Below are 288,358 nucleotides of genomic sequence, written 5' to 3' on the forward strand. Positions count from 1 at the left end.
CATTCAGGATGGTGGGTGGTCTGTGTTGTAGTCCATCTCCAGAAAAAAAGGCAAATGTGCACTATAGCAATCAGGTGTGAAAGCATAAAAATACATGTGTAAAGGGACTAGAAATCTGTTTCCCCTCTTGCCCACTTAAATTCCCAGCCATTGGGAGAGTCACTTCTTCCCAGTCTTTCCCTTCAGAAAGAAAATTTAAAAATATAGTAAGGAATCTCTCTTAGTCTCATATGCATACTTTCATATGGCAATATACTTTCAGTGGCACAGCTTCACACATTTGCCTGTATCCTGAGTTCCATGTCATTCATTTTCTCATGTTCACATATGTTTCTAACACCCAGTGAGCTCTTTCAAGGGCTTTCTATTCCAGTGCCTACAAAGTTTCTCTTTTGCCTTTTATTTGCTTTTAAGTATGTTGCACATTCTCAAAGTGTCTTGTTATTCATCCCATCTCCTGGTTTATGCTGAAAGCTTTTAAATGTGTTTTAATGATGCATAACAGCAATATAATGAGCCTAATAGCATGCTATTGATTTTCATTTGAAACACTGACATTTGAACATTTCAATAGCCTTTTAACAGTGTGTATATTTAATGTGATTCAAAGACAAGGCAAATGCAACGCAATATGTCTCTACTAAAAAATGTCACATTCTCTATTTCCTGACCCTCTTTCCCCCCTCTCCTGCAATCTTTTTGGCAATCATCCACATTGGAAATATGTAATTTTCAGTGTTTTTAAAAAAGTAATAATACTAGTAATAGTTTAATTTTCTCATACCATAATACTCATACATACTCATACTCATACATAATACTTGGTACAAGAAAATAAAAGGGAAAACCACAACATTTCAGTATCCAGACACAGCTTTGCTTATCTGTTCTGATCACAATGAAGATATCAATAATCCACATCCAGTGAGTGCTGCCAGAGAACGCAATGAGTTAACTCTGGACTGAACTGCCCAAGGGTACCCTCTAGACAGTTTTCACCCTCACTTGGTGAACTAAGAAACACAAAAAGAAAAATGCCGTCAGCAAACATACACATCAGCATAAGAGAGCAGCTGCCTTTTGATGAATAACTCAGTAGTTAAATGATATGAAGAGTTTTGTTTCCAGGAGAGGTTTCTGAAAGGTCAACAAGCAAGATGGCAAGATGTGAAGCAGCCATATACTGTCCTGGCCAGCCTGTGTGTGTGGCTACTTGGACATAAACTAACAGCAGCAACATATTGCCAGGCTCTACTGGCAATATGTTTTCCTAGTGTTATATGTAAATACCTTCATTTTCCAGTACTGTGGCATGTTTTTTTCAGAGAGTGTTTATCAAAAATGAATACAGGTCAAGTCTGTATCATTACACATTACCCTTCTATCTTTTCACAGCATCATTCATATTCTTTGCCCATCAGTCATCTGCACAGCACCATAAATATGCATGACGCTGTCACGATTTCAGGAAATACAGCTCTGCTCTGTGGGTTGGTTGAACATAAGGTAATAGGTAAAGAAAGAGAGAAAATCAAAGGACCAGGGAAACAAGGAAGGCCTATGCTTTTGTGAGGTCTTCAGTTTGCTTGCCTCCCCAGTGTATATCTTTTAGTTTGTAGCCACATCAAATAAGAGGATCATCTGACAAGTCATGACTCAGACCTCATTGCAATTGCATATAATTAAACAGGGGTTTTGCTATCAAGCTTAAAAAAATCAGCTACTTTCATTATCATTTTGTTCACATGTTTTTTCAATCCTGTGGTTTTCTTTCAAGAAGATGATGGAAGTAAGATCAGGAGCAAAATTTCTGAGAATATGTAAGTGATTTTGAAGTCTGAAGTGCTTTTTGAATTATTAGTAATTCCCAGGATGCACCTTAGACTGAAATTATGATACACAATTTTCAGAGGTTACCTAAAAATTCAAAACTGTTTATCAAATAAGGTACCTAAGACAGGCATGTTTTGTTGTTAAAGTGTAAGTTAAGCTCTATTTGTACCCATACCAGAGACTATTTTAACTAGAAAAATAAATGAGCAAGAAAACCATCTTAGTGTACCTTGCATAGGTGGTGATATTAGTAAGTAACTCTGCTAAAAGCAGTAGAGTGGGCCATGGATATTAAACCAGTCAGAGAAGAAATCTCTTATGCATATAGTTGAAAACAGAAGAAATTACTGTTACCTTTTATTTAAGATAAGTCACATGAACAGTCTCCAGAAAAAACAAATTCTCTTGGCTGATGGTGGAGGGATTGTAGAATGATGACCTCAGACATCTAAGTTTTGACCTCTAAGTTCGGAGATCAATCCCATCCCCTGGAGAAGCAAGATCAAGTTTGACACCAAGCTGAGGTTTAACTCCTGGTCAGAGCCCCAGTCATACCTGCAGGCAAGATACTCACTCCTTCTCTAATCTTCCAATGGTGTGTTGCATCCCTTTTCCCCAGACTGTGCTGATTTTTCATATTTTAAACTTAAATTCTCCAGGATGAGGACTGCCTCTAGTGACAGTCCTCAGTACAGCAATTTATAGGACTGTGCAGTATCCCTTCAATGGAAATTCTGGCATGTCTCAGGAAGAAGGGGCTTCCATGCATAGGCAGTGGAAGCAAAAACTAATGGGTAGTGCAAAACCAAAGGGGTTGTAAAATACAACTGCTTCTTTCTGCCCACCTGCCCTGGGGGAAGTCTCCTGTGGCTCCTGCTTGTTGGCACTTGTGTCTTGCAACAATCAGAAGTTTCTAGAGGATGTGGAACTACTTTGTTCCCTGTCTATTAAGCATGACTATAAAAGCCCAAGTCCCCAGTGCTGCCAGTTCAGTGAAACTGAAAGGTAATAAATTCAAATCTCACAAACAAAAAGCATTTTATATACAGCATGTGTATAAAGAATTTACTACTACAGACTGTCACAGAGAGCATGGTTGTAAGGAGGCCTATGACATTTTCAAAGATAACAAAATATCTAGAGTAAATTCAGGAAAGGAGAAATTTAGAAGGCGCATAAGTGATTCTTCATCTTACACAATCTCTTAATGATGGATGAAACCTTTTTGGGGATTATTTTCTCTGTTGTAACTTGTCTTGGTCACCATCAGACAGGAATTTCTAGACCATAAATTTTAACAAATATACCAATTCTTATGTTGCTCACTTACACCTGAGAGAGTCTGCTGACCATAAAGTACACCAAGGGTTTGACCTGAAGCACATCATCCATCACTGATGCAGTAAAAGTGCATGCATTCTGTGGGGCTCTGAAAAATTGCCCAACAGGCAGTTGGTTTGCAGGGCAGAGATGTGTACTCTTGGGTAATGTGGCATTGGTGTACAAGGTCCTGCATTCATTGCTCTGCTCTCGTTTGCCTAAAAGAATCCCAGATTGTGCAACTCACACACCTCCTGCTCTTCCTTTTAATTCTTTGCTCAAAATCCAGTGCAAACTTCCTTTCTCATCCTGACTATTTATAAGTATACATAGAAACAAATGTTTTGTAAAGATGTAAGAGACATTCTTCTTTATTCTCAGGGGCAAATAAAACCTTTTAATTTTAGCCCAGTTTCCTAAGGAAATGAGACTGATGCAATCACATTGTCTATTTGTCTGTCTATCAAATTGGCGCCCTTCCCCCCCTTCCCTCCCCCCATCAACTTCTGACCATTAATTTCTTCCAGCCAGATCTGAAAGAAATGCAAAATTCTTTCAAAAGTGTTAAATGCACACGAGTTTTATGAAAATCAGTGGGTGGGCCAGAGGAGAGATCTTGTCAGTTCCCTCATGGGCGAAGTCAGTTCTGGCTGAATTCAGTGGGTGGGCAGCAAAGGGCTGTCACCTTAGGCATAGCTGTAACACCACATGATGCCCATTGTCCCCTGAAGGTAGAAGAACAGGAGTCACTGGGGTGGGAGTTCAGAGGTACTTCTGGAGAGGCTCTCCTGGGTACTTGGAAATATTTCAGGGGTGGGGAGAGATAACGTGGCAAAGGGGAAAGGAAGGGAACGAATGGGATTGTGGGACTTGTGGGATGCAGAGGGCAGAGCACACTTTAGGATTTTCTTTATACTCCAAAGGAGCTGAATGTTAAGGTCATATTCTGGGGAGCTTCTCAGTGGTGGCTCAAGGAACATGGTGAAAAAGAAATGCAAAGCCTGTGCTAGAGAAGGGGACATGAAAAGCAGTTTTGGTTTTCAGACAGCTTCTCCAGCTTAGTCTGACATCTACTAATGCCTTCCTAACATCTTTACTGTGATGCTTGAGATTTATTTTAATGGAGAAACTGGTAAGATCATTTAAGAGACCAAGCTTCTGTAAGTTCCTCCCTATTCACTAATATGCTGGCCAGCAGATAACATTTAAACAGGGATAAGGTCTCTTGTTATAGGTCTGGGAAGTAGCTTCTTCTGTTAGGGAATTCCAGCAAGTCAATACTGTAAAAATACATTTAAAACACTATTGGTGACATGCCTTTACTTCATTTGTCCTACCCTTCCTCACAAAACCCCAGGTACTTGTTTGCCAAATTCTTTCAAGCTTAAATCGGAAGTACCTGAGTCTGGAGTCTGCAAGGGATTCAGAACAGGTTAATGGATAAAGATGAGATAAAGTTAAAAAAAACAGTGACTGTATTCTGTTGAGCAAAGTAAATAAGAACATTCTCTTCTCCCATTTCCACTTCACCAAAAAAAAAAAAAAAATTACAGTCTTAGATAAGATGACAAAGCAAGAATCTGTTGGAGTGGGTGTGGGGGGGGTGGTGGGCAGGGGAAGAGAGGGATAAAGGTTTCTGTTCTCCTGCAGGTGCTTACTGATTTTGGGCACAAGTCCAAATTTTTTAACATGCAGTTGGACTTGGAGTTCATGGGAAAGAAAGAAGAGTCAAGAACTACCTACAGCACAAACATCTTCCTGTCACACTCACAAAGTGTGTGGTGCACACAAACATGCCACCTGTAGTGCAGAGGTAGAGGTACTTGGCAGTATTTCAGAGGTGGGAAGACACCTTGCGGCATCCTTGATTTCTCTTGCTGACCCTGCCTATCTCGAAAAATTTATATTCTTAATTGATGCCCTCACAGAAGGTGTGAAGGTGCAGAGTGCTGTTAACTCAAATGGCCTAGAATACACAGATGTCCAAACAACTTTGAAGGCTGAGCAATTTTGCCTTCAGTAACTGAAATAATTTTGCAAATATTTAATATATAATTAAACCTTCTTTTCCTATCAGGTGATCCATCTTCAGCATATAACTTTACATGCCAGGATAGAAGAAGATGGTGAGGTGGTCAAATAAAGTAATAATGGGTAGAGTCTTTCTATTTGTAAATATACTGTCAGAAATAACCTGAGTCCTTTCTCCAAAGGGGAAACCCTAGATTTCTTCAGGATCCTTGTTTCATGCTCTATGCATCCCATGCTTGTGTCCATAAATGTTTGCCTGTGATCAGCCACCATCTGCAGATCTGTGTCCCTGAATGCCAGTTGTTCCTGCATTTCTTGTAGAGATCACACCAAGGACAGACACATGCAGTCAGTGTAGTTGGAAAAGTGCACTCTCCCTCAGCCAGCTACTATTACAAATGTATTAGCTACCGGAGCCTGTGGTTTGGCATCAGCACAAACTTCTTCCTATCACAGGATTAGAAGTTGTCTAATCAACAAAAAAATGGTTACCTAAGCCTGTCACAGCCACCTCCTGGTTAGCAGTGGTGACCTGTTCGTGCACCAGGTCCTGTCTCTGGTTTATTACAGCAGTTTTGGGTCAAAGCAAGGTCTTCAGAGGGCTTCAAGGGGGCAGAGTTCCCGCTGCAATAACTCTGTAGCTGCTGCTTATCACCCCTACTCTAGATCTTGATGCAGTTTCACAACCCTGCAGCACCAGTAACCTCAACTGGCAAGGCCTGAGGTAAACAACAGCTGTCAACATTCAGCAACATAAGCAGCATCATTTCTTTGCCAGAACCCATCACTGTCAAGTAAGGGTTAAAAAAGACCACTGCTGAAATGCCCTTCATGGTCAGGGCCTCCTGTGTGCATCCTTCTGAAATAACATCACAGTCCAAAACAGGAACAGCTCTTTCAATGGTGCAGGATCCATGCCTGGGCAGCAGCTGGAGAGGACAGGAGAGAAAAAGCTGAATCAGAAGTATTTTATTTTTAGTAGTTTAATAATGGACTAGGAACGTATGTGAGCTGGAGTTGGGGAAAAACAAACATGTCTTTCCACAGCACATGGTAAAACATTTCCTTAGGTGCTTCATGCTGGTGATAATTTGAAGTTCTAGCCACCCTCTCAGAACTCCTCCTTGCATCTATGACTCTGAATTAAATGTGTGCCTTTGGGCGTGCTTGGTTATTCTGGATATCCACACCCACATATGTAAGTCAGGGTAAATCTTACAGCAAGAAATGGGCAGAAGTATAACTTGACAGAGCTGTAAATGTGTAGCAGAACTGAAAGCAAAGCATCAAGTTTCCCAAGTCCCAGGGCTGCTTTGCAGTGAGAAAAGGGCAAAGCAATAACACTACTACCTTGATTTCAGTTTCTCCATTAGCTCACTGGTTTTGCCTTGTAGGTATACAAAGTACCTGTATGGATGTACACATTCCTGCATTTTTGTAGGTATGGTTTTTGTCTTTAGAAGATGACATTGCCTTAGAGCATGCTCCTCAGTTTACAACATCCTTCATTTGGCCAGAAGCAGTTGCTGTAGCTTCCACAAGCCGTGCCAGGTCAGATAAACTCTATGTCCCATTGGCACAAGGCAGATGGACTGAGAGCTACTTTAAGATAGTCTGATAGCAGGGCAATAATTCAGAAAATGCTGTTTTCTTGAGATCCTGAGTCTTGTTGCTGGACAATGTAGACACTTCTGAGACAAGCCACTGTGTCCTTCAGAAGAGTTAATCTGTACCATGAATGGAGCAACTCTCATACACCTACCAAGGTGAGTATAACCTTGTAAAAACAAGCATGGAGAAATGTCAATAGTGTGCTTACATAAATGGTTTCAACTGGAAAAATTGAGTTTGCTCAGTGTGGTTTATTTATGATCTGAACATTGAGAGCATTTCAAACGTCTACTTGATCAACAGAAGAAGAAATACCACTCTGTATTTGCACAGTCTTGTACCAACCTCCCCTTTCCAGTAACTCTTAAACCTGTGGCTATTTTCAACCAAAGGAGAGAGAGGGATAGAGGCCTGGAAGAGGTGGAGCTGTAAAATCTCCATCAGCTGGAGACCTGGCAGAGGGGAAGGGCCCTGCCATGGAGTCTGCCCTCATTTTTGCTGCCCACTCTCTCAACTCTAACCAATTTTCCTGCTCTCACTTCTTGGACGTTTTGCAGCTGTGTCAGACCAGCTGGCCGAGCAGGGAGGCTTTGAGAGAGAGTCTGAACCAGGCTGGGAGGAGGGGAAACAGGAAGCATTGCAGGAAGAGGGGACTGAAGATGTAAAGGCAACCATGGGGACATGGAGAGAGGGTACAGGGAGACTATTATAGTAAGGGAGGGGCAGGAGAGCAGAGGCTGTTACAGATTTTGTTGGCTTTGCTGGCTGCTAAATCCTCTTCTTTGACATGTGAAAGGAATGTGAAGGTGCAAGACAACAGGAATTAATAAATAAACAGTAGTTATCAGTGCTTTTCAATTCCAAGGCGTTTATAAGCATTAATGAACCTTCATGAGCTGTTGGACAGGTATTTAAGCCATATTCCATTTTCACAGATAAGGAGATGAAAGCTCTGGCTCAAGTCCAAAGTTTTCAAAAGCAGAAACTCCTTTTAAGAGCCCTTCTTGATGCTCAGCACCAAACCTCTGAAGGGATTGATTTCACAGTTGTCATCAATGTCGATTATATGCAATTTACTTCTGCAAAGCTAGGTCTAAACATGCTCACTCAAAAGGAGCCATATCTTTTTAAAATTCAGGCTCTGTAGGCCTTTTGGGTTCTCCCAAGGTATATAAGGAGAAACTGGCTTGTGAGAGAAATAGATATGCAAAAACATTTTTTTTTCCTATTACACCATAACAAGAATAGGAACAAAGACTTTGCTGGCCTAAGTCACTTAGAGAAAGAGCAAAGTAAACAAAGATTAAAAAAAAAAAGAGTTCAAGAAGATCCATTCCTCTGTGCAAATGGGAAAGGAAGCAGAGCATGTTTTCAAATCTTCCTACATCTCCCATAAAGACTAGGCAGATGGTTTGGGTGCATTTCTGTAAGTGTGTGATGAATATTTTATCCCTGAAAGGAATAGAAAGCATGAATGTGTATGTAGTCACCAGCTTCACTGAGTGAAGAAATAACAGGACTTCATCAGAAACCATGTGATTTGGTAGTCTAGAAAAGAAACCTAGTAGTATAATAAAAAGGGGGAAGAGAGATGTAGTTATTTTCTTTGGAATCATGCATTCCCAATTTGAATTGTTCTGTGGCCATGCAAAGACTAACATCTTGTTAGCCTACCTGCAAAAACATAGGTGGTGAAAAAGCCTCCAAATTCTGTTAGAATGGCAGATGTCACATTTAAATTAGCCAGCAGGCAAAACAAAAGGAGATCACGGAGCTTTCACACAGAATATAGCAGTCAGGTAGAAGCAGAAATGCAGTGCTGATTGAAGACAGCAAGTTCAAGCCCAGTCCTAGGCATGTGCAGTACCATTCCTACCCAGCAATATCAGCGATGTACCAAGCTCAGCTCAGCATAGCTTTGAGTGTCATAGTGGGAAAATGTAAGAATCACAACAGAAATGCTCCTTTGGGGATCCCCAGTGTAAAAAAAAAACAGGAAAAGGTTGCCAGAAAAATATGTTAAAGGGTGCCTCAAAGGCACTCACATACACATTTTAAAACTTGTGTCAAAGCTGTGACACTTCTGTGACAACCAGGCTTGTGCTGCGACACAGTTTTGCCACTTCTGCAGCTGAAGCTCTCCACAGGTATTTTGAAATCCTCAGAAGGTGAGCAGAAGTGGTGGTTCCTCTCTACACCTTCTGCTGCGCTACCATGCCCAGCACAGGCAGCACAGGCAGCACCAGCAGTCCCAGCACGCTCACCCTGATGCCACTTGGGTGATAATGTGGTGCTTCCACCCTTGGTGGAAGGTGCCAACTGTCTGCAGCTGCCAGACAGGCAGACAGGATTCACAAAAAATGGAAAACAGTAGAGCTTTTTGTAGCTTCAAGCTGGTTGTAGGGTCCCAGTTGTGCACAGGGTTATGACAAATCCCTTGGAGTATGGTGTGAGACCTTGTGGCATACAGGCAGGATAGAGACCATCATGACTTCAAGGGGCATGATATGCTTTCATGTGTTTCTGTTACGCAGCTCTTGTGAGGCATCTCTGACTGAGAAAAAGGCACCGTAAATTCATGATTTTAAAAGGCCTTACTGTCCACACAAATTGATATTCCAGGGGATCAAAGGAAGATCAGGGTAAGCACCTAAAGGAAATTGTTACCACAACAAGAACCTCTGGTTCCAACTGCAGCCAAGAAAAATGGAAATTCTTCCAGTTTCTTTGGCCATACTTTTTGCTAGGATAAATAGATACAGCAAAAGACAGCTATGATAGAAAAACCACTGCCCATCTTCATGCAGAAGCAAGACGGGGCACTATAAACAATGCTGGCATACTTTTGGAGGTGGTTTAAGTTTGGGATTTTTATTCCCCGAATCACTGAAGTATTGCTGAACTCCTGAAGACTTTTGATCTTGGAAGATGAATTAGTATGGGAATTTTGGATGAGGAAACAGTGCCCAAGGAAGCTATTGCTAACAGAAGCTAACACTGGCCATTCCACTTCAGGCTTTGAGACTGCCTGGTATAAGTGAATGCCAGCAGCTGCATTTTTGGTAGTGTGTTAGGGCAGCAATACCTTTTTCCTATCAAGGAAATTTGCTATTGCTGCTGAAACACCACTGCTCTACAGAAAAGTGCAATTAGAAAAGGGGCAGGTTGCAACCTCTGTTCAAGAAGTGTTGTCCTCTCTGCTCTGGGCTTTTCACCTTGTCACAAGTTATGGAGCCTTTGCACCTTTGCTTTTGATTCTGCTTCCTTTGTTCCTGGCTCTGCTAATTTGCTCTATTGTTTAAGTTCTTGTATCTAACAAAAAGTAGAAAAATCACTGGCTGCTTGATTCATTCTCCCTAAAGAGCAGAAATGCATTTTAGGGGGCCAACACTTCCATTTCCACTACACTGCAGCAACTTATGCCAAGTCAGAAATAAATTATATTCTTGGAATGCAGTTTCTTATATAGGGCTGGCCATTCCTCTTCTTTTGTACCAGAATAATTCTAGTGTCTTATCTCAATGTCAAACTGGGTAGTATATAAAAATCCTGAGAGGATGGGGTCTACCCATAACCATATCTTGAGAATGAAGATGAGGATATGCAGGGAGGGTATCCTGGGCAGTAACTTGAGAAATACCTTCTTCTTTCCATCGTATCTGAAGCAATCTACATCATCTCCTCTCAGCTTCCTGGGGTCACTACCACTGTGCTGAACAGAGGTTTTCTGCACCTTCTGAAGCTGGGGAAGAAAGCTGGTGTGACTGAGCTCTGGCAGAGTGCAGACACATCATTAAGCGCTGGTGGAGAGGGTGTCAAGTAGTGGGCAGGGCAAGACAAGGCCTCACTCCCCTGCTGTCCCTTGGAGAAACAGTGGCCATTGAAGACCCTGTCTTGGTTTCCTCTCTATCACCTGTGTGCTCTGCAGGGATCTGCTATCTATGAGTAAAGGGCTAAGGGATTGTTTTTCTCATCCAGTGTTTTGGAGAACTGGAAGTTTAGTGAGACAAGAAAACAGCTGGAGTTTACTGCCTTAAACCACATGTATGTATTACTTTAATCACATGTCCTGAGAGAGGCTGTTTTCATAGGAAATATTTGTTACACATCTTGAAATGTGATGACCTTTCCAGTGTCACAGTAATTGTGTGGTTCCCAGAAGAGCTTTGACAGGGCTAAATTGCAGAAGTGGGTTTTAAAACTGGAAGTGAGGAAGTGATGCTGGAAGTAAAATAAGAAGTGGAATCAGCCACATAATAATTTTGGATATTGCTGTTCTATTGCAGGTACTTGAAATATAAAAATGCATATTATAAAGTTATTGACAGGGAAAAAGCCAGGAAATATTATTGCACAAAACTGTGAGTCAAGACTTCTAATGTGTTTTTACAGTGTTGACTGTAAATTAATTACACTTGCTCCTGACAGTGTATTATATCTTCTTATATCTCCTTTATTGCACAGGCATTAATTTAATCAGAGATAATGAATGAAACCTCTGGAATTAATTAGAGGTTGTAATAGTTTTGTTACTTTGCTAGAACAGGCAGGAAGACAAAAACATATGGACCCATAAACATTAACTAGCTTTTGCAATCCAGCCATTACAGGAGAGAGACAATGAAGATTAAATTACTTGGAGACGAAGCTGAGAATGCTCAGGCAGTTTCAGTGTTTCTGAAACTCAGCAGTTCTTGGTGTAGAAGACCTTGACTACTACATTTCTGTGACCCTTTCAAACAAAAACCAACCTTGTGCTTGAATCTATTCAAAAGATCTAAGCTTAAGAACTGCTTTTACAGATTCCCAGGATCTGATCTGTCTGGCAGGAGGGGTCTTTGCAGTTCTTTTTCAATGGAGGCATGCTGCCAGGATTTGGGATCTGCGTGTGAGCTACTGTGATTTCCCTTTGGGCCCTCTCATCTCTGCCAAACCTGAAGTGGACTTTCTGTGAGTGAGAAGCAAACATGGCTCCATTCCAACAGCACAATATCTGGGAGGGTGTCTGACAGGAAAAAACTTTGCAGAAGAGCCTTTCAAAGCATCTTTAAAAAATCCCCTCTTGTAGGGGATTTCTTGTGGAGAAAAAAGTCATTACCTGTGCTTAAAAGGCAGAGGGTATCTTGCTTGGTTGCCTAATCTTTCTTGTTGTTGAACAAGAGTTAACATCACAGAGTAACTCCATCATCACAGAGTTACTCCATCATATATGAAAGTTAACATCACAGAATAACTCCATCATATATGAAATTATTTATCTTATACTATTTCTAAAATGCCTCTAGTCTGGTCCTTGGTGTGCTCTTCACAGTAAAAAATCTTTCAGATTAATCTGATTTGCTTAGTAAGCTTAGTACTTGATCTAACCTTCCCTTTTTTTAAGAAAGCAAAAAAAAACCAAACCTCTCATGATGCATTTAGTGATTCACCTTTTTAATGCAATAAATACATCATCTTCTTTGTATTTAAAACACAGGTTCTTGTAGGCAGCTATTTTGTGCTTCACTTCAGTTGTCACTTTCAGCCGAGCTACACATATATCACAGCACTGCAATGTGAGCTCACAAGTCAGCTTTAACCCTTAATAATTCCTGATGTTCTTGTCTTTTCTCCACTACATCTACATTTTTCAAATATTGAAGTAGTCTGAAATCAATATGATATATTGATATGTGATGGGGATTTGTCTACCCAATGCAGGAAATATAATCCTACGTTGTATGGAAAGCCTGGCAGTCTGAGCAGTGGGGTATTTTGGATCTTGAGAGTTCTTTCAAGAGTGAGCCAGTGCCTGGAGCAGCATGCTGAGGGCTTAGGGCTGCCACTGGGCACTGACCCAATGTGTCACTACATCTCTCCTTTGCTCAGTGTAGGTGGGAGATAAATCTTTTCAGTATGGTGACTCTGAAGACTTGTGGCTTCATTTCCTAAGCAAAATCCCTTCCCTGCTCTCAGAGGGCTTCAGCCCAGGGGCTATGAATCTCTGCATTGGCAGATGGCTTCAAGAGGACATGCCACAAAGAAAGTAAATGTACTGATGCCTACTGTCATCTGGTCTACAGGAAGCTAAAGCTGCAGTGGAATACTTTTGGAGATGCAGAAAATAAAGGGTTGAAAACAGCAGCTGTTGATTAATCTCTGTGAGGTGCTTTTTTTTTTTTTTTTTTTTTTGTCCCCTGAAAGAAGTATGTTTTAGTTATTTTTTCCTAGAGGCATTAGCCAACAGTTTGAATTTCCAGTGTTATATTCACTAATGTGTATTATTTCCCTAGCACCCTAAACATTATTTCTCTGCACCCACTGCTGCCTCTGATATGTTCAAACTCAGGATCATCTGACAGTTTCAGCAACTCTGTCTTGGGAATTGAATCAGCTCACTGATCAGGGTTTTTCAGGCACTTATAAACATACAAGTTAAAGAATCAAAACTGGAAACATGGAAATTATTGGACTGTGCACCTGTAGAATAATAGCCAAAATCCAGCAGTCACAATATGACTAAGGAACTAACTTAGACAAAAACACATTAATAAATTAAAGTTTTCAACTAGCTTATCTAGTTAAAGCCATTCACTACAGAAAGCCTGACAGGGGTCAGGGAGGGAGCATGGACAGCCTGTTTTTGTGGCACCCCATATGTGCATCAGCTGCAATCATGTACCTGCAAGCCCTGGAGCCTATCCGAGAGCATTGCACACTCACAGTCTTCCAAGTTTGTTCAAGTGTTGCCAGTCCCCTCTGAGGGTTTGGTACCCTCTGCAGAGGGCCAGCCAGGCAGGAGGCCCAGAGCACCACAGCTGCCTCTTTCCTGCCATCATTCATTTTATGCACAGGAGGAATTTGCCTTCCTTGAGCACCTCAGTGACATCCAGAATAAAAATTGTATGTCTGTTTGATGGATGAAAAAGATGAAGTCGTGTGAAGTTAAAGGGCATGACTAGAGCTGGGAAGGCAGTCAGTGACAAAGGCAAGAAGGAAAAGCAAAGTTTTCTCTGTGACTGTTCCCTATGCTGTCTATACTCTATTTCATGGATGCTCAGAATCTCTGCAGTTTATTCTGGGTATGACTGATGCTCCAGCATAATCTGAATGGCAGACTGCCTTGTGCTACTAGTACTGAAATTTAAGAAAGCCACATAGCATCATAAATAACACAAACACAGTAATTTCAGAGTGTGTGCTAAGGGTGATAAAAGGCCAGAAACTTCATTTTCTTTCTGTTCTTTCCTTTCAAATACATCCTTATTTTTTAAAGCTGTTTTTCTTCAGTCTAGTAACCTTAAGTACCTTCAAGCAATTGAGTATGACAGTCCTATCTTTTCTAGACTTTATCAGAGAATAAATAAAAAGGTATGAAACTTCTCACAGCACTCTGGTTTTTGTCTCATAATCAAGAGATTCCCATTCTCCCTGGTTTTATGTACCTCTCTAGACACCAGCATTTAAAAACTATTTATTCACTGGACACTTCAGAAGATCCTCAGATCATCCAAATCCTGTTCCAATACTGGCTGTGAAAATAGTCAGTACATTACTGTAGGACTTTCTTAATGAAATAAACTTATTTTAGCTGTTGCCAAAGACTGTCTAGTTTTCAAGTAGAAGCTGTGCCTCAGGATGTCAGGGACTGCCATGTCCAATGCCAGATTGGGAAAGAAGGATGCTCCTGCTTTCAGTAGATGATGCATTTATTACAATATATATTACAAAATGCTTTGTTTTATTCTGTCATCCTGAATAAGTTTTCTCTCATCTCATCCATCCCCCTTTTGCTTCTCTGAAGCCATTTCTCAGAGATTCATTTTTAATTATCTGCCACCAGTTCTATGTGTTGGAAAAGCTGCTTAAAAAGCATGAGCGATCACATTTTGATTGAACAGGTGTTGGGCCAACTTGGATGTGGTTCCAAAGCCCATGGCTCTGAAGAAGTACTGTTGGTGGGGTCCAAGAGAAGCTTTTCTCAGGATGTAAGTAACAGAGGCGGGCATGCATGACACTGGAGCCTCAACTGCTTTACTCTTTTGCTAACTCTCAAGCTCAACAGGACCTCAAGGGTCAGCAACTTGCTTGGTTCTCTTCTAAATTATGTCTCAAATCAGCCTGCCCAAAACCCAAGACTAAATGTAAAAAAAAGCCCCAAAACCAATAACTGAAATTAATATTCAAGTATCTGCACAGGGAAGAAATATTCACCATCTCACTTCACTCACTCACTCACTTCCAAGAATTTAAACTTTCAATACTTACATGTCTTCAGGATAGTTTTGGGGGCAGGGGAAATCTCTGAGCTATTCTTATCCTGCAAGAGCATTTAAAGTATTTTCTCCTTAAGTTCTCATTAATTTTTAATACATTATTATGTGGATGTCCATCTTCTCCTTTTGACAGTTTTATTTTTGTATCAGACAAGTAATACGCTCAAAGTGCTTGCTTGCTATTCTATGTATGGAAATGAAATTGATGCTTCACACAGAAATTGCAAAGAACACAGATCACACAATGTTCACTTAACTGCAGCTGAATTCAGAATTTTGACTATAAAATGATCCCACTGGCAACTTGAAAGTAGTCCACATGGCCACCTTCCAATTCCCAGCTAATAATTGCTGCTGGCTGTGCTAAGTAGCGCACTGCAGCATTGGTACCTTTCAAAAAGTTGGTACACAACGTGTGTAACAATAAGCAGAGGTTGGGAAAGTGAAGCTCAGGTCTTTATCCCTAATCAAAAGTCTCTACTTAGAGGGATCTTTGCTGAAATTTAGGTGTGATTTAATCCACAGTGACTGAGGTCTTTAATCTAGAAGAATGAGGTTTTGCAGCCTGCTAATTCAGTTATTGTAAAGTAATTATTTAATATTTGTAGTTAACTGGAAAAGGAATGTGACGGAAAGAAAGTACAGTGGTCATGTTTTAATCACAGAATAATAGAAAGGGTTGTGTTGCGAGGGACCTTAAAGATCCAACCCCCCTCCCATGGGCAGGGACATCTATTAGATCACACTCAGAGCTCCATCCAACGTGGCCTTCAACACTTGCAGGGATGAGGTATCCGCAGCTTCTCTGGGCAACCTGTACTAATGTCTCACCACCCTCATTACTGACAATCTGTATTAATAAAAATGTAAAATACAGTGTCAGAGGTTTACAAACATAATGTGCTGCAGCAGTAACCATTTGTGCAGGTTCAGAAACCATCCTGCCAACAGCTCAACCACAAGCAGTGACAGATTATTTCTTAAAATGAGAAAAAACCCGAACTGTAAAAGTAAGATTCTGAATTTTCCCTTGCAATACGAGGTTTCAAGCATCGGCTTTTAAATACCAAAGCAGCTGCAGGTTCACGCTTTAGGCTTAGATCTGGAAGGAAACAGGAAGGCAGAGACACCCCCATCCCCCCAGCCTCTCTCCAAGCTCAGGACACCCTTTCCTTCCCGCACTCCTGATGACTCGGCGGCGGGGACCTGCGGGGCACATGCCGGGGGTGCGGGGACCTGACCCAGCCGCTGTAAAACACAGCGGGAGCCGCCCGGCGGCAGGGCATCCTCCAGGACCGCGGGGTACCGCGGGAGCTCCAGTGGGCTCTGTGTGGGGCTCGGGGCACCACGGGACCCCCGAAATGGCGAACCTGTCCCTCCCCCCTACTCCCCCTCCCTCCAGCCGGAGCGCCCCGCCGTCCCCTCCGACGGTGCGGAGCAGCACGGCCCCGCCGCACAAAGCCCCCAGCTCCGCGGGAAGGGCGGCCCGTGCCCGGGCTCCGCCCTCGGCCCCTCCCCGGCGGCCGGGCCCGCGCCGAGGGAGCCGGAGCCGGCGCCGCGCAGCCCGCGGGGGGCGATGTGACCCGGGCGGCCGGGTGCGGTGCCGTGCGGGGCAGGCGGGCTCGGAGGGGGGAGAGAGCGGGACTTCGAGCCGGGGGAAGATGTGGCTGAAGCCCGAGGAGGTGCTGCTGAAGAACGCCCTCAAGCTGTGGGTCACGCAGAAGAGCAGCGGCTACTTCATCCTGCAGCGGCGTCGGGGCCACGGAGACGGTGGCGGCCGCTTCACGGGTACCTGGTGGCGCGGGGGTTCCGCGGGGCGCCGGGCTGGGCCGGGCCGGGCCGGGCCGGGCCGGGTGGCAGATCCCCCCTGCATTTGCCCCACGGGAACTTGGCCGCGCCGGGCACCCGCCGGCGGGTCGGGCTGCGGGAAGCGGGAGCGGCCTCTTTGTTCGGGCCGTGCTCGGGTGGCCCGGCCCGGCTCGGCGATAGCGCGGGGCGCCGCGGGTCCCCCGCCGCGGGCGGAGCGGAGGCAGCCGCCGGCCGGGAGGTGGGGGTCGCCCCGGCTCCCCACGAGTTGCCTGGGGAGCAGCTTCGCGTTTCTGTAGCCTTGAGCGCAGCTGAAGACACTTTTATTGTTACTTCCCCGCTCTCCCCTCCCGATGGGTTAATCGGCGTGACTAAGGGCGGGCGCGGAGCCCGTCAGGAGGTGCAGAGCCGGGGTCCGTGGCCGGAGGATGCAGCTGGGAAGAGCCGCCGAGGGCTGCAGCCCGCGGGACTCGGCGGAGGTCCCTGGGGCCGGCGGTGAGAGGTGGAGGGATGCCGGGGGCACCCAGTGGGATGTGGTACCCGTGCCCCTCCGGGACCGTCCGCGACCTGCGGCTCGCCTCCCCTTTCTTTAACGAGAGCTATATAAGTACGTGTAGGACTCCTGGCTTTTGGACGATACACGGCATTACGGGGCGGGGGTTTTGAATTCAGTGTTGTGATAAAGTGCATTCTGTCTTATTTTTTGTATTAATTTTACTACGGGTTATGGTGGCTGTAGATCCGGCACTCCAGATACGTGTAGTGAAGGATATGCACGGAGAAGGATCACGTTCTACCCTCGTAACAGTGTGGATCCGTGAATAACTCCAGCGAGAATGATGTGTTCGGCTTGCACTGACGTTGTAGTGTAGGGAATTTGGGCCAAACTTTTGGTTCAAAGACAGCAACAACTGAATTCAAATAAACAATGCTTTGGAGGATTAATATAGTTTAACAGTGTAGTTCTTACTTAAAAGCAAACGAGGCTGTTTTGAATATTATAAAGTGAGAATTTTTAATGGTAGCTTATATATTTGAAAGAATTGTCAGGTATTTTCAAAATTGGTATTTTCTATGGAGCTTAAGGAGCTGCATTACCACATTCCGTATTTATTTTATTAAAACCTTTTTTTTCCTGAACTTTTTTACCCTTGCCATTTGATAATACTGCTTTCTGCATTGTTGCCTTTTTTAATCGGAGCTTATCCTACCTGTCCATAAAGTGCACAAAACTTGAACTGTGGCTTGGTAGATTGCATGCTATCAATGTGTCACTAATGAAATGGAAGTTTTGCTAGCGAGTTAAAACGCTTAACCTCCTGTTTTCTTCTGCCTGCCTGTTTGGAAGTCAGGCCGCTCTTTTTGTGACAGTAAAGACGATGTGGATTAATTTTCAGAGTTAAAAATAGCTGTTTACAGCTGCTTGATTTAGGTCCAGGACAATCATGAGGTTCAGTTTCACAAATGTTAGTGCCTTGCGCCTGAGCTTTTCACTACAGAAATTTACAAGCTTAAACCAAACAAACTGCTTTTCTCTCTGGTTAAGTTTCAGGTGAATCATTTTGCTGAATCTACGGTGCACAGGCTTGTTCAAATCTCTTCTGGCTGGCAAAGGAAAGCTGCTCCTGTCTTGCACATTTTCCAAGGGAACTGCAGATTCTGACAGTTTCTTAAACCATTTGGAAACATTTGTATTTAAAAGGGCTTAGGAATTTGAGTCCTAAAACCAAAATGCAAGAGTTATGGAGCATTAGATATGGCTGGGGTTAGATAGTGTAATTTTTTTTCACAGTTTTTACTTGCAATGAAGGAAATGGAGATGGGTACTGAGAAACAGCAAAGCTTTGCTGGTGTTTGCTTTCAGTGCAAACCTTACCTCCTGATTCTTGCTTAACGTGACTCTAGAGACACTTAATTAGTACCTGTCTTTTCCAAACTGGCAGAAGGGTAGTAAAGCTCTGCCATATTTCAGAGTATGGTTTACCACGTGGTAAAGCCAAAAGCTCGAAGTTTTTGTTTGTTTTACTGGGGAAGCAAAACTTAAGTAAGAACAATATCCAGATCTGTTTTCTCTTTAATACCTTGATCCCTGGCCAATTGCAGTTACATTTTATGAAAAGGAAGACGTTTCAAAGATGTGAAGATTCGGTGCATGAGAGCAGGTGCCGCAGTAGAAGAGAATCTCGTAACTCCTGCGGGGAGGAGGAGGCTGCATATCCTGAGGCTGTGTTAGAACCTATGTAGGATCAGCAGAACAAAACTCTCAGAATATTAGATTTCATAGAGTATAGATGGAGCAGCTGACTTGTAACATAATTTGCTTTCAGCAGAGTTGAAGGGTGCGATGCCTGAGTTGTCTTTGTGCGTGTTGACACAACATGGTATTTGCACTGAACCTGTGTGAGGACATCTGTTTTATATAGTCCAATTCTCATATTTGCCTGCCTTTCTTTCTTAGGACACTTCTTTGTTCTTACCAGGGCATTTTAGCTATTAGGTAAGAGTAAGCACAGCTGGAGGGTGTATTTTATGTGGATTTAATTCTTGAAGAATGGACTAAAGATGGTCTCTTGCACAAAAGTGGGTTTTTTTTCCCATATCTGTGTTTTTTTGTGTCAGACACTGAGCAGATATTTGTAAGTGATGTTTCCTACTGTTATTTAATTTATGTCCTAGGGCAGTTCTCAAATGCACAATGGGCTTGCAAACAGAGGGTACAAACAGTGATGGGGGTTGTATTTAACTCTTTATTACTTGACCAATCTCATTCTGGTTTCTGTCTTCCTTAGGGATATGCTTTTTCAAGTAAATGTTTAACTTGCTACTTTACCTGGATTTGTGCTTGACAGCTCTGCTGGATCAGAGACTTAATAAGAAAATGGAAAATGTTTAGAAATACTTTAAAAATCTGAATTGTAATTTTTAAACTAATGACTACTTTTAAGTTATAGATTAAAACAATTATTTAGCTCATCAATGTCTTTTGATTTTAGGGTTATCTTTGCCTAATTGGAGAGCACTGTAGTGATCCCTACAGAAAAAGATTTGTGATGTAGCCATGATTAACAGATCAAAGTTAGTCAGATTTAATACTTACTGATGTCTTTGGCTCTGAGGTTACATATTAATGATAAGCTTGATATGACAGTAGTAAAAAATACTGTCAAATGCCTTGTGGTAAATACTGCAAGATGGTTTAGCCTTTAATTGAATCACTACTTTAATTTTTAGGAAGGGATGTTGAAATCTTCAAGCACCTTCCTCTTTGACTAGTTTTCTGCATTTTGACAGCAAAACTGCTTATTCTGGTATATGTTGGGAAGGATTTTATCACGAGTGCTGGACTGAGAGTAGTCTTTCACTCTTCCCAAGCAGCTAGTGTTGCAGTTTTTGTTTATACAGTACTTCACATTGCACACTCTTAGCATATAAAAACCCACTTAGCAACACTTGTGAATCTTTCCTTTTATAAATGAAGTTAAATAAGACCTTAAAATGAACTCTTGTTTCAAGCAGCTTTTCTCTGGTTGCGATACAGTGCTCCTTTAACTTCTTGCTTGAAGTAGATCAATAAAAGATAATGTTTTGTTCCTGTTTTACCTATGTTATTAATTTAGCTATGATATTTTTCTCTACTCTTCTTTTAGCTTCCATTTTCAGCTCAGGGCACTTTCCAAGCTGGATATAGTTTTGCGTTATTTACAACTTGCAGAGGACAAACATTTTAAAAGGAAATTAATTTATTTTTCAGCTCTTACAAAGTTTTTTGGTTCACAACTTTAAGTATAATAGACTGGCAGAAAAAAGCATCATCTGTATATTAATCTAAACCTTATTATTGCTTTAATAAATATAAATGTGTTAGGCATTGTAAATACATTTCCAAGTTCCATCTTAGGATTTAACTTTTTCTTTTAAATAAAGTTCTTACAGGGCAATAGCTTTTGAACTCATCTACCAAGTACCTTTTGGTTGTCCGTGGAGAACTGACTAGTTTGTGTGATACGACCTTTCTTCCTTATTTTCCCTTTGCTTGTTAAGGCATACAGAGAAATGGTTACTGATAAGCTCTGGAAATTTTTTCTGGAAATTAAAAATTAAAGGCTCTTTTGCTGCCCTTTCATACTGTACTGTCCAAGCAGTCTTGTAATCATTGTCAATAGCTCAGCTTTTAGTGGCCCTGCGCATCTCCCAAGGTCTGAAGTAAATAATTTCATAATGGAGTCTGTTTCTGGGAAAGGCAGTAAGAGGACCACAGTGGATGAAGATTCCTGCAACTCAGATTGCCCCTGTTCATTACATTGTAGCAGAAGAGGGTCTGAAATACATGAAGACTTGGATTTTTATTAGGGAATGCGAATGAGAAGTGGTATTATATCCCTATAGTATTTTTTTACTTTCTGGAGGGGCAAAAGGCGAAATGAGTAGCATATTAATAGAATCATATTAAAAGGCCTATCCCAATACAATTTTCAAAAAAATGTTCCTTTTTGTCTTAATATATGTTCTGGATACCAAAATAAGTTAGGCTCAATCTGAGCACAAATTAAAAAAACCCCAAACCCAACAGAACACTTTCATTTTAAATTAAGCAGTTTGAGGAGAGGAAGATGCCAGAATACTGATGTTAATGAAGCATATCAGTAATGGTTACTGTCAGTACTCATGGCTTTTTTTCCTTAAGGAACAGTTCTCTGAAGCCTTGCACAGGAGAAAGAAAAATATGCATACTTTATTGAAAGCTTGGACTTTTGTCAAAACATTATCTAGCCTTGCCCACAACTGGAATTCAGATCAGCAGGTTTTTTTTTTTCCCCTTTTTCCTCTCTTTATTTTACTATAACATTTTTTTTAGGAGAATACATACTTAGAAGCACTTTCCCAAGAGGATGGCTTCTCTGTTACAGTGTTTGGCCAAGAGGCATGAGCTGGAAGGAAGGATAGGAGCAGGGTGCCAAGCTACTTCCTGCAAAGCTGGGCACCCCAGTTCTGACCTCTGACCCCCCTGAACTGTGTGTTCCACTCTGGCCCCCTCTGCCTGCCTTTCTGGGATGAGTTACCTGCTCCTGAGCACTACAGTGGTGCTGAGATGGCTAAGGTGAAAAGCAAGTGCTTGTGTTGAAATGTTAGCAGTGTGTTAAGTGCTAATGTTAAAGCACTTAGGAAGTACCTGTGCTTGGAAAGGAGGGTTGTGTCTGCACAGGGACTGACCACCACCTTGTGCAAGACTAACCCAGTAAACACCACAGTGGCTTTTTATTTTCATGATGTGGAGACCAAATGGCACAGAAAAAGGCAGAAAAATTCTAGAATGATTTGGGCTGGAAGGATCTTAATGACCATCTAGTTCCAGCCCCCCTGCCGTGGGCAGGGACTGCTCCCACTGGACCAGGTTGCTCAGAGCCCCATCCAGCCTGGCCTTCAACACTTCCAGCATAGGGCATCCTCTGGGTAACCTGATTCAGTGTCTTACCACCCTTGTAGGAAAAAATGTCTTCCCTATAAAATAAATGAGCATGTCAGTGTGGCAGAGTTAATGTAGCACTAGTTTGGTCTATTCAGCATTATGTACAGCACTCACTAAAAAAGAGACTTTTTTATATTCCCCCGAGTAGTGGTGCATGTCTGAATAATTTACAGGGCTGCAGCAGCAACTGATATATCCCATCTTCTTGTCCATTTTCATGTGGAAAACAGTTTCAGGTATTTTTGCTTGTAACATGAGAACCAAAGCATTTGGCTCAGTGGCCTTCAGGGCTATAAAAATAGGCTTGGCTTGGACTGGACTGATGGCAGAGGACTGAGATAAGCAGCTGTGAGTGCTTTGCCATGGCAGCATGCCCACCTGGGGAAACAGCCTGTGGGGAAGCTGTGCTGGGGAGAAATAATCGGTGCTCCAGGGTGGGGATGCCATTTCCACCATTCCAGGACAGTTCATAATTCATCTCACTTCTTCCTCCTGTGTGGTCTCTCCCTCTGCACGTGGTGGTCTGACACGAGCACTTAGCATCACATCCAGGGATATGGGAGTCATGAGGACCATGGGACACCAACCCCCTCAGTGAAATGCGTGAACTCCCCACATTTCTCATGTCCACCTTCCCTCCAGAGCACTGGGACCTAGGCATAATGATTAAGTATTTTGTTGCAATTTGTTTCTACATACCATGTTGAAAAAAGTCCCAATTCAACAGAAACCAATTTACCCAGTGGCAGTGTTTGATCTGGCAAGGTCTATGCTAGAAGTAATCTAAGGGTTTGGATGTTGGGTATTTTCCTGGGTGAATAAACACTTGGAGCATTAGGTCTTTATGCTGAAATCTAATGTTGCCTGTACTTATCTTTCAGTGTGGTGAGCCCTTATCGTTTTAAAGGAAACAGAGCCTTCCTACAGCCGTTGGAGGAGTCCTCCTTCATCCTTTTTTCTTATGTACTTACCCGAATAAGTTTTGCAACTCTTTTTTTCTCGTGGTAGAGGTGTAATAAATACTTTTGAATGGGTACTGTACTGTATCAAAACCTGTTTATACAATTTTGCAAAATTCAACAAAGTGCGGTTGCATTAAGCTGTTATTATTAGCAGCTTTGCGTAACTGATGGTGTTATTATCCAGCAAAAACATGGATTTTAGGATAGCCTGAGTGAAATCAACAACCCGCTAAACATCTGAGTTTTGAACTTTTAGAGAAATCAAACAATATGAAAGATCTAGAGATGTCCCAAATCATTTATGCTGGGGGCCATCACTGGCCAACAGTAGCTTAATGACTGCTGCCCTGGGCTGTATCCTACCTTGGTGCAGCTCCAAAGCTTCCACCTTAGCCTGGAATGCCCAGGGCCTGGCACTCTCTAGGTGGGCTGTCAGAGGTGAGGATAGAGGCTGCAGTGGTCCTCATTGCATCTCAGCCCTGGGTCTTGCTTTGGGCCACCCATGGGGTCATGGTCACAAGTTAGGGCTCCTGCATGGTGGGCTGGTTGAGGCCTGATAAGAATCAGCTTCATGGTCCTCCCATCCCTCTCTCAGCAAGGACATTGGTCCTAGCAAGAGCTTCTGAGATGCTTTGCAGAGCCAGGCAAGCAATCTGTGCTATTTGGTGCTGTCCCAGGAGTGCCCTTTTGCCAGGCTGATCTTATCCTAGCTGGTGTGAAAAGCAGGTTTCTGTTCCAGCTGGAGCCCAGGGATGGCAGGGGGAAGGGAATGGGTACATCCATGTGTCCCACCCTGTGTTCTGCCTGGTGGTGGGCTGTCCTTCAGGCAGTTCTTTTGCCTCCTCTAGCATGGCTAGTTGCTGTCCACCATGGGTCTTCTGAGACACTTAATTGTTTGCAAATCATTGCAGGATAGAGGAAGCTGTGTGGAGAAGTATAATTAGGATTCAGGGTATGAAGTGCTTCTCTGCCTCAAAAAGCCAAGATTAATTCTGCTTTATTGAAGCTGTTAGTTCAATTTCACTGTCCTTAAAAAAAAACCAAAACCTTTATTTTTATGATCATGTGAATTGTTTGATTTGTTCTTTTCTCCCAGTTCACATGCCTAAGCACCTTAGAGTGATTCTTGTAGCTGTTAACTTTCCTTGTAAAACAGCAGCCACTGGGAAGCAACCTGTACTGTTAGCTCCTTCTACTTCCTGGAAGAGTTTTCTCCTTTCCAGTAAGAGTACAGCTTTTTTCAGACTACTGGGCTTATTTTTCTTTCTGCCCCCCCCCCCCCCCCCTTTCTCTGGTGGAGCAGATGTAGCAAGCAGCAGTGAGCTCCCAAGGATGAATTTGAAGGCATGGTTTTTCCTTTGTGGTTTTGCACTGGAGCAATTCTGCTCTATGACTGTAATTGTAAATACCCCAATTTGCTGGTTTTGTCTTACAAAAATAACCTAGTCTGACTGAAAAAAAAAGAGGGTATGAGTACTTAAAACATGGCTTTGGCATGATATGAGTGAGTGCAGCCACCAAGTGCTCTTTTTCATGTTGCTGCAGATCAGTCACTGCAGTCCATAGAGACTGTGTGGTGCCATAATTTTCTTGACTTTGGAAGTGCCAGGTGCCTGCAGCTGAGAGAAACCTCAGCTGTGGAGTCACTGAACATATTGGTTTGGGTCCTTGTATGGTGGTTTTAGGCCTCTGCCCTAAAACTTCCATCTTGCTTCATATTTATTACTATATTCTAAAACCCCAAACTCTTACGTTTTCTACCCTGTGATATTACATTCTTATAACCAACTACACACCTGTAGTGCAGTGCTATCAATCAATTTTGGAAGCCTGTTCCACAGCCTCAGGTCCTATGCAGTGCTCTCCTGGGAGTCAGAGTCTGTCTGTACAGAAAGTCTAAAATTCTCAGCATCCAGAACTCCCAACAATAGTCCTGTGCCGGTTTTCTTGGAAGGGCTAGATTTGGCAGATGCTCTTAAGTCAGGCATTGTTGCATATCTGTCCAGCTAAACTGGTCTCAGGTGCAGTGGAAATCTCAAGTATTTTTTTTTTTCCGAAGTAGACTTAGGAGAAATGGAAGGACGGTTTTCTCTCTGCTTCAAGCTTCTGCAGCAGTCAGTTTGTTTGTACAGTGACTAAAGATGTTCCCCAGGATGCTAGAGACGCAGGCTGGACTCTGTCTTCTCTGTCACCCCTTTCATTTTGGCAGGGAGGGTGTAAGTGCTTGATTTGGGAAGTTCAGGGCTGTGTGGGAACAGGTGTCTCTGTGCATCTGACCCCCTGTTCCTCAGATTTCAAAAGTGCCATCAGAATTTCTTACTGACCAATTGCACGTACCGCATGTAATTGCTTCTTTGAAGTACATTGGCTTTTATTCCCCATTTTGTAATGGATGGATGAGTTCATGTTAATCAAAAGATCCTGGCTGTGGTGACTAAATGTCTTACTTAAAAACCAAGTAGAACTGAAAGGGTAACAATGCTGAGTGTTGGGGCACCGCAGGCTTCCTTGTCACTTAGATTTAAATCTCCTTTTTTTCTTCTCCTTGTCCCTCTTTTCCCAGTGCCTCCCTCTTCCCCACCAAAAAAAAAAAAACCAAAACAAACAAAAAACCAAAAAAACAGTGGCAGCTTTGACCTTTTCCCTTTTTGTTTTATTTTTTTGGGAGGGTTTTATTAACTTATTAGTCCCAGACTCCTAAGTGCCTCTGCCTTGCAGCATGGTTTAGCTGCTGAAGTGGCCACCCCATTTTTGAGTAGTTCTCAAAAATTTCCCTTTGAGGCCTTTAATATATGATGGAGGTAGGTAGAAATCATGTTGCTGTATGTAGAGAGGGTGTCTTGGACTGCCTCTTGAACATTGTCATAAAAGATGGAAATAACAGATAGTTTTTCAGTTTGAGTTTCTAGTTTGAGTTCAGCTTTACTCACCCTCTGCCCCATGTCTTGGAAGTTTAAAACGATTTTAGAAATCCCATGTGCATGGTTAACAGAGATTCAGGAAAGGAGCCTGCATTCTTTAGTTTGAAAGATATGGAACATTTAGTAGAAGTTGATGTAAAGTTAACTTACTGTAAACATGTTCCTTTGCCTCGATGAAAATATGACACAAGAGAAATTGTAATGGGATCTTTTATCTTTATGTGGGGAAAGAAACCGTATCTTCAAAGATGAAGAGTAGTGCAATTCTGATAGTTCATTTGAGAACCTGATTCTTATAGAAATATTGTTGATTAATTTTTTTTTATGTGTGTGAAGAAATGCTCAGCAAATTCATAGTGCAGGATGTCCTGATTGTGTTCTATTTGGTTACAGGTTAACCTCTGTAAAGGAGAGACAGTACCTACCTATTGTAGAATTTGAAATTGTTTCTTGCTAATTTTATACTTCAATTTATTTCTTGTATTGTATCCATAGTATGCATGTACATTTGATATAAATATATGTGTAATTGGAAGTAAAACAGGCTTGTTTTACTTAAAGGTATCCCTTTTTCTTTACTCAAACAACCAGATATGCATGAAAGTAGATGTTTCAGTGAAATAAAAACTACCAAGTAAAGCATGCGATTTCTAGTGAGTTTTCCAGATATGTTTTATAAATTTACTTCTGAAACATATAGATAGATATTGCCTCTGTCTGAAATCTAGCTTCCAGCTGAAGTGTTTAGATTTATTGAGAAGTATATAATTTCAGTAGAAAAGTGTCTTTCCACTTCTCCTGTCTTCTCCATATGTGTCAAAAGTATGCATATTACACCAGACATTTGCATGTGAATTTTAGCCTAAAAATATTCCTTCTGCATGAAGAAACTTGCACCTTTTGAGGAGCCTGCAATGTTCTGTCAGTGGTCTTTTGTGGAAGGCTTTGTAAACCCATGTCTGCATCTTTCCATAGTACAGTTACTGTGTGGTTAATTGCTTTTCCTGAAATATTTCTGTGTCTTGGGAGGTCAGAAAACAGACAAGAAGTTGGTGAAGTGGCTCATTAAAGGGGAAGAGCTACTCTGAATTTTAAGTTCCTCCCAGAAATCTTGTCTCATATAGGGTAAAAAAAAAATAAAAATAAAAAAAGAAATAAAAAGGGATTTTTGGGAAGAAAACCAGGGTAGCAGTTCTCTTTTCCTCTTCTGCTTCTGCTTCCTTTTCATTTATTGCTGTCTTAAAGTATAAATGGTTTCACTTTCATCAGTGATGTGGAAAGAGGTCTGCATCACCCTGACTGAAGGCAAGCTGATGCATCAATATGTGAGCCAGAGGCTCTTTATGTAATTTATCTTGCTAGCCAGATACCCTTCTGTTTTTTAAACAGATTCTGTTTTAAAAAAAGGCCCTTCCATGGGACCAACTGTTTGGACATGTTATGAGGAAGATGTTTGCTCACAAGCTGGGTATTTTTCAAAACAGGTTTCAGCATCAGTGTACTGTTGTTTGTTTCCTCACTCAGGTATCTATCTTTAGGTTGGTTGTTTTTCAATGTTATGATGCAAAAGTTACCCCCAATGAATTAGTTTTTGTTATTTTCTTGCTACCACAGTTTCAACAAAATTACCATATTGGCCCGGGTGCATATATTAATGTTTATCCTTTTCATGCTTCTGCAAATGCACTCTTAGTAATCTCTTTTCCCTGTTCTCTACCTCTCTCAGTCTCTCATCCAAAAAATAAAGGAGCCCCCAAACACGGGGATGGGACCCACATTTTGCGCTTGCTCAACTTTAGCAGTACTTGCTGTTGTTTTCCTTTGCTCCCCTTATGTCCCCTCTGCAGCAACCCCACTGCAGCCCCTCCTGGCAGAGGTGGGACAGGACAGGACACCCTGTGGATGGCTTAGATTTTATGGGTGGGGTTGCTATTCCTTGCAAACTGCTCGTAGAGGGGCCAGGCCACCTGGGCTTTATTCTGGCAGGTATCCTGATGGCCACGCTCTTTTTCTTCTATTTGCAACTTAGTTATGGCTAATCTTTGTCATCCTGAGTTAATATTTTAGCTAGTTTAGAAAAGGGAGGTGATTATTTGTTTGTACAGTTGAAGGAGGAATGGGTTTCTTTTTAATAGTTTGTAAGCAAAATTGAAATTGTAAGCAGAAGTAAACAGTGAGAAGAGGAATTGGGTTTTATGGTCTGTTATTCAGGAAGAGAAAAAGGAATTAATTTTGCACAGGCTAAGAATTAGTAAAGCAAAACTTTGCAGCTACTTCTGTGCTGTCATGTATTTTTTTCATGGTTTCTGAAAGGAAAAAAAGGTATTTTCGTTAAGCATTCTCTAGGGATTTTGGTAGCACTTGCTGTTAGTTGACTTTTTTCTATGACTTTAGTGAAATGAAAATGAATCTTTCTCATAGGCCTATCATCAGGGGAAAACATGCACAGCACAGAAATGTCTTCTTCTGTTTCTTTTCTGTGGTGTCTCAATTCTTCTGAAATTTGAAATTTAAACCCTATTTTTGTTCTCTGCATCATTTGATGCTCTCTTACTGGCTTTAATCCAGCTGTTTTGAAGACTGCACACTAAAGTTTTCTGCACACTGTTTTCTGTGAGCACAGCCAATTTGCTACCTTTTATACTAGGATTAGTTTTTATGCTTTTTTCTTGTTGTTATAGGAGAGCATGTAGCAATTTCAGGTATTATACATGTCATCAGTCTGCAAATTCAGATCTCCATTTTAAATAGATGAGTGTAATATCTGGTCACATATTTAAGTGAGAAGCAAACTGCTGTTGAAGAATGTTTCACTGTACAGTTTTAAGACATATTGTGTCCAACTTCTGCTTGGCTTTGAAAGCAAGATCATTGTTTTGTGTGTGTGCAAGGAGGAAGTATTTAAAGTAATTCTCTTTGGTCTCAGGTTATTGATGATTGATGCTGTTCCATGTGAGCTTCTTACAGCTTCTAGACCAGAAAGTGGTTGAAATGCTGTTTGGTTGTGTTATACTCAAATTAATTAGCTGTCATTTGTTATCCAAGTGAGAAGGCAATTAGGACTTTGTAGGTCTCTATTATTTCCATTAATCACTTGGGTGATGGACTGGAGAATGCCAGCATGTGGTGCCAAGGGCTGACAAACTTTCTGGAGATGGAGATTAGTCCCTTTTGTGTTGGGTTAATGGTGAAGAAATAAAAATACAACAGGTTTAAAAAGTTACATGTGCAAAGTGAAAAAAAGTATTACAGAAAACTTACTAGATACTCTAGGGATAAAACAAACATGGAAAAGCTGTTCCTCACCCTCTGCCATCCCTCTCTTTAGGAGATTGTGTTTCTGCAGAATGCACAGGAAAATTGAGTATAAAGCTGCCCTGAATTGCTATTTGTAAGCACCATAAGCAAATTCTGAGTTACTTTAATATGCAAGCTTGCATATGCAAATCATGGCATTCAGATAACTTTTTCAGGGATAGCTTGGTTTTGCCTGCTAGGGGAATGGGTAGCAAGAAGCTCCAGGAACTCCAGGTGTCCTCCAGATTGGAAAGTCTTTTTTGGGGTCAGCAATTGCTGCAGCTCTTAAAAATGAATTTGTCTGTATTGAAATCAAGTGCTGATTTACAGTGGGATACTGCTGCAAGCTTTCTTGGATACAGTGGTATGTATGCAAGATAGAGGAGGTGATCTTCCATTCTGCTAGTGGCTGAGAATTCAGTAGTGGTGAGCATCAGGTCCAGCTGAGAGTGTCATTCTTAAAGATAAGCTGGAGACATTCCAGTGTAAGTTCAAGAGCAGTGAGCTGTTTGAAAAACATGAGTCATAAGGAATAGATGAGGTGATTTGGGTTTCTTTAGAAAAAGAGAAATCATTAAAGGGTGGGAAACCATGATGTTACTTTTTCATTATGCTGAACATTAATATCAGAAGTGCCTGTGGCCAGTTACTCCGCATGTTCCAGGGAGCAAGATTAATTTCCAGCAAGAAAATTTAAGATTGTGGTAGATTACTTGTTTGTTAGGGTTTTTGTTTGGTGTTTTGTTTGTTTGGTTTTGTTTGATTTTTTGTTTGGTTGGTTTTTGTTGGTGTTGGTTGGTTTTTTTTTTTTTTTTTTTTGTTTTTTTTTTTTTTTTTAAGAAATTTAATGAAGGTAGTGGAAGAGGCTGCCTGGAGAAGTTGTTGTATCTTGATTGTGGCGCTTTTGAACAGCAGGTTAGACAAACACCACTTACAGTATAGGTGTATTTATCCAACTTCAGAGCAGGGCTGGAACAGTAACTTCTTAAGATGCCCTCAGGTCTTTCCACTTCAGTTCTGTGGTTATATACATATATATGAGGCAAAACCAGAAATGCAGAGGATTCTGTATGCTTTTGATCTTCTAATCTGGTTTGCCTTTTGCATTCTGAGCACCTGTAAATTAGAATATAAAACTGGGGAAGAATTGTTATTATTAATTATTTATTAATATTTAATTATTAAAATACATTCTGTATTTTAATTTTACAGCTTTAAATGTGAAACAGCTTGCAGGCTACAGAAGTGAGAACTGGCATTAATCCTCTCTCCCCCCCTTTTTTCTTTGCAGGTCGCTTGGTTGGAGCCCTGGATGCCGTGTTAGACTCTAACGCACGCGTTGCTCCATTTCGAATTTTACTCCAAGTTCCAGGCTCACAGGTTTACTCTGCCATTGCATGTGGTGAGTTATTGAATGGATCAGAAGTTTACTGGGCCATAGCTATTGGTGAGTCACAGATGGAAAACCCCAAACCGATTCTGAGCATGGTCAGTGTCTGCATGTCCAGGAAGCTCAAGGTAACCCCAGCTAGTTGTGCGTGTGTGGAAAGCTTGTTTAACATACAAATTAACCTCTGGTTAAAATCACTGATAAAGTGTTACCTAGGAGCATCAAGTTTCAATGGAAAACTTGTTTAGCTGTGGGTGGTTTGCTGCTTTCATTTTCTGTGTTGCAAAGTAGTGTGGTTCTGTTCCTGTGCATGTCTTTTCATATGGCAGTGGTCATCCCTTACAGCAAGAAGCTACTTAGTCTGGGCTTTCACCAGCCTAGTCTTTCACTTCCTTACTGTGAAATGTCTTCACACACTTTGCTATAATGAAATATAACTAGAACATTTGGAAGATTTAGGAGGTAAAGTTGTTAGCGAGGGAGGGAATGTCAAATTCCTGATCTGTTATGCACTAATCCCTTTTGCAATGTTTCTGTAACTTCTGAAAGTCAAGTTCATCTTCAGGAACATGATATTAACATGAATTGCAGCAACCTTGCCATGACCCAGTAAAAGCTATCTGAAGTTCCATTCATCCCACTGTTGCTTGGCCAGTGTGCAGGGCTGTTCTTACTTCTTCTTCTCCCATCTCAAAAATCGTAGCGTTGAAATTTACAGCAGTTTTTGGGAATGGTTCAAAGCTGTGACTGGGGAGCATTAAGAAGCGTCTCTTTAACAAAAGGGTGGCCAGATCCTGGAACAGGATTCATTCTAAGAGGTGGTTGATATCCCACCAAACCTACCAATGTTTAAGAGGCATTTGGACAATGTCCTTAGCTTCAGTAACTTCAGCTTTTGGTCTGTCCTGAAGTGGTCAGGTGGTTGAACTAGAAGATTCCCAGGATTTCAAGGAAAACAAGGAGAGCTTCTTGAAATGCATCAATAACAAAAGGAAAACAAAGAATAATGTGGGCCTGTTACTAAATTGCCCAGAAAACAGATTGCCTGGAGAGGTTGTGGAGTCTCCCTTGATAGGGACTTCCAAGAGCCATCTGGACACAATCCTGTGCAATATGTTCTGGGATAACCTTGCTTGACCAGGGAGTTTGAACCTGATGAAGGGACCCATTGTGGTCCCTTCCAGCCTTTCTCATTCTGTGACTGTTGTAGATCCCTTCCAACTGAAAATATGCTATCTTTTTCTATGCTTTCTTATACAGATGAAGTAATGAAATAGTTAGATAATGTAAATATTGGCATGTCACTGATAGTGTTTGACATAGTAGTCTTTTATATAGAGTCAGTTTATATATTCACCCTAACCCTTTCCTCTCTACATGCTTATCCAGCAATTTTTCCTTGGTTCAGCGGAGATCCCTCTGCATGTTCCCCATTAATACTGGGAATTTTTCCCTGGGCCAGATGTGTGTGTGAAGAAGCTTGCGTAAAGTCTATTTGGGCTATTTTTGTTTTGGCTAGGTTTTCTTTGTTTTGCAATTGCTATGTGCTTTCTATCCCTCCTCCCCTCCTTTTTATATTTAAGTAATGCCATCTCATGGAGAAATTTAAGACCTTCATGCCGTTACAGTCCTGTGAGGAAACCAGGTAGCTTTCGCTGGAAAAGCATTGCTTTCATGGCTTCTTGATTATTCGAGCATATGCAATACTACTTTCTGGGGCTGATCCTTGCCCTACCCACACTCTTACTGCACACAGAATTTGGTGTGGTTTTTTGATTTTGGTTTTTTTTTTTTATTTTTTGAAGGAACACCAGATGACAAACTTGCTGGGTTGGAATAGCTAAGGATTTTGCTGAGACAAACTTACATGATTAATGTTTTCTAAAATTCTCTTTGGCTTTTCTGAATGGATGCTCATCCCTGAGAAAATGAGATTTATAGTAATGGAGCGGAAAGCAGAGGGGTCTGTTTTGTGTGCTGCATGGGTAGAACATAGACAATTGCCAGAGCTGCACAGAACTCAAGAACCATGGAGCAGAAGCTGTTTGTGACTAATATTGCTGCGCTGAAATCCTGACATGAGTGTCCAGGGGAGAGCTGGCAATAGGAGTCAGAGGAGCATCACCCCAACCCCTTCTTGGGAAGGTGGAGAAGGACATTCCCCACACAGAAGTGGCCTGTTCCCGCTGCTGTATAGTGAGGGCAAGGAGCAGTTCCAGGAGCTCCTTCCAGTCTCCCAGTGTAACTTAATTGTGGATAGCCATCATGTCATCAAGCAGTTAATTAAAATGACATTTTGCATTGTATGTTGGCAGTCCTCTGTTGCAGGAGCTCTAGGCTTAAATGATAATATATGCATAAGGGTCAGGTCTGTTACAGACATTTGCAAATCTCAGAGAGGTGCTAGGAAATCTGATCCCTGCACGGCTGTTCTGGCAGAGATGTTTTAATCCAGATGGTTAATCATGTTATACAGTACAGGGTAAAAAAAATAAAGTCTAACCTCATCCCTTGTGTAGAGCCACTTGAAATTTTCCTTTCAGAAGGCTCATGGGCAAAAAAGAAACTCAAGTCTCAGTCAAGCAAAGTTGGTTTTAGGAGAGGGAGAATAAAGGATTTGATGAGAAGTGGGTTTAAAGAAAAGATTCTGAGGAATGAGGCCGTGGTTAGACAAAACACTTGACAGATGAATAAGGTGGTAAAAGGTGGAATAAAATGCTATGCAGAACATCATCACAGGAAGAGGAATAAGGAATGGAAATAAGAGATTGGCAATGCTTGGGTCAAATCACAGAACAACTTCAAACTACGAAATAGAAATTAGAAATAAAGAAGGGACTCAAAAAGTTGAGTTGGCCTGACCAAATGAAAGGGCCAAAATGACTTTTTGGTATTTGAACAGAAACCCTGGAGGCAGGCAGGAGATATTGCAGGAGTCCCTGTGGAGTATAGCTGCTGCCTGGGCCCAGAGCAGTCCCAGCAGTGTGGATACTACTATCTAAAGGATCTTGCTCACAGCTTATTTCACAAGAGGCAGCCTGACAGCTTGCCCATATACTTGGTATCTTTTAGGTTACTCAGAAATAAAGGTTCAACTCAGTATTTGCTTTGTGCAGCCATTTCAGTATAAAATTACTGCATTTCTGGTGTTCTTAAACATTTATATAATTTGTTTTCTTGACCTAAAGGACTTTTAAGTGTCTCTGATTTTATGATTTTTTAATTTAAATTTAACCTTGATTAATGATATTTAAGAAGTTTCATTACAAGACCTTCCTGTTAGGGAAGTTAAAGCATGGAAGGTTTCCCTGCCAGCTGGCATTCTGCATGGAAAACAGAGCAGAGGGAAATGGAAAATCCTCACATAAATTTATAATATTTTGTTGTTGTGAGGCAACATGATGCATCACTAATGTACACACAAAACAAATCTTGAGATAATGGGTCTCCTTTTTGAGATTAATTTTATTATTATATTCATGTGTGATTTGTATGTCTTTTACATACAACTATTTCTCTTCTTTCTTCCACAAGCAAGGCACTGGGAGAAGCAACTATTACTGTCTTTAGTTTTTTGCTTATAAGGTCTAATTACTGACTAGTAAGATCTGGAGGGGCCAGATTTTCCTTTGTTGGCCTTGTATGGTGCCCATCTTGCTATGACTTTTCTGTCATCGTGTCATGCATAGACAATCCAGTTTCAAGCAGAAGGAGACAAAGCAAATCAGTAATGAATGAAATATTATTTCTGGAGTTAGTGTGAACAGATTACATTTAAAGAACCAGCAAACCCCTCAGATGTTTAGAGAAAGAAGCTTTAAAGATTTTAAAAGTTGTATTAGTCAAAGATTTCTGTTCACATTATTTCTTCCCCAAACTGTAGAAATGTGCGCTTGTAGAACCTTTAGGTGTTGCTGAACCAAACTCCTTTTTAGGTACTTTATTTATTATAGAGGGCTTTGTATTCCTCTCAAAGGGTGTGCACGTGTATGTGTGGGGTATGTGTGTGCATGTGTGTATTGAGGGAGGCAGAGAGGAAGATCGGGGACTTTTGGGAACAGGGCATAAATCAAAGGTTTCCAGTGGCCACTTAGAGGATGTCATGTCAGAATAAGCTGCAGTCTAGTAGCTCAGGATGAAGTTTTGATGTTTTTCTGCTTTGACTTTTAATGCAGCATTTGCTGGCTGAGAGCATTTGAGAAGATAAAACTAAAAGCCCTAAAACTAATTCTCTAAAACAATGAGGTTTTTTTTTTTCTCTAACTATGCTGCTATGAACGAGACCTTTTTGACCTTCTTGCTGCTAAGAATTCTGAGGTTGAAAGTTCAGTTTCTCATAATAAATTTATGAAATAGTACATTTTATTGCGTTTATTTCTCCCTTGCTTTCCATTTTATTTTTTGTAGGATTAATTTCAATATACTATTTTTTGCTTTTCTCTGCAGGTGCCACTGCAGAGGAAATAAACCAGCACTGGGAATGGCTGGAACAAAACTTGCTCCATACTTTGTCTGTGTTTGACAATAAGGAAGATATTGTTAGTTTTGTCAAAGGGAAAGTGAAGGTAAGGAAACTGTCTCACTTACCCCCTCCCCTACCCAATAACATATGGTTTTTTAGAAGAATGTAATGAAGTTGTTGTCACTCATCCTTGGTTCTGATCATATAAACATGACTTGTTTTCTGTGTGGCTCTTGCACCTGATGTGGCCAGCACATGAAGCTGCTGGCTAGCCACAAGGTTGGAGAAATGAGCATCCTTTTGGACGGTTAAAGAATTTTTAAAGTAGAGGGATTTTGTGACCATAAATCAGATTAAAAATAACAATGGCATGTGGGTAATAACTTAGAAAGCCTGGTGTTCTGATCTCTGCTTTTAATGAAATACATACTCTAAGAGGAGCTTGGTGATGTCTGGGTAGGGGTGTGGGTTCACTGGTGGCTGCTGTTCCTCAGGTCCTGCTACAAGCTTTTTCTTGCTAAGAGTTTTAATGGGATGTTCTTCCCTCCATAGCCTATTTTTCAATTTGGAAATTTTGTAGGAACATAATGTTTTTGGTGAATTTCAACCTTGCTGCTGTGAGCTCTGCGGGCTCTGAATCTGGGGAAGAAGAGGACAAAACCAAAACATCACTGTACAAATCCCAGTTTTTATCCTGCTTTCTTTAAAAAAAGGCATATTATCTAAAGTGCACTGAAATACCAAATTCAATTAATCTCTCTTGATATCACAGTGACAACCTGTTACCTAGCACAATACATATCTAAAATTCTTCAGGTTTCATTAGTTAATGTTAAATCCAGGTTTTGGACCCTTGCACCTGCTGAAGACTCTTAGCATGTTAGGACTGCTTGGTAATTACAAACTATAGCAGGTGCTGTAACATATGGATTATTTGTCTGCATGGTGCAATGCATACTTAACTCCTTTGATGTAATACCACTATTAAAAATCTGAAATCTTAATTATATTTATGTAGATGTTCTTGCGTTGTTCTTGTAATGGTTCCAAACATGTCTCAAGTTATTGACACATCTGACTGTTTTGCTTCTTCATAGGTAAATAGTACTGGTCAGTAGCCACAACTGTTAGTCTATTTTTACTCTGTGTATATGAAATAAGAGCATAATGAAAGTGCAGAGATATGGTCCTGCCAGACTCATTGAAAAACCTATGGATAAGGTAAAGAAGGCCCCAAAAGTCTCGCTTTGGGAGCATTCAAAATGTATGAGAGATGCAAGTACCAGAAAAATTTCTCCATTTGTGAAAATTAACTGGAATTTCTTTGTCAGCAAGTGTTGCATTATTAGAATTTGAATGGATAGCTTGTAGCAGCTTGCCTGAGTGCGAGTGCCATAGCTTTATCCTGCCATATGGTCTTGTTCTGGACTCAGGCACTGATTGCAGAGGAAACGAGCAGCAAACTTGCTGAGCAGGAGGAAGACCCCGAGAAGTTCCGAGAAGCCCTGGTGAAATTTGAATCCAGATTTAATTTTCCTGAAGCAGAGAAGTTGATCACCTATTATTCCTGTTGCTGTTGGAAAGGAAAAGTTCCTCGGCAAGGCTGGCTTTATTTGAGCATCAATCATCTCTGTTTTTATTCCTTCTTCCTGGGCAAAGAATGTAAGTGTAAATGCATTAAGAAATCTTACGCTGGGGAGAGAAATAAATGTAACTACATTTAAAAGCAAGAATAGCCAGGGTTCTTATGAAAAGCCTAGCTCACCTTTGAAGTTTAGTTTCTGAGTTTTTAGTTATTCAGGTGAAAAATCCTGTTTAATTTAATTTTCACTTCAGCCTTTGTGTTTTAATATGAATCCTGTAATAAAAATAATACTGCAAGAGCACACAGACATAGTTGTTACCTGGTTTTTCTTTTTGGCATAGTGAAGCAACCTTAAGATGTAGCAGACCTCCCATAAGTTCTAAATTAAGGAGTTTTAGTGCTGAAAACGGTGAGTAAGGATGAGTCCCCCCCAAAAGACAGAGAAGCAGAGTCCCCACATCGCAGCAGGGTGGTAGCGGAAGGGCTGGTGGGAACAGGGATGCCTGAAGAAATCCCAGGACAAATAAAAGGAATGTGCCCTGGAAAACCAGGTGAAAATTCAGAGCTTTTAAGGAAAAACAACAGCAATTTAGGGATTTGTTTGTGTTTCTGAATAGCAGTGCAGTAAGGTCACGAGAAGCGTATCCTGAGGCTTTTTGGCCCTTCAGATGGTTCAGCAAGTTCTAAGGATTTAGTTGTGGTGTTCTTCTACAGAGAAATAATTATGTGAATGAAATGCCTGAGAGAATAGATATTAGAAGGTAAAAATAAAAGTAACAGATATAAGATGGTAAAAATGCATGTAGCCATTTAAACTCTAGAGCATTTCTCTGTTTAGTAAAATTGTGAATAAACCTCTAGCCTTTTAAGGCTTGTTTATCCTGGTGGAACTTAAACAAAGTTAGCAATAGAAGCCTGTACTGCTGTAAATATAGGAGTGTTTGTCAGTTAGATCAGTTAGGAAAACTTTGCCATATTCCATCTGGATTTAATATTGAGATATAGCTGTAGGTTTAGAAATTAAGTTCATCTTAATAAAGATAGTAACTTGTAATTTCTAAGACTGAAAACATACAAAAACATGCTTAGAGCTGGAGGTATTTTTCTTCCCTTATATTATTTCAAGCCAATTATTTTGTCATGTCAGCAAAAGATGGAAGAATTATATTTGAAATGCAGCTAAGTTTGTTATTCACTATAAAAACAAAAGTTGAGTTATGCTGTAAAGAGTAGAATGGAATTTCTTGATATATACTAGATATATGAGTTCTTGTTTAATCTCCTTGTTCTCTGGTTAGTATTAAATAATATCCTTTGTCAATCATTTCTTCTTATTATCATTGCAGGTTTTCTCTCATTAAATCTGAGATAGCCAGTCTGCCAAAGCACACAAAGCAGAAATGATACTTATTAATGATAGATAACAGTGGAAAGAGGAGGGAGAGCAAAAAACCCTTTATATGGTTCCAAAAATTTTGTTTATGCAATACCACAGATTGTTAAATGATAATGGAAATACAGTATCATGTTGTATTGTTTAAGAAGAGATTTCTTCTTATCTTTAATAATATTCATTATGAAAATCAACAAAAAAACCCCAAACCAAATAAACAATTACATGTTTGCAACTTTTTATTTTGAACTTGGAAAATACACTGTTCATTCCCCAATGTAGGCAGTTGCGTTGTCTTTGTGTTCCCATACATTTGCATGGAAATGTGAGAAAACCCCCTGAATTTTCTTTTGGTTAAACAAACTTCCCTAGCTCAGTGGGAAGCAGCATATATGCTGAAATACTTCCTTGATTGTGATAAAGCAGATTATTTCTGTTTCTGGGCTAGTGTTTTGTCATGTTTATGAAATATTTGTGTTACAGGGAATAATCCAGATTTAATACAGTTCTGGTTGTTACTGTTTGAGAAGCTGATGCTGATTACATGCAGAACAAGTGATTCATTGCCTTTGTCTTTTTCAGGCAGCAATCACAAATAAAATCTGGTTAAATCTGGTCTTGAAAATATTGCTAAGAAATCGCATTTATTGTGTTCTTCAGTACTACACAGAGAAAAAACCCAATATATGAGTTGCAATAAAATTAGTTCTCAATTGTGTTTTACCTCTATAAAAATCCCCCGAAATCATATACTGATATCTCTTTATAGGCAAAGCGTTAAGTCTTCTGCTTCTGGCAAGTCTTTTCCAGTTTTCTTGTTTCATTTTGTGTTGAAGTGACCTGGAATGCAATATCAGAACCTGTTTTCAACTTCTCATGAAATTAATTTACTGCTTATGTGAAGATAAACTCTATGAAAAATTTTTTCCAGGACAAGTCCCCTTTTATCTAAGCTTCGAAGTGTTTGTAGGATTTCAGAGGCTTAGATTGTCAGATAGCTTGAAAGGGTGTGCCAAGGTTTCTTCACATTTTTAATTAAATTTGTGTTTTTCTGAAACTTCGAAGACTTTGTACTTTTTATCATTCTTGGGTCCCGTACAGGCTGTTGTGCTTTTTCTGTAACCAACACTGTAGAGCCTGTGTGACTCTGCCCTGCCTGAACAGCAGTGCTGTTGCTATGGCATTATTTAAACTTTCTTCCCTTGGCTGGGCTGGTACAGTTGATTTTATAATCATTTGCAACCGTCTCTGCATGTTGATGCAGCTGTGCTTTATTTAAGTAAGAAAAAATTGCAATCTGTAAATAATCTTGACAGCTGTGGTTCATGTAGTACAGAAAACTTGCTGAGGGTAGCTCCTTAGGTGATAAATGATCTTTGATAAGTGTCATATATATATGACAATGTTTGTTATTACTGCCTTTTTATTGCTTTATTGGCACCAGGAGACCAGCTAGGGATGTTAAGGGGTGTAGTCTTGATGTTATTGGCACAGAGAAATCTGGGAGGCTTCCAACAGTTGTTAAGAAGAAATTGAATCTATTTTAAAGTCCTTTCCAGCCTGATTTCTACCCAGAGATTCATGTGAGAGGCGAGTAACATGCTGCAGTGGTTATCTAAAGTAAGCTGATTCTGTTTGCCACTTGTTTTTATATGATTCAACAGCTTTAAGTATAAAGAACAGTGTCCCACACTTCTTGTTCTCTATAAACAAGCCTGACTATAGTTAATGTTTAGGGCAAGATGTGCCCTGTACATCTTTTCAGTAAAAAGCAACCAAATGAGAAGATCCCAAAGTCTAGGCAGCTTTTTTAATGTCTTGTTTATAGTAGTAATTACACTTTATAGCAGTCTCCAAAAAAGTTTTCTTTTGGATGGGAGTTAGCTTTATTTTAAAAGCTGAAGTAACTGTGCATGTAATTGTTTTTCTACCTGCCTACTGTTTTGTTTCTAGGAGATTACAAAGCCTTTCCCTCTTATCTTTGTATTCTGGAGATGAACTGTTTTCTTCTAGTGGTACGGAAGCAGGCTGCAGAAATTACTTGTAAAGGAGTTAGGAGCACAGTGTATGGCAGATGTTCTGTAAAGACACCACTCCCCAGTCTAGCATTTCTTGTGAAGATAGTTAAAATTTTGAGGGAGAGATTCTGAAAAAGACATGTCTTTTGGAGTGGGTGAGATTGAATGCTGAGTCATAACAGACATTTCAGCATTGATCTTTCCCAAAAAAATTTATCTCTCTCCGCTTTGGTTTGCATTTCATTCTTAATTTGATTGTTTCCCAAATCTGGAAGATGAAACCAAAGTTTCCAACCCACTTTTGCTCTTCTCTTGGATTGCAGTGAAACTTATCATTCCTTGGGTTGAGGTCCAGAAACTGGAAAGAACTTCCAATGTCTTCATGACGGACACAGTCCGTGTCACTACAGCAAATAAAGAGCGCGACTTCTCCACATTCCTCAATATCTCTGAGGCTTTCAGAATCATGGAGCAACTGGCAGATGTGACGCTCCGAAGGCTACTGGATAATGAAATCTTTGAACTGGATCCAGGCCTGCAGGACCCTACTCAGATTACCAAGAGGTAAAAAGCTAGACTGTTGTATGAGCAGAGGTTCAGTAGTGGGCTTCATGGTTTGGTGTGTTAGCTGGATAAGATTTCAAAGCTTTGTTTGATTGGCTGCAAAAGAGACTTCATAATGTGTTATGGTGTATCCAAAAGGTGCGTTTTAACTTGTATGCAAGATATATTGTTTTGATTTTATATTCTTCCCTTAAACAACACAAAGTTTCATAAGTACTGTTCCCATAGAAGGGAAGATTGCAGCAAGGATATTTTCCATCTTCCCTGAAGAGCAGCATTATTTTGCTTAAATGTTTGGTAATGTGTAGGCTTTCCTAGTGCCTTCAGTTCTCTGGAATTACTACTTTTGATCATATCTGAAACGTAGAATTCCCACTAGTGTGATTGCCATAGCCAATTTAGTGAGCAGTTACAGGACTTTAAAAATACACAATCGTGGTATTGCTATTGTCAGCTCTACCCCTTGCATCCCTGAAATGCATCCCTGCATTCCTCTCCCATTACAGAAATGCATTTGGCTCTCAGGAAAAGATTGATGGCTATTTCTCTGCTGGTAGCACAACACACAACTCTGTATTTTATTTGCTGCTTTGAGAAAGGGGGAGGGAAGCTGCCCTGAGGAATTTTAGGTGGGCAGGATGGAATAGCCCAAACTGGAATTTGCCTAGGGCATCAAGGTTAAGGTGCTGATTTAAAACACTTCTATTCTAAATGTGTTGTTTGTGGAGTTGTTATCTCCTCTTGAATCATGCCCTTTCCTGCTCTTCCTTCCTCTCCCTCTGCCAGGGGTATGAAGGGAATCAGGTGTTGCTTCCTGACTAAAACATGAGGAATGCATGGTATCATTTCCCAAAAAAAGAAAGACCAGTAGCCATTTTATTGTTTCTGAGGGACATTTTTACAGTGGTGGTGGACCTATATCTCAGCTAAACACTTCTGCAAAGTTTAATAATGGAGTTTAAAACAATAAAATGGACTTCCTCTGCAATTTCATATGCACACACAGTAAGGAAAATCAGTGACACCAGGATTTTGTCACTGAAGAATTCACTTGAGGTAACACAGTGATGAGCAACCCCATAAACATCTTTGCATTTTTTAATAACCAGGATTCCTTGGAATACAAGAATTACCATTGTTTTTACTCCATGTGTATAACTTGGTTTTTTAACCTTGTAGGTGTTTGGCTCAAGAGATGTAGGGAAGTGTACTTCAGCTAATGTAGAATATGGCTGTGGTAGGTTGTATCTCAGCCCTTTTCCATGCTTTACCACTTTATGTTCCTCCTGCTTTTGGGCTGAAAAGTTAGATGCAAGAAGAGAAATCCAGAAGAGATGTAACAGAAACCTGGGGGGAGATATTTTTCAGCATTTACCAATTTTTATCATTGTCACTTCCCAAAATAGTCTTTGAATCAGGGGTACTGACTGAATGGAAAGAAAGTAAAATTACAGTTGTAAAGAAAAGTATAAGCTTAGTAATATGCTATAAAAAGGTGCTCTCAGGGAATCAACTTTTAAGTACCTTGTGGCATTTTTGAAAAGTAATGTGTCTATTAGCGGTCAAGCAAGAGAAACCATCCCACACACTTATTCAAACAGGTTCTCTATCTCCTTCTCTCCAACTGAAGAAGAAAAGAGAAAGTAAAAGGAACAGAGGGAGAAGGAAGGACAAAAATATATTTGCTGGAGATTTCTCTGCTCTGACCTGTGCTGTGGCTTGGGATGGCATGGAAGATACCAAAATCCCATTTCCTCTGCATGAATTAGGTAGTGGTTGGATAAGTTGCTGTTTCTGGTGCCCTTTGTCCCACTTCAGCAACCACTTTGATGTAAGGTGATTAAGCAAGACTGTAGTTTGAATAGTGGATAAACTGGTTTTTAGTGTTAACATGTTTTGGAGGGAGGTTTTACTTTTTTGGTATATGAAGTTTTGGCTGCTGCTTTTTTTCTTGAAGCCATTTTAGTACTACAAGAGCAATTACTTTCCTCTCAACACATTCCCTCTAATTGTCATTGTTAATTCTTGTACATTATTTGGAAGCAAATAATAATCTATGAAAATGAAAGCAGACATACACATCATTGGAACTGTTCCAGCTCTGACAAATTAATGAAGGTACTGTGGATGGCTTTTGTTTGCTAGGCTTTCTTTTGTGAGAAGCTTGTTTCAATATCTTTATTTTTTAAAAAATACTTTTTCAGTGCTGTCATGATCTGTATATTCTACAGTCTGAAAACCATAAACCTTTGCCATTCCTGGGGCTCTTGGGATCATCTTGCTGAGCAGTGGAGGGATGGGACTCAGAGAGGCTGTGGGATTAGGCCCACAGCCTGTGACACAAATTATATCATGGCCTGAGTCAAACAAGTCAGTATGCAATTTTTTGTGCTGTTTAATGAAATGATTAGGCAGAGAACAATGAATTATGAATGGATTAATGGCAGTGGAAGTAATTGCCATAAAAAGCAAAGTAAAGCTGATGTGTTTGGTACCTACAAATGCCATTTCTTGCAGACATATGTATATGCCATACAATTTTACTGGAACACATATGGTAACTATTTTTTATTTTTTAAAAAGAAGGCTGCAGCAGTTTCTGGTATAGGTTTCTTGTACTTCTAATTTCCATCTCTTTCAGGATGTAAAAGTACCCATTGCATTTCTCAAATGTAGTGAGAAATTCTGCAGAGCAGAACCCACAACTTAAAAGCTTTAGTGCTGGTGTAAGTAAGGTTTCAACAGTGTGATATGTTTTCCCAGGCTCTAACCACATCAGATTTTTTTCTTCATGTTTAACTCTGAATTACCAATAAGAATGACTCTGCTTCATGTGAAGGCAAAGAACGTTGTTAACACTGATCTAAGCTCAATGGAAACTGAAGTATCCTGAGTCATAAATGTCACTTCAATCTGCATTTATTCATTCAGAGAGAGAATCTGAGAATGCTAAACCTTGAGCAACAAGTAGAATGTGACTAGAAAAAAGTTCCTTTTATTGCATCTCTGTAGCAAAAGGTTGGGTTTGGGTTATCTCTTTGTGATTGCCTAATGTGTTTTTTAGGATTTGCAGTAATGGGCATATCAGGATCCATACCAGCACTTCACTGTTCTGTCACTTAGAAGTCTGAGGTCTAACTTGAATCTCCCACACTTTTTGAGTCTGTCACTTCTTGTTCTACCCAGTACTATTCAAGAGATCAGAAGTGTTCACTTTCTTTAGAGCACTTTGTGCTCACTTAGAGCAATCATTTGTGTGTTTGATGTGTATCTCCTTTCTCTTTTTATTTTTTTTTTTTTAAGCTTCACTGCCCTACTTCCACCACTGTTTTCTTATCAGTGTGGATTTCGGCCATTCTGGTCACTCTTCTCAGTCACATTCATCACTGATGCCATGTGGGGGCAGGTGTGCGGTGGGATATAGGATTGCCCCAGAAACCTTGACAGTTCTGGGACTGCCATGCTGCATCTTGGTGGCCATGAACTTCTGCAGCCCAGCCAGTGTTCCTTTTTCTCCTGTGAGCATGAGGCTGTTGGCTCTTGTTCAGTTTGTGTTCCTATGTAACCCCAAGGGATGGCTCCTGGTGGAGTTAATCTCCATGCTGCATTTGTGAAGCTTATGATGTACAGCTGAAAATATTTATAATGCTTTTTTTCCCACAACATCCCTTAAATTTGTGAATATAAATCTGAACCTGATCCTGTTGTTATGTTCATTAGCCTCTACCAGCTTGCATCAAGTACAGGTTTAGTAACAAGCTCTTGATCCATCATAGAGGTTGCTAATGAAGACATTGAACAGAAGCTAATCTAGGACAGATTCCCAAGGGGGTCCTCTTGATACAACCTTCTAATTTATTAGGAAGCCCTGAAGGGCTGTGTTTTGAGGTACTCTTTTGTAATTATGTTGGTACAACAGTTTGCCACTTGTTGTTTAATTAATTCCATGAGAGGATCTATCAAGACTTTAATAAATTTTGGCTAAAACATTCATTGCAACTCCTTCATCTACAAGTCTAGTGCTCCTGCTGTGTAAGGGAATGATGTTCAGTTTACATGTGTCCTGACAAGTCCATGTTAGCTCTTCTCAGATAACATCTCCTGACTTGCTTATAAGAAGCCTTTCTTCCCACATGAATTTAGCTGTTCTTCTGAAAAACAAGACATATATTGTTGGATGTGTTACTTCCAAAGTGTCTTACTTTCTGGAGTCTCAACAGTAAGAAGAATCTAGTAATCTTAGAACCTCTTAAAGCAAGAGGTCAACAAGGCTGTTTAGATTTTAGATAGGCAACAAGTGACTCAGCAGAGCTAAAATCTTGCCAAGTTGGCTTCTGTTAGATTTAAAGCACAGAAAAACATTTGACAGTGAGGACAGCATTTTAAGCATCCTGATGCTTTTAGGCATTTTGTTAGTCTTGTGTGAGTTATTTCCTTTAATTTAAAGCTCTTGGAAGGTAACATGGGGGTCATGCACAAGGAGTTATTGCAGTTCAGGCTTGCCGTTCACTTTGAAGTGCTGGAGTTGGAAACAGTCCATGATCCCATAACATGCAAGTTGGGAGCTGCATTCAGAAGGAATTGCTGAGTTTCTTGAAAAGTAGGGAACAAGGCAGTTACATCTTGTTGTCTTTTATTTTTCTGATGCTTGTGTAAATACTCAGTAAACATTATTTTTACATAATGATAGCTTTCCTTTTTATAGTTAAGTACCAGTCAGCATGCTGCATTTGCTTAAAAATCAAACTGACTTGGAAATAGTTAAGCGAGAGCAGAAATTTTCAAACAGGTAGGGGTGCAAGTAGAAAATTGCATTTCTGTTTGGTATTGGAGGTCTTTTGAAATTCTAAATGGAAGCTGTGGGACTCAGTGACATGGGCCATATTTGTTGCATCATGTTTAAACAATTGTCTGTCTTGTTTTAGGAGCTAAATTTGTTTGTGGGTTTTTTAGAGTTGTAGGGTTGGGGCTTTTTTTAACCAACTCTAATTTTGTTTGGCTGTGTTTATGAAGCGAAACCTTTAAGCTCTAGAATTTGCTTGCTTAACAGGAAATATATTCTTGGTGTTGAACTTTGGAATCAAATCTCTTGTTTGAGCCCACAGTGGTAGGTGCTGACAGCATCTTGTCTCTCTGCTACCATTTTTCATTATGAGATCCCTCCTCCAAGCAAGCTGGCCCATTTCAGCACTTGTTTCTTGGGCAGCCCTGGCTGTGGTGTGTTCTCTGTGGTGTCCCTCTGTGAGCCTGTGTGTGAGTCATGGGGGGACAGGCAGTTCCAGGGATGTTGGGATTGGCAGCCTTCCATGAGTGAGTGGGGGTGGATACAGTGCTGGTGAATTTACTTAGTTTCAGATGTGATTAATGTCATTCTTCTTCAGCTTAGAATCCTGTGGTTTGTTGTCTGAAAGACCCTGCATGTGGAGCCCACAGCCCCAAGAAATGCAGGAAAATCCTGAAAACTCAGAAGCTTCAGATTTTGGAGCATAGGAAACAATCAGCTCTTAAATAACACACAACATGTGCCTCAGTAGATGTCCCACTCTTCTGTTTAAAGCCTCTTTTCATATAAAGGTCGAGAAATCTTCACAACTGAGTAGATGCTGGGAGGCTCTTACCTTGCAGCACAATAGCAGGAGAGCACTACCAGACCTGACTGCAGATGCTATCAGCAGCATTCATCTGTGCTGTGCAGAAATGGAAAATATTTTAGTGGTGAGTTAACTAGGAGGCATATCCTGATCCAGCCTTGTCACAATAGTAGATCGCTGCAGGCACTTATCAGAGTTACTCTTGCTGTGGAATTTTAGCTCAGGAGCAACCTTTTTGTCTTTCTTCACAACGAGGGTTTCTCTTTGTTCTCTGTGAAAAAACAGGAGACTATTTGTCTGCTTTCTTTGGATAATATTATTAAGGAAGATAATGCTTGAGAAGGAAACAGAAGCTGAACGCTGGTTGAGCGCATTCTGTATTTTCTGTTGCTTGCAGATACAGATCCTCCCTTCTCAGGTCTCAGTTTGTTCTGGATTGTCTTCCTGCCTGTTCCACATGGCTATGTCTTTTTCTATGGATTAAACTAAACTAAAAAACCCAAAACCCAAACAAACAATTTATTTACTTATTGAGGCAGTGGATTCATTTGTCTCAACTTATATTTTAACAGGGAAGAGGTGAGTGAAGGAAGGAGTGGAGAGGGGATTTACAGCACCAAGGTACCACTCCCTGTTGTGCTTCAGCCCACGCTTTAAATTCTTTCAGTGACATAAAATCAGGCGCTTTTTTTTTGCCTTTTTTTTTGCCTTTTTTTTTTTTCCTCTTCCCTATGGTGAATCATGCTAGGAAAAATTTACTTGTAGTAAAGAAAATTATAGAATTTAAGCCCTAATGTTTGTGGAGCTGCTGTTGGTGAGCTAATAGCCATGGCCTGTTTATAATGTAATTGCATAGTTCTCTAAATTACTGCAGGCTTCTTCATTAAGAAAGGAGAAGAAAAATAAGTCCCCAAAGCCAAGTCTGTATAACCATGGCTCAGTAATGAAAGTTGCATTTATTTAAACTTTTCACATAAATGTGGGTAGGTGGCTGGAAGGAGGCCAAGTTCAAACTGAGTGTGGCTGGTGCTCTTATTCCCAACTGAGTCTGTAATTGACCTGAAACTGTTCTGCATTTTGAAACTGTTCTGAGGGCTCTCTGAGGCTGATACCTCTGCAAATTAAGGATTCCATCATTTAAATGCCACCATCATTAACACTTCTATTACTGACCACTTTGGAGGTAGTCATTGAGCAAATGCATTACTTTTGGGTGCAAGTGCAAGTCCCTGGGGTGATGTTAGTAATGCTACTGTGAAGGGAAACAAGGAACATTAGGCTAATCTCCCTTGCTCAATATATGTTCATCAGATGAAAGATTTAGTTATCTCCTGGGCACTGAAATTTGTAACTTCTGGAGTCTGTAAAGTCATACAGCAGCCATAGAAAATGCATGGTTAAGAAATAATGTAAAAAAAAAAAACAAATGAGGAAAACAGCTGATTCAAATTAGTGTCCTTTCCCTTACTAGTTACTGTACTTGTTGCTTTTGACCTTATTGTTAAACAAGCAGTTATTGATAAGTTTTCCTTTTAACATATTTCAAAGTTGCTTATACAGTGCTCTGTTCACATAGGCACTGAAGATTGCTGTAATGGTGGTTTTATTCTGTATTCCTTGCTCTTGGTGAGGCCAGCAAGGAAAGTTAACCTCACACTGCATGTCCTGGCTTTTGGGATCTTGTGATTTGTTCTTGCTGCTTTTTCTTAAGGGATCTTGAAGCCAGAGCACAGAATGAATTCTTTCGGGCCTTCTTCAGATTGCCCAGGAAGGAGAAGCTGCACGAAGTTGTGGACTGTTCTCTCTGGACGCCGTTCAGTCGCTGTCACACAGCGGGGACAATGTATACTTCAGACAGTTATATCTGTTTTGCCAGTAAAGAAAATGGCTGCTGCACTGTTATCATCCCACTTAGAGAGGTAAAGTTCTTTGTTTGTTTAATTTTGGGTCCTTATCTGCCTTTTTCTACCCTAAGCCTCTGCTGCCACTTGACTTACCTACAAAGTATTGTTTGATGAAAAAGGATAGCATGTTTGTGTGTATCCTGCCTTCAGGATTGTTGTACAGCTTGTTCTGGGACTCATTAGGGCCTGAGCACCTAAAAATATGGGTGATTCAAAACTATCCTCAAAGGGAAGTATGGACGAGTAATGTAGCAGGACAGAACACTACAAAAACAGAGTCTGCTTGGCCTAAGACTTGGGGAAGACTGGAACAGGGCTCCCCTCCCAGCTCCACAAACACGTACATCCAGCTTGATGTTGATGGAGACTGACATTCCAGCAATGCAAAAGCATCCTTGCCTGGGATCAACACAGGTGTTGAGCTCTCCCTCCATAGACAACCTTTAACAAAACTGTGGGTACTTTGCCAGGCTGTAGGGCAGAGAGAAAGAGGGGATGTTATGCATGCAGTGATGGGCTGACAAATTTCCATGAAATCAATAGAGGGAGAGTGCAAGGGAAGGTGGTGGGAGTAGAACAGGAGAAGGAAGCTATCAGCTAACACCTGCCTTATCTGCTGTGAATACAAGGCTGTTATGATCTCTTAATTAAAGCTTTCCTTTCATTCTGGACTAATAATACAGTAATATCCAAATCATATTGTAACTGTAGCAACTTACCTTCCACTGTTGCAGAAACAAAAAACAATATGAGAACAGTATTATATACTTAATGAAAATGAACAAAACAATTGTTTATCCCTATCTTCAAAGGTGGGAAAGTAAATTTCCTCCTCCACACCCAGAATTTGATCAAGTTGATCCTTCTATAAATAATTTTTTAATCATACATTCCTTTCTTATCTTTTACCTCTGTCTGCTGTTTGGAAGTGGAATGCAAAGTAATTTAGGGAAAAAAAAAGGCATCTAGGATACTTTTTGGCATCTGCTTTGAGCTTTTAGAGAGACCATGAACTTCAGGCAGTAGGATGTGTTTGATCAAGGAACACCAATATGAATAACCACATTTAAAGCATGCATATGAAATGCTGTGTTCTGGTACACGTAGAAAATTTGAATATGATTTTGTGGATGTGGTGCCTAATGTATCTTCTGTAATGTCTCTGGAAAAGGTAATCAGTATAGAGAAGATGGAGGATACAAGCCTTCTGCCTAATCCCATCATTGTTAGCATAAGGAGTAAGACAGCCTTTCAGTTCATTGAGCTGAAGGACCGGGATACTTTGGTGGAGAACCTGCTCCAGAGGTTCAAAGAGGTGAACTCTGGCAACCCATTGCACTGCAACAACTTGCAAAATAACAATCAGGTACTGAACTTTTATTTTATTATTAATTCAATATGTTTATCAATTATTCCACTGTCCTGCCTTCTGTGGGAGGCCCCCAAATTGATATTGAGCCAATGCTCATCTGATGCCACCTTTAAAGACCTGGCTGGTGGGATAGAGGACACTCACAGCATATTTGTGATTGACATGCTGGGGAGAGCAGGGACTGTGATGGGCAGCTGGGTTGCCCTTCACAGAGATCTCAGCAGTTTGGAGGAATGGGCTGGTAGAGACCTCTCAAAGTTCAACAAAAGCAAATGTGAAACCTGGCAAAATAAGCCCGTGTGACAGGAGAGGCTGGGGACTGGCTGGCTGGAGACCAGCTGTGTGGAAAAGGTGGAGGAGTCATGAACAAGTCCAGCCTGTAAGTCAGCTGTGTGCTCTTACAGTGCAGAGAGACAACCCCATATCAGGTTGTACTAGCAGGATTATAACCAGAATGTCATGGAATGTTACTATTCTCTTTTATTTAGCACTTATGCGGCTGATCAGGAGTACTGTGTCCAGGTTTGACTCTGCTCAATTACACATGAAAAGCATTGATAATTTGGAGTAGGTCTAGTGGAGGGCTATAAGATGGTCAGGGGCTGGAACACATGCTTTATAAGGAGAGGTGGAGGGATCAGGGCTTCCTCAGCCAGTCTTCTGCCAAATAGTGGTGAGTTGGAAGATAAAGGCAAACTCTTCTTCAATATACTAGTTGAAAGACAAGCAGCACAGGTTCAAGATTTAGCAAGGAAAAATCTGAATAGATAAAAAGAGAGCTTTCCCCTCATGGTTGGGCAGAACCGGACCGGGCTGTCCAGAATGGCAGTGCACTCTCCTTTCTTGGAGCTACTCAACTTGACTGGGCAGAGACTCCAGCAACCAGGGCTGAGGGCTCCTGCTTTGAGCAGGGGATTGAAAACGATAGTCCTCTCCAACCTAAATTGTTCTGTGATTTTGTCTTTCAAATTATAACAGTAGAAGACTGTTGGGTAGCTTGTCATCAAGAACACTTAGAATTGGCTAACAACTTCTGTTTTAAAGTAACAACCCTTTTCCTGACATGCAAATGGATGACAATTTGTATAAAGTCTTGAGTAAGACCTTTTCTCCTGAAAGGTGTTAAAGGTTTTGATGCAAAAGGCAAAGCATAATGCAGCTCTGTCTTGAGGACAGTTGAGCATGTAGTTCTTAGCCTTTTCAGTCATTACTACTTTGATTGGCATTGCAGAACAGCATTGCCTTCGGATCCATGTGCACGCTGGGGGATGATGAACCTGCATGTCTGGGAACAGAGGCTTCACAAGGGAAAGAGAGAAGTGAATGTGAAAAGGAGAACAATTACTTGCTCAATGCAGAAGCACTAAGGTCAGACTTTCATCAGTCAGGAGTGCCAGGCCTTGATTTTGGAAAGGTATGTAACATTTGGGGAATGCTGTAGGAGTTTTAGGTTTTGTTTTTTAAAAAGCTGCGGTTATATTCAGTCAGGATAGGTGTTTTTGGTAAAATGCATTCTGTATTGGTTGGAGAAATTAGATACAGGATAACAGCTTTTTTATTTGGATTTTTTTCTTCTCCCTCCCCCCATTTCATTCTGGTGAATATTTATAATTTTTATCCCTGTGTGGTGAATTAGATATTCAAAATGAGGAAAGTCAAAGTTCCTAGAGCAGACTTCCCATTTCCATTGGTAATGGAATACCTTGTGGAATTTCTAATATGTGAAATGCTTTTGTTTACCAAGTCTCACATGCACATGATGTTTTTTTTAAAATATATCTTCTCGTTCCCAGTCTAGAGAGCAAATCAAAGAGAGCCTGTGGGATGACCATTTTGTAGAGTATGGCAGAACTGTGTGCATGTTTCGCACAGAGAAGATCAGAAAACTTGTTGCTATGGGAATTCCGGAATCCTTAAGAGGCAAACTCTGGCTGCTTTTCTCAGGTGGGCACGCTTAGAAATGTAAATGTTGGCTGTAGGCATCATCTGATTCTGGACATGGCAAAACATTTAGGCAAGAAATCTCTCAAGGGCAATTAAATGTCCTTTACATGGAACGTGTGATACTGCTTAAGGAAAAGACATGATCTGAACTGAACTAATATATGCAAGGATGTACCCAGGTAGATCTGTAAAAGTTTTATCTCAGGATGACATCATATGATGTACAGAAGAATCAAAGTAACATCTTTGTAATCTATGTAATTTAAAATTAGCATCATGTTTTCATAAAACAATGTTCATCTTCAAGCAGCAATTAGATTGTAGCATAAATACTGAGTTAGCCCTAGACAAATCAGATTATTGCAAAACAGTGACAAGCTCAAAGTTGGCAGACCTGCTCCTGCTTCTTGTTGAATGTTGGCAGGGCTTACAGAAACTGGAGATGGAAAAAACAACTCATTTCATTGACAAATATGGCAGAGCCAGAATGTGCCTACAATGTGATCTCAAGTTTAGTCCTTAATCCAATATATGGCATATTCAGACATTTGTAAATGTGGAGCTTTTCCTCCTTGAAGGACGTGAACAGTGCTGAGTACATTTCTCCCAGTATTGTGTGAGGGTGGTGAGACACTTGGAAGGGGTTGCCCAGAAAAGCTCTGGATGCCCCATCCCTGGAATTGTTCAAGGCCAGGCTGGATGAGGCTTTGAGCAACCTGGTCTTGCGAAAGGTGTCCCTGCCCACAGCAGGGGGGTTGGAATGAGATGATGTTTAACCAATACTTTCAACCCAAACCAATACTTTCTGCTGGAGACATCTTTTGCTCAATCAAGGTGTTTTGGATGATGTTGTGTCATGTAAGCTTTGCTAATTTGTTTTCAAGATGTGTATTCTGCTAGGGCTTTGTCTTTAGGTCTGGATATTCACAGACCTTGGGGAAAACCACCTTGCTTACACCCTTTTGAGCAGTAATGCCCACAACACTTAGGTTTAGCATCGTCCTTATCCGCTTCCATCTTCCTCTTTCTCCTTTCTGTTGCCTTCAGACGCCCAGACGGATCTCACCTCACATCCTGGGTACTATGTACATTTGGTGGAGGCATCCATGGGCAAGTGCTGCATGGCAACGGAGGAGATCGAGCGTGACCTGCACCGCTCGCTGCCCGAGCACCCAGCCTTCCAGAGCGAGACAGGGATAGCTGCCCTCAGGAGGGTGCTCACGGCGTACGCGCACAGGAACCCCAAAATAGGATACTGCCAGGTGAGAAATTCCCAGTGGGATAATGCTCCCTGCTTTTTCTTCCCCTTCTTCCCACTCTCTGTTGTTCTCTTGAGAGTGCTTGTAATGGTGCTTTTGATAAATAAAGACCTTTCAGTTGGAAAAGTACATAATTTTAGATATTAAATGTCATTTTTCCTTGGAAAACAACTACATAGTCTCACCAAAAGGCTCTGTTCTACCAACGATATTTCTTCAGCATTTTGCAAACTGCATTTATAGTTTCAGGAGGGGAAAAATTTGTTTCTGCTACTTCTGTTTGTTGAAAAGTGCATTTCTTGGACAATACTTGGAAGCAGTGCAGGGCGAATTGGCCTGTGCAGATGAGATTTTATGTAATGTACTGGGGCAGAGGCTTAATGAACCTTTCTGCCACTTTCTTCCAAAACTGATGATAAATGATGAAAATAGTTTGTCTAGCTGGTCAGCTCCCTGAATTCTGATTAACATCAGAGTGGTCCTGATACTGGAATAGGGGGCAGTGAAAGGAGCCCCAAAACATCTTGCAGTATCAGTTACCTGCTTTGTATCTTGGCAAACGCAGTACTGTGCTTTTCTCTATTGTTTCCTATTGCTCTTATGAAAAGCAGTATACATAAGCTTGGAAAACTTGCTATGCCTGTGGGTTGAAATTTTGTATTTGCTGTCTATTCTCTCTTTTTCTTGCTTTTTTTTTTTTTTTCTTAGTTCTTTACATCCTGTTAGGCTACTTTTCTTTCTATAAAAATAGCCACAGTTGAGCTTTTGTCGGTAGGATTTGCTGTCACTAACAAATCCCATTTTCTTCTTTGCCCTTGTAAGTCTATGAATATTTTGACCTCTGTGTTGCTGCTGTATGCCAAAGAGGAAGAAGCCTTTTGGCTGCTGGTTGCTGTGTGTGAGCGGATGCTGCCGGATTACTTCAACCACCGAGTGATAGGTGAGCCCATGTTCTTTGTCTTGCATACTGGGAAGGGGCAGCCATATGATGCAGGGGTGGGGAAAGTGCTCAGGGTCAGCTGGGTCCAGATGCCATGGATGAGGTGCTCCATCCACTTGTGTGGTGTGCAGGGACAGCAGCAGTGGCTGCTCAGATTCCAGCCAGGGTTGGTTTGGTCTGAAGGCTTTGAACTGCACAATCTGTAAGTATATGCTCAACTTCACAGTTTGTTTTTTTCTTTCCTGTTGGTCAGAAGGCGGTGACACTTTTGGCTGTTACATAAATAGAAGAGCTTGTGCGTCTTGGCTAGGAGTGTTAGAGACTTGGCTAGTGCAGTGTTAGAGACTCAGGCTGTTTAAGATGAAAGTAGGAAAGATCTGCTTTGTGATCTGAACTGTCTGAATTGCCTGGCTACTGGAGCAATGCAGGCTTGCATCTACACTAGCCCTTTGTAATGAGAGCTGATACAAGTCCCTCTGCCATGCACTGTGTGTGCTGTGTCCCCTGTATAATGCCATTATTTTTAAGATGGTTGTGCAGACTGCCTAATACACAGAAAGAGAGAGGCTAAGCAGTATTTGTTCTTTGCAGTCACTTCCCTTACAGAAATGTTTGACAGATTTTCTCTTTTTAATGCTAACCTTAGTCTGTAGCTGCAGTATCTGCTGTTACACCCTTGCTGTGGCAAAGAGAGGGACCAGAGTCACATGTGAGGAAGTGAGGATAGGAGCAAAGCCCTGGCAGTAGTGGTTCTGGGAGCTAGAAGTGGTCTGGGCACTCTTGTGCTGCCTGTGGAGTAGAAGGAGGTATTTGAGAAGATTTCCAGTCTTTTCCTTGAAGGATGGGGTTGTTACACCTCCTTCCAGACACTGTGTCACTGCTCAGTTTCTGTCTTGTCACTGAACTGGCAAGAAGGTAAGTTAAAGCTGAGTTATTCCAAAGTTTAGCTGGATGCTTAGCATGTTTTGTGATGCTTTGAATGCCATTGGTATTTTCTGCTAGTGGACTGGGCATTGTAACTGTCCCACTTGTCAGAATTTTTCTTCTTGTCTCCAGACATGACTTTAAACTGCTATTTTGATAACTGACTTCCATATTTCTCCATCTCCTTCCATTATTAAAGCAGAAACACAGCTTTATCACTATTCAAGCATTTCTAGATATCAACAGTGTGCTTTGGATTACTCATAACTTTCTGATGCTTGCTGGGTTATTGCCCTTAAGTAGCATTCTCTGCTGCTCACCTGAGTTGTCTCACCTGGCCAGCCACATCCCTGCCTTGAGTTGTTCTTGATTTGTGCTTTATATCTTGCCCGTCACTTGCCATAGCTACAAGCGTACATTGTTTAAGTGCTGAAAGTTTTGGTTGTCCTGTCTCTGTTTTCTGGCCCTCTTTATCCCAAGGAAGTAGTTCTGTGTCCCTCTACTGCCATGGCTCACCACAGTGTGAAGAGCCAGGAATTCAGTTTTGCCCTGCTCTCCCTGGCTGAGTGGCACTGGTGCAGTTTTGCACCATAGTTGCTTCACTGAGCACTTATTTCTGCAGCTCTGCTTTACCCTAGAACTTAACGTGCCCAAATCGGTGCTACTGATCTTCTCCACCCTGCCCCTCCTCTGGTTCCTGTTGCTTGAGTTAGTGTTCTTGGCTCTGCAATTCAGTCGACCTTCTTTTTTTGATTTGCAACCAGCTCTTGTCTAAACTTTGTATTGTTTCTTCCTGCATAACACTTCCAAGACCAAACTTTTCCTCTTTGTGCACCCTGCCAATACTGTTTGTCCACATTTTGATCTCTCAATAACTTTGGTGATCTCTGACCTTGCCACCCGTCACTGTGCTTTTCCTCTGCAGTGTCAGCCAGTAATCTGCAGTCCAAACAGATACCAAATTAATGACCTTGGTTATAACAGGCCTTCTTAGCTTCCTTTTGTCTCAGACCTTTTCTTCATGACTTTCAAAATCTTCTATTCCTTTATGTGTGTTTTTAGTTAGTTAGTTAGAATTTTTGCTTTCAAAACTTAGGCAATTCAGTCCTACTCAACCTTCTTACTTTCGTCTCCCTCCTTCAGCCTTGCCAGCTCTGACCCCTTTCACAAGCTTTTTCATTATTTCACTGCTTGCAGATGGGAAAAGCCTGCAGGCAGGGCTTCTCCTTCAAGAATTCCCTCTGTCCTTCTCCTTTCTGCAATGAGGAAATTATAGGCAGATAGTTGCAAGATAGAAACAAGTTGTATATTGGTCAACAGTGGTGGCAAGGGTCAGGCATATCCTATTGTCAATTACCATGACTTTTCCATCCCCTGCATAAACCAGCAGGGCATCTTACCCCACTTTACCTGTTAAAACTCTCATCAACTTGACACTGTAATTCTTGAAACACTGAAAACCTTATTTCATTTCTCTGATTTGCCTTTTCAGTCCTGAAGATGTCATTTATCTTGCATCTAAGGTCATCATTTTTCAGATGCATGCCCTGGTGTTTTCCTACCTCATTATGGTCTCACGCTGTAATACAGATTCATTTGCTCAGATTTAATGTTTTCTGGGAGCCTAATGAAAAAATAGACAGAAAAATCAATTTTAATATGTCTGCTTGACTTTCATCTACAGTGGCAGCACTTATAAGATCTGTGAAAGATCTGGACAGTGTTGCATGTTCCTTTTAAAACTCTGGTTTTGTTAGTGCTGTCTCTAAGTTTGGAAAGATCTATTTATATATGTCTTGCCTATCTGTCTCTGGCTTCCTTCAAATTTCTCTAAATCCAGCTCTGTTTTTTGGGTCTGTGTTAACTATGGCTATTAAATTGTTTGCATTAGGCTTATTTAAAAAAACCAAACAAAAAGTGCCCTCTGTTGAGTAACTCCAGTCTTTCTCCTTTTCTTCAATCTTATGGGAAGCTTTTTCTTCAAAGCATCATGCTTCATGTGTTTCTCAAAAGCTTTTTGGATGTCCATGGGCTTTTATTTTTGATTTGTGGTGTTGTAATGCTTGTTCAGTCACCAGCAGAAGCTCTTTGTGGACTGATGTGAAAGGTTCTAATACAGAGAAATGTCATAGCTATTTTTTTCCCGGTGATTTGGATGCAAAGCCAAAAGATGCTGGCTCTCTGCCACAAATTGTCCAGGTTATATTCTGCTTTTCAAAAACAGAAGTTTTGAGTGCTACGGATATATATGTTTCAGCAATTAACATTGTGTCCTAATATTAGCAGAATATGGACTATAAGAAAGAAATTAATAACTTGAAAAGAAAGACAAAATAATTGAAAAGCTAACTGCATTTTATATTCAGGAATATTTTTAAGTTGCAGTGTCTTTGGTCAAAGCCCTGATGTGGCAAATTTGGTTTGTAGATACAGTCCACTTAATTGAGAAGAAACAACATTGATTCTGTAACAGCTGCTGACAAAGCAGAACTGAACTAGTAGCTAAACCAGAGCCCAGATCTGCTCCTTTTGGAAAGACTGGTTGGGACAGTTAGGAAATCTTTTATCTGGGCATTGCGGAAATCTTTTGTTCTTTATGTGTAGATAGATATAAGTATATACTTGTATCTGTGCATGTGCTTTCACGTAAATATTATTCTTCCTGCTTGGTGTGTGTAGGCATATCTGGACTTCCATCCTGCATTTTCTCAGAGCAAAACCTTTGCTGCCCACTTGCTTGAGTACATACATCAGAGAGGAATTCGTACTGTCTTATTTTTACTACATACATTCCAAGTGGAGCAGTAAAATGCTTTAAGATTGCTTTGCTAGCACTTAATTATTATGTGCTTTTGTAGCCAAGACCAACAGCTGCTGCTATTGCTATTTCATTGCACCCTAAAGGCACTTAGGAGAATTAACACACATTTTGCAGAAAGTTGTACAGTAAGGTTTATGGACACAAGGGTTAGGCTGAGATCACAGCAGGAGGATAATGGCATTTTTCATTGTAGATGCATGTGTACCTTGCCAGTTTAAATGTTAAGAAAGTCTTGCAGTTAACAGTTGACAGCAGTGATTAGCTTAAAAAAATATTTTTTCCTGTGTCAGTCCTGACTAATGCTGTTCCTTTATGACTTGTAGGTGCTCAGGTAGACCAGTCAGTGTTTGAAGAGCTTATAAAAGAACAACTTCCAGAGCTGGCTGAACATATGAAGGATCTGACAGCCCTAGCTTCCATCTCTCTTTCCTGGTTCCTTACCCTTTTCCTCAGCATCATGCCCCTGGAAAGTGCTGTGAATGTTGTGGACTGCTTCTTCTATGATGGCATCAAAGCCATTTTCCAACTGGGCTTGGCCATACTGGAAGCCAACGCTGTGGATCTGTGTAACAGCAAGGATGATGGGCAGGCCCTGATGATCCTGAGCAGGTATGGCCACACTGGAGTGCTCCTTTCATCTCAGGCTGTTCTGCCCTAAAACAAAGGCATTGCTCAGTAGGCACCAGGGCCCTTCTGTGTCACCCTGCTGCTGCTGCTGTCGCAGTGACTGCCTTAAACAATGGCTTTGTACGTAGGACGAGATGTCCTGTGAAGTTTCCTGGCACTGCCAAGACATGCATCGCCTGCGTCAGTGTGCAATATTTACTGCTGCTCTTCGTGCCTTCCCTAGACTGACGGGCTTCCTGCTCCAGACTTCAAGGAGACAGAAGTTTTATTCCTTGGGCAGCACTTAGTCATTTGGCTGGCTTGCTGTTCCTCAGATGAGTAATTGCAAGGGCATTTTTAAAAAGTCTAGCTTGCCCAAAACTCAATTTATTTCTAAGTCTGAGCCATAAGACTTATTTGCTTACTTTAATTGAGAAGAGCACAGTGCAATATGATCTTATATGTGTTCAATATGTGTTCTGACATATTTCCTCCCTTCAGGTTTTTAGAGCATGTCAAAAACGAGGAAAGCCCTCTGCCACCTATTGGTAATCACCATGCATTCTTTAGTGACGACCAGGAATCCTTTCCAGTGACTGAAATAGCAAACCTGATTCATGACTCCTATGAGGTAAAATAATTCTTTGTGTCTACTAGTCAGTTAAGTTAGAATTTTAAAGGAGAGGATTTAATTCAGTTTGGGTGCTTTGAAAGTTAATACACATGTCTACAGATTCCTTGACTGATGTGCTCTCATGCACAAGACTAGGTGTAGTATGAGTACCTAGAGTAATTAGAGACTGGGTATGCCTTTTCTTCAAGGTCTCACTGCACTTTAAAAGCTGTATTTCCAATTAATACAAGTATCATAAAACACAGTACAGTTAATAAATTTCTGTTCCTTTCTTACAGAAATTTGGAGACCACTCTGTGGAACAGATAGAGCACATGCGCTACAAACACCGGATCCGTGTCCTGCAGAGCCACGAAGAGACAACCAAGCAGAACGTGGTGAGCAGGGTATTGATATGACTGAGGTAGCTCAGCATTGCTTCTGGAGACACATCGGTTTAGTTTTTAAAAAGGTGTCACCACGTCTTGAAAAATCATTGCTGACTGTGCAAAAAGCTCTTTCCTGGGATGCCGATGGTTTTCTTTGGCAGCCATGTACATTATTATAGTTTAGGGTGCTTTAAAGTTCTGAACAACAGCAGGACTGTCCAGCCCAGCACCTTATCTGTGACTGTGGCCAGCCCTTGGCAGATGCCTGGGGAAGAGCATGAGGAGAGACAGCACCATGCAATGTGTCCCCGGCCTCTGTGACCTGTAGCTTAGGGACTTCCTGTCTTTGTTCCTAATAGCCCTTGAGGGATTTCTCTTTTCATGGATGTGTCCAACTGGTGAACCTAAAGAAGGGGGAAACAGCGGAAAGATTTAAAAAAATCTTGTAGTAATGGTTTTCAGCTATTCTACCTAAGTACAGCTCGTGAGTCTGCCCATGTCAGTGATGTCACTAACATGATTTTCTTTTTTTTAAGCTCCGAGTTGTCATCCCAGATGTTTCAATTCTTCCTGAAGATTTAGAGGAATTATATGACTTGTTCAAGGTTGGTCTCCCTGAAAAGCAGGGGATGCACTTCATTGAGGCTTCTTTGGGCATAACTTCCAGCTGTTGCTTGGCAGCGCAGCACTGACCTCCCATCCTCTGGCAGGGCCGTGTTCCCTGGGTGGGATCTTGCCATTTTCTCCTTTCTGTGGTTGTGCAGTTGTTAAAGAGGAACAGTAATATTATGACTCTTCAGAGAACTGCTCCGGAGTTTTTTCTAACTTTCTGCTTGGAAATGGTCCCTGACAAGCTAGGTTCTGTTAACTTTCACATGCAGAATAAATTAAATATTACGTAGCTGTGCTCATTGGGAACTTGGCAGTGCTTTTAAACCCTGTTCTCTAAATGCTCTTTAAAAGCAGACTGTCTTCTCCATGGGGAAAAAAAAACCCAAACCCCACAACATTGTGTCCTTGCCATTTGTTCCAAAATTTCTAATACGGTTTTTCGGGTTTTATGGGATTTTTTTTTTTTTTTTAACTAAAAGCAGTTTCAGTTCCTTTCTGTCAAGCTGATGTTTGATAAAACTTACAATAAAGCTGGAGACAGGGACATCTAAGCTTATACAACTATACTTGATTTAGAGGTCCAAGCTGTAATTATTTCCCTTAAAGACCATTTCTTCTGTATATTGTTCATAGCCATAAATACTGAGAATATGCCTGTGGTATGTTGTTAGTGTTACACAGCTTTGTCACCAAGAGCAGTTGTATCCTGCCTCCATTAGTGGTTGTAAGATGATGCTGCTGGGGCTTCTTCTTCAGTGCTTCCCTCCTGCTCCTCACTGCTGGTTTTGATCTTTGACTAGCTTCCCCTAATTTCATTTTCTGGTAGTGGTTCCTTTTTCCTTTTTTTTTGTTATTTCCCTTGCTCTCCCAGGGACAGCTTGCTTTGTTGGGACTCTTTGTTTTACCTGTCCCTAACAGAAGACTAATGCTACAGTATCCAAATGGAGCTGTCTGAGAGAGAATAAATGAGCCGATCAAGCCTATGAGCCTCCATATTTTTTTGTTACCTTTGACTGCTAAGGGACATCCTGGGTCAGATGTGGTTAAACAGAGTTTCAGTACCCACAGTGAATATTTTTCAAGAATCTACCCTTATTAATTATCCACTGGAAATTGGATAATTGGAGAGTGGCTGGCTGCTCTGATGAAAGATTTGCTTTTTCACACAGGAATGGTGTTGGTATCACTATGACACCTTGCACACAGCGAATTTTGAGCACGTTACAGCGTAGTTTGATGTGAATGCCTTTTTCTGCTGGTCATGCTCTCTGCTGCCGTGCCCCGCAACAAATCGTGTGTCCGATTTCTCCTAGAGGGAACATTTGATCAGGTGCTACTGGGAAAGCAGGAGCGCGGTGTCGGAGCGCCACGACCCCAGCAGGCCGTATGCCGAGCAGTACCGCATCGACGCCCAGCAGTTCGCCAGCCTCTACCGCCTGCTCTCGCCCTGGACCTGCGGGGAGCACACCGACCTCCTCGCCCACAGGACCTTCCGCCTCCTGGATGAGAACATGGACCGGCTCATCGAGTTCAAGGGGCTCGCCAGCTGCTTGGGTATCGGCTCACTGCGGGCTGGGCCGCGGGGCAGAGCTGGGGGTGGCACGTGGGGGAGACAGGAGTGTTAAAATGCCACGTAACTGGCAGAGAGGATGGTTTCTAGGGCTTGTAATTACCCATATCAGTGACCTTTACTCATTCTTTTGTGTTTCAATCATCTGAAGTCAATTTGATTTAAAAGACAGCCTGAGGACATGATTGAATGTTGTATTAGAATATTTGATTTCTCAGACAATAGTAATTTTGTTGAAAATCTTGTATGAGTGAAGAATTACACTTGGGTCTGCACAGAATGCTAGGAAATCCTCTCTACCAAGTTGTTGCTCTGAGTATACCTCTGAAATCTCAGTGTACCTCTTTGAAACTGCTTCTTGAAGACTTAACCTTACACAGGTTAAGGCAGGCTGACTGCTGCCTGCCTTGCATGGTGGCAGTAAGCAGAACAAAAAAAATCTGCTCAGCAGTGACTGAGAGTTATGCTAGGGTTGGTCTTGAGGCCACCAGCTGTCCTAATAGGTGAAACTGACTGCCCAAAATCTGACTGAAAAGGAAGTGGCAAATCTCAACTGTTGTCTGACCTCAGGTGAAAAAAAATGAAAGTCAAAGCTTCAGTAAAAATCAGTGATTTTGTATTCTTTCCACTTACGATTTTTAGATTTTTTAATGTGAACACTAAGGCACCCTGTATTCTCTTTTTATTTGCTTCTTAGAGGGATACAACTTTTAATTTAAAGTATTAATATATTCTCCACAGTATTTGAGTGCATTTGAAAGTTTAGAATCTTGTTTTTATTGGTCACTGAAAATGGGAATCATATTACATGTGAAATAGTTACCTCCTTTGGGCTTACCCTATAGAACAGCAGTAAGGGCTGAAGGGGAGAAATGCTAAGAATATGATGTCCCCAACATTATCTGTCTCCCCTCCCCCCCCCCCCCCCCCCATTTCTGTAAATCTGTGGCAGCAAGCAGCCTTTAGTAGATTCCCTGCCATCCTCCTTGATATTTTTAGATGCTGAAGTTCCATAGGGTGAGGTGCTCCCAGTCTATTTCACAAGAACAAAGACCAAAACAGATGGCTGTCACCTGCCGTTCCTCATTGACAGGCACAACCTAAAGTTATACACTGGCCATATGTTTATTGTCTATGTAAACAATTATCCTTTGTGCACAGAGACATGCCTGATTTATTTTAAACTGTGGAAGTAAATGCTCTGGTTCACTTCCTTCTTGTACTTTATTTTCCTTGCAGATGTTATGTATAATGGAGAAATGAATGAAAAGATAAAGTTACTGTATAAGCTGCATATCCCACCAGGTAAGAAATCTGAAAGGAAATTAATACCTCAGTTTCCCCAAAAAATCTCTTGCTTTTGGGAAAAAGCTGCTTAATGAATAACCCCGTCTTGCTTCCTTCCAGCTTGGAGCATACAGGATGTGCATTTGTAGTTACACTCACTGCATTTTACAAATTACTCCATTAATTACAAATGGAACCTTTTTGCATGAAATGTATAGATTACAATGTCAAAGCTCACACATCTGTTGCATTCAGAGTTCTTTTGCAGCCAATTATATGGTTACTTCCAGATAAAATACGAACTGAAGTAACATTTTTGAATGGCTTGCACTCCATGTACAGTAGAGATCTCGTTGTATATCTTGATCCAGTTTTGATTAAGTGACAAAATTCTGTGGTAGTTTCTCTGTGGAAAGTTTTTAATTAAATGTGCAGTTCTTGGCAAGCTTCCAACTGCAGCACCAGTCTTACAAGAACATGATTTTACAGTATGATTTAATGAAGTACCTGAAAGCATTTGCAAAACATCTTTGCACAATTACTTTGCTTTCTTCAAGTATGTAAATTTTAGAAAAATAAATAACCATCATGTCGAATTCAAAGGATTAAATTTGTCACATTTCTTGAATAGCTCTCACAGAAAATGAACGAGAGAGCCAGTCACCGTTAAAGAATCCTTTGCTGTCAACATCAAGACCACTGGTCATTGGAAAATCAAACGGTATGTCCAGAATGGTTCTCTAATGTGAGTGCATGAGATAACCAACTTTCCACTTGTGATCCCTACCATGTTATCTCTGCTCTCTAGAGTTTATTTTGAAATGTAAATTTACTACAGTGACTTGAAAATTAATTATCCTTTTTATGTCTGCTCCAAAAAAGGTGATGCAGTAGATTACCAAAAGCAATTGAAGCAGATGCTGAAGGATCTAGCCAAAGAAAAAGATACTAAAACTGAAAAGGAATTGCCAAAAATGAGCCAGGTATGTACCTTAGAGGCTGTACTCTGTTTTTCAAGAAGCGTACTAAAAATGAAATTATTTAATTCAACACTTTGGCTTTCTCTCATGAAGTATAACTTCAGCCTGAACTTGGATTCAGTCCTTCAGGCATTGAGGATTGGGCTCCTCTGATCTAGGGAGCAGGTGCTTAAAAACTTTTACTTTCAAAAAACTACCTTCCTAGCAGTTCCCTCTGCTTAGACTGGCTGGTGAATTTCAGACTCACCCTCACCTGCAGCAGAATATGCAAGCAAATAGACTTATGCAGGCTGGAAAAAGGCCTCCTCCTAAGCCAAAGAATTCCCAAGAATGCACATTTTTGTTCTGTTTTCCCACACCTCCTCTGCACCAAAGCAGTAGCTTCTTAGTCTGCCACACCTGGAACTTGCCAAACCTAGCCAAACACTGACTAGAACTGCAGGAAGACAGCTGAAGGCTGTCAGTCTTACCATCTGTTTCCTAATGCCAGTAGCTTTCTGTGTTGTTGGCACAAGGAAAGCTACTGGAGGGGAAAGGGCCCCATACTAATAAAACAAATGTACAGACATGCAAAGAAAGATGGGACTGCCCCCAGAATCCCTTCTGTGCTTGTGTTTCTAAATGAAGTTTTAAAGGGGTGGCATGTACCTAGCCTGTCAGCTCTGCAGGGACTCACGATCGCATAAAGGCATCATTTCACTGAGGGCTCACAACTCTCCTAACAGGATAGATGGAGACATCCTCTGTAGCCTGATAACCACCTGAAATGGGCGAGCAAGGGAGAGACAGAAAGGAGCTGGGCAGGGAAGATCTCTGAATTGTTTTAGAAGAGCTGGGAAAGAGGGGAGAGAAACAGAAGGGACATTTGCCTGCAGGCCTGTGGATGGCTACTTTGGTTGTAACCCACTCTGTGTAGCAGCCACCAATATGGGATTTTCCCTTGCCTTGTCTCTAACTTGCCCGTAGATCATCTGGCAGGTCTTGATTTCCTTCATCAAAATACTTCACTGCCCTCTTCTCTTTTTGATTTCAGCACATGGTTTCCTAGAACCACTGGGGGTTGAAATCCTTTCACTAACAGTTTTTTAAAAGCAGACAGGAGTTATAAAAGAACATATAAATGTACACAGCATTCCCACCTGCCTTTGCATGACTGTGCCCTGCCTGACTCCTGCAGTGATCCTTAGTGTGGCTGTTGAGGACTTTGATGCTTGTTTTTCATCCTTTACAGAAGGAGTTCATTCAGTTCTGCAAAACGTTGTATAGCATGTTTCATGAAGATCCAGAGGAGAATGATTTGTACCAAGCCATTGCCACTGTGACCACACTGTTACTTCAGATTGGAGAAGTAGGACAAAGGAGCATCAGCTTGGGGAGTGGATCAGATGAGTTCACCGAGGACTTACAGCCCGAGGCCTCTGCTTCAGACCAGGACGCCGTTTTTACTGACACTGTGAAGACCCCTCACAAAGACTCTCAACCTTCACCTGTGACTGAAGGGGACTGGACTGTCTCTTTTGAACATATTTTAGCCTCCCTCTTGACTGAACAATCATTAGTTAATTTCTTTGAAAAACCCTTAGAACTGAAACCAAAGCTTGAGAATGCAAAGCTAAATCAATACAGTCTCAGAACAAATGGAATGAGCTGCCAGTCACGGAGTGAACATGCGAAACCAAGCATGCAGTAGCAGCAAACATAGCAAAAATGAAATGCACTGAAATTATGCCAAAGGCCATACTATAAAAGGCTTTCAGTTGGCAGTGGACTTCTGGTATCCAATTTGTTGGATCTGTGGTTTTCAGTTTAAGAGCTTTAAAAGCTAAAAGGGTGTGTAGGTTTGTTTTGTGCCATTGACTTATTATGTTCTTGTTTTGAATGTAAAAGGAAACATCTGTCTACAGGGTGAAAAACTGAAGCCCTCTTCTGCATTGGGAGAGCAGGGGCTGACTCCAGTTGTCTTTCTTTTTTTAAGCAGGGGAAAACAACTTCTCATCTGCTGTCCACAGTTTGTTTCAGTTGCCTTTTTTTGCACTAATACTGAAAACTGTTTCAATGCTGGTAATTGAAACTATTTTAATATATTTGACTGTATTCCAATTTTTATGTCTTGCTGAAATGTTAAGTGTACATGGACTGTGCTTCTGATGTTGGTCTGTGAAAACATGCACTTTTCAATAAACCCTTTTTGTACAAGACTAGCATTGATAGTATTTACTGGTTTAGGGAAGCTAAGTGCCTTTAGTCCCTACTGCTTTAAACAAATACCCTGAGGTAGCATGATCACAATTATTTCACTAATCAAAACCCCGTTTCTATGCTGTACACAGAGCTGCTTTGGGAGAAGCCTACTGAGTCTGCCTAAGAGGCCAGTGGGGCACATCATCCACAGGAGATTATATACATGAAATACCGATCTAGCAGTTTTGGTTGAGTTTTTCTTGTTTTGTTTTTAAACGAACTTAAAATACCTGTGTAAAGGCTCTTTAATACCCAGAACAAAACAAACCCATCACAACTCTGCCACCCACAAAGAACATCTGAATCTCCTCCTTATTCCATTCACATGTAATGGAAGTCTAGTGTATCTTTAATTAAGAAAATTACAACTTTATGTTCAAATTCAAAGAAAGCAAGATACTTTAAAAGGCTAATACTTGTTCAACTCAATGCTTCACAGTTGAGAGCTTGAAAAGACTGGACAATAAAAACAACTAAAGAATATATTTTGTATTTTTATTGTAATGAAAATCCATTTAATTTTCATCCACATTGACTGTCTGTAGACCTGCAAAACAAGACATTTTATCACCACCTGTTATATATATGGAAGTCTTCCCAAGAAAGTACACCTACAGTTTCAAGGGTAGTCTGCTGATCTACTTCTGGAAGAGCAAACTATATAGACAAGTATTTCTGCAAATGCTAAAACAAAAACGTAGCTGCATTTACAGAATTGATTTTTATCAGATGACAAGCAGAGAGAGCTTAACCTGCCTGAGCTTTTGACAGAAAAGGATGGGCTTAGTGACTAACCTAATGATTATGGTCTGTGTTTTTCAATCTCTTAAAATTTACGTGATCATTTTAATTCTTTTTGATGTGGATCAGGGAGCCCTGTTCTCTATAGCTGAGCTGGAAGTTTAAGCCAGTGGTTTGACTCTTGCAGCGTGCTTTTTGCACCACAGGAGGAGCTGTCCTGCTTTGCTTCTGAAAAACACGGCATGGGAGATGCATGAACTTTCCTTACCTTTGAATGTTGTGACTGGTACATAGGTAACCAGAGTGTACAGCTTGTTGGGTGAATCCTCATCCTCATTGCGCTTTCTGGACAAACGCACACGGATACGGTAAGGAACATTCCTAAAATGAAGATGGCAGATTAATTTGCAGTGAAGTATGTACTGAAACCCATGAATTCATAGGAAAGTTCTTTCTCAGCATCACACCAAGAGCAAAATCTTGTACCTTAAGAGACTGTATTGTTTGCCTTGGAGGAGTTTTTGTTTGTTTGTTTTGCTTGGTTTTATTCAAGTTAGCAGGTAAGATTTAACTGAGCCTTGAGTAAGATGAGTTCATAATCCAGTAGGAGCATGAAGTCAGAAGTGCATAATCAAGGTTTACTGAGGAAATAAACCTTGAAGATGATCATCAACTGAACATAATCAGCAAGCAGCTGTTAGTAACAAGCTTTTCTTACTACAATATAAAATAGTGAGGAAAAACACAACAATCTACCCTGAAAGCCCAAGACCTGTGTCAGAAGTCAGAGTATTGCCTATCTTTATGCCAGAAGCTGTGGAAATTCTAGTGAGCATCAAGCCTGAAACAAGCTTTTACCTATGGGCACAAAATTGATTATCATTTCTTCCTCACAAAGCCCATGGAATCGTAACTAAATTGTTTCATGATTTTGTTCTAATAGGCAAATCACAGCTTAGTGTGCTCACCTAATAATGCCCAAAACACGCTGCTGAGGGGAGGCACAGAATTTTTTATCCACACCATTTTTCACATAACCTGCCACCTCGAACTCAAGATTTTAGGTAACTCCTGCTCAGAGTACTATGTGAAGGAACCTGCTCCTGCTCCCTGCTGCAAGAACAGCCTTTTCAAGAACATACTTATTACATCAGGTAGACATAGTAGTTAGATACAGGAACTGGCTTTGCTTTATTCCCTTCCTATCAAAGTCAAAAGCATTTTTCACTAATTTATGTAGATCACGGCTATCATTCCAGCCAACATGGTGGTTTTAGCCTCTGCTGATCCTTCCAGAGGAAAATACCTTACTTTGTATATATTATGTATTCTAACTAGTAAAAACTGCAGATTCACATTGGAGAGACAGATGTGGCGACTCCTTGCTCCCCAGACTGCACTTGTTCCAGTCAATACGAGGAAGTCTTGGTTAGCAGCCTCACTACAAAGCTCTGGGGTTATGTATGCATCTCCTGGTTCCACTGCTACTTCTCCACTCCCTATGAACTGGGCAGTTTAAAAGGGAGGACAGAGAACCCCTGCCTGTAAGACCCAGTAACTCAGTCTCATCCTCCCACTCTGCTTTTCAAGGAAAGGTTGGCCACATGATGCCAAGCAAAGCATTCTATGTATGTCATAGACCAGACTCAAGGATCTAATTTCCAGAAGACGTGGTTTAAACCATGTGCATCTCTCAAAGCATCAGTCCCGATCAGTTAACCTTTTATTAGAGTTTAAGAGGTCCCACTCCCGACAGGAGTTCTATTTGACCAGCTTTACACGTGTCATATTAGCTGCCTTTGTAGCAGTGATTAAACACAAGCTGTAGTTTTTGGTCCCCAAACTACTTATTTATTTGTACTTTCAAGATTAATGGCCCTGTTGAAAATACACCTCCTTTTGTGCAGCATTTCTTCAGCATGCTTCAAAACCTAATCTTGTTTGGACACACTGCATAAATCCCACTTAGCCTGGGCTTGTAGGTACTTGTAGGTCAGGTTTATAAAAACTATCTGCTACAACATGGATCAAGGTACTACAGAATTACAATACCCCAATCCTTTCTGTTCCCTGCCCTCAACTCCCAAACCTGCACTCCTTCTTTCCTTTGCTTTATTCTTATTAAAAGCAGAAGGAAATTTTTTCAATCCTAGAGTTTACCAAAGCTTTGTTACAAATATGCCAGGCCAGCTGACCAGAACACAGAGGTGACAGATTAGGTTGGTGTGTATGCCACAAGAAGGAAGCATTTGCAAAGAAAACGCAAATACTGCAAGAAATAGGAATTTTTTTCCTAATCCTCCATGTCCTTCCTCAGCCTAGGACCCACAAAGTGCAAAAACCCACCTTATTCCTTTAGCCCAGACTGCTTTGTTCAGTCTGGTATCAATGCGAACGTCAGGAGTACCCATCTCCTTCATCGCAAATTTACGGATTTCCTTGAGGGCGCGTGGTGCTCGCTTCTTGAAGCCCCTGGGACAAACACAAGAGCCGTTTCTTTAACTTCAGGACACTGTCAGCACTAGACACTTGTTGCATGTGTTCTCCCAACATAAAACTCCCAACAGAAAACAGCTGCACCAGCCTGACTAGACCTTTACCCTGGCAGGCAGATGCTAACTGTAATAGAAACCACTTACACTTAGGTAAAATAATCTCAGTAAAATTTTGCAATCACAAGATCTCCTGCATCTTAAACCTTCATTTTAATGCCAACATGTTTGAATATCTCAGTAACACTGAAGAGATCAGAGGTGTCACAAACACTCTGAATAAAAGCCCTATGAGCAAAGCAGTGCAATAGTAACATAAACGTGACAGAACTGTATTATCAGTATTGAAATAAACAGCAGAAGAACAAAACTGATGTTATTCTGAATATCAGCTTTTGCTGAACAGTACTTGATGGTTACTTTCTTTCACACTACCAGGACTGCACCAACACCACCACCAGAACTGTTTTTTCTCCCAGTATAGCCTGTCTCATGCCCATTATGGCCAGATCCTGTAGGACTGGGCATCCACAGCAGAAGAGCTGCACCATGAGTGTTCTGCCATATATATTATACCCACACTGTGACACGGGGCTGTGCCAGTATGCCTGAGGTCCCACAGTGGGTTGTATTTAGTTATATTATGTGCACACTGCTGTTGATACTTTGCGCTAGAAATGGGAAGTGGGTACTTGATCACAAGTGAGACAAGCACTAAACTTGCTTTTAACTCTAGCATATCAGGCAAAAAAAGAAAGGTGGACAGCAGGACCATCAAGCATTAAAACAGAAGAAGTGCCAATCAACAGGCAAGGCCAGAACATATTATTGCCATTTTAAGAGTACCACTGCCTTCCATTCCCAGCCACGGTTTTACAATGCTCCACTGTCTCATTTCTCTCCTATTCCATGTCAGGCACTGCACCAATTGTTTGGATTTGGATGGTGCCTTCCATGTGCTTGCAGAAATACACAGAATGCAAAGGCACTGCAGCTTCCTCTGAAGCACTTCTCCACTACACAGTTTCATGAAGTTCAGCATCTGGTCAATTAAAAAGCCACTCTTACCTACAAACAACAAATATCCTTTAACACAAATCATATCCCAGTTTACACTTCACACAATTTTGTGATAAACATGAAACCAATAATTGACTACAGCAGTATTTAATTTCTAAAACTTTCTCAGTGGGCTGAAGTTTAAGCATTTGCTTGGAATGACAACAAAGAATGACAACCTGCACACAGAAGTAAATTGATCTAACTTTAACTTAAGTCCCAGAACACTCACAATCACAGAAACAGGCTTATTCCTGAAAGCCACAAGGCAAGTCTGGGGTTGCACAGGTATAGAGCTGCTGCCTCGGGACACAACAGAGGCACAAGGGACCACAAACACAACACTCTAAGGACAGTCCTTCTCTGCTCTTTAAAACCTACCGAACCCATTTCCAAATGCCACTTCACAGAAAGCAAATTTCGCTGACAAAAAGAACTTACACGCCATGGATGCGCTTGTGAATGTTGATTGTGTATTCCCGAGTTACTACTTCGTTGATGGCAGAGCGCCCCTTCTTCTTCTCGCCGCCTTTCTTTGCGGGAGCCATCTCAGCGAGGCTAAAAGGCACCGTGCACACATCAAACGCAGATCTCGGACCTTCCCCGTCCCGTTCCCTCCCTCCGTCACCAGCCCATTGCAAACCGCACAACTCCCGCATTCAGAAATTTAAACCCAAGCTTCATCAACCCCCGGGGTCGCACCAGTGGCAGGCTTCACGCAGCAACTTCCCAACATCACCGATGCTTTACTTTCATCTCCCTGAGAAGAGCAGGAAGCACATCCGAGACCCTTCGACCACCTCGCATTAACACCGGCCTCCTGGCCAGCCCCAAGCCCCCTCCCTCTGCACGGCGACTCAGGAGCGCAGCTCAGCCCGTCCCGGAATTAACATGCCGGGGCCAGGCCGACTCCTCCCCGGAGCAAGAGCCGTATCCCCGTCCCATAGGTCCCGCAGGCCTCCCCGGGCCTGGGGAGGGCGGGAGAGAGGCCCCATTCCCGCCGAACGCGGACGCGCCGGGAGATCCCATCCGGTGCCCCCCGTGCCGGACCGCCCCCCATGCCGGGCCGGGCCGCGTTCGCGCCGCGCCGCGGGGTGTGCGGGGCGGATGGAGGCGGATTCCGCGGGACCGGCCCCGGCCCACACTCACCGTGCCCGGGCACCGGCCGGAAAGGAGCGCGCGAGGCACGCTGGGAAACAGGAGCTCTTCCGGGATGGGGCTGGGAAGCGACTGCGCCGGCGGCGGGAGGGGCTGGCCCGGGGGGCGGCGTCTGGGTGTGCCCGTACCGGGAGTGTTCGGTGCTCGTCCGCTTGTTTCCTCTGTAAAGTCTCTCCCTTTTCCTTGGAGTGGTGTGTTCGGAACTCAGCTTGGCGCAGCGGTGCTTCCAGCAAGCATTTTGCCTCTTGCAGATCTCGAGCTCTTGTTCCCGAGACAGAACCGAGGCATCCCGGCGTGAGGCAGTAGCTTGATGTAATCACCCCGCCTGCCCGGAAAACCAATCCGAGCTGAGGGATTATGTTGGAACAAGCTGAGTTTTGGGTATAATGAACTAGAACAGCCCAGCTCTGTCAGGAGGACTGGTGTTGCCTTGTGTGTGCAACAGAGAACAAGGACAATAATACCAAACCTGAATGTGTGTGTGGGGAAGAGCACGAAAAACTGTCTTGACGTAAATCTGCTCTTGTGAGCTATATGTATCCTTCCAAACAATGTATTAAACCAGCTCAGGAGGCAACCCCATGCTATTTACAGCATCTCCCTGTTAACAGCTTACAGCGCCACTGGCTTTAGAAAGTTAAGTGTTTGCTCCAAGGCTGAGTTTGGTTTGGACATACCACTGGCAATTGGGAGAGATGTGGGTTTGTGATCCCTGAGAGTAGAACAAATTCTTAAAGGAATTTTCCCTCCCTGTGTCTCCTGTCATAGTAGCTGAGATCCGTCAGCTGCTGCTTCCACAGGTATTTCCTCTGAGGTGCTCATATTCCTTCATTACCTCTTCCTGCATGAATTTTGGGCTTACAGATTTATCCCCTCCTTTCCCAGGAGTGGCTGGGATTTATGAAGTTAGCCTCTAGCTTAGCCAACTGGCCTTTGCTTAGGTTTGTCTACAGTCAATGTAAGGAGAGAGGTTCCTTCAGACATTAAGTGACAGTTTCATATCTAGCTTTCTGATCTTCATCTGGTGGGGTCACTCTTGCTTCACTGAATACAAGAGTTTAAAGGGACGAGCAGGCTAATTCACCCTGGTAACTAAAGTGAGCAGTAAAAACACTTAGACACCCAATACTTGATTCCCTCATCTTCTCTCAATGAGGGATGAAGGACTAAAATACACATGCACCCATCAGTGCTACCACCCAATCTTGCAGTTGAAGCATAGGGGTAATTTTGTCAATGGATTTTCTTTAGGAGATTTTTAGCTTTTTCAGAACTCAGGGCAAATAAGCTTTTTTTTCATTTCCATGAAAGCTTTCACAGTTTCCAGCTCCTAGCCCAGTTATCTCTATTGTTCCCCTATGGCATAGGAACCAGACCATGTGGGCCCTGCTGATGTGATCCTTGGTACTCAAGGGAGGGAAGGCCACGTGTGCACTTTGTTGAACCTAATGCTGGCTGCAGGGGCTGCAAGCTGCCCTGAGGGCCATCTCCTTTCAGTCTTACTGAGGGGAATGAAGACATTCCTGTGCTCAGTTACCCACCTCAATCTGTGCTGGAGGTTCTCCCTGTCTGCAGAGGGAAAGCAAGCCTGTACCTTGGTTGCTCCGTCCTGCAGTCAATTTGAATTTAACATGAAAAGGAGCCTGCACAAAGATGCTAAAGTGGAAACCAGACTGTCTACAGGGCAAGTATTCCAGAAGAGATGTGCCCCAAAACTCAGGACAGCAGTGTCTTACAACACTAAAGCTGGACATGGGTTAAAACCCTGGCATATGCTGAATCAAACTGTTCTTTAAACCATCTGTTTTGTGCTAATATAAAACTCTTTGGTTGGAAGTACAAAGCTGCCTGAGGTCTTTAAAGGTGCTTAAAGTTTTAAAGGTGTTTAAAATGAGCCGTCCTCGCTTGCAGCTAATAAAACTTCCTGAGCTTTCATTCTCAAGTGTCTACGCCAGGACAAAAACTACAAGGGAAAATACTTGGTTTTGCTAACTGGGTGCCCAACACCATTCAAGTCTGTGGCTAAGATTAAAAGTCTAAAGTGAATCACATAGTTCAACAGTCACAGGAAAATGTGTGCAAGTCCTGCAATAAAGCCTTTTGGCTATTTTATTTTATTCTACAAATAAAGACAACTGTCCATCATTAAATGGAAAAAAATAATAGTTTGAGTTGTATATAGCATGAAACAGTAGTTCCCTTCACAAAAACATTTCTAATTCATTAGTTTATTACAAAATACCCACTCACAAAAAAGCACAAGCACAATCTTTATACTTGTGAAATGAGTTGATATTTCATATACAAAATAATTTCCACATAATTCCATATAATTTTATTTTATATAGAAATAGGTCATTATTACAACAGCTGTACAATACACTACTTTTTATTTAATAATTACATAAAATCTTTCTTAGAAACATATCAACGGAAAACATACAAAAAAAGCGAAAAGTGCATTTTTTTTTTTTTTCCTCCAAAGGAAAATTTAATCCTAAATGTTATAATGAAAGAGATATGTAATAGTCTGCAGCATCCCGAGTCAGTGGGCCAAAACACAGTGCATATTTCTCAGAGACTTGGAGTGGGTGAGTTTAGGTTGAAGAAGGATGCATGTTGTACTACTGGAGAATTGCATGATTGTGCTTACAATTTGAGTTCTCCTTTGCAATCACAATTCATGTAGGAAACAGTTCAGTGTGGGTTGTGGGTTTGTTTTTTTATTTTGGTTGGTTGGTTTGTAGTAATGAAGAACAGTTAGGGTAAGCTGCATAATACTTTCCAGATTCTAAATCAAGGGTTGTGAGCTGTAGACCATCTTCATCAATGGCTGGGCTTTTTCCTCCATTGGATGTGCTAATTTGGCCACAAGAGTAAAGAAACAAACTTCTCTTTACAGAAAGTGCCTAGGTTTTCTCATCTGTGCAGTTGTGCAAAATAATAACAATAATCATAATAAAAATAATCTCTTGTTCTCTCCTCGATAGACCTTTGATGCAGTGCTTTTCATACACAAAAAGAAGAACTGAAACAGTGAAGGCCAAGTACTTCATGAGTCTGTCGACAGTCTTTTGGAATTGCCAGATGGCTTCCAGAGTGACACGCCGGGATTGACACCTCTTCCCATGCTCCCAGTGGTGATGGAGGCTGCACAGGACAGTACTCCTTTTTATTTTCCTCTGTCAGTACATCCTGTGTTCACGACACAGCGCAAACGGAAGCCAGCGTGCCATGAATGCACTGTCTGTGGCAGTCTGCGCTCTGGGCATACTTCTGTCATAGAGCTTGGAAAGAAATGCTTGTGCAAAAGCCAGAACAGTAAGTACAAACTCATTCTCTTCTGCCCCATGTGCCCATTGGTTAAAGCTAATCGTGCATTGATTGTGCTGGTGGGACTCTATCGCAGTGGCTGTGGTAAATTTGATGATTCTGATAAACTATTCCTTCTTCTTGATGTTAGTTGTTGTTGCTGTTGCTGCTGCTGCTGTGTCTGATGATACCCCATATTTCCTTGCTGTGGTGAGTAAGATGGCAGGAGCAAAGAATCGGGTTGTTCATTGTGCAAAGAACTTGGTGTTTGCACCTACAGATAAAATAAAATTTATCGTGGTGTTTGAGTCTTTCACATGTTTATGCTCTTTGTCCTCAGGTTGCAGGATGCTTAAAAATACTACTGGTTTGCTGGCTTTTATTTCTGGAGCTGTTTGGCATGAGGTTAGCTTAACTAATGCTAGAAGGAATGGACATAAATTGCAACAAAGAACATTGCAATTAGGCATTGAAAAGGTTTTCTCATAGTAATGCACTGTCTGGGATTTGCAGGTTATCCTGAAAAGCCTTTTTGGGAATCGCATGGGTGAACATGTCAGAAATGACAAGGATGGATGGCAGAAACGAAACAGGATTCTAATGTGCCTCATGCTGTCCCTTCTAGCCCTTCCTTTTCCTGAGCTTACATTTGGGTGTGACCTTGCAGTGTTGATGTGAATTTTGCAGATGCTTTATTGGAAACAGTATCCACCAGACTTTTTTTCATTAATTCTCAGGCTACGATAAGGATTTCATTTCAATAACAAAGAGTTCAATCATTTGAGGTTGGTTATACTCTTTCAGTGATGCTAGTGGATATGTGACCAGCTTTCATAGACTCAGTTCAGCTCCTGTTGAACTAGTACAGAGACACCTCATTTCCCCCCTTTACTTTAGTATGTGTTGAATTAGGTCAAAAAGTAAGTATTTTTACATCTTCAAATCACCTGGTTCTTCCAGGCAACGTGCTCCACTTTATCTTCTTTGCCTTGTGGAGTTCAGAAAATATGTTAGTTTCCTGAAGGGATCCAGATATCTGATCCAGATCTATTTTATGTTGATGCTGGTAATTAAAAATCATATTTTGACTTGTAAACGAAGCAAATTTTATACTGAATAAAGAGAACAGAACAAATCCTAAGGCACTGATTTTCTCCAGCTGGAAATAAACTTTAAATATATCCAAGATAATCTGATTGTGCTTTAAATGTACAGAATTAGCAATTCCCTTTTAAATATTCTGACTGTTCCCACTGCTTCCTTGCTGTACTAGTACTGGCCACACACTACACACTGTAGCAGTGTGCCACATGTCAGAAGTCACAATCTCTTAAATGGACATTTCTGCCACGATCAGGCTCTAGCAGAAACCTGGGGCCCCATTTGCACAGCCCACTCACCTTGTGCACACTTTATACATCATCCTCTTTGTCCTACCTGCAGGTAGCGTTGTTGCTGATGCTGTTGGTGCTGGAGTTGCATAGGTGGCAAAGAGGATGGCTGGGAAGGAGGGGTAGTGGTGAACCCTTGGTTTAACACTGCTTGTCCCATCAGTACGATTGGAGAGCTGCTGCTGGAAGTCTGCACTTCCAAACTCTGAAACATTTGTTGGGTTTGAGAATACCTGTGTAAGAAAGAAGCAAAACAATCAAGAACAAAGTGTTGGAAACAAAGGTTTTCTCTTAGAATGGGGATGGCAATCCCTAGTCTTTGTAAATAATAGAATCACAGCATGCTGTGGGTTGGAAAGGACCTTAAAGACTGTCTAGTGCCAACCTACCTCCCATGGGCAGGGACATCTTCCACCACATCAACCACCAGGTTGCTCAGAGCCCCATCCACCAATCTGGCTTTGAACACTCACTTTGAACATTTTGAACACTAACTCTGAACACTTGCCCTAGGGATAGGGCATCCACCACTTCTCTGGGCAACCTGTTTCAGTGCCTCATCACCCTCACAGTAAAGAATTTCTTCCTAATATCTAATCCAAACCTGCCCTCTTTCAGTTTAAATTCACTAACTTTTGTCCTATTCTTATATGCCCTTGTAAAAAGTCTCTCCCCTTCTCTCTTGTAGCCCAGATACTGGAAGGCTGCTGTAAGGTCTCCCTGGGCCTTCTCTTCTTCAGCTGAAACCCCCCACATAATTTCCCATAAATGATTCCAGTGCATGGGACCTGCTAATATGAACAACAGCACTACTGGCAGCACTGCTTTCCCTTACTCTGTGCATGAGCTGGACTTGGAGGGAAGAATACATCTCACCCCAAAATCCAGACCACATTTTAGATTCATTAAGGATTCTGGTTTATGCACATCTTGTCTTCAGCCACAGCATTCACATCCCCAGCTCATTAAACTAAATGGCCTTTGATTTTGTTTTAATATGCTGAGCCCTGAACTGTAGCAAGAGAGAATCGAATGCACCTCCAGTCCTGCTGCCTGTGCTCCCCTGTGACTGCCTGGGGCGTGGTGATCTCCTGCAGAAACATGGCTAGGGTTGATTACTTCTTAAGCTGCTCATACACATATTGCCATGTACGATCAGCAGTTCCCATCACCATGAGCCCTGCTCTAGGAACAGAAGAAGCCTTTAGAAACCCTCTGGAACGACGGTTGTGACAGAACCAAAATACTCATCTCCTCTTGCCCTTCTGTTTTTGCAAAGCAAAATTTAAATATGTGTTGTTTTGTGGAAGGCTGTGGGCAAAACCACAATGGAACTATTGCCAACTCAGCCTAATTCTGTTTATCCTGTAAAGGGTGATGAGATCATAGTGTGGCTTGTGTTCACTCAACAGCTGTTCAACATTAGGGTTTAGTTAGAAATGCTACAGTCTGGGTACTTGTAAGAGGAGGATGTGAGCTCCTATAAAAGGATCCCATGAGTCAGGAAGTCTACATGAACTGGGAGATGCATCTTTGCAAATAAGGCCTCTTTTATTCAGAGGCTTAAAAACAGAGCTACAATATTTACATTTGCCAAATTAACTTAAGATAATCTTAAACAACAACAATGATGTTTAAAAAAGGGAAGTATGGAATACCTACATTCCTGAGATAATATTAGAAGAGTACTGTTTCGTAAAAGTTATTATTTTTAAAGGAACAATGTGCAAACATTTGCTTATTATTTTATCGGTTCACAATTAAGTATAGTGACCAAAACCAGCTTAAAAAAAAAAAGGTATATTTTGACCAGTATGTTCTGCTTTCTTCATCTAAGTTTTGAGGAGACAAAACAACTGAGGTGAGGCTTTCTATTTTCACCAGTCATTTAACTGAGCCACATTTACCTTTGGTGGGTCAGAAGTTCTAGTGCTGAAGCAGGCAGCATGTGAGGGACAAAAATTCCCCCAGCCATGGCTTGTTAAAATGCCACTGGCACTTTGCGTTTCTCTCTGTCACTCTTTCTGACATGACCAGAAAGGTAGGGTAAGGCTGACCCTAATACTGGAAGGCAGGCTCAGCACAGTAACACATTCCCAGTATTTCATCAACTACTTCATCATCTTACAAAAGAAGGCTACTTCCCCTCAAAAGCAACTTTGATGTTTTATCTTTGACAAGGCACGTACTTGGCCTGGGATCCCGCCATGCTGAGGTCTGAAGGGTGTCTTGCATTACAGGACCCAGGCATCATGGGCTGAATAGGCTGGCTAAGCAACAATCTGGCACATGAAGGAAAAAAAAAAAAAAAAAGACGTTGCTGGAAGAGCAAAGAGAAACGGCATTTTCACAGGCTGAGTGTGAGGAGGTCTGACCCAGCTGCTGGCTGTGGCAGGCGCATCCTGGGCACTGTAGTGCCTGCCCTCTGGGGGGATCTGGGTGCCGGACACACACCTCATAGATCACATTTTTTACCATTATTATCTGCTAAGTATATGGATGCTTGAATAATATTTTACAACTTTGGTTGAATTCACCTTGTGCTCTTCAAAGCCAGCAGCAAGGTTTCTGTTTTCATAACTCTACGGGGTCAGACAGCTACACTTTGGGAATCTTAATCCACCCGTGCATTACTGCAGTCCCGAGAGCTGGTGTGCGCCGCGCCCGCTGTTCCCGCCGGGCAAGGGTGGAAGCTCAGCCCCCCGAGCGCGGAGCCCGGCCCGTACCTGAGCTGCTGGTCGTGGCTGCAGCCGGCGGGTGCGGGGGTGCCGCCGCGGGACAGGCCGCCAGGGGGCGCCGCGGGGCCGCCGCCGCCTGAGGCGAACGGCGCGGGCGCGGTGCGGGGCGGGGCGCGGCCGCCGCCCGGCGCCAGCTCCGCGCTCCGCGCCGCCTTCGGGCCCTGCAAGAGAAGAGGAGAGAGCGGGGAGACAGCCCGGCTGCGGCACCAGTGCCTGGCGGTGCCGCCACCCGGCTGCTGTCACCATAGGCGAAACGACTGTCATGGCCACGGCTGCCCCGGGCCAGCTCCTGCCGGCTGGCAAACCCAAAAGACCCCCCAGTTAAGGCAGGAGCAAAGTTAAGGGTGAGGAGCTGCCGCCAAGCCCCATGATAGGAAGAGATCAAAGAAAAAAAAAGTGTGTTGTCTATTTTTTTGGGGTTTTTTTCCCCTCCCAATTTCACAGAATCACAGAACAGGTCAGGTTGGAAGGGATCACAGTGGGACATCTGGTCAGGCCGGCCTCCTCTAGCAGGGTCATCCCAGAGCACGACACAGAATCGTGTTCAGACGGTTCTTCGGAATCTGCAGTGAGGGAGACTCCACACCCTCTTGGGGCAGCCTGTTCCAGTGCATGGTCACTCACACAGTGACATAGAAGTTCTTCCTTATATTCTGGTGGAACCTTCTGTCCCTTGCCCTGTATTTGTTATACACTCCCTACTTTAATAGAATCATTATAACACAGGTATGAAGGAGGTGAAATGCTACAGCTGGGGGCTCTGAACAATAATGGAAATATGCTTGCCATGCAATCAGGAAGCAGAAACAGGAGCTCAGTTTTCTGTGAAGGGAGGTACAACAGGTGGATGGAAGAGCAAACTCTGGAAATGTTGAGAAACTAGCAGTATGAGCAAAAAATACAGTTCCAAACCTAATAGCTTCCACAGATCTGTTACTGCTCAGGCTGAACTTTATTTTGCTCTGCAGGAACCTGTTAACGTTCACAGCCTGAGGGTCTCAAATGAATCTCAATGTATTCTGTGTGCCACCACAGCAGACAGGGTTTGTTGCCTTGGTAGTGTCCGACTGGGCTTGGGGAGCAAGCATCTGAGAGGTCTCACTATTTCAAATTTCCAGTGTGATCAGTCAGGTTTCTTTCAGGACCACCTGAAGACCAGTAAGTCACTGACACGTTTTGCATGCCTCCCTGCATAGATTTCAAGCTGAAACAGCTGCTCAAGTAACCCTCCTGGCTGAGGTCTTAAAAAAAGGCTTTAAGGTAAGGTAAATGCTGTAGGGAAACCCTTTTTATAGGCTGCCCTTATACAGAAGAATAAAAAGGGGAAGGCAAAGGCACAGTTACAGGACTGACATGATTTTACTTGCTTGTTTAATAACAGCTCAGTGTCTCCTTTCCATCTAAATGCTTCTCTGTTCAAAGAAATGATTACCTGGCTTGATATCACGCTTGCTTCTCTCAGTGACTGCTGGTTCGTTGTTTGTGAAGATGTAATTTGCCCTTGCAGTTGAGAACTGGGGACAAGCTGCTGCTGAGAAATGGTCCCTGACCTCTGCTGTAGCTGTTGTGGGTCCAGCTGCTGAGTATTGCTGAAGCTCAGGGACACTGTTGGCTGCTGTAAGATCATCTGGAAAAGAATAGGGGAGGATTTATTTACATAGCCCAGATGTTCTGAATAATGAATGTGACAAAAGTAAATCCAAAGATATATTCTAAAATAAAGTTACCACATTTCTGGATTCATAACACAATTACTGTTACTTGGAAATCACCTATCATTCCTACATTAACAGCTCTACTGTCTCTAGTTTCTTGGTTTCTTGTTCTGCAAGTGCACCCATTACTTGTGAAATGTGTCTAGAAGATGCAAGTCCTCTCCCCATGGTGCAGGCACGGCCCTCTTAAGAGCAGTTCCCAGTACATTCACTGTGTTCTAGGGCATCCTGACCAAAGAGAAGAGAGTAACTCCATGTCTTTTCAGTAGTTTTGTGTCTCCTTTCAACAAAATCCACCTGCCTTTCAGACAGAACTGTCTTTGAATTTGTCTCTAGAAATTCTACACTTTTCACCCAGCTGAGTTGTCAAATGTTTTTAATGAGGCCACAGTCAGGCCAGAGCTCTCCAAGCTGAATGGCCGTGTCCTTATCATTGACAGGATGTGTAAAGAGACAGTCGCTGTCATTTATCTAATTTCCCATCAGGTAACTGTCACCTGGTGTTCTTCCTAACTCTGCCATGCATTTGACTTGTGCAAAAAGAGCTAGCAGCTCCTCTCTTAGTGTTTTTGTAAATGATGTGCTCTCTACTTTTGCATTTCAAGATGAAGCTTTCTTCTTTAAAAGTTATAGGACTTGGGAATTTTGGGAATTTCTAGGGGCTATTCCTTTTATTACAGCTGTAAAGAGGGAAAAGTAATCTTCTAAAAAACATGCATTATTAATGCCACAAGCTCTCTTTGCATTATTTCAGACCTAGCCTTTCTGCCACCAAGGGCTGTATGGAGAAACACATCTCACACAGTTGACGTAATTTTTGGATCTGATTCCGATTCCACACCACTGCTACATGTATGGAACTCCATTAATTTAAGTGGAGCTAGTTAAGTTTTAAATGAAATCAGAATCACAATTATTCTCGTCATTATTCATCCATCAGTCTCATGCCTAGCAGTACATCTGAGGTATGCCCAGTAATTAGTACACCTTTGTGCAGCTTATTGCTGTATTAACAATTCCCTAAACTATCATGTCCCTTCTAATTTTTCCTGGAAAAAGCCCATGCCTTTCTCCAAAGGCCCAGCATAATGTATTGCTTTTCTCTGCAAAAATATGGCTTGATCCATCATGGTTGAACTTATTTATTTAGCTTTAAAAACACAGCTTATTTAAATATGATAAATTTTAAATTCATTTCTGTATGCCAAGATTTTACCCAGGAAAAAAGGTACAGACAAAGCTTACATTAATCAGCTGGGAGAGGGGGGCAATTAAGGAAAAGCAACAGCTTGTTTCAGGTGCTGTAGGCTAACCACATCTCAGAGATGTCTGATAGGAATAAATGGGTCAAGTGACAGGGTTGGGGCTGCTGCTTGCAGCAGGTCTGAAACTAGCTCTGAGTATTTTCTTTTAAAAACACTGCTCACTGAGTTTGGAGCCATTACATATCAGAAAGACAGATGGTCTTGCAACTTCTGCCAAGTAAATAGGTCTTATTATGAATAAATCAAAGACAAATATAATGAAAATTCATTTTCTTGTTTATTTTCTGTACATAGAAGCTAAGTTTTGGACATATGAACTCACTTGATTAGCCCTAGCACTGGGACGGGTTGCCACTAATATAAAATTTGATATAAAATTCAGAACAGGCAAAGCAAGTGGTGCATGTGAAAAAAGTGATGGGGAGGGAGTGTGAGCCCACTGGTACTAGAGAGATCACTGCAATTTAAGACCTTTAGGAGGATTAGCTTAGTGTCCTCCTTGTATGTGGCAGATAGCACTGAAGAAACACTCAGTTCACCCAATGCAAATTCAACATCTATCAAGGTGAATGTCAGGTGGAGTGTGAACTTGCAGCAGACTACTTATTTAGCAGGGACCTCCCTGTGTGCTTACCTCACTTCCAGATGAAGGAGTTTATCCTCCAAAGAAAGCAGAGTAACCTACTTTGCAATTACCAGAGTGTGCCACTGGGTAGGAACGTGCAAAGTTAATGGTTGGCAGCTAACACACCATAAATTTAGAGCCAAGTTTATCCCAGTAGGCCAATTTAATTTGTTCATATGTTCGTACTCTGAGAGGGCTCTGAGTGTTTCATACCTGGGGACCCTCTGTTGCTATTATAATGGCCAAAGCAGCATTGTTACCCTCTGGACATAAATGACCTGGAAGAAACAAGCTTAGAACAGGAAGCAGTGGTGGCCGTGTCCCTGCAGAACTGAAAACTCAAGATGCCTTATCAAAACAAGAGTTAACCTGACAGAGGATTGAAGCGTGGCATTTCCACCTGTTAGTTAAACCTAAAAGCTTAATTTGTACAAAACTTAATGGTGGTTTTTCATAATGTGCCTTTTTTGTGATAGTCTTGTCTAAATTCCCCCAAAACACTGAAATACAGCAGCTTTAAATAACATGAAAAACCTTTTCATAAAAAATAAAATGTTTCCCATAGTAGATAAATTAGCAGCCTCCTAACCGTATTGCTGCTAATGACAAGTCTCGTTGGTGATTTTGTGGACTGCAAGGTCAGTGAAGCATCTTACAAACATTTTTTAATTGGCCAGATTGTTAACATACACAGCAAAGCAGCAAGGGAGAGGAGGGACCCTCTGACACTGCTGCCCCCTCATTCCAAGATAGAAGGGCCCTACAGCTAATGGCTGAACCACGCTGACAAGGCATCCCGAGGAAAACATCTTTTTGACTCTGCCTGTCCTTTGGATAATCAGGGGATTATAGCTTTTGGGCTCATCATTACAGGCCTCAAGACTCTTTCTTTATGTAAAATATATAAAGATGAGAAACACAGCACTGGGAAGCTGAGATTCGTGACTTTGAAGAGAGCCTGCTTTGCAAATGATGGGTGGCTATGGATGGTCTTGATAGTACTTCTTGCAAGCTGGTCAGGCTCAGCCTTTCTGCCTTCCTCTGCATCTGTGAATCATTAGCTAGACTGTTCAAACTGGAGCAGACACTGCATCCTTCAGACTTCTGAGGTTACTCTTTCTGCTCTTGTCCTTCGTTGTCAGGGAAAGCAGTAACAGAGATCTAATGGGGTTTTGAACACTATTATTCAGGGCCTGCAACCCTCCTGATAGTTTCATCTTTCTCTGCACAAGGCTCCTGCAAACAGTTTCTAATGCAGACTACTGTGCTCAACATCTATCTGTCTGGGAAAGCATTTCTTGGTGGACTGCCGTACTCAGTTTTGAAGATCTCTGAAGGAAATGGAAATCAAACTTAATTCTCCATGGAGCTACCTGTACACTTCTATGTGGAAGAGAGTGAACCAGTAGGGATGATATGCTAATAAATCAGCGAATAAGGGAAAAGCAGCTAATAAGGGAAAAAGGGGGAACCCTTCCCCCTCTTCAGACAGCCTACATCACTCCCTCACGCTTACAGCTCTATTATGCAGTGTATTAAAGACACCAGAAATGTGCCTGATAGTAGCCAGTTTGTTACTATGCATTTTAGCTTTGATAGTAGACACAGATCAATATCTGCAGACATCCAGCTCCCTGAATGATGAAATCTGTGCAGCAAAGCACGTGGTTGAATTTCTGATTTAACAGTTTACTCCTTGCTGCTTGTGAGTCACAAAAGAGCTGCATGCAAAAGTGTGCAGCTTTCGTTCAAATTGCCCCTAGCCAAGTAAGACAAAAATTATTCCTTATCTCAATCTATCCCTGCAACAGCACAGTAATTTCTTTGAGTGTTTTTTAGTTTTTACCTAGAGGAAGTGGGAGAAGAAAAAGGCTCTGGCCAGGAGACAGTGTGACCACTTGCAACTCATCACCTCGTTTGATTGCTCTGAGGAGAGCAAAAAGCACACAAAATACAGAGGATGTATTCTCCATCCAGCATTGCTGGATGATCCCCATCCAGCCATTGCCATTTAAGGCAAATATGCAGCCCCCTGAACTTCCAAGCTTTTTCCGTTCCCCCTGCCTCTCAGTACTGCATCTGCAGTAAGCTGGGAATTGGTACGTACTGACACAAGAGAACTTGTAATGGTCTGAATATACTTGGTCCAACCTGGTGCAGTCTTCATGGGAGAGGGCATCACCCAGATGGTGTAACTCAGAGCTACAAACTGGTAAGGGGGAGGCAATACAGAACAACCCACTGTTTATTTACCCTCTGGGCCTCTGCCTGAGCTCCTTCTGAATGGATTTGAGAATCTGTCCCACGTCTTTGTGCTGTTAAATGCATCCTAATGCATATAGGAGACAGCTTTCTAAAAATAAAATCTGTTTCTTGCATATAAGAATGTGCTCTGAAATTCTATTTTTGCCTGAATGATGAAAAAAAAAAGAGGGTGTATGATTATTGAAGATGTCACCGGGAGAGAGTAATGGTTGTCACCCAATTAAAAAGAGAGGAAGTGAGAATATCATGTCTCTTGATATTCATAATAACAATAATAGCTTTCAGACATATGACATGATTCTGAACTCAACACCTGTTAATTGCAGAGAGACTTTCTCTTCCCATTAATCAAAGTCAGTGGAGAACCAATAGAAGAAACACACTGAAGTTAAACCTGTCCCCCTAGGTGATTGTATGGCACCAGGAACAGGGAGTTCTGGGTTTGGAACCTACAGCTGCTGTGTTGTCTTACAGCAGTGCACATGCAGCAACTTAAGTGGCAAAGTTTCTAATTTGGCTTTGCTGATCCCTTAATAACCTAAACATACAATCCCAATTTGTTAATGTGTGAAACTGCATTTCACAGATGCTCATGATGGGTGAGAGTCTATTCTGTGTGGAAGTTGCAAGCAAAATTCCCACTGACTTCAGTAGGTGCCATCCTGTTTGTAAAATACTCTTGAGATGTTAGTTTCCTTGACAAAACTTGCTTCTAAAATAATCTTGTTAGTATAATACTCACTAAGTCCCCAGTGCCACATTACTAGCAAGGATCATTTAACCTGGCATTTATAATTAAATTATGAGGAACAGAGCAGTAATCACCCCACATTCAGAAAACTTTCACAAAACTGGATGATTTGTCCATTTGTTGTTAAAGGAAACCTGTGATTTACTAAACTGCACCTGCTATTATTTCTGAGGTTTTGTAGACATAAGGGGTACAAAGCACATACTGTACTAGAGAATTCTACCTCTGTGCAGGAGGTGTCAAAGGCAGGAGCAGAGCAGGCTTCATCAGCTTCACCCTAAAGGCTTAAGCCTGTCTGGTGAAGAACAAATTCAGATACCTCCAAGGTGTGAACAAATGAACATCAGCAGAATTTTGGGAGTTTTAATGTGACAAGGAAGTCTGAACTTCAGCATTCTCTCTACTACAGCTGCTCAGTCTGAAGACTTGGTAGATAAAGTAATAAAATGCTATTGTAAATGACCCTAATTATTCTCCTCCTCCAAAGGCTGAGGTATTCCTTCCTTCTCTTCTTCCAGAGAGCTCTTAAATCTTTCTTGACATAGGTTACTCAAGAGGCTTTTTAGAGGGCAACATCCTTCTAAAATTCAGATGAGCTAGTTTCCACTTGTCCAGATATCCTGGACTCTGGAACAATTTTAATTTGCCAAGCCTATCAACAGTCACATGAGAGAGGATGCTTGACTCTACCCCTTCCAGTAGTAACTCACCTGTACGCTGGAGTCTTGGACCAGGCAGAGCTGCTCCTGTATCTTCTGGAGCTCCTCCTGCTGCCACCGGATGTTGGCCTGAAGGATCCGTGTCCGCTGCTCTAGCTGGTCCTTGATGGTCTGGAACATGCTGAATTGTGCTGAGAACTGGGGGGAGGACATAGAAAAAGGGGGGGGGGGGAATCAGTCATTATAATATAAACAGGCCTCAGTAGAACATAGTTCTGTATGGAGTTACTGGTCTCTTGATTGTAAGGCACAGCTAGAAATAAAAATGTCTTTTTAATATACTAACATGTAGATAGAGACAGATCTTATCTATTTTCAGGGTTATGCACATATATTAAATTTCCTCAGCTAGAATGTTCTGCTTGCAATTGAACATGTTCTGTTGTAAGGACTGGTTTTGGGAGTACGCTACTTTAAAATATCAACAGCATCTTAACTGGATGGCAAATGAGCGCATTATTTTCATTAGCTTGTAGTTTGAAGCCCTTACTGTGTCATAACAGTATAATCCAGATGTGTTTTACTAATGCTTTCCTTTTTCAGAACAGAAATAGCAGTTCTGCAATGCTTTGTTCTGCTGATGACTTACTAAGGCATCATACAATAGACCACAATAAACATTTTCTAGATTTGTACAGCTGATTTGTATTTAAATGACAAGAAATACTCATTAAGTTATTTTTATATGTGATATAAAATGAATAGCTCAACTCAGTGGAAGAAAGGCTGTTCTAAATAATAGTAAAAAATGGATATCATTAATCAAGGTCAAGAAGCAGGTGCAACCTCCAATAGCAGAAATACTGGCACAAATGGAAATAATTCAAGAGCTGTGGAGAGGACTAATAGCAATAATCCCTAGTATTTGGTGCTTTCAGGTATGATTCAAAGTTCACCAAAGTTAATTATTACTTTAATAGGCTTTGGAATAATTGCTTTTGATAAGCTCATATTCTAAAAGTAAAGAAACAGTCTTTGAAAAAAAGAACAAAACCCTTCAAAAAATCTTTTAAAGTTTTTATGTAATCAAGGCATCCAAGATCTTCTTGAAAACATGCAGGGCTGTGAGTGTACAGAGAAAAAAAAAAAATTGCTGTGACTTGAAAATGCTGCCCTGTCCCTGTATCTGTTCCAGTGGCTCTGTGCTAGTGGGTGAGCTGATGCTTGCTGTTGGAACCTTCCTCCTCCATGGTGCACTGGCTTTTGTTTCTGCCTTTTTAGTAGGAAAAAAAAAAAATAACAGGACAGGAATTAAGGAGTGCTCTGATGGTAGCAGCACTGTACTCTTCCTTAGATGTAATTTTTGGCTACTTAGAGAAAGCTAAATGTGACAGAACAGATTTGTATTAGCTAACTAGTTCACCTTAAACCAGTTAAGTACATGAACGTACATTCCCTCTAGCAAAGCTGACATCTCCAGGTAAATGGCCTTTGGCAGAGAAAGAGTGAGAATTTCAGAAGGTTTATTTCCATTTATCAGGCGGAGGGTGGCTTTCCCACACAGCCTGGGAGATCACTGCACAGAGTGGTGGCCAGGTGGTCAGTCTCACAGCCAACCCTGCTTAGGGGCAGGGAGGGCTGCTAAGGTGGCACCTGCAGTTGCTGGTGACAGAAGCCCGTAGAGCCCACTTTGCTGCCAGAGGCATCTGTGAGCACCTGCAGCTTGCACTGTCTGCCCAAGGAGGGGATGTGAGCCCTCAGCCATGCTGTGACTCATGGTCCTTGTGCCTGCAAACAGCAGTGCCATCATCTGCAACCCACTCCTCTCCCAGAGCACGAAGATGGTGTCAAACCTCCAAAAGGTTTAAGTTTGTGTTACTTGGAATTGGTGTTACAGAAGAAAAGCCAGAGCAGGGTTTCCTTCTTTCTTTCTTGTCCATGTATAAAGAATTAACCTGAGGAATGGCTGAGCACAGACCTAAGATGTTTGGGAATAAGAACAAGTGACTCAAAGGAGAATCTAGGGCTGTTTGTTCTAGCCCAGCCTTTTGGTTCTGAAGAGTCCCAGGTATCCTGATTTTAGGAGTGGAATGATGCTGTGAGCAACAGATCATAGATGAGATGCAGCTAATTCCTGCTTTAACCTGGTCTGTACAGAAGGAAAGACAAGTCTCGTAATCTAATTATGTCTATATGAACTCTTTTAGCGAGGACTGCTTTTAAGTTTTTAAAAGGATCCTTATTAGAAAAGGAATTAAAAACAGTTTTAGCAAAGAGCTTAATTTTAACTGCCCGGCTTGGTGATGGCAGACTTTTGATTAACATGCAAATTCCTTGATGACGCTTTGAAAAAAGAACCTGATTTTCTTCAATTGATCAATGTAAGGAATTTTAAACCAGGCGATTTCACAATCACTTGATACTTCAAAAAGAAACAAAATCCATTTTCAGGCCTTAGTTTTAAATTTGAATTTGCTTTGTAAAGTTGCATACAAGAATATATTGCTGTTGATTTTAAGTTGTTATTCCTTAATTTTTTTGTGCAGGTTCTTATATTTACCATATTCATCTTTGTTGTCTTTTTGTTCTCTTTTTCACATGCTTTTTGTATTAATATACTTAACATCAACAATTAGCTGGTACACTGCAGTGAAAGTTATTAAGGATGAAGACAAGGAACTTTCTCTTTTGCTTTTTTCCTTTTCCCACTCTATCCCCCAAATTGTTGATAACTCTAACCATGACCCCTGTGCTTACAGAGCTTCTACTGTTTTTGTACAATGAGACACTAACAGCAATTGACCTGCTCCAGAGAGTATTTATCTCAAGATCATTAACTGGTCTACTAATTAAGGGAGAAATCTCTAATTGTATAATAAATTAAAAGAGCTTAACTCAAAACATTGCACGGAAAATACTGCCCAGGTTTAACTCTGCCATTGGCATCAGATAAACTTGCTCTTCATCTCACTTAGATATTTACAAATGTCCACAGAATTCTTAGATAAGTGCATGTAATACACAGAAAAGCGTCATCTTCCTAGATACAGTCAAACATGGCAGACTAAACCTGTGAGATCTCTGTAGTTGCACCAGTTTAATCAAGGTTTGTTAATGCAGGCAAAAAAACCCCCAAATCAAACAAGCAAAACCCACAGCAGTAATTTTAGTCTGGTTTCTTAAAAAAAAAAGTAAAATAAAGTGATGCATTTGGTATCATGTCAGCAGATGTTCTGGTGGGGGTTGGCTCGATGCACTAGTGCTGGTGACAGTCCAGGGAGGCTCTACAGCCCAGGGAGAGGGACTGGCACTTCCATGCTGTGATTCCTCTCCCCCACCATGCCCAAGGAGAGGTGTTTTTCTCCACTGAGTGCTACCCCAGGGTGCCAGGGTAGGTGCTGGGAGGCTGCAGCAAGGGGCGGGGACCTATGGCCCCTATGTCTGTCAGGGTAGTTCCTCATTTCTAATGTGATGAACAAAAAGATGGATGTCCCAAGACAATCTGTTCCTACAAATGTCATGAGAATAGGTAGCTGGGTAAAAAAAAAAAAAAGAGACCCTATTTGTTTTGTAGCTCAGTTTCCGTTAAAACTTTCTTTTCTGCCTACCTTACAACTTTCTGTTAATCCTTCTGGCTCAAGAGATGAGCCATGTTTCTTGCTGGAGACATTCAACAGAGTTGTGAGAGTGTAAAAAATACCAGATTCCTGTAACTTCATGAAAGCTTTAGCTGAGCAAAGGAGAGAAGGATCCACTCATCCCTTCCTCCTGTGGGAAAGGCTGGCTCCATGCACCAGCCCTGCAAGGCACAGCCCCTGGGAAGCTGGATTTCATTAGTTTTGCAGCTCACCGAATGACTTGTTCTTTCTTCCTGTCATCTGAATAACACCTGCTCAATCCCAAACGAATTATTAGTGTTAATTATTATTCAGCCATCAACATCCGCTGTGTTGCAGGGGATTTTAATTTATGACAATGAGGAAGGCAAACAAACAAATATTCTAATTGGGAGCACTTGGTTTAAAGTAAACCATTTACATTCAGGTGACATCTAGGGTGACACTGTGCTGTCTGTTCATTCACACAAGCAAGGCATAAGCTAAAATTGCATTTCGGTGGAGACAAAACCATCACAGCCTTCACTGGAAATAAAACTACTCAAAGTCCAGGCAGATGGTGCCTGAGGCAGCAGCTAGCTGCTCACTGCAGACACAGTTGTGGCCACTTATAATGTTTTCCCTGCTGCTGCCACCCCATTGCCAAATGTTAGCCACAAAGATACCCAGGGCCTTCCAGCTCCCGCCACCATCACCTTCAGCTAAGGACAAGTGGCAGAAAGGCAGCAGGGAGAAACCTGTGCAGCTCCTCCTTGCAAGCTGGCAGCAGGGCACCTCCCCACACTATTTCTAGAAGCAATGGGCTTTTGTTTTGCCACTTAACTGCTGGGAAATGGTCAGCTAGGAAGCCAAGGAAGTGTGCCTGGTGGGATGCACATGTACCTGGTTTTGTCCCTCACTCACCTAGTGCTGCAGGCACCTTTGTCTTTTGAATAATTAATTATGTTGCTGTAGGCTGACGTTAATTATTTTAAAGTGTGTAGTATCATAATAGTCATAACAGTTTATGAAAATCACACAAGTGTGTGGAGACTTGGTACTCTACAGGAGTTTTGCTATGGAGTGTGAACATCAGCAGCCTGAGCTGCAATGTTCTGGTCCATGTCAAGCTTCATCCTGAGCTTCGCCAGGAGCACTGCGGTGACTGCTGCCAGAGGGCTGCCTGTGTAGACAGACTCGAGTCAGCCCTCTTCCTTTCACCAAGATTTAGGTGGCCCAAAGAGGCTTAATCAGTGACTGGATGGCATTCTAATTTGTCAGAAAAAAAAACGGAGCTGGTGTGCCAGTAAGAGCCTTTTACTAGAAAGGGACAAGGCAGCAGTGCTCTTGGTAAACAACTGGAAAGCTTCTCTTCACAAAGAGCTTTGATGGAGAAGAAAGGGAGGTAGAAAAAAGTCAAACAGAACACACGGAGACTTATAATACATAAACTAATTGATGTTTGAAAATGCATTAATGAATAACGGAGAGAAGTATCTGTAAAAGAAAATGAATGCTCAGAGCAGATAATTGATATGCTGTTTATTCGCTGCATGCTAGCGTGGAGTCATGAAGAGAATATTAAACATGGAAGATAAATGAGAATTTGTTATTTTAAAGCCAGGATCCTCAGGACGTTATATGCTTTATGTGCTACAGAATTAAACTCCTGGGTCTTGTGAGTGAGTATATGATATCAATGGTAGAAGCAGTCTAGGTCCAGCAATACTCTGTCATTCCTAAAATCAGAGGATGATGGGGTGTATCATCACAGCAGGACCACAGGAGAAAATCAATGTGCTGGGAACATGGTACTCAAATCTGCTTCTTCAAAATCCACTGCAAATGTACCCGAGGTGACGTTTTGGGCCATCATGCACTGCTGAGGTATGGGTTAATAGATTGGAGGAATCTGAAATTTGTCTTCAGTGGCATCCTCCCCATTACTGGCACATTCACAAAATGGGTGTTGTTGAATCTGCATGTCCTTTACTGCTGGTTAGTTCTGCATCAGCACAGCCAAACAGGTGTTTTTAGCAGGACTGGGTGTCTCTCTTAGTTTTTGGTTTTAATTCTCATTGTGAATTTGATCTTGAAGGGACCTGGTTCTGTAAAAGCAAAGTTGAAAAGTCTTTTTTGATCTGTTTTTTGTCTTCTTGTGAAACCGATGTGTGCACACCTGAACCTACATGCACCTGGGCTTCTGAACACCTGCATGCAGTTATATGTTTAAACATACAAGTGTACAATTCAGATTACTTTGCCACAATATTTTAAGTGTCTGAGAGTTTGGATTTGGGGATTTTAGTTACTAGAGAAGTAACTTAAAAGCCCCAAAATGTGAAAGTATTAGGAGATAAGCAAGTGACCTATTCCACTTCCAAATCCCCAACTAACCTGTGCCAGAGGTGCAGGCTGATTTTGCAGAGTTGCTTGAGGCAGCAACTGCTGTGGGAGAAGCTCACATGGAAGCTGAGAAGGCAAAGAAACCTGGGTTAAAAACAAAACAAACCAAAACTTTATTTGTAAGTTTGGCTCCTTTAAATTTTAGGTTTCTTCTAATGCCGTGGCTTCTGTGTAAGTTTTTTTTTTATAATTGCTAAGCTGTGTATGTGGCACATGCTGTTACACCCTCTGCCTATTTCCATGATTCCTTGTGAAGTTACCTGAAGAGCAGTAGGCTGGCTGAGTCTGTGCACGGATAAATCCTGCTGTGTGCTCAGTGTTCTTGGCAAGGGAGTGTTAGACTCCGTAATCAGCTTTGTTGGTGTAGCTGCAAGAAAAGTACCGGTAGATTTTACATGCTGGAAATCAACCCTGTTTGAAGTGGGTAATGCAACAAGATCTGGGTAGAAATTGTAATGGCCTGGCTGAATTCTAGTGGGAGTCAGGGCTGTTCTTGTTGACTTCAATGGCAATAGAATGAAACTGATAAGGAGGGTCTGGGCAAAGATAAAAGTAAATGAGACAGATTATGATTCTGTGCTCCAATGAGCAGTGCAAAAGGACCCACAAACTGTTCTAAACCAGCTGGAACTCCCTTTATATGGGCTGAATAACTGTAAATTTAGTTTAGCTCATTGGCTTTTCTTCCAGACCAGGACGCAGAAAGAATATACCCAAGTCAACACTGGAGCATCCTAAATCTTGTCCAGAGGAGAGTCACCCACAGGCTGTTACTACTCATGTAAGTCTAGAGAAGTCTCATATTGCTCACGCTGGTGCCCTCAAATGTTAAAGACAAAATCCTCATTTTTGTAACAGATTGAAACAGCACATTTCACATCGAATCCCACTGCTCATCTTCCAGCATTTAGGTGGTTGTGCTACAAACTTCCCTCCTGTACATTACCATTTCAGCTTTTGCACTTCTTTGTCAGTGCATATCATCAATACCTCATAATTTACTGTTAAATTAGCAGCTATGGTATATAAGCACACATTCTTTAGCTTGGCTAAATTAAAAATAATTCCATAACTCAGGAATGCCACTCACATGCTGGGTCTGACTTGGGTGTGTGGGAAGATTTTGGCGAGCTCCTGGATGATACTGAGGGTGTCCGACTAGCGCTGAGGATTGAGGCACCAATATCAAGTGCATTAAAGTGCTGTTCAGGATCCAAGCTGGTGCCACTCTCCTAAAACAAACCAGAAAAGGAGAACACCTATTGCATCTGTCAGAGGTAAAGCATTTTAAAATTTAGTAGTCGTTGCACACTAGTTCTTTGGCAGACCTAAGATGACTTGAGCAGAACTAATCTCAGGTAGGCCAGCAGAAGACCTGGACAAAGGTGTCAATGCCCCTTCCAAACAGTATCAAATGAACACATTTTACAAACAACTATCGCTGAGCTAGAAATAAATAGCAAGCTACTGCCATAGTCACTTTGTGCCTTCAGATGTTTTTCTGAATCTTTCTTTTGTGTTCATTTGGATGTGACAGCAACTGCAACCTCTGTGAGACACAAGGCCATGCACTGAGGATGAGCTTTGCTGTCTTTCCTCAAGAGATTACTGAGATATAGCCAAGAGGGCTGACTGACAGAACTTGTCCAAATGAATCTTTAAAGTGTAGTACCTTGCCAAGGAAATGTGAGATATCTCACACTGCCCCTGCCCCTGCCCATGTTCCACTTAATTTGTGGCTGTTACTGATCTCCAGGTTTATCCTTTCATAAACTCACCTGATTCATGTTAAAATAAGTCAAGTGAGCGATGAAGTTGAGATAATCCACCAACACTGGAGAAAGACAATGCTGTAGTCTTCGGTGATGTTAACATAGAACAAGTTGTGATTACTACATAAATTAATGAAAAAAGCTTTTCTTATTGTACCTTTAGTGCTGAGGACACCACCTCTGAGGACACTTCTTCCAAGCCCATCTCCTGTCTCCTCTCCACCCGAACATCTGCATAACTGAATGGAAAACATAATTCTATGTATCAACATCGAACTGCTGTATTTCTTAAAATGTGCCTTAAAAGAGTGGAGGAACAAATTACTGTACATTTTACAGGTTAAATGAACAGCTGAAAAGTGACTTAAGTCAAATGCTACTGAATAACATTTGAGAGTGTTTTAATTTTCAGGTTTTGCTCTGTTCCTATCTTCTTGAAGTCAAGATAATATTAAAGAACTATATAAAAAGGTCAAGTTCACATCCTATAATGACTTCATGACTTCACTGGAAAGCTTCTACACATCTCTTAAAAACCAACGTAAGGATTAGAGAAAGTGAATATTTAGGGATCTGTCTATTCTCTAATTTTGCACAAAATGGAAAAATGCCATTGTTCATCTGCCCCTAAACTAAAAAAAAAAAAATTAAGCTTAATATAAACTAAGGTTCAGTCTGATAATTTTTCTGTATTTTTCCTTCAGAAAGTTCAGGCTAAATTTTTTTGTTATGTAAATGATGTTATATTTTTAAAAGAAAATGGTGGCAGATATGAGGATGCTTCTATCTCCTTTATGTCCCGGCTGGCTGATAGGATTTTCCATACCTTACCACCATGTGTGTGCACACAATGAACTCTGGCTTGGAGTTCCACTGGTGGTAGGTGATGTAGTAATGGGTCTGGAGCCAGATCCACTGCTGTCCTTTGGTCAGAAACCGATAGCAGCATGACTTCCCCTTGCCGAACTGCATCACTGCCAGCAGAAAATACACACAGCTTATAGCACAATTTCCCACGTGAAAATGACATGAAATGTGAAAAAAAAAAGTGACAAAAATATCTGTCATAGGTAGACAGGAGTATAAGCACAAGTGCTCCTCTCAGCTTTCTGACAGAACAAAAATCATAATGATTAGTAGGTATCTTCTTTTGACACTTTGGATAGTACATTCCTACACAGTACAATTAACCTTAAGTTTGGACACTAATGAATTAATGTCCGCTACAATTTAAACATAGATCTTATCCTGCTTTATGTGCTGATCACATACTGCTTAATTATACACCTGGGATTATTTTCTAAGAGTGATCATCTTAAATTCTAGAGCAGAAAAGTACAGGATAAAAATATTTGAAAAGATGAGTATTGTGTGCAGATGGAATTAGAGTGAAGTAAGCATAGGAGATAACACTGTGCAAAGACAAAAATAATTTGAAAGAAAATTCCCAGACTGACAAGAATTCAAACTACAGTAAACCAGGGTGTACTGAAGGTTTGAAGATTCACCAACCAAATTAATCTCTGCTTTTTCCCCCCAGTGATTTCAAAGGGTTCCCAAATATCCACATATTTAGCCTTTCTACATTTCAATGTCAACATATAAAACCTAATGTTCACAGGATACTGTCAGGTGGTAATCTGAGATGTTACAGCCAGTTCTGTAACCAAATATTTGAAAAGCACTGCCTTATTTTCTTTACTTAGTGAAAGAGTTTTTCAATTAAATCCTAATAGACTGTATTCAAATTATCACAGCTAATCCCAAATACACAGTGAACATTAGGGGAAATAATCCACAAGAATTGCTTGAACTATTCCTGCATATTCTTTACTAATAGAACAGGGGTCAAATCTTGCATATTTTATCCATTCAGTGAGTCTCACTGGCTACTTTTGGAGATATAGAAGGGAAAATTGTATTTTTCAGAGCTTGGTAAGTCTGTCCCAGATGCCAATCAGCTGCAGTGCCCACAGTCTGCTACAGCACTGTAAGATATACAGACTGAGGCAAGAGTCAAACCTCCACTTCCAAACAACTTTTCACTTAAAAGAGGTGTCCCAGTGTCCAGTGACTTCCCAGAAACCTGGGCCATGTGATACTTACAGTGTTCATGGCACCTTGCTAGCAGCTCTAGGTCATCTATGTGGTAATAGTCGTAGCCAGAAGTACCCAGCACTTCAAAAGGCAAGTATCCAATAATCGGCGGTGCTCTGCAGTTGGGCACAACATGAGTCCATAAAACACAGAACAAGCAGTTCTGCATGTTGATGCAGAGATGCAAACAGCCCAGATCTACTTTGACTTATCAGTGTAGAGTTGTTCACCTTAGGAGGCTGGATCCTCACTTTCCCCCACCTTGAGCCTGGGATACCCAGCTGGGCACAGCAATGCCTGCAGGCACCATCCCACCAGGACAAGACTATGACAACACCCCTTCTGCAGGGAAAATGTGATTGTGGAAAGTAGTCCAGCCTCTTAGGGACCTTTACACAGGAATCTGCTGTGAGGGAGTCGTTCCTTGGCTGCTGCTTGGTCAGGGGCTGTGCGATGGCTCCTGCAGCCCTTATACAGGGGAAAATGCATGGGGAGGTGTTTAGAAGCCATCATCTGCTGGGACTGGGGGGATAAGAGAGGAAATCATCTGTGCTGCTTTCCTCTGGGTGCTTGGAGAGCTCATCTGTGGCATGCTGAGGCACTTGCTTTGTACCTTTGCCAGCACAGATGCCTCAGGCCAGCATAGACTTTCCCTCCATAACTCAGTGGGAATTGCACACACGCAATCAATGACTGGATTTGGAAGGAAGGATTTCTGCAGCTGTATAATAATTAGCTCATTTTGCCATGTGACAGACTTTGGTCTGTTGATAATTTTAAAGGAAGGAAGAACAGGCTAATCACAAATTCAGCTGAAGAAACAGAGTCCTTTTGTTTTAAAAGCCCATTAAAAATAAAAGCAAAAGTAAATGTAAAATAGTAAACATCAGCTTTTGTAGGAATTTCATTGGCAGCCCTCCTGTTCATGAGATTCAGATGTGAAATGGAATACTACTTGAGAGAACTGTACTTGTGAAATAGTAGTAGAAAAGCACCAAACACAGTCATCAGGGCATTTCATGTCACCAACCTGTGATCCAGGAATAAAAATTTCCACTCCAGACTGTGTCTTGATGTGAATTCCTCTAAAGGTTCTTCTACGATGCACATCTCCTGTCCAGTGGAGAAAACTGACTTACTGAGAGTTGGAGCTTCACCCCTCTGCTTCATCTAGCTTTTGTTAGCTATAAATACATGGTGCATAAGAGGAGAAAACAGAGGATTCACCCATTTTCTGGCCATTCCAGAGAGCAAACTATTGTATTTATCAATGCCAACATTTTTTATAGGAGATAGGGAGAAGAACTTGTAATGCACACATACTTAAGAGCTGAGACTGTGCCTCAGGGTGCCAAAACTTTTTTGGCTTTGAAGCAGTGCCTGGGGTGTGATGGCCGTGGGCTTTCCCAGCATCCAGCCTGTGCCTGATCCCACCAGGGCTTGCCGCATCTTGCTTCACTCCTTCTGTGTTACTAAAGATACCCACCACCCTTGGTCCTTTTGGATGTCTGCCCACCAAGCTCTCTGAGAAAGGGGGACACTTTCCTTTTCCCTCAGTAGCTGCAGAGGAGTAAATGCTTTTTCAGGCAGCCAGCCTGCATGGGACCTGTCCAGTGGCTAAAAGGGGTCCGTGTTGCCTTGCACTGCATTGCCACAGCAAACAAGCTGGCCCTTAAGATTCACAGCAGCCCCTCAGTGCTCACAAGCACGATGATTAATAAGTGAGTTATGCGAGGCAGGGCACAGGGCTGCCTGTGAGGCAGGACAGCCTTGCCCCAGAGAGATGAGGATCAGGAGGCAGTCAGTGGTGGTCACTTGCTGTGTGGAGGTGGGATGTAGAGGGAAGGATGGCAGCACAGTGCACACCTGTGCATGGGCTGGGGCTGGCTGCACGCTCCATGGTCACCTCGCTGTCCACTCCAAGCTCTCCTCTGCCAACCTCTCCTCTCCCACTGGATGCTTTGCAGGGGCAACTGCAGCTCCACAAGCTGCCTAGAGTCAGCCTGGAGGCTCCTGGCCTGGGATTTCCCAGCATCAGCATTCTGGATTTGTGGCATCCAGGGTTCCTTCACGTCTCTCCTGCAGGAGGGTCTCCATCCTCACTGGTAAAGACAGCTGGCCCACTGGCCCCCAATACTTCTATTCCCCTGCTCCCTGATGCCACATCCCTGCGTGCTGTGAGCTCAGTGACACCTTCCCATCATTTCCATTACTGCGTCTCTCTCTGCTGTCCCTCAGGCAGAGGAGACCACTGATGTTTTAACCCTGTTGGGACCAGAGAACAAGCTGAGGTGTGCTGCCATCAAGCAATTCTTTGATACATATCAATGCTGACAAAGTTGTTTGAAATCGCTAGCTGTGCAGAGGCAAAACACCTTAAAATCATAAACACCTTAAATTCCTCTCTCCCCCTCTCTCCAGTTTAGGCCAAAATCCATGCTGATGCCAAGATCATAGACTAAAGTTCAAGGTGCAAACACCGCTGTGTGCAACCAAACTGCTGATTCTGTCTATCTTAGCTAGTCAGATAAAAATTTTACATTTATTTTATAGTAGAAAGTCAAGAGTGGGAGTTAGTTGAGTCACCCAGGTGAACTGAAGAGATGTGTGTTCAGGACTTTGTGGCAGTCAAAACCTTCTCAGGGCTGTTCAGCAGGTGCTTTCTCCCTCGCACTGGGCAGCTCATTGCCGTGAGTAGCCCATTTTGTTTCCCTGTTTATTTTGAGATGCTAGCTACCCAAAGACAAGGAATTTGCTTTTAGGGTTCTCAGAGAACCTTTAACTCCAGCCCTTCTGCTAATATGATTATTGTGGTTAAGATTAATGGGAAGTGTCCTCACTTACCCGGAAGGTATTCGACTTGCCTGCAAGGTCAGGAATCAGTCTAGAATGCCCTGCAAGTTCCAGAGCAGTAATGGAACCAGGCCAAGGGAGCAGTGATTTCATACTGGTCACATCAATTACATAAAAAAAACCTCTTAAACTCTGGGCACAGGACACCTGATGCAGTAGATTACATTAGTTAATCAGGGAACAGCAGTGTTAGGCACAAGTTTGGTTTGTCTATTCTTATAACCACAAGCAGCTGTCTTACTTCCAGGATTTGTGAAAAGGGAAACAAGCAGTAGTCCACCAAAGATGCTGAGGAGCACAAATGAAAGTGTTGGTGGTCATCTGACCACCAACAAAATCACAAAATCACAGAATTAGCTAGGCTGGAAAAGACCCTTGAGACCTTTGTACATTGTCCCATCGCAGGAACAGAAAGCAGCAATGAGGACCCAAACTTCAAAGTGATTTTGCAATTCCGATTGCAAGGAGGGTTTCTGTATCCTGTGCAATGGGGCAGAAGTGACACTGCTTCCACAGATCCTGGCTTGCACTGATAATCCTCTTCAGTAGATTTTTATGCATGAAATGTCATACCTGTAATCCATTCAATTAGCAAAACGAAGAACCTTCTGTGTTTCGTGAAGTGTTTGAAAGTGTTTCGTGAAGTTCTGAAACGCACAGGACTCAGGGTGAGCACTTACCTTTAAAAACTGAGGTGTTGCCAAACGAACAGTTGCAACAAAGCAGATCTGCTTGCCTGGGGATGTTCTGTAAGCCCTTGGGACAGCCTCATCAAAGCCATTGCAAGTGGAGTTAGGCACTAGTAAGGGAAAAAAATGGGACCTGGAGTCATGTGTCATATAAGATTTGCTCTCCCTGAATATTTTGCACACTCCAAGTGTACTAATACTATTTTTATTCAGAGAAGTGCTCTAAAAGCTTTTAAAGCTGATCTGCATATATTTAAATCCAAGTCAGTCATGTTAGGCAGAAAGGCATCAGAGCTTAACTTCAAATATGAATTTTACAGGTTAATCCTGATAAAAGTAAGGCCAAACCTTATTACAGAGCATAAACCAGTTTTCTGGAAAGAAACCCCACACATCCAATTGCTCTTTTTCACCAATCACAAGAAAAAAAAATACATGCTGCAGCATGCCTAGTGCTGTAACTTCCATGATGCAGTGAAAAGAAGTGCTGGCAAAGGAGGTAGCTGAAGAGAGTTTGTCAAGTCATCAGTGGCAAAACACCGGGGCCCACAGCCAGCAAGGCTTCATCAAACTAGCAGGAGGATGCTTGTGATTCTTGGCTGCTGAAGAATGCCTTCCCCTTCTGCATCGAAAGAACTGTTCCCAGTATGCTCAAGCTCTCCTTGTTTTAAAGAAGAAGAAAAGAGACCCCATGTATGGCACTGGCCTCCAGAGATGGGCAGGTCTGGCGAGTCTACAGAGGGCCTGCTGTATCCCCCAACACTGAGCAAAGGGAAAAACTGGATGTGATGTGGCTACACATTTTGTATATGCTTTTTACCTGTGTCTTTCATGACTGCATGGCTTCAGCTGCTTTGAGAGCCCACTAGCACCTCCTGCCCAGAGATGCATTGCCAAAAGGATATGTTGCTGAAAACTAGCCCACAGTCCCATGTTAGAATGACATAATGCAAATTATTCCTCCAAGTTCAAGCTGTTTAGAGATGGTAATCCCACTCCCACAGCTATGAAAGAAAACAGTGTGCCAGGCTGAAGTGGGAACTGGGCTGGATTCTTGCCCTGCCTAGCCGACTTTCTCCCATAGGGGTAGAGAAGTTCCTATCTAGCAGCCAGAGTTCACCAATATGAGGTAATTTAATGCTAATAGGGATTAAAACTAATATGAAACTCTCTTTCCTTACTATTAGGCCCCTATATCTACCTTCATGAAGTTTCAGACAGTTTGGCTCTTCTGTTCAGGGCAAAGCATTACTGTGAAATTGAAGAGCTTTGTATCTATATGGGGAGAAGATAACTAGCCATTTTTATCCTGGGGTGCTTCTGCACTGGGATTTCATTCACTACCACAAATTGCAGAGATGGAAGAAGTCTCAAGTGATCACATGTGCTTTTGGAACCCAATTCAACCTATTAAAAGCCTTAGAATATTGATGCATTACTGATAACAAGGATAACAGGGTATGAGAGAGAAAAGAAAGTATGCTGAGTGGAATTCACACCTGTGATTAAGTGGTTTAGGCCATTGCGTGCACAGTATATATTACACCAAAAAAGAAAAGAAAAGTTCTTTATCTGAGAAGACAGCACAGACACAGAGATCAAGTCCTCTCTCATAGCTGAGACTGGAGGGCATGGCTGACTGGATATAGAGAGAAATAATATGGGCAAATATCTCCTCCTTTCACCAGCAGAGCACACGTGCTCTTGGGACTCCCTAGGAATATATCTTCCCATTCTGATCCTGGAGTTATGTGTATATATATGTGGGCTTCTATGTGATTATTAACACAAAAAGCTGAAAAAAAGAAGAGTTAAGTTCTACAGGACACACGAGTAGCCTAAGTGAAGAGTTATCCATCTCTGATATTAGCATTTAGTGCAAGTCTGTTGATTTCTGTAGTTGGTCACATTCAAAAATTAATGGGAATGCTATAAACCCGCATTATGGGCGTTATGAGAAGTTACTTCCGAGCTTGCTATGTACTATGTTGTGACATTTGAAGTCAGCGGGGCTGTTTCTCTCTGTAATAGCCAAATTCAATAGCAAATTCTTGCAGTCTGGGCTCTAAGATATGAAAACAAGATATGCACATTTAGCCTCTGAAATACAGGTATGATAAGTTAACCTAGTTAGTGAACCATGGGCTTGCAAATGACACCAGTTGTAGAAGGAAGTGGAGACTGAGTCACACCAAAGAGAGCAGATGGCTTTTTTATGTCAGCTGTTGGATGTAAACAGCCACGAGCCTGAGACATATTCCCAGAAGGTAGCAGAATACATCCTTGAATGTGGCATTTACAAAATAGGATTATATTTCCAACAGGTAAATGCAGTAGTAAGAGGGTAATAATTACTGTGTAGGATAGCTAGGCAGTAATTTGGGATTTCCTCACAACATTTGGAAATGATGAACTTAAGCAGCAGTGAATGAATAAGCCCAAAGAGATGAGACACAGCTGGCCCGGCTGGATGTTATCCTGTCTTTGAACAGCTACTGTGCCATCTCATACTCAGCTGCCTTTGACAAAGTCCAGAGCATTAAAACCCTCAATGATGCAGGCAGGTAGCCACTACATTGTCAAGTACATCTCCATCTGAAAATGACAACTTCAATAACTGAAAGGAAAAAACCACTCACATTTGCTTCTGAATTATTTTGCTGCCTGACTTAGGTTGTTGGTAGCTTTTCTTTCCACAGCTCTATCTGCACAGCCTGCTTTGCTCTGCTTTTGCAGCTGGTCAGTGAATTTCAGCCTTTTTTGGTTAATGAATTTTGAAGTGTAGTTAAAAAAAGAGGTCATTAGAGGAATTAAAAAAAAATACAATCCTGGTATAACCTTTTACAAAAGCCTTCTGAAAAATCATACTTTATGACTCTCCAAGTCTCTTTAAAAGAAACACAACATCTTGAGGTAGCAAAGTTCAGCAGTGAGCTTTCTGAGAGCACCACAGAAAAATAGTGGAACAGAAAATACAGGATCAAGCCTAAGGTTATGGTGATATTAACATTTATAGGTCAAATATAGGGCTTGTAGTACTTTTGTCAGAAGATGCCTAATGAAAATGTTGGGCTGGCCATAAACAGGTGGGCTTGGGTAAATGAGGGCCTGTGTGTTTCACAATTACATGATTGGGACAAAGTATCTGGAGTAAGGAATCCGAAGGTCATGTGACAAAGCTAAATACATAATCAGAAAGGTGAAACAGTTGTCTCATATATATCAGCTATCTGATAGCATGAATTCCTTAGCATGAATTTTAATAGTTTTTGTGGTTACCTATCATACCTGTTGCCCCTATAGTACCACAACATTATTTTGTAGAAGTACTAAATACCTGCAAGTATCTTGTAAGACACAAAGAAAATTTACCTATGCAGAGATCTTTGTTTGGTTTTTCTTTTGTTTATGTTATTTTATTAATTTTTTTAAAGACCAGGACACTTGGAACAGAATGTTACAAATAAAAAATATACACAAGGAACTAAGCCCTGCACTATCACAGACAAAAGGATTTTTATCCTTAGGGAGAGAAATCATGCCATATGAAATGAATGAAAACATGTTTTAAAAACCCCAGATGCCACTTTATTCAGTTAATAATAGTACAGCAGTCAGTTGCTCGGTCATCTTACTTCAACTTGGAATGTGTAAAACATAATCTTCCTAAGATAGCAAACTTCTTGCTTATGCCATTTGAAAGAAGAAATCCCTCCTTCCTACTTTGTCAAGAGATGTTAATGTTTAAAGAACCAGTCTTAGTGACTGTCAAACAAACTGAACAGTGATTTCAAAAAATACAAGCCGAACAGACCAGAATAAAATCAAAATTGTTTCATATAAATTAATTCAGGCCCCAGATGAACAGAATATTTGGCAATTAATAGATATAATGAATAAATCTAAAGTGCTGGTGGCAAGCCAGACTGCTCTCAGTAGCCATGTAGATGAGTAACAGTGACACTGTCCATACATCACCTATCCACTTTGATCTACTCTCTCCTCTTTCCTGCTCCTGTTTCTCCCCTGGCCATCCTGTGCTGATATGAATCCCAAGTAGATTCCTGAGGACAGGAATGGTGTCTCTTCTTTGCATAGAGAGCTAGTGCAGCATATTGTTAGCTGTAGCTTCTATGATATTGTTAATAGCAAATAATAATATGCGGCTGTTGGTTCTGATCAAAACATTTGTTTTGGATTGAGTTATTCTTGTTTCAGATGTTTCAGCATATATTTATGGAGGTTCAAGATCAATGTATCTTCTGTATGAATTGTTTACTTCTTTTAAAAATTAATTCAGATGCAATTAATTTTTCTGAAAGTTAAGATTTTTTTCCTCCTCAACATAGTAATTTCTTGATCTTTATTATTATATCTGAGAAATGTGTCAGCTAACAGTAGAGTATCTGCTATTATTAACATTCAGTAACCAGTTCCATGAGTTTCCATGTAATTGGGAAGAAAAATGCACAATTTAAAATTCCACTATAATATTACATTACTTGATTAGGAATTCTTTTCACATAATGCTTATCTACTTCTTCAAGAGAAAAGCTTCAGGGATTTTGGATGAAAGGACAGATCTATCACTTAAAAGATGCTGGTGGTCCTTTTTAATATTAACTCTTTGAAAGGGAGGACCCTGGTTTTGTCCCTTTCAGGAGTTTTTAAGCAAGTGTGTCACTTCAGAAAGAGGATACCAGAGCCAATATTTGGATGTATAATTATGACAGATTTTTGTGTGTTTACAAATGTACAAACAGTTTTCACAGGAGTAATAAATCCAACCCATCTTATCATTTCTTATCTGAGTGAGCTATTAAGCGGCTTTGTAAAATAATGTATTCTTACTTAATTTGACATTTTATACCGGAGCTGAGCACTTCCTTGGACTTTTGGGGAGGGTTACCCTTATTACTTGCCTTCCCCCTCAGGCAAGACTGGGTGTGAGCCACTGTATTATTCACTGGTGATGCTGATAAGACTCTCTCTCTCTCTTATCAGGTGCTACTGGTTAATAGGTACAGTGATGCACTTGGCTCCCTCAGATGTTTGCAGACATTTATGTCTCTCGTTAAAATCTGGGCTACAGACCCAGAACCTGAAATATATAAAAATACTGGACAGAGTTCCTATTAACAAATAAAACAAAAACAACCCTGATGATCTGACACCAAGTAGGCATTTCTCACAGAAGCAAAAAGGAATTCCACCTTCCCTGTCTGAGTGGCCCATGGGCCACCTCCTTTCCTCTCACAGGACTACTGAATCTTCACATCAGGTTACAGTCACGCTTTTCTCATTGAAGCTTAATTAATGATCCTCCCAAATGGAAAATCAAATCTCTTGTATTTGATTTAGCACAGCCAGTGACTCATGCAGGCACTCTGCACAGCTTGCATTGCTGTCTTGCTGGTCAGCTGCTCTCGCTTGGGCACAGCCAATGCAATGGGGATTCACTTATGTGCAGGCAGCTCATGTCACATCCCTGGTGCAGATACAGCTGCAGAAATATTCTGCAGTAAGGCTTGCAGAGTACAGATTCCTCAGGACCAGTCAAAGTATGCATGCTCTTGCTAACCCTGGCACTGGGCTGTGCAGCTTCTCTAGCGTGCAGCTGTAGCTGACCCTAGGAGCTCCAGAGACAGTGATCTCCTGAAAGACTGAATACCTGCTGTGAACTGTGAGAGTTTTTCTGGGCAATTTCTGGGCCCTGTACATGCATGTCCCTGCCTCTTCTGGGATCAGTGAGGATGCCAGTGACTGCTCCTCTGTGGGAGTAGCACGGGTTTGATGTAGACTGTGTGTGATCTGACTCCCTGACAGCAATTCTGGTGACAAGTCACCTTGGCAGATATCAGGTATTTGTCCTACTTCAGCATGAAAAAAATTATCTTTGGCATCTTAGTACAACAGCCTTTAAAGCCTCAGAGCTCCCATTAAAGTTAGGGAGAGCAGCTAAGCCCCTAACTGGCTTTCTAAGCTGCAATCCTTCAAATTAATCCATTCATACCCATCCTTATATGATGTTCTCAGCCAGAAGTCAACAATGTGATTAACGGAGAAGGTATGAGGGAGGAGAGAGGGGGGCAAGGTGACTGGGAACTCACATGCATGACCTCCTTGCCCCAAATACCAACACTGTATGAGCAATGAACAATAATAAAATACGCCTAAGGAGATGATAATTCAAAGGAGGTTACATAAAAGACTATGTGGAAGTAGAATAAAGATGGTGACATCTCTGTTAAGAGGGTTAAGTAGGACCTACCAGTTCTTAAAAGCATCAGCAAAGGTTAAATGAGAAGGAATGGAGACAGATTTACTCCTACTACGACTCTACATTAATGACAATAGATTAGCTAAGTATCCCTATAGGATACAATCTGCCCAGGGATAAAAGAACTTCCCTGGCCATAGAGGCTCTGGCATCCTTGCGGCAGGAACACGCAGGCAGAGCGGGCTCCGAGTATGGTCAACAAATCATTGGAAACAAAGGTAGGAGTCTGCACTGGGTGGCTAAAAAGGAACGGCAGGATTTGTATTTAAAGAACATCCTGTATCAGTCTCCCATGTGTAAAAACATGCTCGCACTTTCACTGCTGTGAAAAGCTACAGGGAAAAACATTCTTCAATACATTCATAAGGAATGTCTCCTGCTAATTAAGCCTAATTTGCAATTTCTGTCTTTCTCCCCCAGCTAACTCTTTTTTAATCTTTAGTTTATAATCTTTCCTTCACAAACACCTCCAAAAAGCAGGCTTTGGGGCCAGCTGATCCTATGCATATAGGACAAATACGGCCCTGAATGATATGTCTCTCCCGCCACCCTTCCCACCATTTTCTTTCTTGCCCACTTGGCCTCCCACCTGGAGGACAGATGACTGGAGAATGGGTATTTATCTAACAGAAGGAAAAGAGGGCAATTACTGCCAGGTCCAACAGGTGACAGCCCTGAGGAGCATGGGCTGGGGGATGGTCCCTGGTAACTGTGGGCCAAGCAGAGGCAGGAACCCAGCCCACCACTGCACCCACCAAATGCTTGAAGTTGTTTATGCCACAAGTCCCTGTGCCAAAGCACAGGTGCTTGCCCCTACCCCTTGGGTGGCTTCCCCAAAGGGTGGAGCATTCACGTGGTGCTCACTTGAGCTGATTCTCCTGTGCCTTGCTCAGGGTGCAGCTGGCTGGTGCAAGGAGCCCAGTGGATCCAAGGACAGCCGCTTTGGAGGTCCGCACCCTCTTCCGGCTGCTCACTCTGTCAGCCAAGGGTATCAGCCACCAAGCAAACAGTTTGCTGCTGCTACATGTGAGTCCAGTGCACTTGCTTCCACCTGTGCTGGGAGGCAGCCATGGGGGTGACTCCCAGCCAAAGGGGAGCAGTGCTGGACATGCACTGGTGAGGCATTTCCATCAGGCTCTTCACTGAACTGGCAAAACTAAACTCACATGGCAAGGGGGCCAGGAGGCAGCATCTCACAGAGCCAGGCTAAGGCTGCCTCTACCAGTCAACCAGAGGGTCACACTGCAGCAGAGATGGGAAGAGAGTGGAAGAGACAAAATAAAGTGAAGATTTAGAAAAAAGTGGCACAAAGGGGGAAAAATGTGAAGAAGAAAGAATGTGACTTGTTTGAAAGCTATTAAGATGGAGTATTTGGAAAATGATTTGGTGTCTTCTGAAATCAATATGTTCCCATTTAGTTTCTATGCATTAACATAGGGAAGATATCTGTAATTTAAGTTTTATCATTCTTCTGAGAAATAGCCACTGATAAAATTGCTGGGATGTGAAATCCTAACGGGTAAGGGGGCAGTAATAATGTCATGCCAAAATAAAGGGCTGAAAATCATTGAAGAAAATGGATCAGAAATTCCCCTGGTAGAAATGTATCCTTATGAGTCAGCACCTGAAATCCGGTTTCTGCTCTAGAAAACAGAACAGCTTGGTGTGCGCGTCTGTCAGGGAGGCGCATTTCGCTTCATTCAAACTAGAAAGCACACAGGCAGCTACATTTTTTTTATACAAATAGAGCCTCAAATCAGATGGCACCAAACAAGAAATACATATCTCCATCCTGCACGTAGGTTTCTATTCTAGTCATGTGGAGCAAAAGCAGAAAGTTAAATGGGGACAGGGACATTTTTTTTCACAGCGTGGCGTGCAGTTTTTGGAAAGCACGGTGGGGAATTTTTTTGCAGAGGATGACCTATTTGGAACAATACCAGCAACTTTGGAAATGCCACTCTGGAGTTCAGTCAGGCAAGTAACTAAAGCAAACTTGGGCAGGCAGGAGAAGGAAAGGAATAAAAGAGTATTTCATTTCTGACACTAATGGTCGTGCAGCAATCTGTTTGTTAGAGAACGGGTGAGGTGGAAATCTGCACTTCATCCCTTGAAAGATGGTTTCCCTGGACTGACTGTGGTGCATTAGTGACTATGCTGACTGCACGTCTTCCCGTTTTTTTTGGAGAGTATTGGGTTCTGCAGTGCTGGAGAGGAATGCAAAATGGCAGCTGGAGAGGGAGGTGGGTGGCAGTGTCCTCAGCTGTTGTGATGAAACATGGCACTCCTGCCTTTCCCCAAGATTTTGCAGAGAAGGGTAAGAAGACAGATTTGGCAGGTTATCAGTTCTGGCATGGAATTTGTATTTAATGTAAACCAGCAGATAAAGTAGCAAGATTATAATTTTGCTAATAGGTGGGGTCTTAGCACACCATATTAGTGAGCACAAATAAACCCTCGTCTAAACCTGTCATTATTTGCAAACTTACCCAGAATCCAGGATCACTGCAAGTGAAGGGCAGTAACAAAAGCAACTAACACAATTTCACTCATCACATGTATTCATCCAGCTATTGCAACTCAGCCATGAGAGCCGTGTGAAGCAAAATTTATCCCGTAATGTTAAAAATAGTTCTGTCAGTTAAAAGCCTGACTTGTTAAATGGAGCAATACTTATATTTTATTTTACAAAGCTAAATTAACATTTATACAACAATTAAAGCTTACCATTGCTGTAAGACCGAAAATTTCCTACAAATTTTATGTATTCATATGTTGGAAATTCCTTTGGGTTCAAACTTCCTCTCAGAAGATGACAATAAAACTCTAGTTCATTGTCAGCTGGATTGTTAAAAGAAGAAGAAGAAGAAATAAATATACTATTTAAGCTAAACACAACCAATGGTGTCTTCCAACCCCAATCTTGCAACTGGCAGCACAAGAGCAGCTTGTTACCACTCAGGAGCCCTAAACAGCAATGTGCTATACATTGCAGGACCAGAGCCTCTGCAAGAAAGCCTTGCAGGGATGCAGGTTGCTCAGCACTGTGCACAGGTGTGCCTGCAGCTCGGGGACAGCTTCAGAGGCTCGCCCTTCTCTGACACCACCTCATCACAGGAGTTACACAGCCATAGCCTCGGTGCAGCAACAGAGAGAACTGGCTTCTTCACTTACTGCTTTTTTCTATTTAGGCTCCTCACAACTCACAGCTGTTCTACATCCTGTGTTGGAAAACTATGCTTAATTACCTCAAAACATCTATTAAATTAACTTTGGCATATTAACTATCAGCTGCAGATTTTGTACGATACAGTTGACTGGGCAGCTGTACATCTTATATTATTGTGTCTATTTTGGTTTTCTGCATCTTACCTCCTAGAGTGAGTAAGGCTGAGGAAGTAAAAATATTTCCAAGGAAATCAAAATTCAATCGGAAAAAGAATTGCAATAGTTTTAGAGGTATTTTTTGACCTAAGGCAAACCAAAGGTACGCCACATTAGCTTATCTCTGAACAACATCTTACTTGAACAGGCTGAAATATCAATTAAGATGTGATTTGTCTCAGGCGAACTCTCAATTTCCATCAGCTAACCTATTTTCCTTAGCTGTCTCAAATGATATGATATTTAATAATTAACATAACTGCAAGTAGTCTTAGCCTAGTAAAATAAAGGCAAAGAGTTTAATTTAAAAATAGAACCAAAGGGTCATTCCAGGTGGCAAGATCTTTTTGAAAGGCTACAAACCTAATTTTTTATTGCATATCGCATAAAAAACTTTTTCTGGGAGAAAATTTTTTATCCTGCCTGTGCTTTTTCATTTACTAGAGAAGAAAAAATGAAACTTACTTTTTAGGTAATCTGATGAGGCAGAATCTGTCATAAGCATACAAGAAGACAACATCTTATAAATTTCTGAGTGTTCTTGTTCTGGGAGGAAGTTTAACAAATTCTGATCCAAGACATCACACTGCAAAGAGAAATAACTTTTGAGACAAATAGAAATATCACAACAAGCAACATGCAGAGATGCACAAGAAGATGTGATACAAAGCCTGTGGTATTTGATAGGAGTTTCCTCACTGATTTCCAGGTACTCTAAAACAGAGGGGGAACCTGTTGGACAAACTGAGTGGTCACTTCTCTGTGGGCTGGTTGTCAGATTAAATCTCAGCAATCAGCAATATTTAACGTTTCTCAGAGACCATCAGATGCAGCAGGTATGTCCACACAATTAAATCACAAGACCTGGGAGAGGGCTGGAAAAGGGTGCCTGGCTCCCCATACTGCTACTAAGCCCCATGCACAGGCCTGTTGTGGAATACTGGAATTTTTTCTCTTCCCGACAGAGCCTAACTTGCAGGAGCAGTGAGGCTGAGAGTCATCCTGAGTCAGGCAGGTCAGTCCCAGATCAAGACCCTTCCCGGGGGGATACTCTCAACTCCTGGGAAATGCCCTTGAGGTGGCAGGTCTTGTTCCCCACTTCCTGCATCCTGGCAGGTGGGAGCAGGGAGAAGGGGACTTCCACGTCTGGACATGACTACAGCAGTTAGTCTCCAGGGAGGGGGACTTCACAGCGCCACCAACACAAGCCCTCCCTCTGGCCAGCCATGAGCTGAATGTCCATGTGCCTCCAGCCCCATGATCAGCTGGCTTGAACCTGAAATCCATCCAAAATCTAGGAGCTGAGATCTGGGAATGGAAAGAGAAGATGGATTTGTGCAAAAGGCCATGGCTGGCCCAGGGTGGAGAAAACGAGTCTGTCATGGGCTGCCAAGAGGAAGTTCTCCCTATGCTCAGTGTGGTGACTAACCTAACAGAGTGTATCTGAAAGGAAGCCTGAGATAAAGTGACCCTCCAATGGCATCGACTTAACATCTGTCCCACTTGAGACTACTTCAGGCTGAGTTGGCACACTGACACAGCTTTGTGTGTCATCAGAGCAGCTTCTATCAGATGGTACAGTCATGCTAAAAACATGTAAGCTGTTTATGAGACTGGCAAGTTATTAACCATCATCTATTTGTGTAAGATTGTGCTTTGGTTTCCATCTGCTTTCAATTCATGCTAGCTTTTCTGTGTGGAATTCCTGTTTAGAGTGGTGAAACTTATTGAGCAGACTTTAAAAATCAGAGTGCTATGCTTTATACACACACCTTAAGAAGAATATATTGCTTTAGATGATTCAGTTACAAGTATTACATATGCTCATTACTTGAATATTCCTGTTGTGAAGAATACTTATAAGTTATTTTTATGGCTTTAGTTTATATCTTATTTATGTGAATCCTACTGATACAGTATGTGATAAAGGTTTTTTATACATCTATAAATACTTAGATATACACTTCTATATACACATACTATACTTCACAAAATATAGTACATTGTTTCATGTAATTTTTTTTTTTGTGCATATGAACAAAGAACCTTTGACAGGAAACTGCGCTGGTGAGTTCTGTTCAAGGCTTAGGTGCAATCTCAGAATTGATTTTTTTCTTGTAAATGATAATGATACCACCAGGTTAATTAATCTCCCATCTACTCTACAGTAACTGCAGGAAGACTAGATGTGAGCCATCACCACTCTTCTAATTGAAACCTTTTGTCTCATACTGTGACCAAGCTCCAATTCCAAACTCTTGCCCCTTGTAGAGGTTTGGCACACCTGTAAAACAGTGCACAGAACAGAATATCTGGATCCTGTACACATCAAGACTTCAACAATGCTCTCGAATCAGTATGTCATCCAGAATACATTACTAAGTCAAACAGAGAGATGGAAGCAAATGTTCCACTGTCTCACTGGAACTGTAGAAAATGCCAAGCAAGCTATTCATAGCTAATTCTGCACCACATGCAAAGAGCAGACATCCAATGCCATGGCAAAAAGGTAGGTAGTGAAACAGGCTCTGCAAAGGGATCTGGACAGACTGGATCAAAGACGTGAGAACAATTGTATGAGGGTCCAACAAGGCAAAGTGCCACATCCTGCCCTTTGGTCACAACAACTCCAGGCAGTACTACCGGCTGGGGCAGAGTGGCTAGAAAGCTGCCCAGTAGAAAAGGACCTGGAGGTGCTGGCTGACAGCAATTGGACATGAGCCAGCAGTGCTCAGGTGGTCAGGAAGGCCAATGGCATCCTGGCCTGTATCAGCAATAGAGTGGCCAGCAGGACCAGGGCACTGATTGCCCCCTGTACTGGGCACTGGTGAGGCCACACCTTGATGCTGTGTCCAGTTCTGGGCTGCTCACTTCATCTCACACTGAGTTGCTGGAGTGTGCCCAGAGGACAACAGAGCTGGGGAAGGGTCTGGAGCACAGGTCTTACAAGGAGCAGCTGAGGGAGTTAGAATTGCTTAGCCTGGGGAAAAGGAGGCTCAGGGGAGACCTTATCACACTCTTAGAACTATCTTAAAGGAGGTTGTGGCGATGTGGTGGTTGGTCTCTTCTCCCAGGCAACCAGTGGCAGGACAAGGGGAAACACCCTCAAACTGCACCAGGGGAGGCTCAGGCTGGACATCTGGAAAAATTTCTTCATGAAAGAGTGATTAAGCATGAGAAGAGGCTTTCCAGGAAAGTGGTAGAATCACCATCCCTGGAAGGGTTTAAAAAATGAGTGGACATTGCACTTTGTTTTATTGGACATGGTGGTATTAGGTCAAAGGTTGGACTTGATGATTTTGCAGGTCTTTTCTGACCTGATTCTATTGACAAAATTTGACCATTGGTGATAAAAATGGATCAGTTAGAGGGGAATGGTTTGCAGCTCTGTCTAATTATTCTGCAGTGAGCAGTTCTATGCCACTGGCTGAGACAGCCAGAGTATTGCTGAATGAGATAGGCAAAGCAGACAAAAGATTAACTACAGTGACTGTGGGTAGACTTGTTAGATGAACTATGTTAACGGATAGTTGTGCTGCTAAGCCTGGAATTTACTCTGCATCTTCAAATTGATGGATCCTGCTAAGAGAAGCTTTGGAGTATTTACTCCTGAAAGCTAAGGCTGGCAAAGAACACCTTTGCCTACATGCTGGTCTGTTCTAAACACCATACATCAAGTTCTGCAATAATAGGATGTATAGTTAAAATATTTCTGCAATTTCAACAAAACAGCTGTACTCCAGAATGGAACTCCTTCCTCATGATTTCATTGCTTTTATTGGGGGATGGGGGTAGTGGTTAGGTGGAAAAATTCTTGCTGCAGGGAGAAAAAAATCAAAGTATCTAAGCAAACATGGTGACTAGAAAAAGGATGGTGGAGGGCTGCAAATGAGACAGGTTTCTTTCCCATCAACACAAAAAATAAAGATGGCTATGCACTTGTGTGCTGGGATTTGGCCCCTGTATGAACCTGTGTATCCTGCACTCACTGATTCCCACTGCTACCCTGTAACAGCAACACAGCATGATTAATTTTTATACACTGTAAGGTGCTATGTCCTGGATTCTTCCACCCTGACATTTACCTTAAGCACCCAACACAGCAGAGCAGCTCCTTGAATTTCACTGGGTAGCCCCTGAGGAGAAGTCTCAACCCTGCCAGGGACCTTCTGGAAAAGCAGGCAAGAAAGTACAGGGAGGACCCTTCTCAAGAGACTGCATATTCTTGAAGTCGTAGTGTACCATCTGACTGGCAAATGCTATGAGCTGTGATCAGATTTCAATGAGTTCACTTCAGTTAGAGCCATCCTTACCATGTGAGCTAGACCTCTCCATCTTAGCTGACCCTACAAGTAGTCTCCAGACCTCGTTAAAAAAAAAAAAAAAATTAGAAATACAACAGGGGAAGTTTGTGTTTGAAAATGCTCCATGGAAGTATGGGAAGCTGTGTTAAAGAGAACCAGACATATTTGCTCTCAGCACTGGAACTTTCATGATTTTAATGAAAGAAAATACATCAGTTTTCTTAACAGGAGCCCTCAGAGAGCCCTGCTCTGCATTCTGCCCAGTTTTGCATTCCTTTCATTGCTCAAAGCAGAAGATTTGCAGAATATTTTTTCCCTGTTGTCACAGAGGAGCAAGAATTGGTATTTCGTCCCTCAAACAGTGACTGAATTTAGCTTACAAATAGATCCTCGAGGTAAACAAAATAAGCCACATAGATTTTCCAGATATCACTCTGATCAGTTTTAAAACTTAAGAACAAATGGCAAGGGCAACAGAGGACTAAAATACCCAGTGTGCACCTAGATGCACCCTCAGCTGGGCCCCTGCCCATGGCCATAGTGATTTGCCAACCTGGGGCAGGCAGAAGCCTATATTCCTTGTTCAGCTGTGGCCTCTGGGATGCTTCCTCTACATGTGTGGGCTGGTGGGGCAGTTGTTAACCATTACCACTCCAGCAGCTCCAGGAAGGTCTGCACCACCTCCAGCCTGGTCAGGTTGGTCCCTGACTTGGACAGCCATGTGCTGCTTTTATGCAAATAAAAAGTAATGTCCATTTTTATCCTTATTTTGGGCTGGATACCATGTAAGGTTATCACACAAAGCATGTCATTGGGAGAGAAAACCCGGTTTAGTTTCTGATGGGGCAACTCAGGAATTATAAACATGCATCTATCCATGTTCAGTCACGGCTTCAGACTTCAGGCACAAGGTCTGAAATGTGTCTTCCTGAAGAGGAATACTTTCCTGCAGCAGATCTATCATCTCCACTAAGAACCAGTATTTGAAAGGGACACCAATGAAAACTCCAAATGATGAAAGACAAGGAAATTTCATGGAAATCAGTAAGTGTATGTAAACCCCATAGCCCATGCATAGGACACAGCTCTCCCCACCCTTGAAGTGAGGCAGATGTCAGAAAATAGTCAAGTACTGGTCTTCTAAACTGTTGAGGATGAAAAAAGACTGAAATAGACTCAGTTCAATCTATTGTTGCATAGCAATATTTTTGCATTTACCAGGAGCTGCTCTTTCATCAAGTTCCTTTTGTCTCAGAAGAAAATAATTTTTGTCCTTACTCCAGCAAGGTAGTGTTGTGAAATACATTTGTCTGGGTGGAAAACATAACACATATTTGGTGAAAAACTAAATGAGAGAAAGAGAATAGTAATTTTCTTAAGAACATGGCAGGGGGTAGTACAATAATGATTTGGCAGCTAATTTTTTCTCCTGGGCATGTATTTATTTGAGACCAGGGTACTAAAAATGAGTGTGAGGATTAATCCATAATTATTGTGCCATTTCTCCTAGAGCAGCCTTAGCAACAGGAGCGGGGTTTGGAGCAGTCCCTCTCCCCTGCTCCTCCAGCCCAAGCCAATGCACACGGGAGTGTCTCCTGGAGCAGCAGGCAGATAAAAGAAGCTGAATGTGCCAGAGCATCGGCTGCACTGGTGAAGGGCTGCACCCAGCATCGGCTCCAGCAGCAGCTCCCGGGAGCAGCACGCTCCCCTTGGGAAAGCACAGGGGAGCTGCAGGGAGAGCTGTCAGCAGCCTCTGGCTAATTCCAGATTCAATGGGGTTTTTGTCCTTTACCTCCCTGGGAGCAGAATAAGGCCCTTAACAAGCTCCTCACTGGGCTGCCAGCAGCACTGGTGCTATTCTCTGCTAGCTTAGAAATCAGAGATGGAAAAGATCAGCCAGGTCACCCTGTCCCTCCCCTGGCCAGTCTATTACTGCAGAGCTTTTTCCATTCAAGCTGAAGTGCCTCATAGCAACAAAAACCTGAAGGGTATGAATCAGACAGAGAGTGCAGAGCTGAGTAACAGCAGCAGCCAGCATAATGCAGGGACAAACTCCCTCACCACATTTTCAGGAAAACACTACCCCCAGCACTGTTTTACACCTGCTTCTACAAGTGCAGTGCCCAATTCTACAATATGTAGTAGAAAAGGCAATGCCAGAATTACTCACCGGTAAATGCCCTAGAAGAGGTGTGATGCTGTCAGACACATAGATGATGCTTCCACCTGTGGTTACTGCTATAATGAAGCCATCTAATGCCTAAGGAAAACAGACAAGTTGAGAGTGCTTTAATAGGAATGAGTGGTGTAAACAGGACATCTCATCATGTATTGATCAAAACAGTTTGACTTCGGCACCATATTGTCATCGAGTTGTAGGAATGTTATCTCAAGTTGCAGAACAGTAATTCTCTGATTTTACAGTCTGATTTAACTTTTACAAGACTCTTTGTAGTCTAGTAAAACCTACTATTGAAGCAACAAAGGGCTCACAGGAACATTTCATGTCTCAGTTTTTAAATTAATCACACATTTTAATAATGCAAAATGACTAAGACTGGATCCCTTGGAAGTTATTAAAATGAACATTTGAGCTCTGTGTAAATATCAAAGGATGATGAAAGGATGCAGTCCTATCTCAAAATGGTACTTCTCTGCAAACCCCATAAATCACAGTTTGTATTAATGTAACATTGTATATTACTGGGCTTTCATGTAAGTAAAAGCAATGCAAATGATCAAATAATCCTTAGCCTGAGTTTTAATTGAGTGATTTATTTTAAAGGTCATGGTATTAGATTACTCATTCCAAGACAAATTCACCCTTCCGCAGAGTTTCTTCCTCACTTTGGTCCCATCTTGTGGTAAGCCCCTTCACTCCTAGGACTGAAGGGAAAGGTCAGCCTCATCCCCACCCTCTGCACAGGAGCAATTTCACCTTCAAAATGAGTCTCTTCTTTAGTCTGAGCTGCCAAGTTTTGAGCTAAGTTTTGATCAAAATTAAACCTAGGTAGATTTTCAGATCTAAGGCAAGATCAACTTAATTTTTCAGGGGATTCTCCACAGAGTGAACTAAAGCTAGATGATCTTCAGATCATTGTAAGGCGAACATCTCAAAAAATTAAGACACAACAGTAGGTGCTCAGATAATATATTAAAACCTTCCCACTGCCATTAGGGAGTCACCAGTGAGGCTCCCAACCCTTTAAGTGGAGCAAGTCTGGGTCCTTCCTGTCAATTCCCTGATATTCTGGAGTCAGTTTTGGCAGCAGTACTTGAGCAGCAAAGGCCCTGTGAACATGACTGAATCAGAGCAGTGTTTGACTATGCTCCAGTGGCCATACCTGCTCAGGAGACAGGTGTACTGCAAACAGCCTGACCAGAGAGCCACGGCGTTACAAAACCATACTGCAAAACCAGGCCTGCCTCCAAGCCAGACTTGCAGTTGATCTTGTAAGCCACAGCACATCCTTCCCCCCCGCCACTGACTTCAATAAGGGAAAGAATTCTGAGAACACTGGAAAATGCTAATTGTTAAAAAAAAAAAAAAAAAAAGGAAAACACAAAGCCTTGAATAAAGACACAAACATATGTTCCTTTTTCCAGAGAATGCTGAGCACCCACAACTATTTAAGTCAATGAGAATCTGCTGGTACTTCAATCCCTCAAAAGCAAGTCAATAACTTATACCCCAGTAGAAGAGTGAATGTTTAGCATCTCTGAAAACCCTCCAGCTGCTATAGTTAGTTTGATTTTGTTAATCTAGGTGCAGAGAATATGTTTTTCTTTAGTGCAGTACATTCAAGCTGTTTTCTAAAAAAACATGATAGCTGTTAACCCATAGAAGAGAGCAGTGGTTTTAAGAGGCAGTTGGATCGTGCATGTTACTATGGTGAAGGTTGTTAGTTTTTAAAAAATCAACTCTTTATTTCATATCCAATGCAAATTACACATAGTGACTCATATCAGAACTTTGTGGTAAAATCAAGTTAATGTGTGCACACATAACTCTGTTTTTATTTATTGCAACTGGACATTCTAACATTAGGAGAGCATTTTCCTCTTCAAAGGTTTTACTATTGCATCAGCCCTGGACAGACAAACAGAGCCTAATGCCCACTGTAACCTGGTGACAGCCTTTTCAATGTGGTAAAAAAAGGCCATTTTCAGGAAAGCTGATATATTACTGCAGTCAATTATGCCTTGAATCTTTTGAATTAGTGCTCGGAAAAAAACCCTTCCCATCTTTTAATAGCAGGATAGGAAAAACTTCAAGCAGTCTTGTCCAAATGCTAATAAAATAAGATTAGTAGAAAGACAAAATAGCAGGGAATGATGAACATCTGGCACAACAGGACATCCCAATAACCAATGTTATTTTGAAGGGCATGGAAAATCACAGTAGCAAGAAGGTGATTTATAAGCTGGGAAACCAAAAGTGATTGTTTTAATCTAAAATTGTGTAGCATACAAGTAGAATGAACAAAGACCCAACCTGTCAAAACAACAGTCAATTTACTGCTTTCTGAGGGACATATTTCAGTGCAGACTGAAGGAGTTATGTGTGTTAAGTTCCTGTGCACAGAGATGGAAATGGCCAGTTGTCAGAGCAATGGGAGCAAAGCATCTCATAAAACTAGTCCAGGGAAGTCTCATCACAACAAATGGCAATGGCCAAAGGACTCCCAGCCTCTGGGAGCCAGCAATGTGCTCCGGGCTTTATGCCACTCCTTGGTGGTGAAGTTCTCCCCAACATCCTTCCCTGCCCATCACCAGAGCCTGCATCATGTGCCATGTTCACATCATTTGTGGGAGGAGAAGCTTGTTCTCAAAGGACACTGTGGGGCTGTGCAACATCTGTATGTTCAGTACAGGAGAAGACCCTTGCTAAAGGCAGTTCTAGCTATTACTGAGAGGGAAAAATGCATTCGAGCAACTCATTTGCTTTTCATTTTGAACCTACATAAATACCATTGCATTGCCTCCCTTCAAATCCCAGCTAGCATTAAAAGAACCTATGCTATAATTGAAAAACTATGATTGCAAAATGCTAGAATAGGAAGGGTTTGATAAGGGCCTTGAAAATCAGAGTAGAAGTACCAACTGTATCAAGCCAAGAGGAGCTGTCAGGCTTTATCTGCTTGTTCAGCACCTAGCACTAGAGGGACGCGACACCACTGCGTTTCAGGTGCTAATCTTGCATAAATATTAGATGCTAACAACACCTTCCAAGAACAGGAGAAAAACAGCCATGTGCCCTTTATCTCACCTCTGTTTGTAAAAAAAAAAATATAACCTGTCATTTGAATCTTTGTCCTGAACTGCTTTTCCTGGGAGTTGCTGCACAGCTCTGCAGGCTGCAGCAGCCCAGCACAACGGTACCGCTGAGACAGAAGAGCAACAGGGGGGGACTTTAATCCCAGTGACAGCTCTGCTTGATGGTCAGATACAGCAGTTCCCAAAACCTCCTCTTTTGGAACTGCAGATGACAGTTTGTTCTAAATGCATGGGCGTTTCCATGAGTGCTAGACAAAATTAGGAAAGGTGTATGTGCATGTTTACCTCCAACATCAGCTGGGTGAATTCTTCATTGCTGAGAAATGAAGGCTTCCAGTCCTGCTGAATTTCAGAAATCTCCGTCTGTGCTGAGACTTCTAGACAAATAGAATAATTACATCTTTAAAATTCAAATTAACTTCTATCTTGAAATATTACATATGGGTTGCTATGAAAAGAGAGAAATAACCTTTGTTTTCAAAAGTTGCAGTTTTCAAGCCCGAAATGTTTTTCTCATTTTTTACTCAAGTCAACTTGTACTGACTTCAGTGGGAGCCTGTATTCACAAGGCCATTGACTTCAAGCAGCATTACTGGAGTATTGATCGAAAGGTAAAACCACTTTGCATGAAATTAAAATCAAGGCAAGGATTAGCATGTATCCAATTGCTATTTACAATTTACAGCTTCAAAATCAGGATGCTGGAGAGGCTTCAGCCTATAGCTTCTGTGCCAAACAGAACAGCAAGAAAGCTCCTTCAGATAAGCCCCAAAGGGCTGTGACTCCAAACTGCAGAGCTATTGCTCCGTTTTCCAAAAGGAGAACTAATCACAAGCATTTGCGACAGCTTTACACCAGTGCTACTGCCACCACCCTCTCCCTACCTTCAGCCACATGGTGTAGGGCAGCCCAGGAGAAGTAATGGAGCACCAGCATCTCATCCCAAATCCTGTCTGGAGGGCAGGGTCCCCTGTGCTGCCAGCCCATAAGGCCCCAAGAGGAGATCTGCCCCACTGTTGTCTTACCCTGACCCCATGGCAGCCTGCAGAGGGCTTGCTCCTGGAGGGCTTTCCATGGAGGAGTGCAGACACACCGGGATAACAACTCACAGCTTTGCACTGAAACTGGGGACCATACTGGATAGCTGGTTGCACTGTTTGCCTTTGGAAAACGGTCACTTATGTTAGCTCTGAGTCAGACAGGATTCTGGGGGACAGCTCTCATTTCCAGAAACTTGAGCTGGTTTATAGTTTGCTGCTCACTCTACTTCTCTAGGAGGACTCCCTCACTCAGGTCTAGTAGTGAGGGATGGTGAGCACAGGCTTTTCTCTTTTCATCACCTCCTGCTGATTAACGCTTTAATTAATCCTGTTGATTAACACTTCCAGAGCAATGCTCCGTATTCAGAGCACATAGGCAAACTGGCCAGAGAAACACAAATGGATAAATGATACTAAAGACAGTAAATTTCTACTAGTGCCTGTGCATTTTGTCACTGAGAAAGAAATCAAAGCCTCTGCTCAGGCTGTATTAGTGGAGATGCAGCTGTTTGCTCCTACCAGCTTGTTTGAGTTGCTTTCTGCATGCTGGGGGCTGTCACTGGCAGCACAGCAACTCTCCACAGTCCCTATGGTTTCACACACAGGTTTGAAAAGCAGACTAAAGAAAGAGTCCATCAGATTTTTTTAAGTAGTTTTAGAATATAGGATACTTTCAGCAGATCTGTAGCTTGGAAAAGCCAATGTACATGAAATGGTGACTGTTGGAAGAATTGCTTGAGATCTGGGAGATTATGTGGATTATAATGAAGGAGGCTGTTTATGAAGGAAAAAATCTGAAAATTTACCTCCTTTAGATGTTATGACTAAAATCTTGGTTTAGCCTACCAAATGAAAGGGGAACATGATTCAATATACCAGATCCAAAGTATGCTGACGATAATCAACACTTTTAAATGCCGATGCTTTGTATTATATTCTGTGATTACTAATCTGGTTTAAAAATAGATAACATTTGCTTTTTTTTAGCAAGTACACAAACCCCAGTCACATTTTGACCAAATTGCTGTGGAAAGATTTGTGAGTGTTAGCTTTCCTTCACGTAGTTGTTTTTCAAGGAAAAGCATATTTTGGAGTAAATTATCTGGACTTTCAGCTACACTTCTACACTTATTTCAAATCTTGGGTGATTGTTCTTTGCTTAGTTTTATAATTTAGCATATTCACATCTTCCTTTGCCTTGGGCAGCGAAAAAAAAAAGATGAGTCATTACTACAATTTTTTAAAAAAGTGTACATAACTATTCAACTTTGAGATGTCCTGGTCATCCCTTCCTTTACAAACCATAGGTTAACAGTTGAACTCATTGGTCTTAAATGTCTTTTCCAACCTAAACAAATCTATGATTCTAGTTTGTCTGTGGTAAAAATTAATTTAAGGAGAAACTGCACTCTAATGCCAGAACCACTATAATTATTTCCTCAGTAAGACTGACATCTGTGACTCCATTCTGTTGAGAGTCATGATATAAGAGTTTTAATGGTCTTTCCTGTTACGCCCAGAGTTCTCCATAGAGTGCAGGAGGGAGGTGCTGGATGAGCCAAGGTAAGCCCGGCGATGTAGTGCATCATCCTGTGAGACCCCTTCCTGCTTTCTAGGACCAGGGGCATTCCCCACAGTCACCCACTGAAACCTCTTCCTCATAGGGGCAGAGCAGGAGAGCCCCATTTTAAACCAGTGCCCTGATTTATAAGGGAGGAGCATTTCAGTTCACCACTACTGGTGGATGTCAAAGCATCAGGAAGGCCACAGTGCACATTCCTCCTTCTGAATAGAAACTAGACCAAAGAGAGTAGATCAGCAGGGTCAAAAATCTCCTCTGCCCTCTTTGAAGGTACATTTCTAAGGGACTTAAATGCCACCGGTGCAAGAATTTTAAAAAATGAACTCCTAGCCTTCCGATGCTGAACTTGACTACTGCAACTGGATGCTCTGCACATGTGATGTAGCTTGTGCTTGTGCAAACTGGGTGAAGCATGTCAACTATCTGTGGATGCAATTTGCTAATGCCAGCTTCAAAAAAGGAGGCATTTTCTGGTCTGAGCTTTCTACTCAATGTGGAAAATTGAGTCCTACACAGTCCACTGAGGAGCTGGGGTGCTGAACAGATTGCTTCCCTGCATTTTTTTTTCTGCAGAGAAACTGGGGAGAATGCTTTGTTCTTCTACTCAGAGTATTGCAAATTTCAAGTAAGGGAATCTTCCCTTTGCTCCCAAATCTCTCTTGTTCAAAGCATCTGTCTTCTTCATGAGTGCTGCAGGGCACTGTTGCCCTCTTTCCCTCAGTTGCTGCCATTTGCCCCCTTCTCTAGCAGGTTGAGAGTCACCTTCAACTGAAGAGCAAATAAGGAGATGGATTTGGGCAGCACAGTGTCTGCAAATGATCTTTTTTGATGAGGTAGAAAAAAACCTCGAATACCTTATATTGGAACTTTTAGGTCCCTCAAGACATTCTGATAATCACCGAAGGAAAGAGGATATTATAGTAACTGTCTGGCAAGTGCATGAAGGGCTGCACTAAATCTTACCATTGTGTTTCTGCAGAAAGCCAATGACTTTTTCCAGCACAGTAGTTTTGTCCATTTTGCGAGTGTTGCCTGGAAGCATGGAGCTGAGCTCTTTGATGAGAACATTGAACTGATCACGCCTCTTCTTCTCAGACTTGTTACGCGAAGCCCTGTAGACAGGGGAAAAGAAACAAAGGATGAGCAGAGCAAGAAGGAAAATGATCATGTACCTGCTCTTTGTAATGTATCTACATAAAATTAGCTTGCTGCACACGTCAGCATGTGAAGATTAACACTGGACTCCAACAAAGCTACAGAAGCAAGTAGGAGGCAACAGTTCCCACCTCCTGCTCTTGTCTTTGAGCCTCTTTTAGTGCCCAGTGGGGCGATGGAGGCTCTGCTCACTCCTCTGTGCTGCCTCTGGACAGTCTGGCTGAGCTTATCAGGACAGCATTGAGCTTGTAGTTGAAGGAGCTCTGTCAATCTCCCAGACATTATGTAGGATCTTAAAAATTCATGCAGTCTCTGGGGAGGCACTCAGAGTGAGAAGAAATAGAAATACTGTGACAACAGTAAAATTGTCCATAAAGAAGAAGAGTGGAGACTGGATCATACCCATCTGTGCAGTCTTAACAGAAGAGAGGGACCCCAGTCCTGCAGCTGTTGCACTGGAGCTGGGTTGATGTAGAAGGACCTGCTCACTTTGGTCACAGGTGCTCTGCCTACCTCCAGGCTGGCAGAAAAGAATCAGGATATTGTCTTTCAGTCACTAAGATCAGAGACTTGAGTAGAAGTTGCTGCAGCTCCCATCTGGTTTGTATGCCACTTTGTTCAGTTTCCTTTCCAAGGTCACAATGACAAGCAGGAGAAAGGCATCAGCATGGATTGTCTGAGGCTGGGATGCATTGCCAGACCTGGGGTCTTGGAAGTGCCAGTAGTGCTTGCCCTTAATCTCTGTGTGCCACTGGGAAAATCAGTGTCAGTGCCCCAAGTCTCTAGGTCTAAAACAAATACTCTATACCTTTCTTCACCAGTCTTGTCTGTTTAGCTTGCAGATTCCTCAGAGAGAGCCCGTTTCTGCTGCTGTGTTTCAAGAGCTCAAAGGAAGAAAGGATCTGATTTCATTTGGGGTGTTTTGGCACCATCATAATACTGTCATTAAGGCTGTTAATAATCTTTTCAGCATGCGCACTTTGGGTTTTTTAACTCTATGCCAATCTGTACACACGGATTTTCTGACTGGTTCTCAGGAGTACTACAACTGTTTGACTCGGAGGTTATCACCTGGACTTCTGTATCCATGTGGAAATAGAAATAAGTATAGGCCAGTAGGTTTGTTTGTTCTTCTGAAAGTTCTGAAAGTCCTCAAACAGATGAGACTTGCCTTGCCAATTACGCAAAGACTGAAAAATCTGGTTACATGTAGATGGAAAAGGCAAGAGGCCAGTTCTCACTCTGACTTTCTCACTCCCAGCTAACTCTGCTATCCCTCAAAGCAGCTCTGGATGCACACTGCTGAAAATCAGAGCAGAATTTAGCCCAGCATCTACATCCCCTGTGAGGACCAGGATGGCAATAAACATTTTCAGCAGAGAAATCACTACAGAGGCTTCAGGATGTTACTACTGACAGAGGGGTAAATTTTGTTTGTCCTGCTCTCAACCCTGAACACACTTGGAGATACACTGGATAGAAGCCAATTCTTAATTATTTTACAGCTTTGAACACAAGAGATTGGGTGGATACTGCCTGACTGATTTCAGCTTGCTCTTATTACACTGCAAAAGGCTGTCAGAACAAGATGTGAAAAGCTCCAGCCTTATCCTATTTCTCTACAGTTCAGGGCAATGTTAAGAATATCAACATTTTACTTCCTCATAATTCAATCCTCAGTTCATTTTAAGCTTAAAGAGTCCAGATTTCCCTGAAAATAAAGTAAACCACCAGCTGTCAATAGGGAATGTGTTGCTTAAAAAAAAAAAAAAGAAAAATAAAAAAAGCCTTGACAGAAATATAAAGTATCTATACTTAACACTTGACATTTTATTCACAAAGGAAATATAAAAACTCCTCTAGTGGAAATAACTCTACCAAGATATGAATCGATGATCACAGTAAAGTTTTCAAATGGAAAAAAATGAGACAAGATTGGAAAAAATGATAAAAACTACCCCTGCACAGTTGAAAATACTTTGTTTAGTACAGTTATAAATGCATGAAGTAACATAGTTTTCATCACTTCCCTTTGAGGATTATTTCGTAGCCTTGCTTACTTCACTGCTAGGGCATACAATTACAGTGAGCCCAAACAACCTCTGTCTTAACTGCATACTATTTGTCCCAATTCTCCTCCCTCCTTGCTACTCCAGAAAGATTACAGCATATTCAAGGGGAAGGAGGAGACACAGTATGAATAAAATCAGGATCTTTAGTGAATACAGCTGAAGGCAATGCAGAACAGCCTGAATTCAGAATGATCAATATCAACAACTTAACAGCCATTTTTATTCACTTACATATATGCTTGTTGTCTTAGACAGATACTGACTGAGTAGTAGATGCTACATTTTGCTAATTTACAATGAAATGTGACTTTACACTAAATTTCAGATTTCTTCTGGCTGTCCAGTGGAGTGTGTTATATATGCATCAATGCAAGTAACTGTACCACATACCTTCATTTAAGATTCTTAAATTTACTTTTTATTTCAGTGGAAAATGGCAGGTAGTAGTCTTCATGATTAAGCACTTTCTCATGGTTCACTTCAAGCTGGTTTTGGTTGGAATTTGGAATTCAACTGAATTGTAAAAAAAGTATTTTAAAATTATATACTATTAAAGTAAATGGAAAGAAGAGCAAATAGAGAAAAAAGTGCACAAAGCACACCTTTTGTTTAGAATTAATAAATCTCTAAAACCAAAATAAACCTCATCTAGCATCAAAGAACTGAAAAGGAAACTATGGCTTCTGATCTGCGAAGATCAGAAAACCTAGGTCTTCAATGCTCCCAACTGTGGTGCCATCATTTTAGTCCTCAGGTGTTCGGAGTGAAGTTGTGCCCTAGGGAGTCAGCTGATGCAGAATAGGGCTCAATTCAACCACTGTTCTTCCTGATCTTGGCCAAATACTAAACATCTGGCACAGGGGTGGGAGTGCAAGTACCTCTTCTCAGGAGAGGACGGATCCTTTTTTCATGTCTGTGTAATACAACCTGTACATGCCTAATAAATTGCAGCAGATATACATGGTGTGTATGTGTATCTCTACACACACCTAACCCAAGAAACTCAGCTCCTGGCTTGGCACCATCCCAAAAACTTAGGTCCAGAAATTTTCAGTCTCACCTACTTTTAACAGAGAAAATAAAAGGAGAGAAGAATTTCCTGGGCTTTTTAATCCCCTCTGGTGTTTCTCAGCCCTGAGGGAGCCAGTCCTTATACCAAATAGAAGCAAAAAAAAGAAGTGTTTCCCTTGTGATACAGGACAGGTGAGAGTCCTCAGTTTACAAAACACAGCAGCAAAATATTAATCAAATAGCTTCTCCTAATTTGACTCTCTCTGGAAGAAAACCTGTAGCTTTTAAATGAATCTGAACTGTTTCAGTATAATGTATTAACTTTAGACCTTCATGAAGCATCTCATGAATTCAAACTCAATTTCAACTTTAGCTTTATTTCTAAAAAGCAAAATGAACTTAAATTACAATTTGAAGAAGCAGTTTCCTTTTTTAATTTTTAAAGTTATAACTTTTTAATGCACCCTGATAGAGGCCTGCCCCAGGGTATGACAAAAATTCCTTCTGGGAACAAACGGTATGAAAACCATACCAGATGGTGATGACAATTGCCGATAGCAAGGATACATGTTATCCTATTTTTTTCATATATGCATTCATTTAATGAATTTTTCTTTTACTAGACAATTAGCACAGAAATATCTTGAAGATGATCAGGCCTTTAGCAGGTGAAGAAGTGCTGCAAGGTGGGCTCTTTTCTGCACCCTCTGAAAGGAAGCAAAGGGGAACAGCTGAGCCTGGCTGCAGCCTGTGCTGACCTATATTGGTGAGACAAAGCTGCAGGGAGGGAAAGAAGCGGAGAAGGAATCAAAAGAGATGAAACTGGATCAACTGCTTGTGCCTGGACTGGAAATACTCTCATTAGAAGGAACCAAGGGGAAAAATGTGGGCAACCTCTGTCTCTCTCTAAAGTAATTAAACTGTGGGCCGAGGCATTGATAACCTCAAATGCTTCCAAACTGCTTTTCTGCAGATGCTGGTCAGCTCTGACAGTTACTAAGAGTTTCACTGCCACAGGTCTTCTGCCTTGAAACACACCTTTTCTCTCCCAACAAAGGGCTCACAGTGAATTCCCACCAACTGGGACTCAATGGAGTACAGACTGTGAGTATGGGTTTGTGCCAGTTTAAGGCTGACTTTTCGTGGTCTTTCTCTGCTCCAAAGGTAATTTCTGGCTGTTTTCATTGCTGTGAGATAGGCATTGATGAATAAATTAATAAATTACCATTCTAATAGGGAAAAAAACCCCACTTTTCCTGTTCTTTTTCTTTTGCAAAATGTATTTAAAGAAAAAAGAAAACCACAACATTTTTGTACACTCTGGAAGCCCAGATGATGTATTATAGTGGCAGAAGAATGTTGTTGGTGCTTCAGTTCTGATGTTCTGCAGTAATGCGAAGAAAATGATCAATGCTTTGGCTTTTTTAACATTTTCCACAAGAAACATTGCTAGGCTATTTTCTTCTTACAGTGCAGCCAGGAGTAGGAGTCTGACATGGCAGTTTTTCAAGTTGCGTTTGACTGTATTTTACTCTCTTGCTCTTTGATTAATTGATTATGGATAAAACAGCTTCTGCAGCAACAAACAGTATCAAGTTCATCACAGAGAGTTATAAAAGAAAAGATACTCACCTCTTTGCCCTGTCTTTCTCATCTTCATCCATTAGATTGTCTAAGCAGTTTTTTCTGTTGAAGGAATGCAACAATCAGTATGAATTGTCATTTTTTAGCTCAATTTGCAGGTTAATCTCATAGTCACTCTATTTCAATTTAATAACACAGTGATGATATCCAGGTCAGATAAATGTGTCAACAGGACTCTATGCCACAGTCCTTGATTTTAGGAAATATCCATTGTGGGTAATGTTATTCCTGAGCATTATGCTAGCCTTAGGGTCTCTAGCAGGGATCAAGGCTCCTAGGCACCACATGGTGCATCAGCACAGTACAAAACCAGCCACTTCTTGGGGATTTTTTAGTGCAGCAGTTACTCTCTGCAAACTTGTAGGCTGAATGACCCTGGCATCTGCTCAAGCTGAAAAGCATTTTCCTTGCCCCCATGTTCCCACCAAAACCATCTTCAGTGCAAGAGCCAGCATCATGGATGCTTTTGACCTCTCTGCTCTTCCTACTGGGAAGCTCTTCATCCTCCTCTGTGGATCCTGACACAAAGCCAAAAGAGATGGTAATAACTCTCTAGTGAATTACCTCAAATTCATAGTGTCCTTATAAATCCCACTGCCTAAGCCATACTACAAAACCCTCTTGCAGTCCAGTCAGACCATCCCACCCAGCCATGCTAGCACCAAGCATGGGGACAGTCCCATCCCCATCACTCTTTTTGCTGATCTTCACCAAAATGTTATGACCTCAGCTTTGTAGTACAATTGCTCCAGCAGTGTGAACTGTAAGCAGAAAAGGGTAAATTGGGTAAATTAAGTAAATTTGTGTAGGCAAGGCAAAGGGAAAAATACAAAAGCAGCCCAGCTGAAGGCTGAGTGCTTCAGAAACACTTGTCACTAGCTCAGTGCCCACCCTCCTTTGCTCTATGACATTATGAGACAGTGACGCTTGATCTGTAACCACTTCAGCCCAAGAAGGAAGCCCTATGCTACTGCACCTCTCATGGCATCTGGCACCCCTTTAGGGTACAAAATCCATGTGCTGCTGCATCCCATGCTAATATTTTCCGAAACAGCAGCACAATGCCACTGGATATTGTCAAAGCCTCATTTTCAAAACAGTGGTATAGTGATAGGCAATGATAACACTCTTTTTCAGTAATCAGTGTTTCTCATTTAATGAGTCCTCAACATGTAAGACATGAATAAAATTGGAAGGGAGGAGGAAGGAAGTTAATTGCTACGATTTATTTAAGCCCATGTTATTTTCCACATATGAGTCACACATAAATTTGCCTTTTAAAGACCATTTTATGAAAAAAACCAAAGTGAAAATGCAATGATAGTAAAAACAGTGCTTCTGTTGCTAGTTCTCTTACAGCAACGTTCTACCTGGTCATTACTCAAGAGTTAGGTAAGAACACAAAACTACCCTATCACTTTTTATAAAATGAGTTATGCGGAATTAGAGCCACTAATGGCTCACTGGTCCCTGATTGGAGGGTAAAGCTACTACTTAATGGCACTCAGCTCTTTGATGAAAGATAAACAGGAAATATGAAGGCCAAGGGCCTAGTTTTTTCAGTTGTAACTGGTGAATTTAAATTGCTGAATTCCATTATACAGAAAAACATAACAAATAATACCATGTAGTTTTTAGATTTTTTTTTCAGACAATTGTTTTGACTTGCAAAACAGCCAGAGTCAGCCATGACTTTTGACTTGCAAGTCAGCCATATCATAATCCATATTTTGGACTAGGAAAATGTATAAGGCCAGCAAAATTCTATTAACCAGTGTTTTACATATATTTTAGGTGTTTATTTGCTTAGTCCCATAATGAAACTGTTATCCCAATTACTGTGTTTTCAAATAATTCAGTCTAAAATGTAGTGACAATATTCAATGTGTTTTGTTGTTATTTGCTCCCTTATTACCACCTATGCTATTCAAGAATACAGAAGGCATCATTTAAATTGTAGGATTAGCATTCAGGATTTTGCAGTGTTTCTTTGCTAAATCTTTGCTCACAATCATAGAATCATAGGATGTTAGAGGCTATGAAAGGACCATAAAGATCATCTAGTCCCAATGGTGGGAGGACACCTTGCACTAGACCAGGTTGCTCAAGGCCTTATCCATCCTGGCCTTGAACAGTACCAGGGTTGAGACATCCATAACCTCCCTGGGCAACCTGTTCCAGTGTCTCACCACCCTCACAGCACAGCACAAAATGTTCTGTTGCATGCATACTTGTTGAATCTAGGGTATGACAATCAAAATGGGGCAGTATCAGCAGCAGAAGTAGCTCGTCCTGAATCCCTAAAGGTCTTCCTCACAGAGCCTCACAGAGGTTTCCTCTGGTTGTAACAGATTCCCAATAGAAAACAGGAATATGTGGACAAGTGTGCTGAGTGGCTTGTGAGGAAGGATGGAGATGGATGAGGCAGTCAGTACTGGTGCTGCTCAGCCCTGGCTCTCTTGGAGAAGCACAATGCACCTAATGGAAAGGGGCTTCCTACAGTGTATCCCATAAACCACCAAGAATAAATTACACTGCCAGGAAGCCTCTGCTCTTGAGAGAGAGCAACAAATCTAACTGGTCTGTTCTGCCAAGGATTTGGCTAGATCTGTAAAGCAATTCATGGCCAGCTTCCAGTAAACAAGGTTTCTCACTGACTGACATGAAATTCTGGGCCTGCTGTGCTGTTGCTAGCATGAGACAATATCTAATTGTCATTTTGCTTCTGTTTGCTCACATGTCAAAATCTCTAGAGCATCATAAGCATTGCTAACAGGGTTTCTAGTACATATGTACCATATGAAATTATGTACCACATGAAATTAAACCTGTTCTCAATAAAATAGATACATCAGAGTATACAACTGGTGCAAACTGGTATTACCATCCCTTTCCAGAGCCCCACGATGCTGCCTTACACCTTGATGGAGAAACCCTTGTCAAGGAGCTTAGGTATGCATTTAGTGCAACCTGCTTGCTTTAAGTTATTCTCCCAGTCCCTCAGCTGCGAAGCTCCCAAACTGCAAACTGGAAACCTACTGTCTCTTGATTTAGGAGAAAATTCTGACTCATTGCAATGATGGAGGCAGGCAGTAAATACCAAGGCTCTGTGCCATGGTTCCCCTGCAAAGGAGTGACATAAAAAAAAACAAGTGGCACAAGTATTTCTCAAACTGTGAAGAATCCTTTCATGATAAGAAAGGCAATTTGGAAACCTATAGGTAAGAACACCACATGATGTAACTCCTGCTGGCAGAGTATTTAACAGCGACAGTTACATTTGGAGCTTCATTAGTATCATCATTATCATCAAGGAATGAAGACTATCACTCAAAAAGATGGGAACTACTTGGAACAAGGAGGAGAACGCTCACGTTCCTCCCATCAGGGAGGAATTCATATAAACACACAGAAAGATGCATATCCACAAGTAGGGAAGAATGGCATTTTGGAAACAAAAGACTGGCTAAAGCTGTTAACTATGTATCCCTGGCTTAGTTATCAGATGGAGAATTATAGCACAAACATCCCCCCCCACATTCATTCATACAATGAATAGTTGCTTGGGAAAGAAGCAATTCAGGCAGAGTGCCAGCTTGCTCTAGGGACTCTCCGGAAGAAAGGTTGCACATGTTTATTTTGATACAGTCTATTCCCACTGGACACAGAGCTTGCACTATAAAAAATCATCTGGCACTGATCACCTTATCCTGTGCTAGAAACATGTTTTTTATTGAGCTAAGCTACTACTTTTCTGGCCTGGTGAGGTTGGTTTCACTCCTTCCTGCCCTACTGTTCATAAGGATATGCTGTAGACTTTCAAATGTAGGTAATCAGTTGTTGATTTTCCACTAAGTTGCCACAAGGCCAGCTAATAGTTCTTACAAATCATCCTGATATTTATCAAGAATTTTTAATAATATTCATTTAACTCAGCTGAATTAAATCAGAGATGTAAATTTCTTTCAGAGGTCCTGACATGTGCCTGGAGAACCTTCATGGGAAATCACAGTGTTTGTGCTTCCCTGGCCCTTATGTTTGGCAGCTCAGGGAAAAGACTGGACTTTTCCTCCTCTTCCCCCTCTAGCAAGATGGTGTGTTTGCCTCCATCACCCCACAGGTTTGCCTGGATATTCCACCACTTGTCCTGCACAGGTATGGTCAGTCCTGGGAAGAGGGATACTCCCACCCACTGCAGACATACCTGAGCCTTACACCTCAGATCTCACCCTCAGATCACTTGGGATGCTGGTACAATACAACCAATCCTAATTAAAGATGATGATACTGCACTTGGAGAACAATCCTCTCAAAGACAGGGGATGGTCAAGGCTTGTATGGAAAACCAAGATGAAACACCTTGAACTGTCCTCTCACCTCTGGGAAGACCCTTCCCAACAACTGCTGTCTTTGTGAAGGAGAAAGAAACAGAGCAGCAGGGTAGGCATGCTCCCATGCCTTCCAGAGACATTGCTCAGCCTCCAGGGCCCATCTCTGCACAGCATTGCTCCTGTTCTGCCTCAACACTGCATCCACTCTCCCACCCCCTCTTTGAGGGGGAGGAAATGGCTGTTAGCAAAGAGGTCAGTGTTATACAGGAGGCACACAGGTATCTTTGGTGGGGCTTAGGATTCAAAGGTCAGATCCAGCCACACATAGTATCCTGTGCTTAATGAGTAGGATCCAATACGTATGAAGAAGGCACCAAAAGAGAGTAGAGAGGTTCTAGGCATGATCCAGGGGCACAGTTTCTAGGCACCTACTAGCACAGGGGACAGTGTAGCTTGGTCACTGTGTTAGCATTGCTGCGAGATCCCCTGCCCAGGGATGATGAACTGGGTCTGATGGGCACTGTGGTTGGTCAATGGCATCATCCCATGGGTGCTCCACAGTATGGGTTAGATGGGATTTGCCCACCCTGGGAAGCACCACTGTGGCTAGGAACTCTACCTGCTTTCCCTCAGCTAAGCAGAGCTCAAAAATAAATCACACTAAAAAGTGAAAAACTTCCTTTCCAAACCCTACTGGAAGGCAAAGAGAAAGATCAGCAAACGGGAAGCATCAGGAAAGGTGATAGAGTGAGAAACAAGAAGTGACCATCTAATCATTTTAGGCACCTTGTTTCAAGTTTCTGTAACATGGATGAAGCACTCAGATATCCCACCAGGAAAGGCACAGTGTGAACACACAGCAGAAGGATTTGTACAAACACAAATCAGAACAAATCAACGGATTCACAGACACAAAATGGACTGTACCACTCTATTCTCCTTTTTTCAGATATAAACCTATGAACTGTTACAAGAACATGCTGGAGTCCATAATTAAGTATGGCACATTCTTAACTATAGCAATAAAAATTGATTTATCAAAATGTGAACAGACTAGACTTTAGAAACCTTAAGACAGCAAAAATTCCCTTTCCTGATGATATACGTGATTATTTGAGAAAGATATGTGGCTTTTTAGTGGGAGAATGACAGTCTGGAGTCACCATGGGTCATGTTATGCTGAGATTGTTATGGGAATTACTGGTTTTAGGAGTAAAGAAAATCCAGAAGCATTGTTAAGTGTCCAGCTTTAGAGTTTTTTCCTGACAGTGTATAGCAAGATCTTCCTGCATTCAGTAGGTTTCTACATTTTGTTTACACAAGAGATATTTAGATGCTTCAAAAAAAGAAAAGAAAACTTTTTGAGAAAAATACTGGACTTCATAAACCTCAAGGGCTGTTTCATGTTTCATACATACGTGTACAATTAATCTTTAGATGGTAACAGGCTTAAAGCAAACATACATTAAAAACAATCCACATGTGGACAGTAAAAAGAATGGAACTGGACTGAAATTAATGCTCCCCTCTTCTGAACTGGGGGTGATAGGAAGATGGTTATAGGTAATAGAGCTGAGTAGTAAGAGATTATCATGAATAGAAATAAAGGCTTAGAGCATATTCTGGTTTGATTCTTTACAATATTTCTGTTTAGTGGGAAGGGGTATTCTTTTTCACATGTCAAAAACCTTGCACCTATTGCCATGTGTTTGACCACTTTCCCCCTCCACCCTGGTGCTGAATTTTGGGGTGTGCAGCCTGTGATCTCTCTGTAGATGCAGTGTGATTCACATTGGTTTAAGCCAGGAGTGAGACAGCTGACGTCAGCAATGCTGTGCTGGAGCGTGGCCAGGGTGAGAGGCATCTTTTATCTCTGGCTTGTGAGCAACATGTAAAGTTTTGTGCAGTGTTTGGATCTCTGATGAAGATCAGTACATACATGCTCATTATCTTCCTCACTGCTATTATTACTACTGAATGACTAAAGCCATTCAGACTTCAGTGAACAGGCTGTGAATCCCCATGTTCAACCGCTGCTCTGCTCTCCCCTCGCACGGCTGGAAACAGAAAGGCAAACAAATTAAACTAACATTAATCAGCAAAGACTGCCATCTGTATAACTCAGAGCACTTCTTTGCGTGCCCGTCCCCTTCCAGCAATGCTGAACAGGATTAGCCTTCCGTGGGCGGATGGGGAAAGTAGGTCAGTTCGGTAACATCGCTGTGTGTGATGAACGGAGGAGGATGTGACTGCAGTGGTCTGCTGGCAGCCCTCTCGCCTTCTGTAGGAGCCAGGAGATGAAGCACTTGGGCTTGTCATGGGGCGCATGAGGTGGCTCAGACTCTACACGCTTGCATGGTGACACCTGACAATTCTAGGATCAGGGGTTTGGCAAAGCCTGGCTGATGCACTGGAGTTAGTGGGTGCATTTCAACAAGAAAACTGAGGCACCCGGCATAGGCACAGCTAAATGCTTAGTTATTACTAGTTTGTGTACAGCCAAATATTTGTCAAAGCTTACACATAAGCCAAAGTGGCAAGAGATGGTAAATCACCTGCCGGAGGTATTGTCTTTCTCTATTGACTTCATTGGGTATGTAGAGATGGTGGCAGGAAAGCCAAAGCTCACCTCAAGTGACATCTGCAGGGCATGACAAGAGCAACAAGAAGAGCTTCTGCTGCCACATCAGTAGTAAAAGGTTGAAAAACGAAAGTGCAGGACTGCTGCAGTACTGGAGGTGTGTGAGGGGGTGAATTAGTTACAGCAAAACAGGTAAGGCTATGCCTGCTTTAAGGCAGCCTTCAGCAGCAAGGTCTCCCAACCTCCATGTTGGAGGCAGGGGCAGGGAGAAGCAGAAGCACCAGCAACAGGTGAGGATCAACTCAGGGAACTTGAGGAAGCCTGGGGGAAGTTCACCATACAAGTTGATAGGGACTGACTACTTGCCTCATTAGGTGCTGGGAGACTTCCTGTTGTCCTTTACTAGGCTGATCTCTCATCTTGAGAGGTTGTGGAGGTGGGGAAGGTCCCTGATGTTTGGAAACAGGCAAAGGCTGGCCTTCAAGAAAGGAGCAACAGGCCAGTCAGCCTCCCTTTAGTCCCTGGCAAATCATGGAGTGGTCCTGTTGGAGCACAGGGCTGGGCACATAGAGAAGAAGATGATCAAAAACAGCCAGTGTGGATTTACTGAGAATAACCTCACTGCCTGTTATGATGAAATGACAGAATCTGTGGATGGGGAGAGAGCAGTGGATGTCATTTATGCTGGCTTCATGCTCAAAGGCACGGCTGTTGTCATGGGGGAGACCAAGAGACTGAAGGAAAGGACAGACAAGAAACCTTATGAAATTCAGTGGTGCCAACTGCCAAGTCCTGCACCTGGGAACGAAGAGCCTTGAACTCTGATACAGGCTGGAGATGGACTGGTTAGAGAGCAGCTCTCCAGGAAAGGCCCTGGGAGTTTTGGAAGGCGGCAGGCAGCATGCTGTACATGAAGCAGTGGTGTGCCTTGGTGACAAGGATGGCCAACAGGACCCTGGGCTGCATGGACAGGAATGCAGCCTGATGAAGGGGTTTATGTCCCTTCACTCAGCACCTGTTATACCACATTTAGGGTAATGTGATTGGTCTGGGGGTTCCTAGGACAGAAAGGATAGATTAACAGGAGGAAGGTCAGCAGCATCCCCAGTGGTGGTGCCTGGAGCCCTTGACATATGAGAAGGAGATGGGATAGCCAGACTGACTTAGTCTGAACAAGAGAGGGGTTTGGGGACACCCAAGAGTCCTCTCACTGCCTACAAGCGGTAAGGGAAGAACCAGTGCTGGACTCCTCATGGTAGTGCAGGATGAGAGAGTGAAAAATAACAGGCATAAATTTAAAGAAGAGAGAAGGAACTTTTCTCCATGAGGACAGCCAGACAACAGAGCAGACTGCCTGGAGAGGCTGTGCCATCCCCATCCCTGCAGGCCTGACTGGGCAAAACCCTGAGCAGCCTGGTCTGACCTCAGAGCTGGTCCCACTTTGAGTAGGAGGTTGGACTGGAAACCTCCTGAGGTTCCAACCTGAATTCAGTTTCAACCTCAACCATCCAGTCATTCTGGATCTACTGAGCTGGCTACATATCCTAAGCAAATCAGTCCCCTTGAATTAGTTCCTATATTATTTATATGTTCTTGAAATATATTTTATTGTGCTTTTGGTCTCTGTACTAGAAATAGCTTGGGCACTGTCTCACCTACATTGACATCACTCCTGCTTTATAAACAGGCACACATCTTGACATTGTATGTCTGTATGTCAGGTGTTTGTCATGCCACTCCTAGATGTTTAAAAAAAAAAAAAAAAACCAAGAAGAAAAAGGCCTTTCAAGAGAATGGCCCTTGAATGTAAAACCTGTTTTTCTTCTCTCTCTACTCATGTTCTTAATCTGTTTTAGGTATTTATAAAACTTTAATCCTCGTCATATCAGAATGCACAAAGACTTTAAAATATGCTTAACTCTATGCTGCTATAAGGAGGCCCGGATGTATGTGTATCTTTGCAAAACCCAGGTCAAAATGTGGAGGTAGAACTACACAGATTATTTTGCAATTATTAGCTCTGAAACCTTCTCTTGAAAAGGGTCTCAGTTATGAAGTATTCATAGTTGTAAGAAACTGTTGGTGTTCTTCTGCAAATATTTAAATAAGTAGAATAATATAACATTTGACCTATGATCTTCTGATGGTCAAATGCTCAGCTGATACAGGCAAAATATGCAGGTATAATACTATAAAGATGTATTTGTCAAAAATGCAAGGATTTTTATTTTGTTTGACATGAACTACCTGGGAAACATCAATGAAGCAGAAAATTAGTCTTTTTCAACGGGACTGTTATCAGTCATTCTCTTCGTTTTCTGGCAGCAACAGTTTTGACAAGATCATTTTAACCCTTTCCATATGATTAAACATGCTATGGTGGCACTGGAATGCAAAGCAAGATGTCCAGGAGCTGACATAGTTTGGTCTCACTCCCCCCACTTCTTTGATTGTTAAGTGTTTATGGATGGCTCTCAAATAACCAAATTACTCTTCTTTTAAAAGGCTCTGGGTCTAGAAGTAATTTTGCTAACGGAAAACTTCGTTCTAAAAATAAATTCTGAATTTTTGACAGCGTTATTCAATTAATTGTCACAATTTACACCAGCTGTGATCATTCCCTCCATACATAGGATGCTGAAATAACAGATTATATGTTTCTGTGGAGATTTCATCAGGAAAGCAAAAACTAAACATGAAGCCAAATTTCCTTCGAGTTTTAGGACCTATCCTGATGTGGCATCTCCCTCTTCATTAAACAGGACCTAGGGTGAAGGGCTGTCCTCTCTCAGTGTCCTTGCCCTCTCCCTGCCCATGTGGTATTTGTTTGCTTCTTCAAATCAGCAAGAACTGGAGGGCCAAGCTCCAAGAAGCAGACTGGGACTTGAGCCAGATAGTGAGTGCTCTCCTTGACCCTCCCCATCCTCATAGGCATGGCAGCATGGTGACACCCATGGGTGCTCAGCTGCTCTGCTGAGCAGCAGATGGGGCTGGAGGTGGGAAGCATGAGGGGACAATGTGATTGTCCCTGCAGAGACCCTGCAAGACAAGTTCCCTGCCCCATGCAAGAGCCAAAGATGTGGCCTAGATCTGCTGGTGACAGGAAAAAAAGTCTCTATACAATATTACGGAAATAAATACAGATATCAACACCAATAATCCCATCACTTTTGTGTTAACAGCTTGATAACACATCTGCTTATAACTCACACACTGCACTAAATTTTCTGCTCTATAGTAACTATCATATCCCTGTCAGCAGAACTAAATATTTAATCATCTGGGGAGATGAATCATGAAAAGCTGTTTGGGGGAGATATTTTTTAATGGACAATTTGTTGTCATTTAATTTTGAGAATTTGCTGTCTCTTTCTTTTCAGAAGGGACCCTGCAAGCCTGTGACTATACAGATTATTGCTCTGTACTGCTTGCTGTCTCCCTTGCAGGTAACACATCCCATGGAGTTTAAAGGTCATTTCTGACCAGAGCAAGGCAGGAGGCTTCACGGTTTGCCTGGGCATCACTAAGCCTAAAGACAGCAAGGATAGACATTCAACCTGCCTGATTGCATGATACTTTGGGGAGGAATGTTCTTTAGTTGCAGACTCCCAGTTTTCTGTCTGAGTCCATAAACGTGCCAAGAGTTCTGCTACAGCACCAGACCAAGGCTGCCCCTGCATTTTGTGCCATCTTGAACATTTATGCCCTTGAGTCCCTCCTGTCTCAGACTGAGCCATACTCCAGCTATGTGCAAAGTACCGCTTTTCTCAGACCCTTCATGGTACCAGTGGCTCTCATTTCTACAAAGATAAAGTTTCTCCAGCATTATGTAAAATTCAAATCAGCTTTTACAAAATGAATCTCTAAGGAAAAAGGATAATTATTAAAGAACTTTGTTAGTGCTCTGCAATCTTAATTATGATAATTATATTTTTGTAGCTAGTATAACTGAACTCCTGCTTTTAAATCCCATTAACAAGCATTTTAAATCCCTCTCCTACTGGGCCAACAGAACCATAATGTTGAACTTTATATTTACACAGGGCACTATTTTTAAGAAAAATGATGCACTGTTTACTGAGGGTTTCCATTCCCTTTTATCTGTACTTCGAAGATGCACTTCTCCTAAGACAGAAGAAATTAAGAAAAGCAAAGATGGATTCAGAAGCTTGGGCTCAATTTCCTTTCTTGGCAACAAAAGGGCACAGTCCCTAAGCCAGGATGGCAGTAGGCTGTGAATATTGGCTGCCATCAGGAGTCAGTGATGCTACTGCTCCACAGAAAGGACAAAGTTCTTTCCCTAAACAGCCCAAGGGTTGAGCTTCATCTGCTCTGGGTCCTCATGTGGACTTCAACAAGAGCACACGCACCTCCCAAGTAAGCAGAGGAAGTGAAAGAGAAACCAGTCAGGTGGAGGCAGCAGGAAGTTGCACAGGACAACCTTGCCATACTGGAAGAGTCCCATGGGTAAGCGGGATACCGAGGGATAGCAGGAGCCACGCTGCAGTGGCCAACAGTAATTGATGACCACAGGAAAAGGTGGCAGCTGAGGGAAAAGGTCAAAAGAAATCTCAGTTAAAAAAGAAATGCCTGAATACACAAACTATTAGTGCTGTGTGTGAGCAGGAAAAGGTACCTCCCCAACTTACTGGAAATCCTGAAAAGTGCCAGCAAGTGATGCTTTTCAGTGACACAGTATTTTCTGAGTAAAGTTTATAATCGCTGACAGAGTGGAATTTGCTGCCGTGTCGTGTTATGACCCACCTACCACCACCCAGGTGCAATGGCCTAGTGGAGTTTATTAGTCTGTTTGCAGACAAATATTTTACAGTTATCTAACAGAGAGAAAAAAAGTAAAGGATCAAAGAGGGAAGAGCATACACATTCAGATATCTCAATAAAGAAATTAAAACAATAAAGCATATATTGAATATCATCTGCCCATTAATCTCTGGAGTAAATTCAGAAAACTAATTAAAAGCTTCTACACAGATAAATGATAAGCTTCTTTATTCAATGAGCTCAACATATGAACAAACAGAGGTTTGTGTTGATATCATCATTATTAGCAATTGCATTAAAGCAAATGATTTTTGCTATGCTACCGGGAATAGAGTGATTTGAAAAACAAAATGTTATAAGATAAAAATTCAAACCTTTACGGTACCAAACATATAGCATTTCCTGGTTTTAATTGTTAGTTAGTGGTAACTCTTATGTGTCAGCATAATAAAAAATAAGATGTGGAGAAATAACCCCAAAGCCAGTACAGAAACAGGAAAAATCTCTGCATAATCGTTCTCCAGTGGAAGGCCAGCTTTAAGGGCTGATATTGCCTTCCCACATGGGAAATTATCTAATTTGTCAGTTCTTCTGCACCTTGTGTCCCTTTTTCTGCTATTGGCTTCAACATTCTCAGGGGATTTTGTCATGAATTTTAGAGGGAGGTTTTGCCTCTTCAACCGTAATTGATAGATGCTCTATTTTTGTGGTGCAACACGGCTGTGTTACATGATGTGTGTGGCACTGCTGCATGGGGAGCTTGCAAGGGAGCTAGAATTGCTCTCTCTTGGTCCTCTGGGAATAAACCCCATCCCAGCGATCCATTTATATACCTGTGACTTGAAAAAGAGGATTCTGAAGAACACAAGTTTACAGCTTAAGCTGTGTGTTCAATTTAAGTGCAGAGTCTGAAATAATTAATATCAATATATAGTCAGTTTGGAATCTGATTATTTAGAATCAATTAAAACTGATCTGGCTCTAGAATTCAGATATCCTCTTAAGGATCCTACACAAGGAAATAACTTGAAAAACTCTGTATTTTATCCGTAGAGCATTCCAGTAATCCAGCACTGATTAGCATAAAAACAGCTTTAAACTGATGAAATGTGGGAACAAGAGAGAAGTATAACTGCTTTTGTTAATATTTTTTTATTCATACACCGAAGTCTTCCTACTTCATATTGTACATTACACTCTCCCTATTGACCAAAATGAAGCAGAGATTTTAAGAAGTCTCAGGCTAATGTCTTCTTGAACACAGGCTAAATGAAGGATACAGTCCATAGAGTGTAAAGTGCACTTAGATTTTAGCTTATTCACTCAAATGCGGCAGTTCAGAAACAGAGAAGTCATTAAAAGCCCCACAGCAAAAGATCAAATTATGCCTCTGCCTCTGCCAGATATTAACTTTGAAAAGGAATAGAGACAGTCAGAAAACCACAGTGAAATACTGATGTGCTGGTTCACCTTGCACTTATGTACTGCATGACTTAGAACTGCAAAATAATCTCTGTTCTGTGCCAAATGATATTGGGAAGAAAACATCTTTTGGCTCTGATGGGTGCTGCCTTCCACTCATAATGTACATTTTCCTTTTTCATTTGCAACAAAATTTGCTGTCAGAATCTCAAGTTGATTTGCTATTTTATTTGCCATCTGCATCAAATATCCATATAGGCACGCTAAGCGTGTGTCCATGTCCCGAAGGGCATCAGTTGTTGCACACTGTTTCCTATCTTTCGTAATTACCAGGGAAAAAACTAGGAGGGGGTAAAACCTGACATAATTCTAGACCTCAACTCAAGCTGTATGGCATTTTATTTATGTAGAGTGCCATACCCATTACTGGAGCACCACATATGAAAAAATAAGACTTGAACCCTCAATGCATCACAAATTTTGCAGATAACCTAAAAAATTGGACTAAATATCCTGCAGAAAAAAAGGTACTTTACATCCCATCTATTCTGTAGCCAGTACTGTGACTGCAGCTCTTGAAACATTATCTGATCTGGCTGTAGAGATGTAGTTCAGCATCAATGCAGCTCACCATAGGTCTGCTGGTTTACATATTTACCAACATCACCAAAAAAAACTTGTGTATAGCAGCTCAGTTTGGGGGAGGGCAGGGAGAGGGAGAAAGAGGAAAGAAAGAGAAGCAGTTGGCAGGGAGCTGAGATTGGGGTCGGGTTGGGTCGTCTGGCTCACAGTCTCGTGAGCAGCTGGGAGAGGTAAATCACAAGGCTGTGAGTTGAGATGAGGAGAAAAGGGAAAGTCCCATGTCCTGTTTCTTAAAAAAAAAAAAAAAAAAAATCCACACAAAAAAAGAGATCCCAAAGGCAGTTTTGGGGACCCTAGGGAAAAATGCTGTTGCCATTGGATGGATTGGGAAGTTTATTTGCAAAAATGCTATTGCTCCTCCTTGTTGGGTAGGTTTAAAGCAGTCTCAAGGGTGGTTATTGAAACTGTAGCAACTTTAGTGTCTGCAAAAAGATACCAATTTATAGAAACTGTGCCAAAGGTAGTATAAAATTTGATGTCACAGCACTTCACATTGAAGAATTTATACTTCATTCTACGCCACACTATTTCAGGGGTATTTAGGTCTGGGGATCTTTTGCTTTTAAACAGAAAAATCTTAGGTTCTCCATGGGTGGCTGTTTTTCCCTCCTCAGCCTCCCTTCTTCAGATATTCAAAAGGCAAGATCCTGAGAAAAGTCTTCTGCTGGTTCCTATTGTTTTCTACTTCCAAGTGAAAAAAGTACATAATGTTAAATCTGAACACCAAGACTCTGTGAATGTGTAAACTTCAGCACTCTGAATCTTTCAGCCTGTGCCAAAGTAAACCACCTAAAGAGCAGAGAATTAAGTACACTTTATCCTCTCTGACCATGATTGAACATGTTCCAGTCCTAAAATCTGCTGCAGGGAGTCACTCAAATCCCCCAAAGCAAAGTAGGGCTTTTTCAAACAAGCACGAGAAAAAGAGGGACATCCTCATCCAAATCTCAGCCCCAGCCCTTTTGCTCCCGTCTTTGAAAATTATCACTCTGCTGTTTCAAACCACCTCCTTCTCAAGGACAAGGGGCAGAAAAAAGTAAAACCTACCTTTCCTAAGCAAATGCTCCATATTACCTAAATAAATGGGAAAATTGCACAGAAAATTCAGTAAGCACCTTTGCAGTGCATATTGACATCTGTCTGTCACCCAGCCTTTCCAATGCTGCTCCATTTATGTCTAACTGCCCTGGTTTTTTTTTGAAAAGCAGCTAGTTTGGTCCAGCTTCTGGAAGCTGACAGAGGCACATTTTGGGAACCCAGTTATGAGCTTTTTGTCCAGCAGCAAGAGCTTCTCCCTGTACTGCTTCTGCAGCTGTCTGTGGCATCTGGGCCAGGACCCTCTCCTCTTGAGAGTAATGACTGTGGGGACCATGGCACTGGGCTTCTTCCTCCTGCCCAAGCACACACCATCCCCACTCCCTCCCTTGCACTGGAGCCAGTGCCTGAGTTGAAGGCCCTGCTTCTGTCTTGGTGCTGGATATCTGAAAGCACGTGAGTGCTTTAAGCTATTGTGAGTGCTCATGGGAATTTGGAAGAGAAATGCATTAAAAGGCTCTCTTTACTTAGACTTGCTCTTCTCTCTTTATCACTCGGAAATATTTCACAGGAAAGAACCACAATGCTGTTGCAGCTGTGCTTCAGTTAGTCCACTGTCTTGTTCTAAGCTATTTTCAAACTGGCATTTTCCTGAGAAATAATGAGAAGTCTTAAACTATACTTCACTGCGTACTATGTGAAGCACACAGTAAACTTCTAGGCAGCTAAAAAGCAAGGAGTGAAATGCAAGAAAATATTTTTCTTGATATATTTTCTCTCTCTTCATGGAAATGTTGATCTGAAGGACTATAATACTGCTACTGAATTCTGACCCACATGGCTATGAAGATGCATTACTTGCATCAGCCCAGGAGACAAATCTCTCAATCTTGCTTCCTATGCAAATGCAGTTATCTTGCTCTGGCACTTTGCAAAATCCTCTAAATTACTATTAAATTAAATACTTTTAATTTATGAAGGTTTTCAGCTGAACTCATATTTCTGTGCCATTAATTATCAAGTATCTTACTGACTCTGGAAAAAATATTAATAAATCAATCTAAGTGAACTTCCACCTTCCCCCCTGAACTGGAGATGGGTGTCATCAGTCACACTCTAACCTGAGAAAGTTGTATTTCCTTTAGATTCATCATTCATCTAATTCCTTATCATGTACTGAGTGGGCTCAGGGCAACATTTTCAAATACATGGTTTTAAGCCAGTGGTGGCAGTATATTTAGCCATCTTAATATGTGGATGGATTTTCAGATTTCTTCTGTGATTTGAGACAATTCCCCTTTTGCAATGTTAAGGCTGATTCATTTCTTTGTTTGTTTGTTTTCAGAAACAGTAATTATACTGGTTGTCCTTTAGATAAAACATGATTTTCAGGGTATCCTTAGACACAGGAGCTCTGGGAAAGTACATGTGACAATAGAAGCAGTGACAGCAGTGACAGCAGTGACAGCAGTGACAAATCTGGAGTTGAAGGACATGTGGATGCTTGGGAAGGTAGTGAGTCCAATGGGTAAATACAGATTTAAGTGCTGATCTCTTGACATCCACAATTGAAAATATGGACCTTGATATGCAGTGCCGATATTTAGTACGCCCTCACACTGCAAAAAGGTCTGCAGGGGTTCAATATAGGTAAGTGAGAGCCCAAAACAGTTTAAGGCGGACTATAGTAGCACAGCAGGCAGATGAGATATTTCAGAAGCTGATAGTGCTACCAGGGGCACCCTTATTATCCCCTCAAAACAGTGTCAAAGAGTGAAAAAACAAATGTGTTGTTTCACAGACTAGTCAACAAAAGTAGTTCCCATTTCATCAGTGCTTCATCCTTCATTTGCCAAACCCAACACAAATCCTGGCAGAGGAACGTATTTCATGAAGTTTGTGGACTGACTTAATGTATTAATCTTCACAGTGACACAGATTATTAGAAACTCAATGATATGTGGAATGTTTTATGATGTGCTTTCACGCTGATAAAAAGCTAATCACCATGTATTTGTGACAACAGAGCATTACACAGAGTAGTGATATGTGTTCTGAAAAACACCACTGGTCCTTTTACACCCTTTGCATAATGCCCTATCATCTACAGCGCTTAACTTTGCAGTCTTGCTTTCAAAACCACACAAAAAACATCATTATGAGAATCCTAACATTTGTCAAAGCCTCCTTTCTCGTCTTTTGTGCCGTTGTTTTTTTCAGTAAAAGTGCATTGCATGCCATTTGACAGCTGGTAATTGTATGTGTATTGAATTAAAGCATTGATTTTAATTTTCAAAGTCAATCTCACTCTCTTTTAGCTGAATGAATTACTTTGTTCTTGAGAGAAAACATTGGTACTGGACTTCAGATACAGGATCAGAGCTTAGACAGCTTGTCCTCAGGGGTATTTTCTGCTGTTCTTTTGCTGAAATATTGAAAGGTTCTAACTTGCCCATTACCCAGAAAAAAAAAAGATAATAAATCTCTGAACAGCTAGCACAGCTTCTAAATTCATAGCTAGCTTTCAACTATTTTGTGTTGGCTGGTAGGATGATTTTTGATTGTACAGACAAGCAATAACAGACTGGGCAAAGCTGGGTAAGAAACCTTGAAAGAAAATCGAGGTGCTGCTATGAGTTGCATTGACTATCATGGATTGCAATGTGTCTTTGGGTCAGTGGTGAAGTACATTAAGAAGGCTCCCTGGGAAACAGATGTTCTCTGACCTCCTGTAGTATCCCCTTTCACAGATGCAGACACTTTTCCTCCTCTAGACTACTCCTGAAGAACTGAACTGCAGACAGAAGCAGCCACTGTCACGTGGAAACCACAGGAAGGAAAAAAAGTAACACTACACATCTGAAAGAAGGATCACAGGCTGTCAATCCAAAGAGATGTTCAAATAAAGACTGAAGCTTTGCGCCATGTGTCAGAAGACAGGCTGCAGCTTCTTCTGTCTCTCAAAACCTAAATACCACAAACCAAGTATTTGACCTGGTTGCTCTTAATGTGCATTCAAAGACATCTGCTGTTTCCTTATTCCTGAACTATCAAACCTATTACCTTGGGCTCAGTCTGGATTTTGGCCCTCTTTGTGGTGCATGAACCTGCCCTCCTGACTGCTTGCACCCCTGGTAAGAACAGACTCTTCCCGCAGCCATCGCCGTCCAGATGTGGTTCAGGGGAAACACTGTTTGCCTACTGGCATCCTCTAGCACATCAGCTGGGACAGAGAAATGAGGCCAGTCGCTGTTCTTACTCACATCGGTAAGAAACAACAGTAAGTCTTTTGAAATGTGTGGAGCTAAAGCTCTGTAAAGCTGACCTGGAATTGTGATCTAGCACTACACACAGAGTCACTGAAATGGAGCTAGAATGACCAAGTACAGCAGCTGCCTCTTTTATGAAGAGGTTTCCTGCAAACTGGAGTCGTGGTTTGGGTGAGGATTTGTCCGCTCAGGAAAGCTCCAATCATGCTGCATGCTCTACATATGACAGAGATGAAATCTGGCTGAAGATTTTCTATTTGGTCATACTGACTGTCATATTTATTGCATAGGAGGCTGAACAAAGAAGACCTCTGCTGCTTAAGAATTTATTTTAATATTGTGCCTTGATTCCTGCACACCCTAAGATTCTGCAGACATGCTATAGCTTTCCCTTGTTTCTTTATCTGGCATTTCAGTCCTTCCAAACAGACATAATAACAAAATGCAGCATTAAAATTTCATTAATTCAAATTTACCACTAACTCCCTCCACCAAAACACTCAGAAAGATGCAGCTTATGTCCCATCCCATGCATTTTTGCAGTTCTGCCAGTTCATGTGACAGAAAATGCTAGTACATTCTGGTTAGTGTGTGTCTTTTTTGCCCTAAGACCGGTGGGGTTTTTGCAGCTGTGCATTAAAGTGGATTTTCTCTGAGGCATAATAAAAATATCACAGAAAAGACATACATCATCTTTTTGATGCCATATTACGTGATGACATTTTTCATGGTACACTTAGTTTGCTTTTGTCCAAAGCAATTGAAAGTGTGAATGTGCACTGACCTGCTCCAAAGCAATCCTATTAGCCACCAAAAACACAGAAGATCACATACATCAATTTGAGTTTGTGCAGCACAGCATTTATTATTTCTGCAATAAACTGTAGAGAAAATAAAGTATTTCATTCATGTCTAGCTGCCCTATTGCCACGGTATTACTTTACAGAAGGAAAAATATGGATATATATGCAAAGGGCTTTTCTTTATCTGGCCCTGATGTCTGTATTACCACCCACTTTCTGTTTTTTCATCTTATTTGATTCAAACTCTCCACAGTCTTTACAAGTGGACTATCCTAACTTCTTCCTACTGCTTCCAGGCTTAGACCAGCTCCTATTTCCATTTCCACGTGGTAAAGGGAGATACTACAAGCAGCTTGATGTATATTTGCAGATATTTGGCTGCTTTTCTACAAAGAAAGTGATCAACTGATGCCATATCTTCATATTGTACCTGAATTTGGGTACCTGACATTAATTAAAGACACAGCTGTAATAAAGGATTTTCTGAGCAGTGGGTGCTCCTTGTAATGCAAAGGTGAACCTTGCAGCAAAGCTTAGAATTATTATTACACTAGAAGTAATATGGTGGCAGCAGATCCTCACTTAGCATGGAAAAACTCACGAAAATTACTGGCCTCTATCCAAGGACAATCATGAGGAATTTGGGGAATTACCACCCTCTTCAAGGAAAAAGTCACCTCCTGCCCTGGGATGATGTCAATTCTACATACAGTTCTTTTGTCACCGAGATTACACAAACTCCCCAGCCTTGCCTTTGCAAAAATATTAAAAGATTTTAAATGGGCTTTATTCTACAGAGACAGAGTCCCAAATGCTGTTACACAAATAAAGTGATGAATGGGATGCCTATATATCATTTATTTCCTCTTGGAATTGGTGACCTTCCATCAGTCAGTAGTCTCCTTCACAGTCCCTCACTTGTGAATTACAAGTTAATCAAGAGTACAATGGAAACAATGTATCCATGGCCTGCTCGCTGCATTCATTTCTCTCCTCAGGGTGGATTACAGATGTTAAAGTTGTAATGAGCTTTCTTTTAGTCCAGTTTTGACCTCAATTCTGACTTTGCCAGAAAAAAATTCTCATGTGAGTTCATGCAAGATGTATTTGGAAAATACACTGGGATCTGGAAATGAGCATTGTGAAGCTGGAGTAGTCTAAAAAAGAGTATCTCCTTAACAGCTCTATTTTGGGGTAGCAGGTTACGTGGAAAATAATTTTAACAGAGAATACTATTTTACAAGTATCAGTGCAGAGGAATGAGTATTTTAGCATACTGCCACATTTTACACAGCCTGAGCTGAGTCTGGGGAATTTCCCCTTAAAGGGGATGCAATACCTCCACTGGAAGTATTTATTTTCAAAACACAGAGATGCACAATAGCTGTGAATGGAATACAAGGGAAGAATTATTCTCCTACAGTTGATAATACTAGTGGTAACAATGAAGGAATTTTTCTCATTATAAAGAAGAGTTGATCTGAAAGGTAAAAAGAGGTAGTAATTAATTTCCTTTAATAGTCACACTGGGATCTCCTGTAGCGTGCAGTCTGATGTTAATAATATATTTTCCCCCCTATAATTAATGTTCATGTTCTGTTCCTGGGGGACTCTCCTCCACTATCCTCAGCATTGTCATTACTTAAGTATGCACAAGCAACTTTGCCACTTTGGTGGCTACAATAGCTAATCCAAGCACTGCATCCCTTGCCTGTATCTTCTCTCCTGTCATGTGGGTGGCAAATGCCATTACTAGAACATGCAACCTCAGGAGAGCTGAGAAATAATGAGGTATTTTGTCCCATTGTGGAGGAATGCGCAGTTTTAAAGAAAATGGTAAGATAACAGAGAGGGAAAGAGTGAGCCCTCTTTGCCTGCCCTGATTTTTGAGGCTTGTGATTCATGAGAGCAGATGTTGCACCTACTTGCCAGCACAAGGCTGGGACACAGCATGGTGAGCAAGGAAGCCCTTGGATTTCAGGGCAGCCTGGGGCTCTCATGCCAGCCACCAAGGGCATAGGAAGAGAATGAAGCCGGGGCAGAATCAGAATGGCCTGAGCTTCTTCTGGATGTCAGCCTCCAGTGTAAATGAAAGCTGTGCTGTGCACCAGAGACCAAGCAACATTTGACTTACTCTAAAATACTCTGATTAAACTGAGTTTGATGCTCCTTAGCTACAAATGCAGACGTGACTCTTCTCAGAAAGCAAGAAATCTGAGACATACTTGTGTTTAACAGAAAGAGCAGAAGAGTAAAAAGCTCAAGAAGGAATAGAAGACTAAGTGCTTTAACATTCTACTGCTTCCTTCCACATCCCTCAGATTTTATACTTATTTAGTTTAGGCTTCCTGCAGGACAAAAGTGTCACAGAAAACAATTATTTTCCCCCTTTTTTTATTACCACTAAATTTCCTTTAGCCTGCTATGCAATGCTGACGTGTATTTATCACACTTTAGAAGATTAGGGAGAATGACTCTGAACAGACAAGTCAGAAAAGAGGGAACATAACAAAAAGCTCAGATACAGAACCATTTTGTTTTCATAGGATAGCAGTGATACACACCTAGAACACAGTATTGCATTAAGCTAACACAAGTCACATAAATGCAAATATCTTCTGTTTGGTTTTGATATGTTATTATTCAAAATATGTTGTCTTGATCAATTGGGTAAAAAGTTTCAACACCAAAATGTTTCCGGAAGTGCTTTATTTCTTTCTTCTCCATCCTTCACGGCTGCCACCACTGCCTAGTACCAACAAGCACTCCCACACCAGCACATCCAGCCTTACTGGCACCGTCCAGCTCTTCTCATGCACACAAGCACGTTGGCCTTTGCTCCAATACAGGAACTTTCCCTTTGGCATTTACTTATTTCCTAAAATGAGGACACTTACAGCCCATGACACACAATCTATGACAGCACCTTTTGGGGCTGATAAATGAGCTTGATTGACTGGTGGTCAGCCTCTTTGTTTGAATGTGTGCTCTTTGAATTGCAAAAGCTTTTCCTGGAGCAGCAGAGAAAGCTAAAGAAACTCTGAGACTCACTTCCTTCATCTCCTCTCTCTGACCTTTCCTACCCTCAGTTTTTGGTTCTCAGCACAAGGAAAAGTCAACAAGTGAAAGACAGAAGCAATACCATATTCACAAACTTTCCTTTCTAATTTCACACTTACTTTACACCTGCATCCTGAGTCAAGGATATCTCACTGAATTCTGCTAAAACTGTAGTCTACCCAGAAATTTAAATATTCTGGAAATGACTGTAAATATAAAATGTAACAGATTTTGCCCTTTTTTTTCCCTTTAGAGGAAAATTGAAATATCAGCAGTTTCACTTCAGAACTAATTTTTATTTACTTCTGTAAGAATAAAAACTCTATTATGCCAAATTTTGTTAGTACATATAGACTACTGCCAGATGTAGATCTAAGAAAAAGGAAAAAATCCTGGCTTGTGAATGCCACCAAAAATGCCCAATACTAAAGACACAGATGTAATGTACACAATGACATTTCTTCCTAGTTGACATATCTGTAAAGCAGTAAAATGACTAATTAAATAACAATAAAGATGGAAATGGAAGGTGCCACTATCAGTGAGCCATTAACAAGAAGGGTCCATAAGACTCAAAGATGGGAAGTAAGCAAACTTAAGGCTATAAGGCACAAAGCCACACAGCACAAACCCAGATTCCTAGAAGAAATTATTGGAAAATAAACATCCATATTCATAACATAGCTAACATAGTACAGTGACTTCACAGTAGCTTAACTGGAAATAGTTTATTGTATGGAAAGTACTTCGAAGGGTGACATTTCCGCACATGAACGCTGTGTTTTCCTGCTTATTCTGACAAAAGGTTTTTCTCAAATACATTCAATTCAAGCTTTTTCCAAGTTTTCCAAACTTGCATTTCCTACTTTGCATTGAGGAGTAGTGGGGTGGAGGATGTGGAGGGAAGAGGAGGAAGGAATGGGAAGTAGAGATGATTTTTTTATTGAAGACTTCAGTAATTGTTTCTAGATCCTCACATATCTAGGCCTTGCACATTTAAACAAATGCAAGTGCAAAATATTATTAATGAAATATAAATTAAGGAGAAAACTGCCAAACAGGTGATAAAGCATTCTCTGTCTGAAAAACAGCGTATTTTCATGGAAAAAACATCAGAGACACTTTGTGTATCTTTCAAAAAAACCTTTGGGACACTGCTTTTATGGAAAACTGGAATACATCTTCTCTTTAATGAAATAATTCAGATTTTCTGACCTTTTCAGTAAAAAGTAAAAACATTTGAGAAGATACTTAAATATCCCAGAATTTCTTATTAGATGTGTTTCATTTACACATAACTCATAAGCTACTTGCAGGCAATGTCCACCAGAGTAACAACTCTGAAATTACCTGTGGCTTCTTCCCCCACACTGGGTAATCATCACCTTGAGACTCTGATCCAGGAGGTGATATGTGTTAAACATGAACTGCCCATGCAGTTTTCCCATTCTGTCAGACCAGCAGGGGATAGTAGTTCATGCCTTTCAATTAGAAAGCTTTCATGGGCCTTCTCCCCCAAAATGGCAGGAGACACTGAGGTGCCAACAGATCCAGTAAGAGAGCAAAGTAAAGCCATATAGTGGTGGTGCTTCACATCTGACCTCCCTGGTGTGACTGGAGACCTGTGGGTGCTTGATCCCAGGCTTCAATATGGTCCTGCTGAATACTGCTCTTAAACAAACCAAGGAAAAAAATACGTTTACATTACCACTTACTCTGAGAATGCAACCTTCTCTAGAAGAGGGGATATCACAGTGCTATTTAAAATAATTGTGGCAGCTTGGTGTGCTGTTCTCCCATCCACAGGGAAACTCACAGGGAGATTCACACACTGTCTTATCAAAGGTTTGTTTCTAATTACGGAGAAACTGAAGCCCTTTTTAACACCTGCATTGCTTGGATTTAATATACTAATGTATAAACCTGTCTCAAATGTCTAATCCTAAAAGTGTTTTACTTTCTTTTTAGTACTCTTAAGTAGTTAGTCCTGCTAATTTAACTCCATCAGGCTGAAAGGCATTAAATGAAATGTCTAGAAGGAATTAATTTAAGTACTTATCAAAGACCAGTAATATCAATTATCACTGGTAAGTAAAATAAATGTATGTGAACTGGAATCAGATACATTGATTCTACTCTATTGTGAAAACATAGCTTGGAGATAAATAGTACTATGATTATTTGCCCAGGAAAATGTGCATCATCCTGACGGAACAGCTCTCATAACCTTGACTAAACTACTGCACTCCAGCCTTCTCAAAAGCAGTGCCAAAATACCAGCAACAACATGACATACGTCTGTTTTTTGAGGTGTCCATTTTACAATGAGGCTTTCAGAAAAGTAGTCTTTATTCACAAGCATTTCTTGACTCATATGTGCAATTACTGCTGTACTTCTGCATAAAGAAAACTGGACAATAACAAAGGACACTGTTCAGGGCTTGTGCTTGGGCTATAGTTAAAAGGCAAACTAAAATGCACCTTGCACTGGCATTTTCAAAGGACAAGTTTGATACTATAAACAAAGGTAACCATTTCTGCTGTTGAGTGCTTCCCAAAGCACCGTTCTGCCTTACGGGTTCATGGCTCAAAGACAGCACAGGCTGTTCCACATGGACACTAATACAAGTTTAGGAATGGCATCAGCTGGTGTCTGGCTTTGGAAAAGCTGGACCTGAATATTTCTGGCTGGCTCCTCCAGACTAAAAGGCTGTGATTTGATCTAGGTTGCTATTCATTACTTCTGAAGACCTGAGTTTGCTCAAGTCTCTTAATACTCTGGCTGGAGCAAAGACTGGGGCTAAGAACTGATGGGGATGAAAAGCAGGTGATATTTCTGGGAAGACCATAAAGCTCAGAAGAGCATAAACACAGTAAAAACAAAAACAGCTGTAGGGCTGAGTGGGAATAATGTGCTTTAGGTTACGTTAGTCTGGGGTTTAATGGCTTGGTGTAGAACTAGAGTTTGAACCCAAAGAACTGAGTTAATTACTGGATCTCAAAGGGCTTAACTGATGATTCAGACAAAGACAACAGCAAAACCTCACCACATGCCTCCCTGAGCAAACATAAGACTATAGCTTAGCCTGGGCCAACATGTCAGCGTCCTTATTGCCCACCCTTGTGCAATATTTAGAATATTAGAATATTTATTTAGAATATACTTCCAAATTTGATTTTTAGCCATGGCAAGCCTTTAAGCTGATATGTCAAATTTTTCCAGGGCTATTATTAGCTTACTGAAATGAAAGTGCCATTGATAAAAAAATGCTTAGATAAAAACCAGGACAAAGTGACCCAAACACAAATATGGCCTCACAGTCTCACCACATACACACATTGTGCCAAGGCCTATCATGCACTGGCTGTGTCTGCATAGAACCTAACAAGGATTGGTAGGCAGGTAGCTTGGGCATAATACCATATAAGGCAGCAGGCCCTAAGACACCCTCTTAAGAAACCTTAAAGAGGACCATTTCTTGACACCCTGTCTCGGCTGCTGAAAAGAACAGTGTCTGGTCAGTGACTTGTTCCTTCTGAGTAAATGAGAAAGTGGGATCATCAACCAATTATCTGAGAAGTAAAGCAGCTTACAGCTCTCTGTGGTTTGTTACATTTGCATGTGATGTGCTCATCAGCAAAGATTTTTAGGGTTCTTGCCTGTCTTCTGGCATTGTCTCAATTTCACTAATAAAAAAAACCCTCTGGCTGGAGGGTTCACATCACAGATGCTGTGGCAAGCACCTTCTTTGTCTTGAGTCCAGCAGAAGTGTCCATGTTGTGATGGGAATGAGGATGAGCAATGTTAAAAAGTGTCAAGAGTCCCACTGAGCTGGACTGAGCACAAATGCCAGCAGAGCAAATGGCTTGTGCATAACCCTGGAGTAGATATAGGCTGCTAAAATATACCAAGGATGAGTGTTAGTGTTAGAGCTAGGTTTAAAGGACGGGGTAGTGGAATCACCAGCTTCAGGAGTGTTAATAGCACTGACCCTGCAAGGTCACTGGACTGGAATTGGGGCTGAAGGGCAGGTAGTTATTTGTACTGTGAGAAAGGGCACCTGAACTTCCAGTGATGTGTGAGTTAGGTTTAGAGATGAGACTGAAAAAAGTCTTATATCTGACTAGATCTGTAGGGCTGAGAGAAGAATGAGACAATGACGGAAGATTCATTTTAGCTCCAAATCTGGGGTGCTTCAGTTTCAGCAAACCCTCCAAACCTCAAATAAAAACTAATTTTCTCTAAGCTCCTTAGGGAAACCTGCTTTCATCCTACCACCCTGGGTCTTAGACCAAAAATTGATTAAACACTTCAGTTCCCATTTCCCTTAACCCCAATCAAAATGAAGATAGTAAAACTCAGCAAAGCATCTGCCTCTCAGCAGATGTCCCAAACCCTCACTGAAGCCCAAGAATTCCTGCTGATTGTCCCAGCAGAGTGAGCAGCTCACTTCTGCCTGATTTTAACTGCAATCAGCATCCTAAGCCTTATTATATCTTTAATTATCATCTGGGACTTCTAACAGTTAGAAGAGTAAATTTAAGATGTTTGACTCCTGCCTTGTCTGCCTCTCCCTCTACAGGTACAGGATCCACCAGCAAACTGAACTGCCCATTCCCAAAGCCCCACTTCATGTGTATCCCCAGCTTGCTTACCTGTCCTAGATCAAACTCAATGGGGCCAAAATTCAGCTCAGAGCTTTTGGTCCTATCAGTGCTCACTTCACACTGGCCTTCTGGTCAGTCTTCTGCAATCCATGAATATTTTTCCTTGTTCCGTATTTCCACAGCTAAAACTTAATAGTATCTCTTTCACAAACACTGCTTAAGTTGCCCAGTGTCTCCTCCCTTCCCCCACTGCTGGGCTTCAAACTCAGGGTTTTCCTCTCTTCATCCAGTATTAAAAGTGATCCCAGTGAACTCTTGTAGAAATAAATTGAATTCTCCTGCTCTTCTGATTGCTAGCAATAACCCAAATACTGATCCCAGTTTTAATTTTCTCTACTCCAAAGCCAAGCAAAGTAAGATGGCCTGTGTGGAGTAAAGACCTGAGAGCAGCCTTGAGACTGGTATTCCTTACTGACGTGGGCCTATTTTACCACCAGCATTTGGGTCCAGGAGGTTGTGTTCACCAATGGTGCTATCAGATATGCAAGATGAGGGTATTTCAGTCTCTGCTGGGTGTGGGCCATTTAGCACACCCAGCAGGTGTCAGGATTAGGAAGAGCAGAGATGGAAGAGTTCCATTTAGTACTATGTCCTAAAAGTTCCTCTGTTCCAGGATGATATACTGTTGTCTGGTTATGGCTATGCTTATTAGAATAGTAAAGAGCTTTTCAGCATTTTTGCACAGAACATTTCTCTTTCTTCTCTACAAAAATATCAAGCAAATGTTTTGTGACAGTTTTTGACTCATCTAAGAACTCCTTTGAAAAAGGCCTGGCTTTACAATGAGGTGACTGCCTGATTGCACAGCTATAAAACAGTACCGCTCAGCTTCAGGAGGCTCCTCTGAAGGGAGGTTCACTGTCTCTCTATGCTTACATTCTCCCACTCTTCCCCAGCCTCCCTAATGACAAATTAGGCATTCCAACCGAAGTCTGAGGGTCTGAATATCCACCTTCGTAACTTTCTTCAGCCTTGTTTCCACATTAAGTTTTTCAGAAGTGGGCTGAGTTCTTTCAGAAGTGGAGGCATTGGAAAGCTCAAAGGCAATCTTTCTGCCTTAGAGCTATGCAGGAAATCCCCAGCCACAGCACTGGACATGGAGAGCATCCGGTCCACAGGTCAGTGAAACATTCTCTGTTTTAAAGTGTTGCACTGCACACTTGACTGAAACTTTTGGTTCTGAACAAGCTATATTTTTCTGGCAGGTTCCTAGGAAAGTAGATTTTCAGTCTGCTGCCAGGTAGAAGCGAATAGTTGAGTTTTTTAAGAGCACCAAGTGGCCTATTAGCAAGTGTAAACGCATCCAAAAAATGAAAGAAGACTGTATTTCTGCTTCTGATTCACTGTTCTGTGCCAAATAACACTTTCTCAGTCACCTTTTCTTCCTCAAAGAGAACAGGTTGTGACAGATTGAAGTCTTCTCCCCTGCTATGTCAGGAGCCTTTATGTGACAATTACAATATCATTTTTGTTTTACGATCAGCTGAAGTCAGTTCAAAACAGCACGTCACCTCACACATGAAATAGCATTACTTTATGTGATGGGGACTGGAATTTGGCAGGAGCATTTCCTCATTTGCAGTCTGCTTTTTTCTGTCTCAACTCGACGCAGAGTAACTTCAGTTTTGAAGTCAGTCAGGCTTATCTGGAGGAGTGACTCATCTAGGGCAAGCAGAGTAGCCAGCTTCTGCTTGCTCTGAAATGTTAAGGAGTGGAGGAGGAGAAAAATTACAAATTCATGATGGGGAAGACCTCAGACCTTCCAGATGAAATCTGTGATATTTGTTGACCACCTTGTGAGCAGCAAGCTCAGTGCTCAGCAGGCAGTCTCTTGATCCCCTCACTTTTTCATGGTGTTTGCCTTTCTCTCTTGTTGCACCCAGCTCACGTGCCACAGGCAAGGCTGGCCTCAGAAAGTTCAAAGAGGAGCCAGCTGGCTCCTGAGTGCTCAGATCAGTGGTTCCTACTGATGTAATCAACAGCACCACATCTTCTAGCTTTTTAAATTTTGTACCTCTCTAGAATAGCAATTAGCCAAGAGCAGGTCTAAATGCTACAGTGTTCAGAGTGATTCTGGCTTTCCCTGACAATTGCTTTTTCACATCATCTATTAGACCTAGAAAAGTAATACAGCATTTCCCATTAATAACCCCTCTCACTTGTGATTTCTCTTTTTGTGGCCAGAAGAGACAAAGTGTGCAGTCAAGGCACAAAAATCTCTCCAGAACAACCACTACTATAATACTTCATCTGCCAAAACTGTTATCACCATGAATTCAGAACACCTGGTCCTAAAACCATCAACTCTTCTCAATTTCTGGCCAGTTCCTACTTTTCTTCTTTCCTGGTTGCCAACTTTTTCTTTTTAAAATGTTTATTTTTTAAAACCAAGCCCAACTCACTTCAGATGTGAGACACTTAATCCTCCACTGCATTCAGATTCAAAAGGAAGTGTTTGCAGAAAATAAAAGAAGTTTTTTGAGCGGTGAAACTGTCAGAAAGCTCTTGAGTAGATTCTCTGGTGTCTGCAGGGACAGGTATCTATTGTAATAAAAGCTGAAGAGATTCAACAATTTCAAGATCTCTATCTTTCTCTCAAACTTGACAAATAGGCCAGCAGGTTCAAAAGACACACAAACACGTCTGTATACACAGACAGACATGCAGACAACATGACCAAAGAGTCCTTATTTCCCCAAAAAAATCATTGCTATATCAATACCCAAACCATGCAGGTTCAAGGACCAAATCCTGCAAAGAGTAACAAAGCAGTAAGGAATAGGCAGCAAAATGTACAAGTGTCGTTGTCGAGGCAGGGATGGAATGAAAAGACTCCAAGGTGTTCAGAAGGCAAAAGAATAATCTTTCTTAGGAAATAGTGTTCCTTTTTTATAACCAGGATCACACTAAGGTGAAATATTAAAGTGTCTTAAAGGTCTTAAAGTGAAAACATTTCCCACCATTGGTGCACTATGAATAGCACACTGTGGTAGAACATATCTATATACAACATGAACAGAAAGAGAGATAATAATTGCTTGAATTCTTTCTCCTAACTTTCCCAGGCTAGGCCTGGGAGAATTCTCTCTCTTTTCTCTCTGACTGAACTGAGAATACCCACATACAAGGACAACCATCTCTAAACAGCAAGGCTGAGGGAGGTGATTCCTTCTACTCCCTTCTGGTGACACCTCACCAAAGGGGAGTATTCCATCCAGGCCTGGAACCTCCAACATAAGATGCATGTGAACCTGTTGGAGTGAGTCCAGATGATCATAGGGCTGGATCATTCCAAAATTCTCCTGTGAAGACAGGCTGACAAGAGATGGGATTATTCAAGTTGGAAAAAAGAAGGCTTCAGGGAGACCTTATAGCTGTCTAGTACCTGAAGGGGCCTAGTAAGAGAGCTGCATGGGACTTTTCACACAGGCATGGAGTGATGGGATGAGCAGGAATGGCTTTAAACTGAAAGACAGTAGCTTTGGACCAAATGCTCAAAAGAAATTCTTTGCTGTGAGGGTGGTGAGACACGGGAACAGGCTGCCCAGAGAAGCTGCGGATGCCTCATCCCTTGTCAACATTCAAGGCCAGAAGAATGGGGCTTTGAGCAACCTGGTCTAGAGGAAGGTGTCCCTGATTATGTTTGAAACCAGGTCATCCTGAAGGTCCCTTCCAACTGAAACTATTCTATGATTCTACGATCTAAACGAAAATAAAGAAATCTTTGTATTTTTTTTTTAATCTTTAATTTGTTTATACAACAGGCCTTTATTTTACTATGCTATCAGACACATGGCCTGGCATTGTCCTCTGCTTCTATGGCCCTATCAGACCTGGGGAGAAAGATAACATATTAAACACTCAGGAGCAGAAGTGCAAAAGCTCAAGGTGGAGATTCTGGGGTTAGGAGTCTCTGAAATCCCTTTGAGTTCATTCTTAAAAAATTATCATACTGTCAGACTGAGCACGTCCCTTTGACTTCAGTAGTCCTTGTGTTTTAAAAATCTAACCAAAGAGCATTAATGTTCTACTGCTGTATATTTACAGTATACAGTACAAATGAGAACAGTAACTGCCACTCAGATGTAATGGTCTTTCCTTTAGATGCTTGATATTCTAAACTTCTAAGTGCTGCCTGAAGGTTGATTTACAGTCTATTTGGAGGTAAAAAGCTACATTTAATACTTCAATATCCTTGTCCTATTTTAATTCTTGTTTTTTTTTTTTCATAGCCAGGCTGGAGTCCAAGAAAAATGCAAGTTTTGCAGATATGTTTATCGATCTTTGCTTTGTGATTTAGTCATGTGCATCATCTGGTTCTTACTTGTACATCCTAAAAACCCAGTAAAGGAAGTTGTTGAGCCCATGTTCTAAAATAAGTATATGTTTTAAACATGCTGTTAAATTGTAGTTTCTACATTTTCTATATTTTTCCATTTATTTTCCTGGAGTTTTAATTCCTCTGGGGCATATCATAAAGTCCTTACTCAGACAAAACTACTTTCCTGTTTACATTGTTTAGGTTGAGAACTGCATGAGGCAGTTAATATCTGCAATACAAATACCTCCTTATCATTTAGGTCAGCAAAGTTAAACTGTTTTTTTGACATACTAACTATTGAATAAAATAATATTAAGATCACCAGTCCTTTTCTGGCAAGGATTTTCTTAAAAATCCAGCAATGGCTCCAGATTAGTAGCCACAGTATTTATACAGATTTTATGAATGGTGGTTCACATGTACTAGGTTTTTTGTACTGCTTATGCCTCAGTCCTGCATGGAGGTTTCCACATTCTCATCAATTCTGTTCAGACAATCAAGCTCTTTGGAAGTTAAATTTCAATTTATTATTTTCATTTTTGCACTTTTCCCCTATGAATTTCCCCTTGTGCTTGCCTTTCCCTCCATATTTATGCCTTTATCTAAGGGTTTTGGGCAATGGGCTGTGGGCCTACTCAAATGTCCAGGAAGTAAGCTAGGAGAGTGCTCAGCATTTGATCATCACCATGCCGTGTGACATTTCACATCTTTTATTGTAATTGGAATTTCAATAGTCTCATCAATACTGACGAAATTTACAACGTGCCAGGAGGGCGCTCTCAGATTAAGCTGTTTTCTTGTGTATTAAAGGGCTGTCACGGAACATTAACCGTGAGACACCAACGAAATGGACTGAGACTTTAACGCAAGTTTAATGACCTAGAGCTGGAATTCAGCGCCCTTTCTCCTAGGAGAGCTACTTTATTACTCTACAAGTAGTCTCAGTTTGTTCATGGGGCTACTTGTAGGATGCACTCACTGTGATTAAGGAGGTCAGAATCTGTCCCTGTTGACAAAAGACTACTTTGACACTCAGATTTCCTTTGTGCTGCTTTTGCTTTGACTAGTGTGCACTTCATCAGGTGAGTCATCCCCTTTCACTGGGACTAAAGCTTGCACAGCTTGATCTATTTGGATTTATGGGCATAACCCATTAGGCTGCACCACTGAAGTGAAGGACACTGCTTTGGAATAATGAGGTATTTCACTGTGAGCAAGTAATATTGGACTGGGGCTAGAAACACACTGTAAGCGTGCTGGCAAAGGAGACGATTCCTCTGAAGTGATCTGAGCTGGGTAATATTCTGTAGGACTAATAACCCAGAGGGGAAGATTTGTTGCATAAATGCATACAGGACTGTGGCTTTAAATTCCTGCCTTACAGATGGCCCTAAGCACAGCCCTCACTAAGACACTGAAGCAGCAGAAGAAGGTAGGATTCATGAATTTTGCCTGCTAGCTGAGCAGGCAGTTCAGGCTCTACATCTTGAATGCCCAAAGCCATGAAGAGTGGGCTAGCCAAGCTGGCTTATGACCACCAAACAGACGTGGTTGATTGTCCTGCTTCTCCTGCACTGCTTACCTTTATTGCTGGTCCATGTTCCTTCTGTGAGCTCACTAAATTCTGTAATTTGGCAAAAAAACCAAAAAAAAACAAACAGCCATCCTTAATTGTTTTCTTTTATTTTCTGATAGAGAAAGCTGACAGGACTTCTTCAGAAGCCTTATTAGGCAGGACAGCAAAGGCAACTGGCAGAAGTGCGCAGCTAGGACCAGGGAACATGGGAGGGAACCTGGCATTTATAAATGGGACTGGTCCTCCACCACCAAAGTGCATTTGTGATGGCAGAGTGGACTTAAGTAAATTGTAGTCTATTGTGAAACCTCATCTTTCAGTCATCAGTAGAATTCACTATGAATCCTCTCAGCTGATCATAGCAACTTCCTTGCATGGCCTTGCAGGGCCCGATTTGTGGTTGTTTAGGCTCAAGAAAAGGAGTCTCAGGGAGAACCTCATCAAGGAGATGTAGTGAGGTTGGGGCTGATCTCTTCTACTGCGCCTTCAGTGAGAGGACCAGAGGAAATGGTCTTAAGCTGACACAGGGGAGATTCAGATTAGATATAAAAAAAAAAAAAATCACTGTTTATGTTGTCAGACATTGGAATTGGATGCCCAGGGAGGTGGTGGAGTCACCATTGCTGGAGGTGTCTAAACAGGTATGTGGATCTGGTGCTGGGTGATGTGGATTAGTGGTTTAGGGGTTACAGTGATAGTGCCAGGTGAGCAGTTGGACTGGATGATCTTGTAGGTCTCTTCCAACCTTCATGATTCAATGATTCTATGATTCAATTGGGCCAGTTTGTGTCCATTTTGCCACGAAAACTAGAAATTGAATTGTGGAAGAAGACTATCACCTTTTCCAGGCAACAATGACAGCATTATTCTTTCTGAGTACTAGCAATATAAGAATAACTATGCAAGATTACACTATTAAATTGAAATAGTTTAATTTTAAATTAAAATTCAGAATATCTTTCTGGGAAGGTTCCCATGTTTTAAAAAGAAAGGAAAACTCAGGGAACTACAGGCCAGTCAGTCTCACTATGCTAAGGCACATAGAAAATAAGGAGGAGACTGATAAACCAACATGGTTTCACTAAAGGCAAATTGTGCCTGATAAATTTGGTCGCCTTCTACAAGAGTGTTACAGCAGTGGTGGATGAGGGAAGAGCAATTGACATAATCTACCTGGGCTTGTGCAAAGCGTTTGACACTGTCCAGCACAATGTCTTTGTCCCTGCACTGGATAGACATGATTTGATAAATCAACCACTCAGTGGGTAAGGAAGCGGCTAAATGGTTGCACTGAAAGATTTGAGGTCAACAGCTTGCTGAGCAAGTGGACAAGTAGCATTCCTTGGAGGTCAGTACTGGAACCAGTGCTGCTCAACATCTTGGCAGTGTCACCCAGTGCACCCTCAGTAAGTCTGCCAACAACGCCAAGCTGTGTGGTACAACTGACACATTGGAGGGAAGGGATACCATCCACAGGGACCTGGACAGGCTTGAAAGGTGGGTCTGTGTTAGCCTAATGAAGTTCAACAAGGCCATGCGCAAGGCCCTGCACCAGGGTCAGGCAATGCCAAACACAAAGGCTGGGTATGGAATGGATTAAGAGCAGCCCTGAGGAAAAGGACTTGCGTGCTTACTGCCCTGAAAGCCAACCATATCCTAGGCTGCACCAAAAGAAGTATGACTAGCAGGTCAAAGGAGTCAATTATGCCCCTCTACTGTGCTCTGGAATATTGACCTCAGCTCTGGAACCCCCAACATATAAAGGACATAGACCTGCTGAAGTGTGTCCAGAGGAAAAGAAAACAAAAAAAAAATTAAATAATCAGCCTTATTTCTTGTCAAGTCTGTCTTTCATCTTATACTATGAACCACAGAAATGCTAGAGATTTTCCCTCAGACTTTGGTCACTGTATTACCATGACAACAATGTATTTATTGTAGCCATTATAGATGGACTTCAGATGGTAACTGGATCCCTCAGAAGTCTATGGGTGAGCTTTTGGTCTCCAAACACCAAGACAAATGAAAGAATTACTCTCTCCTGAAGAGCTATCTAACAGGTAACTTATTTGCTTTAATTTTTTCAGCCAAGTCCACTGCCTTCCATCAGTTTAAATCTACCAACTATTTTAATTATATGGAAAACCAGGTCAAACTTTTGTTCACCACATTGCTTTGCTTTTTGCTGACTGAAACCTATAATCTGGCAAGTTAATGCATCAATCTGACGGGATGTGACATATGGACATCACAAAGGTTTTTATTCTTACTGCTCACATTATTCTACTTTTCAGAGTTTTCCAGCCTTGCACAGCAGAAAGGTGTAAAGCTTTGTTCTTAAAGAGCTCACAACTAAAGGATGCTGTTTTGCATACATACAGGTTTGGAGTGTAAAAATACATGATAGAAACAAGACCTGTTACTCTTCTGAAGACATTGATGCATGAGGGTAATCAAGTCACTTTAGCAATAAAAATAACTTCAAACTTAAGCACAAGTTTTAATACCTTGTTTAGTCAAAGGTATACTACAAAACATACAATTCTAGCTCAGCAAGCAAGATACTGCAAGATTCTTAAAGACTGTGTTTCCTTAGCTTTAGGAGTATCCAGACAGAGAATGAAAGGCCTTCTACACAAGGTTTTGTCGATAAATATACATTAAAACTGCCATTAATGCCTGTCAATCTGCTTCTAAAAGATGTAATTAGAAGATCAAAAAACTAATTAGAAATCTGTTTGATCTCAAGAGGTTGGCTACATACTGACAATCTTGAAATAATTTGTAACAGAAAGAACCATTAAAGCTTTATATAATTCTGAACTTGAGCAACTGATATTTTCTAAGATACAAAAATGGTGCACAGTTTTTTTAAATTAAAATTATATCACCAAGGTAGTAATAAAAATTAATACTTATTAGTAAGAAAAAAAATATTAATTTATTTAAACCAGATAAAATGTATAACTTAAAATCTCAAGAAGATGATTTAAACATACCAAACCCAATGCTTTCTAGCAGGAGAAACACCTGAAAATAAACAAGAAATGTGCAGGAAATATGGATTTTATATAGGGCTAGCCTCATTGGAGCTCTCTCAGCTTCTGCCTTTTCTAGGGAGTAGTCTGGGGACAGAGCCTGCCTGGAAGCCTGGCCTGGTTCTTCCAGTTTCAAGCATCTTAGAAGAAACCACCACACTTGGTTATACAGAACAGTTCCATGATTCAACCACTTGGGTTGAAATTCTGCAGTCTGGTGTCTACCTGGGAATTTTGATGATTCCTATTTTCAGTCAGAAGAGTTAAGAAGTAGAGATTATATATATATTTATGAGAAAAGTTAGTCTTTGCTTTGCAGGTGTGTGTGTTCTTTGCAACAAGGATATCCCCATTTAAAAATCTGCCTGAATTGGCCAATGTTTAATAAAACTGAAGTTTTTACCCATCTACATTGAGAGTAATGTTGTTATTTGAGTATTGGTTTGGGCCAGGCTAAGCTAGCATTGCTGGCACAAAAGTGATCATATCCTTCCCCTGCCCATTCCAGCTTATGCCAGTAGTTGTGAACTGACTTAGTGAACTGATTGTGAACTGCCAGTGAATTGAGCTGACTTAAAGTGACCAGCAACAACTAAACAAAAAAAAATATTTGATTACAGTGTGATTACTAAACCACTAAGTACTGCATAACAACGAATATACAGGAAGGGAGTAAATCAAAATTACACAGGCAGACTTAATTATACTATTTCCTAATTTCTGAGTGCTCAGCTTTGCATCCATAGCAGTTAGTATTCAAGGCAGTTTCTGTGAGTGTGTGACTTTGCTAGGTCTTAAAAAATGGAAAACCTCACTATTTGGCATTATTGTGTTATTTCCAAAATATCAGCAGCCTTACACTCATTACAGCTAACAAGCTGTATCAGCCAGAGTGGTCACAGGGTCCTGCTGTAGGTAGGGACAATGGGCTGCAGTAAGAGGCAGGGATAAGATGGCCCTCCTGCTGGGCTTTGAGGCACTGCAGAGGGGCACCACATTTGCCAGCACTGGGATGCCCTCCCAGATGCCAACATGGGCCAGCTTTTCCTGCCTGTCCTCCCTGACCGTCAGCTTGATGCCTCCTTCTGTACCTCAGACTCCTCCTCACCCCAGTTATACACTGCAGGATGAGCACATGCTCATCTCTATTTCAGGCTGTCCAAGTCCCAGGTACTTCCTACAAACCCCATTTTCAGACTTTTCTCAGCACAAAGAATCTTCTCCTCCAATCTCTTTATCCCATGTTGCCACCCAATCTCCCTCTTCCAGGCTCAGCTCCATGCTTGCTCCCTTCATGACATCTTCTCTTTCCAGTAGATCATACCACTCCCTCCTCAGCCAAGCTGGTACTAAGGACTTCTTTTCCATCTCTTCTTTTTCCTCACTGCCAGGGATTACAGCTGAAATTTCCTTGTCTCTCTTGCTCCTTGTCCATATTCCTTCTCCTACTGGTCATCATTTTCAACTCCATCCATGCTCACTATTCACACTCCCGCTGACCCATTTTTCACCCCAGCACATCATGTCCTTGCCTGACCTGTACAAATCCTTGAGTCTCAGCCTTGCCTCCATTTCTTCACTCAGTTCCTCTCAAGCCCCACTTCTCCTCTCATTCAGAAATTAGAGTAAAAGGTTCAGCAGTTACTCTAAAGTGGCTTAAACCCGCACTGGTTCCAAAGGAGATCCTTTGTCTTCCTCCCACCTCTGCAACTTGTGTGGCTGCACAGTAACCCAGCTTAGGAAAACGCAACAGCTGACAATTAACCCATCCACATAAATAAAAGGCTAAACTTCAGCAAGATCAGCTTTCTGCTCTGACACACTGGTGTCCAGAGTTGGGAATAAGGTAGCATCATCCTTTGCAGTAGCAGCAGAAAGGTACATTGATGTGATGGTTTGACCCTGGCTAGATGCCAGGTGCCCACCAAAGCTGCTCTATTACTCTCCTCCTCAGTTGGATAGCAGACACAAAATGTAATGTCAGGTTCAAGAGTTAAAGATGGGGAGAGAGACTGGAGATCACCCATGAGTTACTGTCAGGGGCAAAACAGACTCAGCTTGGGGAAATTAACTGAATTTATTACTAATCAAATCAGAGTAGGATCATGAGAACTAAAACAAATCTTAACACCACCTTCCTGCAACTGCTCTCTCCTTCCCAGGCTTAACTTCATTTCTGATTCTCTAACTCCGACCCACCAGTGGCATGGGGAGACAGGGAATAGGGGCTGCAGTCAGTTCATCACATTTTGTTTCTGCCATTGCTTCCCCCTCAGGGAAAGGTGCCCCTCCCCTGCTCCAGTGTGGGGTCCCTCCCACCAGAGACAGTTCATGGAGGACTCCAACAGGAGTCCTTCCCACAGGCTACACTTCTTCACTAACCACTCCAGCGTGGGTCCCTTTACCACAGAGTGCAGTCCTTCAGGAACGGACTGCTCCAGTGCGAGTTCCCCATGGAGTCACAAGTCCTGCCAGCAAACCTGCTCCTGTGTGGGTTCCCAAGAGGTCACAGCCTCTTTTGGGCATCCATTTGCTGTGACATGCTGTCCTCCAGAGGCTGCAGGTGTATATCTGCTCCCTGTGGACCTCCAAGGACTGCAGGGGCACAGCTGCCTTACCATGGTCTTCAACACAGCCTCCAGGGGTATCTCAGCTCCTGAAGCACATTCTCCCCCTCCTTCTTCACCACACTTGGTGTCTGCAGAGCTGTTTCTCTCTGGCTGCAGTTATGCCTGCCCGTAACTGTTTTTTTCCCTCTTATGTATGTTATCCCAAAATCATTAGCACCTTTGCTGACTGGCTTGGCCTTGGCCAGCAGTGGCTCTGTCTTGGAGCCACTTGGCATTTGCTCTGTCAGACATCAGGCAAGTTTCTAGTAGTTTCTCAGAAAATACACACCTATAGCCTTCACTAAAATCTTTCCATGCAAATTCAATACAATGGATAAAAGCAGTCTTGCAATTACGGCTCTAGCTAAAATGGATAAGATTTGAGGAAGCAATGGGAAATCAGTCTTAAATGGAGAAATACACTATACAGGCAGAGCTGCTTGAGTTCATGCCAGAAACATGTTATGATTCCCAGTTACCACTTTGTTCTTTAAGACAATGGTTTGCAAGAATGCTTTGGCAGAATGAGTGGAGATTCACATCAAATATATTTCTCCAAAAGAAACCTGGAGACTAGCTATGAAACAAGACTAGGAAAAAACTTCTAAAGCATTATTAACTCCAGAATAAAATGCAAAAAAAAAAAGGGCTGGCCTGAAGTGAGACACTTCCTACATTATAATCCCCCCAAAACAAGTGGCTTCCACTGCAGTCACGCTCCAGTCAATGTGTAAGAAGAAATGCAACAATTAAGGCTATTCATCAGTTGAGATTTTGGAACCCATTATCCATATTCTATTCAGGTGTAGTCTGTATTTCAAATTTTGGGGGACACTGTCAATGAGGAATGTGAAAGAACCTTCAACAAACCCTGTGCTGGAAACATCTTTCTGCCAACTCTACTATGCTCCCCTGAAACATTCTTTTGCTGAGATAGCTCATTTTGCTCAGGGAAAGAGTTTAGATTTGCCAGTAAAGTACCTGCACACAACACACATCTGTTAAAGGAAGTTACCACTGTGCCCTTACATGAGCTAGTTTCAGCAAATATGTTTAAGAACAGACAAGATCCGGCTTACCGAAACAACCTTCCTGCAGAACCATTTCTCAGCTCTCTCTGCAGTGCCTTTCTCTTTCCTTCTCTGTGTTGCAAAACATTAATCTAAATTCATAATTCAGATCCTCAAAAGAAGCGAGAAAGGTTACATCAGTGCCTGAGTCACTTTAAGTTTTGCACATAAAACTGTGAAAAAACATTTTTCATGAATGAAGTAGATAGAAAGAGCCAAAAGGTTTGGGTACGTGTTCACTGCTGACAAATACTTAATAAATTTCAGAAACCTTCTGTGGCTGATGCAACGTGAGAAATCCTCAGAGGACTTAGCATACAGCACCATCTTCACATGCAGATAGCCAAAAGTATTCCGCAAAAGAACACTGTCCTCTTCTTGGGGTGCCAGATGGGTGAATCTTAAAACTGACAAACATGAGATTGCAGAGCAACCAAAAAATTCTAATTATAAATCTATGTCACATCATCCAAGCCATATGCAGAGTAATTCAAAATAAGGAGAAACAGAGGAACAAATGGGTAGACAAAAGCAGAAAGTTCAGGCCTGCTCCTCTTCTTGAGACCATACACAGACAAAAAGCAGCCTCCCATAAGAACAAGGCCACTTTGTAGCATTCGGATTTTCAGACAGTACATCTTACTTCACAGCTGCCGTGCTACCGCAATGACTGTTCCCTTTCCATCCAACCCATCCTCGCTGCTCTATACATGAGTCAGACTGGAGACCTGTTCAGCCCCTAAATATGTGCTTAAGTCTTTCCATATTCAGGAAAGAAACTCAGATTAAATTCTGAATAATGAAAAGCACGTGCTTAAGTGTTTACCTGAATAAAGCTGCTCTGCTGAATTTGTGCGAAAATGTCAAACGCACATCAGGCAAACTCAGGATCTTCCACAGCACTCCTGTTTGCAGAGCCTCTGCCATGAAAAGCACTGTGTCCCAAAGGGGGAAAAAGTTTTTCCTGGAGAGCAGCCCAGAACGAAAGGAGCCATCAGATCAAAGATAAGTCTTACCTCCCCCGCTACGCCCCTCACTTCCCCAAACAGCAGATCAAGGCAGAGGAGGACTACAAAAAAGGAAAAAAATAGATTCGTTTTCCATCAGAAAAATGAGACATTCCCCAAATCCCTTGGTTTCTTCAAGCAATGCAGCTAGGAGCAGGCTGTTGCTTGCCTGGAAGTTCATAGACCACAAGATGTGAAGTCATGGAGTGCCAATGTCAAGTTATTTATTGGCATCCTCCGCCTTCAAGCCACTTCACAGGTTGGCAGTACGCAGGAGGGTGTTCAAACTGACCACAGCAGGCTGACCTTTCTGCTTCCACAGACAGAATGGTCTCCAGCCTCCATGATTCAAGAAGCCATGGATACTTTTGTTTGCTGGCCACTATTCATTAGATTTGGGAGACCAAGCTGTCTAAACTCAAACTTCTTGGAGCAAAGAAAAAAATGTTGCACATTTTACATTATGTCTTAGAAATATGAAAGCTTGCTGCAATCTTCAAACACAATATTTATGAATTGGTCTTTCAGCCAAATCCACTTTTGCATAAGGATATACAGCTGCTGGTACCCAAAAGTATGATAGCTCCCAAATATATCTTTGCCATTTTTAAAATCATTCTAGGGGCTTGAAAATAATATTTTCTTTCATTGTAAGTGAAATCTCTAGTTCTGATGTTTCAAATACAGTCTGAAATTAGCTGGGTTTTGTGTGTGTTTGTTTGTTTGTGCACAAGAATAATTGATTAAATCAGCACAAGTGTAACTGATTATACACTCTAACAAAACTACTGAAGAATTCAGAAGCAAAACCAGCAGTATTGTGAAGAGCCATACCCAATTTTTATGCTTACATCTCCTATATGGAATCCCCTCTTAATTATACAGTAGCAAATTTGAAATGTGTCATCACCTCGTACCACTGGATATCATAGATTTTGAATGTAACCTGAATTTTTCAACACTGTTAAATAAATTTTTTTAAGATGTCTCTTTAAACTTTTTTGTTAAAGGGAAAAATTTGCATAGAGGAATATTTAAATATTCACAACTTACAAAGAATGTCAGCCCTCTTTCATTAACCAGAGCAATGACCCTCTAATAGCTTCACACTGAGAAAAAATATGGCAAGAAAAAATATGCAGAGAAATATGCCAAGTCTAATGCCAATTAGGACTTTGAAAATATATATTATAGACTGGTCAAATGAAATGTGGAATTCAGACTTAAAAATTGAACTTACATCCTTCAATCCTCTGAAAAATCATCTATTTTTAATGGAAATAGAAAAGCTATCTTTATCAAATTTTTCATTCAGTTGACAACAATAAATCTATTGTTCAGATGTAGTGGAAATGGGTCTTCGGAAGAGGAGGGTTTTAAGAAAATCAAACAGAAATTGCATCAAAGAAGAAATGCTTCTTTAACTGCTTTCTATATATAGCCTGCAGTTTTTGATTCATTTTAGGTTTGCCAGAATAACAGGCAATTGGGAACCATGAATTTTTTTTTTTTAGCATTCCCATAAGAGAAAATGTATTTGCTTGTTTAAGGGAGAATAAGCGAGTTTAATGTTATGTCTTTTACTTTAAGAAGTATATCTGCAGGGATCCAGATGCTGAGAAGCAGAAAGCTGATAACTTTAGCTTGAAATGCTATACTATGCATTAAGAAGCCATATATCTACTATTTATTTCACAAGCATGAATTAGGTTTTGTGAAAAAGAACACAACTTTCAGTCAGACTTGCAAGAAAATAACAATACTTGGCACTCTCCAAATGCTTTCCATCTGAAAAATGCAAACAATTAAGAGGTAGCAGGGTGGGGGGGAACTCGAGCCACTGAGCAGGAAACCAATGGAGCTGGGACATCCAGGGAGGGCTCCAAAGCCATCAGGTGTTGCACAGCTGGAAGCAATGTGACAAGGTACTGCCAGGTGTATCCTAACCACAGAGGTGGATCAACACCCAAAAAAACCCTTACTGTAGCTCCTCTTTCTGTCAATGGCTTATTTAGCATCCCAGAGCCCCCTGCTTCGTGCCCCGCTCTGACACCTGGTTATGACTGGCACCCAGAATTGTTCATACCCTACAATACTTTGTAAAGCTGCCCTAGTTTACAGATCAGAGAAGTGATGCACAGAAAGCATTATGTATGTGGTCTAAGCTCATAACATTGCACAGTAGAAGAATTATGAATAAAACCCATTTCTCTGGAGATTTCCAGTTTTGTCACCCTCAATAAAACCCATTTTACGCAGACTTCAAAATCCACGAGTATTTTTTTCTGACTGCAATAAGATGCCAAATATTTATTTTATCAGTCCAAAACTCAATTTGCTGAAACCCTGCATCAATACTTCAGAGGAAATTCTAAGATTCTACCCAGAAGAAGAGGAAGGATTACTAAGATGAATATTGTGCAAATAAATCTCTGCCTGGATCACCAATCTTACAAACTGCTGCTTTGCCCTAAGGCAAGTACCTTAAAATAAGCGCCTGTACATAGAAGGGGTCTAAACAAGCTAAATGAAATTCCTGGAAACATGTATGATGCATATCAACTTTTTACAGTGCTGTAGTCAGTGGAGGCGAGAATAACAGACTGAACGAGAGTGCGAGACAGCAAGAGGAGAGAATAAAGGAGGGGAGGGCGGGCAAGGTGGAAAGTAGAAGGTGCTAAGACCTGAAAGAAGTAAAAAGAAAAAAGATCCTAGTAAAGGAAGCTAAAGATTCAAAACCAGAAATATAAAAGGAGAGGGAAGAGTTAGAATACAAGGTGAGATAAAAATTTAAAATTAAATAAAAAAAAAATCAAACCAAGAAAGTGAGTAAGTTTAGACCTTTCAGAAACTCGAGGCAGTAATTCTCTGTAAGCCAATCTCTCCTTGATTTCAGTGGGAGTTTTGCCTTAATGAGGACAGCAGGACAGGCACCAAATGCAGTTTCATTTCTTATACTTGAATAACAGCAAGATAGAACAAGATATTCTGTTGTTGAAAGAGATGATGCATTTTTGAATAAATATGGATGTTAGAAGCCAGGCAGTATAAATGTAATTGCTAGAACGAACTGAGTTACATCAGTGTGCGTCAGCTGACAATAAGGTCCTTTGTGCTGGGAAGAAAGAAAAAAGATGGGAAAAAAAATGACTGGTGCCACTCTACAAACAATCAAATTAAAGGCCCAGAATTATTCCAGCAAAGCTTCCATTGACTTCAGTGACAGCCCAGAAAAAAAAGAAGATTCTTCAGTCCTTGTTATAAAAAAATATAAATACAAGAATGACTATGAGTGACCTATTTATTTTTTATCAGTTTTGCTCTTGCTGAAATTGTTGGAAATACACCCAACTGCTTTACAGAATTATAGTTTGATTAGGCTGTTTATGTGAAACTATCTTTCCCAAATATTGTATTACTATATGAAAAAAAAATCATTAAAAAGTAGATTGGAGAATAAAATATTCTTCTCATCTTCACAGCCAAAGATAAAGCAAATTATAACAACTCATTGCGTATCTGATAAACAAAATGAAGATTTTGCCTAAGTAAATAGTGGCCTTAATGGTCCATGTAGAAATCATATAGCTGTCTTCCCCTTTATAAATTATAAACTAAAGGAACCCTAGCTGGAAGTGTAACTGGAATGTGAGTATGTCTAATGCAAAGGCTCCAATTTAAAACCTTTTCCTGTTTTATCTGTCAAAACAAGGAACAGACCAAATACTGCAAGTCAAATCCATAGAATTACCAATAAAAACACCGAGGCAGATATTTTGTATGAGAATTAGAAATAACAGAGAAATATCCTATCTCTAGCTGATCATGCTGCACACAGTATTTATTATTGACTAGATTTTGCAAGCATACCATTCTTATGCATAATATGGGAAATATATTAATTTTCCCAAAGTATTAATGAGAGTGTCCCACCCAAACCAGTAAGTCTAGGACATGTTCAAAGTCAGATTTATTCAGCTGCTGACTCAATCAGATAACCAGGAATGCTCAGGTTTTGCACAGTTACATCCACCTGTTGATTTAGAGATTACAGGTGGAAGCTGCTGTATTAAAATTGTCCTCCAGCTTAAAAAATTGACACACCTAACAGAGGGAATCAAGAGAAAAACAGTCTGGTCTGCTTATCAATGATAATAGCATAATAAATGATCAAACTCAATTATTACTGTTTGCAGGGCTAACATTATGCTTAAAGAAATTCATTGCCATCTGCAAGCCTGTTAAAATTGATTATAATTTTCTTGTGCTGGTTTTCTTCCCAATGGTTGAATAGCATTGTCTGTTTTTAAAGGAAAAACCCCAAAGCCGCTTGAATAATAAATTGTTTATCCCTTGATAGAACAAACCATAGTGATGAACTTTAAGAATGGTTACCAAATTAGAAATGAGAGTGAAAAACAAGTACTTTCCTGTTCAAGGCTTTGTTTTTAATGTCTTTTTATTTTTAACTAGATTGAGTGCTGATTACAGAAAATTCAAGGCTACCCAGACATCAGGCTGCTCAATTGACTGGAAAGTTTGATGACTTCTCTAAAAAGTGAGGTCTGTGCATGAAATTAAGTCAGTATCACTGGTTCTACATAATTTAAGGGGGGAGAGATGAAAAGGTTAATATTGCTTATTAAATAATATTAAATGAGATCAAACAAGACGTGCAGGATTCAGGAGGGCTCTTGGAGCTCCAGTTGTTTCCCCAGGCTGCTTATGCAACCTTGTTTGTGCAGGCAGTGCAAGGGCCTGCCATTTTATTACATAAGGTATACCAAAAATATACAGCTAGGCAGTTGTGAGCTCCATTAAACGCTGCATTCGAGTTTTTGTATCAGTTAGTGTCTGGAAATTTTAGGAAACTACCACAAGGACTTAAGACACTGCTGAATTTGGGATTGGTGCTTGTTGTTTTAATAGCAATAAACCTCATCAAAAAGCCAGCAAAATACCATCAGTGTGAGCTGTGTTTTAATACATTGTGCTTTGACCATTGCTTAAGTGAACAGCAATACAGCCTTCGGTTTAGCACAGCCGTTGTAAATGCAATCCATGGCTTTAAAATATGCCTTTCAGATGATTAAGCAAATTGTCTGGTCTAATAAACAGCAGTCAACACAACATTTCTGTTTTAACCAGTGCTTAAATTCAGTGGATATTGAAGAAATTTAATTCCCAGTCCTCTCATTCTCAGTTCATAATGTCAAAGCCTGGTCTTGTAGAGACAGATGAAACTCTAAGTACAGCAACACCTCTTCAGAGAAGATGCTCATCTTGGCCCAAATCCTCTCCCTGACACTGGGCAGCAGGGAAGGCTGGGGAAGCCTGTGTCAGGCGGGCAGGCATGTAGCAATATTGCAGTCTCCCAGCAGGGACTTCTTCAGCCAGGCATTGTATCTTGTTATTCAATGCCTTCAGGTGGGATTGCTTCCCTGAATGAACTGCTTTCTGAACCTACTTGAACTCAAGAAGATAATCCTCACCATGACTGCACAGCTCCACAACAGGACACCAAGGAGGGCGCTCAAGCAGTGTACACTGCTTTTTGTGGTACAGTTCTGGACCATGCCTTGGCTCTTCTTTGGAGCATTTCAACCAGCTCCTCCCAACCAGCCTGTTCCATGGCAGATGTGCTGTAATGGGGCCAGCCCTGAGCAGGGAAGGTACAAGCCACCAGTAGCATCTTGGCCTTGGGAACTGAGGGGGGCTGGCCCACTTTGTTTTGCAGAGCAGACACAGGGAGACTGCCTGGCTCAGCAGCTCCTCTCAGCCATGGTCAGACACAGGTGCTGAGGAGCAAGTACAAGAACAAGTCAAAACAGTGGTGGTATTTCTTCAGGATACTCACCAAGCTTCCAAAATATGCAGCTCAAAACTTCCTATGCCAGAGGCAGTGGTTTTAAATTTAATAGCCCTTGATGGATTTCTCTTCCATGAACTCATCCAGTCACCTCATTAGCTGATGTAACCTCTCAGCATCCACATCCTGTGGTGAGGAGCTCAGCATTCTGACCACACTATGTGAAGAGCAATCTCCTTTTGTTTCCATTCCTGCAACTGTCTGCCCAGTGCCCTCTGCTGCTGTGGCTGTGATCAGTCATTCCTGGTTTGCCTTCTCCATGCTTTGCTTAATTTTACAGATGTTTGTTGCACTGTCAGTCCTGACACAGGAGTTTTTCTGATCACCTTTGCTCCATCCCTCTAAACTTTCTCCCTCTCCATTATCCATCTCTGATGTGGGGGAATCAACAGCACAGGACACTGAAGATATGGCACATTACAGCTGCTACAGTAAAATAATGAGGGTTTTTTTTTTTTATTATTTTCCATCCTTTTAAAAACAATCTTAGTGTTCTATTTCCCTTTGGTTTTTAACTCACACCTGCACATTGCGTTGATTTTTTCTTCCTGAGCTGTCAATGGAAGATTTTGTCTAAGCCTTGGCACTTTTGGTGACCTGTAGCCATTAATTTCTATAATTAGAGATGTATTTTCTTCTATTTATTTTCAAACTGATGTGCATATTACATTTATATCACATGAAGATACTCAAGGAGAAAGGGTGATTGAAATGTCCCAGTAGATGACACTGTCATGTCACCACTGCCTGTACATTTTGAAATTAGAGATTTCACACCTGAATTTCCAAATTTCCAAATCTGAGTTCTGATCTCAAACGTACATACGTGCCCTCTAAATATTTTTCCCATATCATCATTCCACTTGGCTAGAAATCTTCTATTTTATGCAGATCCCTAAGAATAGTAGTAAAACAGATGAAAAACACCTTCTGTCATAATCAGGCCAGCAGAAGCCCAGCTGTTTTACACAGACTTGTGCCCAAGCAGGAGAAGGTCAGATAATCATCCTGTTCCCACCATTTACATGGTAATTTTTGGAGTATCTTGATGCTCAAGGCATGCTACCTGCCACAAAGACACAGGATAAAGAGATGGCATTGCCTCAAAGTGCTTGCAGGTAAAGGAGAGGACAAGAAACAGCAGGCAGATGGGGTACTATTATACTGGTATTATAGTATGGCAATACTATTTCCTAGTAACAAAGGTCCAAGCTCACCAGTGACCTAAGTTTTGTGAGTCACAGGTGGATTTTCAGACCAGAGCAGGATTAAAACTAGCACTGGAGATGCATAAGACTATTCTTCCCAAACGTGGCAGGCAGCCTGCAATAAACACTGATTTCTGCCATGATCCTTGGATAAAGCAACAGAAGTGTCTTTACCAAAGTGTAATTAAAACCAATGTTTTGGTTGGACTGAGCTGTGCCTCATGGCTTGCCCTCAGGGGAAAGAGACACAGGAAGAGAAGCATAAAAACCAGTATTTATCCTTCTATCTCCAAAATGTATGTTGAATTTATGTGGACGAGGCCAAGAAAGCCATTCCCCTAAATCCCTCAATCTGATCTGCCAACATCCCTGGGCCACCACAAGATAAATGCAAGGAGCAGAGAATGAACCACATCTGCAGCTTCTCAGCTCCTTATTCAGAGCATGAGCCTACATGACCCACATCTCTTGTCACATCCTTGCCTTTCCTGCCTTGCAGCTCTTGTATTTTTGAATTCAGCTGGCAATATACCATTTTACATATATATAGAGGTATACCTAAGTGTATATGTATATATTCTGTGTCCCATAACATGTCACAATGGCTTTAGTCCCTCCCAAAAAACAGCAATAACAAAAGCAGCACTGCATAAATAAATCCACCATCATCTATGCATTCTGCTTAAATGCTATTACATGGTGTTTCCTTTTCAAACTTCAGTAGTCAGACTCATAAAATCAGTCTATCAGCTGATGCAGATTACCCACTGATTAAATTAGCTAAAATAATACAAATATTTACATGGCCTCAGCCTACTTTTTCAAGAAGTTTTATTAAGATCAAGGACCGACAGACAGTTAAGCCAAATCCAGGAAAATTATCTTTTTATACAGATAATGATCCTTCTACAAAATCTGCAATTCAAGTGCATGTCCCCTAAGAGCCTAGACACAAAACTATAAACACAAATGGAAGTTACCTAAGTTCATCTAACACAGAAAGCAAAGCAATTAAATGCACATAAAATGTGTATTTGTCTGTTATTTTAACTGTATGACATTTACCAATCCAGGAGAGAGGCAAAGAAGCAGAATCAGGGGCTGAACACACACCAGGCAGTGTGGGGAGGAAAATTAGAAGGATGAAAAGGTAGTAGTACCATGCCCTGGTTATTGAAAGAATGGAAACCACTGTGGTTTTGCATGCTCAGATCTCCTATCCCTGTACACAACAAGTGCCAACTTCCTTCTTTCCACCATTCCTTCCCTTGGCCGGGGTTTACCACCTCTATCTACAGTTCCCTGCACCTCGTTCCCAAGATTTGTCATCCATGACCCCACAAATCCTTTCAATTCTCTACTCTTCAGTTTCTCCATGTATCCATCACCAGTACTTCTTCTCAGAAGTGGGACAGTTCTAGTAGCACAATTTCTTGTCACCATGCAAGTGAATTGAAACAGTTTCCTGCTCCACCCTTCCATGACATAACCAGGCACAATCTGCCACTGAAGACACAGTTGAGAAAGTTTCCTATTCTCCTTTCTGCACTCACTGTAGAAGCAACACCTTGGAAGAATAACTGGGGGGAAAGTCCACTCAGCCCATCAGGCACCAACTAGAGTGCTCTCATCCTTCCCAGGAAGAGGAGCAGTTGCTCAGCTCCTAACAGTGCTGGGATGTTCAGCATGCCTTGTGCTGAGAGCATCTTCAAGTGAGTGCAATGGTCAAGCCCTCAACAAGTCCTCTCCCAAGAGCACACGCCTGGAGCATTGTGATAAAATTATACTGGAGAGAAATTCTGGAAGATTCTCAGAGGATCAACAAAAGGTGCACCCCCATCACAAGATGATCCCAAGCGAAATATCTTTTCCCTGCTCCAAACCACGATGCCACAAGAATTTAAATCTCAAAGAAAGTGGTTCTTAGCATAGTGGAAAAAATTCAGATTCCCAGATCAAGGTCTCCTAATGCAGGATGTATACCTAAACCATTTTCATCAAATATGTGGTCAAAGAACAAGTTCTTGTCTTACCATGTTCTCAGAAATAACCAAACCGTTTAATCTGAAACTCCCCAAAGATAGTCTGTCTTCAGCAGGTACTCATCCTGGAAAATACCAGCCTAGGCTTAAGCTTAGGAAATGCATAACCACCTGACAGCAGAGCATTGTACTAGAAAGCACTAGGTAATTTTAACTGTAGAGATCATTGCTGCCTACGATGAAAGAAACAACTCCTTCAAGGGCTCTTGCTTGCTTCAGTGTAGAGATTTGGGAAAAAAAACCCCATAATTCTGTGGATTCAACCCTGCTAATGTGCAGGAAGGCACCTTTATTTGTGAGGGAAAACTAATTTCGGAAAGCTCACTGGAGACCCAGGCTTTGGAGCACAGAAGTGCTGCCAGCTTGGGGAATCACCCTGATGTCACATACCTAGTTCTAGAAAACCTTCATTTTCACATCTTCAGTGAAATAATGTGCAGTTTGGCAATCACATTCTCCAAATTCTCCTGGCCATCTCTGCAGAGCAACCCTGTGTTCATATTCATCTACTGAAATGTATGCAGGATTGGGCCCTCCACCAGCTGACAGCTCTCGGAATCAGATGTGGATCAGTGGATGAGCTGGCTATGTCTGGACACTTTGAACTCTTAATTATTTAGTACCACCAAACAAACTAAACCCACAGTTTAGTGCATTAACATCTCACACTGGGATAAATTAGATCATTTTCCACTTCAAGAGAAAACCACTTGTTGAACTGAATGCTCAGGTTGGCTGCGCCCATCCGAGAGATCCCTACAGCCCTTCTGGAGGTTTAGCGCCATGAAAAAATCCAAGTTCCTCTGCTGGCTGTAACACTTATAATTGCTAATTATTTCTGAGTCACTTGAGTGAAAGTAAGCTGCCATCCTGTAGACAGCTAAGGAGTAGGGAGCAAAGTTTCTGGATGAGCGTGCTTGTTAATTGACAAATCAGGCTAGTGACCACAGAGGAAAACACCACGGCACAACTCCGTGTGAATCCGGTGCTGCCGTTCAGCCGCGTTTTTAAGGTTTACCCCGTTCCACACACGGATGCAAACACGCGGGAAGGGAGTTCTGCGCAGGGCTGCTGCAGCAGCAGGGCTCTCCCAGCACACGGCACAACCTCTGCTCCCTCCAGGACCTTTCACCCATTCAAAATCCCCACTGGTCCTACTGGAAGTTTTCCCTGAGCAAACACCGCCCGGTCGCATCCGCAGACCCTGCTCCAGTCTAGCTTGTAGGAACCCCCAAAGTCAGGAAACGTCCAAGCACACCCAAACGAGATGGCGAGGAGAACCGCTTAGGGGGCAACTTATTTTCCAAAAGGAGGGGCCCGCCCGGCCGGACCACGCCAGCCCGGCCGGGACAGACACACCGCACATAAGCGTCCTCCCCACGGAAACTTTCCCGCGGCAGAGCCATGCCACCCCGCACCACCGGGCGCGTCCGTGACCCCCACGGAGCGGGGGGCACCGCGGAGCTGACCCCGGCCACCGCCGCGGGGGTCACGCGTGGCCGACCATCCCGCGTGGGTGCCCCGGGCGGGCGCCCCCCGGGCGGGTGTCGCGAGTGGGCGCCCCACGGGACAGAGGCAGGGTCGGGGCCGCACGGCCGCGCGTTACCTGGGGTGCCGGTGCTGCGGGAGCGCGGCGGGGAAGCCCCAGCCGCCGCCGCTGCCGCCGCTGCTGCTGCTGCTGTCCGCGGTGGCCACCTGGGCGCGGGAACCGCCGCCGGTGCTGGTGCCGCCGAGCTGGATGCCGCCGCTTTTCCGGTGCCTCCCGGTGCCGTTGCGGCAGCGGCCGCCGCTGCTCCAGCCGCGCAGGAGGCCGGCCTCGGGAGCCGGCAAACTCTTCCTCGCCGACGAGGAGCCGGGGACGCTGCCCGCCTCCTGCCTGCCGCCGGTGCCGGTGCCCTGTCTCATGGTGCGCGGGGCCGCCGCATGCCGCTCTGCCGCCGCCCCGGGCGCCGCGGGACCCACGCGCGCCGGGGCCAGGGGCTCCGCCGGCACCGGGAGGCCGCCGGGAGCCCGGGCTGCTGCGGGGGAGTGCGGAGGCCGGAGGCCGGGGGGGTTGCTGGCTGGGGTTCCTGCTGGGGCATTAAGTTGGACGCGCGGCCTGGAGAGGCAGGGCGGGCGCGGGGGCTGAGGGGCCGATAGTTCTCCGCGAAGTTGGAGCCCGGCGGGCGAGGCGGGGGCATTCTCTCCGCCGGCCCTTCATCGCCGCCCGCCGCCGCCTCCCTTCGCCTGCCCCCGCCGCGGGGCCACCGCCCCGCGCCCTCAGCGGGCGGCGCTGCGGGGGCGCGCTCCGCGCCCCGCGCCCATGGGCGCAGTCGCGGCGCCGGCGGCAGAGGATCTCCCGTGCCGGTTTCCTCCGCCGCTCGTCGCCTTCTCCGGCAGGGAGCGGGGGGAGCTGGGGGGAGTGAGGGCCAGGGGGAGCCCAAACGGGAGGTTGTTGCTCAAAATGGGTCAGGGAGGGGGAAAGGGACCCCGGCGCTAGGCGCCCCCCTACCCGCGGTGGGCGCCGGGAGGCTCGGGCTGGGGCGGTGGGTAGCGAGAGGGCTGCGGAGGAGCTCTCCCGCCCCAGCTCCTGTGCACAAGTGCAGGGAATGTTCCACTGACCTACATATTTTTCCAAACATACGTGACCTTTTTTTTCTCTCTCTCTCGTTCTGTGGGAGGAGACAGGCGAGGATCCAAGAAAAGGAGAAGCTGGAAAGAGAACGAAAGGGGAAGCAGGGGAAAAAAAGCCTCAGCCAAAGAGCCAGCCCCGCATCAAGGATGGTTTCACACCGCCGCCGCGAGCGAACCCCGGCGTGCCTACGTTTACATATGTCTGTAGCGATATCCCCGCTCCGCACCGGCGGACGCCTCGGTAGCCTGACCCCGGGAGCCCCCGGCGGCGCCGCCGGCCCCGCTGGGCAGGATTGCGCCCAGTGCCCGGCCCTGGCTCCCGGGGCGATCCGGCGGGACCCCTGCGCGGCTCCGCTCGGCGGGCTCGGGACACCCTCCCCGCTCGGCCCACGCCTCGAGGGCGATCCTGCGCCCTGTCCGTGCCCGCTGTGCCGGCGGTGGTGGCAGCGGGAACCGGGCCGGAGCGGGGCACGGCACCGCGCTGCCCCGGGGCAGGCTGACGGCCTCGCCGGGCACAGACAAGAGCTCCCGATCAGGTTATGCAACGGCGCACAGGCAATTGGAGCAAAACCTTGACAGCGCTTTTTTTTTTTTTTTTTCCCTTGTTTCAAAGTAGGTCATTCTTTTTATTCCCTATTTTGCCTTTTTTTTCGCCTTTTTTTTTTTTTTTTTCTCTAATACTCGTCCTGCAAAGTGACCAGTAAGAGAGAAGGCGGTGTGGTGTGCTGGAGCCCGGTAGGAGCTGGCGATCGGAGCCTTGCTCTTGCCTCGACGGGCACTCCTGCCGGCTTCTGGCGGCGTCTCCGGAGTTGCCCTTCTTTCCTAAGGAAGGCAGAAGTAGCCGGGGAGCGGGGGTACGGCTCGGGCAGAGCCCGCCGCCTCCCCGCCGTTCCCGGCTGCGCTCCCCGAGCCTCCCGCCGGCTCAGCCCCGGGAGCCGCGTCCCCCGGTCCCCGCCGGCTATTGCCCCCTGCCTGCTGTCGCCCTCGCACTGCCTATGTACCCGGGCCTTGTTGGCACTCATTCACCGGCAGACACCTCATTCACCAGCAGAAAGGGGTTTCCCCCCGAGATACAATATTTGGTTTCAGGAGAGTTGTATTTTTTTCTGTTCAGAGGAGGAGTTTGTTGGGGAGGGAAAGCCCCCTATCGAGGTGCAAGCTGTGTCCCTCCCGAAAGGCCTGACTACACAGCCATGCTTCTTTCAGTAGAGTTTGTGTGGTGGGCCAGGCGCTGTTTCCCCATGTCCCCCGATGCCTCCTTCTGTAAAGACACGTTAATCCTCGCAAAATATCCACCAGTAGAGAACACTGCCCACTCCGGTGTGCGTGTGTGGGTGCAGCATGTGGACTGATGGTTGCTCCAGCTACCTGGCTCCTGCAGGGAGCTGTGCTGCTTCTCCCACTACCTCTACCACCCAGCTCACCCAGTTATCCCGCTGTGATGTTCACCTCCTGCCATACACCTTATCCAGCCAGTTATTTGATCCAATTCAATCCCCAATGTAAATGTGAATAACTACAAAGTATGGAAAAATGTTGTGCTCCTTTGCTGAGCATTTTTACACTATACTTTATACAACAGGCATGACTAATGTCGAAAGGGTAACGTTGTTTACTTTTAACCAAGATTAAATACAAAACTTGAAAAAGCTCCTCCCTTCCTTTGGATGAAACCCAGCATTTTTTCCCATTTGGAAATTGTCAAACAGTGGTTAAACAATCCTTTGGCAAACAAGTAGTGCCTGAGGGAATAAAGCATCAGATACATGGGGAGTGGAATAAAAGACATTTCTGTTCCCGAGGTACTTTCCTTGTGTTACACAATGAAGTATAACATAAAATCTTCAAGCCTTGTAAGGTTAGAGAAAAGGAACTTCCCATGATTATATATACTACATGGTTTGATATTCCAGTCCTTTTGAAACCTACCAAAATCCTTTCCCCAAACCAACCCTGTGCTTTCAGAAGCTGGGAAACCAAGTACCTTAAGGAAAATACCAGGTTGAGAAATGCAATCAGAGACACACAGGGGCTCATGCACAAAATTACATCTCTATCGTACTGTGTTTTAACATCTTCCCTGTGAATTTCTAAGGACACTGTTGCACAAGTGAACAAGGGAGACTGGTTGAGGTTTGTTTCTTAATTCATTCCCTAGGTTACCAGAGTAAACTTTAATTAGGGCAACAAAGAGCAGAGCGGCTGAGGGTGAGGCAGGCTTTTCCCAGCTCATACCTGAATCCCGTTGTGAAATACCAGCCATTCAAAACACAAAGCCTTTCTCTCCATCCAGTGACACATGGAAAATAACCAAATGCTGTCAATCCCATGTTTGGGTTGGAAATTAACCAAAGGGTTATGCTAGATGCTACACGTAAGAACTTTAGGCAAGGAGCCCAGCGTTCAATTTTAAAGAATGAAATCTTCTAATAATAATGAAATATTAGTAAGCAGCTTTTCAGACACCAGGAGCCTGTGATCCAAAGACACAATCTCTTTTGTTTCGACTAGAATAGGCTGGCCAACCTTCACAGCCCAGAAACAAGGCAACAGGGTTTTCAATAGTCCGTGAACCACAGGCTAGGTGTCTCCAGGAAGGAGGGCCAAGGCGAGGAGCCTGAGAGGACAGCAGTGCCCCAGGGACCCTGTTCCATTGTGGCAAGACCATGGGAAGGATTTGGGGTTGGGTGTGAGTTCAACCCAGACACACTGTGTTTAACTCTGCTGGTTTGCTTTCTCTTGCTGCCAGGAGTTAAATTTATGAGGTGCTGCTGCTGCAAGGCACAGGGGTCACTTTGGACATCCCTTGGCTCCAGAGCCAGAGCCTGGCCACCACAATCTGGAAGCTGAGGTCTCCCAAGTACCTAAAGGGGGCCTACAGGAGAGCAGTGGAGTCACTTTTTGCAAGAGCATGTAGTGATAGGACAAGGGATAAAGGCTTTAAAATGAAAGAGAACATGTTTAGATGAGATAAAACATGTTGCCCAGAGAAGCTGTGGATGCCCCCATCCTCACAGTGTTTAAGGCCAGGTAGGATGGAGCTTTCAGCAACTTTGTCTAATGGAAGATGCCCATGGCAGGATGATCTTTAAGGTACTTTCAAACCCAGAAGGTTCTGTGATGATTTTCTGATTGGCTGTGCTATATAAAGGCTTTTAATTTTCAGCAGACACAAGTAGATATTGTAGGGAAATAGGATGCTATTTACAGCCTGTAATTTAAATGTGAAGCCTACATTCAGATTAGTGTTTGTGTAGAGGTAAATAGGGTTCTCCCAAATAATCAACATAAATGGCAACAGTGCTGCAAAAGTCAGAGATGGCACTGCAGGGGAGAGGACTGTGGTAGAAAAAAAATAAAGAACCCACAAAAACCTGACCAATTCCACTGGATATGAAACTGTTCTCTGTAGTTTTCAAGAAAGTAAGGATATGTGAGGCGTTGCGTTCTTCTCCCCGGTCTCGGGCGGCTGGGGAGCCCGGCTAGGCTCTGCACTTTGTCCACAAGACTGGGGCTGCCGCGTGCGTGCGGAGGTCTGGCGTTGAGCCTCCGCGTAGGTCTGCCGTGTTCTGTGGCCGACACTGAGAGGAGATAAAGGGGCGAGGGAAGGCACACCTGTCCTGCGTGGCTGGAGAAAGTTTATTCCTGTGTGGCTGCCGCGGTGGCTGGAGCGGTGTCCCCTAGCACGCGTGTGGTCAAGATGGCGCCGAGACAAAGGAAGCATGGGGTTATACAGGGGGTGGGCAGACAGGGGCGGAAGCCCCCCTTGCCCAATGGGGACAGGTAACGGGGGAGTGATGTGGACCACAGCAGCCTACGGGAACATACTGGGGTGGATACAGGGTTCCAAGACAAATGGGATTGCAGGGATAGGGTAACTGACACAGAAGTTTCAGGAATAAACACGAGGTGACTACAAGACTGACATGGGAAAGCTCCAATGGCAGACAACCTGGAGCAGACCATTGTGAGGGGAAAATGGGGGTACATAGAACCGACTAACTAACAGTTATTAAACCCCTAACTGAACCAACCTGGGATGCAACAGATATGGACAAGGATTCATTTGATTCATATTAATTAAGGGGCACAACAGACTTTGGGCAATTTTTCCTACCTTCCATGTTGAAAGCGAGAGCAGCATGAACAAATAAATGGCAAATAAATCTAATGTCTCATGTTAGTCAGAGAAGTCACACCAGCTGTGTCTGCTGGGAGCTCTGTGCTTCTTTCCAGACAGGCTGGCTGGGGGAGGCAAGCATGGGAGCACAAGGACAGATGTGAAGAGCTCCTTCTTTGGGTAATGTATTTCTGTAATCAATTTTCTTAGAAATTTCTGCAGGGAGGAATAGTCTTCTGGGCATCAGCATTATTTTTCATTCTGCGGCTTGCAGCTTCCTGAGGGAGGGAGATGTAGTGCATACTTATCAACCAGCAGCAGAGTCTTCGAAGCAGGGAAAAGCAGAGAGATGCCACAGTGAAATGGACTTTGGATGCATTCTACTGGAGCTGCCCCAAGCACTGCAGTAGGATGTTTGATAGGTTGTCAGGATCTGTTCCCCTAGAAATCCAAACTCCTTGTTTTTCTGCACGGCTATTACAAGAGAAGAGACAACTTGCTGATTTGAACTTAATTCAGTCAGATCTGGTTTGAAAAAAAGTCCATTGCCAGGGTTTTCATGGAAGAACTAAGCCAGGTATGCAAACTACCTGAGGGTTTGACTTTCTCACCTTATTCCAAAAAGGGGTTGTAAGTTTCCTTTAAGTGGTTAATGCAAAGAGTGGGGAGGAAGAGGTGTGGGTTGAAAAATTAGTTGCTAAACATTGAATAGACTTGCTGTCTGGAAGGGCTGAAATTGCTGCTGGGTACCCAGAAAGCCCTAAAGCTTGCTGGAAATCCTGTGGCTGAGAATTTGCATCTTTTCTGGGAAGAACTTCCAGACAGCATGAGCTGTATGTGTGCACTCAATTGCCATGGAGCATACTGCATGTGTGTGTGTGTCAGCCTGGCGAGCCAAAGCTCAAGGCTGTGGAAATAATTCCTTCTCGTGTGGGAAAGAGATGATCTGCTTACCCTCTGGCTGACAGCAGTCTTTGTGCCAGTGCACCTCTTGGCCCATACAAGACCTTTGGTTCACTCACAGCAGAATGGAAATACATCTCATAGGAATACATCCAGTTTCAGTGTGACTGTGCTGGTTAATAGGAATAAGAAACTATGGCATGTCTGTGCCTGGGGAAAAGGCTCTGGTCTCAAATCAGGCTGATGGAGTTTGTTCAGATTTGAGAGCTGTTCAAGAAAAGGAAGCTCAAGCTTGAACCCAGGAGTAAGGGATCTGCTATTTTTGCTCTGGAAGTCCCAGTGAAATGGAAGATAATAAGAGGCTGTAGTGCTACAACTGAATTAAGAACAGGTGGGAGACGTTTGAATGCAAACACAGGAACTTTGTCTTTACCTTGACTAAGAATAAAAGACTATTGCTAATAGTTATTACATTTTACATCTTGCATTACTACTGCACTGTGTTAGGTTTTTTTTGGCAGGCACATATTCCTCTGGACCTGTATAAAAGTTTTAATTCCTGGCCAGTTTTACAGAGATCTTTTACCTCATGCAGAAGCTCTTATGAGCAGAAGGGAGGTGTAGTGAACCGTTGCCTATCTCCTTACATGACACAGCCTGATCGTCATCTCCAGTGATTCTGGCAGAAGCTGGATTAGGCCTGGATTTCATCATCACCATCAGGATTCCACAGTTTTTCAAATAATTTTGATAACTTCTCTCCCTCCTCTTTTTTTCTGCGTACCGGTTTTGCTGACATATTTGGAGTTATACTACTCACCACCACACACTCCCTCTTTCAAATTCATCTCAGCTTGCTTTGATTCCATGGTGCAACACTCTGCTCTTGCACCTACCTTAATCTCATGATGCTATTGCTAGTCACAACACATGCTACTAGAAATATGGATAATTTAAATGTGGAAGTTTAGTAAAGAACAAAAGAAATATAAAGAAATATTCAAACTCAGGGGTATATAATCTGTCCACACATATTCAGCTCTGTCATCTCTGATTCTCAAAGCAGTAAGCAACTATCATATCAAGACAGTGTGGAAGTCTGAATTTATCTGCTGTTATCAGATTTATCTCTTCACTGTGTCTTTCAATCTATTTTAAACTACTGCAGTCCATAGGCACTAGATATCAATGAGGCCCTACGCGTGTTCTTCCTTGGGCTCATCCTTGTTCAAACAGATACTAAATTCCTGGTAACAATTAAAAAAAAAACTAACTCTCCTAAATCAAACCATGAATTTTAAAATTATTTACTTTGCTGTTTCAAACTCTTAGTTTGAGCATAGTCGTACAATTAAAAAAAAACTCCAGAAAACTTTTTTCCTTTAAGCTAGATTATTTCTTTTCTCTATTGTCAATGAAAATGAGTGAGTTCATGGACTGCTCTTCCTTTTTTGTGGCTGTCAGCTCCTCACCCTCATATTGATGCAAATGTGGCTCTTATTTCATTGTGACTGCCCCAGGAAAGTGTCAAAAGACAAACAAAATAATTTCAGTAACCCAAAACCAGGTGAGGTGTTCCCTTGATTTTGCAAAGTCAGAGAGGGGGCTGTAAGAACTTGAAGGGTGCATTTGGCTTCCATCTCTGGGGCAGGTAGTGCACAGGTGTAGCTTCTAGCAGAGGCTGTGATATTCCCCTTTCACAGAGCATTGCAGGAGGAAAGGAAGCAGAGGAAGAGAAAGTGTTAAAAAAGTAAATATTGACTCATAGAAAGGAGACATAAAGGAGAATGTGGGAGAACTGTAAATGAGCCAGAGAGGATGGAAAAAAATTCTTCAGCAACTGTAATTAGGTTAGATTTCGGAAGTAATTGCAGTGTTCCGGCATCAGCAGATACTGTAGGCAATGTTTGCCCCCAGCTTTGCTTGCTGAGAAGATGGTGAATTGTTTCAGCCTGCATGGCCTGATCCTGGTGTGGTGGCACCAATTGCACACAGACATAGCCCAGTGAGGCAGCCAATGTCCTCCTTCTACATGTCCCTGGGAGCAGCCAGAAGGTTTGCAGGGAATGGAAGTGGTGAGTGGAGGAAGAGATGTAAACACAGTGGCATGCGTGGATGCAAACACACAGCCTAAGTGAATAATAATATGTATTTAAATGAGCTGCTGGTGCAAAATTGTGTTAGGAATTTAACACTGGATAAAAAATGTTTAAATTGTCACCAGTGTCTGGCTGATGCTGCCACCTCTGCAGAGGTCATAGTGAAGCTGGGCTAGTGCCTATGTCCTCACCACAGGTTGGAGCAGTAGGAGGGATGCAGGAACTGCATTGCTCTCTGGTTCCTTTAAGATACACTTCTCCTGTGTAAAGCCAGATTATATAGGCTTTCTGCAGGGAGAATAGATTTCACCTTTAAGTCTTGTGCAGACATTTTACATTAGTGGTTCATGCACCATCAGAAAATCAATTACCATTGGTGTTACATACAGATGAACAGTGCAGAGTAACAGAGAATTCATTTTACACAATGCTTTTAATAAAATGCTAAATAGAGCAAAATATTTTCCAAAGGGCTATTTATAGGATCTGTGTAGGAAGCATGTCTCCAAGGGGAAGTTTGCACCTTTGTGATTTGGATGAAGAGTGAGTCTCAGCATTCTTAATGCTAACATTGGTCAAGAGCATATTTCTGCCAGGCTGGATTGTAGACGAGAGCAGTTCATCTTCTATGGTGCAATAGCTGTCACTTCACGTGGAGAAACACTTTCCCTTTTAAAAACAAGAGTTTCACACGCTGTGTCGTTGTAGTGCCACAGGTTGTGTAGGGTTGTTGCAAGACCCTAAAGTAACTGAATTACTGCTTCATTCTTGACACTCTTATCATCTTTTCCTGTTCTTGATGCCAACACAGTTTGCTGATTAGATTTGCTGCATGTATTTCAGTAAATCATTTACTTCAGCACCTTGTTAGAAATAGACATATCTGCAAAAGCAGTCCTACTCCTACCTGAGTTTGGGTATGTATATGGGGCAAAGAAAGGGACTCAGGTGGTTTTATCAGGAAGCAATTATGAAAATAAGAACAGAAATACAGGGCCAGACCAAAGTATGCTGCTTCGAACTGTGGCCAGAAAGAGAAGTCTGAGGAAGTGAGCAAGAATAGCAAAGGCATGCACTTCCCTGGAGTGCTTTCTGAGCCATCAGTGGTTTATGCTCAGGATCTTCCCATACGCCCGTGTAACCACCATAAGCAACATCTTCCTGCAGGGAACTTCCACAGCTTAACTATACGTTTTATGAAGAGCCATCTGGTTTTGCTCAATTTGAACCTGCTGGTGTTATTTGGTACCTTTTTGTTCTTGGGTTGGAAGAGAAGAACAATCAGTCTCTCTTCACTCTCTTTACGCTCTTTGACATATAGCATATTCCCTCTCAGTCATCACTTTTCTTAGTATGGAAATTGCTCTGTGTTTTTAATCATCCCTGTGATTCTTCTCTGAATGTTTTTCCGCAGTATTTCCTTCAAGGGGAGGACCAGGACTGCATGTAGTGTTCAACAGGCAATCCAATGCACACACACAAAATCTGTACAGGTGTGTGATGGTGTTCTTGCTTTTCCTTCACTAATATTTGCTAGCACATGGCTATGGCTCTTGTGTGTTTAAGACCTTCTGAGATGCATAGTAGTTCAGTTATACAAGCTCAAGAACAGTTCTTTCCACTTACCTTTTATTTCTTAAGTAGCCTGTCTGAATCCAAAATAACAGAAATTTGTCTTAATTTATCTACATATTTAACTCTATTGAAAGGAAAGAATGGCAAGAATATTGCTAAAGAGAAAATGTATTCTTATTCACTGTAACTTCCAAGTTTTCTGAAGGGGCTATATTTAAGTATGTATGCAAAAAACAGCCATGCTGGGAGGGGAAGTGGGATCAATCGCAGAAAGCTTGAACAGCAAAAGGAAATGTTTCAAAATGCTCTACACTTGTGAAAATAAAAGTATGACAGGATAGAATAGAATAATAAAAGAAATCCTTCGACAATTTCCTTGCAATAGAATGTGCTCCCTTCTTTTAAATGCTTTTGTTAGAGCTAAAACTGATGAAACCATGAGAACAACTAAAATAGATGAATCCTTCTGCCAGTTGCTATTACAATCTATTACTTGCAGTAAGGAAGCCTGTTTGTTTAAAAATATCCTCCCTGCCCTTAAAGATGCAGTGAGATGTTTGCATTACTTGAAATCAGTTGCAAATATCATAATTACCCAGTTCCTTTTTTTTGCAATTCTTGCTAGATGTATTATTGTAAATCTCACAAATTTAATTTAATCTGTGTTGCTACTACTAAGTTAGACTGATATGGCACTACAAAAAAAACAGCAGTGATATCCTAAGTTTCAGTCCAACATTTCCTACTTCCAGGATAACCAATACCTATTTCCCACTTGGTTCCACTAAGCAAACCACAAAACTCCCCAAATTGCCCAGTTGATGCCCACCCTCAGGTTTTCCACCATTTTTTCCTGCAGCACTGGTCTGTACTCCCTGCCACCACCCTGTGATTAGTCTGACAACCTCAAGCCAAGTGACATGGGGTACAAATATTGAACTCATGCCTTAAAATGCCTTTCCAAAGTTCTGCCTAAATATCTCCAGCTGGTTTATGAGAGTGAGTGAAATGGCCTGAAAGCTTCATTTCAATTAAAATAAGCTCTGCTCCAGGTCTTCTTGCAATAATCAGCAGTGGCATTCAGCTTTCAAAAGCTGATGTTAATGCTTTATTGGCATGACTGTGCTGGCCTGTTTGCTACTTCTGAGAAGCACAAAAAGCTCTGGTCTGCATCACACAAACAGAACTTCATGTTTTCAAAACCTTTGATCTGAAAATTTACTACCCTTACCACTTCAGCTTGGCTTATATACTTGGAACTCTTCCATGGAGATACAGACATTTCTTTGGGGCATGATGAGCTTTTGACTTTTGCCTTTCTTTGATTTTTTTTTTTTTTTTTAGATAGAGAGCAAAGATCTTTTCTGTGAGCATGCCTGCCCCAGGCAGCCACTCTCACAGTGGAAGCTGGGTAACATTTTGCTATTCAAACAGAAATCTGAGTGTGTTGTACAATTGCAACAGTACGAGACCAACATGGCAAAATGGCACGGAGCCATTCATTCCTGCCTGGTTAAGATGGAGGCTTTGGGAAAGGCAGGTAGAGAGAAGGGTATTGGCAGTATATTAGCAAGGCATGAAGCAAGGTTGAAGAGGCAATTGAAGAACATGTGAGGCGTTGAGAAAAGGAGAGATCGAGATGATGGGATGAGATACACAGAAGTCTGGTGGGAGGTATGGACTAAAACTTTCAGGGATGTGGTGTGACCTGGTGATAGAAGCACTTTGCTGAGACCCTGGATAATTCAGGATAAGTCTGAAGTTCAGTGAGCTGCTTTATGGCCACTGGAAAGTCACTTCACCTCCCCACCTCTCAGATTCCCTGCCCCCCAAATCTCTTCCTGCTCATGAGATAAGCATCAACAAAGAATTGTCAAGAGAGAGGGAAAAGAAAGATAAATTATACTGTAGCTGAACAATGAGGACATGAGACCTGAGTCAAAAGATTACATGATTCTGTGTGTTTTAGGGGAAAGGGATGAGACAAATTCAGCTCCCTTCAGAAGATCTGACATTGTTATGTTCAAAGCTCTAAATGCAGAGACATGATCCTGGAGATGAGGTACAAAATGTACAGCACTCAGCCAGCATGACAAAATCATTGCCAGGTAGAGATAAATGTAGCCCAGTGAAATTACATAAACCCCTCTCCCTTGGTCTTTAGCTGCTAAAGAACGATGGGGCATTGAGAAACCCCTCCTGTTTGATGGGGCAGAGCGCAATCAGCTAAACAGATCCTTTAACAATACTCAGAAAGAAACACATGCTAGTGCTGCTTTGTATTTATTTTTGTTTTAATAATCAAAATCAGCTATGTCTTCATGGATGTACTTGAGTTTGCTTTCAATTCTCATGTATGTGATGCTGTGCCTTATCTTGCTCTGGTGGATCAGTTTGTTCATACAAGATTGGCACAGTGAAGAAGAACTGCAGTCTGAGCCTTGGATCCAACTACACTCTAGCTACCACACACTAACACTACAGGCCTGGGTGCTGCACCAATGGGTGCTCTGCCCTCTCAGAGCCAGATGTGAATGCAGGACTCAAGATTTAATCAGGGTTAGAGACTTTCAGACAATAACTGCAATACATCTGGAAACTGCAAGCTGTTTATATAAACATGGCCATAGTGTATCTCTTTTCAGAGAGGCAGTATCCAGGATTTCAAAAATCTTCCAAAGTCAGGAAAAAAGCTTATGTGCAACCTCATGAATTCACATAGTTGTCAACAGATGGTCAGGCTTCCTGATGCCAAAGGACAGTCCCTCTCTGTATCAAGGAGGGAGCTCCCAGCTGATGTCATGAAGGAAGTACAGCAAACTGTATGCAACTGAAAGCATTGAGCTTTCCTGAAGAAATTGTTCCTTTCACAGAAGGAAGAGCTATGGTCTGCTGTAGGGGAAATCTGAGACACCTAAACATACCAAATCCATCCAACATAGACTAATTATTTATAATGCTATAGACTTTAGCTGAAATTATTAATTACTTCAACTCCCCATTCAAAGAATCCAAATTGTGTCTACCTGTCTACTTAGGCTTCTGCAATAGCCACTGGAGATCTAAAGACTACAGTCAATGGAGCCAGGGTAGTTCAGCTAAGCAAGCGATGGAATTTACCCTCTAACAATATGAATTTTTTCTCTCAACTCCATTCCCTGTTGACTAAACTGCCATTGACTCTAGTGGAAGCTTAAACATGTAGCTCACACAGACATATCTCTATTTCATTCAACTAAATTTAGGCATCCCTATCAGCAGCTAAATCCCCCTCTATAAGGCTTATTAGGTCAGACTCATCTGGGCAGGTGAGTGGCCTTCTGTTCTGCATGCATTACCTTAGTGCAGAACTTCTCATGTTGTCAAGACTGAACATTGAAGTGACAGGTCTGAAAACAGAATAAATTGCTTCAGAATATGTTTTATATAGATAAAATACATTTGAAATTTCAGATTCCTGAGAACTAAAATGAAATGTCTGAAGGAACACCTGAATGGACCATCCAAAGAATATGATCCTGAAATTGCAGGAAAAATAATGGGGCCGATTGCCACCAAAACTTACCAGAAAATCTGAACTAGACCAATGTTAAGGTTGGTTCAACCTCACACACAGTTTTCAATGCAGACAGTCAGGAGACAGTCCAAAAGAGAGTGATCCTTCACCTTCTGTGCCAACCCAACTTCAGCAATCAACAACCACTTGGGTACTTAGTATGCTGAAGAATGCATCCAGACAACTTTGTGTTGCGCCTCTGTGGGCTCTCTCTTCCATGAAGGAATTCAAACCCTTTTGGAATTCAAACCCCTGCTCCTGTCTTGGAACCCATCAACATGCACTTCTTCAGGATGAGAAATTCAGGAGCTACTGCTATGGCACTAAGCTCCACACAATTTAAATATGCTCTGTGCAAAATCTTTGCATTCCCTTGATTTTCTTCCGATGTGTTTCTCAGAGGTGTTGCCTTGTTTTAGCATCAGGTGAAATAGTGAACTGCCTTTTCCCACTCACCTTCTCCATCACTTTTCAGACGTTATAGATGTCTATTGTAGTCTGTCTCTGCCAGAACAAATGTTGTTTAAAATAGCTGCAAATGTTTGAAAAGACACCAGTTTGTATGCTAATCAACTCTAAGAACCCAAGCAAGAGCTCACTGTAGAAAGACACCCCTAATGAATATAAAATACCTAGGGGAAAAAATAATCCCCTCTAGAGATTCAATACTGGATTTAGTACATGAATTGCTGGTTCCGTGAAACAAGACGGAGGTTAACTGGAGTCTCTTTCTCCACTTGTTTTAGTTCTCACAGGAGATCCGAGGTATGAAATCCTTACCTCTTCACAAAACTCCTTCAAAGCTGAATGCATTACTAGTAGTATCATTAGCTTGCACTTCTAGGGAATGAAGAAATGAGAAATACTTACAAATGCATATTGCACACCACTAGTTTAGATAAAGCTTGTATGCAATTCATATTAACTTAAAACCTTAACTGGTTTCAGTCACCAGAGGGTATTATGCTTAATGGCAAATTTTAATGCAGCCATAATAAAATGCAGAACCCTAATCATAATCAACTTGCAATTCTAGACAGAAGGTGTACATGTCTTAGTTCATGTGCTGAGGAAGGTCTACTTATGTTAGGCCATTTTGGTAGATAAATGTGCTTTTCAGTGATAAGGAGAAGATATACTTTTCCCATTGTTTTATTATTCACACATTACTTAATGCAAACTGGGAAAACTAACTAGACAAATTTCAGTTGGATTTTACAGTAAATACTTTCAATGCATTTAATAGATCTACTGAGCAGTACTTCTTACAAGAGATAATTTCAGCAGTTAACAGGAATATAGACTGTTGAGTGCATATTACTGAGAGAAAGATTGGAAACTGATAGATGAGCATGAGAAATTAGTACCAATAAATGCAGCATAAATTACAGACAACTCAATCTCCTGTAGAATACAGATTTTTTTTTTTCATCATCTCTGAAGAGAAACTCTAGGTCTCAAATTCTGTGTGCTGGCATAAAAGCCCTGTTTATCCTACCTGGCTCCTGTCTCTGTGTGTATGTCCAATCTGTCACTGAATCACAGCTTTTCACTGAACCTGTGCTTTTGGGACATGGTATATTGTATGACAAATTTTGAGTGGGGTGGGAAACTAACTATTTAAAAGAAATTAGCTTGCTCAAGCACCTGTCTTTCTTACTGTTTTTCAAAGCATGCCCTGGTCTGGAAAAAGCTCCTGGTTCAACTTCTCACATACACAGTTAAATTAAAATACTTAATTGTGCAGAGCATTAGTCAGTGTTGATCTCTTGGGGAAACAGAAACTTTATGAATGATGTCTGCTTCCCACTGTGAGGAGTAAAATTACTGTGTTTAAAGAATATATGTGTTAAGCACCTAAGGCTCTTTAGAGAACTCTGAGATATCATAGTAGACTATCATGTTCTTGTGAAAAAGAGTTTTGTGAAGCAAGGTATTTAGTTTGGAAGCTAAAAGGAAGAAAATGTGAAATAAAATGGGACAAAATAATTGTTTTATTTGCTGATAAGCAATTTGCTAATTAAGAAGGGGAAAGTGGTTTTGTTGAGCTATGCTGATGAAAAAAACCCCTGGGAATAAGAGTCTAGGTGTATTTTGGAGGGAAAAATGAAGGCACATTTGCAAGTGTACCCTGTGCATCTCAAAAGCATGCTGATGGGTGTCAGTCCATGAACATTCCAACCAAGTGAAGTGTGCTGCCAAGTGCCAGAGGCCACCAAGTGTGATACTGACAGCGAACTCATGGTCTGTAAGCATAGCAATATGGATTTTCTGATTAGATTAGGATGTGAGTACTTTGGGCTCAGGCAGGTGATCCAAGGGTGCACCTTTATGCCACTTCATGGGCAAAGGGGTTCTGCCAGCTGTTGGGACTGGAGCCAACAGGCAGCTCTAGTTGGAAAGGCTGGGAATCACTCTTGCAGAACCCTGAGCCAGGGCATGGGTGCCTCCCTCCTGTCCCCAGTGGAGGGAGGTTTGGTGTGCCTGGTGTCAGAGAACAGAGGAGCACAAGCACTTTACCCAGACCTGACTTGTTGTGGTTCTGGCCCCTCCTGGGGAACAGCCAAGTGCAGGTACCTGCCCAAGAAATAACCTGCTTTTGAGCCACAAGACAAGGATGGAAAACAGTAAATGCAAGGAAGGTTTCAGAATCAAGCTGGTCTTTGGTTTTGCTCCATCTTTAGTTCACAGACCTGCCAGCCTGCAGTCCTCATAGTGCTTATTGCATATTGCAGATTTGATTCTTTCCTGGGTCCATCCTTGAACAGAACACTACTGATGGCAGCATCATTGACATTTCCAGTGGCAACCATTCATGTGCCTGCCATAAAACCTTGGGACAATCCAAACTTGGCCATTTGAAAATGTTGGGGTTTTCTTACCGGGAGAAAGAGAGGAAAAGGGTTTCACTGGTTTGTTTTGAATGTCCAAGTGACACTACTGGGAAAAAGGTGGTGTCTCAAGAAAGAAAGAAAGAAATAAAAAACTCCACATTTATAATCCCACTTCAAGCCTACTTTAAACACCGTCCAGGGCAATGTGTCTGTCAACAGGGATCAAGCAAGACAACTGTACAAACACACCTGTGCTTTCTGTTAATTCCCACTTTCACCTGTGAGTCAGGAAAAGTGAAAAATACTAATTTTAAAAAAACCCTGCTTGTGTTAACATTGTCAGTAAATATTTTATCTGTTTATTTTGTTTTTACTTGTGGAACATGATTAGAAGAAGTAAGGACAGTAGAATAAGGAGGGAGAGAGTGGGGGAATGTACCTGCAGTTTTCAAAAAAATTATTATGAATTTTTCCATAGGGGAGTTTTGAGCTCTAAGTGCCTTGTGATTTTCCTAGTGGTGTGCAAAATGTCATCCAAGTTTAAATCTGTAATATTGCTTTAATTTCCAAAAATTTAATAATAATGTTTGTCTTTACTGTTTGATCCAATCCTGCACTCCTTCCCAGAATCAGTTCCTACTAAGTTTAGTGATCTGGGCCCAGTAATGCACATTTGACTTTTCAATTTATTTACAGCTTGGATCTGTCATTGCCATTAGGTATCTAGGATACACATTTCGCACACATACAACACATAGAGAAGATGTACTTGTAGATATACTTTCATTGAATATGATAATGTAAAAATCGTTATCCTACCTAAAGAAATGCATTTGAATTGCATTATGTCTCAAGCTACCCTCCAAACACCAGATAAATACCTTCCAAAAATAGCATCACTCATTTTTCACAGCAGGTGTCATTCATCAGGTATGAGGCTGCATCTAAACGTGTTAGTAATAATAATTCAGTTTGGTATGTGACTCCAGCTCATTACCAGCAGCCCCAGGCACTGGAAGCTAGTGAAGTCACTAGAGCAGTGCAGAAATACTTAATCCTATAGCAAATATTTAATCCTATGACATGACTATTACACATATATTGGTCCTGTACATTAAAAAGACTCAGAAGAACCTGGCTTTTTTCTTTCAGCTGTCTGATGTGTCTCCCTGTTTGCTCACCTCCTTGGTCCTGTTTGCAGAGCTGGACCAGCTCCAGGCTGCCACCTTACCTGGTCTGGAAGGGAGTGGTGGGCACAGGAAAGGAGAAGAGGAGGGACCAGCTCCTGCCTCTCCACAGGCAGGACCGATGGCTGTAAGTGGAACTCTCCCTGTGAATAAAGGACTTTACAGATGTGGGATGGTCCAGGCCTCCAGTCCATGCTTCTCCTGTCGCTCCTGTGGGGTCTGCTCCCCGGTGGCAGCCCCAAAGTGATTTTTTTGACGTGGGAATGATGCCCTGTTGCTGCTTGTCACTCCTTGGGCACCTTGCTGCATTGCCAGGGAGCACATGGCACTGCCATGTTTGCTGTCACCATGAGAACACGATGCTTGGTGTCCCCCAGTTGCCGTGCCACCATGGTGGCAGAGGATCCCTGCCAAAAGGCATTTTTGGCATCCCCCACTCCATGGGCAGTGCCACCACAAGTAGCAGAACTACCGATGAGCAGTGCCACCGCGCGAAGGCTAATTAGGAGTCTACAGGGAATCTTGCAGCGTGTTTCTGCTTAATTTGTAATATTCACACTAGGCCTGACAGAAAGCCACTGAGGGGACAGGAGCATTTCCAGTGGTCTTTAATGGGTTGTTTGCCCTGGGACACTGGTAATGACAGCCCCATTTGCACAGGCAGTGAAAGGGCACTCCTCAGGCCCCACCAGACACCAGAGCCTGTTGATCTTAATTAGATTTCATGGCACACTTGGCTCGGTCCTGCAGCAATTGCTCAGCCTTTATGTATATGCACTGGCTAAATGAGAATGTCCTCCTAGGCAGCAGTTCAAAGGGAGCCCAGGATATGATGAGAACCATCTACGGTGCCTTGTACCTCTTTTCAGAGCAATATGCTAAAGATTAAATTTTTTAGCAGCATAACAGTGATAAGCAATTCCTTTTCTGTTTATTACTCCTTACTATTGTTACAGAAGGGTTTCCAAAGCTTGCTTACATCTGGTGTGTTTGTGGTGCTGCACAACACAAACAGCAGGAGCCCATATCTTCATCCCAGGATGTTGCCACTCAGGCGCCTGCTGGTTTTACTTTGAAATCTCAGTTACAGACTCAAGGCAAACTGAGGTATGCTCGGGTGACAAGCCCCAGGCATGGACAGTCACCTGTAGGTGGTGAGTCACATGAGGAAGGGGCCTGACCCCATCCTGGTCTCTCCCCCTAGGGATGCAGGGCAGCTTTGAGGGGAAGGAAGGCTGTCCTTTGCACCAAAAGTCACAGAGCAAGTGGTGAAATTACTGTCCCTGCTGTGTCCCACTGCCTGACTTTTCCAACTGGGACCATGGAGGAGAGGGTCAGGGCTGGATCCCTGTCTTGCAAGAGGAAAGAGACACCTGCTGAGGATATGCAGCCATGCCAAAGAAGCCTTTGCCCTCATTCATGTCTACAGACCACAGAACTAGAGAAAAACTTCATCAGTAAGTCCTGAGGCTTTATCCTCCTCCATGGTCCCAGGAAATACAAACAAGATCACACCAGCTCTCCTGACATTCCTTTTCTTGGATCGTCTGGAAACAGAGATAAATTCCCCAACAACCCTTGGGGAGTCAGAAAAGGAGTTCTCAGGCTTTGATCATTTCCTTGAGGAGGAAAAAATGTAGAAAAATGGGGTGCAGTACTGAAGGGACAAGAGAAGGGTGAGAAGAGGAAGAGACCATGGTGAGGAGAGAACAAGGAAAGGTGAAGAGTGGAAGGGATGGAAGGCAGAGAACAAAGGGGAGAAGCCCTGAACATTTGAAAAAGCAGGTAAATGAGGAGCGAGCTGAGATGGGAAAGAAAAGAGGAGCACTAACTTAAGAGAGATATGTAACAAAAGGAAGAAAAAGAAAGTCTTAGCAATGTATTAAATAGGAAAAAAATAGGTGAGGAGCTAAAGAAAGAGAAGACTTCCTTGTTGAGAAAGAGAGGTGAGAGCAGGCTGATTCTAAGGGGGGGAAGTACTGAAATCTGAAGATATACATTACAAGCTAGACTCACAAAAGGAGAGGCATAAACTGTAATAGAGAGCAAAAGAAAATGAAGTGAAAAAAGGAAGCAGGCGGAACAAAAGGAAACAGTGCATGTAACATAGTTTTAAAACACTAAATGTAGAAGTTGTATTTTAAAAATTATTGCTGAGCTCATTTCTTTAGAACTGTACAGTATGAAGTGAAACATATGTACAGTCTGGCATTGCTGTTCAAATCCGCTTTTAATGGGTACAGATAATAAAGCTGGTGACCATTTAAGAGCAAATGCCATTACAAGTGATGACCTGTAATCCACTGTAAACTCTTACCCTCTGCTTACACAAACAGACCTGGATACTTGAAATTAAAAGAGACTCTTATTTTTTTTTTTTTTTTTTTTCTTTCCATGTGGAGACCATTGATCTCCTGGCCAAATTTCACTTTCCAAATGACAAATGGTTAAAACTCTGGGCTGTGGGGTCTGTCTAGAAAGAAAACAGTTTTATTTCATATCTCCACTATTAGGAGATGCAGTAGTCTATTCTGTTTACTACCAGTGAATGATATGTGGAGGATTACTGAACAATTTGGCAAAGGATAGTTTCTTTTCCAAGTGATAAGGTGTTGTGGAAGAGCTGCTTGTTGCCAGCACAGCCTCCAGCCAGCTTCCTGGAACCTCCTTGCTCCTCCTTTGCATGCCCAGGACCAGAATTGCACACTGTGCTGAGTGGGGAAAGGAACAAGGCAAGCACTTTGAGCTACCCAATGCTGTGTTACCTGGCATGATCTGAGCACCGTGCATGCAGAGGGTGTGACTTACACATTTATGGGAGATGGGCAAGGGTATGTGATGGTGATAATCCTGGTGAGTGAGAAATGCAGAGCCTTTACTTCTGCAGGGAGAGAGTTGCCAACCTCAAAAGGAGAAGCCAAGACCATAGTCTAAGCAGTGTCCTGCCCTACCCTGCAGAAAATGTCCTCAGAAACAGTGTGGGATGCTTCTTTTGAGTGCTGTGCTGGGCTCTGGGGCTGGAGGTCGGCTGCAAACTCTGGTCTTCAAACAGGTGCTAATGAGGAGAAAATGCAGTGCAAGATGTAGAATAGGTTTATGCAGGTCCTGTGATTTTTAACCACTCTTCCCAAGCTCACCAAACTGCTGCAGCTCCTTATGCAGTAACCAAATATGATCACATTGCTTGGCAACATTGTCCTTCTAGAATCAACTCTTCTACAGTCACCTCTGCCTCTATCCTTCCCTCCTTCTCCCATTCAAAAACATCACCCACAGTCTGGCTCCCCATCTCTCATCAGAACACAAATCATGTGACCTCTCCACCCTTTACCATGCACGCCACAGTGCATGTCCCAATTAAAAATATAATTTTAATGTTGTTTTAATCAGCACTGGACTTTTGATTTGATGGCAAGAGATTGTAACAAGGATGGACAAAAGACATAGAAACCCACAAGAAAAACTAATGATGAATCACCATTTGAAGGGTGCGTCATGTCTGAGTGCATGAATATGTCAAGCATGAGACTGACATAGCTTCACTTGATTAACCCACATGTGCTTTGTTTAAGCCTTCTCTTGCAGCTCTGCTTTTAAGGAAACAGCAACACAAAGTAGTTGTTTATACAGTGATTTTATTTCCTATCTATGGGAATATTTTGGTGGATCCCAGCAGAGAAGCCGTGGCTGGAAGAGATACCCAGCTCACTTCTACTCCCAAGACAGGGTCAGTTCCACTCTAATTCTTTTTAATAGAGGTTTGTATGGTCTGCTCTTTAAATTTGCTGGAGAGGGAGATTCCCCGTCCACCACTGTAGACTCAAACCTCTCACAGCCATCATTGGATTTACAAGGAGAGGAGCAGCTATTCTTTAACAGTATCAATTTCAGGACCACACAAGCAACCATCCTGCTTTCAATGGCACCCTGCTCTCCCTGGAACCCCTTATCAGTGACAGGGGGCTGCACAGCAAGAGATCTGTGCTTCTGCATGGGTGTCCCTGATGGCTGCCTGACCACTGGTGCTGATGTGAGGGGTGGGGCAGGGATGCACAGCCACAGCAGCAGCAGCAGCAGCAGCAGAGGGTTAGGTCAGTGTGGAGCAACGAAGAAGCTGAGCCCCAGGCTATCATCCATCGTGTGGTATCTCCAGCTGCACCTTGACAAACACATTGAACTTACAAGAGTCGGAAGTGATGCTGAGTGAGGTGATGGTGGGGCTGCAGCTGCTGCTGGCACGGCTGCCCAGCGTCCCCAAAGATCAGCTGTTCCCATCAGGCACTGTTCTGCTCCCTGCCCCGTAGTGAGGCTGATCTGCTGTTGGCATCCCTCGTGGTGGCCGTCAGAGGTGGGCTGAGCACTCGGCTGTGTCCGTGTGCTCGTGTGACACTGCAGCTGGGCAGCACAAGCCCATTTATGTTGCAGTGCTATGCTGTTCAGCTGGCTGCTGGACTGCTGGCATCACCAAAGCTCTGCCAGCATTTGTCTCGAGTGCCACCAAAAAAACCACCAAACCCTATTATACTTGTTTCTATGTTTTTGGATAATAGGAGGAAAGATCTGCTTCACGACAGCAGAAATTGTGTCGCAGCCTTCTATGATAGGCAAGCAGAGTTTTCTACCACATAGAATGTATTCACTTCTTATCTAGGAAAACACTTGTATATTAACTGTTAAGGATCCTGGGTCATTTTCTGCACTGATGCAGAAGGATTTGGGTCTTGAAACTTATTTAGAAAAGGATCCAATGCTGGTAAATGCACCAAATTTTGCTAGGCAACCAGGTGGTCTAGAGAATTCCTGATTTCTAGTCAAATGCTGAGCAGCACAAACACAGAGATAATACTATGTAACTCTTGCAAGCATTTAGCCATTGGCAAACAGCTGCCTACCAATCTCTTTATGAGATTTATTTCTCTCTCGTGGTTTTGTCAAGAAAACAGTAGTTGTTGATAACATTCAGAAACACAGAGGTGCTGTTTAATACTTGGGATAGTGAACAAGCCAAAAATCTGCTGTAGAAAATAAGCTTGTGTGAACATTTGACTTTTAAAATAATTTTATTGATTATATGTGCCTAGTGTTTATAATGCAGGGAATATTTGTTTGCAAGTAACATCAGCCACAGTATCCCTAGAGCTATAAGCTTTGTAGTTCTCTGATCCCTAACCCTAACCTCAGTGGCATCTTGGGGTTGTGGCTGAGGTCCCCAGCATCATGAATGACCCAGATTAGAAATTATGTGTACACAGCAATGTTAGTACAGTGCTGTGCTCCCTTTGGTGTGCTTTTTCCAGCCCCAGTGCTCTAGAGCTGTAGGCTGTGTGGCTCTCTGACCCCTAACCCTAACCCTAGTGCCAGCTTGAGTCTGAGGTGCCCAACGGTGGCCCAGATAAGAATGGTGTGGAGGCAGCAATGTTGGTGCAGTGCTGTTCTCCCTTTGGCATGACTTTTCCAACCCCTGTGGAAAACTTTTTATTTTATCCAAACATCTCTACTCTAACAGGCATTTCACACAGCATTCATACTGTTGGTTGCAGCAACATCACTCAACTTCCTGCAGGCAAAACTCTTGTTTTGTTTTGACAGTCATTCCTGATGCCTTTTCAGAAAAAAAAAAAACCAAAACAAGGCAACTTACCCAAGATAAGACTTGGGGCAGCCATGGGAAGGAAACAAAATTGGAATGCAGTTTGCCCTGGTGAGGCATTTCTGCTTTTCCTCTTTCCAAGCAGAGCTGGATCATCACTCCACAAAGGGTCAAGCTGGGCAGCCAGTGCCAATGTCTCTCTAAAATTGAAGTACCTAATTTTTTCCTCAAAACAAAAGCACTGCCTACAGTCCTGAGCCTGTGGGAAAACCACTCCCGACAGCTGAGCACAGTTGCAGCATGCTGCAGCTCTGGTGCTTGCTGATTCCTTTTGGAAGGGAGAGAGGGGAGACTGAGAAAATTACACTTGAAAATTTATTTCAGCACATCAGAGAAAGCTCCATCCCCTCTCACCTGCACAATTCCAGCAGATTCACCATGCAAGAGGCAGCTGGAGGCCACGCACCAGGCGAGATCCGTGCTGCAGCATAACATTTTGCCTTAATTTTGGCTCACTGCCACAGAAGCACCCCTATGAATCCATCCCTGCAGGCTCGGCAGGCAGCGCACGGCTTAACGCCATATTAAATTGCCTCTTTCATTCAGTGCAGCGCAGCACAGCAGTATTGGCAGAAAGAAGGAAATGTAAAAGCATATCACATGAGTCAAGGCAGATTCTGTACTGCAAACTTGCTCTCTCCATTAGGGCAGCTTTATAAGGGCTGATTGGTTCCTCTAGGGGGAAAGATGGGATTTGGCACTACAGTGCTCAAGTGCTTTCTCAGTAAGACGGAAAAAAAGCTATTACAGCCAACTCTTATATCAGGGCTAGTACTGAGCTTGCCTTTAAATTACAAAACTGCATTTTAGGGTTTTCCTTCTTTGCTGCTTATATTTTCCTCTGTAGGGATGCTGTTGCATTTGGGAATTTCCATATGTGTTTGTGATATGGACCAACTGGTCAAATCTAATTTCTGCTCAAATTTATAGCGAGTTTTCACTCCATCAAAAATAACCCAGATATAATACCAAGAACATTAGAGTCCCTCAAATGCATACTTTTTCCTCTGACTCACAAGTAAAGAGCAGTCTTTAGGCACATCCTAAGGACACTAGTGTACATCATCAAACAGCCCTGAACCTGACAGAATGGTGTCAGTTCAGCTGAGGGAACAGCCTGCTCTTGCTAAGCTCACAGCAGGGAAAGGAAGGGATTGTGGCAGGACACTGTTTTCACACCTAGGAAAGGACTTCTTGGGCGCTTCAAAGCTTGGTGCATTCCCCCTGTACTTCTGATTCCTGGGTTAATTTCCCCAAATAGGCATCACAGAATTGCAGACCCCCCTGGCTCTGCACACCACCAGGCAGAGCAAACAAGGAGAGGAGGATGGAGGAATTACCCTGGTGATCCTTTCTGTGATTCCCCAGCAGCTGCAGTCCTCAGCTGACCCTGGCGGGGAGAGACTGTGAGAGTTACACTGGATTACAGATCCCAGCTGCTCTTAACCCGGGGGCAGCCACGACTGCCTTGGCCAATGGTGCAGCAGGAACTGTCTGCATGCATGGCTTCATTGCACCCAGGCAGTTATTTATACAATCTTCCTGAGTTCCCTTTTTCTTTCTTTTATCCCTGCAAATCCTTACTATGTCATTGTGTGGCAATAATATCATTGCCACTAATCTTGAGACAGTTTGATTCTTACATTTTTAAATTAAAGTGGGTGGCTAGTCCTGGGAAGCCCCACAACTCAGCAGAGCAGGGAATCTGGATCCCAATGGAAGCTGATGGTTCTTTCGTCTGCTCCTTTCTTAAAAGGTCCTTCCTACATCTTGTGCTATTGACTGGTACAAAATGAGAGGATGAAATCAGCATATCTGGTCACCAGGATAGTTCCCAGTGGTGGAGAAACTGTCTTGAAGAGCAGCAGTACTGCACTGAAATGGTTTATCTGATGGTAGCTGAGACCTCATACCTTTTTCTGTTTGGATCTGCCTGGGAATTCACACCCCTTGTGCACAGTGCATTTTTACTTCATTCAGGGGAAAATGCATGCATTTCTCCTCTCCAGTTTTGGAATATTTGTATTTTATATTTGGTCTTCAAGGAAAAAATATTTGTACCACCCACATCACTTCTGTCCTGGTAGCTTCTTGTTCTGTATATAGCTTTATTATATAGGGATATACATCACAATCACTTACATTTGTAATTTTCACCCCTCACAGTCCCCCATCACTGCAGCCAGGCATGCCCAGAGCTGCCCTGTAAAAGCAAGGTAGCATTGGGAGGATCCAGAAACAGGAGATCCCCTCTGCCCTCTCCCTTATGCCTGTCCTAAAGCAGCCCTGGCTGTGTATTCAATGCACTGGGGACAGTGTAGGGTCTCTGTCTGACACTCACACTCATTTTTGCTTTTGCAGAATAAGGATATTTAATGTTCATAGCAGCAGATTTCCTAACCTATATGGGTTTTTCTCCCATGGCAGAAGGTTTTGGGCTGCCTCTGGTGGGAGACTCACACACAGATTCCACAGGCTGGGGGTAACTGGAGAAGAATGCAGAGCCCTCAGAACCAGGAGGACTTGGTAGAAAATTTGGGTCTGGCCTCTTCCTTCAGCTGAAGTCCCTTGAGAGGGAATATTTTGGCTATTTTTGAGGCAGTCCTAATAAAAATAAGCTTGGGGTGGGTTTTTTTTTTGTTTTGTTTTTGGTTTTTTTGTTTCATTTTGGTTTGGTGGTTTTGTTGTTGTTGTTGTTGGTTGGTTATTTGTTTTTGTTTGTTGACTTGTTTATTTTTTGCTGTTGGACCATCAAAGTACATTTTACTCTGCCCTCAGAGTCCTTCTAAAAATCTAATGTTTGTACAATACATAGTTGTACTTAGACCTGTTATTAGTCTGTAGTTTTTTTTCAGAGATTTCTGTTGCAAATTTCATTACCATAGACCTGAATCTGCTCCATATAAAATGAATGGAAAATATCCATTAAATGAATTCTGAATTAAATTATTTCTATAGTTATTGAACATATTCTTCATTAAAAGAATCTCTGAATTCTATGAGAGATGATCAGGTCTAGGAATGAGCATTGTTGTTTAACACTCTTGCTTTATTCCAGAGATCTATATAATATGTAAAAAAATTACTAAGTGAAATGTTTTGCCCTTCTTCAAGGGCTGCTGTTATCATTCTGCTTGTCTTCCGTGGATGCTACAGACTCTATCTCACACTCAACACCACACCACAAGGTTTCTGGAAAGAACAAGAAAGGCCAAATTTTCAACAATGACTTTTGCTTTCCTTTCTTTAAGAAAGGACTAATCCATATAATGTGGGAAACTAAGCATCCAGATGTTCAGGGCAGCACGTAAGCACATGCTTGTCTTGAGGCCACGGCTATGAACGGACATGAGCAAAGTTACGGAATTTTGCTGAGCTACAGCCTAAATTGTCCAGCATATACTTCATTCTTGTGCTTAGATATCTAAGTCATTCCAAACCTTACTGACTGATCAAGATCTTTGTGTGGTAAGTGAGTTTATGTAGCTGAAAATGCCAAGTTAGATGTCACCAAGACCGACAGTCTTCAATTCCTGAGAATATGGGACAGGTCCATGCTCTGGCTGTGGGAAGTGAGGAGGGAGGAGCACTGCAGATCTGGCATAACCTGCCAGCAAGAAGAGGACAGGCTGGCTCTGTACAAATCACTCCTTCCAAGTGCCATAAAGTCATGGTGCTTATTAGGTCAGAAACCTTGAGCTAGTGGAAACAATTTCTGACAGTGTACACTAGAGCAGTCTGATGTGTGAACACCTTTATGTTATCAGCAGTGGGTAGGAAAAGAAAAAGCCATTTTCTCTCCAAAGGCAGTAAAATGCCCTGTGGCCTTGGCTACTTATGCAACCCCTAAGAATGGACCACAGTTTTACAAATTTGTGAATTAGGTTACCTGATGTCAGAAACAGGAACTCCTACATAATACCCTCATAAATACCCACAGGACAGAAATGAGTCTGCTGTTCCAACACTTTCTGTTAAATAAAATCCGACCCTGCTTTGGTTATTACACTGGATATTTAAAACTTTGTATTCTTAATCTGTGTTTGTGTGCTAGAGGAGTAGTAGCCAACTCCAGATGACAGGACAGATGGAGTTTTACAGTGCATAAAAAAATTGGGTTCTCGATAATAAGTCATATGTTACACTTGCACATTCTTCCACAGAATTAAGATATTTCCTTTAACAATTAACAAAAATGGAAGAGAATTGGCACCACAGCTTTTTGACATAGTTCTAATAAAACTGCAGAGCTGAAACTATGGAACTTCCACATCCTTCCCACAGGACACTACCCAGAAAAACAGATTTAAAGAAGCATGGTATGCTCATCGGGCTATACTGCAGCAGAAATTGCTTCTCTTGCTGGGTCAGAAAGGACTCTTTCAATGAAGAAGGCCACTTTTCTCTTGGTTTACACAATGCACAATGGACTCTGAGACAACTGGGTTGACTCAGCTTTCAAATGCAGGCCTCTCCAAAGATGTGCGATAGGAAAAAGAGAAACTTGAATTCCCTCCATCTTTGCCACCTTTTAGCAGCCAGCATTGAACACACCTTCACCTCAGAGCCTTCTAGTTGCTCCCTCTTCCAAATCATGAGGAGAGGAGGTTATCAGTTCCCAGGAAGCAGGACACACTCCCTCCACACCTGGAGCTGCAATGTGTGATGTTGTTGAGTTTCAGATCTAGATAGTAAATAAAAACCTTTGCAAAGACTACCTAAAGATTCCAGAAAAGACATTGAAGGCAGGTTTTCAACATCATCCAATATAGGTCTGGCAGCCACCGAGCTAGCCCTCAAGCCAAACCACACTTGTTCTTTAAATCTGTATCTTCTCTTTTCAAGATAGTTGTTTCCTTGGTGATCACCATGACCCTGAGATTCCACTCATGTTTGCAACAGGAAAAAGAAAAGAGAAAAAAAGCTAATACAGAGAGAAGGGTTTGCTAAAATGACTTTCATCTCCTTACTAACTGCAGTGGTAATCCAGAAAGGAAAGTTTTTACCTGCCTACTTTCTGATTAAAAATTTTTTGTGTGATAATGATGTCTTCTGGAGAGACATATTGCAGCCACAGGACATTGCATTTTTAAGTGAAGGAGGAGCCAGGTCAGATCCTGAAACTGAAATCTCCTCCACACTGTCGTCACCTTTGCTGAGACCTTTTCTCTGAGACAGCCTTCCTTGTGAGCATTTTTAGGAGCAGATGTGGCAGCCCGAGGGAGCCTTTACTCTCTGTATTGGCACAATCTCTGGTCCCTGAGCAGCACTCCCTTCATGTATAAATCCCAGTGGGTGAAGTCTGCAGTCCAGCATGAGTATTTCTGACTACCTGGAGATAAATCCCCTCTGTCCCTTGACAAAATGCATTCAGCTTCATGATAGCCAGAGAAGCAGAAAACTTTCCCTGGAAACTCTTTCCCATAAAATGTCTCAGAGCTCAGCCAAGTGCTACACTGATCACTCTGCTGATGAGCTCAGAGCGATCAAGCACAGCAAGTAAAGGGCTTGCAGCTTCTCAGAGAAGACCTTCAGCATCATCAAGATCTGAGTATGAGGCTCTTTCCCATAAGTCCATAACTGAACAATGCTGGAGTATATAATTTTCTTTCTATTTCTACTGATACTTAAAGCTTAGTCACTCCCTCTGATGGCACTAGGTTAGGTCATTTCCTCCCTGTTATATTTGCATAAGCAAGCAGATAACAGGTGTTGTCAGTATTCCAGCATCAGTGGGAGGGGAATCATCCCCACACCTACATCTGCTGGTCTGAGCTGTAAAGAGGCCAGTTAACAATGATGTAGATGGCTGGGAAGGAAAGCCAGGGGTGGTGCATGGAGAGAAAACAGCCCCTGGAGTACCCCAGGAGTTTGTTTCCTAAGGCACCCCATGCAATGGCTCCATCCTGTGCCAGCCTTTTATATATTTGTTTCTTTTCCTCAAGAACCTTGTAGCACAACTCAGCCCTAAGGGCAACGCTCATGCCTGTGTTTCAAAAAAGTCTTTGCTAATAATCTGCACTCAAGTAAGGAATGACTATATCTTATGATATACCCTTCTGTAGGACTGAATACTTCGTTTCAGGTAGCCAGATGCTAGATCTCACACAATTTCAAGAGACTGCAGTGGGAAAAGATAAAACCTTTCAGGGAAAAAAAAAAAAGGATCAGTAATTTTTCCAGCATTTTTTCACTTCAGAATGGGATGAAAAGGATGCTCTCTTTGGATTTGGATCCTCTCTTCATTTTAGAAATATTTTTTTACTACAAAAACATATTTTGATTGTGATAGTTCAGAGGTGAGGACAGAGATTTTCAGCAACTATGGGTTACCAGGGGTGGGTTATTTATGCTTTTTACCTTATCAAGCAGTTTTTGAGTAATTCTAGTGAATATCTGGTTTTCCAGGGCTTTGACTGACTACCTTTTCTAACTGAATCATATTCAGACTTTCTGTCATCTCTGAATATGTCTATTTTGGTGATAAAATGCAAGTGACTATATTTATTTGTAGAAAAAGTAGGTCAGGGTAAAAGTTGTTAGGTGGACATTAGAAGTTGAGCCATTGGAAGAACTTCTTGGTTTCTTTTCATAGCATTTTTGAGATTTTTTAACACTTCCAAATATTCTCTCCATCTGTGAGTATTTTTAACTTACATTTGCAATATTATAAATTTGATATTTATTTTTGCCTGTTTCTTCATGCAGAACCATGAACATCTGAGGAAGAATGAGAAATAAAAACAGATTCTGATGGATTCTTAATGACAACTCCAGTTGAGAGTGTATGAAATTTATGCATCATTTCTTTGTTCTTATGTAAAAATGATGGGGGATCACACTGATGTTAAGGTGAATCTCCGAAGTATAAGCACCTCCATAATAGACCACTAAGGAAACATCTACCAAAGGAAAACTCTCTTTAAATCCACAGCATAAGTGTTCATCTTAGATGGTAAACTCTGAGGGTTTCTGTTCCGTGTATAGAAACTTTCCATTTCACTGCAGATATTTGCATTGTCTGTATGTGCTTTAAATCCCTCTTGAAATATGTATGTTTATATTTCTTGCTCTTTCTGCATCCTCCTGGGCTCCCAGTTCCTTCACTGAGATGATGATGAATTTACCGGGGTGTCTCTCCTTTTTCACATGGACTCTACCTGAATTCTTCAGGACCAACAGCCATCTCCCTGGCATCACCTCTGTAAGTAATGACAAAGTCATGGATCAGCTGAACTTTATCAGTATCATGTGCCTTGCAAACAAGTTGTTAAGAAGTCATTAACCAGCAGGCAGATAACCTTCTGGGAGAGCAAATGAAATCTGAATGACAGTTTAGTCCCAAGCCCCTTCTTCCATACCAAATGAAAGAGTATAAAACTAGAAAAAGTCATCTCCTGAAACTGCTGATATCACAGGTCTTTGCAGCCTTCAGAAAGTTCTGAAGGAAAATGGCATGTTCTTATACCAGAACTCTTGCTCCCAGAAAAATGCCAGGGATGCCTCCCCTACCATATCTGACCTCAGTTGTCCTTTGACTATGTTCCAAAGGCAAACCTATGCTGGTAAACTCCCAAGAGTAGATTGTCTGATCTTCTTTATCTGATATCCTCCTGAGGAACAAATTTACCTAGAAAGTGTGAATGTAAGGAAGCCCAGGAGTCTGTGTTCTGGTGGGAGCTTGCCTGGTGACACGTTTCCTCCAGTTTCACTGTTGCTGCTACAGATGGCCTCCTAGAAAATTAAAGAAGTTTCATAGAATCATGGAATCATGACAGAATCACAGAATCACTTACATTGGACAAAACCTCTGAGATCATTGAGTCTAACCTTTGACTGATCACTGCCTTGTCAGCTCCACCATGGCACTAAGTGCTACCTCCAGCCAGCCTTTCCTAAAACACCTTCAGGGATAATGACTGCACCACCTCCCTGGTCATTACAACATCTAATCACCCTTTCTGTGAAGAAATTCCTCCTGATGTCCAGCCTGAAATTTCCACAACGCAGTTTGAGGCTGTGTCCTCTTATCCTGTCACTCATAGCTTGAGAGAAGAACTTGACCCTCACCTGGCTACAACCTCCTTTCAGGTAGTTGTGGAGAGTAATAAGGTCACCTCTGAGCCTCCTTTTCTCCTGCCTAAACAACTCCAGTTGTCTCAGCTGCTCCTCACAGGACTTACGCTCTGGACCCTTCACCATCTCTGTTGCCCTTCTCTGGACATGCTCCAGCCCCTCAATGTTTTTCTTGCAGTGATTGACCCAAAACTGGACAAAGGATTAGAGATGCGACCTCTTTACTGCTGAGAACGGCGGGACAATCACTGCCCTGGTCCTGCTGGCCACATTATTGCTGATACAGGGGTATCAAGCCAGGGTGCCACCTGGGCTTATGTTGGTTCATGTTCAGCTGCTGTTAAACAGCACCCTGAGGTCCTTTTCCACTGGGAAACTTTCCAGCCACACTGTTCCCAGCCTGTAGTGATGCCAGGGGTTGTTGTGACACAAATGCAGGATGTGGCACCTTGCCTTGTTGAACCTCATACTGCTGGTCTCAGCCCATCTATCTATCCGCCTATCCATCTATCTCAGCCTGTCCAGACCCTTCTGCAGAGCCTTCCTGCCCTCCAGAAGATGATCACAGATTGGTTTAGGTTGGAAGGGACCTTAATGATTATTACGTTTCAACCCATTGTCCCTTCTCCCTTTCACAGACAGGGATGTCACCCACTACGTCAGTCTCTGGACAGTTTCCCAAATTTCTGTTGGCTAATTGCTGAAAAAAGTGAGATTTCCTTGTTTTGATGTTTGAAGCCCAAAAAGAAAGTGATCTAATGAGAATAACTGACACCAGGTGTTATGTTTTAACTGACACCAAGTGTTATATTTCACTGTATTTGTTGTTATAATTCTGTTCTTCTCCATTTAGTGGGCAGAATGGTGAGGAATGAGTCACTACATCCCATAGATCTTTTTGTTTAATTCATATTGAATGACAGAGTCCTTCAATTAGCCAGTGCTAGCTTGGAAATCAATTACTTGGAAAAGTGTATATAACATCTTGCCTAATGCACCACGTCTCATAGTTTGTATCATCTGCTTACAGCCAGGTTCGAGCACTTTGCACTGTAGTAAATGTGCCACCCCATAAATAAAATTTTAGTGGATGGAAAAGGAATAAAGATGCATGAGCTTTGCTGGAGTACTGAGGGGAATATCAACAGGGCAGTGAAGAATGAAGATATAAATTTATCTTGTACTTCCCTGACACTGATTTGCAGACACATATGCACACAGGAGAATTGTCTCTGTGACCTCTGCTTGACAATGATAATATGGTAGTGATTGACTTCTCACTATTGTGTAGCTATTAGAACAAAAATGGACATACTTATAGAAGCAAATTTATCTTGTGTTACAGCTCCATCAGAAATTCTTTCAGTTATTTTCTACCTTAATTCAGCTCTGGAGCCTAATTTTTTTTTGTAATTAGCAATTACGGTGCATATTGAAAAATAGCACATAGAGTAGGCAAATTGATGTGAGATTAATGTGTATGATTCACACCAAGTTCCTTGAAACCTACTATTTCCGTTTTTCTTTTTCTTAAGATGGACAGGCGAGTCTACTTTAAAGAAAATTACTCCTTGGCAACAGTGACCCAAGAGGTCTGCAAGTGTGCATAGCAAGCAATCTCGACAGCTTGATTATTTGTTATAAAAACAGCTCTGAAACGTTTAATCTATACAGCGTGTTATGATTTCAGCTGAGAAATTTCATCTTCAATATTCCTGAGGACTAAACTAAAGTGAGAGGCGGGCAACTGCAAGTCACTCATTAGTACCCACACCATGGTTTAATCCTTGTTAGAGCAGAATAACAAATGTGGAAGGGTTCATTTCTCCCCTCGCATGGGAAATGCCATTCAAGAGTGTATTTTTCAGCCTGCTCAGAAGCATGCAAAAATAATGTTCATTAGCATTAGGGAAGATAGAGATGCTGTGTGAGAAAAGGATATAGCGATGATCATTGATTCTGGCAGAAGACTTCAGGAGCTCTCTTTGAAGTCTGACAACAGGAATCTGTGCCCAGATTTGCCAGGCTTTAATCTGTGACAATTAAATTAAGGGATAATGAAAAAGATGGTGCTGTCTTCATTCTTGGTTGAATTAATGATTTCTGCATTGTGGGAAATGCTTAACTTTCAGGCTGGTCATTACAGAACTTCTGTTCCATCAAACTTTGAATGTAATACTGGATTTAAAGCCCTCAAAGCACTTACAATTCTTCTTTCCTGTGATTCCACTGTTACTTCTCCAGACCACCAAGTGCACAGGCTGTAAATGCTACTGGGATTTATATTAATGTAACTAATCCAAGGATGCGTGGAAGACACGTGAGCACCAGTCATCCTGGCACAGGGAGGAGGACCTTGTGATCTAGGAGGTGCAGCCAGACATGCAGGGGGCAGCTTTTGGTGATGGGATTGTGTTGGTGGCATAATGTCACCCCTCTCCATCCTTGTACTGCCTTGCCCATTTCTCTGTCGCATCTCTACACACTGAGCTTTGCTTCTGCCTAAAGCTACCCACAGCCAGTGCCTGCACATCCACTGCACGCCTGCACTGCTCCTGCGGCTGAACTGGGTTCACGTGACCTGTTATAAAACCATGTTATTGTCTAGTTTAAAAATGACACAGCTCAAAAATGCCCCAGAGCAACTTAAATTTTTCCTTCTGGAGAACCCTTGAAATAAGATTTACAACACTCCCATTTAAAAATCATGCAGTTTAGTAGAAAGAAATTACTATTTTCTTCAGCGACAGCTGGATAACATATTGCCAGAGGTACAAAACTAATAGCAATTTGGGGTTTATTAATATTTGTCCTCAATTTTTTATACTTTTAACATTTCATCATATTGGAATGCCTCACCTATATCCCTCAAGCAATATTTACTTATCATTACAGTCAGCATTTAGAATGTATGATGTGACAGCTAATATTTATATAAATGGTACAATAAAGGATATAAGTTCAAAGTTCCCTGAGTTGATCAAGAAATCTTTGTCTAAAATATAATGTGATCCTTGAAATTCCTGGAGAGAAGGTGAGTGTTCCAGTCAGGCATTTTGTTTCAAAAAGTCCATTGTACTTCAGCTACAAAGAAAAATCTGCTTATTTTTCATAATTTCTCCTAAGTGTGGAAGAAACCAACATGTTTATTCTTTAAGTATGGAAGAAACCAACATGTTTATTCTTGAATATAGAAAGACAAGTTATGTAAACTTGGAAAAGAAAGAGTTGCATTACCACCTCAGGATAAATTGCTGCTCGGGGCAGGAGGCCCACACCATTGCAGCTTTTTTAGCTCCACATTTGGAAATGCATTAAACTTTATTAAGCTTTCAACATATTTTATATGTTTTACTCCAGTTGTACTGTGTCTAGGCAGGATACATCTGTTGTAACTCAGGCATCTGAAAGTCAGACATCTAAGTTTGACTTAGTCAGCCAAACTCCCTTTTGTAGTCAAGGGACAGAGGAAAACACCTGCAGAGAGTATTTCATCTCATGGTGGCGCTGGGGTCTAGCAGGAGGTCAGACCAACTGCCCCAGGGGAGTGAGAGTCTCATCAGCCATTACAAGATAAGCCTCGAGTGACCAGCTCTGCCTTAGATCTTTCAAACATCCTAAGTTAAGCATGACAACTTAAACATAACTTAAAGGTCCCCCCAAGACTGGTAATGACAGAATACTCACACCCATTTACAGAGCAGAAGGCTTCAGGCTGGTTCCTGTAAAGAAGATGAAGTATGCGACATGCACCAGATGTATATGAGTGACTTCTCTTGCCAAATTTATTGTATCATATTTCCCTGGGTCTCTGTAAGTCCTCAAGGGGACTAAAGGATGCCAAACTTCAGCACTTCAGCAATGCAGAGCCTTTACAGGGATGCTGCTGATTGACTCTGAGAAGAAAACAGGACTAAATTGCTCTGTTCACTGTGTTAATTAATTAAGGCTATCTGGCAAGGTAGGCTGCCTGCCTATTTATTTTCATCCCAGTTTCAACAAGAAGCCAAGACAAAAATGAGGCTGAGAATTAGCCTGAAAAAGCAGTTGTCATGGTGTAGGCAGGCATTTCAGCTACACATATTTGTGTACCATAACAGTTCTGAATTTGCTGAAGTTGAACGTGGTATGTTATAGTGCTTCCACTGATATTTGCCTTGTGCCCTAACAGAAAATGAGAACTACTGTCTTTGGCAATATGAAAGATAAATGTTTACAACACTTTTCCCCCACCTATTTTAATAGAACTATTCAAATATTTAATAAGTTATTCTATTTTAATTTCTAACATATTTTCTGTTTTGGACTTGCCTGCCAGCCTTTGTGGTTTTGACTGTCTCTTAGCTGCTGGATAGCATGAGACAGACATCTGACTTCCACCTCGAAAAAAGCCTTTGCTGTTCTCTTCTTAGCTTTGTGTATTCTTGTCACCCTTTCCCAGCTCTGGTGGAGCCTAGTGAGAGAATCAAACTCCACGTCACGCAACAGTTGCCCCAGCCTAACACAGAGAAAGCCGTCAGTATCTCAACAAGATTAACTACTGATTGTGTCTGAACTCAGGCAAAATCCTGGAGTGAGCCACGTGCAGTTACCTGCTCTGCGGGCTATGTAGTGTGCTCCTGTGCAGTGCTACAGACTAAAAGGGCCAGAGAAATCCCAACTGGCCAGCCAGAGCGGGGAACTCTCCTGAAAAAGAGTTGTTCATGAGCCAGTTAAATGCAGGAGCTCTCATCCAGCAGAGAGGCAGAAGGGGAAAAGCCCTGTTATTTTATTTAAGAGAGTGATCAGAATGCCTTCTGGCAAGGAAGAAATAGTGTGAACTGCAAAATGACAGATGAAACTGGTCTGGACCCCTCAAAGAGCTCAAAGTGAAGCCTGAACAGAAAAGATGATTATGAAAGAGAGGTGAGCTGATCTTGAAGGAGAGGTGATCTGAGGGAAACACAAGGAAGACAGGCACTAGGGACAGCTCTCCAGTGGGACTCCCCCAGAGAAACTGTGTATGCCCAGTGAGATGCCTTGGGGGTGTCCCAGAAGATGAACCTGGCAGTGCCATGCACAATGTCTGGAGTCCTGGATGAACTTGTCAGGTCTGGGGACTGATGGATGTCTACCCAATGCAGCCCCATAACTTCCTATTGAATTTTATCCATTGCCTATTCCATATACATTTGTAACTGTGCGGCCTGTTTTGGATGCTATGAATAAACGACTGTATTTGCCTTTTATTTTAACCTGGTTGAAGTTAAGTGTGATTTCAGGTAACAGGATAACAAGTCTTTATTTCCTCAAAGATACAGCAAATCTGTGAACGAGGGTCTGGTTTAGATGACAGGTCACTCCTGCTATCTTTTTCTCTGCCATCTCAAATGATGGGTGTCTGTGTGGGGTATCGGTTCAAACGGCAGCAATGAACCATGTTGTAATCAATATGATGTTCTGGGATGGAATTTCAGTCTTCCTCTTTTGACTTTTTTATAAACTTAGGAAATGAGAAGCAGAGACCATGTTGTATGGAAAGAATATTAGTAAGGTACTGAATTGAGCAACCAAAACTTAATATCAAAGACATAGTCAATTCTGTACATACACACATAACACTGACCAAAGACAACATCCTTTCAAAATTCTCTGTTGCCTCAAGATGTCTCCAGTATATTTTATTGGTTTATCACTGGTAGAGGCCTTTCAAGACATCTTCATACCACCTAATAACTCATACAAAACACAGTCCCATTTTATTGTTGATTCTGGGACAGTTACCTACAAACAACACCACATCCTCAGTGGACGTAAATCATCCTAGTCAACATGGAGGTCAACAAAACAGAAACAGTTTGTGAATGTATTGCAGGAATAATAGGAAAATTCAGGTTGGAAGGGATCACAGGAGGTCTCCAGTCCAACCTCCTGCCCAAAACTGGGACAGCTTTGAGGCGAGGCTGCTTGTGGCTTTGCTTTGAAATAATTCAAACAAGGAAACAGCACAGCCTCTTGGAGCAACCAGCTCTATTAACTAGATGTCCTTATATCCAATCCAAAACTCTCTTTTTTTACCTTATGGCTTTTACTGATCCACTTTGCATTTGAATCACAACAACCCCATGCAGTGCTACAGGCCTGGGGAAGAGTAGCTGAAAAGCTGCTGGGTGGAGAAGGACCTAGAAATGCTGGTCAACAGCCGGCAGAATGGGCCAGTGTGTGCCCAGGTGGCCAAGAAAGCCAGAGGCATCCTGGCCTGTATCAGCAGTAGTGTGGCCAGCAGGACCAGGACAGTGACTGTTCCCCTGTTCTCAGCAGTAATGAGGCCACACCTCAAATCCTTTGTCCAGTTTTGGGTCACTCACTGCAAGAAAAACATTGAGGGGCTGGAGCATGTCCAGAGAAGGGCAATGGAGCTGGGGAAGGGTCTGGAGCACAGGTCCTGTGAGGAGCAGGTGAGGGAGGTGGATCTGTTTAGGCAGGAGAAAAGGAGGCTCAGAGGTGACCTTACTGCTCTCTGCTACCACCTGAAAGGAGGCTGTCTTTTCTCCCAGGTAACAAGGATAAGAGGAAATAGCCTCAAGTTGCACCAGGAGAAGTCTAGATTTGATATGAGAAAAATATTCTTCATCAGAAGAGTTGTCAGTCATTGAAACAGGCTGCCCAGGAAGGTGGTTGAGTCACCAGCCCTGGAGTTATTTAAAAGGCATATTAATGTGGCACTTGGGGACATGGTTAATAGTGATCTTGTAAGTGCTATGTTAATGGTTAGACTCAATGATCTTAAGGGTCTTTTACAACCTAAACAATTACATGATTCTGTGATTGTTTCTCACCCTCCAGCCTTGTGATGCTGTGAAGTGCAAGGTTTTGGCTTCTTCATGGCCTCTCCTAGATGCTGGCCAGCTGTTAGATCTCCTTGAAGCTGTCTCTCCTGCAGATTGAGCAAGTCCAAATCTCCCCTGCTCCACATGCACAGGCATTGCATCTCCCTCTCCTTTCTCACTCAAAAGTGAGGAAAAAACCACCTTGTGCTCCTCTGGATGTGCAGAGCTCAGCCCACCACACATTCCACTGGTGTCAGAAGCTTTTTGAGGGGTGGATCTTGCAGCATCCACTGAGGGAATCTGGTTCCTATACTTGGACTTATGATTGTGTACAGGTCTTAAAAGTTATGGGTTTTTTAATGATAGCACTGTCTTTGTCTCCCCTTCATTTGAGAGTGAGATAAGCTCTACTATCTCTCTAGATTGTGCTATCTCTCATTTTCAGCTAAGTGCACTGTGCTGTGGTGTCATTTTTCAAACAAAGCCAAAAGACTTGCTCTATCAGGCGCGATTTTGATTTCTTACTTTACCCACTCCCATCTCCCTCCTCCCTGCAACAAGATGAAAACATCAATATCTGTTTTGGGCTCCCAAGGTATGACATAATGTCAATGGAATTTGTTTTTAATCTGGGTGACTAACGGTTATCTGACAATTCAAGTAATATTTCTCCACATCCATCTGTCAAACACCAGCAAATGTACAGGGGAGACAGTGTCAGATTTAGCAGCCAGGCAAGCCCATTAACACCCTGAGACTGCAACTTTGACTCCCTGCAATACGATTTCCCCATGCCTGTCCTGTGCTGCCCTTTTCATTTTTTATTTATGTAAAATTATAACTCCTCTGTTTGAAAGTCATCTTCTTTTATTTCTGAGGCTGTTTCCTACAGTGAGTCAGGTCAGGAGAACTATTATTAGGACCATGTTTATTTATAATGGGTAGTTTAGCATTAAGCAACGAGTTGTGACAGGCTGTGCATTTCTGGAGGACGATGGCAGGCTCGGGGTGCCTGTGCAGGCACGATGCCGAAGGCAGAGGGCTCCTGCCACCCCAGCCGGCCTCCAGACACGCTGAGCCGCCAGCGGCTCCCTGCCGTTATGAAAGGGAACGTCGAGAGCAAAACGAGGACACGCTGGAGCCAGCACTGGTGCTGGGGGCTCGGGCAGCGCGCGGTTGATGTCCCCCTGGCAGGGCCATCCCTGCCTTGCTGTGTGCCCTGGTGAAGGGCAGCTCACAGGTGGGACTCTTGAGGTGCAGAACAATGTCCAGAAACAGAATTCTGCTTCCCTAGTTTTTTCCAGGAGTCCCTATTTTTCACATCCTGTGTGCCTTCCGTGACACCATGGAAAGGGGTTTATTGCCCCCTCTCTATGTGGCTCTGCTGTATTCCATGGAGTTTTCTGACTCTACAGCAGCACTTTCAAAGTAATTAAGCTATTTATTCATTTTTATTCTATTCTGTCTTCCCTGACAGCTTCAGATCCAACAAGCCTGACCAGAGGGCCTGCCAAAGACTGCAGAATGTGGATGAGACAGGCACATTCCTGCAGTGATACCCAAACCAGAGCAGCAAAGAGGGCCAGGGGCCATGAAGACCCTTCCCTTTAGTGGAAGGTTAGGCAAATTTAATTCACCACTTGACTGCCACACAGTGGGGCAGCCCGTGCAACCCACCTCAGCTTCCCTTGGAAGAAGATGCTGCTTCTTTTTTGCCATCTTTCCTCTGGTTCTGTACCCTGAAGGAGAGCTTGTGCTAGTTGAGTAACTCTGTGCAGAAATGTATCAGGTTCAGGCACATAATTTCCCCCCCTCTCCCTCCCATGCACCTGAGTGTCAACCTGCAGCTCATGTGGGAAGGCATCTGATTTAATATGATAAATTCTGCTGCTGGAGGCCCAGGCAGACACACGCTGCTGAAGGTGTCCTTAGGAGAGATGGGACCCCCACACTGGCAGGGGTAGGATGCAGGTGTTGTGGCCTTGACCCATGGCCTGTTTCTTGCCAAAAGCAAGCCCACACAGCATACTTGCAGCTGTGGAAGCTTTCATCTCTCCTCTTACCGGACTCCAGTACCTCCTTTATTTCCCTGTGAACGTGAGCAGTGGCAAGGAATGTGGTACTGGGGATTGGTGAGGGGATAATCTCCTGTTTTTTTTCCTTTTTCTAGTAAATCTCCACCTGTACTTTTCTTTTTACCTCTGGATTTACATTTGTTTGACTTCAGTCCTCATTTAGTTGAGGAGATGGTGAACCTACTTGAATGTTTATCATCCAGCAAATCCAAGATGACATCTGTGCTTCTGCATCCATCTCTAAGTGAGAAGCTGTGACCATGGCTGTCAGGAGATGCACATCCAAATCAGCTAGCAGGGAGCTAATCCAGAAGCTCTTATTCAGTTCTTAGCTTGGCAAAACCCCAATGAAGATAAGGAGAATTTTAACTGATTGAGGATGTCAGGTTCCAATAATGAGCATGGCTGTAGTTCCTGAAATGTGTGTTCATGAATTTGCTCAAGAGTATATTGCAGAGGTGTTTCTGACATTTGGCAACATTAATATTTAAGCGTTCCTGTGTTATTTTTGCTAAAGGAATTAGAAATTAGCATGCCATGATCATAATAGAGGAGCTGAAAATAAAGAACCAGATTGTGCCCTCGATCCACATGCGTAATTCCCATGGATGTCACTGGAAATTGTGTGCACACGCCTCTGAGGGCAGAATTTGGCCCAGCACACCTCTTTCTGCCGGGCCCGTGCTATGCTCGCTGCTGCCAACAAGAGAGGAGTGCAGGCCTAAATTGTTTAGTGCCCAAGCCACCTGCTGTGTTTTTCCTGCTGTATTTTTCCTTCCTTTTTCATAGAGATTGAAACTGTAATTCTTCCAGTGGCTACAGCTGATGTCTTTGCAGACAGGTCCTGCACACCTCTGTTAGCAGAAGGGCAGTGAATTGCCTACACGGTGTGTCCATTGCAGACCATCCTATTGGAATCTGTACCAACAGGTTCCACCTGGTTCTGATGGGATTACAGAGGTGTCACTGGGACTGCCTTGGGGCAAGGGCATGAGCTCCATGACCTCTTGTTATTCATTGCAATTCGGTCTGGGATAAATCGTTGCATCTTTTCTGCCCGTGAACTGGGACCTGGTGGACTTGGCATGTCTTAAATGTTATCCTAATGAAGGATGCTTTCCTGAGCCAAGATTTTTCGCTGTAATGTTTTTTACTCTACAAGACCTCTGAAGAATGCTTAGTTACATCACATTTATAATGATTATTAAAAATAAGAAAAAATTAAGGTTCTGATTTAAGAATTGCTTAAAATATAGGAACAGGGATGTTTCATTGAAAAATAGTTGACTTTTTACTTTGCTCCTCCAAAATACTCAGAAGTAAGCCAGTCCTAAAAATGGCTTGATTCATCAGCAACAGAGTACTCTCATGTAGCAAACTCTAAAAAAGGTGTCAGCTGTGACAAGACTATATGTGCTATACATATGCTGTAAAAGTGAGTGGTAGCAGACATTTTGAAACACCATATTGTGATCCAGCAAATTACACAAATACAAGTCTTCATCGTTCAGGCAAGGCATCTAACTCAAACCTTGATAAGGTTTGAAGGGCTGCTTTCCCATTGACTTTGTTGATGTCTGTCCTGCCCCAGGTAGCTGGAAGGGCAACTTCCAAGCAGTGTCCCACCAAGTCACTGCTGTGAACTGCAGAGAGCTGTGTTGGTCCACAGTCTTACTCCTTCTATTGCTTCCAGCTGATAAATTTCAGTAAGAGAAACACACCAAATACTTTCCTAATACTATTTACCCATGAAAGTAGTGGTTTTATTGTAGTTGCCACAGGGATCAGATGCCACTGAAACTAGAAGTACTTGCTTTGAATATGATCTGCCCTGTGAAAATGTGAATTGTTTTTTCCTATACTTCCACTTTGAGACAGTGGATTTTCAGAAGAATGGACATGGAGTTTATAGCTCTTCCCAAATGAAGCATATGTAAACTTCAGTCTCTATCCCAACAAAGATACAGCCCATCCCTAGGCATTTCTGAATGTTTAGGATTTCAGGCGCACAAAAACACACCAGAAGAAAATACCCAACTTTCTTGCTCCACAGTTAAGTCAGGCAATCAGTGAAACCAAAGATAAATAGCACTGGCAGCAGATTTATGCATCTGCTGGCATAGCAAGAGAGAAGAATTAATGCTGAAAGTAGTGAAAAGAAAACCATTACACAGGATTCTGTACATTGCACTTCAGGAATCAGAGTTGATAAGAGGCTTTCAGAGCTCTGGGACAGCATTTCTGGCATCATTATTAAACATTCTGTATGAAATAGTTATGGCAGACTGGGGAAGAGTGGGTCAGGGGTTGCAAATCTTGCTGTCAGTTCTAAGGCCTTGCTCCTGCTCCCAGTGAAGGGAAGGGGACATCTCCTGAGGCACATCGGGGAAAATATATGAGTTGACACTTTAAAAATTAAGCCTCCCGGAACTGCTGTGTCGATTATTATCCCAGAGACAGCTTAAGTGATTTGCCTACAGTCACGCAGTGAATTGGGGTTGAGCCAGGAATAGAAGATAGGGCTCCCAGCTTCTGTTCTTTTTCTTTTACCAACCAGGCACATCCCCAGATGTACAGTGTAATCCACATGGGGACGAAAATCCAAAATCAAAGATTTAGCTCACTTCCTAGCACAGCTGTATACAGCTCTGCAGCACAGACATGGAGACAAATCTTACTGCCCCAGTTAAGCAGCGTAACCCACTGATTCCAAAGGAGTTGCTCACCTGATGAATTTTTGTCTTTTCGATACCAAATAACTTAAATCCCTACAACATCAATGCCTATCATGAGAAGAGGAGACTGCATGGTAGCCCAAATTATGTGCCTGGGATTAGAGCCTTGAGCAATTTTAGCTGAATCTATGATATAAAATTACAGTTTTGCGTTACTAATGCTTCACTCGTTAACATGCAAAGGCAAATAACTATGCTGGAGCTCTCGGTATCACCTAGCTATGCAGGGAGGAGAGGTTAAATACAGAACAGACCATACTTGTAAGAAGATTAATACATACAACAGGGATAGTAGCAGGCTTCTGCTGGGTCTAATCTGGTATCTGACCGGGACAGAGAGAGAGAGAGAAGGAAAGTCTAAGCCAGTTAAAGTACTGGATTATTGATGACAGAGGATTCACAGCTGATAGGGGAGCTGGAAAGAGCAGGTAGTAGGGATGAAATGCAGGGCAGAGCACATAGCAAAAAGGAGGTAGAAGATACTATATTTTACAGGGTAAGTCTAAAAAATGTGAAAGATTACTGAGCAAGGAGAGAAGGACCCAAATATATCCTAGCTTCCTCTCTAAAATTGTATCTTACACACCAAGGAAAAAAACTCACATCAAACTACTGTCCAGGTATTTAAACTTGGACAAATAAATGATCCAAGAAGATGTGCTGGGTAAAAAGGCTTCCAAGACCTCCCTGACTTGCTCTGCTCAGACAAACATGAAATAGAGAATAACAATTTAAATCACTGATAATTACTGAAAGTCTGTTTGAAACTTCCATGTAGATAATGTTATCTTGGCTAACAGGCAGCTGAAGTGGGTTGGGGAGTGCAGGACCTCTGCAGCACAGCTGGCTAATCACAGTAACCCTTGAGAGATATTTTTTAATGACTGATATTTGAAAGAAAAATATCTGACTTTGTAAAGTTCTGGAGCAATGTTTAACAGGAACATTTGGGAGTAGCTTTCTTCTTTTTGTTTGCTTCCTTGTTTCCAAAGGAGAATGCTTCAGGAACTGAGAAAGGTTCCAAGGTATCAGGAGTAGGTGACGGCTTTGAGGTGAGAAGGGGAAACCTATTCCTTTCACTGACAAGGAAATTTGATTTAACAAAATGGCAAATTCACAGTTGGGAAGCACTTATTAGGGCTTTCCTATTACACCTGACAGGCTGGGAATTAAAACTCTTCTAATGTGATTCTAAGAATTAAAATCAATGCACTTACTGTGTTTCTGGCCTGGTATAGAGTTTGCTGAAGCCAGCACTACCACTGCTTCTTACCTCTGCAATTTCTTCTTGTACCTTCTCTGTCTGTCTCCTAGGTCCTGGCCAGTTCTGCCTGAGCTGACATGTCTGCTCCAGGTGGCTGCTACTTTAGCTGGGTTTTTCTCTTCATTTGGGTTGTGACTAGGATAACTTGCCTGTAGCAATGTGTTAAGAGATCATACTATAGTCTGGATTATGATTAAGTTACAGTTAAATTCCAGACTGTCTAGAAGAAAATGAGCTACTTCAGCTCTGAATATCACAAAATACATTATCTCATAGATTTATTTATTTTATATTGCCTGTTTAAAATTCTATGTGACTCCCTAAGCTATCTATAGGTACCAGTTTAAATCAGAAAGGAAAAAAAATGTATGTTGTGTTATATTTGGACCTAGAATTTGAAAAATGAGATAGGATTTTGATACACTTAGTTTTGTGGAAACAGTAGATACTGCTAATAGTTGATACATCAAACTAAGTTAAAGAAACTAAAGTCTAAATAGCTTGAAAACCTAATTTCCATTTCCATGACAGCTTTGTCAATGTACAACCTGTTACTGATTTTCTTGCAGGAATGTATTGGCTATGTGGGTACTACAATTTAAGAGCAACTCAATTTCTTTTATCTTAAATCAATTTCTAATCAACTTAGCCCAGCAGAAATAAACTAGGTTTAAGTGTTAAAGTGTTTGTTGAACATCCACATTTCTACTCATTTGGCTATACTGATTTAAACTGAGACCTTTAGTTAAACTGTCCCAAAGACACGTGCAGGTAAGTGCCTCTCCCAGCGAGTCCCAGCAGTGGGGTGGGTCTGGGGCACTGTGTGCTGATAAATAAAAGAGACGGGGCCTGAGCATGACTCTCAGTCATGAGCACTGCTTGATGGCTGGCTTGCTCCCTGGTCTGATCCTGAGCTGTTACAACTGGGGAACAGGTTAGCTGCAAAATTTCTCCCCAAAATCAGTAGAGATAAGAAAGAACCAGGTTTTGACTTCTCTACCCTACACAGACCTCCTCAGGGCTCGCACATGCCCCATCCTACCACCCACTGGTCCTCTCTTGGTCAGAAATACAGACATAGCCTTTGTGGCTGGCTCTTGAGCAGGGGTGGACTGAGACCTCCAGGGCAAAGGCAACACAAAGTAAATAAAAGCAATAAGAACAAAATCAAAAGTCTCTCCTGACTTTGGATGGATAGGCATGTGCAAGTTCGTTCAGGTATGCACAGTCATCTTGTCTTCTTGTTGGTTAGAAAAATCTGATGACATTTGCTGAGCATCTGCACTGAGCACTTAATTGCCCAGATTAGTCAGTGTCTGTTGCCTACCACCTAGTAGTAAAAGAATTTTGTATAAAATTAACTTTTCTTCCATACTTTTAACAAATGAAAAAAGACTCTTGTCTTTGTGCTAGAAAAGAGCAGGTGCAGAGAGTCACCCCTAGCCTGGCTCTTCCCCCCGGGCTCAGAGGTAGCCCCTTTGGTCTCACATTGCGTTGCAGGTTTGAGGGAGCAAGATAGAAGTAATGCAACCTGCACAGTGAGGAAGGGGTTCAGTGCCTGCACTCAGTCCATGTCCCTCTTACCCAGATGTCCAGAAACCACTTCTGACTGCCAGAAGGACTTAGAAGGTCTACAGCACGCTGCAAGTCACCATGTTCCTGGTGCCAGGAAAAAGTTCAAGCATGGGCTAGGGTGCACAGGGTTCACTCACAGCAGTTTGGCTGTCTATTCCTACTAATATTGACTCCCTGTCACCAGCAACAGAAATACTGGGAAAGGCTAAATCAAATCTTTATCATCTTCCCAGTCCTCAAGAAAGCAGACAAGAAATGTTAGTCAGTACAGCAGGAAAGAAATAAAGTATGTAAGAATTTGGATGGATATAACCAAAATATAGTGTTTCAAGCTTCAGTCAGGTTGCAAGGATACAATTTTACCTGGGAAGTGCACATTAAAAGGCAGTGAGCCATCCCTCTAATTTTCTCCTGATCAAGCGATGGAAATACCTACAAAAGGAAAAAACCTCCCAACCCTGAGAGAAAGATGGAAACCAGATACCAAGCTCTCTAGCCCTATTTTGCTCGGCCACTGCCAAGTTTGGGTGGCATTTTGTATGTACCAGGGAGGTCAGCTTATACCTCAGACTATGCCCACACATCCTTGGGGAACTTTGAAATAGCAGAGATAATGTCAGCCCAGTTACCATATGCTTTCAGTCTGCCCAGCAATGATTGTATAATAATCCCTAACAGAAAACTGAAGACGAGATTTCAAGTGGCTGCCAGAAAACAGTTTTTCACTTGGAGTGGCAACTCTGAATAAGGAAGCATCTGGCACATTTGATCAGACAAAGAAAATTAGGTCACTTAGAAAAATATTTGATGCTCTTCCTGAGGAACATAATACTAAAAATGCATCTATCTAGAAAGGCTGCATTCTCCTCTTCGGCACTGTTTCTCATATTGTGATGTGTTGTATTGTTCTGAGTAACGGCACTATATTTAGTATCTGTTAAATAGTGGAATAAAGATTATATAACTGATCGTTTTCCCTCTGCTAGTAATAGGGGTTTAAAATCAAAGACGGTTTTTTTGGCCATGGATTTTAAAAAAAATTCAAGGCAGGACAACTGCTTTTGTGCAGCTAACTGCTAGATGTTTTCTATGAGGTATTTTTAAAAACTTGTGTTGAATGAAAAAGTAAATGATCTTTTTAAAATATTTTTCTTCTGTTGGTTTTAAGAACTTCCCCTTTTTTATCATTCCTGAACAGTCAGTGGAGTGACACTTCACCAAAAAGATCTCAGAGATGGAGGAATACACTGCTAAATGCTCCTTGTCAGGGAGAGGAGGGGATGAGGATTGCAGGGAGGGTCATGGCAGGAGAGACAGAGTTAAGGGTATGATCCTTTGCTAGGTGAGGACTAGTATTTCTGCTGACTATTCTTGCCTGGCAATCACATGGCCTCCCTATCCCAGCAAAATACCATCTTCAAGGTGTTCAGAATGGTTGGGAAAATAAATACAAAACAATACTGGTATAAGGAGTGTTGAGACGCTTCAGTGAAGGGAAGAGCCAGAAGCTGAAAAGTCCAAATAATTGCATTTGTAACATGAAGACATGCAGTGGGATGGGCTTGGGCTACTGCTGAATCCTAGGGCCTGGGTTATGTTTTGCAGCAGCCAGCAGTTCAGGGGAACAGCCCAAGCATTTCAGACAGCTGGCTAGAAGTGAGCTGGTGCTGACTCCGACACTATTAATCAGCACCCGGGTGGCATGGCTTGTCACTGCTCTGGGAGATTAGGGAAAAACAGGAGTCCCCAAGACAAGCTTTTGCTAGCTGGAGAGTTGGCCTTGTTTGTGGCTTATGGAAAAAAACACACATCTCCAGCATTCTTGCTCCATTTACTTAATTTCCCAGAATCCATCCTCAAAGGAAGTTTTAAAGGCAAAAATCTGGTTAATTAATGTACTTTTTCCAGCTTCCTAAAACCAGAAATGGAAGCAGTGACCACAGAGTTTTCAGACCCTACAAACTCAAATCTGATTTAACACATGAAGACATGGTTGTTGCTGCATTAATCCTTCCAGATGGTAAATGAATCAGCTTGTGGTATTTTCATTTGATTGTAAAGATGTCAGGTAACCAAAAAGGAGTTCCATGCTGCCATCTCAGCCTAATTTGCGTGGTACCATGACTTGTTTATTCACATCAAATCTATGATGCTTCAAACACTGTCTAAAGAGCTGAAGTAGTTATGTGATATGCATAAAATCTGGTCTTGATTTTCAAAATATTTTAAACATGGATGTGAAAGTGTCCTTACTTCCTGCCATATTTAGTCTTACAAATTTTTTTCAGCAGTTGGAAGAAAGTTTAATAAGGTAAAAAGCTTGCCCCAGGTCAAGTGGCATGTTATTCAGAAGTGGAATTAGGCTTCAGGAGGTTTCTGCCACTTAATCATAAACTTGGTTCATTGGTCCTGCCTCTTTACAGATTCTCTCATTCAGTCTTTAGTTTTCACAAAGGTTTAACTGCCCTCATAAATCATAAATGCAAAAGTTTTGAGAGGCTTATTTAATTCAACAGCCTCAGAATGGAGTTTTAGCCTGAAAAGGTTCTTTTGAGAATATACAAATTCAAAGCATCTGGTGTAAAAGGTGGCTGAACAAATGGGATGATCTCAGTTTCCCAGCATCTATCCCATCCTCCCCAGCCTGGAGGAGCTGCTTTTCTTCCCCTCTTCTTCAGGCTAAGCACTACTTTTTCAATCCAGATGAGTTATTTCACTCTTTTGACTGTAAAATTGTGTAAATGGGTAAGCACTAGCTTTAGACTGTTTTAGGGTCAGATCCAGTCCACACCACAGAGGGATTGCCAGGGTGGTATGTCAGTATACAAACTTTTGATACAAAGCCTATTGTCAGATCCACATTTTTACCCCTGGGAGCTGTAGATTGAGAGGTGCTGGGTCAATGGGCTTATTGTCAGGTGCAAAGGGTTGCAGTGAATGGTGACATCTGACTGGTGACCTGTCACTAGTGGGGCTCCACAGAGCTCCATTCTTGCCCCTCTGCTCTTCAACATCTTCATAAAAGAGGGGCTTGGAGATGGTGAAGGGCCTTGAGGGGAATCTGTATGGGGAGTGACTGAGGTCAATTGGCTTACTCAGCCTGGAGGAGACTGAGGGGACACCTCATCAGGATCTACAGACCCAGTCACTGATCTCTCTGGTGACCAGTGGCAGAACATGAGAAAACAGCATGAAGCTGTGTCAGGGTAGGTTTGGATCGGATATTAGAAAAAGGTTTTTCACCCAGAGTCAGGCACTGGAACAGGCTCCCCAGGAAAGTGGTCATGACACCAAGCCTGACAGAGTTCAAGAAGTGTTTGGACAATGCCCTCAGGCACATCTTGGGGATGGTTCTGGGCAAGACCGGGAGTTGAACATAGATGACCCTTGTGGGTTCTTTCCAACTCAGGATGTTCTATGATTCTATGAGTGCTCCTATTTCCACTTGAGGGTTGTGAAAAAAGGACATTGAGCACCTCAGAGCAGTGCATGATGGATCTCCCAACAGAGAAGTAAATATTAATGATTTTTATTGCTATTTATATTTTATCATAAGGCTGTCCCTAACCAGGAATTTATACTAACAGCTGTTACAGTTGCAAGCTTTGGAAAGAATCTTTTTATTTTGCAGCATCACTGAAAGAAAATGCATTTTATTCCTTATTCAGTGTTGCATAGAAATGTTTCACTTCTTTCCTCTATTGACCAGAAACCCGCCAAAAAAACAAGTTCAGGGAGCAGATGTCAGCTAATCCTAAAGTCTGTGCTAAGAACATGATGGCAACTTCACAGAGAGTTCAACAGAATCTAAATGTCTTGCTGGTTTGGTACAAGATTACGCTTCTAGCAGATAAGCCCCTGCATTTTAACTTGGGAGCTCAAAAGGGATAAATAACATTTCTGGAGCCAGCCAGCCAACAAATGGAATCCCTTAGCACAATGTAATCTTGCTATGAGGTTTTCTTGGGCACGTGTTTCCCATTGGGTGTTGTTACACTGCTGTGTGTATAGGGCTTATCTCCAAGCAAAGGTGGTAATGCTCAGCCATTGATACCCCACGACTTATTGAAGTTGTAAGATGGATGAGGAAGGATTAGTTGAGGCATTTGATTCATAGCTGATACTTTTAAAATAAGTTCAAGGATGTGACATCACTATTTGTCATAAGGGTTCTTGTTGTGGTAGGGTGTGTACGTGGCAGGAGGGGAGAGGAGCTGTGATCATGTAGATAAGCCAGAGAGCTCTAAATCATTAGCAATGAATAATTCACTGCACAGAAGAAAATAACAGATGATGTCAGGCAATGGAATAGTGCTAGTTCACTTACATCTCTTTCTGTGCCTCTGATGAAAGGTTTTTAACCTTGATTATACCCTGTCTTAACCATGAGATTTGCTTTCTGTAGGGATGCTCAGCTCCAGGCAAGATAGAAGGATGTTCCCAAATCCAGTAACTGGGTCAAATCTAATTATCATAGATAATTTGCGCATTTCATTTATGGTAAAGGGAAATGTGTCTCAAGGTAGGTGAATCCAGTTTGGTTTGACAAAGGCAGACTAAAATAGCTTCTAAACAGAAAGAAAAAGGTCTTTCTGCTAGACCCAATTACTGAAATGAGAAGACATTTTTAAAGCCTTCATTCCAAACTAATTTCAGCAATAAAATTAATCAAAGCTGTGACAGACAGTAAATCCCCCTGAATTTCTCCAAAGCCTGGAGTTCCCCTCTTGTCTGAAATGCTGAAAAGTCAACATGCATCACAGCTGAAGATGAAGTGGGAATTTCCTAAATTTTTGTGCAGGACAATAATATGGGATTTTTTCTTTACAAATTTAACCACCTATCCCACTTGGATGTAGCCTTCAGTTAGGACAAGATTAAAACACTGACAAGAAGTAATTTTTACATGTAATCTAGTTTATTACAAGTAATCAAAGCATTTCAATGTTCTATTTTGAAATAAAAGTAAAAATAGTAGTATTGAAATTGAACTTCCTGTATTGTCAAGGGAAAAAATAAATTAGTTGTCATCTCTAAACAGATTTGATAAAGTAATACAACCCTAGAGAACATTATTGTTCTCTTCAATAAACAGCATTTCTGTTTGGAAGAGGGTAGTGCTGTATTTTGCAAGTTCTTTATACCACCCGAAGTTGGAGGTGAAATGACTTTTCATCATTGTCTCTTTTGCACTCTCTCTACATTGTCTTAAATGCAACCCAACCAGATGTGAAAATACTACAGAAACTTTCAATGAATTAAATAAATTAAAGAGATGAGTTTGTTACAGTAGGAAGTTTATTTCTGTACAGAATTGATTTCTTTAAGTGACTTTTCTAGAGTACATGTTTTTTCCCTCTATCTCCTTTGTCTCTCTAGATAAACAATAAATTTTAAATCCCTCATAAAAATGTACACAGCCGTAATGACTGGGAATTTTATAACATTTTTAACACTCAGTACGATCAAGCAGCTTTACAGAAAATATCCGCTTTGTGGATAAATATCTGTGCTCTTGAATAAGCAAAATGCAACAGATATTCATAAATATCCCTAAATTTACTATGCTGTGTGTTCTGTATTTCTGAAAAATGTATTTCTGAAAAATGGATCTAGAATATTAGATGTGGAAATGGTTTATGCACAAAGTGTCTATGTGTATGTGTTTGGGCCCAGGTGCTTGCTGAGAGCTGGCTCAATCAATATGTCTATATGTTTTCCTCTGCTTCATTTTTTCACTGTAAGGTATTCGTATCCTAGCATACAGCTGTGATGGAAGTGTTCAAAAGTCAACTGCTGTCATTCATAATAGAGGCTTTTTGAAAAAAAAAAAAGGAAAAAGGTGGTGTTAAGGGAAAGGAAAGCGACACAAGGCAAGACAGTGGAGATAAAAATTCCATATTATTTCATAAGGGAAGTATGGAGCTGCTGAAAAATCAAAGAAATTGAGGGAAAAGTTTTTGGTTTTGTTTTCTTGATGTAACAAAGAAGGCTAAATCTGGAATCGTATTTCTTTACTTTTACCTAAAATTCCAAGGATGATCAGATGCTCTACTTCAGCTTCAGTCCAATTTTAATACCTCAAGTTTATTTGTGCCTCCTGACTTCTTTCTTTCTTGCTTGCTTCAAAAACAAGTGGAAAGGCATCTGGGCATGCTGTCATGCCAGGAGTCTCAGAAGGTATCAGCTCTTTCATTAATTACTTCTTTGCTCTCCCTCTGCTTTATGTTAAAAACAGCCTAGCTGAGTATGTAGAAGTTGCGTTGGCTGCAGTGAAAACGCACTTATGGGACCCTTTAAACTGTCAGGTTACATCACGTAAACTGAAGGGATCATATTCTAACAATTGTAAAACTATTTTCTTGCCCGAAAGAGCACACCATGATGCCATTTAGCTGGAACCTGAAGCTATGGGTATCCTGCTGTGGTATCATGTGCAGCGAGTGCATGTGATTGTTCTCCTGAGGCATTTGTTACATGCATCTTGTTAACCCTAGTTCAGTCAAAATAACTGCCTTCACTGCTGCTTGACCTATTTTAGCATAATTTAGCCGTGAATGTGGTGGGTTTCAGTTGCAGTAAGTTATTCTGCTGGCATTAATACCATGGGAACTTAAAATGGAACCATAAGGGTTTGAAAATATCAATCTTATTACCTCAACAGTTTGGTTTCAGTAATTTATGCATCTTTCAGAACTGACCTAATACTTAAATGTACATAAAAGAGCAAGCAGTAATCAATCCCAGACTTCTCATAACAAGCCAGGCTTTTCCCAGGTTTCAGAAAATGGAGCATATTAAGATTTTTCTAAGCCTTGTTAATAGTTGCATCTACAGGACTTGTAAAAGTGCTAAAAGTACAAGGAGGATTTACTGCCATTTCTGCAATAGCCAGAATAGAGTTAGATTTATTTAAGAGTTGAGTGCTAAGGGCAAGATCCAAATCACTTCCCTTACTGTCTGTGTTGAGACTGAGGCATAATTCAGGCATTTGTTCAGAAAGCACCCAAATCCCTGCAGGCACTCCTGGCTCACCTGGGACCTCTCTGGGCAGCTGCTGCTGTGATCTGGCTCTGTTGCTTGCATAGGACACCCCCTGATACCCAAAGGGTCCAGCAGGTACCCAAGCCCACAGCACACACACAAAGTTCAGCTTGAAGAGCTGTAGCAGTTAGAATCACACCTGCATAAACATCCAGAGAAAGTCCCCAGTAAAAAATCTCCAGGAAAAAGTTTGAATCCACCAACTCCAGTTTATGGGCTTACCACCACGCTAAAGAGGAAGCAGAGCAAACACAGTAGGAAAGTGCTGTGCTGGAAAACTCTTGTGTAAGGGCTGCTGTATTAAAAAGGGGCAGAAAGAAGGTCCCAGACCCACTTCAAGAATGTTTCTGATTTCTCCTGGTAATTGTTGCATGAAAAAAGCAGGAAGGCTGTGAAGATCAAGAACCTCCCAGCTGAGAGTCATAATCAATTAATTGCACCTCCCCAGCTCCTAGAAGATGATGGGGAGTAGCTGTGCCTGCAATGCCTATTCCCTGGTTACCTATTTCACCCCACCAGCTTCTCTGACTAGAAAAGGTGTAAAGTCCTGGGTTTCACATGACCAAAAACTCATCACAGTCCTGCTCAGAGGCACAGGGCAGCATCAGGACTTGTCAGTGCCTTTCAGGTAAGGGGAGGACCGCATAGTCCAAGTTCTGCGTGGTGAAGGGGATGGGTTATCAGTTAATAATCAGGGCCCTGAGCCATAGAGGAGGGTCTCTAGATCATCATTAGCATCTTGCCAACTCTGTCTTTAACAAAGAAGGTTTCTGGAGAGCCTTTATGCCTCAGTTACCCTTCCCACTGCCAGAGTTGAGCGCCTCACTACCAAACTGGTAACAGTACCTCTCCTGGGGCCAGCAACTATTGCTGAGACATTGCAAAATCTCAACCTGACAGTTAAAGTACAGATCTGCAGCACACACTAAAATCTGGTTGAGGAATGTGCTTTTTAACTAATAAAACTGCTTAGGTTAGACACATACTTATAGATGTTGCTGAAATGGGGCCAAAGAATACAGCTCTCAATCTTTGCTTCAGGAATTGTTGTACAGTAAGTTATTGTGACCTAAATATTGTGGCCTCTGCTGACACTTCATGTGATAAGGGAAAATCCATTTTAGAAATCTTAAGGGTAACGTATTCAGCGGTGGGAAGAGATAGGAGACAGGGTTAACCAGTACTAGGACTACTCCTTCCTTCCCTTGGGCTTAAATTAGCATGACATAATTTAAGATTTGGGCTTGCAGCCTTTTAACAAGGGGTGTCAATTCTGGATTTACACCTGTAGTCTCCTGTGTGAGCTCTGTGACTGACAGGAATGCCTACAACACATATTTTCAGCTGCAGCAGAGGACTCGTGGTCTCAAATGCACATCCTCAGAAGTGAAGGTCCATCCCAGCCTAGGTCCAGAGGAGGGAGAAGGAACCAGAGCAGTGCCCAGCAAACCACACAGCAGAAGGGATCTGCAGGAACTTTACATGAAGTCGAACTTCACTTCCCTTGTCAGCCTGCTCTGAGTGACTCACTGAAGGTGCTGAACAGACTAACGAGTGGGAGGAGGAAACAGGGTGGGGAGAGAGGAAGAAAGGGAGACAGGCAGTAAGATGAAACTAGGAACATTGATATATGACCAAAAAAAAAGAAGAAAGGCTGTTTTTTAGAAAGTTGCACTACTCCTTCCACTAGTCCTTTTCCAACTCTAATGTGAGTGGCATAGAATCCAACATCTCCAAGATTTGAGGAAGAAAAAGGAAGTATGAATAGCTAAAGTGAGATGATATCACTTTTAACCTGATACTTATGATGAAACTCCAGGGGTTTGATTTATTCAGCTGTCACTTACTGTTCATCCCAAGCATAACAGAGGACATGTTGGAATTTAAACCTTTATTTAGGGTTTGTTAGCATGATTCAATTTTTTACTGGCCTTCTGGGAGTTATGTTTCATCTTTAGGCAGTTATCATTGCTACAAGGAAAAGATTTTTTTTTTTTTTTTTTTTTTTGCTAGCTCCTAGCACAAGGTTGTTATTAAGTAAATGGGAATTTGAGTTTGCTGGGGTGTGTGCTGGGATGTCCCCTGACTTGTGATGGGAGATACTGCAGTGCTGGTTTTTTTAGAGGATCAGAGCTATATGGCAGAAGTGGCTCTTTTGGACATCTCTCCTTTGAAGATACTGCAGAAGAGCAAGTATGCTTAACACCAAACCAGATTTTTTACTGTTATTGAAGACAGGGTATTTTGGTTAGAGAAGTGTGATAGCACAGGGACACACAGTGTCTCCAAAGACCAAAAATAATGTTTATTACTTTTCCTGGAGAGGCTCCTTGCATTGTAACCTGCCTGTGTTCTCCTCATCCTTTCCTCACCCCATCCTACTTTCAGTCTCACCTGGATCTCCTGAGAGCTGTTTCTCATCAGAGCCTCTGAGTTTGCCATACTCTGCATTGGTGTGAGGTACACAAACAAACATTTCTTCGAGATAACTGTCTTCATTCAAGGAGTAATTTGAGATTTATATCCTGATGGCCATAAATGAAAGGCCCCAAAGTCTGTGTCTGTGCCCGTGGCCCTGGATGAGCTGGGGTGATTGCTGTCTCCAGTGAGACTCCCACGGGGCAGTCACAGAGTCGTGAGGTGGCTTTTCCATCCAAAGAAGGGCTGACATGAAGGTACATCAAAGAAAACAATGAATGCCTCCTGCTCTGACCTACATATTTCATTCTGAGAGACTCAACTACATTTGCTAGAGCACTTGGAACAACTGTTATCTTTTAGAAATGAAAAGTCACTTCTCCAGGGAATAGTGTGGGGTGGGGGGGACCCTGTAGTGGCTTGCTAGGGTGCAGAACGTTTAAACTCTGCTGTATTGATTGCAGTTTACGATTGAATGTAATCATTACTGTGTCTATATTTTTCTGTTTCAATGAAACCATCAGGCAGTGAGTCATGCTGTGCATGTAACCCGGAGGAAAGTGCAAAGAGGCTGCTGAGGAGTAGCAGTACAAAAATACCATTGGCATCTTTTCCCTAGGAGAGCAGGGCTCTGGACAGTTTCCACAGTCTATTGCTGTTTTTCTTTTACATGCATTTGCTGCTAAAATGTGTAATAGAATTGAGGACACGGTTGTGAGTAAAGAGTCTTCTCGCACATGCTGTTCCATAATTAAAGAACAGCTATAATAGAAATCCTGCTTTGCTTCTTTTCCTTTTTTTTTTTTTTTTTTTTTTTTTTGCATTAATGAGCTCAAATTCTTATAGGCATTAAAAGGGCATATGCTTTTCTTCTAATTTAGAGATTAAAAAAATCTCACAGTAGATCAAGAGGAAGGCTGCAGTTTGAACTCTTTAGTGAAAGAAGATGCACTGTCATTAGCAACAAAACAATTTTAATTAGCTTGGTCCTGGATTTGTGGTAACACATGCCAAAAGGATGGTAATTTGGAAGAATGGGAGATACTATCCTCTTGGTTTAGTACAGAGGGTTCAACTCCATAAGAAATGAGCACTCTTCAAAATATTTTAATTGCAGTTTTTAGTTAACTGGATTTTAGAAAACATTTTTGTTGTTGGGTTTGGTTTGGTTTTTTTTTCCACTGAAGATACTAAAATCCAGTTTGGGAATTCTTTCCTCTTCCCTAGAATTTGGCTTGTTTCAATCCCATTTGTGGATGGAGCATATTTTTATTAAGCTAAAGAGAAGAAAGTCATCCTTATTAGCAATGCCTCATTGCAGTAGAAATCAGGGACTGTGGCTATCAACCTGTGGAGGCACAGTGGGAAGACATGATTGCAGTTTGATTCAGCTGTGCCAGGCACTGAGTAAAGATTATGCACTCAGACAGGAGCCCTGTCTCAGAGCACAAGTGAAGAACGCTGTCCTAACTGCACAGAGCATGGTTGTGCCAGCGTGTGAGCAATGGCAGCAGAGCCTTTCTTTTGTGGTTTGAAATGTCAGCTCTGTTGAGTTAAAAAACAGAGGATTTCTAAGGGAGTTTCCCAAAAACCTCATCTCTGGGACATGATACGTGCCAAAACCACCCCAGCAACTGCATGCTGCAGCACAGTGGCTTGCCTTCTGCCCCAGCCAAGCCTGGAAGGATTTTAAAGAGAAATGCTAATTGCAACACAGGGTAACTGCATGCCGGAGCTGGCTAACACATAAGTCCCAATTTCTCATCCCCCTGCTTGCTAACTTATATCTGATGTGGTTAATGGAAAGCAGATGCAGAGCTACTTTAATGGTGCCCTGCAGTGCTGTTTCTGGGCCTCCCACCCCACAACTTCCCAGTTGAGGGGATGTGTTGGAATCATAGAATCACAGAACTGTGTGGGTTGGAAGGAAACTTACAGATTATTTAGTGACAGCCCCCCTGCCATGGGCAGGGGCATCTTCCACTAGACCACACTGCTCAAAGGCCCATCCGAAGTGGCCTTGAACACTTTCAGGAATGGGGTATCCATAGCTTCTCCGGGCAACCTGTTCCAGTGTCTTACCATCCTCACAGTAAAAAATGTCTTCCTACTATCGAGTCCAAACCTTCCTTCTTTCAGTTTAAAGCCATTCTCCCTTGTCCTATCACTACATGCCCTTGTACAATGTAATTCTCCAGCTCTCTTGCAGGCCCCTTTAGGTGCTGGAGGGTGTATAAGGTCTCCCTGAACTTTTCTCTTCTCCAGGCTAAACTGCTTCAAATCTCTTTTCTTTGTAGGAGAGGTGCTCCAGCCTTCTGATCATCTTTGTGGCCATCCTCTGGACTCTCTCCAAGAGATATGCCTCCTTCTTATGCTGGGCATCCCAGAGCTAGGAAGCAGAGGATAAGATTTGTGCAGAAGTTCATGGCCATGGTACCACACCCTCACACTTCCCTCCTGCACTGCCCTGCTGAATGACACTCTCCATGGCAGGAGAAGGAGGTGCCACTGGAGAGCACCTGCCTGCTGAGGAGTCTGGTGCACAATGTGTCTGTTGTGCACCTCTGTGTGGTGGCCCTGGACATTCCCACCCCTCTTGGGTGTCCAGCCCACCCCCCTGCCCCTCCTGGCACCCAGCACAGTCCTGCAAGGGGGCTACACCACAGGGCTGCAGGGAATGCAGGAGAGGCTGGAGTCTCGCCAAGGCATCCCAGGCTTAGACTTCATAGCCAAGTCAGGGTTTAATTTTTTCTTTTTCTAAGAAAAGAGAAAAGCATCTCTAGTCCTAGGGGCATCTTCAGGAGGAGCAGGCATTCAGGAGCCCCTGCAGGTTGACAAAGCTTCTTTAAATATTTAATTTCTCTTGAGGTGTGATATGTTTTTCTGTCTCCTGGGAGACTATTAATTTGTGCTTTTTTTTTTTTTTTTTTTTTTTTTTTTTTTTTTTTTTTTTTTTTTTTTTTCCTGAGGGACACTTTATTCTTCTGGCTTTTAAGTCCATTTTTGGTATTCTGTCACATATTGGTGTGTACTCTGAGGGGATCTTGTCAATGGAGCCAAAATAGACTCTGCAAGTCTAGCAGGGGTAGCACTGCTGGTGTTTCCCATTATTTACTTTGGTGAGGGCCTTTTCCATGTTACTGAGAAGAATACACTCAGAAAACCTAAATAGGGATTGGGTTTTCACCCTCTTTATTCCAGCAGGGCAGTGAAAGGTGGCATTTTGGCACAATGTGTGGTTAAATCAGATTATATGACTTGGAAACAGAGGTAAACATGAGGAATTTTTTAAGAAAATCACGAGATGAGAAGGAGGTCCTTCAAAAGAAGGGTCTCTTTCTTAATGTCTGTGAAAAACAAAAAAAAAAAAAAACCCCATAGCCAGTCACTGATAGCTCAGCAAAAGACTTTGACCCAGTAGTTTTGTGGAAAAAGGGGCTGGATTTTGATAGCAACATCTCGCTAGGTTGTTGAATCCTATGTTGCATGGAAACAGCATGAAACAGAAACACAAGCGCAGAAATCAGACAAATTGCTTAAAAATGAATGGAGAAATGTTTCTTTTTTCTTTATGCTGGGGTAAAAGTACATTTTACATCTGTCACGTGTGCCACTAACCCCAGGGATGGCCCAGGCAACCTCCCACTGCCACCAGCTTCCTCCCTCCTGTCCAGGCTGGCAGTCAGAAACCTTGTTCTTCTGCCAGTACACAGAGCACATTTGAGCTACTTGTCATTGGGATGGCAGAAACCCCAGAATGTCAGCATAAAAGTAATTTTTTTTCTCAGTGGGACTGTATTTTAAAGAGATTTTTGAAACTTACTGGAAAAATACTTCCACCTTGAAGAAACAAATGAATGGTAGTAGTCTGCATACTTACACAGACAGCTGTTACCTATTTTATTAGTCAGTGCTTGGATCTCAGAATCAAAATCTGAAATTCATCAACATTGGCAACACCCTACAGCATCTTCTCAAGAAATGAATACTTCTGACCATAGGCATTTGGAAGCAACTTTGATATTGGCATTAAGTTGCTGTTCAGAATTATTTATTTGGGAGGAGATTTCGCAAAACTCCTTCCTTTGTTAACTAGCAATGTAACATATCAAAACACAGGCATTTGGATCTAATTAACAATAGCAAGATTTTTCTTCATGAAGAAAACAGAGAACCACTTTGGCCCACGCTGTTGTTCCTGCTGATGGGTTAGTTGTTAGGAAATAATTTCTAGCATCATCTTCTCTTTGCATTTTTATTTTGTGTACCGTCTTCTGGCAAAGACACCAGACAACAACGTTATACTTAATATGAGGGAAAATATTTTCCATCTATCTTACTGCCACACAGTCCTCTTAAAGAGCACTTGGTGTGTAACTCTGATATTACAGTAAAGCCTGACTTTCAGCCTAGATTTCAGGAAATCTGAGATGATCAGGAAAATATAGTCATGTACCCTAGATTATTAATTTTTCTACTAGAATAGCAAAATACATCCAAAGCCGGGATTTTCCAGCTATGCATCATTAGCATGTGCCTGGATTTGTGGGCATGCATGTATGTAGGCTTTTGGTTCCCCTTTAATGCTGAATTTCCTGACAGATGGGCAATGACTACTCCTATCTCCAGGTGCTTCGATACATGTGCTACAGAGATATTTCAGTAAATTAGAGGAGGCTAATTTTCAAACAGCTCACACAAACTGTGAATTTTTGCAAGTCTACTCAGCATCCTCAGCTGTGAGAAGAGTGGTTGAAAACTGAACTAGCTGCATGGAGAAATCACCAGTGAGGCTGGGAGCATGTCCTTCTAAAAACACTTTCGGGTTCAAAACAAGGCAGCTGGGTCTGGCACCGCTGTGCACCAGCACATTGGAACATGTCAGGGATCTGCTGAACTCCCTCTTCCCACTTTCAGAAGATCTCTGTCAAGAGAAGAGTCAATGGCCTCTGTTGCATCTCTTCCCTGTGACTGAAGCCCAGTGGAAAGTATTGCTGTCCTTCAGCTGGCCACTACCTCCTTACCTGCTCCTGGGAGTCAGCTCTCTGGGCAGATGCCTTTTTGCCCTTATATCAGTGACATGACATTTTCTGCAGGATTTTTCTTTTTCGTTTAAAAGTTCCTTTAAAATGCATATTTCTTTCTCTTACCTTATGAAAAGAAAGCTTGGCCCCTCTTTTTTATCACTTAGAAAGATTAAATTAGCTTCTCAGCTGATGGCAGACAAGATATACTTCATATTCCATGGCAATCTGACTGCAAGGCCTGAACTGAGCAAGAGCAATTCAACTGACTCTACTCAAGCTGCACTAATTTACACCAACTATAAGTTAATATTTTCTTGTGAAATATGTCTAGGAGTGACCTTGCAGTATCCAACTGACTGAAATAATTCTGGGAAGCATCTCACCCTTAAAATAATGTGGAAGCCCTTTTTAGGAAATTAGCCAAACTTTGCATTTTCACCTTTAAAGGATAAGTCAAAGGGCAGCACTGTAAGAAAGTTGACGGCAGAATTAGGCCAATCTCTTACACAATTCACATACTAACTATATTTATCTATGATACAGATGATGAAAATATAGTATTTTTCACAGAATTTTAATTTCTTCTTCTTCTTCTTCCTTGTTCCTATCTTTTCACGGTATTTTTTATTCTCATTACCGCACAAAAGCCTACTCTGTAAAGTTTATTAATATGAAATACCACAGAAGATGAAAGATACAGATGGCTGCATGGAGACTGTGAATCCTAAGAGAGATCTTTGCATCTCCTTCTTAAGCCACCCATGTTTTGTTTATTTGTGCAGGGTCAGCTGTTGACAGGACAGCCAGCATTACTGCAGGGAGATGTCATGCTGGAGGAGCAGGGTGCTGTTCTACCCGGGCAAGGGAAGGCAAAAATGAGCACAGAAAGTTTTCTATAAGGGGCTCTCGATTTCACCCAATGAATTGGAGCTCAGGCCAAGCAAACCTGGCCATGCCATGCTGCCTGCAGTTTCTTTGCCATCACCATGCAAATCCATATTCATGGAATCATTCAAACTGAAATGTTGTTGTGCTATTTGGGACTGCAATGGCAAAGGTCCCAGTCAGCCTGAAGCTTCCTGGTCTTCCTATGCCAACATGATTCTGTGATTTTATTCTATGATTCTTTGACTTACTGTCCCTTCTTTGATGAAAAGTTAAACCAATATTCCCCATCCACCCTGTCTACCTGGCAAATGCAATCAGAGCTCTTTACTTAAAGTAAATAACTGAATACATTTGCCTTAAGCTACCCTTAGCACCTTTTTAATCAGAGAAAGAAAGCACTTACAGCAATTAAAGCAAAAGTCAATGTGTAAAAATCAGCTTTTAAATTAGTTTCTCTTCACTGTCAATTATTTTAAAAACATTTTTGACTGCTTAAATTAATTCCAATTTGAATTCAAGATGCACATTGCCACAGAATGAAATTCAGGACAGCATTTTTTTCCTCATCACTACTGAGCTTTTCATATCTTTTCTCTTTTTTTCTGCTTCTCTTGAGTCATCGCTAATGAAAGTTCTAAATATAGGTATGACTAACAATGCAAACTTTAGAAACTGTATGTAAACTACCAGAAGAAAAACAGATCAGAGAGTTATGCTCACCAGAAATTCAAACAACTGTTGCCAACCACTACATGCAAGTGATGATTACTGCATTTTTCTCATTAGAAAGGCAGCTGTCATATAGCTTACGGTTTGGACAGAAAGAAATAAGTTAGCATATTGCTTAAGAGCTGTCTGCTAAATCCTTGCTCTATTTTGCCAAAAATACACTAGAACATAAAATCCTTCATTCTGAGAATAATAAATGTCATGTTTCCCTTTCCCAGTGTCTTGTCAGATTGTTTAAGATAATCAGGATCAAATAAGACAAACACAATGAGCTTCGGACCTCAGACTTCAGAGCAGTGGTGTTGACACTCCAAAGACAAGTGACAAACCAAGCAAAGACTAAATGCTTGGTACTGTTGCTTAACCCATCACAAGAATGCAGTTTTTATTTTTTAATCACATTTTTTGACAAGAAGCTACCAATACAACCTGAGACCTCCACCATCAGACAGTAACTCTCAAAGACTCTGGCAGGCATACAGTCAGGACCAATAGCAATTATTTGGCAAGCCCAAGTAGAGGCATCTGAATCAGATGGGCAACCAAACATCCCTGAAGATGTTTTGGACTGGAGGACCCAGATAAAGCATCAGCTGATCAACCACCAGTTGATATTTAATACTCCTATTACTAGTAATAACAGTGATGATGCTAATGGGATAATGCCAAAGGAAGTTCACCACTGAGCTCCTTTTCCCCCAGTCATTCTCTGCCTCTAATTCCCCTGTGTTCAGGTCCATTTTTCCCAGTATCTGACAGTCCAGATTATCTGAGTATTTTTTTACAACAACTAGTACACGGGTTAGCTATGGTTAAGACCATTCCTACACAATTGCAATACATAGCTGGACAGGAACAATCAGGGCTGATTATTTCTAGCATGGGGGTAATTAAGTATTCCCTGTTATTAAATGCAATTTATTACCATCAAATTTCTTGAAGAAGTAAAAACTAATGTGAAGATAGCCTGACCAGTGTTGATGCCAGATTTAGTAAATTCAGTGATGCTGAATTTAAGAGAGTTCTACCATCTTCTGTGGACTTTCACTGGAGTCTTCTGTCCTATCTTATTGTCAGCACATTCAGCATTGAATTATCTGAACCCATAAGGCTAGCTTAGAAGAAATCTGTCAGTTTGAGATGAGATACTCACTGAGATTTTCAAAAGAGCTTATGTGATTTTTTACCTTGGCGTTTATAAAACTGCCACGTTGATGAGAACGATTCCCCGAGTTTTGCTGTACCATATGGTCCATGTGCTGTTAGGAGGCCATCTACTGTGTTTCCTTGTTAGTCATTCAACTACATATTGCGTCCATCTGCAACTCTCATATGTAGTTTCACTGTAATTGCCCTTTTCATAGTGCATTTCATTCTGCTTCGTGCTGGCTTGTGATAATGTTCTTTCCAAGACATGCTTCGCCAAACACTTTTTGAAAGGTGCAGCAGTGCCGTGCTGAATGGCAGGGTCGATGCAGGCGCAGCATGCAGCTCTAATGTAAAGGAGGAAGGGTACAGGTGCTCATCTTGGGGATGAAGAAGATATTACTTTCCTTGCTCTCCTTCTCCTCAATCCTCAGCAAAGCATTTCAGCTGTTCCAGAGATGCAAGGGGTCTCCTCAGCCAGCTGGGCTTGCATTACTCTTTCATTCCCCACACTTTGCCACACTTCAGAAGGTCTTGTGCCAGCTCTATGTCTCCTGAAGAGTCTTTAAGAAAACTGCCCTCAGCCATTAGATCATCGTATCCTTAAAGACCCCTGGAAGCAGCCGTAAGAGTGATATTTGTGAGAGGCTGGGACTGTGAACAGATCCTGCAGCCAGATAACTGTGCTGTGATCACACCACTGGCTCCAACCTGGGCAGGAGCAGCCAGTGTGAAGGTCGTACACTGCACTCTGGTGTCAGCAGAGCGAGCAGGAGGCACCTTCCCCTCTGCCAGTGCTTGACAAATCCTCCAGCACAGTGCTGGCTTTTGGGATAATTCGAGGCTGACACAATTTGTATTCCCTTAAAGACCTCATTACACATATTGCTCATTTAACCTTTAAAAAAGACGGAAGAAAGTGTGCCAATGGATTCTAGCTGATAAATATCTAAATTAAGTAAATTTAATTAAAAACTGTTTTAAATGTCATCTAATCTGTGGATGCTGCAAAAATTATGGTTGTAGCTTTGAACCAGTTTCAAAATGTATAAGGATCTCCTTACACAATTTTCTACAGAATATTTTTTTCTTCTTGGTTTCAGAAGAACAGTTAAATTGACTTAATTTTATTGCTCAGTAAAAATATTGAACTCAAAACTTGGAGAACTTTCTTGCATCTTGTTACTGCCAGGTGATGCTGGCTGGAACACTGGTTTCTTTCTAAAGCAATTAAGTATTATTTTGCCAGATAAAAGATGGGGAAGGAAAGAAAGATATGTGCTAAGTTTCATCTAGGGAATCCTACTTCTCAGTACACAGGAAATAAAAAGATCAACGCATTTTTTTCAGCTTCTATTTTGGCCATGTTGTGCTGTTTGGGTGAAAACACCCTCAGCCCCTATGTTACTTTAGTGCACACCAGTGACAGCTACTCAGTGGGGAGCACAGTTTGATGAATTTAACAAAATCTTGTTGGCTGACCTTTCTGTACTGGAGACATGATTTCATTTCTGTTGTCTGAAAATGAGCACCAACAAGACAAGTTATTTCCATGTCTCAGCCGGAATATCATAGTCCTTATGTGTTTCCAAGTATTTCTTTATCATATAAATGCTATGACTTTCAGGTCTATCTAAGAACAATAACATTTTTTTCTTTTCTGCTTTCTTTGTGTACTAGCAAAAAGTTTATTTTGATCTGTTTTTTTCCAGTCACTCTGTATGCCAAAAATATCAATCCAAAAAACCCCTGCTTCTTGGAACAGCGTGGTAGGAAAGCTCCCAGAGATGTATTTGCAAACCAGTGCTGAGGCACATGCAGAAACCAGTTCAAGACCTAGTTCACAAGTAGTATCCACAATATGTAGGATCCCAGACAGACAAACTGAGTGGAGTGCTGGCAATCCAAATTCAGTATTTTATTCCAGCCACCTTCTGACATTGCTGCCAACCTGGTTCTTCTGGTTTAATCATTCTTCTGATGTCATTAAAATTTAAAAGCTGATCCTACTGTTAAGGGCTGGGGTTTTCTTTTCAGTTTGTTCTTCATAAAGGCAAAGGGGATCACTCAACAGATCATTTGTGCAGAAGGTGACCTGGCAAAACCACACCAGCAGAATTGGTGGGCCCCAGAGGTAACCAGCAGCCAGGAAAGAAGTAACCAGCAGCTACAGTAGGGCAGAACAGTTAACCCACACCAGCAATAGGAACAGCTTCTCAGACTGTGCTTTTAAACTCACTGTCCTCTGTGGAGATGTCAAACCCAAACACCTGTTTTCCTAAGACCTACATTGATGTAAGACAGGCATGTCTGAGAGGATTCCAAGAAGCAGTGTCTAGGAGCCCTTGGTGCTTTTGCTAATGTTCCCCTGCAATTGCACCCTTCAGTGGAGTGGCTCATAAATCCCAAAGAAATGCAAAAAAGTGTAAAAAATGTTCAGAAAATTCAAAATATTCAAATCACTGTTCACTAGGTCACAGGTCAACCTCTACCACAGTTTGAAATATATTCTCATCTCATTTAATAACTCATCTTTTGAAGAGTTTTGAAACCTTTCTTTTCTGCCAGAGAACAAATTTGGCTCTAAGGAACATTTATGTTTTTATTGCTTTTTGTTCAGATAGTACAAAGCAATGTACCAATTCTGCTCCCAGTGAAGTCGGTGACACAAGTAAAACTGAAGTGATGGAACTAATTCAATAAAAGGTGAAATAATACAGCTAATACATGTATGGATGTACAAAAACTTGTGGTTTGGGTTAATCCTATTTTGGGACAAGGAGAGAGGAGCAAGAACAATGTTCCCCTCTTAAAGTTCAGATCTCAGGTCTTTATGAGTCTGCTTATTTCAAAGAGAATTCCTTTCTGCCTTTTTTTCCTGGTATCTGCTATCAGGGTTGAGCAATTGGTTTTTCCAGTTTTAGCTGAGGATTACTATAGCAGGTACAATATGGGAAAAAAGGTATAAGGTAGATTGATTTCTATTTGCAACATATTTTTCAGCTTTGCCTTCGGCTTACTCTTGAGACCTTATTTCTTTATTTCATACCCTACTACCTTTCACATCCCCTAGCTAAAAATAGCCTTTACCTAGAAAAAAAATCCTGCTAACAGTTCCAGATCTAGATAGTATATACATCCCAGCTGACTTCAGGATCTCCTCAGACCACATTTTTCTCTATTCCTCTTGTTAACACTGCCTTTCTTACCATTTCCCACACTCTGAGCTTTCCTTGGGAGTGTTATGATGTTGCATGTGGCTCTTCTGCCCCCAGGTGTGCCTTTGCCCAGACCCTTTGCCTCAGGAAGACATTTCCAGGCAGGTGCTCCTTGCAGAGATGGGACCTGGTTCCTGGCAGTCTTCAAGGCCAAGAACAAGCCTCAGTGACAAGACCTAGTTGATCCTACTCAGCTCCTGGGGCAAGGGCAGCAGCTCTGTATCCTCTTCTGTCAGCTCAGCCCTCCTCTGGCTGGTGCTGCATGGGAGAAGAGTGGAGGAAAGAACAGCACATCAGCCAGGGAGCAAAATCCGCCCCATGCTTGCTGGTATCTCCATTTGCTTCCCAGATAAGCATGCAGGAAATCCCAGTGCTGTGAGTACAACTCAATTCCTCCTTCAAAACCTGATTCCATGGAAGACTCCCATAGAAACTGTTGGGCCAGTTTAGGAGAATAAGCTCTGTCCACATTAGCAATAGCTTTTAACACTGAGCTGTACGAGGGCAAATCTAAACGTGTGTAACCCCAACTCTTCCTGTCTGAATTTCCATAGATACTATTCTGGTGTTCAACAGAGCAGAACATCCAAGTGAATTAGACTAAAACCCACCATTCTTTAACATTCATTTGCACATATTTTCTTGCTGCCTTCTCCCTCTTTGAAAAAAACCAGAAAACAAACCCAAACGCAAAGACAACAATTTCCCCTCCTCAACATTCACACAAAGTCACTGAGCTGGTTCCTGTACACGCACAGCCAGCAACAGAAGTGGCAGGTGATCTCACATTCTCCTACTTGCAAGATGCCTATCATATTGCACCCTTATAGCCCATGAGCTTTTCCGCTGAGCTGGACACCCAGCACTGTCACTCCTAAAATATGTGTGAGTTCCACAGGATTTTCTAGGGAAAGATTTCTTGAGGCAAGATTTAGTCAAATTTAATCCAAGTCACTTGGTGCAGCTCCATTTGTTAAGAACAGCTCCTGTGCTTGAGAAGAGCCCGTCACTGTGTTTTGCCTCACAATGCTGCAGAACACAATAACAACAACATTAAACTCAATACCCTGAAGGGGCAGCTGTAGTCAAGGGTCACATTTTCCTTCATTCCAATTAACCTACTTGTCATATTGGATGGTAGATGCACTCTGCAAACTGCCCTCAAGTGTTTCTCATGCTCTTTTAGTAATAGAAGGTGGGGAGAAATAAAATAGTTCATGCTTTGCTGTTTGACTTGTCCTTGGTATTTTATCTTATTGGGAAACCCAAAGAAATGAATACTCTTGTAAAGATTTTAAGTGTCTGAAAGCACAAACAGGCTTCTGACTTGTGCAGTATGCCTGGAACACCAGTGCTGGCAACACCAATCCCAGAGAGAAGAGGGACCAGATCCTTTGGTTCCTGACCAGATTTCGCTCAACCCATCTGCCCCCATGCCAAATAAAAGAGTTGTGGTGGATGCCAGGTACCCACCAAGGCCATTAAATATCCTCCTCTCCTCAGCTGGACATAGGAGAGAAAATACAATAAAAGGCTTGTGATCAATGAGATCAGAGAGGGAATGAACAAGAATTACTTTCACAGGCAAAACAGACTCAACTCGGGGAAAAATTAATTTATTACCAATTAAATAAGAATAGGATAATGAGAAATAAAGCCAAATTTTAAAAACAGCTTTCCCCCCCACCCCTCTCTTCTTCCTGGACTTAACTTAATCCAGAATTTTCTGCCTCCTTCCCACCAGTGGTGCAGTGCAATGGGGAGAAGAGGTTACAGTCAATACATCACACATGGTTTCTGATATTACTTTTTCCTCAGGGGAGGACTTCTCACACTTTTCCCCTTTTCCAGCAGGAGGTCACTCCCACAGGAGACAGTCCTCATGAATTTTTCCAGCCTCAGTCATTCCCACAGGCTGCAGTTCTTTACAAACTGCTCCAGTGGGGCTCCTTTCCACAGGATGCAGTGCTTCAGGAACAGACTACTCCAACGGGGTGACAAGCCACAGAATCATTAAGGTTGCAAGCGATTATCTTGTTCAACTGTCAACCCAGCATCACCAGAAACACCCTTAAACCATATCCCCAAGTACCACATCCAGACACCTCTTGAACACTTCCAGAAGTGGTGGTTCCACCACTTTTCTGAGCAATTTCTTCTAATGCCTAATCACTCTTTCAGTGAAAAGTTTTTTCTAATTTCTAATCTGAACCTGCTTTGCCTCAAGTTAAGGCCATTTCCTCGTGTCCTTCCACCTGAAAGATGGCAGAAGAGACTGACCGCCACCTCACTACAGGCTCCTTTCAGGTAGTTTTAGAGAGCAATGAGGTTCCTTTTGAGCCTTCTCTCCTCCAGACTAAACAACCCCAGTTCCCTCAGCCGCTCCTCATAAGACATGTTCTCTAGACCCTTCACCGCCTCTGTTGTCCTTCTCTGGACATGCTCCAGTATCTCAATGTCTGTCTTGAAGTTAGGTGCCCAAAACTGGACACAGGAGGTGTCACTAGTGCTGAGTACAGGGGGACAATCCCTGCCCTGGTCCTGCTGGCCACACTATTTCTGATACAGGCCAGGATGCCGTTGGCCTTCTTGGCCATCTTGACACATGCTGGCTCATGTTCAGCCACTGTCAGCCAGCACACCAGACTGGGGCATGGTGCTCCCTCAAGGTTCTCCATGGTTGTTTCTAGGTGGGTAGGCAAGGCAATGTACAAATTTGTATGAAGTGTGAAAAACACTGTTCTAGAGAGTGTATTTGCAGCTACCCTGTTTCTTCAAAGTTTGTATCTAATCTCCAAATCCTGCCCTTGTGTTGGAAAAAAATGTCATCTACATTCTGGACTTGGTTTTGCATGGTAACCAGTAATCTCTACCCATTTTCAGCTAATTCATCCCATAAATACAGGCAGAAAGTGTTTTGTGCCCGTTTCTCCCTACTAAATTAAATGTACTGCTTTTGGGAAAGAGTTCTATCCACTTGTCAGAGGCACCTCATTCACCACTTTATTTCACATGCATAATGAAGCACTCCTGAACTATGCAAGGGCCCTATCAAGCCAAAAGAGAGCAGCAGATGTTTGTGGAGACCAGAAATCTCCCCTTTCTTGGCACCCAATGGCTTGTAAGTTGCATATTCACCAAATCACTACCTTCACCACTGCAAAGCTGTGCTCCAGCCTGCACCAGGAGTGCAGCCACAACCTGTCCCTGAGGAATCCATCTTGCTTCTCACTCATACCTCAGAGCACCCAATGCTGTCATTGATGCCTTTAGGATCTTGAATTGCTTTTGACAGTGTGCTGTAGGTTCACTGGATATGTCTATGAAATTTAGTGATTTAGGTGTGGCTGAGGGAACTGGGGTTGTTTAGTCTGGAGGAGAGAACTATGAATAAATTTCAGCTCTGCAGTTTTCCAGGCATGTTTGTGTCTCATCTTCATCTGGTTAGAACAAGTATTTGCAGCAGGACCAGCAAGCTTATGTGACTTCCCCATATGCCTTGCTGCGTTGATTTCTCTCCTGCTCATTTTTATGTGGAGTTTGGCACTTTTAACATTTTCATGCTACAGTTTTATTGTTAACTTTTCCTGCTTGAATTAATTGAAAGCTATAAAGCATCTGAAATGCCTCAGAGGCTTCCACTGTCAATAGTGAGATGAGCTTTTCTCATATCTCCAATTTCCTAGGAACATTTTGCTTGATACAGGATAAAATGCAGCTGGAACTTTGCTTGTTTTTTTCCCTCTGTTTCCAGATGGTTTTGAGCTCAGGTGAAGATTTTAACTGCTCCAGTAAGCCATAAAATGCAAAAATATCTCAACAAAATATTTGATACTGTGAGACACTGGCATATCTCTCTGAAACCAATCTCTGTGCTGCAGCAAGGATATTTCACTGATATTTCCAGATACTGCACTGATATTTCCAGACGGAAGGGACACGGCTTTTCACAGCTGTGAAACATGCTTTTCTCCTTGCTAGCTCTGCCAGAAGTGGCAGCTCTGCAGGTCTGGATGACAGCAGCCGGCCATATTTTTTTTGCTTTTGCCCAAGCTGCAGTTAGACTCTCCTCCTTGCTCTCTGCCAGCATTCCTCTTTCACTGCATCTCTGTTCTTCTATGCTTTGGGTATTCCTAACCTTGAATCATAATGTCCAGCAAATTGTGTTTTGTCTTGACTTCAGCCCAAGCCTGAAATATCCTTTTACTGAGCAAATTAGCAACTAATGAAAAAAAGGATGTGGAGATCATCCCATCTTCAACCTAAAGATGACGGATGAGACCTACCAAGCAGTGCAGACCACTAGGCAGCCACGAGGGACGTGGATGGGTGGTGGGACACCATGCACCTCCTTCTTAGGTGGCTTGCAGATGATTTGGTGTCACACTGGGGCAGCAGCAGCAGTCTGCTCTCCACAGCCATGCTCTCCTGTCCCTTGGCTGGGTGTGAGCAGAATGACTGCCCTGCACATCTCCTGGTGTGAGACAGAGGGGCTGCCACACAGGGCCATCCTCTAATGAAAAGCCAGCTGGCTGGAAAGACTACACACTTTTTTCTTGGAACAAAGAAGGTGTTTAGTAGTCCTGCAAGGTCACCAGGGAAAGCAAGGAGCTCTGCTTTGTCATAGAACCATAGAGTCACAGAATGGTTTGAGGTACTGGAAGGTACTTTAAAGACCACCAAGTTCCAGCCTCCCTCCAATGGGCAGGGATGCCTTCTACTAGACCAAGTTGTTCAAAGCCCCATCCAACCTGGACTTGTCATGAACTTGTTTTTCTCCTGCATCTTCACCTGGAGCTCTGGGGCTCAGCTTGCGTTGAATGTGAGAGCTGTGCTAAAGTATCCTGATTTAATAAAGCACACGCTGGATTTTCAGAATACTGCATTGAACTCTGGTCTAATAATCATCCAGCCTGACAGGGCTCCTTAGATGGGGAACTTCCAAAAGAGGCTCAGAGCAAGGGTTTGAGCTGAAAGCATTTTAGCCTCAAAGAGATGGAATTTCAAAAGCCTGAATTACTGTATGATAGCACCAAACATCTTCCTCTCAAGCAGAAATTTGGGAGCAATCAAGATGGATCTGCCATGCCAGTTGTTTCCACAGAGCACAGTGGTGTTGCTGTCTCCTTGTAAGGAGGATGAGGGGAAAGGCAGAGGAAAGGCTCACGTGAAGTGGGGATCCCACCAGTTCAATATCAGCCTCTGTTCAGCCCCAGTCCACTGCCACAGGGGAAATCTTCACAGCTGGTAGCCCAGCCATGGATGAGAAGTATCCTTATCTGGCTCATCTCTTGAATCCATACAGTTTATCTTGACCCTTGATACTCAGCTCTGCTTCCTAAGGAAGCATTAAGTTGCCTGAGTTTGCATGAGCACAGAATCCTATGAGCTTTCAACAGAATCCCAAGAACTTGTTCATTACAGGGACATAATTGAGGAGGCAAAGTGGGGCACCCATACTGATAATTTAATTTTATCATCACTTTCCTAATTTTTTCTCTCTGGCAAAACTGTCTTGAGCATCTAGTTATTCTCTGACAGTGAGAGTGATAATAGGAGGATTTTTTTTTTTTTTTTTTAAAGTATGGTGTTATTCAAGATCAGAAGACTTCACATCATAAAATATCATTAAAGTGTGAATTCAAGGTTGGGGAAGATGAGGCCTTTACAAGACTAATGCAATTAATTCTGCTCATTAACTACAGACTCCAAATACATACGCAGAGGCTGATCTCACTCCCGCTGTGAAGACTTAGGTCTGAAAAATTATTATTTTCCAGTGGATTTCCCAGTGATAAGGTGGCATGGAAAGATCCCTCTCTGTATTACATACTGGTGAACATAAAGTCATTGCTGGAGGAATGCTACATGCTCTAAATCTTTTGGTGTGCAGTAACTTCTTGTCAAAGTAAGAAGCTTAAAGAAATTGAGGTCCAATACTAAATAATTTCAGTAATTGAAATGTGTTAGATTGAAAGTGGGTTTCTTTGCCTTTTTTTTAGTATAATCCTTCTCACTCTGCAATCCATCTGAACACTTGAATTCTGGAAGGCCTCAGTTCTCTACAGTTTACCAGAGCTAATACCAACCTCAGTCCTTCTTGTTTTCTTTTCACAGAGGAATTCTCACAGTGGGATATTTTCAATATAACTGAACTTTGATGTAAAAAAGCAATTTATTTTTCCAGCAACTCCTTTGCTATAGCTGAAGGTACAGGAGTATCACCCTCATAATCAGCCTCTTCTTTATATTTGGTGCTACACGAAAGCCTGTGTGTATTTGCCTGCAATCATTAAATGCTCGTGTTTGTGTGCATGTGAGAGAAAGAAGAGGAGAGGGAAGAAATAAACATCTGTCCTACCAATATACAACCTTATTTGCTGGGCCCTGGGGAGCTTTCCTTCTCTCCTTTGCCTTTTGCACACAGTCACACTGCTTTCCTTATCTCTCCTGTGATTACTTGTATTGTATTCCCACAACTCCTTGGGAGACAGCTCCTTGGGACAGGGACATTGTCCTGTAAACCAAAAACCATAATGTCACCACCATAAACTAGCCATTCTGCAAAGAGTCAAAGCAACGAAGCCTGGTCTCCTATGGATGTGAGGGGGAGGGTGAGAAGGGAAGGGAGGGAAGAGCAAATAAAGAAGCTCTTAGTTCTGCCCTGCAATGGGGAGAGAAGAGATGGGTGTATTTAGAAAAACAAACTCACCGAAAGATTTCAGAGCTAACTGAAACTACTTGTAAAGCTAATGATCACCAGAAATTTGATTCAGTGCAGTATATTTGGGGTTCCGCCTTGCTTGCACCAAAAATGCTGCCCTCGGTTTACTTTTATCATTGTGTGAATGCATCTCTTCAATGCTTGTTTCATAGATTTTTGTTTCCATCTTATGGTCTTAATGTCTATTAGAAATACAGCCTCGAGGCAAACTTTCTCACAGTCGTGCCTTACTTTGTTCTATGCTGCAGTACACGTAGTTGGCTCTGACAGTATTAGTTTTGCACTGGTACACTGTCAAACTGGCTGCAAGAAGTATTGTGAAAAAACAAACCATCTGCTAAGTGAAAATAACATCCTGATTTGGGTTTTTATGCAGCTATTTAACTCCATTTAAATATCCTATTTTCCCACATCTAATTGTGAAACCAAAATCTTACTGCAGCACTTGCATTTGACGTGACTGTCAATCTGAGTCCAACTGATAACTGCTTAATGTGCTTTTTGGTCTCCCTATCAGCCCTTCTCTGAACTACTCAAAACTCAAGCAAAGTAATGATCTGACTGGTTTCTTGGGTCATTCTTTAGTCAAAACTCCCTGAGAAAATACATTTTGATTGGATTGGATAATCTTAGAGGTCTTTTCCAACTGAAATAATTGTATTATTTCATCCTGAGGATACAAACTCAGCCGAATGTGAAAGTTTCTCAAGACCCAAGGTTCTTTTAGTAAACCTACACCAAATATTCCTGTTTATGAATGACACAGTAAGAATCAAGGAATTTTGCAGTGAAAGGTACACACTGCTTATATTGTATGAACAACACAAACAGTTTCAACATCTTCAAATTTATGTCTGATTCAGCCTTTACCGAAAGCATTGGAGCCTAAATGGATCAAGCATAGAAGCATCTCAGCCTGGGGCACTGGGAGTGTATCCCTGAAGGGAGGTAGGATACTATGACATGGGAAAACCCAAGTGATCTGCAGAGTTTTTTTAAAATATTATTATTATTATAATTTATTATTTTATTATTATTATTCAGTATGTGCAAAAATAAATGCAGAAGTATTGCCTGCTAGGGAAAATAGTGTAACAGGTGATTCCATGCTGCATTCCATGGCTCTCAGGTGTTTGGGGCTGGTTTATAGATCCTCCAAAGGTAAGAATTGCTCACATGACACCATCACCTCCAAAGAAGGAGGGCCAAGGATTCTTGTTATTTTCAGTTGCTCTTTTCCATTTAACAAGCAGTGAAGAGACGTGATCACCATCCCAGAGTGGCTGACGAGCAACAGGCAGCTGTAAATATAAACAAGCCATTACATCTTGGCTGTTGGGTCAGGGCAAAGTAATATCCTTACTACCTTTTCTTTCTTCTCCCTGGAAGGTGCATGTTTATGCAATGGGTGTAGTGGAGAATACTTTTAATTCCTCATGTATTCTTTTCTCTGGTCGCTGTAATGCTACTCATTATTTCTTCTCACTTCACTGGAATTCTCCAGCTGGCAGAAATGTAATGAGAAATATATTCTTGTGAGGGCAATAGATAAGGAAAAAAATTGTTTTCAGAAGGATGTCATAGATGAGATCCTGAAACCATGTTTGCATAGCTTTTAATGTTTTTGCCATATTGTTTATCCTTAGTGAAGTGTAAAACTGAAGCACATCAGTGCTGCCTAGGAATCAGTATGAGGCAGCTAAGACAATTTGTTAGCATGCACTTTTTCTCTTACAGCACTTGTATGTATTTGTGTATGGAAAAGTAGAGTGAACTTTAAAAAGCTGTACCATTATTTAACTGTACTGACACCATGTTTTTCTCTGGAAAGAAGGAAGTATGTTTCAAACTTATATAAACACTGTCACTTGCATCCCTTTTAATATAACCCACTGTTCATGCTGTTGTGCTGACAAAGTCATTATATTTTTTAATTAATGTAAAATTTAAGAAAAATAATGTGTCTCTCTATTTCTCTCTCTCTTCTCTTTACCTTAGCAAAATACTATTTGCCATGTCTCATATCCAAATTATTTTTAGAAACATAAGCAAAACCATTAACTTAAAACTGCTGTTACAATTTGTGGTTGGTTCATTTTCTTGGCTAAACTCAGGTATGAAATTGGTGTTGCAGCTAGAATTACAACTGAACATAGAAATGCATAGCCAAGCCCTATTAAGTTCCCATAAGAATGAAATAAACCTGAAATAAATAAATATTGTAATATTGTTTGGCTTTTATGTTCATTTTATTGATGTGAGAGTGTCTCTCCCAGTTTGGTTTCATCTGGAAGCTAAGAGTTGTTCTGCCATGCAAACCAGTGTTTTAAGTGGGGACAATTGGGATAGTCCCTCCTGAAGTGCACTCCTGATCTGAACTGAAATACCAATGTAGCTCATCCAGAGTCTCTGCCAAAAAATGACTCACAACATCTGCTCTGAGCTGCTTTCTGGAAGTGCACTGGCTAAAGAGGAACATAAGAGAAACTATGCCTAAATGTCACTGTCCTGAGCCAGCATGAGCTGCCCTTCCTTTTTTCCTTTCCTTCCCTGCCCTGGCATCCCCCACATCCCTTAGATTGCTCTTCCATTTCAGCTTTTTGTAAATGAAGAAACAGTTTTAGTTATTGTTCTGAAAGGCTTCTCCTGTCATCCATAGCCTATATTTTGTGGTGCATATATCTGGTATCCAGCTTTTCCAAGTTTCAGTGACATATTGTAATTAGCTTGTACGGTAAAAGTTTGGGAATTAAGTTACACAAAACTCACTTTAAGCTCTTGATTTTTCTGGCAAAGTTACAATGAGAAATCAAAGTTTCCATTTCCCAATTTAGAAAAAAGGATGATCAAGTAAGAGCTCAGAAAAAGAGTGTCTGAATTACTTCTTTTTTTTTTTTTCCTACGGAAAATTGGAGAAGGAGTTGGGTATTTGGGACACAAATACCAATTCATTGTGTACTGTCCTCATTTTCCCCATGTAAAGTGCAGTTGGGAAGAAAAGCTCCAGTGGGCTCACATGCTAATTTTTCTCATTGCCTCTTTAACTTGCACAGATTTTTCAAATATTGACTAGGCTTTGAACTTGACCTACTTAAGGCACTGGATATGGTTTTCACTTAAACAAACGCCCCTTCAGATCATGTCAGTATTATAAAGGGGCCTTGCAGCTACTGTGAACATCGAGAATATCAGCATCTTAATACTCCTTTATACTACTGGACATACTTGAGGGAAGTCAGCTGTCCTTCTCTGCTTCTCGTGGCTTTCGTGGCTTTCAGTGTTGTTCCTCAGGACCAGTTTATGCTAATTGGTATGAAATTGAATTTATTCTCAAGACCTGCTGATCACCTCTAAGTTGAATCCCTCAGATCAACCTTAGTCTTGAGCTGTGCCTGAAGCAGGAAACTCTTTCTTGAGGCAGGGTTGGAGGCTGAGGAGCCTCTGTGTCCTCTCCTTGCCTGCAGCAGCAAACTCACAACTCATCTTCCTTCTGCACTTTGTTTCTCCTCTCTGCTGCCTGGCATTTGGCCTGCTTTATTTACTCTTCATTGTTCAGGGAGGCATTTTGTGCTTTTCATGTGATCTTCCCAGGTTTCTGATTATGCTCCATGGGCAAAGAAGCAAAATACATTTCAAAGTCAGCCTGGTGAGAAAACTCAAAGGCATCTGCTGACAGAAAGAAAGAAAAATTATACAGTGTTGTGGCTTGCATGGATTTTTGAAATGGAGACTTGCATACATTTTTGATATATAATCCTTTTCCTTCTACACAGTTTCACAAGGAATGTTCTTACTGTCAAGAATATTCTCAGCTCACCTGAGAAGAACAAAATAAATGACCTTTGTAATCTTAACATTTTCAGTCACCCAAGAAGAAAAATGCATATCTTTTCTACTCCTGCAAAATCAAAGAACTTCAGTCTAAAAAGCAAGGAGAATTTTAATAGCAAGAATAGTTAAAGTAATATTTTACCTTCTTTGTCTAACCAAGATTTCTGCAATGGAAATAAACATCATCTAGGAAGCTGGAGTACAAACGGGGCAGGGAGGTGAGAAGAGACAGAGCTTTACCCTCTGCGAATGGAGGGGTGGTTTGTGGGCTGGGAGTTTGCAAAGGGAAGGAAACAGAGAGCCAAGGAGGGCTGGAGAAGCAGGACCTGCGCATGGGCCCTGCTGCAGAGGAAGGAGGGAGGTGGCTGCCATACAGCTCTGGCTCTCAGCTGGAGGGTGGTGAAGGGTAAAAGAGGGCTGCAGAAGAGCTGATGGACAAATTTATCTGGCGACTGGGCCATGCTGATGAGTGACTGGCCAGCAAAATACAGAGCAGCTCAGCAAGTGAGGGTGGAGCTTGGTATCCCAATCTTCTGTGGCTCCCTAATGCTTCTCCCACCTGCTCAGCCACAGCCCCCGCTCCCTGCAGGTCTGTCTCCTCCCGAAATGCTGCAGAGTCCCGCGGGTGCCCTGCAGGGGCAGGGTCCCGGTGTAGGGCAGCGGGTGTCCCGGTGCCGCAGGGAGGGATGCGCCACCGCCGGGCTGTCACAGCACGGCCACCAGCCCCACGCCGCCACAGCTGCCTGGTGCCGAGAGCCTGCAACCTGCAGTACGCAACAATTGAGTGTTATTCAATTCTTAAACCATTCGTACTTTAAGCAGATTCTTTTATTCAGCCTGATGAAAAATATTCTGTTTGATGTTTTCACAAACAGCATCTTAAGGCGTTACTTCAACTTCTTCTCTAGCGCTGCCCTTTCCGAAGTCATTATTACTCATTAGGTATATTGTGCAGAAAGCAAAGTAGGTCACGGATGAAAAGCCCCATCTTAGCGAGAGGCACCAGTATAGCACAAAGCTATTTTCAACTTTCATGAGATAAAAAATGTTTTCTGTAGGATGAAAGCTGTCACTGCCAGCTTACAATTGAATGCCAAGTATGTAAAAACTTCCATTTTGGATTCCCAGGCTTTCATATGTTAAATGCATTGTTTTAGCAATTCATTTCAAAGATAATTCCTGCTGTATAACCCACACTGACTTACACATACCAGTAGGGTATGTGCTGAGGACAGCTACTCAGCTGGTGTATATCATTGTCAGCTCCATCAAGATGGGGCCATCTCAACCCAGGAGGATCTGTCTGCAAGAGTTCCCAGAGGGGGAGCAATAGAGGAGGTGATCTGGCTGGGTGCTTGGGGGTAGGATGGCAGCCTGGAGCTTGGGCTCTGGAAAAATCCCTCACAGCCCTGCCTGTCTGTGCATGGCACTGAAAGAGTGAATTGGCACCTGCACTCTGGGATGGCCTCTAAAGCCAAGATGACAACTTCAGTTGCTGCACCCAAGTGCACATAATTCTGCCATCATTATTGCTTTGCACTCTGACCCATTAGTTAAAACAAAGACTTACTTTTTGTTTGATTGCTCCTCCAACTTTTATTTTTCATAATTACTTTATACTTTTATGTAACTGCTTTCATAGTTACTTGGAGATGTCATAAAGATGCCAAATACAAAGTCAGACTTTCTGGAATGATCCTTAATCTCTAAATTGTTGGGTGTCTCTCTTCTGGCCCTCAATTTAACAAAACACTCAGCAAATTCTTTGTTTTATCCAATTTCTAGTAGGACTTAAACTCTAGGTTTAAGTAGGAATTATACTCCACTCATAGTATGTCCCTTCATCAACAGAATATGTCTGAAGTACTTTCAACTGCAAGAGAGGTAATTAATATAATTATATTTTCAAGTTCTTACTGCATAAAATAAGTTGACATATATGGCAACAGAAATGTTGCTAAATATGTTTTGTTGGTGTAATCAACTTGCTCTACTGATTTGAATCTATTGATATTTTCATTAAAAGTCTGTACATTACAGTTGAAATGAAATCTTATTTTTCTCTTAAAAACAATAATTGCTTAAAACTAAAATGTAAAATATGACAACATAAGGGAAAATCTTTATTTATTATCATATGTTAGAACAACATAAATTACAATAAAAGTAACAAATATATGATTGCAGTCATGATTTTAAAAAAAGACACCCTTCACTTAGGGAAAGTTATTTAGTAAACACTTGGAAGTAGGGTTTGCTACAGTCACAAATAATTTTTTAATCAGAGATAACTTCTACTGTAAGTACAAATGGAACATTTTCTGCTTTATTTTTTTTTTCAAGTAACTCTGGCCAAGGACTAGGTAATTTAAATTGAAAGCCAAGGACTCACTTAAAAAACCAAAAATACTGATAGTGAATAAAAACAAATGTAAAAGGATAAAAAATACTCGTTCAAAGATAATAAATTTAATTAGACAAACAGAAATGTTACCTCCTCTGTTTATTAAAGGGGTTTAGTTGCTTAAAATGCTATAGCACATTCACTTTGGGGAACACAGACAGTGTATCTAAGCTTTGCTGAGATGATTCAAACAGTTACAAAGCAATGATTTCACATCTTTTAATTAATTCCATTTTCATTTAAATTGTAAGTAAGAAGGAATAATCATCTAATAAATAAGAAATGCTTTGTTTGCCATTTCAAAATTAAGTAACCCACAAATTAAGGATCTGAATAAACGTTTGTAAACCATAACTGCACAGATAATTTGATGTGTATTTGCTCACCTTCTAGTGTTACAAATATAAAAAAAACCACATCAATTATTGATTACAGGCTTTTGTGTTGGGAAATATACTGAAAGTATTAAGTTAAAACAAGCAGCAAAAAATGTTTATTATACACCTCTTTCAAGACATATAAAAGTAATTACCTGCTATGAAATCCAGAGCTGAGGACCATGCATGGATTCAGGAGGCTTGGCCTCCATTCCTCCTCCTGCTGTAAATGTGCTCTCAATGCCAGGTGGATTCTTTAATCCTTCAGAGGATCACAAGCTGTCCTGGCCAGTACAAGACTTTCAGGTCCATGATCTCAGTAGGTACCCAGAACCACCCTGACACTGAGTAGAGATGTTCTGCACTGCTTTAATGTATACAGTGACCTGCTGCTGCTGCATGCACCATTTGGTTTATTATCTCATTGTCATTTCAGAAACGTTTAAGCTAAACCAGGCAGGACAATATACAGGATGTGTCTGTCTTGGTGTGGTTTTTTTTTTTTTTTTTTTGCCATATCTGTATTTTGGTTTTCAAGTTGCCCAGAAAAGATACAATGCCATCCAAAAAGATATACAATATCTTTATTGTATAAAAGATAAATAAGAAATCTTAACTCCAAATTTCTGTTCTTGCCTATATGTATTTTTGATACCTCCAACCACCAAAGTATTTTTGTTTGTCAGATTTTTCTGAGAACGTATCATGAAGGATTTCCAAGTTGCAGCAGATTTCTTAACCACTGACTGTAAATTTCCTGAAATGGGCTTTTAAAGGTGGGGTGAAACACAAACCTGATGCCGGAAGAAAGGTAAGAGAGACCGAAAAACTTGGTACCAAAGTAAAACAGCACAAAGCAAGAAATTCTGATTAAGTTAACAATGTGAAAAAATCCCAAAAAAAACCAAACAAAAAATATCCAAGTGCTTGATTCCTTGATCAGAAGAGAAAAATGAGTAAAACACCTGGATTTGTTCGAGGAAAAAACCCTTGGGTCTATACAAAGAAAGGTAAACTAAGTAAAAAGAAAGAGATTCAGAAAGCCTGAAGGCAAAGGCTGCCATTAGTGAGTCTCCTTTGGGGTGGCTAGAAGAGGCCAAAGGGACTGGACAAGCAGCAGACAGGGATGCAGGGATGCAGAAGGTTTGCCTGCAGGAGCTCAGGATGGCATCCACCCCACATGCCCAAGGGAACAGGACTCATTTTCCCTCCCCATCACATGTTCCTCACCATGTATAAGGGGAAAACCACAAAGCAGCTAACAGTGCAAGGCCACAAGTGGAAATTCCCAACATTGCATCTATCATGTCTTCTTGGAAAATGAAATGTCAAAAATACTTCAGGCTTTTGGGAGGACATAGAAAAATGAAAAACATTTTAAGCGGTAAGTGACTTGGTGAGTAATAGGATAAAACCATAAGAGTTTCTAAGAATTATTTGCAGTAGACTCAGGCACACAGAAATTGTAATATATGTCGCTCTTTGGGTGTGAAAACTCCACATCTATGTAATGTGATTTGTGAGGTCCACACAATGTGAGAGGATGAAGGTATTTCAGTCTCTGAGATGTCCTCAGATCTGCATTTTGGCTTGCAGTGCTTGAACTACAAGGCCTATTTAGAGAAAACGATATGCAGAGAGTGTATCGAATGGACGACTGCGCTAAACCTCTTCCTTTTCAGCAGGTCAGGGTTTATTTCCTGTCAGGTTTGTATTAATGACCCACTGACCTACTTTTCTGATCCACCTGGCAGAACTCTGCATCCCTGAAATCTGAGACTTGGTCTGCTTCAAAGATTTGTTTTGGTTAGGTTTTGTGACAGAAACCATTAGGAGAGTGACAGTGTAGATAAAAATGAAATGTGCTCTGCACTTTGCTATCACAAGCGTATTTTTATTTAATTGTATAAGTGTTATCCATCATGATAGAATTGTCTGCTCCTTTTTTTTTTTTTAATGGTCTGTTTTATAGGGTTTTCTTCTCCCTCCCTCATATTACAAAGAAAAATGAGCTGTGTACATTTATCCAGTGATTTCTAACCAGTGCTGCTTCTTTGCCTGTTCTAGAATAAGAGTAAGTGAAAAGGCAGGCATAATGGATTAGTGAGGAAAAGGCATCTTCTGCCTGTCTTAAATCATCTACTTTACAGAGAATCTTAAATTGCTAGAAATAAAAAAAAACCTCGTTGGCAGTGCAACAACTGCATATAAAACAAATCATATTTTTCAGTGAATCGTAAATGTCACCATCTCAGATAACATTTATGCTTTCATAGAAATAGGAACTTAATTTTCCCCATTTATATTATTAACTTACTTTGGTGAATCAGATCACCTACATTAAAACAGAAGCAGCTGGTGACTCAGAACAATGATACGTTTAAAGATCAAGCACAGCATTTGCAAGTACGAAGCAGCACGCAGATGGAACTGCTTCTTTGAACCACCAGATAAAGATTGATCTGTTAAAATCTTGCTAAAAACGGGCACCAAATGCTTGTTGTCAGAAGTGACTGACAGTCTTTGTCCGAAGCTGAAATGAAGTTGGGTTTGCCTATTCATTCAGTGGGTGCACAGTGACAGCACAGGAGAGAGGGAGGGCTGCGATGGGCTGTGATGTGACAAGCAGATTGCCATTGCTTTGCTGTCCTTTTATAAATTCTCCAGGCTAGAAAATAAACCCAACAAACCAAAAAAACCCCAACCAAACAAACACCTCTGCTATTGCAATACATTGTTTAACATTTCAGCCTTTCTGGTTTGCTCCCTCTCCCTCTGGCTTGGTACCTTTATGGTCCCTCAACACCAAACCTGCCATGACCATATAGAAAGCCATCCCTGTACAACATAAAACCCAGAATCTTTATTCCAGCTTGTCAGAAGGTGAGTTAAAAGAAATACTAGGAAATACCAAGGCCTCACAAAAAAATGCAGATTCAGTCCAGTGCCATGACCACAATCCTCCCATCTCTTCTTCTCCATGCATGTGCACTTCATTTGTTTAAGAGATGGGAAACAGTGACTAGAATATGCCCACAACACTTTGTAGGCAGAAGCAGCCTTGTTTGGCCTGTGCTCTAGAGCAGCCAGGTGTGTGGTGTTGTGAATGAACACAAAAGTGGTCATATTCAGCCTGGTACCAAGTATGAACCCTTCAGCTTGCTGTGTCTCAGGGTGCACTGAACTAAGCACTAAACTCATGTGGCTCTGAGACTGATCAGAGCCCTCTCATGACTTGCTTGTTTTCTCCTACAGACATATATCTAGTAGGGATATCCCTCATGGGGCAAAGGCTGGTCTTACAATACTCAATTAATTAATTTCCCATATGACAAGCTAAAAAAAATAATATTCAAAACACTGTAAAAAGTAGATATCTACCTCAGTCCTAGCAAGTAAGCGGCTGCATGTAAGATAGCTGCATGTAAGATGGGCATTACTTCATTATAATTTAATTTTTGCTTGACTCATCTCCACTTTAGAATAAAGAGATGCTTCTGGTGACACTGCCAATCTTTTTCATGCAGTTATATATTTACTTTAAAGCAAAAGAGCTCAGAGACTGACACAAATGCTTTGAAAATATGAGCTGCAAGTCTAACTCACACAAAAATATATGTGTGAATGATGATAGCAAATCCCGCATGCCAGCAGAAGTCTGGGTGATGGTAGTATTTCATAATTATACCTAAGTGAAAGGTTCTCTGCTAGTTTAGGGGTTGTGGCATCTAATCTGCATTTTCATGAATTACTGGTTTTCACCACGTGACGAAAACATCTTGATATATTAATGAAAGCAATGTAAAGCATATGTCCTGTCAGATTCCGAGCAGGAAAAAAGTGATTATATTTCTCACCATGTATATCCCAACAATTCCAGCTACATGCATATTCCATTTCATCCTAGCATCCCTTACTTATGAAAGCAAAATGAATCAGAGGGTAGACTGTACAGCTATTTGATTCAGTCCCTGCAGATTGCATTGATTTTTTTTTAACACAATAAACATTCTTTTCAGCAGTATGTTTTTCTCAAAAGATGTTTATATTGCACTTATTAGACTTCAGAGCTGTTCAGTTCAGAGCTATCTTTTAAGGCAAGTCTGTAGGGGTTTATTTTTATGTTTCTGATTTTAAAGGCTGTCTTGACATGTGGCTGATTTAAGTCTCTTTTTAGGATGCTAATGTTGAATAAAACAATTTTACAGGTGTCCCTGGATTCAACCATGGCTCTTCCAGAAACCCCTAAGAGTGCCCACTAGTGACATTAGAAACATGGAGACACAAATTATGGCCCTATTTATTTATTTATTTAACTGTGGAGCATTAGAATTTGTGACCCAAGGAGCAGTCATCAAGGAAAGATATGGAATTGTTGAATGCTTGTGAGCTGACACAGTGTGAGTATTTATCTGTATTCAAGTGTCCTGTGGCTTAAAAAATACAGGCTAATAAAAATTTCAGACATCTGAGCTTCTTTTCACAATTTCTATTTATTCCATCCGTTTCAGTCTTCATTGCTTGCCTTCATGATCTTTGGGGTCAGTAGTGGCTTGTTTTCCAAACTAAGCCTATGTTGAGCTAAATCCTCAAATAAACACCTACATACACACATTCATAGATGTTCCTTCATAAAAATTAGAAAAGTAGAAAATTCCAAGTTTGCACTTGATTTAATGTTTTTGAGTCACAGAAGATGATATTTCTAAATAAATAAATATTTCCTTTCCAAATAGGAGCTCCATCCTTCACTCCAGCTCAGTCCCCTCCTTTCACAGCCCTTGAGTGGAAATGGGAGCACTCACAGAATCATAGAACATCCTGAGTTGGAAGGAACCCACAAGGGTCATCAAGTCCAACTCCTGGTCCTGCACAGAACCATCCCCAGGAGTCACACCATGTGCCTGAGAGCACTGTCCAAATGTTTTTTTAACTCTGTCAGGCTTGGGGTCGTGACAACTTCCCTGGGGAGCTGTTCCAGTGCCCAACCATGTTGTATTGTGTTTTTAAGTTTCATGTTTTTCTACAAATTCTGTAATGGTTCATCCCTTTGCCCCCCTCCATGGTTTTACCCTGGACTACCCCTTTCCTTGTATGTCAATCCCCTCCTCCTTCCCTGATGTCAATCTCCCCCCAGTTCTCTGGATCATTCCCCTGTCCCCTCCCTGGTGCCTTGTCCATCACTTGACTCCCCATCCCACTCATCCAGAACCTTCCACAAACGGCATTGAGCGACTGGACAGGGGCCAGGGGTCCCTCCTTCCCACCTCCCCTATTGAATTCCCCATGTGTCTGTCTCCCCACCTACCACTCCCCCGAACATTCCCATTTGTGGGTGGGTGATCTCCTCCCATGTTTCCACCCCCGTTTATATTGTGCTGCACTGCCCAGTCCGGGGCTTTGGTCGGTTGGTTTCCCTGGGTTGTGGATCTCCTCAGAGCTCTCCTCAATAAACCTGGACTTTACCCCCGACTGGAGTCTACTCTTTACTTCCACCATCGTCGCCACCGTCTCACCCCGCAAGGCCAAAAGCCTTAGCTGCCCTCCTGACCTCCCGAGGCACGGGAGAGTGTCCTCTGCCGTCTGCTGTGCTGGAGCGAGCTGGGAGTCCCTGAGTGGACTCAAGAAGCGGCACAGTGACACAACCACTCTGTGGGTGAAAAACCTTTTCCTAATATCCAACCTGAACCTCCTCTGACACAACTTCAGGCCATTCCTTTGGATCCTGTCACTGATCACCACAGAGATCATTGTCTTCCTTCCTCTTCCCCCTTTCACTGCCTAGGACTGTAATGAGGTCTCCCCTCAGTCTCCTCTTCTCCAGGCTGAACAAACAAATTTACCTCAGTCACTCCTCATGTGGCTTCCCCTCAAGACCCTTCACCATCTCCACAGCCCTCCTTTGACACTCTCTAATAGCCTTATGCTGTGGCAACCAAAACTGCCCCTAGCACTTGAGATGAGGCCTCCCCAGCTCAGAGCAGAGAAGGACAATGCCCCCCTTTGCCCAGCTGGCCATGCTGATGCACCCTAGGACAGGGTTGGTCCTCCTGGCTGCCAGGGCACTGCTGGCTCATGTTCAACTTGCTACTGACCAGGACACCCAGGGGCCTTTCTATGGGGCTGCTCTCCAGACTCTTGTTCCCCAGTCTGGCCGTGCATCCAGGGTTGGCCCACCTTGGGAGCAGAATCCAGCACTTGCCATTGCTAAATTTCATGTGGTTGGTGATTGCCCAGCCCTCTAATTTGTCGAGGTCCCTCTGCAGATTCTCTCTGCCCTGGAGGGAGTCGACAGCTCCTCCCAGTATAGTATCATAGGCATACTTGCTTAGTAACCCTTTAAGTTCTGTGTCCAAGTAATTTATAAAGATGTTGAAGAGAACTGGGCCTAAGATGGAACACCACCTGACTGGTCAGCAGCTTAATGTAGCCTCATTTACTCCAACCCTTTGCAGCTGATCCATGAGCTGGCATGTCACAGCCTGTCTTGGCATTTTGCAAAAGAAAGCCCCTGGGCCTCTCTTCTCCATGTCTTTTCTTTCACATCCTCAGCCAAAGAGCTATCTATAATTTTTGTCACTTTCATTTCTAGTATGTCACTATGGATTATGTAATGTAAACCACGGTCCGCCCATTTAATGGAGCACATCACTGTGGATAATCTCCCTGGAATGCAAATCAGTTTACTGTTACCTGGTTACTGCTGGTACATGCACAAAATGGAGAGGAAATGGCTCTAGCAGGCTGAAGCTTTAATATATGGTGTTGAGTATCTATCAGACTCCCTTTATTTTAATAGCTGTGCTCAGAACAACACAGAGGTGTGATGCATTCATCTGCCTGCACGGGAATATGTCCATCTGTATTTGGAACATCATGATGATAAAATCATTCCCACAAGCCAGGTTTAAATGGAAGCTGCGTATCACATCTTTTTTTCTTCCAGAGAAGCAGCTTGTGGTCTTTCCAGGAGGAAACTAAGCAGACTGCCTAAAGGGCAGGAGAGGGTATTATGCCAGCTGGGAGGAAGGTCAACCTGGGTCACACACCTCCATTCCTAGCATGGCGTCCACCTCCACCAGTCTGAAGGAGCTCATGTCAAACAACTCTGTAAGCACGGCATACACCCTCTCATCCCTGCGTTTCACGTCCAAATTGGAGAAAAATGTTGCAGAAAGGAGCAAGATCCAAATCAAGCCTCAGTAGCAGCTCTGGGAACAGAAGGTGTGGGGTTGAGGAGAGCATTTGGTGCCGCTCACTTGTCTGACAATGCTGATGCCACTGTAGCTTTAAGTCAATTGTCACTGAAGGATCCAACATCCTTTAAATCAGTTTTTCTCTTACAGGCAGACTTTCTTTAATACAGTTTGAGAAAGGCTCTGCCCTTAAACTCCATATTGTAATGGAGGCATTACAATAATGATGCAGGCTTGCCATGCTTTTGTCCCCACAAAGTGCTGAACACAGAGATAAGGGTATTCTGTTTCCACAGTAAAGGCTTGTGAAAAAGCACACATGTGCACGTGCATAAATGAATACAACATACACGTGGTCACAGAGATATTTGCACAAAAAGATGCTGAACTTCTTAATGGACATGTCAAAACCTAAATCAGAATTAGATTCAGAAAAGCTCTGGTGTGTTAAGGGCAGTGTTCAATACACTCTCTACACTTATCCACGTAGAGAAGTGTTTGCTGCCAGAAACAAGGGCATTTCCTAGCAACAAGTGGACTACGTGTTGTTTGTTTTATGTTTTAGCACAGAACCCACTGGGCCTTACAGGAATGACCAGCACTGACAGATGTGACCAAATTGTGTCTGAGAGCAGTGACAACCATGTGACTGACCCCCAATGACACTAAGCAAAGCCCCTGAAGACATTAACCAAAACTCTTTCTGATTCTTGCAGGATGCCACTTCTTCAGCAGGTTGTATATTCACCATGCCAAAGTTTTTTGTATGACTGTCATTTCCTATTGTGTTGCATTCCTAGATGTGGTCCTCAGAGCCTGCCAGGGGGAGAAATCCCTATTGCTGAGGAAGTCCCAGGCAGAGGATGAGGAGAGGGGACAGAACAAGGTTGTGAAGGTGACTAGTTTTCCTTATTTGTTCTGGGGAGAATTCAAGGGCTATCTCACAATGAAACCTAATTTGTCCTGATCTCTGCATAGCAGTGTCCTGGACTGCTGATTTAATTAATGGGCATTTGACAGGTTGAGGAGTGGGTGGTCTAACCAGTACCTAACCAGATCTTTGATTATTTATCAACATTTAAAATACGTGAAGTCCTCTGTTCATAATGGATCATTTCTTCTTATTATGAGCCTTTATCTTATGCCATTGATCAGTGACTGATTAGTGGAACCTAATCTTCAAGTGCAAAAATATTTTGCTTTACCTTGTTCCCCAAGTTTTCAAATTTCCCCCTTTTCTGCCAACAAAATCACTCTACAATAGTTCTGATTTTACTGCCAACATGAAAGAATTCAGAGACTCTTTCTGAATTACACAAGACAACTGATTCAAGTTGCCTCTTGAGCCCACAGAGGATCTTTTACATTATCTGTTGGCATGGATGTTTTTCCTACAATTGTATCTAAAGATTGTGCATATTGCATTCAGGTTCCCTTCCTTGAAATGCATAAAGTTAAAAGAAAACATTCTCCTCATCTTATTGTGTAAATCCTTCTGACACAATTTCCACATTTTTGTAGGAGATGAGAACTGATCAGTACAAAGTAGGTCAAGAACTCCTAAGAGACACAGTGACTGCTTTTGATTTTTCTACCTTGAAGTTCAAAGAGCATGACTAAGTTCATTGAAAGAGGAAGAAATGAGTTATTTAAAGAAATAAGGATTCCACTTTACATGTAGTGACCAGAGAACTTGAGAAAGAGGAGCAGGTCATAAACAAGGTGGTGTGTGCACGCACATGCATGTCCCTGTATGTATTTTCCAAATATTGTTTTGAAACAATACTACCATTAATTGAGGATGAATTCTTCCTAGCATTAATATTTGCTCTTTTGAGTTTGCTCAATGAGTTTGGTAAGAAGTTTCATTCTATATGCTACATCTATACACTATGTTTTATATAAATCTCAGTAGAGCAGCTACATCTTCAAAAAAATTACTAGAGGCAAGGACTACACGGACTGAAATTTAGAAAAGACAGCAGCTACCCTCTCCTTCAACTTCTGTAAGCTGAAGTAAGTAGTCTTTCAGCATGGGAACTATATATTTTTACAGGAGCTGTACCCAATAAGCCACTTGGCTTTAGGACCAGGCATTGGTACCTAATCCTCTTTTGTTTGCAGCACAGACATTGCATGCATTGCAGACATTTATGGTGTAGAGCAAGAGAAATGCTAAAGAGAGTGATGATACACACTAGTGAGGAGTTACAGGACTGGGAGTTAGATCATCTGTGAGAGAACTATATCCATCATGAAGAGTGACATTTTTCACTGTTCTTCTGTTCAAGGGACAAACTAACTGGGGAGTTTCAGGGGCATCAGTCTCAGCTGCCACACGAACATGTGCCAAATCAGGTAATGAGGAAAGAGCTGCACCATCTCAGACCCTCCTGGCCATATTGTGGCTGCCTCTGACCCTGGTGAACTGACATTTAGGAGAGAAATCAGAGGAAGGTTAATGTGACAAATGGAGACAAATACCAAGAAATGATGGAGGGCTTATCCCAGAAACACTAGCACGGTCAATTTAAAAGCTGTTACTTGGATAAAGTCGCCTTTCAAGTAGTGAAAGATGTTTGATTAAAGCTGTGTAGGTGGCTAAATTCTGTTCTGTAGAGCTCCATCACTATTAGAGATACACCCTTTGTTTCATACCAGAGAGAGGGCAAGAAAACCTGTCTGCTGAATTAGAGGTAACATGAGTAAAAATTGAAAGTAAATCACTCCAATTTACCTTGAATTTCTTTACTTTATATATTTTTTTAAACACTGCATATTACTGCCATTTGAAAATAGGCTTTTCGTGCTCCACACCACTGAAAAGATGTGCTATAACATTACAATGAGCTCTTGTTCATTCATGCTTTCAGTGGTCCACTCAGAAAACAGTCATAGGAGATGGTCTGTCCCTCCTATAGCTCAGAGTGGTGGTGTCTGTCTCACAGCAAGTCCTGGATTTGCCTCAGGAAATCCCTCTTGTCCTCTTGCTTTGTGCTGTGAGTGTCCATCCACTGCCAGGCTGTCGGAACCCAAGGTGTCCCTCAGACACTCTTGGATGTTCCAGGCCCAGGTCAGAAGCATTTGAGACCCTGGAATGCAGCTGGAAACCCCTGTGGCTTTGAATTTGATCCATGGAACAATTTACCAACTTTGCAGGAAGAACAAAAAATCACAAAAGTTTAGATATTATAGTAGAAGTAGTCACAAAGTCAAAGGAAGGATTTTTGAGTGCTGTACAGGGGGGTTTTAGGCCTTGGACAGAGGGGTCTGAGTTTTGTACATGGGGGTCAGAAGTTCTAAGATGGAGGGATTTGGGTGTGCCCTGTCCTCCTTCTTTCTCCTTCCTATCCTCCATGTTCTTGGTGATGTTGGCACTCACAGATTGGTTTAGAGTAGAAAGCCACTGTTCAATACAGGTGATAAACATTGGGGAAAAACTATAAACATTTAACACGTAATGTGTGATATAAAAGATGGCACCAGCCCCCTGGGCAGTCAGAGTGTGCCAGAGAGTGTGTGCGTGTGCCTTTGTCTGACCTGCTGAATGGACCGCAGCAGTTCAGGAAGAAAATCTTTTAGATAACATGCAATAAACTACCTTGAGACCGGACGACTGAAGTCTACTGAGTCTTTCTTTGAAGGCCCGAGTTGGAGGAGAGACTTTTCCACCTCTCGGGGTCACCCCAATCTGGGGGTGAGCCCCGGCACCAGGCAGGTGTGCTTGTTGTGTGGTACCTAGGTTTTTCCTAGGGCAAAACCTAGGAAGGGTTTGTTTTGCCCTACAGCTTTCTCAAGATAGAGGAATATTAGGGAAAGGATTCTCTGAGATATAGGATTGCTTTGCTTTGATCAAACTTCACCTATGAGCCATACTGTTGGAGCACCCAGCTCTCCCTGAGCCCAGCACAGGGCAAATAGGCTTTCTCTGGTGGCCCAAGAACACAACCTGTCTCATGGCACCAGTGGCCCTGGCATGAACAGGCATCACCTGTCAAACATAAGCACATAAAGCTGTTGACAAACACAAAGGCACAAAGAGTATTTTTAGAGGCTTCTAAGCCTTGCAATTGTTGAATAATGATAGGAATTAAGACCAATGTTGCAATAGCTGTGATTGTCAGAGATAAATGTAAGTCATCATTAATAGTGAAGTAATATTTCTTCCTAGATTGGCTGATGTAGCTGGGGAAAAAAAAATTAGCCCAGATGAACCCCAGGGAGCAGAAGCGCTTCTTCTGGTTGCCAGGTTCTGTCTCAGACCTTGATCACAGCCCAACAAGTAGTCTATTCTAACTGAATCAGTGAATGTAAGGAGAGATGCTACTTCTGCTAACAACCCTCATCTAGCTAAAGTGGAGAAATCAGATTTGCAGCTCTGGGATAGGCTGTTTGTGAATAGCTCTGATTCTTTTTCCTGCTGTGCAGTGACCTCCGCCAACATGAAGTGCATAGCTCTCCCTCACTAACCTGTGAGTCTAATTGGTATTCTGTAAAAGTCCTCACAATGCCTTTTAGTTAAAGCAAATGTCAGAAAACACAAACTCCTGTTTTCTTTGTGAAAATTCCTCCAAAGGAAATTGCAAGAACCCTAACCACACAAATGCTACCTCTCAGCACAGGCTGCACATCCAAGCACTTAATTTGGACTTTTGAAGGAAGGGCTGTGCAATACAAGCTTCAAGATGTTTACTTTTCAAAGTCTCTTTCTGGCCAAGAAGAATGACTTCATTCACAGGGTGGTCCAAGCTTTGTTTTGTGTTCCTGGAGCCCAGACGCCCATTTGGAGACTCCCCTCACGAGCCATGTGGACACAGCACCTCCCTGAGCTGAGGGTTTGGCTGCACTTAAGCACAGTAGGAACATGAGGAACTGCTGGACTTCCCCCAGGGTGCAAACAGCTGCTCCCCATCACCTCCCATCCCACCACACAGCCACGGCAGAGGCACAAATAAGACAGATGGAGTCAGCCCACAGGCTGGATGTGGCCTCCAGCTGGAGCTGTCTGACTTCATAGCTTGGAGCTAGTTAAGCTAAGGACTGATTACTTGATGGCATTTTTTTTTTCCTCTAATGACATTAATATAATCTGTGAAAAGCATGACAGTTTTACTCTGATGGCTACTGTCTATCCTCCCTAACCTCAGATTCCTGCAAGTTAGGTTTTGAAGCCTGAAGTGATCACCCAAGGCTCCTTGTATAGCTGATGCAGGGAAATGGGCATCTCCACAGGGGCAGTAGTCTTATCAGTCTTGTTTGTCTTTGCCATCTCTTCTGTTTTTCCTGCAAAGGGAGTAAAAGTTTGTCTGGCTTAGGCTTGAGCACTTTAGCCTTTAGTTACCAAACTTCAGGCGGATTAATGTCCCATTAAGGCAGATTACCAAATTAACTAGAAAGTCTCACTAGCCCCTTTCCCGAAAAATTACCCTCTCAGAAAGCTGGTAAATAAGTAGGATCCTCACTCAAAAAATCCTTCTGCCCTATATGTGCAAAAATAAAGATTACAGTCTCTGGAGTACAGTGATTTTCTGGCCTGTTTCTGGGACAGCCTATTTTCCTGTACTCAAGAGCTTTCCTTTCATAAGAAAAGATAGCAACCCCCCACCAGATTTTCCTTTTCCATCCCCTTTAAATAAGGAAGCAGCACCTTTCAGTGAGCATGGGGATCCCTATGGCCCATGTCCCCCTCAGTTATCCATCACTTGCCAAGCAGGTCTGCAGTGCACCCCAGCTAAGGGGCCCACTCCTCCCAAGTCTTGTCATAGAGCCTCCAAAACATAGCCCTGCTTCCCTCACCTGAGAGCTTCTTTCCAGCAATTTCAATGGAAAAAACTGGAGAGAAAACCTGCTCACCTCAGTCCTTCTATTTCTCCCTCGTTGACAAGAGAGCTTTCAGATGGTGGACAGGTATTGAATTTCTGTGTGCCTGAGCCATGTGCAGTGCAAAGCAAGGTTAATAGATTTTACAGCCAGAGGGAGTATTCTGATCACCTCATCCAACCTCCGGCATCACACAGGCCAGAAGCAGGAGCTGTAATTACACCAAGTTTCCAGCAGAAATGAAAGAACACAGTCTGAACCTAATTGTCCTGCCAATCACATCATCCCACAAGTCCCCAGATTTTTTGACCCTCAGTAATTTTGCTGAGGAGAGTTTATAATCACAAGGTGTTTCAACATGCAGCTCGCGTCGCGTGCTAAAGAAGACTGATGTGTTTGGCTTCACAAGAGGAAGAGAAGAAATCCATGTCTATCTTCCTGCAAGTGGAGTTTTTATTTTGCTTTTCACATTTTTTCTCCACACAAGGCTAAAAATGCAAAAGGTAGCTGCAGCTTTCTCCTTCCCTGACAGCTCTTTACAGCTGTTTACAACTGTGCTACACTCTCTCCATCCAAGAGAGGCTGAAGGGCAGCATTTCTTCTCCTGACTGGATGCAATTAATAGTGGCTGTTGGCCCCTTGACCTCTAGTCTGGTGATGTGTTTCCAAATGCATTTCTACATAGTTCCAGGACTCTAATACCCTCACAAACTCAGAAGACCTACTTTGAAAAGTACATAGAGGGTAAGGAAACAGTTACCAGACAGATTTATTGCTGAGTTTTCCTTCTGTTCAGATATGTTAATAAAATGCCATTCTGGTTTAAGGAAACTTGGACCAGAGAGTGTTTAGACACGACTGCAATTATTCCTTGGAGCTGGCCTCATGTAAGCTTCTGCATTAATGAGGGATCATCTCTATTTGCACCAGTTCGCCAGCAGCACGACCAGCAAGCAATTAAATTCTAACAAGCACAAGGCTTGCAAGATGACTCTCCCTGCACACAGACAAAGGTTGCTTGGGCTTGAAACCAAGCTGGGGGATGTAACTCTCCTCTTCTTACCCAGCCAGCCCCTAATAGATATGGATTTTTTTTTTTTCAGTTAATACAGTGGTATGCCCTTATCAATTGCTATGTCATCAAGTCCTATGGAATGTGTAAATTCTCCCTCTGCTGGAGTGTAATCCTATTTGGCAGAGCATTACAAGGGCTGTACCAAGAGTGATTGAGAGGTCGCAGCAGAGAAGCAGGAGAGGACTTTTGCCAGGGTGTTTTCAGCTGCAGGGGCCAACTTGGCAATTTTCTTATCATCTCTTTCCATTTCCATCCTCTGACATTCCAGCTCAGTGCTTAGCCACCATTTAGAGCAGGTGTAACTCTCCTTTCTGGATTGCCCTGATAATACTCTCCGAACCACCTTTGGCAGTGCCAGGCTCCCTGAGGAAGGCAGGAATTCTGCCTTCCTCACTTGGATGATCTGGAAAGAGATGAGCTTTCTGGAGAGCAATACTGCTCCTGGGTATGTCAGTGGCTCGGAGATGCCAAGTGCAGTCCAGTACTAAAATATGCAAACTCTCCCCTTTACGTGCTGTTGTTTTTGTATTACCTTTTAATGTTTTAGTATGATATGCCTCGTAAATCTCGAACTTATGATTTTTAAAGTTTCTAAGATACAGAAAAGCATTATTAAAAACTTTATTATTTTCTTTTTAAACTTGTCACTTTACCAGCAGTTGAATTTCCAGGTGAATTACTTTCCTATAAAATGTCACACTAATAATAATGCCTATAACTTCCAAAGTAATTTGTTCCTTACCTTTGTCCAAGAGGAACAGTTACTTAATTTGGTTTTAAAGACTCCCAGAGGGGTCTGTGGCATGTCTCCTCAGATGATCCTGTCCAGTGCTTCATTTTCCATCCTGTTAGAAAGCTTTTATATAATGCCTAACTTAAGTTTTTCTTGCTGCAATATGAACCCATTATTTCTTTTGCTTTTCACAAGGGAGAAGAAATTTTTCCTCTTCTCTCAGCAGCAGTCTTTTGCATATTTGAGGAATATTATCATTCTCCCTTCCCCCATTCTTAATCTTCTTTCCTTGAAGAAAAGCAACCCAAATGGAGTAATTCTTCCTGGTAGGTCATTATTTCAAGCCCTCTGATCCTTCCTGCAGCTCCCTTCTGGATTCTCTCCAGCTAGGCCATATCTCTCTGGGATGCAGTGCCCAGTGCTACACAAAGTACTTCAGCTGAGACATTATCTCTGCTGAATAAAACAGACAAGATAGTGTATAAGTTTTCTGTGCTACATTTAATAATTTCTAGAGAATCTGCTTTTCCAGAAAGAGTAATAAACTATGCCTTTGATCCTGATCCAAGCAGACTTTCTTACTAAAAAAACTGGGAAAGAGAGAAATTAATAGAAATCAAAACTTTGAATATGTCTAGGAAAAGAAAACATTCTTAATCCCGCGCATGGTGCACTAGATACTCTTACATAAACAAATATTTGCTGAAATGTACTGGCAGAAGAGATTCAGGAAGTTAAAATAAGGAGGTTTAGCTGCTAGTGAGGAATGAGGTCTTGTGTTTTCCTAGTGATCTTTGGTAGAGAGAAGCCCTTAGTCTCAGTTTTCATGGTTCCCAAAGTCACCACTCTTTTGGAGAGCCCTGGGATATAGTACACAGTATCAAACTAAGCAGCACATCCAAGGCAGTTGGATGTGTTTCCTTCTGTTTCTAAAGACTGGCTTAGGATCTAGCTTTTCTTCCCTTATACTTGTGTGCTTCTAGTAACCCTTATCAACGATGAAGAGCAGTGCCATTTCAATAGGGATGAGGTTTTACCGGAGACCCTCGCACAGCAGCATAGGAAGGTGTTTCAGCTATGGTAAAATGAGGATGAAGTTCAGCCCACTTGCCCAGACCTCCAGGGCCCTCACATAAAGCCTGCATAACGTCAGTCTCCTGTGCTGTGGAGACAATGACACTGACACTAGTGGTGCTGCTCAGCCCCGCTGGCACAGGCAGAGCTGCTGGGCCTCGGAGCGGTGAGCGCCCCAAACCCACGTCTGCCCCACCATCCCCTGCCTCCAGCCTGGGCTGCTGGCACCCACAGCCAGATACGGGTTTCTGCCAGCAGCCTCCTGAAGTGGTCAGCCCGGAGCCTGGAGCCCTGTGTGTCCCTCTGCAGTTTGTGAATGTCACCTTTTAGCAGAGATTATTAGTAGGCTTTGTCTGACTGACAAGCACTTGCGTTTCGCCTCGAATCTTCGAAGGCAGCAGGCGAGGGGGCAAAGAGCACTAATAGAATTCTTCAATGTCATTTTAATAGAATCACTGCTTTGTGATAACTATTTCTCCCCCTCTTTATCTTTTCCTGTCCTCTGCAAGGCTCTGTGTTAATACCCTCTGGTGATACTGAATTCTTTCCAAGCTTCTCAAAAAAAAAAAAAAAAAGTCCCTCCAGCATTAATTATTGTTCCAGGAGGATATCTTCCCTTAAAGATGCAAGGTTTCTCTGAAGCCATCTGTCTGGATTTTCTTCCCTTGGGACAGAGAACAGTTAGCAACTCAGTATTTCCAAAAGGAAAATCACAGCTCATGTAGATAATACAAATGACCCAGTTGCCCTGGGAAGGGAAGGGAAGTGCCGTCTCGTGTGCAGTGTGGATATGCTATCCATCCACCTTCCTCACTTAATGAGGCTCAGACTTCTTCATGCTGGTCAAGATAAATATAAAGCTCCCTAACCCTGAAATCACCATAGTGAGGTTGCCATGGAAAAAAAAAAGAAAAAAAAAAAGGAAAAAAATGTTTGGTCCATCACAGATTATGCTAAAACCTGATACAAAGAGAGACACTAACAGTGCATTGAGACATAGAAACATGCCTGTGATGTTCTCCAAATTACCATGATCTTGGTACAGTTTAGATTTTATAAAACATCCTGTTCTGTTCATTTTTCTAGCAAGATACATTGGGATTCTGCTTTATGGGAAGATATTCTGAGAACAGGGCTAGGATATTGAAGCTTACTAAATATCTAACTCAAGTATTGATGTTGAGACATGATAGAAGTAGAAATACTGCTCCACACTACTTTTATTAATGTTTTGTGTCATCGTCTGCAAAAAAAAAAAAAAAAAAAAAAGGATATCTCATCCAAAATTTAGATCCCAACTCCACATTTCAATTCTACTGTTGTTAACCAGGCAGCTTAATTACCTCCCAGAGTGATTATGAGGCTGGGTTATTTAAGGTTTGAAAAGCTCTATGGAGGTTCTAATAACTGAATGTCAATCACCTACAGGAATAGAGATGTATGGGGTGCTCTGCCTGTGGGCACAGGCCACAGGCTTGTATGGGCACTGCACACACCCAAGCCCAGAAATTTCCTGACCCACTGTGGACACCATGTCATGCATGTGCCCTTGGAGAGCCCTTCTGCTCCATGTGAATAGCATAAATTGTGGATTGTGCCTCCTGCAGATTAGAAAACTAAGCTTAGAAATCTAAACTGCAGAATCCCACTTGGGCAGGGCTCTGAAGGAGAAGCAGACAATCTATTTCAAGGTACACCTGGTAAAATGTTTATTTTACTCTTTTCTGAGTGACTATCCACAATCCAAGCAACAAACAAAGAACCAAGACACAGAATCCCCAAATCTCACAGAAACAACACCACAAAATCACAAAGCACAGCATTAGATCCTATGACTTGAGAGACCATACATCCTCCTTTGACTGTAAGATAGGATGTCTACCCTGTCACTCCCACTATCAATGGGATGCTGTGTGCTCCAGCAGTTCTAGTTGGGTTCTCTTTGGCCATTTCCTAGGGTGCCCAGCCAGAGTCCAGATCTCATTTCTAAACCATCTAATTTCTAAACCATCCAGGTTTAGAAATCCCCTCAGCATCATACTTGATGGTCTTTAGCCATAAAAAGGGGTTTAACTTCATCTGCAAACAAAGTTTCAAAGCAATACTGTTATGAAAAAATGTGGCAGCAGAAAGATCAGAGGAAAGCAAACCCATGAAGAGATGCTGAATCACTACCTGTAGCAGAGAGTTGTGACAAAAACATTATAAGAGGTATTGCATTAGGTCTAAAATTGCTCCTGGTCTGCTCATGAGGGAAAGACACTGCAAAGTTCCTCAAACAATTATGCACCTCTGTTCGTGCAGATGGAGGGTGCCTAACCCTCAATTACTGAGCAACGCACAAGACTGCACTTTGATGTGCCCTCACCAAGTCTAGAAATTAGTTTTTGCTGGAGGAGATGGCAGATTCTGCTGCTCTGCTCCTCTCCAGTGCCTCCATAGAGCTCCCCCAGGGAGCAGAGCTGCAGTGGGATAGGCACCACTGGCTGCAGGGTGGCAACATCCTCACAGGTGACTCAGCTATAGGGACACTGAGAGTGCTGCTGCTCCACAGCAGAGCCTGCTGGGGGCCGATGTCCGCAGGGACCGGGAAGGCGTTCTCATGCCTCCTCCTGCCAGGGTGTCTCTCCACTGGGGTGGCAGCCACCCACCCTGGTTGGTACCTGCAGTGCAAAGCCAGGAACTCTTCTGAGTCTGATCAGAAAATCAAAGGTCCCTGAAGGGACTCTCACACAGTTGCCTGATCAATTTGGATTGCTATTTATGAATATTCTTTACAATCAAAACCATTATTCAATACAACCTTTTTTAAAAATATTTTAAGTTTCTGGGTCTTTCTTAACACCACTAGCCCTCAGATCCTTAACTTAACATGTCTTCTTAGTCTAGAGGCGTCCACTCCTGGTCCGTGGTGCTCTCTACTCTGTAAATCATGTGAGTCCTAATCTATAATTCATGCAGCTCACGCAGTGAAAGAAATCTATTTATGCAGGTGTTTCTCCAGAGGAGTGTAGATGGCACTAGAGAAAGGCATGGAAATGATCTTACCTCAGACGGGAACAGCAACAAGGAACTTGCAGTCCTGTGAAGACTTTCACGTGTCTCATACATTGGGATGCACCTGCCTTGTACAGAGGTTAAGCTCACACCTCAGTCTTCTGGATTTGGATCCAGGTTCTTTCTGGAGACTGATTAGATGTGATGTTTTTGTGGACAAGACATCCGGATCTGTGGTGATGGGTGAATCAGAAGTTTTCACAGTCAGCTATTGTGACCAACATGGTGCAGATTTATTCTTCCCAAAGAACAGTCTTACAAAGATAGTTGTCCAGACACTAGGTTTAAGTGCACTAATAGTCAGGACAGAATGCAGAAAAAACAAGCTGAGGCAGGTGCATTCACTGGAGCTATTAGAAATCTGTGGGACAAGTTTACACGTGCCTGCAGTGAGACACATTTGAACAAACAAGTGGAATGCATATCTCACTCTCTGTATTCACACAGTAGAAATGAATACGTCAAGTGCTGCCACTGTTTTTTTACTGAAACCAGATTATGTCTCAAAGTACACAGGCACTTTAGCAAGGAAGGAAGGAAAGGTCCTTTTCGTGGAGAACACTGCCATCTTGTGCACAATTGCATTTACTTAGTGCCCGGCACTATTGTGAGAAATGATACTGCAGGACTTGCTCACTCTTCCTGCCTCTCATGAACACTCCAGCAGAGCTCAAGCCGCTGAATAGAGAAGTATCCCTAAACAGCATCAGCTGTTCCAGTCCTCAAGCAACGATAACAAGATCTGAACTGCTTTCTGGGCTAGCACATTTTTCGTCCTTATCAGCCCAGGACCTTCAATAAGTATATTTAATGGAGAAAGCCAGCTGTATTGCAATGAAATCAATAAAATGGAAAAGCAGGAGTGACAAAGTTCTACAGAAGTTTTTGCTCTTTAACAAGTGGAATAGCAGAATTTATTCGAAGACTATCTGCATGTGCTGGAAGCCTTGCAGACTCACAGTAAGTACAGCAACAGTGGAGAACTCCTGTGCAGGAAGACCTGGCACAGATGGACAAACAGACAAACCAACAACTACTCTAGTTTAGCAATTGCCCTCACGCAGTGCTTCATAGCTCACTGCAGGTATAAATTACAGAAAAACTTGAAATACCAATATATGGTCAGTAAACAGGAACATGAATTCTCCTGGTGAGGAATATGAGACCCAAAGAAGCTAGGTTTTTTTATGAAAAGAAGAGCTGCCACAGCCATAACAGGAGAAGCTGATCCCATTTCCATGCCTCATCCTTTAGCATGTCCTCCCTAAAATACAGAACCATGTATATCACAGCAGCCTGGGAGTCCTTCTGCAGAGGTATGTGGCAGATCAGGCACTCCATCAGTCTCAGGATTTCCACACTATGTTGCCATCCACACACTTTTAATCATCTCCTTCATGTGGGAAGGCCCGCCCCAGGTAACTTTTTGTCTCCGTGGCAGCAAAGCTGGAGGGTGAGCCAGTGACTCCAAGCACTCCCTGGATCCTAGTGGACCTGAGTACCCCACCAGCTGCTTGCTCTCACCCAGGGTCCCATCCTATCTCACTCTGGTCTGCACATGCTCCCCTTTTGATGGGGTAACTGAGTGAAATGCACCAACACTGGATGGGGATAATGCAACTCCTCCATCACTGCATGGAGGTGCCCCATTCCAAGAGGTCCTTTGTCCAGGGAAAACCGCTTGGGCCTTTTGATGGGACCTCTATGGATGAAAGTTGAGACTGCAAAAATCTCACTTTTCTCCTGCCTATATCCAGCTGAGCACCGGGATCTCCAGGGCACTATCTGCATTTCAGAACAAGGTGCATGATTCACTACCCAGGGTCTGTTTTCTTGGATAACTCTGTAAGGAAATCCCACATGCTTTACACAGATTTGAGTGACAGCTACAGCTGGTGTGCCTCTGATGATAAAGATTTTGCCCTGTTTGAAGCCTAGACTGACAGAAGCATGTGGGTATTTTAGCTGGGAGGATGTCCATGTGCTCACTGGTTATCCTACCACCAGGAGAGGAGGAGGACAGGGGGGTGTGTGTTTTGCAGAGCGGCCACCAGAACCCTTGGTCACCATTTTGTCACCAGGAGATGGCTGAGCTTTTAAAGCCTGAAGTGTCAACTACTCATCACTAAAAGGACAAAGAGATGGGTTTTTTTTTTCTCCTTCTCCCTTTTCTCACTGCATTCAACATGGGACTGCTACTGATAAGCCAGTGATGAGATTGTTACTCAACTGTATTTAAAATGAAATTGATATCTCTTATATAATACAACACAAATATATAGGGCAGCAGCTAACTTTGAAAATGACAGTGTAGTAGTGTTTTTAAATTGAAAATGCCATTTGACATCATAATGTAGAAAGGAGGCCTGTATTACCCACTGGGCTGGATCTGTAACATACCAGATGCTACGTGAGTGCTTACTATGTCTTGTAAAACTGTACGTAAACAGTGCCTCTGACCTGAAAGATTCAGAACTGTTCCTGAGCTTATGCTAAAGACAGCTTATTAGCAGGCAAACAACACAGCAATATATTTTCCTGCCTTGAATTGCACATGATTATTTTTTTACCAATCAATTTTACTTATTAAAAACCTGCCTGACTTCTGCTCTCCATGGTGCTCACTTGCTCACACGCCAACATTTATCTGCAGATCACAGCATTCATCTTTACCTTTTTTATTCCTATACACTGAAGTAAGGGAAGAAGTTTTCATAGGTCTGCATGAAATTTCCTCTGTGATTTAATGCTGCCATCCACCCTGCTATCCTGCACAGTCTCCAGCTACATACACAAAATCCATCTTTTGAGAACAGTGCTTCTCTCAGTCTACCCCAACATCAAATATTCCTGAATCCTCACCATAATGCATACATTTTTCTGTATTATCTTCTTCACGTTTGCCCTTCTTCTCTAGCAATGGTCAGACTGCTCTTCTAAGCTACCCATCTGAGCTCCTTTCATCCTGCCTGTGTCTCTTGCCCTTCATCTCTTCCACTTTCTCAAGGGCTCTTGCCTTCACTTTTGTCTCAGGGGGATAAGGAAGACAAGAAAAAAAACTTCTTCAAGCTCTTCCAGGATGAGACCTTTGATCTGGACTTGGTTCACCCCGCAAGATCTGGTTCACATCTCATTCCTCAGGACTATTAAATTTTCTAGATAGACATAATCAGAGTGAATGCATCTCAGCTGGAGAAGTTTGGGGATGTTTACCAGACAGGAGACCCAACTCCACATCTTGCATGTTCCCCTGGTTTTGCTACATCTCACAAAACTTTGCACCCTTTTATCACCAGCACTTTCTTGTTAAAGACTGTAGCTGATGCCTTAATGTTGCTGCTGATCTTTGCAAGTGTCTGTTACTGGGCTTCTCTGCCATGGAGCCAGCCCTCTCAATTTCTCTTCTAATCACCTGAGGCCAATATCTAAACCACAGGAAGTGACAGCCACCTTGGAGGATCCAGGATATCCCTACTTTCAGCTTAACAAAAATCATCTGCGTATGACAGATAATTAATGAAGCTTCCCAAGAGCCCCAAATGGTCTGTACTAATTCTCAGAAGGATAAGCTGCAGTCACGCAAGAAGGACTTTGGTACCTGTCTTTGCTGCCCTCCTGGTAAATGAAAGTATTGCCATGGATATTGAGGGGAGGGGGATCAGGATGACACATGCTACAGCATGAGTCAGTTTCTGTGGGGGTAGGCAATGGCTGTCTGAAAATCCAAGACTTGCTCGCACTAGCAAATGCTATAACTTTTGCCTTTACAAGAATCAGCTTTGTGTTTGATGGAATACTGGAATTACTTTTTGTAAGAGACGTATTGCAGCAGAGGCTTACTAATATGCATAATTACGTACATCTTATTGTCCATTAATAACTTTTATATGGACTGTTCTGCCTTAGATCACATAGTTTCTTCCTTATTTTAACATTTGAAGTGTTAAACTTAAACAACCTCAGAATTACTTGAAATTTTCCTGGCATTTTTATCAGAACTCAGCTTCTTCAGGCAGCTCCATAAATTCAAATTAATGTGAAGTCCTGAAAAATTTAGCATGTTGTCAAGAGATGAATTTTTTAACATGGAATATGAAAACAAGTTATATTGTTCATCAGTCTCCCACAGAAGCCTGGAGAGAATCTCTTGCTGAGAGTCTCTTGCTGCTTCATTTTCATTTTTAATGGTTCTGCCTTCTACAGGAGGGAATGAAGCTTTTTCCTGCATCACAAGAGCCATCTGCAAGTAGAGACCTAAGAGGTTCAATACTTCTTTTTAATTCTGTGAAGAGCTAAATACATCAGTAAAAAACTTTATGCCTCCTACAACCCTTTGATGACTGAATTAACTAAATGAGATTGAAATGAAGAGTGATTTATAATGGGCCCTAATAAGAAATGAGAAATGAGTTCAACTGCCTTCCAAACAATTGACAGGGAATATGTTAGTTTTAGCAATGAGAGATAAGCATTCTCCTTTGATCTCAGTGAAAGTAAAGTTTCTTTAGACATGATCCAATCCCAACAAATATGCAGCAAAATGTTCATATAAAGGTGAGGGATTTTAACCCCTTCACAAAAGAAGAGCTACTCCAAAACAAGTTACTGATGTTTCTGTTAGAAGTTTCATTTCTCATTGCCTGTGAAGTAGATTAACTTCCCAAGATTTCCAGAGCAAAAAGACAAATTATTCTGAACTTGAGTTTTTAAAACAGGAATAAAAAGTGCACCTTAGCTTTCATGAGAATCTCTGTAGATCAGAATGACTTTCTTCATGAACTCTACAAAGACAAATATTAGTGTTCACATGTCAGGCTAAGTTGTGCTTAGCATTGTGTGCCCATCTTGTGCACTGATCCAACAGAGCTGGATGCACACACTCAGCTTTCTTGTAGTGAGCCATCTCACCTGAATTAAATTGTTCTCGGCAACAAGGCCAACCAAATATCCACCTGAGCATATTTGGGAAAGCGGGTGATAGGACAGCCACAAGGAAGAGGCAGGAGAGGCTGACCTGAACCCTGGGAAAATAGGACCTGGCCAAAACAGGTACAGGATAGCATAGCCATTCAAAGGACTCTCCTTTATTTCACTTCTGCAGCCACAGTCCTGCAGATGCTTCTATGTATGTCCAGGTCCCTGACTGTGGGACCTGGCTGGATTCAGGACCTGGAGAACTAGCAGCTTAACCATGGCTTTGCTCTGTTTGCATAACACCTGGCTCTCCCTCTGCAAGTGAAATTGATGTAAAACACTGCCCTGCAGGTTTGGTGAGTCCATATTGTGAATAAAAGATTTGGGAGGGGAAAAAAATCAGAATAGTAATTTATCCAGATCAGGGCAGCCTGCTGTGAACCTAATGCAACTGATCACATGGCCTGGCTAAACAGCAGACTTCAGACTTGCATCATAAAGAGAACTGTTTTATTACTAGTGGTGCACTTACATTTCACACAAAAAACTCCAGAGTGACTGTCCACTAATGGCAAATCATCTGCCCCCATCTATGGCCCAAGGTTACTTTTCCCCCTCCCACCACCCACTGGCACGGCTGCAGTGTGGGATGAGTCAGGGATGCTCTCACAGCAGTATGCAGGACAGTAACCCACACAAGCCTCAGCACTGTTTACAGGATCACTGCCTCTGATTTCTCCCATGATAGCTGACAGAAAGACCCTTCTCACACCGATGAAAAGTGAGCATTGATCTGACACTAACTGTTGACAGGCTGCAAAAATGTTGATAGTGCATTTAGCAACAGTGCCCCAAGCCTTGGCAAATGAGAGCTCAGCTCTCCGGTTATTTTTTCCCATTATATTGCCCCTTTCTGCAATGTGTATTAATTGGCTGTTTTGGTTTGCTATTTAGCAGCCAGCTTCCTTTTAAGCTAAAGCTCATTCCCTTAACTGTTTCCACAGCTCCTGCTCTGCCAAAAGGTTAAACAGACCTCATTATCTGTTTCCTGCAGAGACCTAATTTCTACAAAAGGCCTTGAGCACAGCAATATGTTTGGCAGGAAAAATAATAATATTACAAAAAGCTGTTTTCACACCTAGCCAAAGAGTGAGAAGCATAGATACCATTTGAAATGATGTTCCATATGGGTCTCATCAGCTGGGCAGGATATTCAGCCTCTTCTGGGTTATGATGATTCTCACATCTGCCCCTTTCAGCATGGCATTCTCCAGTAGCATCCCCCAACATTTCAGCAGATTAAGCAGTTAATGGTAAAAGATGGAGGTCAAAATGTCTCCATTTCTCCTGAATTGCTGCTCCAAAATACAGCTGCCTATGAAACTGCAAGGCAGCCCCTGCTACAGCCCCGACACCAGGGAGCAGGCGCTCTCCCACTCCCCAAGGCAGTTTCGTGCTTAAACCTCCCAGGCAGATCAGGTCCGCTTCTTTCCGAGGAAAGACAAAACTGCGACCTGGGGGTGCCACAGTTATCATTCCCAGGCACAGGATATCTGGCTCCCCACAGCTAAGCAGCCTGGGACAACCCATACGCAGCCCTGGTCCTCTTCAGGGCCTCAGTCCTCTCAGTGGTCCAAGATCTCACAAACCCCATTACACCACACACAAAAGGGGAAGGCAGCTATGGTTTTAAGACCCTGCTGGAAGAAGAGATTGTGAAGGAAACAGTCTGAAGTCCCACCTCTTCTTTTTATTCACCCCTAGTTTCTCTAGTTTCCTCCAAAAGAAATGCAGTCCATGTAGTCAGAGGTCACTCCAAAGCACAATTCAGTGTGAACAAGCAAAAGATAAGCAAAATATGCAGTGTAGGCTTCTATAGAGAAGAAGAGTTGTCCTCTTCCTAGACTGTATGAAGTTGTAGGTGAGCACAAAGAAGCATCAAGTCTTGATAGCATTTGGGATTGTCCTGTGTCATGAGAAGAGTGCTGCTATGTAATCATTTTCAGATCTATCAGCTTCTATTGTGCTGCATTTGGTTGACTTGCACAAGATTAATATTTTAGCTACTCTGCCAAAACACACATAAAAGAAAGGAGACAACTGAGACTCAGATCACCATTCACATCTCAAAGAGGAAGCTCTCCATCAGAATCTTTTAACTTCACCTAAGGAACAGTTAGTTGTTGTTTGAACTACACACTGATTTGTCTCAGAGTGCAAAAAGTGTATTTGAAAGTCACTACAAACTAATAAAAAAAAATCTTACAAATATCACTGCTTAAAGAGTATAGCATTCTTTACCATCCACCCACAGAATCCACCAGCAATATAACAAAATGTCATTGGGGCAGCCTCATTAGCAAAAGCTCTTGGAGACTGTTAGCCTGAATGTAGACCAACTGAAAGTGTAGGTGGACATTAAATCCAACCTAAAATAATCAAGCAGCTCCAAATGTCAGCAGATCTATAATCAAGGTGATATTTAAGTTTATGCTCTTTTAAGGCTTCAGTTATTATTACTGTAGCTGGAAAATGGAAGTTTTTAATATAGCAAGATGTCAGTTCCTCAAACATCATCCTCCCTCCCATTTCACAATGGCACTACTGTAGGAACACCTGACTTCTCATATTGTTGAAGAAATCAGCTCAGACTTGAGCACCACCGTCTTGAATTTCATTCTGCAATTAGCAGGCAAGATGGTGCATGAAGTTCAGCCCTTGTGAAAGGCAAAACAGTGCTGCTAACTCGAAAGTGGAGTTCAGGACTCAGCAGGTCCCAGGAGAGGCTGGCTTTCCTCAAGGCCTCTCTCAGGATGCCTGGAATCCCAGCTTATAGCCTCATGTTGTCCCTCTGGTGCCAGCACATCTCAGCAGAGGACCACACACCACCTTCAGAAGCACCTGCATCATGGGTACCACCTGCCCCAGCTCTCTGTGAAGTCCAGGCTGTCAGAGGTCTGAGCACAGTGGGCTAAGAGATGGTCCATTTAAGTGTCATAAACAATTATTTAAGACAGCTATTTAATTTGATTTGTACCATTTAAGTTTGTTAAAAACAGTGTACTTAAGACCACTTCATGTTTCAACTTTTTTTAAGAAGTAGCAATTTAGTATGAAAATAATAACAAGAGACCTGTTTCTACTCATGTCTATATTTTAAAACCTTTGAGTAAGATTTACTCAGGCTTCACTATACAAAATGTCTTTCAGCATCTTAAGTGAAGCTGCAATTTTTAAAAAACATAAATGTTTTTAGTTTCTAGAGGTTTCTAGAATGAATGTCTTGAAAGGCTACCCTTCTGGGGCTCAGCAAGGCCTTGAGGAGTGTCTCCAGTGCTTGAGGTGGGAACACTGGCTGCAAGTGCACTGCATCAATCTGGATGCAGCCGCAGGAATTAGTCATCCTCTGAGTCACTCTCCCCTCTGGCTGGGACACACGCCCTGATTGAGGACATGAGCTGGTCCTGGATCTGCTTCCTGGGGTTCTCTTCAAGGTCTGTCTTGATGGCACCAGACTCGGAAATCTTCCACTCTAATTCTGTGCAGTGCAAAACAAGAGTCATGAATGTAGGAGGCAAACTGGAGACAGCCCACCCTTGGCTCCCCAGATGACTTCCTTTATCATCCTACTACACCACCACCACACCAGGGCCCTCCTCCTCTTCTTCTTCCATACCCAGATCCCAACTCCTGCCCTGTTTACCACACCAGCTCCAGCCAAGCCCTCCTTTCCCAGTCCCTAGTGCTGGCACAGGTCTCAGCCCAGGGCACAAAGGTCAGGGTACTGCTCTGTACCCACTAGTGACATCCCCAGTGTCACCCTGCTCACCTTGCAACCAGGAGTGCAAAAGAGGTGATGGATACAGAGCAGCAGCTTTAGAGGCAACTCTTGCATGAAAGCGAATTCTACCTCCTTCTAACCACATAAGGGCAGAAGATATATTTGCACATCTATTGCCAGTGAAGGAATACTGCTCATACATTACAGCTGTTCCCATCATATACTGAGCTCATCACAATCAGAAGAGGCAGGGAATAAACTTTGGAAATTTCATTTACACGTCTGAATTATAGGTATTTTCCAGGGATGTACCTTATAAATAGAATTCACCCCTTTGCCTCTACATCACACACTAAATAAAAGTTCCTTTAGACAGTAAAGAGAGACTTCACCACCAGCAGTAGGCCCAAATTGGACTGAATTGCTTCCCAGGAGTGGTAGAAAGTCAATACAACACATTCAGTTGAAACCTTTCCCCTACTCCTGCTGACAATCCTATCATCAAATCTAATTTCTTTCAGGTATTACAGAATAATGAACACAGCCTCACACTTTCTTTAATCTTCAGTGGAAGGCACCTATGCTCAGGGAAGAAGGAAGACATAAAAGAAAAGTGCAGAAATTTCAGTACACAGCTTTCTGTAATGACTGAATTAAGCTGACTCAGTCAGGGACAACAGACAAACATATGCCATCATCTTGAAAATGAAACAAAGAGCCCTACAATCCAGTAGGCAAGTGCACAGATTATCATGTCACTGAGGCAAGGGCAGTCTTTCATGTCCAAGACACCCTAAGAACAAGCATGGGTACTGTTTACCCTTTAATATATCCAGCAAAATTTGTTTCACCCAACACAGGGCATAAATACTTGCACACACAAGACAAATACCTACATGTTGGCCTATCACTGCTTTTACAAGACAGCCATGTGGTTGAGCCATAGGGGTGAAAAAAAAATCTAGTATAATTTTCAGTACCTCTCTTCTCCTAAGCCTCATTTCTCTCACTCCCAGCAACACAGTTCTTTTCCTTTGGAAGAGCAGAGGTGCAGACACTCACCATCCCTCGTCAGGTTCATGCCACCGAACACCAAAGGCCCAATGAATTGAGCTTTGATGTCTCCCTCCAGGTACACAAATATCGTGGGCAGGTTCTTATCAGGGTAGTTGGGAATGCAGGTGGTAGAAATAGCTTTGATGAATTTCACATCTCTGAACTTCTTTGCAAGCCCGCTCATATGTTGATTTATTAAGGCACAAAGTGGAATTCTGTGAAGAACAGCAACAGACATACATGAGGAGAAAACAAGAGACAATTTAAAAAGTAAATGGCTCCAGAAGAAAGGTCAGAAATATCAGACTGATGACTTTCTGGAAAGGCAAAAGTACCAGAAGCAACTTCTGTATTCCAGCATTCAGAGGAGATCAGCACCACTGGAGATTTTGGTGTGTGGTGGTTTTCTTGTCTTAATATATTAGTAATGCAACCTTCCCCTCTACCCCCTGTGTATTCAGGGAAACTGGTTAATGAATTTAAGATACTTAGAAACTGCATGAGCATGGGCAAAATAAAAGCAAAGCTGCTCCTGGGAGAAAGTATGCAAATGATGATCAACACCTCTGAGGCAATTTGAGACAAAGAACAACAGCAAGTATTTATAACCTTTCCAAAAAAAATCTAGCAACATTAACAGACCTTTTTGACAAGGTTTTCTATCATAGTGACAAGACCGCAAACCTTGCTCACTCCATTTGTATGCCACTAGAAACCAAGCTAAATACATATTGATCCTTCCTATTCACAGGCCCTTCCATTTAATCCAGAATAATTTCCAGTGCTTGGATATTTCAGTGGCAGCAGCTACCTCTACGGAAGCTGTATGGTACACATCTTGCTGTGTTGCAGAGATGTACAAAAAAGCCACCTCATGGTAACATCATTCTAGAATGAAGTTCAGCAGTCTTGACTCAACAGTATTAAAATTACTAATTTGTTTTTATTTCTTAGAACTCCAAAATCAGTCCTTAGTTCTACAGTAACTACACATTTACCTAGGAGCATATTCAGCTATTGACAGTGCAAGGTTTAATGGTTTAAAAAAAAATTCTTACCCTTGTTTGTAGAGGTGTAAGACTACCCATATACCTTTTCCAGCTTTTGTAACCTCTTGAACATAATCTTTTCCCGAAATCTCCAGAACTTCCCCGAATTTATTCTTCATTTGAGCTGCCTTCATTTCTGCTAACCTTTGCTGCCTAAATAGCCAGGAATGAAAAAGACATCTTGTGAATAGATGCATTCTTTTGACAGAACATAACTTGAAGGAGCTGGTTGAGGCCTAGACTTCAGAGACAAATTACAAACTTCTTCTAATCCCAGAGCCATAAAAGTAAAATGACACAGTACATGCTCTTGTATTTGCATCATAGGCTAAAAACATATGCAAGAGGTAAATCTATGTTTCATGAAATGCTTTTTTCCCCTCATTTCTGGCTTCACTAGACATTTCTTCTGCACATAATACACTACCAAATTAAATGGCAAAAGCCATGAGAGACGTTACGAGATAGAGGGAAACGAATGCTAATTATGCAAATCTGCAGGACCTTAATCTCATTCACACAAAAATTAGGAAATACTGGAGGTGATTTTCAAAGCTCTCAGGATTCCTGGCCATACACTCAGCAGGTGCACATTATCTCTGCAAAGCTAGGCGTAGATAAAGGATACTGAATTCAAACGCTGTTATCCTTTTAAAGACACTTGGAAGCTCCACAAGAGACCAGAAACACAACCCCCTTCTTCCATCATCCCAAAAACATACTTTCTCTTCAACAATATCTAAAAGCACATAAAAGACAGACCCTCCAATTATCATTAAAGCCAAGTTCTGCAAGCTGCTCTGACCTGTACATTTCAATAGCTCTCTCATCTTCCTCATTAAATTCATCTTCATTCTCTTCTAGCTCTTCCAGAGTCATGTCCTCATAAGTTTTCACTAGAATAGAAGAAACATTAAATCAGCAAAAACCTCATTCCAGGATAAACACTCATTAACTTTCATCAGTCCAACAGAATTTATTTACTCTAAAGACAGATTAATAGGAAGTATGCAGTGGATTTTTTTTTATATTATCTTACAATAATAGAATGGCTTGGGTTGAAAGGCACCTTAAAAATCATCCAGCTCCAAC

General features: G+C 42.1%; 4 protein-coding genes and 2 long non-coding RNA genes across 9 annotated transcripts in view; 3 read left to right on the forward strand and 3 right to left on the reverse strand.

Moving 5' to 3' along the window:
• Positions 1 to 16,690: 16,690 nt before the first annotated feature.
• TBC1D8 (TBC1 domain family member 8) lies at positions 16,691 to 65,923 on the forward strand. Its single transcript, XM_053970736.1, has 20 exons — positions 16,691 to 16,838; positions 30,795 to 30,905; positions 35,340 to 35,458; positions 36,789 to 37,017; positions 40,675 to 40,915; positions 48,218 to 48,425; positions 49,582 to 49,776; positions 51,014 to 51,196; positions 51,576 to 51,726; positions 52,774 to 52,988; positions 53,808 to 53,925; positions 57,994 to 58,279; positions 58,778 to 58,907; positions 59,189 to 59,287; positions 59,815 to 59,883; positions 61,204 to 61,444; positions 62,700 to 62,765; positions 63,379 to 63,468; positions 63,630 to 63,730; positions 64,959 to 65,923. Exons 1-20 carry the CDS (start codon positions 16,712 to 16,714, stop codon positions 65,415 to 65,417), a joined length of 3,438 nt encoding a protein of 1,145 aa, XP_053826711.1. The 5' UTR covers positions 16,691 to 16,711; the 3' UTR covers positions 65,418 to 65,923.
• Positions 65,924 to 66,442: 519 nt separating this feature from the next.
• RPL31 (ribosomal protein L31) lies at positions 66,443 to 71,505 on the reverse strand. The gene is made up of 5 exons (XM_053971351.1): positions 71,410 to 71,505; positions 70,702 to 70,818; positions 69,056 to 69,181; positions 66,978 to 67,090; positions 66,443 to 66,515 (listed from the first exon to the last, which is right to left on the reverse strand). Exons 2-5 carry the CDS (start codon positions 70,806 to 70,808, stop codon positions 66,484 to 66,486), a joined length of 378 nt encoding a protein of 125 aa, XP_053827326.1. The 5' UTR covers positions 70,809 to 70,818; positions 71,410 to 71,505; the 3' UTR covers positions 66,443 to 66,483.
• A 1,999-nt stretch (positions 71,506 to 73,504) lies between these two features.
• NPAS2 (neuronal PAS domain protein 2) lies at positions 73,505 to 178,930 on the reverse strand. 4 transcript variants are annotated; one of them, XM_053970737.1, is made up of 21 exons: positions 178,241 to 178,927; positions 127,290 to 127,343; positions 122,383 to 122,531; positions 119,083 to 119,174; positions 115,691 to 115,780; positions 109,682 to 109,802; positions 108,560 to 108,673; positions 99,544 to 99,662; positions 97,041 to 97,123; positions 96,020 to 96,126; positions 94,740 to 94,887; positions 94,071 to 94,152; positions 93,232 to 93,373; positions 92,402 to 92,508; positions 92,133 to 92,225; positions 86,191 to 86,337; positions 80,292 to 80,486; positions 78,848 to 79,020; positions 78,311 to 78,403; positions 76,168 to 76,354; positions 73,505 to 75,004 (listed from the first exon to the last, which is right to left on the reverse strand). In XM_053970737.1, the coding sequence occupies exons 1-21, from the start codon at positions 178,537 to 178,539 to the stop codon at positions 74,819 to 74,821; spliced, it is 2,781 nt and encodes a 926-aa protein (XP_053826712.1). In that variant the 5' UTR covers positions 178,540 to 178,927; the 3' UTR covers positions 73,505 to 74,818. The 4 variants fall into 4 exon arrangements, with proteins under 4 accessions (XP_053826712.1, XP_053826715.1, XP_053826713.1 ...); XM_053970740.1 differs by lacking the exons at positions 73,505 to 75,004; positions 76,168 to 76,354; positions 78,848 to 79,020 and having other exon boundaries at positions 78,314 to 78,403; positions 178,241 to 178,930; XM_053970738.1 differs by lacking the exons at positions 73,505 to 75,004; positions 76,168 to 76,354; positions 78,311 to 78,403; positions 78,848 to 79,020 and having other exon boundaries at positions 80,115 to 80,486; positions 92,133 to 92,207; positions 178,241 to 178,930.
• On the forward strand, positions 74,865 to 75,289 carry LOC128803617 (uncharacterized). The gene is made up of 3 exons (XR_008435777.1): positions 74,865 to 74,940; positions 75,071 to 75,135; positions 75,244 to 75,289. It is a non-coding gene; the product is annotated as an uncharacterized LOC128803617 (long non-coding RNA).
• On the forward strand, positions 79,118 to 80,598 carry LOC128803616 (uncharacterized). Its single transcript, XR_008435776.1, has 3 exons — positions 79,118 to 79,203; positions 80,002 to 80,119; positions 80,367 to 80,598. It is a non-coding gene; the product is annotated as an uncharacterized LOC128803616 (long non-coding RNA).
• A 104,180-nt stretch (positions 178,931 to 283,110) lies between the features above and the next one.
• PDCL3 (phosducin like 3) overlaps positions 283,111 to 288,358 on the reverse strand; it is a 7,733-nt gene continuing 2,485 nt past the window's right edge. The window contains exons 3-6 of the mRNA XM_053971109.1: positions 288,072 to 288,162; positions 287,276 to 287,419; positions 286,224 to 286,432; positions 283,111 to 284,918 (exon numbers count right to left, since the gene is read on the reverse strand). Of these exons, the coding sequence (XP_053827084.1) occupies positions 284,776 to 284,918; positions 286,224 to 286,432; positions 287,276 to 287,419; positions 288,072 to 288,162 (587 nt within the window). The 3' untranslated portion in view covers positions 283,111 to 284,775. The remainder of the gene's footprint in view (positions 284,919 to 286,223; positions 286,433 to 287,275; positions 287,420 to 288,071; positions 288,163 to 288,358) is intronic.

Source organism: Vidua macroura, chromosome 2 (genome assembly GCF_024509145.1).
Source record: "Vidua macroura isolate BioBank_ID:100142 chromosome 2, ASM2450914v1, whole genome shotgun sequence".
In the NCBI taxonomy this organism is placed as follows: Eukaryota; Metazoa; Chordata; class Aves; order Passeriformes; family Viduidae; genus Vidua; species Vidua macroura.

What these genes read in the sequence shown, in the direction of transcription:
- TBC1D8 (XM_053970736.1), top strand. Translation starts at nt 16,712, where the DNA reads ATGTGGCTGAAGCCCGAGGAGGTGCTGCTGAAGAACGCCCTCAAGCTG. An exon ending in CGGTGGCGGCCGCTTCACGG is followed by an intron (nt 16,839 to 30,794) that starts GTACCTGGTGGC and finishes TTTTCTTTGCAG; the next exon opens with GTCGCTTGGTTGGAGCCCTG. An exon ending in TTGTCAAAGGGAAAGTGAAG is followed by an intron (nt 35,459 to 36,788) that starts GTAAGGAAACTG and finishes TTCTGGACTCAG; the next exon opens with GCACTGATTGCAGAGGAAAC.
- RPL31 (XM_053971351.1), bottom strand. Translation starts at nt 70,808, where the DNA reads ATGGCTCCCGCAAAGAAAGGCGGCGAGAAGAAGAAGGGGCGCTCTGCC. An exon ending in GTCTGGGCTAAAGGAATAAG is followed by an intron (nt 67,091 to 69,055) that starts GTGGGTTTTTGC and finishes TCTTCATTTTAG; the next exon opens with GAATGTTCCTTACCGTATCC. An exon ending in ACCAGTCACAACATTCAAAG is followed by an intron (nt 66,516 to 66,977) that starts GTAAGGAAAGTT and finishes CTTGTTTTGCAG; the next exon opens with GTCTACAGACAGTCAATGTG.
- NPAS2 (XM_053970737.1), bottom strand. Translation starts at nt 178,539, where the DNA reads ATGAGACAGGGCACCGGCACCGGCGGCAGGCAGGAGGCGGGCAGCGTC. An exon ending in GAGAAAGACAGGGCAAAGAG is followed by an intron (nt 122,532 to 127,289) that starts GTGAGTATCTTT and finishes CCCTGTCTACAG; the next exon opens with GGCTTCGCGTAACAAGTCTG. An exon ending in CTTTCTGCAGAAACACAATG is followed by an intron (nt 119,175 to 122,382) that starts GTAAGATTTAGT and finishes CTATTTGTCTAG; the next exon opens with AAGTCTCAGCACAGACGGAG.